Source organism: Caloenas nicobarica, chromosome 1 (genome assembly GCF_036013445.1).
Source record: "Caloenas nicobarica isolate bCalNic1 chromosome 1, bCalNic1.hap1, whole genome shotgun sequence".
Taxonomy (NCBI): Eukaryota; Metazoa; Chordata; class Aves; order Columbiformes; family Columbidae; genus Caloenas; species Caloenas nicobarica.
In genome coordinates this window covers 183,849,681-184,115,642 of record NC_088245.1, presented here as the reverse complement: position 1 = coordinate 184,115,642, position 265,962 = coordinate 183,849,681, and the positions used below count along the sequence as shown (strand labels likewise).

Below are 265,962 nucleotides of genomic sequence, written 5' to 3'. Positions count from 1 at the left end.
GGAGAGGTGTTGAGGAACAGCAGCTTGGGTACAGGGACAATCCAAGAGAGAGGGAACATGAGGCACCACTTGGGTGTCAGCGCTCCAGTTGGTGGTGGATGGTAAGTCCCGTGGCTTAGTGGCATGGTTGGCCACCACTGAAAGGGGCCAACTGATATTTTGTTGTTCTATTCAGACACATTTATTTCAAAGATCTGATTTGTTCCACAGCGTTGGCTTGGTTTTAGGGTTCAGTGAGGATAAAAATGCACGAGGGTAAGAGAAAGCAGCAAACCCTGTTTCCCCAAAAATAAGACCAACCCCGGAAATAAGCCCTAGCATGATTTTTCAGGATTTTTGAGGCTTGAAATACAAGCTCTACTCCAAAAATAAGCCCTAGTTACAGTTCATTTAAAAAGTCAATTTAAATAGTGTCCAGGCAGCTATACGTGTAAAAAAGTAATAAGTTTAGGAGCAAAAATTAATACAAGACCCTGTCTTATTTTCAGGGGAACAAGGTATGTAGACACAGGGCTGAATCTACCTGCAGTCACCATATGAGTTGCTTCAGCAGCACAAACGTTTTCCCCCTTTTCCTACCTGCATCGCTTTGCCAACGCCAAACATGCACAGTTTGAGGAAGGGACTATTGTTTTTGCTTGGGAAACACTCAGCACAACATAAGCTATACTGCTGGCATCGTTGTTGTACGAATAGCAGCATGAGTTCTGGACCAGCTGCTTTGGCATTCACTTCATTTTCGAGAGATGCAATCCAAATGGCCAAACATCTTTAGGTGGCTCCAAGCACCTTGGAAGCAGTGGTCACACATTGCTGCCCCACACCAGTCAGATCGAAGCTGAATTCCACAAGAAAGAACATTTTTCCTTAGGTCAGTTCATTCAAATGACATTGTCAAAACCAGAGGTGAAAGGAAGCTTCACGCTGATGTTACAGGGGACAAACCACAAACCTCTGCTTGATGTGCTTCTGCAATACTAAGGCCCAGAGAAACAGTATGTGCTAATGAGAAACTACAGGTAGATGAGTCTGTCAGTAACCAGGCAACAAGAACAGCGATCAAATGCAATATTTGTGATTTCTGCCACCAGCTCCCAAGTTTTCTCCTAGTAAAAGCCACCTAGTTAAAATATGTTCTTGTATTAGTTGTGGTTTCTTTCCCCTAATAAAACTGCCAGCAAAGAGACTGTTTGTCAGTAAAGAAAATACAAATTTAATTTTATTGTAACCATAAAGAGGCATTATTTTAACAATTAGCTGTACATTCAGCACTAAGGTATACATCTGTGTCAAAGTCAATTCTCTTACTGCTAAAAAAGAACACTTCTTCTCAGCGACGTACTGCCTGTGCTTACAGGATGTTTATTGTCTCTGTATTACATTTATCTTGACAGACAAGCCTCAGGATACAGAATAAAGCTTTACTCTTGGACCAAAATAGGAGGCAACATTTTTATTTAAAAAAATTAAAAACAGCAAGTTTCTAGTCAGATAATATAAAGCATCTTAAATTAATCTTTTGAAAGTATTTACACTATTTGTAAACGTAAATATCTGAAACTGTACATGTTTAAACAAATGTTCATTTAGCAAACAGGCTGTATAAACTGATTGCTCTTCTCGTCTTTCAACCAGCTGTCCGAGAGCTGTCTGAGAACTCTAAGAGAGAAAAAGATCCCAAGCACAAGAGTGACTATTGCAACGGTTCATCCTTCACGTCTTTTCTGTACAATGTCTGCATTAAGTCAGTCATAACTCTGTACAGCGACCATGCAGCCCTCCTGTAAAACTTTATAAAAACCAAATATACATATATTACAATGCACTTGGCATTATTTTACAGCCTGTATTTCTGCGTAAGTGAAAAGAAAGGGCAAGTCGTCGTCTTCTTTGTTAGTTCCTTTAGTTAATTCTTAAGGAGTCATGTAAGGTCCTATGAGTACCATTTACGTACCTCAGCACCACTGCTGCAACACTTCTCGTGGTAGTTTTAAATCCTACCATCACAGCCTCCAACCATGTCATTTATAATGGGAAAGTTATGAGATCAAAACACCACCGATATGCATGGAAATTTCCACATTTCTCAAACTACAAAACAGGATTTATAAATAAGTTAAAAATCTGCTATGTAAGTCACTACACTTTCCTTTTGCAGTGCTGCACAATAAAGACTTCCAGCACTAAGACACCCTGAAGCTGCTTGTAGTGTTTCGTTCCATGAATGGCCAAGTGTTCAGCGTTCAGCTTTCCAAAATAATGACCAATTAATGCATCCTGAACACCGTGCATTGTTTACCAGTTACCAAGCACCTATCCCGTTTACAATGCTGATCTGACAGGCTGGCACATTCAATTTCTGGCATCCCCTTACACCCTTATCAGCACTTACCACCAGAGCACAAAGGCTGCACAAGTCCCAGTCCCCACTTTAAATAGTTTGATCATGGGTAAGGCCAAAAAACAACTCTAACCTAAAAGTACATACCTGAGAATCTCAATGCTAAGTTTTGCAGTAAAGCATCTGAAAACATGCAGTTCCCTCGGAAAGAAGAGAAATTATATTGCACAGCTTTCCATGGCAAATCTCGAAAACTGAGATTTTTTACATGAAGGAAGGTTAAAGCATGAAACTTCAGGTCAGATCTTACAGCTCCCAGTCAGAACAGTGTAAGAAAACCAGCGAATCCAGTGTTTCAAAAAATGCTTCACATGAGGGAAACAAAAGTTTTTCCAACTAAGAGTATCTGTGATGGAATACCAGGATTTTCAGGGGAGTTAAAGAAAAATTGGAGCATTGTCATACCAACATCAAATTGTCACACCAATGTGCTTATCTCCAAGCATTGCAAATACCTATTACTGCTCCCGTTTGATTCCCTGTGCTTTATTTCCAGCATGACTTTGAAAGTGTGGCTTTTCACTGCATATGTCAGCTTACTAAAGGAAAGCAAGAAAGGTTTTTACATTAAAAAAACAACAGTAAAAAAAAAAAACACAACTCTGCAAACATCGGGAGAAGGCAGTAACTAAGCTTCCATAAGAGTGATCGGAAAAGGGTATTTTGTTTTGTTTTCTTTCCCCCCACTTCTCAAACTGATGAGTAGAAAGACCTTTAACAAATCAATAAAACTTGCTTTTTTCTTTTTCTTTTTTGTTGGTTTTTTTGTTGGCGTTTTTTTTTTTTTTTTCCTAGAAGAGGGTTAAGCAGTCTGGAGAGTTTTGCTGCAGACTGGACTGCACAGTGGGGTCCCTCGTTTACTTCAAACAAATGTCTTCACATTGCCTTCACAGCCTGGCATTCAGCTGAAGCTTATTTCAAGCAGCCTTGCTGCTGGGCTATTTGGACATCGATAAAAGTAAGTTGACCTGAAAGACAAAAGGAAAGCCTACATTAGACAGAGCAACTAAGTTTCAGAACTGATGTCTTATATTTAAACCTTTAAACAGGATTCCTAGGAAGCACATAGAGTCTTAGATGAGTTAGGAAAAGACAGCTACAAAACAACTGGCCAAAATTTCCAATCAAACGCCTATTCACAGGCTTTTTAAAACGTGATTTTTGACCATGCAGACTAGTCATTTCGACAGTCACAACCTACTGCGTCAAAGTTTTTAAAATTACTTCACGCATTGTCAAGGACTTAAAAAAAGAAATGCTCACTGGCAAAAAATGTTAACATTCATTTTAGATATATGAAAGACATTTGGGATCCTTTGCAATACTTACTTCCCACAGATTACAATATGGATCCCCATACACTTCAGTTTGTAGAAGTGATCCTAAGGACTAACAGACAAACCACCAGAGGAAGCCATCTCCTCCAGGATAACCCCACCTCCTTTCATGGCAAAACTCCCACTCTGTGCTCCAGGATGGTTATCACACATCCCAGTGGCCACATTCACTGCAGGAAATGTCCTCTAATCCGCAAACTAGATTATCTGTTCAAATATTGGCATCCTGGGATAATCATGATTCTATCCACATTCCCTGGGCCACTAAAGTCAAAGCCAGATTTTTAAAAACCTGCTTGGTTTCTGTCACAGCATCCTAATACAGAGAATTCTTAACCCAAATCATCTCTGAGACTAAAGACCTTATTATGTAGGGTTACATTTCCATAAACATCTGCACATTTTACCAACGCAATTGCCTACGAATGAACCCTTGTAATTCTCTCTCATGCTTCCTAAATGTAAAAGTTGCTTCTCTTTGTATTTGTCAAAAGCAAGACTGCCTTCACACACACAGGCTTTTAAAAAGCATATTCACTAGCTTTGATACCTCTCTGAAAAGACAATGCCCAGAAATGGCAAGGCTCTGCCATGATGTCGTACAACTCAATTTGCAGCAACGTCAATCACCACCTTCAGTTTAAAAACTCCATTGGATATTCATTAAAAAAAAGCCAAAAAACCAAACATGTTTCATCTGAGAGCTAGGGTTCAGATAAAGCCCTGAGTTTAATCATCCAAGATTAAAGGGGGTAATAAATAAATACATATTCTGAACACTGAAAATACTAAAAATGAAAAATTAATGTTTAAAAGAGCCAGTCACATGAAAGAGCAACTGATAAAACAGGGAGCTTCGATATATACCTGTTCCATTGAAGGACAAGCAATGATCTGGAGATCTTCATCACTAAATTCTTCCTTTAACAAAGTATGGAGTTTCTGGAACATTTGCTGAATGTTATTCTTTTAAAGGAAAGAAGGAAAAACTCAATATTAAAAAAGACAACACCCATCTCAAACATGAACCAGAGTAGCTACTGAAGTGACCAGGTAGGGAGAAACAGTTGAGCTTTAAGAGCTTTTCTTCTAAAACAAGCCCCAAAACAGCCACAAGGAATCCAGCTGTGAGTTGAAAACTTCTGCTGAGACGTGCTAAGCTGAAACACTGAGTCCTGCAGACTTAACCTGGAAGTTTAAAACTCAAAACTCTCTGGTGGGTTTACAGTGGGTCTCCCGTCAAACCTGCATCATCCTCTCTGCCTCCAGTGCTTCTGTTCATATGTAACAGACCAAGCTGTACTGGTTTTGGCTGAGACAGAGTTAATTTTCTTTTTAGTAGCTCATAAAGTGCCAAGTGGAAGATGTGCAGAATGAACAGAACCAGCTCCTTCCCCGTAATATGTGTGTGTTATGTAGGCTGAGTCCAATGGAGAGCAGGACAGTTTTGGTTTCGTTTTTTTGGTTTGTTTTGGGGCTGTCTGGTTTTTTTTTTAAGGTAAACATGTCATTATAAACCATATTATTCAATTGCTTTTTAAATTATTTTTATTTCATGTGTCTTTTCAATAAGCTTGTCAGATCAGGGACACCACAGTGACTGTGACAGTCTGTTCACTGTTACATGTGCATGGTATTTGTCACATGTTTACTGGCTGGACTGGTAGCCTAGAATAATTCTACAGATATACAGATACATGTATGTATGTCTGTACATACACACTTAATATATGCATACATACATTTATATAGATATATTATACCTATATCCATACACACACAGAAATATAAAGTGAATGGCCCCACAAAATGTGTTTAAAGGCCTTAACTAAGTGAAGGCCCAATACCTACAGAAAAACATGTAGAAGTACATCTAGTGATACTCACCCTGACTGGCTTAAACAAAATTAATTCTGTATCTTTATTGGACAAGTATAACGACATGCTTCGTAACGTTGATGGCAGCTTTGTTTTTATCGTCTTATAAGTGGAAGAGACCAGATCATTGATCTTTGCTGGAAGTAAAAGAAAACATGCTTACTAGGGTAAAATGGCATTCTGCTGGATGAAATCCACACTGCACGATTATCCCCTCGACTTTACTGGGGCTGGTCATACCCACAGGGCTGAGGGAAAGGGAAAGAGGGGGTGACTGGGCTGTGCGGCATCTACCCATCATCACAACATGCCAGACGAGGCTTTTCTTTTGGGACCCACTCAAGAAATCAGCCCCTCTTTCCCTGCAGAAAATGTGCCCAACCCATTTCCACGAGCGATGCCTGCCTGAGGTTCCTGAAGTCGCAGCCTTCCAACAGCAATAAAGTTCTATATACGCTTCTCCCTAGAAAACTTGCCCGGAAAAGAAACTGCTGGGGAATAAACAGTGGTAGTAAAGAGAACGGCATAGCACAAATCCTCCTTACTGACCACAGGCCATGTCTGTAAGACAAGATGCACAGCCATCTGGGTTTTGAATCAACCAGACAGGAATCCTCTCTCAGACAAGACCTTCTTTCTTTATTGGTAAGTATTTTAATGGTTTTACAAGATCTTTGCTTAAAGGGCAGCGGAAAAATCCATTCACAGCTTTAAATTACAGAAGTTAAAATACTAGGTTAAATTTTTTTCTTCAATTTCTACTGTATCTAAATTTTCCACCTACTCCTGCTTTGCAAACAAATGACTCCAAGAAACAGCAGAAGCTCTCCTTAGATCTGCCTCTACACACATAATAATCTCCAAACAAACATTAAAAATACTCCTGAAGAGGCAGCAGATTTTAAGTAGAAGCTCAAGTTAGCCCTTGAGAATGTCTGACCCATGGAGCAGCACTGAATTATGAATGAACCTGGCTGGGTTTGCATTTTAAGAACATGATGCAACAGAAGGTTCCAATGTATGAACTGGAATAATCAGATTTCTCGGTGTCACCCAGAAGCACAACTTTGTAATGGGAAGAGCAAAACAACCCAGAGAACATCTAAACTACTTCAACTGTTCCTAGGAAGCATTCACATTTGAATTTTTAAGAAGATGGAAACAAAGTTGGATTTCAGTTTTGCATAGTGACAGGAGAATCAAAAAGGAAGTACCAAATGTACAGAAAACAAAAACTCCAATGCAGATTAATTTTTCCCTACAAAAGCAAAAGCTTTATCTTAATGTAATCAAATAATTCCTTAAGCACATTGTGTATGCAGTTGCGGAAATGCTGTTTTCATGCAAGAGTGGTCACAGCTTGAGAAATGCTCGAGTCATTCATCTACTGCACCAATTAAATGCATATTCTCAAGTTTGTCAGGTTTTGATTTAGAAGTATCTTAAGACACTTAAATTAGCACACAGGTGAAAAAGGCAGCCAGAATTTTCAAGAAAAAGGTGGACAGTTCTCAGGTACTTAGAATTTTTCCAAGTCAATCACAGTCTCACCATCCAAATTAATCTGGCCAGCTTTTCAGATTCCTAAGTTTTAGAGTCAGGCACAGAGACAAATGACATTCCAAAATACTTGAGCCCCATATAATGCAGCTCATTTCGCTTTACCAAAAATGGTGAAGGGAAAGGGTCTTTTTCTCCATTTGATATGAAGTTTTCAGAAGAAGTCGCAAAGCAGTAAATGATCATGGCCCACAAGCATCTCAGAGGTAACATGAATATAAAACGAGGCAAATACCTGGTTGTGCCCAAGGCTGCTGTGAAAGGCTGTATTTGGGACCTCCTTGAGTGGCCATTGTTTTTAAAGCAGCCACCTAAAACAAGTACAATTAAAAAAATTATGTTTCTTTCAATTGAACTGACAACAAAGTGACGAAGTATCAATTGCACAAGTCTCTTAGATACTGCGGTGTATGGAATCTCCCCTGCTCTCTCTTCTATGCATTGACTTAGCGACACACAGGGGAAGCAGCTTGACAGAAATGCAGTTCAAAATTACAATTGTGATCACTTCTGGAAAGTAAAATTCAAAATGAGATTAAATTTACAAATATGCTTAGACACCTAAGGATGCAAAGAAACCTCAAAAGAGATTTATACTTAAGCAGGTCAGTCAAACTCCCCAGATTCCCAATGAATCATTGGGATCACTTGGATAATCTATCAATCTCAGTGGTTACCCATCTATATTTCAGACTTGCCACTGGCCCCTCAGCCCAACATGACAGCCATCAGTAAATGTAGCACTGTAATCTCCTAAATTCTCAAGAGCCAGCAGCTGGGATATTTGTGATGTCCATGCAATGCCGTAGCCTCCGTTTCTGAGACGTCATGCTGTAAAACCACCTATTCTCAGTACACAAGGATCCACACCAAACTCTTCATTTTCCAGAAGTAATAGATCCCGTTGAGTGGTTTTCTCAAGATGCCTAGAAATCCTGAGCTCTAGAGCAGGTTCCAGAAAAAGGGCATTGTAACCAGGCATCTTTTGGTTCCCATCCCCTGTGATGCCTAATCTTGATGAGCAACTTTTATGAGGAACTTGTCACAAACGGGACATGGAAGTAAAGTTCTGCTCAGCCAGCACCTCACCAGTGTACAATATGCTGAGGACAGAAACTTCTAACACACTTCACAACTACACTCTAAGACATCCCCTCAAGAAGACACATGACCCAAGATTGTTTTTGAAGGCTTATAAATTCAGCCATGGTAGGAGTTTTCCCACAAACAGAAAAGCTCCTGCCAACTTTCATGACCTGTTTCGACTCAATGAAACATTAAAGCTTCTTCATTGAAGAGCATAAGGGTTGCTTTTAAAAATAAACTACGTCATGTTCGTTTAATTCATTAATCTCAAAAATGCCTGGAAAATTGCTGCTAGAACTTAAAGGGAAGCACAACCTTACAATGGGAAATGCCATCATCTTCAGCTAATCAGACAGAACTAGCAACTGCTCTTGTATCCAATTTAAATACTAATTCCCTTGTTCTACCAGTATTTGTTAGGTTAACAAACATACAACATATTTGCACCTTTGTTGTGAACTCCTCCAGCTGTTCTATGAACTGTTTGGTTTGCTGCTGAATAAACTGCTCACAAGCCGACTTCAGATGACGATCTACATCTTTCTTAGAGTCGATATAATGTTCTCTGATTTCTGGAGTACCCTTGAACAGAAGACAAGAAATCTCTCCTTTTTATTTGCCAGAGATCACCACCCTCTGAAATGACCAAATTTTTCTTTATGCAGTAAGAGCCCATATTACCTCCAGTAAGAACTGTATCAAGGCGTTGTTGCTGTTTAGTCTAAAAAATCTTGAAACTGTCTTAGGGTTCAGGATCTTAAACGCTGCATCTGCGAATCAGAAAGTCACTCACGCTGTAAGTCAATGGGATTCAGCTCCATGAATTAAGAATATTAATCAGTCATTTACCCATAAAAATGGCCTAGCATGATTAGGAATATAACATTAATGATTCCACTGCTGCTGGGTGTAGATGCACAAGTACAGAAACACGCAAGGCTTGATACACTATTTTTCAGTTGGCAAACCTGAATCTGAGAGTTGCATGGTCTATATGGAGAAATACATTACATCAACCCACCCAATGACTGATCCCAGCTGCAGTGCTATCAGCACACAAATTGTGTGAGCTCTGTTCCTTTTGTAACTGTATCTACAAATGAGAGACTTCTACATAAGCTATTTAATTAAGCAGCTAAAGACTCATGTTGCCTGGGAAAATCAAGTACATTTGAATGAAATAACTTAGAACTGTCACTCTTTTCCTCTGCGCTTAACTATGTTAGTTAGGATTAAACAACAAAACACGAAGGTTGAGATAAGCTCATGTTTATGGTCTCTGTAGAAGTCCCAAGAAGTTGTAATGATGCCTGCAATTAACACACAATACTTAAATTATTCCTATAGCATTAAGGGGATGTTGTCAACCTGAAATCTAGTCAGATTAGGGAAAAATAAAATCATCACCACAGTTTCAGTATGGCTTGTTGCCCCAATGGCATTCTCTTATCATCCCACACACCCATCTGCTTTTTTTCATTTCAAAACTAATTCTGCACCCCTCTTGCTGTATAAAACAATGGAAGGGAAACAAGATGTAGGAGTTACAGAAGTGCTGTCAAAGGCATTAAACAAAGACAAAATACCAGGTACGTGGGCATGTAAGCTTCGCACTGAACCAAGAATCTGCACTCTGTTAAAGGAGATTGCAGAGAAAGTTTCATTTTGTTCTCTGAATTATTTTCCAGAAACTTCACTGATTCCAAAAAGAGCCCAAGCTCTTGATGAGAAGCCTATGAGCTAGTCAGTGTGAAAGTCACTTCTCCCCACTGTATACTTCAGTTACAAGAACCTTAGTACTATACTACTTTTAAAAAAATTGAGCAGAAGCATGACTTTAAGCAGTGTCCTTTTGTCTATAAATCCCAAAGTAAATCTTTAATCTATGTGTGATTGTCTAGAACACAGTAAAACTCATATTAACCTTGATATCTCTCTTCTACAACTTATCTCAAACAGAAGAGCCCCACTGATCTATGCTACACTATGTTAATAATTAAGCAGAATGTCCATCTTTTCAACACAACCACCACCACCCAATATAAAGAAAGTGTTTTGCGTTACTTACCACTACCATCTGCAAAGCACTGGCTGGCACAAAAATTTATTCCATTAAATGAAGAAGGAGAACAAAGTTGTGTGTCAGCCAGGACAAGACACCAAAAGGATGTATTTGCCCTTTAGCCTCCAGTCAACTAGAAACTACTCAACAGCTAGGAGGTTTCATTGATGTTCAAATGCAAAAGGTGAAATGGTTAGTGTAAGAACTGCTTGCTTCAGAGTTAAAATAGCAACATATTAGATGGCAGGAAAGAAAAGTTATTTCTTCAGCTTCCTCTTCTGGAATGGAAGAAGAGAAACTTGACATGCTTCAAATTATTTTTTCCCATTATCTTTATAAACTTGACAAGTGCATGACTGTTCACTTTTGTATTGAGAGGGGGTTTTCTGCATTTTTACAAAGGTACCATAGTACAATTTTAAAAACCATGACCATGGCCACTACTCTCTATTTTCCCTTCCTACAACTGACACACCTGCTACATAAAACTATTCAACAATACTGCTTATTGAACTTGCAACATAAGAAATCCTTTCCTAAATAAAATCTCACAGAAAGGTCTGGAAAATCTTAATTTGTTCTAGGCAAGTCAACTATGTATTTTCAAATTCACCTGCTAAACAGCAGTAACAGAATATATTCCTTTAAAGGGTCAGAAAAGGGGAAAGATCTCTGTGCATCAGAAATGTAGATTATGTAGCTGTTCTTAAAAAAGGATTGGGTAAATCAGTAAGGTCAGCAGCAAAAAGCAGTCAAACGCATTTCATACAAAAATAAAGAATGTGTTAGATACATCTTGAATCGTGCTTAATAAGAGAATGGTTTGGGGTTTTTTCAGAGAAGATATGAACAAAGCAAGAGATTAGAACAAGCGTACAGATCATTGCAAATGAACATAAAATAAACCCGGAACTTTTGCTGCCACATTAAGGGAGGACAATCTCATCCCATTCTGTAGCCAGCAACTGTTTAGTACCTCTAGTTTTCTTAAGGTCCAGGGAAATTTCCTTAATGGTGAAATCAGTGTGGAAAGGAGCAATTTGTTCACGAAGAATCAAAAGGTGTTTTATTAAGAAAAGCTGTCCATCAACCTGGGTCTACAGTACAAGAGAGAGAACATGCATTAAATGTAAAAAACCAATTAATGGAAGAGCAAAGTTTCAACACCTCCACTTCTATTAGTTACTTCCTTTAACAAAATTAATACGAATAATATTACTAACAAGCTTTTTTTCCATTAGTCTGTACTGCCATTAACTACACTCTGGGATCAACAAATCCCACATCTGTACTTGTTCCCAACATATTGCTCTACAGAAGCAGACATTATTCACATTTCTTAGACGAATTAGATTGCACAGCTATATAACTAAATGTCTACATTAGGTACATGTATCCATTATTTGAAAGATACAAACGTATTCTTCGTAAGAGCCAGGAATCATTTAACATAATTCATATATTTTAAAGTTGAAAAATATGACGTTCTGAAGGGTTTTTTAATCATTACGATGATTAAAAAAAAAGTCAAACAGGCAGATAATTAAGGTTATTACAGAAACATTAACTGTGCTATTGTGCAAAGGTCTTACGAGGCATTTTGCTCACGTCATTAAACGAAAAACTTAGTTAATTTCTAAACAGTACAGTAAAGATACAAAGAATAAAACAAGGCCAAGTTCACACTACTGAGATGGTCAGTTTTGCACTGCTTCTTATTTTAGCTGTGTGCTTTATACCGCATGCTGCTTTTACTCTTGGAAGTTCATGGCTCATTGAGGTTAACAGAGGAGGACTCGAGAATTCAAATTTGCTTTTGCAAGCTGGAACTTGCCTTCATATAATGTTACATAAAACAGTAACGAAAAGATTAGACTTAAATCTGCAGTTTTACAGAAATGCTTGCCAAAAATAAGTGGAAGGGTTTGAGTTTGGTTTTGGTTTTTTTGTTTTGGTTTGGTTTTTTTTTGTCTTCTATGCATGATTTCACCAGATAGCATTAAATTAAAAGGCATCAAGAACAAAGTGATACAAATCCTAGTCTGGGCCTAACCTATGTAGGGCTCGCTGCAGGATCAGTTTCATTCTCTGCAAGATTTTGAGTTTATGCTGACCTGATATACAGTGCTGGAATGGATAATTAACTGTAGAACTCTGAATTATTATAGATATGAAATAGTTATCTGCTCAAGCTTGAAGGAAAATCAGTTTGAATTTCTTTTTAAAGACAGTACATTTAACAGATATTTTTCAAAGGATGCTCAAAAGAAATACTTCAAAACAGTTCTTCATTTCCCATAGCAACTAAAACTCTTTTCATTACCAACTATTTACTGCTTATAGAAATCCAACAATTTTAGCCTGCTAAGACTTTCCTTCAGTTTTGGTTTTTAATTCACTTCCTGGCTGTTAGGAATTAGCAAATTACTATAGAATTTGTATTCACGGAACTGTGGCAGGAAAAAAATGTTTCCTCTAAGTACTTAAAGTAACACTTAAGGTTAAAATGGTGATGAAACTGCATTGAATTTTGAGTAACACATCAGATCAAATCTTTTGATTATAGACAGTTCTGAGCAGAGAATACTAAACAAATCTTCCTAGTGAATTTAATACTTAGAAAGATTTCTGAAAACTCAAACAGTGGAGGCAGAGAAAAGGAGAAAGAACAATGAAAAATACAGGGAGCAGAGGCTTCTAGCAGATTTTTCCTTTAGGTATCACTTTATTGAATTCACATGAGTTAGAGCAGCCTATAAACACAATTGGTACAATTTGTGTTCCACCTTTCCAGATCGGCTAGTATGTGAATCACTATCTTTGCTTTACAACACATTAACCGTAACTAAAACTAACAAATCCATCAGGTCTCTGGGGGCAGAGCAACATGCTTTCACTGAGATTCCAATAGATTTCTGAACAACTGCTTCATGGCTTTAGATATATACAATAGGGGAGGGGGGAAAAAAAAAAGAAATCATACCCAAAGCACAGATTCTGACCTTGTTTTTGCTGATAGAATCAGCAGCTCCCAGCAGTGAGTGGATGCAGGCAGATAAGGCCTCTTGCGACAGTCCCTGAAACACGGCCCTCTGCAAGGACGAGGAAATCAGACAGAAAAAAAAGGTGTCGGCGAAGCTAAAGCAGAATTTCAGAGTTGCAGCTTGTGAGGATGTGCTTACCGGCATATAAAACTGCAGATTAATTAGCTACAAACAGGTTGCCTAAGTGCAATCAGACAGGATGGTGCCTTCGTATAAGTTAGACTAGATATAGGTCTACACTCAAGCACACACCATCCACCCCCAGCTCTGAATCTGCAGCCAGGTAGTGACACGGTCAGTGACACCAGATGCACTCACAGCTAATGGCTCGGATGATGCTGACTAGGTAACCTGCCCAGACACTCCACGTGTCAGGGAAACCATTCCTGTGTGCAAGTCTTACTTGCAACAGATGTGAGATCATTCGAGTGAGCTTAACCTCAAGCAAACTCAAACTACCTCACGTTTGCGCCACGTTAGTTAACAACTGTGACAGCTGCCATGGCCCAGGTGACACGGAGCAACTCACCAAGCTGCAGCAACTATCTCTGAGCTGGCTGTAAGAACACAGCTCACCTCCATCAGCGCTCCAACATAGTACTTGACAGCCCTGACTGCTCCAAGACTTGCCTGTACCACCTCATTCATTTATTTTATCTGCAGGGTGCAGGCACAGCATACCAGTTCTGCTAGGATACCTCAGTGAAAAAATAAATCAATCACTAGGCAGATAACACTACAAATGAGCCCTGCAAACAACGCAAAAATGACCTCTTCTCCAAAGGTCTAGCTGAAAACAAGGGCAAATATTCATTTATTTTTAATGAGATTGATATATTAAGCAATAAAGTATTAATATTTTCCAGCTTCTTTTTTAAGCAAATAGCATCTTGGTAGCAGTTTTACATTTGAAATGCATTAAATGTATCTAATAAAGATACAGCATGTACAGAAAAAGCAAACACACTTGCATTACGTTTCTCAGAGACTTATTAGCCTTCTGTGCGACTAGGTGACTGCCAAAAATCAGATTCTAAAGGGCAAGTCTCACAATACTTGTGCAGTAAGCACGGCTTTTGTTTCTGTTAAACAGGAAGATTCCTACTGCATTAAACTTTGGAAATGCCTCTTCCATTTTGGAAGGTGAAAAGATGTGCTACAAAAAAAAAATTTGAGAACATTTCCAAAATGTAGAAGTAGTAGAGTCCTCATTTTTGAGAGCGGAAACATCACCTTGTCTAATGTATGCAAAGCACATAGCAAGAAACACATTCACACAGTAATTTCAGCTGTAAGATCATTCTCCATAATCAACCCAGGACTTCCTATTCTTTCTTATCCTATTCACGCCTCAACTTTGGTGCAATAAGTATCTTGAGCTTCAGACAATGTAGTATTTATGTAATAGCAGAAGCAATAAATGTACAAACTAGTGCTTTTTTTTCTAATTCTACAAATACAAAATTGTCTTGGAAATGATGACCTAAATTTGTCAGTTCACTTGTTTTACATAATGATAGCAGCACAAAGACTAAGAGATAACAGAGGGCAGTAATTGTCCATTCCTAATTTACATTAAAATATTTTGACATTGTGCCACATACTTCATAACTTCACTTTAAAAAATTAGATGAAGAAATTTTTGCATACGTCTATACATCTGTACAGTTTGGAGAGACACACTAGAGTTCTTCTGACCGTCGGATACCACATTCCGTGCAGGTCTGCTGGTGAAATTGTGGTCTGGTGCCTGGGATTAAGTGATTCTGCCGAACCTGTTTAAAAGTAAAATACACTCATGACAAACTTGGCCATCTGTCCTTTCAACGGAGGAGAAGGAGACTGCAATATCAACTGCACTTTATAGTGACTCCACAGTAATAAGACGTATTTTATCGCACCCAAACAGGTTAGAGTTTTGTTGGTTTGGGGTTTTGGTTTTGTTTTGCTTTTCCTTCTGAGCAGGTCAGTATTAGACTTCTGATGTGTATAGAGCACATGGCTGTGAAAGACATGAATTCACTTTCAGGGATGGCCCAGCTCGACCTTTTTTAATGAGTTCTTTTTAAAGGCATGTCTCCAGTGACAGCCCCACACACAGTACGCTCAACAGCTGAAATGATCAAACAATTACTGTAAAAATGTGTAGGAGAAAAAAAAAAAAAAAAAAGAAAAAGGTTAATGACCATGGAACTACAGGAGAAGCTCAAAAAAACCAAAAACACACCCCATCCCACCAATTTTACTTCTTCATGCTTTCCTTTCTGCAGGACATAATCCTACATGGATTAAACAGTTGCAGAATGTGTAGGGTTTAAACATCATATTAATAATGACAAAAATAATGGCAAAAGCAATTTTGTCATGAGGGGGTTGTAAACATAAAGTTGTCCTCCTGGGTAACCTTTGTAATAATTCTGTATGCTCAAAATGGATTTTCACAACACCGGACAGACAGAAGTCTTATACTGTTTACATTTTGTGCTTATATCCTGGAAACAGCTGAGGCAATGGCATCAGAACTCTGATTCCAATTAGCAACCATTCAAAAAAGTAAAATTTTGTAATTTTTACCTAATGATGGAACAAGCACTTGTGTTTATGTGATCAGTGTGAGAATTGTTGAAAATAATTCAGCAATATCTTTCTACCTTTTGCAACAATAAATTTATTGTCACAGTACTTAGAAGATCTGTAAGGTCTCAGTTGTCAAGTTTGAGGTTCCTGGGCTACTTGCTAGTCACTTCGGCTACTCCTGGGGCACTGAAATGGGAGAGGGGCACCTTTGAAGGGCCAATAATCCCAATTATCTCAGGCACTTATCTTCAAATTACACCATACAGATTCATTCAGTCTGAGTCAGGTGGGATTTACAGGACTTGTGAATGCCACACACCTGGCTTGAGGCAAGACGAACTCCACTCTCAATGGGATTTATGGAGTCCAGCTAGAAACAGCCAGAGAGACCTTTGCAGGCCTTGCAAGTCAAAACCAAGAAACTACCAGGTAATGAGAAAGAATATAAGAAATAACTAACAAAGAGCTGGGAAAGGTGTCACTAGGAAAAATAACACTGTACCATTATGAACAATGACAAAATAAAAGGAGAAATTTTTCATGGACCATAGACAAAAATTTGAAGGGCAAATGACTATCATCAAAAGAGTCACATTTCATGGAATTTGCTTCCAGTGCACTGCAATTTACAGGCACATGGGTCACATATTTAAAAAGTCAAGGACTATATTCTGAATTACTGTAAACAGCTTTAAATTACTAACTGGTTTCAGTAAGCGGAAACGCATTCAAAGGAAGAAGTTGCTTTCCCAGGTAAAGGCACGCACAAAGACACTCCTAGGAGCACAGAGTATTCATTTAAGAGACGTGCCTGACACATCAAACCACGCTTCTCATCTTAGCGCAGTTAACAAACACAAGTACACATCTCGATGGTAAGGCTACTTTGCAGCGGAGAATACAGAAGCTCCATTTTATACAAAGTACAATAGATGCTGTCAGCTACAAAAATAGTTGCTTCGCAGAATGGATTGCACAGAAAGCACAAAGAAACGCCACAAAAAGAACAAAATCTATGTGTTTCTCTTTCTAAAAAAATAAAAAGTTATTAAGAACTCTGAGACAAAGCTCACCTCTCAAAATCTCTTACGAAGTTCTCTAGAAAAATAAGCCTTTATGATACATGCAAGCTTCTCACTGATGGTTCAAAGTTAATACTCTCCATGAGCTTTATGCATCAATTTAACAACATGAAATACATTTCATACCAGATTTAACTAAGCTGCAGGACTCAGGATCTTCTAGCCGGACATCTGAAAATGAAGCTTCAGATGGCAGCTTCTTCTGCTCCTCTTTTAAACTCTGTGCAATTTGCTGCAGAGGAAGATATACCACAAAACTTTTGCTTGTTTGTTTTCCTTAATCTAAGCAGCATTATGTTGTTTTGATTACAATAGAGAAAAGCATTGCAAAAGGACTCAGCTACGCTCAGTTGTCCAGTGTTTCAAAGATATTAAAAGAAATAAAGACAGATGTTTCCAAAATAGTAGCAGAAACATTTCAATATCAATTTAAGACGCACAAGTATTACCCAGAACTGTGTAAAGCACTACTCTTTCCATTTTGCCTGTTTTTACTGATCTCTGAACAATAACCAGTGAAGCCACCTAGAAAGATAAGTTCAGAATAGGGGAATCCAATTCAATACTCACTTGGATTTCATACAGATAATTTTTGTGATGGCTTTATGCCTATAAATGATATGTGCAGAGGGCCCCAAAGTCCTCTCTAGTTTATTCCCTGCAGGCATTCAACAAAAAGCTTTCCCCTAACATTACTCAACACTTCAACCTTTTTCACTACTTGGTCAGCTTCAAAGCAACAAGAGGCAGCAAGAATGGGCAAAAAACTGCATTAATATTTGAGCAGAACAGCACAAGAAATACTTGTGTCCTGTGCTTTTAACATTTTAATAATTCATTTACTCAGACTGAATGTCTCTCTAACTAGCAAGGTTTTGAGCTTTAAAAGCAATCGAGTAGCAAAATGAATCCCAAACCAGGCAAAAACTGGAGTCTTACAAAGACATATGAAGAGCAGTGTAATTTCTCGATTTAGAATGAGCTGTAAAACTCTCTCCTTCCTAACTGAATTGCCATAGTCAGAAAATAAAGCCTTGTATAGACTAAGTATCTGCATTGCTTGCCTATAGAAGTTATAACTAACATTAAAAAGTCCTTACAATCGATTTTTTATCCAGTTATTTTCACACAATTTTAGCAAAAAAAATCTCAAACAAACCTGTACGACTAACAGTTATACTGATAAAACTTCTGATCACCAGTTGTTCCGAATGGAGGGATCCCATTTAGCTACATGTTGTGTGGTGGGCTTCTCAATTACTATTTTTGCTTTTTCTTCAAAAACTTATTAGTCCTTAAACTTTCAGTATAAAGGGCAAGTATTCTACAAAGTTGCTAGCTTCAGGATTTGTAAATGCTTTCCTAAAAACCTGTGAATGTCCCTTATAATCACCAAAGTATAAACTGTAACACAATAAAAACTTTAGACGTGTATAAAGACAAGATTATAGCAATGTGACTTCAGTACTAAGAAGTTTCTCACAGTGCTTTGTCTGTTTACAGGCAAGAATTGAACACAATAAGGTACAGTTATACAATGTTAATTTCTTCCAGCCCACAGCAACATATGTATATACTTATATGTATATTTATATAGCTATAAAGCTTCTGCATTTTATATAAGTAATGCTCTGATTCTGAAGTCAAACAGCAGCTTCTCCACCAACTGGTCGGCTGCAAGTAAGTCCTACAATTTTCTAAGCACCACTAGCTATTCTGGTAGATAGACAGAAAGCAAAATAGAACAATAAAATCTGGATCTTGCCAGCCCATGTTGGAATTTCTGTTCTTAGTGAACTCAATCCTTTAACAGCTTTGGCCTCTCATTATAAAGTGAATGGCAGCAGTTATTTGGGGGGGGGTCTTTATTATGCTTAATCCCTTCCATGCAATGCTACCTTTCAGTTGCATATCAAATGCAGTTTGCTCTAGGAAAACACTAATTTAAAGTCTATAATGGGGCACTTTTTATTTCCATGAATAGTTTCATTCTGAAATCTTTCATCAATATAGTATTAACCTTTAAAGTAAATAGAATTAGTTTGATTCCTTTCAACAGGAACATTGACTCAAAAGGCTTGGAATGACTACAAAAAACAGTTAATACTGATAAGAACTTGGAAAAGGCTACTGGAAACCACTGCCGACACATTAAATTATCTAAAAGTACAAGCAAGTCTCCCCTCACACTGTCTGGGCATAGCACGCACATGGGTACCAAACACTAGTTGACGGGTAATTCTGAAAACAAACTTGTAGATAACTGTGCCTGGCTAAAGTTTCTCTTCAACTCCAGCTCAACTAGAAAATACACTGGGTAATACCTACTACTTATGAAAGTAAATAAAAATCTACTGTTATGAGAGAAAATTTAGAAGCTTCAAGTTGAGACAAAACTTTTAACTGTGAGAACTATTGCCAGTTTTACAAAGTTTGGCATAAAGTGTTCTCTGACATCTAGTTTAGGGTCATAATTTGATCAGCAGGTACCAATTTGATAGTGCCAGTCACAGTAAACACACCTAAGAACTGGAAAACTCCATCTGCCAAGCACTATACTGCACAATTGTATAAGCTGCATTTAAAAAGAAAAGCAATCAAGGACAATAAAAAAGCTGACACTATACCTCCATCATTTCCAACTTGTCAGGATACGCAAGATCACCCGGAGCAGGCTTGTAGCCTGTGATATCAGTCTGAATGTAAATATGCGTCCTATAGACAAGACGTTCTTGCACATCTTCTAACATCTGCTTGACGCCAGCTGCAAATGCACCCAGTTGTTCAGCTGACAAAAAAACCCACAGATTTAATTACAAAACAAGCTTATAGCACAAAAGTTTGAAGTATCACATATAGAACCAATATAAAACTGGCTTGCTGCAGACGAAGTCACACTATTTTTGGAAGAGAGGCATGCAAATTTGTGACAAACAAAGAATTACTGAACTGTGTATTGCAGTTGCTTCAGCTCTCTAAATTCTCATTAGATTGTGAAAATGTGATCTCACACTGCTAACATCAGACGCCACATTAGAATTAAGCACTCTGATTATTTGAGACCTGGACAGGTCAAATGGCGTTTCTGCCTGGACACCAAACCAACGTGCTTTGGTTCTACCACAGTCAATGCCCACAGTAAAACTATCAGGAGCTGACAAGCTCACTCATCTACCTGCCTACCACAAGAGATGATCCAGAGCAGCTCACATCCAACTTAAGAACTATTGTAGCAGCCTGAGTTTAAGTAGTAGAAAGTCACTTAAGATGTGCCGAAAGATTATGTCACCATTTTTTTTCCTCATTTCCAATGGTGTCAGAATTCTACTTCCAGGAAAATGAGTAATTCTTCATGATGTTGGCTCAGTCTCAGAGGTAAAGAGCTATGCTATATTATACACCAGGTACCAAGTATGACTTCTGTTTATCACATGGTGCAAAGTTAAGACTATGAAATTATTCCATTACGCGTTGGTCATACTAAAGAAATGAGATACCGGATTTTCTTCCTGAGGGACAGCTCACTTCTATGAGACTATGAGCTCTGAACACTTCCAAAACTCAAAAATCTCTACCAGCTACATAACTTCCCTGCTGAAATTATAATTTCTAGTCTGGGAAACACTATATCAAGGAGAATGAAAAAAATGATGTTTGCATTCCTTTGTTTTATCATCATGTATGCAGAAAGCTCTACATGGATGATGCACTAGCAGGGCCAAATGAAGCAATTCAATCATTCTAAAAGTTAATTTAAATCAATCCTGGTGCATGTATACACACTGTGTGGATGCCTGCTTGCATTTGTACAACCTAGAGAAAACAGGACTATATAACATCAGTATATTAATTTAAATGAAGATATACACAGACCCATAAATACAGACCTTTCTATTATAAATGAAAAAATATTCCTTATTTAAAATAACCTTACCTCATCTTTGACATGTTTAAGACCCATTAGAAAGAAAAAAACTGAAAAAAAAAAACCACCTAGGGATTTTTTTGTCTATGCAATTTAATAATTTTACCAGTTAAGAAGACAGTTAAAAACTATCACATTCCATCCATGAGTTACCATTGTTCTGTACATGATCTTCAAGCATCTCATTTTTGAGAATCCCGCAGAGTTCAGAAAGGGTCTCTAAGTGAATGACATGGATGATCATTGGCCTCAGGACATCATACAATGAAAGACACAGCTTCTCCAAGAGTTCACTATGAAGAAAAAAATAAAACAAAGCAAAACACTTTCAGGATCCTGAAATAGCAAAATAAACTTTTATCACACACACAGATTATTTTATGGCAAATATTTTTAAAAAGAGAGTGAGAAAATAATGCAACATGGTATCATATAAGACTTGAAAAACAACTGTTTAAAACATGAACCCCTAATTTCCTACAAAGTCTTTTAAGAGAAATCTGATACCAACCGCTTGAATGGTCGTACAGTTTTTAATTAATTTTTTTTTTTAAAGTACAAAAAAACCCAACCAATCAAACAAAAAAAAAAGCAGCCAACAACTTAGCCTGTCACAAAGGGAAGATCCTGCAAACTAGTTTACCTGGTTTCTGTGTAAAGAAATGCTCCTGCTGAGCTCAGAATCACACCCTCAATTTCCCCTTGGGAAAAGACTCATCTGATTCCAAATACTCAATAGTTAATTAGAACCAGGAGTATACAAAGAGGCACACGGGAGGAGAAGCTTGGCAACCTTTTCTGTAACAACTTCCAATGTTGCAGGGCGTACCTTCCCATCTAACTGAAGTTACAACATCAATGCAATATGCTAAATCAGAAATCCCCCTTTGATATATTTTTTCTATCCTGTTCAAAGTGATGCATATCTTGGTTAAGACACCAGTAGCATTAATGCCAGACATTTTTGCCATTCTCAATGACCCTTTCACTAACCACAGATTAGATACTAACGCTGTTGCCAGCAGCAGAAAATTAAAGTAATTCCCCAGTTAGACTTGGAAATATAAACACTAAAAATATTTAAGTGTTTACAGTGTGGTACGGTTGTTGAGTTTATTGCACTGTGTATTTTTTTTCTAATTCAAGAAGAATGTCTGACAAGAGCACTTCAGCTCCTTTCAGAGTGTGGACAAAAAAAGCTCACAAAAACATTTTCAATGTCTCTCTTCTGTTGTATTCTACAACTTCGCAAGCAACTTGATAAAACAGTAACTCTCAATGTCAGAAGCAGAAACAAAGGAGAAAGTTTCAACAACCTTATTATTAAATACAACATTCAACCTCAGATTTCTACTTGTTGCTAGATTTGTGGTAAACTCTTATCTGTACATAGAAACCTACCTCATATCTTCAGGGCACCTCAGCACTTCAGAAAAAAATGAGGCTATTTTATTATGTACCTAATAAGGTAGTTACTATTTGAAACAGTTTCCTCAAAATATTTTATTTAGATGTAGGCAAAAAATGGGAACAAGTTCCTAAAAAGGAGGTAACTACTTTCCATCAAGATTCAAAAATAATCAGAAGTCTATTCTCATTCTTGGTGTGAAGAGCAATAGTGACAATATTTCTGTCTGAACAACATTTTACACTGATTTCCATCAGGGATGTTTACTTCAGGATTTGCACTAAGATAGCTAAACTGGTTCTTAAGCCAATTTAGTTAGGTCACCTCAAATCCTGAGCATGTCCCACATGAGACCTCAATTTCTGAGACAAGTAAAAAACTGCTACTATTCTGGCACTATGGCTTATTTCTAGTGAGGCTTTATGTGCTTATTTCCCTTCAGCTTTAGAGGACAGGAGGGTAGTAGGCAGTATTTTTCCCAGCTTATTCTTATTCAACTCAAGCTGTACTTGATTTTAAGATAATACAACACTGAAAACTAGCATCTCAGTTATATGTATTGGAATATACTTTATTTGTGAACTTCATAGCAAGGGAACATGAGCTGCCCAAATTTCAAAATTAAATATCATTATTAAAACATACCAGCAAATTGGAGAATAATCTACTCAACTGCTCTAATATTACAGGTCTGTTGTAAAAAACTCACAATTCCTTAAAATGCAATTACCATGAGAAAGACAACAACCTGTTCCTTTTCTGGATACAGTCACTGTCAGGTGTCCACCACCCTGCCTTCCATTCAGCCCACATACTAGCACATGGGGCAGCTCACTAAATCCTTGATGAAAAATGCCTGGAGTATATCAGCTTAATTTTACACTTAAATAAATGAAAAGCACTTCTACAACTGACTGTGTAAACTGTTGGCATAGAGGCAGTACAAAAACAGCTGAGAACTGTAGCAGTGTAAACTTCTACAGCTACTGCCAAAGCAAGTCTGTGTCTTTATCTCTTTCAGACCATCTACAGAGCACTTACTCAGATTATTCATGGAGACTGCAAGCTATCAGCTTTGTTTGAAGAAAAAAGAAAACAAAACATCAAATTCTGAGGCATAAAGTGATTAAGGGTTTTTTTCTTGCTGGTTCTTACCAACTACTTCAATACTATTAGCCATGTAACAATGTCTGTTATATCACAGTACAGTAAATACAACATGCAGTAAAACAAAACCAACATGTACCACCTACTCCAGTTTTGGTGTTGGTTTTGTGAAGAACTCATTGTAAAGCTGGTGTTCATCCTGGCATACATGGACCATAAAGGCACAGCCACTTCGTACCTGTATTCACAGAAATACAAACACTAGATTATTTCCCTTGCATCAGTACCACAGGAAGTATTACAGATATCATTATATATATCATTATATCATATATTGTATTATTATTGTTGTTGCTGTTATCATTAGTACTATAGCTATAACTAAATTGAAGCTTTGTGCAATTCACTGTTATCGAGATCAACTATAAAACTAAGGACTGAAAAGACGTTACTAGCCAAATAAAAGCTCATTGTGCAACTTCTGTCCCTTTTTGTTTCTGGTGAAATTTAAGTAACCCCATTTTACACTTTTGCAAATACCCAGAGTTTTTACAGAATAATTTTCCACAAAATATGCATTACTTGAAAATATTAGTAAAATTTTAATGATTCAAAACCACAAACAAAAGTGACAATTCTGCACGCAAACAACTGAATTAAATAAGCGCATTTTACTTGGGGGAGGAAGGATCAAAATATAACAAAAACCCCACAACACATGACTCCATTACATACCAAAGCACAATGATCCCTGTTGTTCTGACTGGTTAATTCTGTAACAGTGCTAGCGATACTTGGACCAAGCAAAAGCTCCCTCTGGTCGAGGTAACATTGATGGATTTCATTGAGAACTTGTTGATACCTAGCCAAGAAATTAAAAACAGTAAATGCCTCCTGAAGCTCATTTTCTTGTAACCATAAAATTCATTCTAATATCCTCTTCAAGTATAGATAATGTCAATTTTTAAAACATTTTAAATGACTAATGTGTTAAACAGTATCTAAACAAAAGTAAAGTTTATCAAAACTTTAAATTGATGAAAATAAGTTATGCAGAAGTACTCACTCTGGCATTTTTTCAGATCTTTGCTCTACTTGTTCAATAAGAGTCTGCCAAATAAAAAGAAAAGTATTTTCAGGAAATGATTTTTTTTCTGATAATCAGAAAACAGTTTGCAGTATTTTTCCATGGACACAATGTGCAATCTTTGGACATTCACACTCCCACAAAATGCAATCCTTGCACTCACACTACTAATAAATCCAAACCCCATTTTACAGCTTCCTTTTTAACAGTTAGTTATCAGTCTACTTACTCTGACTTTGGGAGCAGCTGCTCTAAATTTTACATAAAAAAGTGTGAAGGCATTGTCAGAATTTGGCACAGCTGAAGGATCCTGAAAGAAGAGATGAGTAATTAGTTACAAAGGAAAATACTATATTTGGCTTCTAGTATTAAATGGCTGTGATAGTTAGGCTCTAAAACTGGGCATTGGTTCTTTATGTTTACACTGCCAGTGGAACAGCACTTTGCCACTTTCCACCCAGAAAGGCACACTTGTTTCAGAACTTGGATACAAGCCAGACAGAAGAATGAAACCCAAAAGAAAAGTTTCAACCAACAGTCTCTACAGCAAAAGTAACATTTTCAATAACCACAGCGTTCTCCAGCAGAGACAACAATTTTCTCTGGATCCACCACAGTAGTACTGATTGCTGCTCCTGAATCTGTAGTACTAATATGGAACAAAATTTCCCTTTTACCTGCCAGTCCCAGGGTGGAGAAGCCAAGTTTCAGCTCGCATTCAAGCTTCAACTGGAATGTCAAGTTTTGAGGTGGTTCCCCCCGTGGCTCCCCAGCTTAGCCAGGCAGACAGCTTGAACTTAGACAAATTCTACCACTAACGAAGCAGAGCGGAGACACAATTTAGCCATCAGGCTTCCTGCCCCTTATCCCTAGTGATGACAGAGAGAAGCTGATGGTCTTCCCTTGAAATGTGGCGGGGACAGGAAAACTCTTCCACCTTCCACATCTCCTCCTTTCATCCCTGTGAGCAACCTGACCATCCTACAAACACAGATCAAAATCCCCACTCACTCACACACGAAGAGTAACAAAGAACATCCAGATCTCATCAGCCCCTTTCCAGTCCTGACAAGACCTCTTGTTGTGTTGCAACAGGACATCTCAACACTCGATCACAAGCCCACTGGCCCAGTACCGCACTTCTAGCAGAAGCAGACATTTTATGTTTCAGAGAAATATGCAAAACATCCATAAACCCCCATGTAGATGGGAAGAAGGACGTCATCTGACTCCTAAAAGAGGTCCCCTACCTGACTTAAAACTGCTAAGCTGCAATTCAAATCCAGAAATGAGGTTTCACTTCTTTCTGTAGACATGCTTATCATCAGAGATGTTCAATTCTGCCTGAATTCAGCTCGGTCATGGCAGTCCATTGACATCAAACGAAGATACGATACTTTTTAAAAATAAAAAGTACTATTGTACCAAATACAAAAAATGTTCAATGACCCTTAACCAAGATTTCTTTATGTCTGAAAGATGCTAGAATTGAGAACTGACAATTTCACTTGTTATCCCTCATGACACCAAGTGTGACTGTAAGCAGACTGAGCACAAGGCATACAACAATTAACTGCAGAAAGAAAACGGGTAGAAAGAGACATTCCTCTCTCCTCTGCCCAAATATTGCAGCACAAGATTATTAACATTTTAATGCGACCAGAAAAACTCCCTACTCACATTTATGCCTAAATCCCACCAGAGTAAGAAGGAGTAAAAGACCTAACTCTTCCCTGTGACTCTCTAACATTGCTGACAACATTTTAAAACTAACCAAAAGATATTGCCAAAACCAGTAGGAACTTGTCACAGTTATTCTCTGCAGCTACACCAAGCAGTGCAGATTTATCAAAAAGAAATATTTAGATGACCAAGAACACTCAAAAATACTCCCTGGAATATAATACTGAAAGAGTGACATCATGAACTCAGAGTTGTTGTGCTTTAACAGTTTTCTCCCTATGACATAAAGCTCCCGTATTGATTCTTCAAGTATTCCCTACTCTGTCAGATTCGGCTGAAACTTGGACAATCTACACAAACACCACGGTACAGGACTGACCCGTTTTCACACAAAGCTGCTGACACCTCCCACCCTCAAAAAAAAAAAAAAAAAAAAAAAAAGAAGAAAACTGCATACTGTTATAACAGACATTTCAGTACAGCTTGAGTTACCACTGATTCACCTTACCCTTTTCATTAACTGGCTTGTGAGGTTCTGTAGTGTATTCACAGTGTATGTCTTGATAAGGTGCATAGCTTTAGAAAGGCATTGTTTGAACTTAATCAAATATACAGGATAGTCTTTAAAATTCGGCTGAAAGAAATAAAAAATCCATTTTAAATATGAACAATAAGAGAGTTAAAAATTTATCAAAACTTGAAATACTCTTTTACTAGCTAGAAATGCTTGTTAGTACAAACTAAAAACATTTTATAAAAATTAAGCAGAATATTAAGTATATTCAGTGAAAAATTCTTAAGTTTATAAACTCTCATCTTTGCTTTCCTACTGTATTTGGCAGAAAACATTTTCTAGAAAAAAAAAAAACACACACCACAAAACCAGTATAAATACATAGTTTTGAAACTATTAAGATTTCACTAAAAACAACACAGAATTACTTACGTGAGATGAAATATACGCAATACAATCATCAAGCTTAGCCAGCATGGGAATGAATCCTTCACTGTTCACAGATAGTGTTGGGGAATTCAATTTCTTTGGAAAACAAGACAAAGCATCATTTTAAGGAACCTGAATAACTTCGCGTTGGCAACAAAGTTCAAAAGATCAGTCCACTTCCATTTTCTAAGACTATTGTTGAAATAATACTTACTGTGTTGATGTTTTCCAGCTCATTAAAATAAGAAAGTTTCTGCTGGATGTTTTCAGCCAGGTCGACAAGTTCTGACTGTTAAAAACCAATAAATAAATGAAAATCAGCAACCTAGCAAGTAGTTTAAATATATATTTTTATATACACAGACACAAAAAAAATTATTCAGCCTCCCTTTCAGCTCTCAGCACACACCGGTGTTAACTAGCTCTAGAAAACTCACAACTAAGTACAACAAAAGGTGCAAATGCAGCAGTGCTCTCTTGCTCTCTCTTACCAGCAAAAGACACATTACTCTCAACAGTCTACTTAAAAACATATATTCTACAGGTTTGTCAGCATTCTGCAGATACTACTGCACACAAATAGCAGTGCTGCCATCAGTATTACAGAGAACTGTAGAAATCCTGTATTTGGGGGTTGAAGCCTTTAACGGTTCTCCCTTATATAGTCATGCTAAAAAGTCATGTTCATTATACCACTGTTGGAACAGTTCATGAGGAGAAAGAAAGTATCTGGGAAATAATCTCATAACTTAAAAAAAAAAATCTCTCTTTTTACAATAACCAGCTCAAAATACTTCCATGATATAAACTATTAATTTCAATAAAGTTTGCACTTGTCAGGCAACAGTTCAAAAGATCCACTCAGCTAGCTATCCTGATGAAAGTGCACATCAACACAAAATAAACATTTTACTGTGCAGAGCCTGGCACCCTAACTGCAAGTGAAACACACCAAAAATGAGGTCCAAAGCAAATGGTGGGATCATCACCACAGCTCACAAGTTTTCCCAGCCTAACAAAAATAAACTTTCATTTATGGTACCTTAGGAATTTCCAGTAATCCTCCTATCAAAGATTACCTGCTCTTTCAAAAGTTGTTCACAGGCCTCATGCAGTGTTCCTGTCTTCGTGGACACAAACAGATACTGGTTTTGCAGTGACTCCAGGTGTTGAAGGGCACTATTCACATCGTTCAAGATAGCATCACATTGCTCCTGAAACCCAGACAAGTAATCCCTCATCTGTCTAGAAAAAGAGAATCGACAGACAACAGAAGTAAGATTTCACTTTCCACATTCGCAAATTCAGCTGCCTGCAGGGACACTGCCACCACCTTTCCCTCTCCAGGAATAAAAGACCACTTGCACCAAGCAGGAGTGCACAATAAGCAGATGTTTTGTGACCCACAGAAATAACAGAGCTAAAGTGTTTGGAATGGAGACTGCAGTAACTCCACTTCCCTGACATTCCTCATCACAAGCCTACCCAAAAAGCAGCAGCATGCACTACAGAGCCGGGGTGTCAAATTCATTTTCACCGGGGGCTACTCCTAACTACTAACTCCTAACTACTCCTACACTTATACAGTCCTAAAATTACATTTGGCCCTTTGAAGGCAACCGTGAGGCTGATGTGGCCCCCGGTGAAAATGAATTTGACACCCATGGTCTAGAGCATGCAAATACTGTCTAAATGCACAGCACAAACATGGCAACTACTGCAGGCTACTGCTAGCAGCCAAATTCTACCTGCCTTTCTTCCAACGGAGGTGCTAATTTGGGTCACTTCCATACAATTTTCAGTTTCCATTTGGAAATTACTTTTCCTCCCCTAAAGTAGTTGAAATTATCCAGAGGATTCAAAACTTACTGTGAGTATTTTAAGAGGCTTAAATGAAACAGATCCAGTATCTAGTATCACCAAGTTTGTCTAAGGCTCAATGCAGATATAAACTCTAAATGATCACTAAACGTATGTCAAGCATTCAGCTTGACTAAAACATCACTTAAAATTAATTACTCTCAGATGTCAGCTAAAACTTCTGAGCTCTGCTTTACCACATAAAAAGCAGCAAGTAAAATCACAATTCTCTGCAGTTGTGTGCAACCCTTCGGTGTACAACTGGCAAAGAACTTACTCATTTTCCTCCTTCTCCTCTGGTCTCCTGCAATCAATTCCATATTGGCCACCCTACAAACCACTCTGCATCCATGGCACACTTAAGTACCTGTGTGCGCTATTATGAACATGTCAACTGACAAAGTGCAAGGATGCTGCTCTTCTTAGGTTCTTAATGACCTGAGCATAGGCTTAGTATATGCCTAAACCTCTCCTTTTAAGAACTGTCATATCCTCAAATGTGAGAGCAAGAGGGGAAGAGGCAGACCAAAGAAAAGCAGAGAAAAACAGTAGAAGGGAATACAGCAGCATCCCTCTGTGGCCAAGGGCAAGTTTGTAAAGTCTCAACACACACGCCAGTTTCCATAAAAGTCATCAGCAGATTTGGCTAAGCCATTCAGCTGTACTTCAGACTCTTGAGGGGTAACTGGGAAAGGCAGTGGGAAGGGGTTCTCCTGAACCTGATGGAAAAGTCAGTTAGACAAAAATAGATGAGAATGCCAAGTCTCAAAACTGGAGCTGAGCAAAGTGTCACAGAATGCAGGGAATGTGGATACAAACTCACAGCCGCAGTCGCTGGTGAGCCAAATGGTGACAGCTGAAATGACCAGCAGCCACACCTGCTTACACAGTCTCACCCTCAGAGGATGCCATTTCAATAGCAGCAGCAGTTGAAAAGGCATATGAAAACTCTTAGACTGCCTTTGTCTACAGCCCTGTCTATAAGCCAAAAATTATTTCAATCTTTCTTAATATACTGTGCAGTTCAGAATGAAATCTGTGTCCCTTTTAACTGCTCTGCAACAAGTGCAATAGACTTTGGGATGGGAGAGGGGCACACCGCCCCAGAAAGCTGCAGCTGTTCCAACACATTCCCCCATTCCCCACCAGCTGAGTCCAAATGCACAATAACATTGCAGGGACAAGATGAAGTCCTTCAAGGTTTAGTATGCTTACAGTGAAAGGAACCGAGCGAGAACACGTACCTATACTTGGCACCTTCATCTTGATCCATCTGTGTTTGTACCTGAGCAAACCAGGAGAAGAACTACAAGAGATTTTATAGTGTGAAAAACACAGATATCACATGCAATCAATTAAAAAAAAAAAATCAGATTACGAAATTAAGATGAGCTTTTGTTAAAAACAGAGATATTTCAGAACTAAATTATTAATCAAGGAAACAAACTATAACAGCTCATTGTAGGTGCCTTCCAACTGAAATATTCCATTCCTCCACTAAATTAAAATGGGAAAGACTGAATTTCATCTGTTTTTATTTGCACAAGAACAAGGTTATCACATTAAACAAGGGGAGAGGGGGTGTGACATTCTTCTATATTATGAGCAACGCCACCTTACTGAAGGGGTGCCTCACTCTCACATAAGACTCCACCCAAAATGAGAAAAGGATCTGTCACTTAAGAGCTAAGACTTCAGTGATTTTTCCCCCCATGTTTCTTCATGCATCTGGAAAATGGCCCAAAAAATTCAACAAACTCACCAAAGCTAGGCAAAAGACACAGAAACTCACAGAATTCTCTGAAGAATATTACTGCAACTTGGAGTTTCCTCAGCACAACTTACCTGCTGGGCTGTTTCAATTCTTTCATCCTCCATCCCCAGGGTGGCAAATCCTTTCAGGAGGACATCCTCTGTGGATTCTGGCACCGCAGCCGTCAGCATAACACTTAGTGACTGGGACGTTAGGCTGCACAGATCTTCAATTGGCAGCTGCTCAAAAAAACCCACAAAACTTTAGTTAGACAACTTACTAAGAATTAGTATATTCAAGTCAACTACAATAACACAATCCAAAGCATCAGCCTGAGAAAATGACAGGCATCTACTTTTGAAGACACAAATACAATGGACATTTTATCCATCAATATGATGATACACCAACAACTACCACATCTATATATTAAGAAACACCTATTTCTTTGTTAAAGTCAGAAAATATTATACAACATTTTATATAAGTACACACTTGTGTAAGAACAGAAACTGAATGTACATGTACCTGACATACGGATGAGCTATAATTTAATCTCCAATTTAACTGGTTCTGTACTCAGAAATGCACTAAAAAAGTTATCTGAGAACATAAGAATTGAGAACACATGCAGAAGCAGAAATAAATACCAGTATTGTCTACACTACATGGCAGCACCACCGCACAGGAATTGTCAGATTTTTTTTGCCAGATATTTACAGAAAACTCAAGCCTTAACACTGCCAGAATTTATTCAGGAAATAGTGTTTCATACTCTCTCAAATGCTTTTCAATGAAGAAGTCAAGCTAAAAAGGAAGACTTTTTTAGAAGAAAAGGATGGGAATTATTGGCCACATTTTTTTTTAAGCAACAAAAATACAGAAAAAAGTAACTTGAGAGAAGTTGTATTCAAGTATGACTGGAGAATATTAATTAGCTTAGACAGAACAAATTAATTCAAGAAAACAAATATTGTTATATACTCTTCATTAGCATAATACCCTTTTTAATTCACTTGATAAGCACAGTATATTTTCTATTGATAAGAACATCAGTATCACAAAAGTAGAAAACACTACTTAAAAATAAACTGGTGTCCCTCTAGAAAATTACTCACTCAGTACAATATTCATTGCCTTGTAATATTAGTCTGGCAAAGAAGTAACTGTCGGTATCTGTTCTCTCAGATATCTGAGAAAGCACAGATTGACCTTTTTTGTTCCAACTTCCACATATCTCTCCAAAACAGCCCTTGCTGAGGAATCAGGGTTTCCTCTCCTGACTACTACTGAGGAAAAGATGAGTCGATCAGAGCCTGCTTTTTCAGAACAGCTGAGATGCCACCATCCCAATCCACTGCAGCAGGAGCCATGACCAGCTGAACTCCTCAACGTCTCGGCAAGCCCATTGTCCTGACTGGCAAATACGGTACCTGCCTTGTTGCAAAGCTGGTTTAGATCCACAGGAACATCCTCCAAGAGCAGCACTTCCTTCTACAATCATTTTGGATGCCTGCCAGTATTTAATATAGTGGAATACAGCTTACACACAAAAAAAAAAGAAACCAGGAAACATGAAATGCAACAGGTGCATTTCAGAAAGGAGTTGCTTCATCCCTTCCCCTTTGTTATTTTGACCTTTCAGACGCTTGCTGAGAGAAACTCTGTTCATTTTAGGACACTATATCTCATGCTACCATCCTGTTCAAATACAAAACCTCTCAAGAAAAGCGCAGTTATGGAATGCAAACTTTTTGTTCCCCTTCCCTTTGTAGACAAGGAAGCATTCATAAATAATAATCTTGTCAAGAGTTTGATATCTTATAACTGGGTGGGAGACCACGTCTTCCATGGCAATGATAATTTATTAGGCTTTTTACCACTATTTCTGGCTTCATACAGCTCGTTGAATGATCTGTGAGTTGTACCAGGAAATAACATTGGTGCCAGCAGCTATGAGCTCACCAGGATCGAGTTAAGAGGACCTAAACCACGTGGCTCCACGACTACAACTCTCAATTTTAAGAGGGCAAACTCTGATGAACTGAGAGAAGCAGCAGTGACAGGCGGTGAAAGCCCCGCAGATGTAAGAGTGCAGCAGCCTCGGCTGCCCACAAACCCCCGCCAGCCGGGACGGGCGGTACCGCGGCCTCAGCCCCCTCGGGAAGGCTGAGGGACGAGCGAGCCCTCCCGGGGAGGTGAAACGGGGCGCGGGGCTGGGCGGGCGGCTGCGAGCGCAGCGGGGGCGGGGGGAGCAGGGCCCCGCGGCCCGAGCTCCCTCTGCAGCGCAAAACCCCTGAGCACCGGGAGGGCGGCGGCCCCGCAGGCCACAGCCGGCCGGGCCGGCCCGGGCCGCCACCCCCGGCCTCCCGGCGACGTGGCAGCGCGGCGCCTCCCGCCCGCTCGCCCTCCCTGCGGCCCGGGCAGCGCCGCCGCCTCACCTCGGGCGGCACCGGCAGGTTCTCGGCCGCCGCCTTCAGCTCCAGCACCGAGTCGGTCTGGCGGTCGCTGAGCGGCGCGGCGGGCTGCGGGCGGCGGTCCCACAGGCTGAGGCGCTCCCGCAGCTCCCTGCCCGCCGGCTCGGCGGGCGGCGGCTCCGCCATGCTGGGGGCAGCGGCGGGTGGGCGGCCGGGCCGGGCCGGGGGGAGCGGGGCGGAACGGAACGCTGGAGAGCACGGCGGCACTTCCGGGGCAGGCACAGCGCGAGCCGCCCCGCGTCGCGTGGCAGCGGCGTCATTGGTGGGGAGGAGAAGTGCGTCAGCGAGGAGCGGAAGCGGGGAGAGCGGGCGAGGGAGCGGGGGCTGGTTGGGATAGCGCCCCCATGCGGCGGGGAGGAGCGCAGGCGGCTGCGGCATGGCCACCGTGCGGGATCCCCCGGACAGAGGCGGCCCCGCCGCGTCCCCGCTCCGCGCCGGGGGACACTGCCGGGCAGCTTGGAGAAAAGCCGGGCTTTGCAGAGGGCTCTCCCCCTCCATTCCCCGGAGCCTTCGCTCTGGAGGCGACGGAGGCAGGGAGTGCAAAGACAACCCTGGTGATGGCACCGCGCACCGGGCCACCCCCTGCCCCGCAGCCAGCGCTGCTCCTCCTGGGCTGCAGCTCTGTCCCAAACTCAACCACAGCAAAACATTTGTGTTAATAACAAAAACCAAACACTTTTGCAGCAGTGTTTTTGATCTGGTTTAACCCGACGTGACACCTGACATCCTCCTGACACGGATAAGTGAAGTCCAGGAGCACCTGTTACCATCACATCTGCCATGACCCTGGTGACAAACCACCGTGGGCCCCTCAGAGGGGACCCTGGTCCTCCCTTGTCTCTGCTCCTCCCCGGTGTGAGCTCTGGCACTTGCCTGACCGTGAAGCAGGGCAGGGAGCAACTGTTCCTTTTCTTCTTCCTCATTACCAAACTGGTTTTCATTTTTTCTGCAGCATCGCCCGTTAATCAGAGCTGCTTTTTCCATCATGCCTCAGAACCTGCTGCAGAATTCACTCTTTACTTTGAGAATACCCTCATCATTTGTTTGCTGAGTTTTTGTAAACTTAAATCTTTTATCCTTACATATTAAACTAAATCCTAACTATGGCATGTCTGAATTAAAGAGCTTGGAAACAGCGTGAGGTACTCACTGCTGCAGTCACCTCAGCTGAGGTCCTGAACTCCCCTATCGCTGTTTTGATGACTTTGGTGCTTAATAGGTAATTTCAGTCCATCTTGTCTATCTGTCCCTCTCCAGCTTCCCCACAGAGTAGCTGGTGCAGTGTTACTCCAAACTGGCAGGTTCCTCATCCCCTCAGAGCTGCATTCAGATGACTTGTGTTACTACACATGAACTCCAGAAATCCACTTTGCTTACAAGCGTAACAAATATTTTTGCTGTTATACAAAACTAAGCTGATTGATCTGTTCCAGACATGATTTAAAAACTTTTAATAAGCTTAAAAGTGTAAAACATACATTTATTTTACACAGTGTACAAAAATCTTTACAAATATTTCTATTAAAGCATAGAAACAAACAAACAGTGCACATATGCATACCCATATACATAGAAAAACATTGTGCCTTAGGGAAAGAAAGTGCCTTGTGCATTTAAAAATCCATTTGTGAATTCAAAATTAGTAATTTTAAGTGATTATAGTAATTTTGAAATCGCAATGAAATTTCTTTAAGTGGAATGTATGATTAACGAAAAGTGTTTGAGAGATTAACACAATGCCACAAAAATCCAAAGCTCTGCATCCAGCTTTGCCCCGTCTGTGGACATAGCAGAACCACTGTGTGACTTGCACCTCACACGTTTCCTGTCTAGGAATTCAACAGCAACATTTGTAAGAAACTAAACTTATGTCAAGGTAATGGCCCTGAAGTTTTGATACACATTTAAGTCCAAGGGTAATGCTTTAAAGGAAGTTGTGGTTCATTTCTACATAAAGTGTTTACTCGCATGTAAGAGCGACTTGTGCCTGTTCGCTACATGAAAGTGCTCAGTAGTTCTGGGTTTGCGTATCTTTTTAAACAAGGCAAGCAGTTACCTTTGGAGGGCTATGGTTCTTTTCATGCAGGCACCTACATGACACACCCTGAACTGCTCAGTGTAAAACTTGCATCTTTCAGATGATGCAAAAGAGCCGGTAACCATTACTAGTTCTTTCCAACAATGGAAGAAGCATGGAAAGGTTCTCTGCAAGATAGGCAGAGGAGCATGGACTTGTTTGAATCATTTATGCTGAAAAATCAGGTATGATACATTGCGGGGGGGAAGGAAAAAAAAAACCAACACACACAAAACACAAACAAAAAAACCCACACAAATTTTCTTCAGGCTATACAAAACTGTCAACTGTAGCAACCACAATTTCAAACGAAGCTGGATTATTTCCAGCAGATTATGCAGACATCCATGGAATTAGAACACAGGAAAGCTCTAAAACCAGCAGCAGCTTTCATATTGCAGCAGCTGTTTTGCTGAACTGGAAGCCTGCAAAGTTGTCTTGTGACACTTCCCAGTTGATGAGAAGCCATAAACTATTGCAGTCAAACTGGATACATGTAGGGAAAGCCCATCTCCTTGGTACCACCTGTCTTCCTTTACAGAAAGATTGTTCTTTGCCTCTTATAAAACACTGTGCATCTGAGCATGAACACTATTATGCTGCATTACAGATCTTAATAACACTTAAAGAGTTGACAGAGGTATTCCACCGTGTTTGGTTCAGCCTAGAAAACGTTGCACATCATCCACTGAATGACACGAGTGAGCCATTGTTACAGGAGCCAGTTTGCCACGAAGTCAGGTTGTTCTCATTCGGAGTCTTGTAGTGACCTCTTCCTTTGGCCAGCATTTCGGACAATAAAGAGCGAATACTCAAGACAATTTACAAGTTGCTCTAAACTCAAACAGTATGTTAACAGAATTCAGTACACAATTCAGCATGTCAGAAGTCTAATTTCTTCAGCTGTTCATATGTCAGAAAGAACTAGAGCAGCTGATTAAGGAAAACTGTTTCCTGTTCACGCAGTGCAAAATTCTCACTTCACAACTGAAGTACAGCTGCATCTGTGTGAAACTTCGTTCCACTCTTTGTTCCCTCCTATGCCACACTGCTAGTTGGCCATTTTTGTTGTGCAGTACTAGGCAGAACAATTAAACTTGCTTTAAGCTGGTGATGCCAAATATGTTCCCATCGCTATTCCTCAGGATCTTAAACACAAGACTGATGAGGCAAGAGAATACTGTGAAATCCCTTATCATCTTTACTCACTTAGCTTTGACGGGCTAAAGCAGAGTTTGCTCATGGTAAAAAACATTACTACCAACCCACTTCCCAGGGCTCTGAGCAGCTGGCTCTTGAAACAAAATCAAAATTATGTGAGATTAAGATAAACAAAAAGATTTCATGGCTAACTGCCAACAGTTTCCCCAGTTCTGAAAATAGCTCCCAATCCTAACTCATCTGGTCAAATTTATTCAAAACAAGGCTCCAAACTAAGGAAATGGAGACGTATGAAATTGGAGGAACTGAAAAATATTTTGCAAGATCACATTCTAATATTCACTCTGTGTGAATCACAAATTCAATCTGACCAGCAGCGATTGACTAAGAAAGTGGTCAACTACATAATTTTCCATTCATAAAAAGGGAATGTTTGTGCTGACATGCCACTTCCCACAGTGAGCATTCTGTGAAACTGTCAATACTTGCTACTGTATGGCTACCTTAACAGCTCTGCACACCTTTGAAAAGGATACAATGATATTCCAAGGACCAAGTCTTAACCAGTTTGGCCAAAACCCTTTATATAGAGCAAAAAAGCCTTCATTCTTCCATGTCTGTGAAGGAAAACAAAACAAAACAAAAACCAACCAAACAAAAACCAACACACACCACACACACAGAGCAAGAACATACTTAGGTTTGTGGTTTTTTTGTTTGTTTAACAAGATTCTGTACCAGACAAAGGGATGGCTTAGTGCTGTAACCTTGATTTAAACATGATTTATGATGGGACAAGGAAACATTTCGCTAGGTAAAGCCAAGATTAGTAATGATTGCAGCATTACCTGGCACATAAAGATGCAGTCATTCAGTACCCTTCCCAGATTCATCCCAATTGCATTCCTGGACTTTTTTTTTTTCCCCAAAAAAAAACCTTGCAGAGTGCTGCATGTAAACCTGCAGCTCACATTAGGCACCCTCTCGAAATTTTTCAGTTTGCCTTATGGACTTCACAAAATTGCACTGGACAGTGTAACTTGGACTGTTACACAAACCGGACTGTTCAGTCAACAGTTTGGACACTGGTAGTTTCCTATCCACTCTGTAAATGCCATTATGCTCGCACCTCATATCCCAATTTAGGGATCTAAGAAACCAAGCCAAATTAATCAAAAATCAGAGACTGACATTGCCTTTGGCTGTACTAGGCTTTCTATCATGTAGTAAACAACAGAGAAAACCATCTGCCACCGAAGATGTTGTTCTTCAAGTACTGGCCTATGAAATGATAATTTCCTATCAGTCTCTAACATCATATAAAGTTAAGAAAGACACAGATGCCAAGAAACTTAGTTTCCTCATCCAAGCACCAAAAGGAACTAAGTGCCTGCAGCACATACTAACTTCCTGCCTGCCTTTCTGTCAAAATAGCAGACACTTTTCACATCAAGTGCATTATTGGTAGTATAGTCCTCTTGAGCGTTAGGGCAAAAAGCATATTGAAGTTACTTGGATTAATTGCCAGGGAAATTTAGAAAAATGTTGAGTTCTACACCAAAATCATTGCTGGATGGCACCAGTTTCTACTAATGTTGACACATGAACTACTTACTTGTAACAAGCAATCCAAAGTACCCTTGTAGTTTGAGTGTCCCCCATGTTGTTGGCCTCTCTGATTCATCATGCGTGTTCTCACAACATCAATTGGGTTGGATGCAAGGGCTCCAACTAGCCCACAAGTAAAACTTGAGCTAATAAAAGAAAGGTTTAATGAAAATTGACGTACCACATTTCAAGATACAAAAAAATTCCCCCTTCCCAGAAAACATGCAGTAATGAGTACTTAATGCTTTTAGTTAAAATTACATCAGTTAATAGATACGAAAAAATAGTTTTCATTTACTTTAAAGCATCATTTTCAAGATTTGATATACAGCCCTTACATACAGATATTTGTGCCTCTGAGAATAGCAAATATTTGTTTGGTGCTTTCCTCTCATCTCAGTTTGCAAAGCTGAATGATTAAGATCATACACAAACCAAAATTCCATATTCAAAAGAAAACTGAATCCAAATACTAAATAAAATTAGCTCCCATGCTATGTGCTACCATTTGGGATGCTATTGCATTAACAAGTATAAACACATCAGAAGTATATTTACATCTAGACTGATGATAGGAGAAGAGAAAAAAAAAAAAAGAGAGAGATTCATCCCCCATAACAAGAACTAACCAATGATGAGCTATGCAAGCAGTTACTTATACAAACTTACAGAAAGTGAGTATATACTGTATCTCCCATAAACCCAGACATAATTATATGCTTCTTGGTAAGATCATACACTGGCAGCTCCACACCAACAACAATAGCAGCTCTCTGGGCTGTCAGTGATACTCCCTGGCAAAAGAATGGATATAGTTGAAGTCTAAAATTAACCTTTGTGCACTATTATAAAAGCCTCGCTTTTATAATACAAAGGAATACACCATAAATGTGTTAAGAACATTGTGAATTCAAATGCGGCTAAACAGTACAAGTTTTGGATGGAAGTGCTCCAAAAATGCATATTCGAGTTAACAGATACACCACTTTTCTACATTAAACAGCAATTCCAGTTCCTTTATGCTACTCCACCTCTGCTTAAGCTAAGAATCTTTACATCAACAGTCAGATAAACCCTCAACAACAATGTGATACTCACTCCCCTTGCTGCTAGCTGAGAAACTGGCTAAAGAAGATGAACAGAAAGTGGAGAATGAATAAGCTTCGCAGAGAAAAGCACACTAATAGAAAAACATTTATATTTCACAGCTGTTTCAGAGCAACTGTCCATTCTTGGTTGTCATACAGTCACTAACTGGCATAAAAGACAACCAACAAGATTGAATACAAGAATTCCCGAGCAAGAGGAGATGTTCATTAGTACCTTTACTTCCAAATGTTCTTTAGCATATGTTCTAAAGAGAGCAGAGCACACAGACAGAGGTCTCTTGCAAAGGGTTGAGTTAGTCCTAGAGCCAGTCATCCTAATTTAAGCCTCCATCTGTCCCCCCTTTTTCAAGATGTGGCTAATCCTTGAACACAATACTGGCAGTAAGCCTTTGTCAAAATGTCCTAAGACACCAGAAGTGAAGTAGTCATGACAAACTACATACGTATTAGCTACTGATTTCTCCATATTTTGGCTGAGAATGCTGTACAAGTACATTAAATTCAGTTGATCAAGAAAGTGTACTTTGAGTGTAGGATATAGTTCAAAAAACTTGCCTTCCATAATCCTTTAGTGCCTTCCTGTTGGTAAATCTGTATGAAGTTGCCCATCATTCCTCCTTGAATCACACTACCTTGGGCTTGCATTCTGATCTGAGATCCATTTGAAGATAAAATTAGAAAATACATACTTTTCAAACATACAATAGATAAAACTTTAATACAGTTTTATTAACATTTTAAGTTACAATCTTTTAAGCAGTAAAATCAATTTCTCTTTGAATATAAATTAATAGCGGACATTATCATAAACATGATGCAATCTTTGGAAGTGCCTTAACTCTCCAAATGCAGCTGCTAATTTTGAATGAGTATGCAGTGTAGTTTTTAACTGCATTAAGTCATTTCTATTTCTGTACTTGTACACTGCTCCACTTAGATTAGTCTGACAGATGGGTTCTGCGGGATGTCCTTCACAGAGTTCTCACAGGAACATGTTAAAATGACAGGTTAAAAAGATTAAGGTTTCAGCTAGTGAGAACCATGATCTTCATCCCTGTGGATTTCTGAGACTATGCTTGGGAACCTGCTCTGATAACTACCAAATCCAAGCCTGGTGACAAGCAAGCTGGTACCTGGGCATGATTTTGGGAAACAACTAATTGAAGGTACACTTGAAAGAGAAGCTTATGTTTGAAATGCCTCTACACAACCACACTAGCCCTATGAATGATTAAGTTTTTAGTAGTTTTAGAAGAACAGAAAGAGTATTTTTTATTTTTTCGTTAGAGGCAGCCATGTAAGTCACATGCTACAGTTTTGTAAGTTAAATACCATGAACCCTTCTAAGTAACTGGAAGAGAGGTCATTGGCTATCATTAAGCTAACAGATTCTTAAAGAGGTGACGGTTTCACCAGTTCACTTTAAATGACTGATCCTGGAACACTATTTCCATGGAACACTGGATTACAAAGCCTTTCTACAGTATTAAAGAACCAGTACAAATAGCACTTGCTAAACTCTTGCCTCTCAATTGATCTTCATCTATTCTGAGCTCTAGAAATATCCTAGTATAACAGTGTTACCAAGAAGAACAAATGAAATACAGTGTGGCTTCCACACAAACACTGTAGCAAGAAAGTTACAATAAGGTCTATCTTAAATTATTATCTCCTCACCCCCAGAAAAAGTTACATGGATCCAATTACCTCCCCAGCCATCAGCTTCCCAGTGCATGCTTCCAAATAATTCTTATGGACCAGAAGGTGGTTCCAAGAATTCAGGATGTTACTGATTTTAATTTTTTTATTTTTAAGGTTAAGAGATGAGAATAAATAGAATTACAAAACAAAAAATTACCATATTCCTCAGGAGATTCTGCATTTCCTCAAAGAGAGGACAAAAAACTAAGGACGAACTCTACATAACACATAATTACCTTTAAGACATCTGTAGGGTTGGCAATAGATGATGAAATTACTCCCGAAAGAATGCCACAGATAACATTTATCATCAGGGTTTCATCTATTCCATAAACAAGAAAAAGAGTTTAGCTGCAGATTTACAAATCTTAAGATGCATCAGGGCAGGATGATGCCACCCCTCCTTTAACCAGAGAGAATGCCAGTTACAGAAGGCTTAAAAACTGCTCTGACAAGTTTTCCTTGCTGACTCACTTTGTTGCAATTGGTACAAGGAATGTCTTGGTAGGCTTGTTCAAACCGCTACAGTAAGATACCAAATGGAAACAACAAGCTTCAAGCAAAACAGTCCTCAATTAAATTGAAAAAACCCACTCACCTTCTGGATGCTCAACAAACATTCTTTTTAAGCTCTGGTAAGTGCCTATTTTTATAGTTCCATATGAAGCTTGGCGTAGCATTGCAGGTGCAATCCTGTAAAAACATGCAGTGATGATATTTATGCTTAAAATTGCAAAAGACTGATTAGCAAATACTTTTAAGAGCAGGAAAGACTGAACACAAGATATCTACCAGAGAGAGGTTTATTCATTTAAATCAATAACTCACAATAGACTAAAGTTCTTTGTTTTTCACTTGGTTGGGTTTGTTGAGGGTTTTTTGTTTGGTTGGTTTTGGTGGGTTTTTTGGGGTGGGGGGTTGTTGGTTTTATTTGGTTTGGGGTTTGGTTGGTTGTTTTTTGTGGGGTTTTTTGTTTTGGTTTGGTTTCTGTTTGGTTGGTTGGGGGTTTTTTGGGGGGGGAGGAGGGGAGTGGTATTGGGGGGGGGGGGTTAGTTGTTTTTCTCTCCTTCCCCCGCCCCCCAAATAAAGCCTGAAAGAGCATGAATGATCTGTTGAAGGACTACTATCAGAGCATGCCTCAACTTGTGATCTATAAAATAGCAGGGAAGCTTGTCTGAAATTCAGTCTGCAGATTACATCTTTCCCCCATCGTCTTGCATGTTTTGAAGGAAAGCATGTCCATTTATACCCAGAGGTTAATTCAATTTTTCTTCTGAGAGATGCAACCACCATAGCAGCATTGCATAGAATAACTTTATGCTTAGCTTTTTTTTCAAGTAGGTTTGTTTGGGTTTTTTAAACAGGAAATGCTATTGCAGAGTGCAAAGACTGAAGCAATCTAAGCTTGGGCTTTCAACTTCCAGATGAATTGAGGCTAACCAAATAAGTCTGAAACACAAGAATTCACACACTATAGCCTTACACTTACAAATATACTGTTCATAAACCATTACTATAAGTCAGTTAATTTTACCCAGAGTATAAGGCTTTCAATCCTTCTTCTCTGCATATTCTGACTAGTGCATGCACCATTCCACGGTAACGAATCTCTCTATATTTGGCATCATTAACTTGACCTTGAACCTGCAGACGTGTTTTGGTAAGATCGATGGGAAAAGTACCTTAAAGAAAAATCAATCAAGTAGTTACTAACCAAATACAACAAAGAACATGATGTAAGAAAAAGCAGCCTTTACTATACACTAAAAAGTACAAAAATACTCCCAGGGAGAAAAAAATCTTTTACCAAGACTTTATTTTAAGTGAGTGGTTCATTTTATGTCACCTTGTTTCTTCTAAAAGCTTGTCAGAGGCCCTACATACATCCTATGTCTATGTTTTGCATTCACTATGTTTTCAGGCAACATGGTATTGCCTGTTTTTTAACAGCCACACTGAATAGGATTCTGCTGTCACTATCAAGTAGAGTTTGCATGCTTATTCCACCAACATTTTTGAAGAGCATTTGACCGAAAGCAAAGAAATTAATTCCACAGGACAAGCTATACAGATTCTAGCCTAGAATCCAAAAAAGCAATAGCAGCAGCACCTATTTCTGTTATTGCTTTCCTGTAGCCTACTGCTATGTCAAGTGCATACTCTCCATGCTCCCTTTATGAAAGGATTTAGAAAACACGTTCCACCAGAGATTATCTTTAGGAAAAGGATCCCCTAGCATTCAGTACTCACCTAAACACTAAAAGGAGTTGGAATTAACTACATCTGTTTTAACGAGGTTTCCCAGACAAGCAAGGCTTTTATGAACTGCTTGTCTTCCTCATGAAGCTTTTGGCATTATTTGCCACATTCAGTCAAGTCAACTAAGAGAGGTTTCAAACTCAAGTTTGAACAAGATTCATAAGAGAAGGTAGAAAAGGAAAATAAAATAGTAGTTGAAGTATAATTTTTTATTACAGCACCTTTATTAGATAGACTTCACATGCAAGCCCACCATATGTCAGGCTTAATTCCGTTACTATGAAAAGCTGTATTTCCTTTATTTTCATGTACATGCATTTCAGATAAGACTTCAAAAGGATGTTAATGTTGTAGGTTTGTCCTTAGAGTTGACACTAAAATATAAGATGCACTGTCTCACTATAGCAATTATTCTGTTGCACACTAACCAAATGTAAGTGCTCAAATCTAACCAGCCACTCACATTCAAGGAAAGAGAATGTAAACTGCAACATAGCTACTCAGAAAAGCTAAGAGAAAAATTTTCCAAGTTAAGAGCTTAACTTGTGCTGGTTTGGCTGAGCCAAGCTGATTTTCCATGAGGTTAGTTAACCTTCTTGTTGATAGTTAGCGTAGTCCTTTGTTTTGAATGTAGTTTGAGAACAGCAAGATAGCACCTTGGGACAGAGTTAATGTTTTCCACCAGTAACTCTCCAGTGTTTGGGACTTAGCATGAAAGAATGTAAGAACTCACTGATGTTGATACTTATAGGGAAGCCAAGGTCATTCCTTAGTTTCTCATATTTCACAAGTGAGCAGTGTATAATATGGGGAAGAGCAGATCTAGGACCACTGACTTAAGTTGGCCAACAGAACTATTCTATACTATGAATATCATGTTCCATATTTAAGTGAGAAGTTGCTGGGAATGGCTGCTTTTTTCTTCAAATGGCTGCCATCCCTGAGGGAGTCCTGGGGCCTGGTTCCAGCATCTTCCTTGTGCCCTGCTCTTGCTCTTCGCACCTTTATTGACCTCGCTGTGCTCACAGTGTCCACCTTCTGGTGTTTATTGCTGGGAGCACATGTTCTAGTGGCTAAGTATTTGCTTTGTATAATTTTCCTTTTACTATTATTTTATTAAATCTGTTTCTATTTCAACCCACAAGTTTTTCCTTCTCTTTCCCCTCCTTCCCTTAAGAGAAGGAAAGGTGAGCAAGCAACTGGTTTGCTATTTAGCTGCCAGCCTAGCGCTAAGCGTCTACTTTAGCAAAATAAAAGCTGTGTATACTTATGACTACTGTCCAGGAACAGATCAAACAACACCAAATAATAGAATGCAAAGGTAAAGTTTGTACAAAAATAAGACTCACAGGGAACACAAGTTTACAGACAGAAGTGTTCTGACATTATAACAAGGTTCTGAGCAACTCTTCAGTCAGCATTAAAGAAAAAAACTCCTGTGCTGTAGACCTAGCATGTACTACTATGTCACTGATAACATGTAACCAAGCTTGTTTTAAAAGGGACTGAGTAAAGGAAATAATGTAAACAGCTGAAGGAAAAGCTTACCACATTCTGCAGTGATTGATGCTAAGCCTCCATAGATAAAGGGCTTCCAGTTTAGTGCTGACATTATTGCTGCTTCTTTCTGTGAAACAAGACAATGATTTAATGCTTCTGTAAACATCCATTATATAAATATATAGGCTAACATTTAATAGAACTTTGTGCCTTGTCCATTTAAGATGGACCTTCCAAACATGCTAAAGGTAAAAACACTTCATGCCTTTGATAATGAGAAGTCAGTAATACTGCACAAAGGCATTGGGGTTCAAATCAATGTCTCTGCTGTGTATTTGGGCCACCGCTATCCTCACCATAAAAGGTTAAAGTAGTTTGTCTCCCGGGCATGATCTTTAGGAACACTGCAATGAATAACTTCCAACAATTCTCACCAAGCTGAATTAGCTTGATAACAGTCTGCAATCAAATAGAACTTTAAGACAGTCATTACTAAACTTCTGTCCCATTTCTCCTGCTATCAACATTAACATGAGCTGGTACATTTGAAAAGAAAACAGGGATGCATACAACATTTTGCTTCCATTAAGGCCTATTTCCACCACCAGTGGCCACAATATTCCTATGAAGGTTTTATGAAACTAGTGTAATCACATGCATAAAGTATACTTAGAGGTCAGTTACGTGAACTTGACAAAGTGACTGCAAATCGTAATTGGCATATGCTTGCCTACACTAATCCAATTATTTTAGAAAAGTTGTAAGAACTGCAAAACCAGACTAGTCCAGCTGATACAAGATTGCCCTTCTCAAAATCAAGTAGCTGTCTCCACAGCTTTTTTCCCCTTCCTCATAATATAAATACTTTCCCCATAATATAATATTATATATTATTATTATGTATTTTCACAATATAATACATTCCCCATTTTCTATAATATCCTCCTAAACAATGGATTCTACAGTTATCTTTTGCCAATTAACTTTGTGCAATAATTGTACTTGAAACTATTTCCCTTTGCACTTCCATCCCTCATTACCTTGTTTATTCACCTGTACTGCCCAGCTGGAAAATATCGCAAATACACCATTTACTTAGCACCACCTTTTGTAAAGGTGAGCTTTCTTTGGTCAGTTCCTCTAGAAGTAGCAATAATCCAGTGTCCAAATGAAGTTAACAGAAGTTGCAGACTCTCAGCATGCCTGAAGAGTTACTGCAGCCATAGTTTTCATTTTATCATCTTTACTTCATGAAGAGTTACTTGGGTTACCTGATGCTCAATACAATAAAAAACCCCATAGTAGCTCAAAGCACATGATTTGAAATACTCAACAACCAAGTGCACAGAAATCCATATTACTTTTTAGGCCATTGCATGGAACATCACTGATGTAAGAAAAAAAAAACAAACACCACAAACCACACACTACACACATAAAGAAGAGGCAAGCAAGGCCACCCATTATATTGCCAAAAACTGTGCCATGAAGAGACCAGGAGACAGGGCAGAGACTATGGCAGCTTTTCAATATGAAAGCAGCAGATCCACATGGTTATGGCACTGTGCCAGGGGAAGGCCACTTCCATCTCCAAGTTCCTCATATTCCAGTCCTGCCATGATTAGTGGCATATCTTTCAATTAAAGGAGAGAAAGCCAAGCTCAGTTTCCCCACTATCAGCTACACATATGATCTTCATTTTGAAAAACTTGCCAAAATTGAAAATACAGTTGACTTTTTTTCCCCCTCAACACATTAAAACAAATTTTCATCTATCAGAAATACTATAACACTAATAAAACTAAAATATAACTATACTTTTGTTTGGTTTGTATTTCACTCTGCTGAGGCAATGAAGGCTACTCGGTTTTTCTATGTAATTCTGGGGCACTGACAATGTAGAAGCATGCAAGCACAGCCAAATAAAGTTTCCACTTTGTACCCAGATTTAATAATATTAGCTGAAGTTTTGATATATGTATAGAATACTCTAAAGCAGAAATTTTATAGCATACTGTTCCTTTGTCATAGTCCAAGGTGAAGGCCTTATGTAGCACTATCAAAGTTCGTACCTCTGAAAGGCTAACTAGTCTCCTTTCCTGCTATTTAGGCCAAACTAACTGAGTCATTCCACGTCTTTCTACCTTGCATCCCTTCCTTCTAGCTTTCCATAATTACAGGAAGAAATTAGAGCGCAAGAGCTCATCCTAAAAAAAAATTAAAAAAAAAAAAAAAATCCAAAGAACACACCAGCAAGCAACTTCGCCCTTTCACGGCAGCTGTCTCACTGTCTCATTGTCTGAATTCTTGTTTTGCTTCTTGTTCAGAAATCTTTCCCTACACTGATGAAAATAGAAAGCATCTCCTTGGAAGAATTCAACTGGCAAACTACTTAAAAACACAGTCCAGCCTTCATTATAGAATAAACTGAGGTCTGTGACTTTACTAGAAAGAAATCATCCTCAAACACACATTGTTGTTTCCTGAACATCAATAAGATGACAGAGGTGATACTATCCCTCCTAAAGGATGCTGGGTTACATCAAGACAGCAATTCATCCACACACTCTTGGCAAAAATACTCAGAAGCAGGTTTGATTTTAATTGACAGCTTTTAATTGACAGCATTACCAAACTAAAATCAAAAGCCCGGGTTCTATAAGAGAATGCATCACTTAACTATTTAGATATATCCCTGTTAGAGAATAGACTTTAGTAGTCACATATCAAATTCTTTAAGAGTTAACAGTATTGTTAGAATACTAGGCACACAGCATACTCTAGCTACAGCAGTCCTAGCTATTTAAAATGGATTGGACTCTTGAATGTTACAGAACGCTCATGTTAACTGAGTTATTAGTCCTAAAAACTTATTACCTGTGATATAAGCATGCATAAGATAGTTATCCAAGCAATGCTTTCTAACTGCGTGGATTACACTGAAGACAGCAGGAAACCCCCTCGCCGGCCGGGTGAGAAATGACACCCTCCCCATACTCCCGCGATCTGAGGAGCCAACACTCGCCGCCACCACCCCACTCACCCCCGAGGCCTCCTCGGTTCCCGCGTCCTCCCGTGCCTGCCGCCGGCAGCCCGCCTCCGCCCCGCCGCTTATAAAGCCCTGCCCCGCTCCCCTTAACCAGGGCGGCTGCTGGGCTCCGCCTCGCTTCGCCTGTTGGCCGGGCGGGCAAGGGCGGACTCGCCTGAGGAGGCTGGTGTGTGGCGGGGGTGGGGATTGAAAGGGCCTCGAGGAGTCGTGGCCGTGTGGGGAAGTTTGATTTGAGGGGGTCGCCGAGCCGGCCTGTAATAAACAAGGAAAGAAAAATTAACCGCAGTGTCCTTCCAGTCAGAAGCTTCCCTTCGCCACTGGCCTTGGGCGGTGCAGGGCGGTATTTTCCATTAGCAGTCGTGCCCCAGGAGACTGGAACAGGTATGTCAGGTATTTCAGTGCTCCTCGGTTAATGAACCGAGGTCACTCACCCCTCAGGGTTTCTCATCATCATTAACTATAAAGACGTTGATTTGCTCCCACGGTTTACAGTTGAACAGCCACCTGTGCTGCCAGAGACACAACAGCAGTATCTAGGTTAAGCTTCCTTAAATCGGTACAGGAACCTCAGATATCTGCTCTGTGGAGGAACAGAAAGTGGCAGGGTGGGTTTAAATAGCTATGTTGCACTTTAAAATACCCAGCTGAATATTTTTGACTAAATAGTTCCACAATCAATTTATCTTTTTTATTATTATTATTACACAGTTTTGCACAATTCTATGTTTATTTGCATTACCAATGCTGAAATGATACACTCAGTATGTAAGCTTTACATTGCTTTGTAAATGTATATCCAAAGCCCCTCCAGAAGGATCGCAGGGTGCTGCACAGGACATCAGCTGTGGCCACCACAAGGCTGCCTGGCCAGAGGAGGAACACTGGGACTATCCATGTTCCTCTGTATCCAAGTATCCACTGTACAGGTGGCATTGACCAGCCCTCGAAGACTAGACAAGAACGACAGCTAGTCCATTCACTTGGTTCAGTGCCCAGGACACCTTGTAAAATCGCTGAAATTAGCTCCTCTGCCCCCAAAGGCAGCCTGTTCTGACTCAGCACTTTCCCTTTCTGTCTGAAGAGCCACCAGACGTGCCTTTAGGACCTGCCTCCATGTGCTTGTAGGATCTACCCCTGTGTTACAGCCCTGCTGCCGCTGTCACTCCAGTGCCTTGCAAATGGCAAGCATGCCTTACCCCTTAAAGGTCAAAATGTCCTGCGGCACTGCTCCCTTCACTAATCTCAGGACAAGGCTAGTAGCTGAGAAACTTTATTTAATCTTACCAGGTGATGGGGGGAAGGGATAATGCCCATTCAGCTCCCATTAAGAAGCTGGCTGTGGCCTTACGTGAATCTGTCAATAAAATATAAGGAATTCAAAATGTGGGTCCCAGTGTGCTATAAATGCTTCATACAGTGAAAACAGTTCTCTACAACCATCCAAGTCCACTGCAGACCTCCCACAAATTTTACATTTCAGTTGCTACGGCACGGGCAGCCCACAGAGTTCATGCTCCAGTCGCAGTGTTGCAAAGTTGTCTTTGGGTCTCTTGCAAGGTAGGTACAAACTCACAGCTCAGAATTAGCACTCATGTTCAGACTCCCTCCTGAAACTCCTAGTAACTCTCTAGTACTTTCCAGGTTTTATATCTACAGTGAGGAGAATCTCATTTGAGGTAAACTTTGAACAGCTCCTTCCTTTCTTTTTGCACAGAGATCATTTGGATCTATTAAAATGCTGAGTCAATTTGCAGGACACTCACTTCTGTTTTCTGACTTCCCAAATTTGTCTCCTTTTAAGAAGGACTTTAGTTCCAGCTTGACCTTAAGTTGTTGCTGGAGTTTGGCCAGCTTCTCCTGCAGGCAGCCAGTTTTTATTATCTGATGCAAACCAGTTCCTGCTCACACATTACAGCTTGCACCTGACCTAATTTCTTAAGTGCCTGTTAGTACTCAACAGTGGACTTCTGAATAAAGAGGAATTTAGGCTAACTTCTGTTACTTCTAGTGACTTTTGGATGGCTCCTCTGAATAACCTCTTTTCTTGCATTTTCAACCTGATTCATACAATAAGTAATGCTTTTATCAACAGCCAACACACTATTTTTGGCAAGCTGCCTTGAGCCTGACATCAGTGCCATATCAGCAGTAGACTTTGGTGCTCAGCATCTTTTCACATGTGTCTGAATGATCCATGTGCTATTGGTGTGCTACCGGTTACACAGTCTTATAACAGTTTTGTCCGAAAGCCAATTCTTTGTTGCTGACCTATGTAGGGCTAAGGTTTAATTAATTAGTTCCCAGACCCCTAACCTTACCGCTCCTGAGTTTCCTCACACATTTTTTATTTCTTTTTGTTGGAATGGAAGTATTCTATGGTCAGTATTCCCCCCTCAAAAAAGAGGGCCACTCTCAAACAATTCTACCAGAGAGCTCTCCTTTTTGTGCATTGATTCTTATTTTGCCATTTCTACTGCTACTTACTGTGGAAAATGGTTTCTCTTCTCTTCTCTGCAGTGGTGAAGACAGTTTCACTGAGTGTCCTACTGCTTGGATGAATGACTAGTGAAATGACTCAGATGGTTATGGGCATTATTCAAACTGCCTTGTTGTTTTGTCACTAGTTGTAACCACTGGAGAGTTTCCTTTGTCCCTTGGAAACTTTCGTAATTATTAGACAGATAATTAGCTTTGTTCAAGTCCTATTGGCTGCATGGTGAAAGCAAAGCTCGCACATGAAGTCCACTGCCCTAGGACAGCCACCTTATCTTCAGTGTTTGCACCTTCTGTCTGAGAAGGAGTTAATCTGACCCTCAGTCATACAGCAGATGACTATAGGAAAAAATAAACACTCAACGTGCTATTGGTATGTGTAAAAATATAAACCATATTAAATAGTTGTCCCATTGTGTTTGCCAGGGACAAAGCCTCAGCTGAAGCACCACGTCCAGGTACGTGTGATGCACTTCAAGAGGGCTGTAGAGAGGAGTTGGGAGAATAAGGCTGGGGATACAAAACACAATCTGCAGGGAAAGATTGAAAGAAGTAGACTTGTTTATTCAAGAAGAGACTGAGGATAACATAATCTTCAAGACTGAAGAGTGGCCATACAGAGGAAAGGAATTATCTTTCCTCCACCACTTGTATTAGCCATTAGAACAGACTTTCTAGTAGTATGGACAGTGCTAGATGAGACTGACTGGGGAGCTTGTGGTGCCTTTGTTATCACAAGCTTTTAAAAACTGCTAAGCAGCTGTTTCTCAGAAGTAGTTTCAGTCTGGATGACCCAGCCCAAGCACTAGGATGGACTCCCAAGGATCTTTCCAGACCCTTTTTTGGTAAGTATTCCATGACATTTCCTGCTCCAGCATCTAGTATATGTCATCTAGGCATACAATGACAACACGTCTTACAGTTTCCAACTTAGTAACAGACTCTGCTGTGCAGAGTACAAGGAGAAAGGAAAGTGAAAGCAGAAATAACAGTAAATGTTATTTTGTAGCCTTTTTGTTAATAAACATTTTTTTATAATCTGATTTAGGCTCTGGCATTGGCAAGAGCCGAAGGTCTTTATCATATCCTAGTTTTGTGCATATAAAAGGACTGTGTTATTTGGTTTTAAGGCATAAAGGGTAAAGCAATATAGGGTAGCTCCGAATGGGCTTTGAGTGGACAATAGAGTCATACAGCATGAGTTCCCAGCAAGGCAATTCTAGTAAGTGTAAACCTGTAATCCAGACAAAATTTTCTGAAAGTGTTGCAATCTTCCAGCAGGTCCTGGAAAATTGATTTCTCTTCATTTCTGAGACTCCCTACAGAGATAGTAATTCCTATGTGTGTCACAGTGTTGGATTTGATGTTACTTGAATGAGCAAATGAAAAGCTGTTAAAGATTCTCAAATAGAAAGGCACTACAGAAGGCTTTTCACTACTATACAATACTTTCCAACCTCAACAGGCAATCTGCGAAGCAGGCTTTTGTCCTCTGACCGCTTGCCAAATAGAGATAAGTCAGAATTGTTTCACAGAGGCATTTGTCCAACATGGCACTGCAGATAAACAAGTAACAGCTGGGGGAAATTATGTCAATTTGAATGCTAGTAGATGCAACATAAAGAAAAGCAAACTTGTCTCCATGCCCCTCTAAAAACCAGGCAGCACGTGGTGTAAGATATGGCCTAACCTTTTACGCAAGAAGAGATGATTTAATGTGTTGAACGAAGGACAGAGAGGTCAGTGTGACACCAAAGAATGTGGTACATGCAGCATGTCTTCTACCACTTTCAGTACACCCCTTACTTTGGCAGTACGCAATATCCAGGGAGAGCAGGAAGCATCTGCTGGGGAAAATAAATATTTGCACTTGACTATCCTGTGAAAGTGGAGTTGCAGTTGAAGTAGTTCTACAGTAACAGAAATGTGACTCACACAAGACGAGGGACAGTGAGATGTGGTGGCAGTGACCCTGAGCTGTGTCCTTCACAGTACACGATTTAGGTTGATCAAAACACAGAAATACCCGTGTAGGAAAATTTCAAAGTTTCAGTGTTGTTACTTTTTAAAGGAGCCTCGCTATTCTCTTTCCCAGTTCCCAAGTTTTGATTATTTTTCCACAGTGTCTTTACATTAAATCGTTACCCAAGTAATCCCATTTTTATTCTGCTTACCACAGTCTAGCTTTGGGTAACCCAGCTTTGCTATCAGTGTTTGAACACCATTTTCTTATTTTTAAATTTAAAAATGTACTTTAAAAATTTTTGTAAAATTAAGCACTTAAGTAACATCAGATTTTTTTGAAATTAAAAGGTTTTAAAAAGACAGGATGCTTTCTGAAGAAGTAATTTCTTGCTTCACAGGCCTGCTGATTTCACAGCATGACAACATCAGGGTCCCAGAATTAACACCATGTTTGGCCAAGATGAGCTGATTGCTGTTAACCTTGAGCAAGACAGGTTACTCTGCACAGAAAGGGGAAAACAGCTGTAGGATTTTGTCCTTACAGTAGTCATCTGTCACAAAAAAACACATCTTGGGCAAATCACTCAGGATCTTTAGTATGCAGTGGGATTCCTTGCCAATGCTGCAAAGCAGCAGCCACAGGTAGGAACTCACATCTCCACTTTCTTCCATTAACAAAGCCTGATAGAGTGGGAAAGTGGTAGTCTTCCAGGGGCTGAACGGGCACAGGCTGCAGTGATAGACATGTTGGGCTTCTGGATGTTCAGACACCTCTCTCTATTTTCCATAACTGTCCTCCCCTACACGGGGTTCTGTGGATGCTGGCAACATGGCAGCACTGATGTAGCAGCTCACTGCCAACAAGGAGGATACTCCCTTACCTTCCTGCATCCCCCTCCCTTTCCCAGACACAGTTCTGGCCCTTCGCTCATGCTGTTGACAGTGCTTGTCTGACACGCGAGCAGGTTCAACTCACTAAGTTTACACAAAGTACCATCCAAAAGTAGTCTTTTGCCAGCTGATGGAACTGAATTGGTTTCACATTGGCACCAGTGCCGATGTAACAGAAGTGGCAGGAGTGCATGATTTGCAGTGGGTTCAGCTTTTTGGAAGCATCAAACTATTAGAATGGCTCAACATCTCACAGGACTCAGCTGCAAGTACCTGGCAGAGAAAAAATGTTTGAGGGGTTGCAGTATGCATCCTGCCTTTAAAGCCACATCCTAATACCTCTGACCTCCTGTCTGACTTGCAGTGTGAGCAGGAGGTGGCATTAACCACCAGACGTCACACAGCATGCTAACAGCTTTTTCTGACCTTCTTCAAGGTCAGAGAGCAGAGACTGCAAACAAGGCACAGCCATCTTGCAGCCTGCAGGCTGCCAGCTGGACTGTAGGTAAAACCTCATTTAATGACTTCAGATGGGCTCCTAAGTACAGCTAAAAATGCAGCCAGAGTCTAGGCAATTCATGCAGGACATGGGCTGGCTTTGTTTCAGCTCTAAGGCCATGGGGAATCCAGTCCTGTAGAATTAAAGAATGAGCCCACATATTTCATTGCTTTTCCTTTCAAATGCAAAGCCAGCATGAAGACAGGGAAAAGAGAGACAAAAAAGCAATTAAGAGTGACACAGATGAACAAGAGAAGATAGTGCAATTGAAGGCTGAGACAAGAGACATGAGGAGAACAGGCATGTATAAATTGTGCAGAAGCTTTTACTGGTGCTAGACTGTTTGAAACAAGAAGAAGGGGTTTCTAAGGGAAAACAATAAGGGATCTTTTGAAAACAGATGGGCTGCCAGTTCTGTAACAGTTGACATGAGGATTAAGGCATTTAGGTAGTTTGTTCTGGAGGAAAGTGCTACTGGTGAAAGTTATTTCTCTTGACACCTTCAGCAGTCTGACAGCCAAAATGATCCAAGGAAAGCTGCTGGAGGTTGAGCTGAATTTCCCGGAGGAGGTCTTGAGGGACCTTGGAAGGCCACAGCACCATGCAGTCACACCTCAGGAGACCCAGCATGGCCATTCTTCAGGCTGCTTGGAGAGCAGGACATAGCAATAGATTATATACTTCCACATGGATAGTTTTAAACATTGGGGGGTTGTAGTATTTGTAAATTTTATGGGAACTAGCCCAGCTCTTGTAGTTCTGACACATCCTGCATTTTAAATAGTTCCAAAAGTCATACATCCACTGCTTTTATTATTTTTATATATTAAACTACAGTCCCTACCTGAAAGGCTTCTATGATGGATGCAATCGTATGTGTATGAAAACACAGTAACTATAGAGGTTACACAACTTTTTTTCAAATGCTTCTCAGCAACATGGAGATGACAGCACTTTTTCTGATGTTGATTGTCACTGCAGATTCCATTGTAAGACTGAATTTTGAAGATTATAAACAGGATGTTCTATATTTCTAAAACCTTGGAGAGCAGAAGCAGTTCCAGAAGTATGGGAACCCCAGAAGATGGCTTTTGATTAATAGAAAGGAGTGGGAGAGGTGCAAAGAGTGAGCAATAAAGTGTACAATATAGATGATCTTATTCTCTCCATACTGTCTGGCACATTGTACAGGCATTTAAATGGTATGGTTAAAGACTAGGTGGGGAAAAATCACAGTGGTGCGCAGACACCTGCAGCTCCATCTAGTTTACCTGAACAGAGCTCATTCAATTAGTTCAGCAAGTCACTAATCAGCAAAAAAAAATATCTTAGTTTAACCACTGCCTGCATCACCACTACAGAATGACACAGCTCCCAAAGTGAGCTGCCCTCTCACCTGACCATGCTAACACATAGCTGTGTGTGAGTCTTTTCAATCTAAATGTTACATCCCTAAATTCAAGGATGTCAAGTATCGGATTAGTTGTGTCCGAAAAGCCCTCTAAGCTTAGCCTAACACTGGCTTCTGGATACCTGCCCAGAAACAGTTCTAAGAATTTACTTCAGCCCACGTAGCCTCTGCAGCAGCTCTGCGCTGTGCTGTGGTACCCGACCAATGGCGATAGGAGACAGAGCTCCAGCAGCAGTGAGACCTTCAAAACTTCCTTTACATGTTGCAGGAAGACAGCATTAGGAATGGAATACCTGGTACATTATCACATGTGCAGTACTTCTTACAGCAGAAGAAACTAGAACTGGGACTCTTACAATAATAGCTGTTCTCTCTGTGCCACAGATTTTTTTATTTTCCTGTTTCTTGTTAGAAACAATGAGAGCATTTTTGCATTTTCATAAATAACATTCTTGGTCAAAATCAGTTTACCCAGAAAGCTCAGCTGAACGGATTCTTTTTTCTTCTTAGTTCTTCTAAATCCAATACAAAATACATCAGTTCTCTGGAAAACAATTGTCCAGACAGGCCACAACATTTTTCCTCTCATCCAGTGCTCTCTCTCCCAACAGTTTCAGCAACCCCGGAGTACATTTGCCAGGTTTGGAGGTATTTGCTGTTTGCTGACCAGTGGTGATGGGATCAGGCCCTAGAGCTTCTCATTGACATTCACTTCCTTTTCCTTTACTTTCCCCATTCTATTTACTTCAAATGCACTGGAACAACTGGCAATGTAAATGTTAATGAATGATAGGCTCACTAAATGGACCTAGGTTTGCCTCCAGGTTTTAGCTGATCGCTTTTAGCCTTGTGAGGAGTGTCCTGTGAAGATGCTTGGAAAGACAGAGCTTTGATTATATCGGAGGGCAGTGGTGGGAGGCTGATTATTATTTTGTAAAGTTCTCAGGGCATAAGTTTTGGAGGCAAAAACAGGGAAAAAAAGTCTTGAATGAAAATCGACTAAAATATGCCCCCTGGATTTTTGCCAGGATGCTAACAACTGCACATCCTAAACCAAAGGTCTAACCTCACATCTTCAAATATTAGGCTAGAAATGGTGATGTTAAAATACTTCACGTGCACTGTTGCAAAAGGTGCAGCTGAATTTATAGAGCAGATGATCCTCTTTAGTGTATGTTAAGCCTAAAGACATGCTGTTAAGTATTGCACTGCAAATACAGAGATGTATGTTCAAACATTGCTCTGAGCTCATACAAGCTTTGCTCTGTTGATTCTAGTTGACTGTGGCCTTGGGGTGAGGAGTCAAAGGTGGCAAGGCACAATAGCAGTCACTTTGAAATTTTGATGACAGAGGCTGGCTGGTTTTATTCATAGCAACACGCTGGTCCATCTTGGCTCCAGCATGTCTCAATTTTAAAATCCTCTCAAGCATAGACTGAAATGTTTGCCATCAATGAACACCATGCACCCAGATACAGACACTCACCACCCCCACCCAACCTTACTTCATACTTGAAGAGATGCTTGCAAACATGAACTTTAAAAGGTACAGTCAACAGGGCAGTCAGGAGCTCTGTGGGGCAGGTAAAAATATTAAATAAATCTCCTTTCTCAGAACTGCAGCTCAGCTCTGACTGCCTGTGTTTTGAACCCAGATTTGAATATTTGAACTTTTCCCTATGTAACACATGACACAGTGAGTTTGTGCCAGGTTCCAAATCCAGCTCCAAGAGACCTCTCTTGACCAGACGGGAGCCAGTGCAAGCAGCGTGACCTTACTGTGGGGTCACTCTGCACTGGTGTGTTAAAAATAAGTCCCCTCCTTTCTGCTTTACGCTTCTGTAATTGCACTAATGGATTAATGTCTGAGTTACCGCAAGCAATACAAAGAGAAAAAATACAGCAGTTACGAAATCACAGAATCACAGAATCACAGAATGTTAGGGATTGGAAGGGACCTCAAAAGATCATCTAGTCCAATCCCCCTGCCAGAGCAGGAACACCTAGGTGAGGTTACACAGGAAGGCGTCCAGGCGGGTTTTGAATATCTCCAGAGAAGAAGACTCCACAACCTCCCTGGGCAGCCTGTTCCAGTGTTCCGTCACCCTCACTGAGAAGAAGTTTCTTCTCAAATAAATGTGTGATCATGAGAAAACTAGGAAGAGTAGTGCACATGGAGGCTGTTTAAATATTTGTAAAGAATGCATAAGATCCTGTAGCAAATGCATCATGACTTTAGGTAATATAGTGCTGTATTTTATATCAACTGTAAATTAATCACATTCATTTGTTAACATAAACCTTGTCTACAGAATACAAATTACTATGCCTTCATACATTCAAGACATTCAACATGTTCATTAATAACAGTGGCAATAATGATGATGCATCAGCTAAAATATTATGCCAACTGTATTCATATACAGTAATAATTCAGACCATCCTCTTTCTTAGTTTAAAAATGCTCAAATGCACTTCCTTGCAGAGCAAGCACTGAAAAACAAGTGGGAAATCATAAAAGAATTGTACCTAAAATTTTGCAAATCTTCATTGTTTGGCTTAATTTACTCTTACTATACACTATTAACATAAGAATTTGTGTTTGAATTAAGTCGAAATAAAGCCATAGTGTCACTTGCCAGAGCATGGAAAATAAAACATTGCATTGTAAATCACAGCTCTTGCCTTGCAAACTACATGATTAAAAACTGTAACAACTACAGTCATCTTATTATTACTACTGTATCACACACCACACAAAACCTGAACACACATATATTCAACAGTCTTTACCTCTCAGATTTCTACTGGACATTTACATTAAAAGACTAAATTATCTGATCACCCGTACATTCTCCATGAGTTATATATGCAAGTCCATGTGTGCAGTATATGCAGTCTGTAGCTTTCCTAGTTTTCATATTAAAAAAAACATTAGCTAACAGTAGTTAACATTGTATGTGTGTTAATATAACTTCTAATTCTTTGAGGTAGATATATGAATGACAACAATATTGTTGAAATATTGGGAGAATAGCATAAGTCTGTCTTTCTTTTCTTTGTGCCTTCTGATAAACCCATAGCTATTCCTAGTACAGTTTTTAAGTTTGTAGGTCTTTCATATTAATGGTATAAAAGGGCAAATAAAGGCCAAACAAATTCTGAATATAACTGAAATTGCACTGATAGTGAAAAGAGGCTGGTACAGTGCCCGCTGCTGTTCACTCTGCAACTCGGCTTGAGCAACGGGGTGCAATTTTTACATGGTTTATAATACACACCCTTCTTCCTCAAGGCTTTAAAAGGTCCTCATCCCATGCACTGCACTTCTGAGCTGTTAGTAATGAGTCTTTGGGGTACTTTTGTGGGTTCAGTTACTGCGCATATGTACATTTTATGATCAAAGAGACTGAAATCAAAAGGTGGAAGCCCAAGTTGAGTGCCAAAAGCAAGACCTGAACATCAACAGGAAGCTGCTATCTCCTCTGAGAATCAGAAGAAAATTACTTTGATTCCTAAACACAGACTTATAAGCTTATCCTTGAATACCCGAGAAAGTAGAACCACTAGAGTAGGGCTAGGACATGGGATTTTCCATCTGTCAGTCCAAAACTCAGCCCTTTTTTGTATTTCTCTTTCCAGGTTAACATTTTGTAAGAGCAAATGCCACACTGTGAAAACAAACTGTGCAGCTCTCTGAAGACCAAACTCCTGCAGCTGCACCACTGAAATATTTTATTGTGTCAGTATCTCAGGTTCTCACTATCCTTCTTGAATATCCATGGTCTCTATAGTTTTGTTTCCCTACCTATAGAAATACATAATAATTTGTCACAACTGCATTAAATCAAACCAGAAGCGACTAATGAATAAACACATTCGGTCAGTACAGCTACCAGCCGTCACGGTTGTTTTCAGGAATGGAGAATATCAGCAGAAATCAAGGAAATTAAGAAGAATTTTCATGGCCCTTAACTTTCAGTGGGCCATAACAATCAGAAGATCCAGTCTTTGTGATTGTATTTTTCTTGTGAAGTCCTCAAAAAAGAGTCCCAAGTAAAAATCACTGCCCTGAGCCTCTGTCTGCCTAGAGGAAACTCCAATTAGTACAGTCATGTTGCACCTACGAGTGGTCAGGTTGCTCCTCTGGCAAAGCTGACCCCCAGAAGCAGCTTGCTTATAAGGCAGAACTGCATGGAGAAATTGAAACGGTGCCTTCTGTGTTCAGCAGCAGCAGAACTGTTAAATGAACTGATGGAGAATTTCCTTTTCCTTTTTTTTTTTTTTTTCTGTCTCTATTTCTTATACAAAGCGCGTGAGTGCAGGCTTTGGATAAAAGGCAAGTCTTTAAATAGCACTGGTCGCCAGCAGAAATCCAAAGCAGTAGAAAATAAACTCAGATTAACAGAAAGAAAAACTGTCCCGATTTCCATGGCACTGCTCTAAAGTGCCTGGCTGGGGCTTGCGCCTTTTGCTTTTCCACAGAGGAGTTTGAAAGCAGAGGCCAGTGTCTCTCCTGCTCTTTAGGGGCTGACCATGGCACCGTACCCTGCACGCACTCACCGTGTGTCTGCAACAACCGTAACCCAAGTCAACTCCACAGCTTCTCTCATGCCTGTTCAGCACTAAACCATTAGTGAATGGTGAGGAAATGCACCAAAAAGACAAGCAGAAGAATTTACATATATTTGTTGTTCAGCATAGTGCATCTGTTGCATGGTTTCCACATTCATGCTGTTCTCCGTGGAAAATCATTTGCTTTGTGCTATAAGAGCGTACGCCCCCGAGCTGCCTTCTTTTCTCTGCATTCACTTGCTCCTGTATATATTAATTATTTCAATGGGATTTCTTCCTGGCTTCCTATCCCCACAGAGTAATAATGATTTGTTCTATCAGCCCTCACAGTAGGCAGATAAACATAACTAGCATAATTTCACGCCTAGAGAATCTGAGACAGGAGGGTTATGCACTGACTGCTGCCACAGCAAAGACTGGCTGTAAACACCAGTTTTGGCACACAGGATTTTCTTTTTTGCCTCCCAGGTATGGACTATGTTCCTGCCCACGGTGTTGAGCTTTTCAAAAGTGAAGGACACCATAACCTCTTAGGAAAAAAACAAAACCAAACCTAACAGGCACTGTGCACATCATGGCCACAGTGGTTTTCATTTACAACACAAAAATACATATGCTCAATTTTGGCTGTGCATATGTGTCCTTCCTATCTCCCGATACACATTTCTTGCTTGTATACATGTAAATGTTCAGGGATTGAGGTGTGCACATATGTCAGGATGTCCAAGATAGGAAATTTGCTGTCATTTAATGTCTGGTGAGCCACATGTAGAGGAATGTAGATCTAGACTACATTGCAGAACAACTCAAAAATAAGACAGACAGCGGGAGCCTGCAGCTGCCACCAAGACTGTGGCGGGTGGACGTGATCTCTTGGCACGGCTGAAACAAAGCAGCCTGACCTCACGGCACCTCCGTAATCCTTTGCTTACACAGGGGTATCCAACACCGCCTTGGCTGGGCACTTGGGCACAGTCATTAAACTGTAAGGAAGATGATGGCAGCTAAACCACTTGACACATGTGAGGGTTTTACTTGCTCTTTCAAATGTCAAAACCGGGTCAGAACTATGAGGCAGCAAAATTAAACCAGGAAGAATCCTCAGGGCAGCAGCTAATGCAATTAGCATAGCTGGGAGCTGGTGAGGCAGAGCAGGCAGCAGTCCTGCCTCACCTCAGCAGAGCCCCACCACTCACCAAGGGTTATTTCAGGACAGAGCAACAGCCAGAGGTGATTCCCTATCCTCCACGTGGCCACATCGCTCGCTCTTCCTTCCCAGAAATGTCCCTCCCTGAGGCTGCATATGATTGATAAGTTAATAAAGGGGATTCAAGGATACAGGAGATCTCTTCCAAACCCTTTGTCCTGCAAAACCCACAAATCTATGCAGAGGAAGGTAACATTTCAGTATTACACTTCCTGGCCTCCAGCAGTCCTTGGCTGAGGGGCTTCTTCCTGAGCCAGAAGCGCTTAATAGCCGTTTCTGCAATTTTTTCCACAATTCTTTCTAATTGTTTTTGCAATAATCTAAACTTTTGGCATCCACAGCATCCTGGAGCAATAAGTTCCACAGTATAGCTATGCACAGGATGTTAAAAGCCGCCTTGTTTTGTCTCTTCTGAACCTGTCATCTCATTATTCTCTTGATGTTCCCACATTCACTGACTGACAGTGAATACTTGACCTTTTTAACTTTCTCAGTGCCGCTGCTAATTTCAAAGACCGTCTTCACCACCCCAGATACCTATTTTTAAAGGTGGTGTGTCCTATTCCATTTTATTATTTCACCTCTTGCCTCTCTTCTTAGTACTGTTACTACTTTCATCATACCCTTTTGACATGGGGAGACCAGAACTGCACAGGGCTTTTGACATTTGGGCATACAATGGTTATATACAAAATGTGTATGTATATATAGATATGTGTGTGAGTGTGTGTGTACAGACATATATACAGCAGAGATGCTTCTGGTTTTAGTCTCTATTTCTTTCTTAAAATTTTGTTAACAGTTTAGTCTTCTTATCAGCACTGAGAACTGCTTTTATATTTTCACAGAAGTATTTATTATCACTTCAGGCAACTCTGCCCTGAATTGCATTCATTAGCTAAACTGTTTTTTATATGTAAAGCTTCCTGGTAGAAATACATGGGCTGGTTCTCCCATATCTCCTCTCTACCTGCAGTATCACAGCCCTGCAGATAGACTTCCATGTGCCCATTGGCCCAGTAAAGGAACCAAACAGTGAGGAACATCCTGGTTTATCCAGCGTGAAAGCACTGACAACTAATACAGCAATTTTTTAGATAAATATGGAAAATGTGCAGCCAGATGTCGATGTAGAATGAGGCAGGCTGAGCTCCATAAGGATGTGAGCATCAGACGGATCCCTAAATCCACTTTAACACAGGTTGTGATCCACCCTATGTTTACACCCTCACAGGGAAATGGGAGGACCCAGCCCCCAGTCCCTTTTTCAGTAAATATTTGTTCTGTAGAGGAGGCTGGAAATCTCCATCATCAGATCTGAAAAACAAGGTAGACAAATATCTCCCCAGAGTAATGCATGTCTAACTAATCCCCCTGATGCAAGAAGACTGGCCTATTGACCTCTCAAGGTCCTTTCCTTCCCTAATTTTAATGTGTCTAAGATTATGAGCCACCTCACAGATAGGTAAACAGATCAGACCTTATTTTCTCAGAGCGCATTTAGGGGGGACAATTTGCAAAGAGCTTCCACTACCATTCTTCCATTAAAATTCCCCATTTCATAATGGTTTCTGCAGTACCACTGTACCTTTCTAAAACAATATAAACCAGAAGAGAAGCTGGGTGATACCTGCTAACCCTCTGACATATTCTTTGTTGCTCAGGTCCCTGTTTGATTTTTACGGAAGGAGGGAATAGACACAAAATTCTTATCAGAAAGTAATAACAAAGCTATCTTGGGACCTTTGACAATAATAGCAGGTTTGTATTTGTAGCTGACAAGTGTTATGAACTCAAGTTACTGGATTGCCATTTAGGAGCTGTTTTCCAAAATGCAGTCATTTAGCCCTGTTGCCTGCTTTCCTCTGCAGTATTTTAAAACCAAAAGTTTTATCTACCCATTTCTTTATAATGCCACCTTTATTCCTGCCATTGCCCTGCAGCATCTGCAGCAAGGTTTGCTTTACAATTGTAGCTGAGTATGTTCTTTATTTATCACCTGCTGGCAAACCTAGTGCTGGAATTTTAGGAATAACACCATTAACATGCTGCGTGCTCTGTTGATTATTTCTCTATTGACAAAATCAAGGGCTCGCACTGCATAACAATGAACTAAAAAGCATGCAGCGATGAATTAAAATGGCAGAACTCAATTTCAGGCTTCAAAACATTTGTCAAGCAAATGCCATTTCGAAAAATGGCAACCAAGTGAGTTTAGCACAGCAGGATTAGCCCCTCTAATGGTTAAAAACTCAGCAGACTCAAGCTCATCACATGGAGTTGCTAATAATCTGGAGAGAATGGTATTTGTGTGCAGCATGCAACTAGCCAGCAGCCCAGACAGGCTGTATCAGTTACAGGCCCATGATCAAATTTTTCATGTGCTGGCCCTGGGGCATTCCAGGTGACATGGGAGTGACACCCACACCAGTGGGGAAAGATCTGGCCTGCTACCACGGTGAGCAGAGCCTTCCCTGCCATTCACTGGCTCCTGCCCCGCCATCTAGTGGGATGTCGCTGTATGTCATGGGCACCCGAAAAAGAATTCTAGAAACTCTCGCATCTGGAGGGTAAAGACAGAGATCCAGTGGGGGGAAAGCCTTCTTGAAGTCTTCTTTATAGGGCTCACTAAGTTAACTGAAGACACAGTTCAGTTCAGTGTCTTCAGGAGAAGAGTAAGCAGAGGGATGAAGTGGCCTCAAAATAAAGTTGTTCAACTTCAGAGGGGTGTCTGTAGACGGAAGTTGTAACCCTGGCTTAAGATGCAGGAAAAACAGCTGTGGTGCGGAACAGAGCCATGATAGGCCTCACTGAGACCCTCTGCCCCCATGGCTCAGCAGCTGCCTACACACTCAGGCCCTTCCCTCCCTCCCTGCCTGCATACAGACCACAGCCATGCTGGGCCTGGCCCTGCATCTTTCTGGTCCCAGCCCTGGCTTGACTTTGAACCTTAGTCCAACTCCAATGGCTTCGCTGGGCCACTGTACCCTTGACGGAAAGGACACTGCCCCTGCCTGCCTTGCCACCACCCACCTTCCCAGCTCCCCCTCCTTTTGTAGCAGGCCCTGCTCCTCCACGAGAAGTCAGATTCAGCTCACTTAACAACGTGATCTAGTGGTGAGCGAGCTCTACTGTGGAGGTTAAATAGGACGAATTCCATCCTCATTCTCTGAAAAGTAATTGAACCAGTCACACGTGCATTGCTTTTGTTTTTGTGGATGAATTTATAAATCTTCCACTCTGCTGTAAGAGGAACCAGAGAGATCCAGGCTCACTGTCCACAGATTAAGCAGAGTCCAATCGCTGCAAGCACAAGTAGTTAAATCTCTGCTCCCCTTTTCCTTAAGCTTTGAATGGAAGGAGCCTTTTCTGCATCATATCTCTAATCTGAGTCAAAGGACTGTACAACTTTGTATTTAAATAGGACTAAAGTAGGGACTCCTACCAGGACTAAAGCTCTGGGCACTGCAGAATCTGAATGCTTCTCCTTCTGTGGTCATGTGATTTCCACACAGACCCATCTTGACATGCAGGGCAACAAGCACATTCTTCTCTGAACAACATCCCATTTCCAAGCCCTCTTGTCCATTCTGAATAGGGATACAAGGATGTTCTTTTAAAGCCAATTGTGTAACCAGTATGAACAGGTGTAAATGACAGCACATAGTTCATGTAAGCATCACTAGGTGACAGAGAATAGGGCTAGAAAGGACCTAGAGGCACTCTGTCCCTCTGTTGTGGGGCAGCATCAGCTATTATCTATCTGTATCATTCATGATGGATCTAACATGCTTTCTGATCTCACCTGAGCAGGTTTCCAGCCTATTCTCAAAAACTTGCAGGGACCAAGAACTAGGTAGATAGCCTATTCCTTGTTTCTCTATTGACAGATAAAACTAACACCAGAGGCAATGTAGGCCCACTGATGAATGGGGTGGGTGCCCTGGTGACAGAAGATACAGAGAAGGCAGAATTACTGAATGCTTTCTTTGTCTCTGTCTACTCTGCTGGAGGCTGTCCTGAGGAGCCCCGTACCCCTGAGGCCTCAGAAGAAGGCAGGGCAATGGAGGAGTTTGCCTCAGTTGATGAGGACTGGGTTAGGGACCAGTTAAGCAATCTGGACGTCCATAAATCCATGGGTCCAGATGGGATGCACCTGCGAGTGCTGAGGGAGCTGGCTGAAGTCATTGCTGGGCCACTCTCCATCATCTTTGCCAAGTCTTGGGAAACAGGAGAGGTGCCTGAGGACTGGAGGAAAGCAAATGTCACTCCGGTCTTCAAAAAGGGCAAGAAGGAGGACCCGGGCAACTATAGACCGGTCAGCCTCACCTCCATCCCTGGGAAAGTGATGGAACACCTTATCTTTGGTGCCATCTTAAGACATATCAAGGATAAGAGGGTCATCAGGGGCAGTCAACATGGCTTCACCAAGGGGAAGTCGTGCTTGACCAACCTCATAGCCTTTTATGAAGACATAACAAGGTGGATTGATGAAGGCAGAGCGGTGGATGTGGTCTACCTTGACTTCAGCAAAGCATTTGACACTGTCTCCCACAGCATCCTCACAGCTAAACTGAAGAAGTGTGGACTGGACGATTGGGTAGTGAGGTGGACCGCAAACTGGCTGAAGGAAAGAAGCCAGAGAGTCGTGGTCAATGGGGCAGAGTCTGGTTGGAGGCCTGTATCTAGTGGAGTCCCTCAAGGGTCAGTACTGGGACCAGTATTATTCAATATATTCATCAATGACTTGGATGAGGGAATTGAGTGTATTATCAGCAAGTTTGCTGATGATACCAACCTGGGAGGAGTGGCTGACACGCCAGAAGGCTGTGCTGCCATCCAGCGAGATCTGGACAGGCTAGAGAGTTGGGTGGGGAAAAATTTAATGAAATATAACAAGGGAAAATGTAGAGTCTTACATCTGGGCAGGAACAACCCCAGGTTCCAGTATAGGTTGGGGAATGACCTATTAGAGAGCAGTGTAGGGGAAAGGGACCTGGAGGTCCTGGTGGACAGCAGGATGACCATGAGCCAGCACTGGGCCCTTGCGGCCAAGAAGGCCAATGGCATCCTGGGGTGTATTAGAAGGGAGGTGGTTAGTAGGTTGAGAGAGGTTCTGCTTCCCTTCTACTCTGCCCTGGTGAGACCTCATCTGGAATACTGTGTCCAGTTCTGGGCCCCTCAGTTCAAGAAGGATAGGGAACTGCTGGAGAGAGTCCAGCGCAGGGCAGCAAAGATGATTAAGGGAGTGGAGCATCTCCCGTATGAGGAAAGGCTGAGGGAGCTGGGTCTCTTTAGCTTGGAGAAGAGGAGATTGAGGGGTGACCTCATTAATGTTTATAAATATATAAAGGGTGGGTGTCACGAGGATGGAGCCAGGCTCTTCTCGGTGACAACCAATGATAGGACAAGGGGTAATGGGTTCAAGCTGGAACACAAGAGGTTCCACTTAAATTTGAGAAGAAACTTCTTCTCAGTGAGGGTGACGGAACACTGGAACAGGCTGCCCAGGGAGGTTGTGGAGTCTTCTTCCCTGGAGACATTCAAAACCCGCCTGGACGCCTTCCTGTGTAACCTCACCTAGGTGTTCCTGCTCTGGCAGGGGGATTGGACTAGATGATCTTTGAGGTCCCTTCCAATCCCTAACATTCTGTGATTCTGTGATTCTGTGACAGTACTGGAAAGCATTTCCAATGCCTAATCTAAAACACTCTTGCAGCAAAATAAACCACTCGTATTCCTCCTAGCATAAATTGGCCATGGTGGACAGACTACTCCTCTCCTCTGAAAGAAATTAAAATCTCTGGTGACATTTTTTCTGGGTGGAACAAAATCATTATTTCTGTTCCTACTCAGAGGCTGTGTTTTTCAGATCTCTCCTTATTCCCACTGCTCTTCTGAACCCTTGCTGATTAGTCCATACCTTTTCAAAGTGCATTGCCAAAGCTGGAGTTGGTGCTCCAGGAGAGGTATTAGCAGCACTGAGCAGAGATCAACCCCTCACATTTTTAAGACAGTAGGATTTTCTTACATATATTATCACTACTCACATATTCCAGAATGGCGTGGGCTTTTCCTAAAACAGGTAAGACAGAGGATTCTGGTTCAGCTTTGGATCCACCAGTACCTCAGATCTTTTTCTGTAGAACTGCTGCCCAGTTCTCTGTTATGTGTCTGACCTTTTCTGCTTTGCACTCAAGAGCATGACATCAGAGTAGCCATATGGAGTGCAGTATCAGCTCAGCGTCCCTTGGCATTTGCCAGCAGCAGAAGCCTCAGGAAGAACAGAGGACCAGGGCCAGTAGAAGGCAGCACTTCCCCCATATACCTTCTCAGCTTCCAGCAGTGTGTGGCTCAGAGCTTGCCTGAACCTTGTATTGCATCTTTGTGTTTAAAAGCCCTGGATGGATTTTCCTTTAGTAAATTTGTTTGGCTGCTCATTGACTCACTGGCCTTATCCAAGTGCCTTCTGATGATTCAGGCCATTTGTCCAATGTGTCAAGATAATTTTTTAATTCTAATTTTGTCCAAAATGTCAAGATCATTTTTAAATTCTAAACTCAATCTCCAATACATTTGTGGTCCTTCCCAACTAAATTTTGTTTGCAACTGTAGTGAATGCATCCTCAACTCCAGCATTCAGCATATTAGTGAAACACTGAACAGTAGCAGACCCAAGACAGCAGCTGGCCTTTCTACCATAGTTCTTCTAGTCAAATGTGTCACTAAATCTAAAATAGGGCTGCAGTTTTGGGCAGCACCTTGCTTCAAAGTTCTCATCTTGGCAATTCCAGTCCTGTTTTCACCTGAAAATGCACTAGTTTGCAGTGCAGACTGACACCCTCACACATCCCCAGTAGTGGGGTTTTAGGTGAGCTGAACTGGTGCATGTAGTCACAGAAAAAAGGCTTTTTGTTGCTGTGCAGTGACCTCTCTGTTTGTTTGAAGAAGTGCAGCCAGACATCAAGCAAAAGAGAGCTGTGGGTGTATAGCCAAGGAAGCAGAGGATTTTCAGGGACCCAGCCACGACAGGAAGAATTTTAAATACTGTAAACGTCAGGGTAACAACACCTGCGTTTCTTCTGAGTGCAGCAGGGTTGTTGCTAAACTGAAGAACTTTCTTGCAGTCTCAAAAGTGATTCCTGTGTCTCCGATATCTTCATCTATCTAATCCAGTCTAACGTCTTCTATTATTTGTGAGTAGATCATATCTGAACAGCTACACTGATGATCCAAGCTCAACTCTTTCAAGTGCCAATCTTGGCATCTGAGATTCTGGCTTAGTACACTGCCAATGTAGATCTAAATGACAAATTTTGGCTCGAGATCCAGAAGTCTCCAAGGATTGCCAGGGACTGAAAGGCTAACCTAACCTAACCTAACCTAACATAACATAACCTAAACATACCTGAAAGAGTCAAATTGACAGCCTGGTTTTCAGAGGTCACTTCCTAAAAAGTGTTTAGCACCTAGAGATCAAATCTTTATAGCCCTGAAACTCCCTGGAAAAGGAGCTTGAACAAAATCAGTTAGAGGTACAGTTTCCATCTGGGTAGGTGGCATGAGGGGCTACGAAGTCACAGCTCCCATTTCAGCCCCAAATTCCAGGCAGGTTTATGAAGACACAAGCAGATCACACGCTTATCACACATCCTCTCTCTCAATGCAACAGCCTCCATGCCAGGAGATGTGCTAGGGAAAGGGGCACTGGGCACAGACTGCCTTGCCAAGCTTCTCTGCAGTGTCAGGTCTTGCTTCAGTCATTTAATCTTTAATTTTTCAGTTTATCTTTACCAGGAGAGAGGTATATATTTAGGACTCTCTCCACCACATTCAGTAAATTATGTAAAACATCATCACCATGTGACTTTCACAGCCTCTTTAAAGGTTAGGAGAACACACTGCTCCCATCCCTCACTTCACAGCCCAATCTCACCTCTTTTCCTTCAGCCCCATCTCACCTTTATTTCCACTGACTACACCTGGCAGGAGACTTTGCTGGGGGCAGGATCTCCTCCCTTTTCACACAGCTCAATGGGAGTTGCCACAACGGGCTGAAAACATACTGTTTACTTCGAAAAAGAATAGCGAGTATCTGCCATTTTAATGCAAGGCACAATTAGTTGACCACAGTCATATCAAATGACATTAAAAGCCTCATCTATAAAAATACAGGACTTCCATCAGTCCTTGGCGATTTACACATCTCCGAAGATGAGGTGCACTGTCAGAAAAAGTGTCACATAATTTTAGATGTCAGTCAGCACCTAAAAAGACCTTGCTGTGGAGGGGCCACCTTTGTAACCTACCACTCTGGAATGTATTAACCTTGGCTGGATGTGAGAAATGCTTGAAGGGGCTGCCTGCATGGAAAGCAAGTGAGGACCATTAAGGTTTTCTTTAAACTATGCTGTTTTCTTAAAAAAAAAAAAGGGCATTTTCTAATCTAGTTCATCACGTAGTATCGGCACATGACATAATTAAATCTTTATGTGGCATCACAGGACATTTTCAGCACTAGTAACTTGGTGAAGTGCTTCTTGCAAAGCCCATACCAACTAAAACATCACTAACTTAATCCGGGAGTTTATTCAGGGTTTTCTGAGTTTAAATTAGTCTTAAAAGCAACTAAAGATGCTAAAAGGATGCAAAACCTTGTCATGCCAACATTACTAGACTCATTTAAAGCTTTTAAAACTTGTTATTGATTTAGCTTAACTCTAAATCAAATTGGTGTTCACACAGGAGCCTTGACCTATTTAATCAACACATTTTAAAATAATATCTCCCATTTCACAGCTGCAACTCTATGACAACACTACCTGAAGGTCCATCTCCCTCAGCAGTTGTGCCTAAGGGTTTCTACCCTGACTCCAGTAAACTGAGGCAACCATTGAATTTGTAAGAGGTTTCAATACTACTACAGAAATATTCCTTTTTCTAGAACAATCTCTTCAAAACAAAATCAAATTGAAGCACACCTACTAACTGGATGTTTTTAGCTGCATATTACACTATGGAGAAGGAGCCAAATGTTCCCCTGTCACTCAACTCACTGCTAAAGATGTAAGTTGCTCTTTTTCCACTGTGGTCTGTAAAAAGAGTGGATATCTTTTATCAGGCCAGATGCCACCGAGAAAAAACAGATAAGCTCCCTTTTTGGGAGCCCCTTTTTCAGGCCTGAAATACCAGCAGTACTCTTGAAAGAGAAAACCAGCAGAAAACAACTTATAAATTTAATTAGATTACATAAGCAGCTAGACGATCTGAAAAAAAAATTTAAAAGGGGGCACTGACAACTGGAGCAAAGGAGGGGATAGCAGGGGAGGAGATAAAATGTGACCTCCTCTAGCACACACCAAGAAAGCAATGAGTAATTTACTGCCTGAGGAGGGTGAGGGACAGGGAATTTTATCCTGTGCCCTAGTGTCTCTGTGAAGTCGGGATCATTAACAGCATTAAGCTTTTTAGGTCCCTTGATGTCTTTTGAAGGTATTTTGCCAGTGTCCCCTAAGAATCAGGGTTCATGGGATGTCTACATTTATTTCAACTGTGACAGGCTGCTGCAGAAATGTTATGTGCAAGGGGGAAAAAAAGAGGCCTACGTATTACTGTCCTCACTGTCCTTCTGCCTTTCATCTTGACCCTGACTGCTGCGCTTTGTCTCACTTAACTGTGGAAAAATATACCTGGAAAAATGAGAAACATGTACCTGCCTCAGTCAGTCCTTCTGCATGCACAGGAGTGGTGTTTCTGAGCATATCCAACTCAATTTATCTGAGGCAGCAGTAACAGGAAGAGTCTGTCAGCTTCTTAATTGTTTGCCTCTTTTAAAAAATATCCCTTATTTGGAGAAAGCACAACACTCAGTACAGTTCAACACGTGTCAGGGCCCTTACAAGGTGTCAGGAGCTCCTCAGCAGTGAGCACAACCAGCATTGCAGCAGTCATTACAGATGATGGAGATCATAGCGAGACACCCTGCAGGTGAGAAGGCAGCAGCTGGAAGTGGTCAGGACAGCCCATACACGCATTATCAGGCAGTTAATAGTGTGAGCGCAGCAGATGACATGGTGGCACCTCCAACCGTGGTGTGAGATGAGCAGCAGCACTTCCTTGAGATGCTTGGGAAAGGCTTAGAGCATTTCTCCTTGAAAACTGAGCTTGTGCCAGAGCTGAGGTGTGAGATTCATGCCCAGGTCAGTGAAAAACAAACAAACAAACAACAACCAAAAAAAGCCATACAGTAAGAGGAAGAAGGCTCCAGCTGCTGGGCAGATTTATAAATAAAAGTGAAAGTCTTTTATCCAGTTTGGGGTTGGGGGAGCATTTTTTCATACTTTATGGAATTATAGAGTCATAGAATGTCCTGAGTCGGAAGGGACCCACAAAGGTCATCGAGTCCAACTCCTGTCTCTGCATTTGACAACCCCACAGTTCACACCATGTGTCTGAGGGTGTTGTCCAGTCTCTTCTTGAATACTGACAGGCTTGGGGCCACTCTAAAGCACAGCAAAGCTCACCACGGTGACAGACCTTCCTCACGCCCGGCTGAGGGAGAAGAGGGCTGGCCTTCGACCGCAGTGTCCCTGGCCTAGTCAGCACCACCATGTCGCCGCCCTCCCGCCGGCAGGCCCCTTCCGGCGCCTGCGGCGAGCCGGTGCCGCCGCAGAATCCTCCCCCACCTCACAAACGCCGCCATAACGGCCTCGGAACTGCCGCCCCCTCAAGTCACCAACCGCCTCCCGCCCAACGGCCGCGCGAGGGCGCCGCGCGGGGCGGGTGGGCGGGGGGAGGAGGGCGCGCGTGCGCGATGACGCGCCGGGACGTGCCCGCTATATGAGCTCGGGCCGGCGCTGACTCGGCCCTTTCCGCCTCGCTCCCGCCCGCTCTCGGGTCGCTGCGCAGAGACCCGCGCCGCCGCCGCGCCCTCCCCGCCGCCGCCGCCATGATCATCTACCGGGACTGCATCAGCCGTAAGGGCGTGCGGCGGGACGCGGGGGAGGGCGTCGCGGCGGGGAGGGGCGCGGGGGAAGCGGTTGCTGGGTCGAAGGAAGCGGCTGGCGCGGCCTGGGCTCGGGCGCGGGGCCTGGCGGCGCCGCGCATGCGCAGTGCGGGCGGGGGGGGGACGGGGGGGGCACGGTCCGCCCGGGCAGAGGCCGCGGGGCCTGGGCTGCAGCGCCGGGCCCGGGGGTGGCGGTGATGGGAACCCGGAGCGGAGCGCGGCCGGGGAAGGGTGGCTGCGGGCCGGGCGCGGGGAGGCGAAAGGCGGAGGCTGAGGCGGCGGCGCCCGCCTGTGTGTGTCCGTTCCCCCGCAGAGGACGAGATGTTCTCGGACATCTACAAGATCCGGGAGGTGGCGAACGGCCTGTGCCTGGAAGTGGAGGGGAAGGTGAGTGGCCTGCCCGCCCCGGGGGAGGGTGGAGGGAGGCAGGCGGGCCTCGCTGCGGTGACGCAGGGTCGGGCCCGTGGCGGGGGCAGGGCGTGGGGAGAGGGGGCTGGCTGCCCTGCGAGGGGTCCCAGAGGACGGGGGACCCACCACGGCCCGGTGCTGCTGCAGGTGGTGTGTGAGGGCCTGGGATAGCCAAGCTGGAGCGTGGTGCTGGTGTAACGGAGCTTTGGTCAGGTGTTGGGAGAAAAGCCTGGCTTAAGAAACTTGTGCTTGGGCTGCGGTCTGATTTGTTGCACTGAACTGTGGCTCTGAAATCATGCCCTGCTGTCAGGTCATAGATGTGTAAGAGCGGTAGCATTAAAATTTTTGCAGAGCAGTTAAGTTTTTTGATGTCTCTAAATCTAGATGGTCACCAGGACAGAGGGTCAAATTGATGACTCTCTAATTGGTGGCAATGCCTCTGCTGAAGGTCCTGAGGGAGATGGAACAGAAGCCACGGTCATAACTGGTGTTGATATAGTAATAAACCACCATCTTCAGGAAACCAGCTTTACAAAAGAATCTTACAAGAAGTACATCAAGGACTACATGAAAGCGTAAGTGTTGGTTGGGTTATTCTTTAAATGAGATGGCAGAATTGTTAGGTCGTTGAGATTTTAAAAACATTGTCGAACTTTATTCCTAGTAGATGTTAGTTCTGATGCAGGTGCCAAACTGCTGGTGAACTTCAATAACATCTTAATACTTGGCAAAACTGGAGCTCTAAAGAATTGATACTGGAATATCTAAGTTTATCTTGGCTGTGGTAGAGGACCTGATCACGTGCTCTGGATATTTGTAGCCTTGATGTTTTCTTTTGTCTTCCTGTATGCCAAACATTAATGGGGGAGGGGATGGGGTGGTAAAGCAAGCTTCAGGTAGCTTTTCTAATGTGATAGTTTAAATGTCCAAATATAATGTGTGTGAGTGGAACTTTTTGTCAGGTCAAGGTATGATTTGTGTTGCTCGGTGCTTAGTGGGTTGACATTAAAGGTGAAAACACTTTATCGATGATGAAGTGCTGATGCTCTTGGTGCTGTGGAAATGGCTTGACTAGAAGTAAAATGAGTTTGATATGAGTGGCAGACACTGTTCTGCTAGCTCACTAGCAAAATAAAGTTAAAATTTGGGGTCTTTGAGTGGGAGAGAGGGAAAAGCAGCAAAATCTAACAGTTTGACTGCCAGTAACTCTTTCTGCTATGATTTGATGCTTCACAGTGAAGTTATTAGGCTAGAATGTGTTTTCAGAGCTCTTTTTTTTTTTTCCTTCCAGAATCAAAGCCAGACTTGAGGAACACAAGCCAGAGAGAGTAAAGCCTTTCATGACAGGGGCTGCAGAACAAATCAAACACATCCTTGCCAACTTCAAAAACTACCAGGTAATGAAACTTAAGTAGTCATATAGCAGTATTGCAGTGATACAAACTGCAGTTGCTTCATCTGCTGAACTAGCCTGTGGAGAGTTTTGGGGGCTCCTGTTGTGAGGACATCTGAGTTATCCTTCTGAGAGTATTAGGGGCTTTGGAAGTCAGAGAGGAGAAACAGGGAAAGACTCATAAGCGTTTGGTGATCTCATTTCAGCTTACAACACTTGTCATTAACTACATTTGCAGTTATTGTCATCTAGAAACTGAAGTTAAAAACTTGAAAGGTGGATCATTTTGACCCCTGCTGTGTCTTACTCTGCTGTTTGTAACAGTGTGGTAAAATTATGTGGTACTAAAATAGAGAAGATGCACAAAGCAAAATCCCTGCAGCTGGTCAGGGAGACCTTTAAACTGAACTAGTAGAGGTTATAGCTTGCTTGTATAAAAAGCACTTTCCCCTTGTTGTGACTCATTAAATGCCTCAGTAATGTGTTTCTCTGAAGTTCTTTGTAGGAGAGAACATGAATCCAGATGGTATGGTGGCTCTCCTGGATTTCCGTGAGGATGGTGTGACCCCATATATGATTTTCTTTAAGGATGGCTTAGAAATTGAGAAATGTGTAAGTATTGACCTGAATAGGATGACCACATGTAACTTGCATGATCAGCTCTTTCAGTGCATTGCTTGTTCTGTCATCTCCCTGTTAAAGTTGAGCAGTAACTGCCAGTTTAAAAACTTGAAATTCATGTATGACCTAATTGCTGCTTTGTATTATACAAAGTGTGTGAAACTTCCTTTGTGTACTATTGAATCATACTCAAAGGGGACGTAGCTTCACTGCAATGACTCATTGGTGACTTAATGGCTAAGAAATGCAGTAGGAATTGCCTTGGTGAGATATGTGTAATTGGTAATGGTTTTAAAGTAAAAGATTAAAAATTATGTCCTCTGCAATGGAGCATTTCTATTTTGCATCCCTCTTGTGGTGGTTAATTATGAAGTGCCTTACATGGTCACATTTCATCTCTCACTTAATCTGATGCTGTTATTTTGTTATGCAAGAATCATCTGTTGTATTGCCCTAAATTTGGGAACATGGTAATACTTGACTGAGTACTTAACCTTGTTCTGTCTGGAATCTCCAACTGCCTGAGCTGAGGCAGTTCCTGTGATCTGCTTTCTTGTTCCTTACACTGAATTGGAATGTGGCTGCAACAAAACAGTCTTTGGATCCCAACACTTGCATTTTTTTGGCTTGTTCTGAGTGCTGTGGAATTCACTGCGGACTAGTAGTGTGGGATCACCAATTGCTTTGCTCAGTCATTTTAGACTTAGGAAGTGTGTTTATAGCCAGCTAAATTTATCTGTAGAGCCTTTTACAGCCTTTCTGGTATGTAAGTCATGTAAAGATGCAACAGCTTCTAGTGTGGAGCAGTAGCCCAGCTAGAAGAACACTTCTGTTGGCCCAGACACACCACCTCCTGCAGCTTGATGGGAGGGTGATGTCTGTCCTGGACCCTAGAAGAGATCTGGAAGGTACCTCTTCTGAACAGAAGCTTGTGTGCCTCTCCCCTCCTTGAGCAAACCTTTGGGTGTGTAACGCAGACAACCCCACCTACTTAGAGATGGGGTAAAAGAATAGCGAGTTGTTCCACTGAGTTAAAAAAAAACCTTTGAGCTTCTTGATACAGCTCTTCTAAGAGCCAGCATGTACCTTGTAAGTTTTAGTACTTGCTTAGGTCATGCTCTTATTTGAGAGGACATCTGAAACTTGGTGTGTCAATCAGAAAGGGTGTGAATGAGTGACTTCTCTGGCTTGCTCAGCAGCTGTTGGCAGTTGCTCTCATTGTAGAAATGCTCAGCATCCTCTGATAGACCATGAGCACTTGTCCTGTTGCTCTCTGGTTTGCACTAAGATGCAAAAATAACTTCCTTGCGCTTTCTGCCTGCCTGACTGTGGCAGCTCAGATTGAATTAGGGAATACACAAATAGGTCACAGAAACTTACCCTGACTGTTATGACCTTGAACTAACACTTGTTACTCTTGTTTCAGTAACAAACAATATGGTTTTGGATCACCTGTCTTCATAGCTGGCTGCTGTTTCTTCTTCATCGGCACAACACCAGGAATTGGCAATGTCTAACAACTGGACTGATGTCATCTTGAGCTTTATTCACTTATTTTGACCCTGATTTGGAGTGGAGGCATTGTTTTAAAATAAGAAAAAAAAATCCAAACATCTGTCATGTAGATTGTCTAAAATAAAACTCATTTAAACCCATTCTAGGTGATGCCTTTTGGTCCAGTGTGTTTCTTAGGGTGACTTGCAGGAGAGGTTGCAGCAAGATGTTTGTCCAAGGATTTGGTAGTGTCAGTAGTATAGCTTGATCCTAGTGCAGTACGGTTGACTTTCTCCAGACAGACCTTGCACAGTTTCTACTGGTGGCATTGGAGTACAAGAGCAGGCTAAGGGAATAAGGCAAAGCTCAAGAAATGTCATCGTAGTGGAGTGGACCTTCATTTTTTTTGATTGCACAGAGGCTTCTATCTCTGGAAGATACCAAAATTAATAAAAATGCAACAGAATGGACTATGTGCTAATCAAGATTTTGTCAGGTGCATATACTTGGGTCTGTCTTCAGTTGTAGTAGGACTTCAAGATTAAGGTAGGAGGATGGAAGAGTGCTGATGTTAGACTGAAGCTCCAATCTGAACCCAGGTAGTGGGAACATTGTGGGGTGGGGTTATAAGCACCAGGTTTTCCAGCGCAGCCTGGCTGTGGTACGGGCTCTGACAGCTATTCAGGAGCAGATTAACTAGAATTCAGTCAAGTTACAGGTGTTTGTGTTTTTTTTCTGTACTTGCCTTCTGCTTGGTGTGGGAACTGTCAGACTGGCCCAGCCCTGTCCTGGGCTTATTACAAAGTAGGTGCGTTTCTGGGCTTGAGACTTACCTGCGCATTTGTAACTTCTGTTCCTAGTGAGTCTCTCCTTAGGAAATGCATCTGTTTGACAGACCTGGAGCAAATGGCCGTTGCTTCTCTGGTTCTTGCTGAGATGCAACAGTAACAGGTTCCTTGCGCTTTCTACCTGCCTGACCTTGTGGCAGTCTGGATTGAATAAAGGAACACAAACATTTTCACAGAGCCCCAGCTGGGGGAAGGGGTTTTTTGTTGCTGCTGACAGCATGATTGTGCCTGACCAGGGATGTTGCCTTGATCTGCAAATCATTAATTGTTACAGGTACAGAAGTTGAGGTGCTTGAAAGGGGGAGTTCCCTGCTGACCAGCTGTTGTTTGATCTGTGAGGCCTCTGGCCCACACTTCAGCAGAGTCTTGGCATCTTTGTCTTGTGTCAGGTTTTGGCCCCTGGTGCTGGCAGGCTGAGGAGAAGGCAGGTTTCTGCAGGGGTAAGATAGGAGCAGCAGTGGGCTTGGGAGGAGTGAGATACCGTCTGTGGAGGTGGGAGTAGAGTGTGCTCTAGTTATCTTGGAGGTATGTGTCTGGTTTAAACACACGCAGTTTTAGTTCTGTGGGAACTTCATTTACTTTTTTTTTTTCTAGCTTTCCCAAGAAAGGGTCTCAGGCCAGCTGCGCTTCTGGCTGAGGTTCAATTTTGGTGTAATCTGAGCAATGTAAATCAATGCTCCTCTGCCTTCATCCAAGGGGGCTGAAAGATGAGGAGACAAGTTCAAAGTCTCAAAATCTGTGCGAGACAGCTTTTGCTTTCCTACAGAGGATTTGTTTAATGGGGCCAGGTGAGGATGTTCTCTACCCTTCCTGTTGCATCTTTTTAAAAAACTAGGAGCCTTGAAGGAAGGGGTGAATAAGCACTTAGTTTGAGACTTTTGTGCTTCTTGGTGGAATAAGTCTAGTGTGGACAGGACAGTGCTTACATGGCTGTGTAGCCCCTAATACCTCCAGCTCCTGCTTCCAGTGAGTCAGTGTTTAAAACTGAGTGGAGCTGGGATGTGGGAATGAATGAAAGCAGCTGTTCCCCTGCCTGGCTAATTATGCTGGGGTTGGAACCCTGGGCACAGGCCTGGAGCAAATTGCTGTGTGGCAGCTGGGTACAGATGATGAGGTGCTGCTTTGAAAAGCAGGTGCTTAAAAGCATGATGAGCATAGCCTTGCTGTTGGGTTGAATGGCTTAGGGCAAATGGTGTGCCTTCCTGTCTGTACTCCAGGCTAATTGGGATATTTATTTGGTGCAAACATGCCTAACCAGTGGGTTACATGCTCCTATGAGTCTTTTATGGTTTTCTGTATGGCAGAGCCTCTGGGAAGTCTCCCTTCAGCCTGTTGGAAAGTACCAGTTCAGTGACTCCTGAGATGCAGGATTTTGTTCTGTTCATCTGTCCAGTGAGCTGCAGGAGAAGTGGTTTTGCTGCTGGCTGCACCTTGCTTCCCAGAAAGGCATTGCTGCCTGTAGCTTCTCAGGAAAAACAGCAAGTCTTGTCGCTCTGCGGTGTCCAGCCTGCCAGGCACCAGGGAGGAGAGGTTAAACCACACTTGGTGGCAGGGAAGGACCGTGGTGGTGACAAGGAGCAGTCATAACCATGCTGCTGGCATAGCTGCCTGCAGAGGAGGCAGGGCGAGGGGAAGCCGGGGTCCACCTCCTTGCACTGGGAGTTGCTACGTGTTGTGAAGTGGGAGGCCCGTGGCTGGTAAATGGGCTTGTCAACAGTCTGTGATGCAACTCTGAGTTGGAAATGAAGTCAGTGCATTTCCTTGTAACCCAATTCCTCTTCTTCTGCCCCCCTCTTCATTTCAAGCAGCTGTTTTCTGGGGCTGAGAAGCTGAAGTGATTTGAGAAGGCAAAGCTTCATGCTCCTGTAATGCTACAGCTCTGCAGTTAATAAATTGATAAAAAGTCCCCATAATAATAAATTACCCTGGTGCTGCTTAATCACAGCCCTAACTGAAGGACAACTTTAAAACCTACACCCCTTGTTTTAAAATGTGCTTATCAGGCTTGTATCTCATGTTCCTGGGAAGAAATTTTCTGTGGCTGGAGGGGCTGTGGAGCTGGGAAGGATCCAAATAGCTTTTTTTGTGGAGCCTCCCAGAGTGAGTTAAGTGGCTGGGTAGAAACCTTTTCTTTGTCCTGGCCTCAGGAGGCTGCTACTGCACCCTCCATGAGCTGAGCCAGCTGCTGGCAGGAGAAGGAAGTCTGCTTACAAAGAGAAGAAAAAAACGCACCCTTCCTAGTTTCCTACTTTTATGGTTAAGGGAGTGATGTCTTGGGGCTGGAGGAAGCAGCTACTGTGCTGGGAACGTGTCCTGTGGTCCCCTTGGCCTTTCAGCCGCCCACCCCACCTCTCCCCTCAGTGCCCCCTCTTTGTCTGACTGTTTTGCTGCCCCAGCTGGGTCTTGCCCCATCTACAAATCCCCTCTTCCCCCCTGCCCTGCCTCAAAGCACCCTCACAGCATCTCCAGCTCATGGCCTGTGTGCAAGGAGGGGTTCAGCTAAGTGCTGGCAAAAAATCCCACCTCCCACAGGGCAGTGACCATGTTAACATCCAAACGCTGCTGCAGCAGCTTGTTGCTCCTTGCCACCTGCTTTGAGGAGAAGGGGTGCAGGCTCAGGGATGTTCATGCAGCAGAGGGCATGTCCGGTGTGCTGGGAGAGGTGCTGGTGGGGCCATGGGAGCTGGATGCCCCCTTTACCCCCTCTTAGGTACCCAGGCGAGCCAGCCCGCTCCATCCCTTGGCTTTGTCCTCAGTGTGGGCAGAGGGTGGGTGCTGGGGCCTTGTGCAGCCCGCAGCTTCAGCACAAGGAGGGAGAAGCTGTGAAGGGAAAACTTTAAATGGATGTAGGGGAAAAGAGCTGGGTTTGTTTTGTTTGTGGTTGGTTGGTTGTGTTTTTTTGGGGTGGGTTTTGGTTTTGTTGTTTTTGGGGGTTTTTTTGTGTGTTTTTTTTTTTTAATGTGGTTTAGTTCAGTGCCAGGAGGGACTTTTCATAAGCTTATGGCATGCTTGTTTTCTGAGGAGTAAAATTTTTTTTTTTAAATATGTAGAAAAAAAATTTTAAAAGCTGCAATTTGCTTCCTTCCCTTAGCAAGTCTCTGACTGTTGAGCTGGCTCAGGCCAGCCAGCTGCAGTCCTGGTGGTGTTTTCAGCCACAGCCATCTAGGGAGGATGTTTTTATTAAACAACAATAGTATCTGCATCAAGATACCTCTGCTTTTTCACACACTGCTGCTGCCTTGGAGCAGGCAAGGTGTCTCCCTCCGCTCCTGGAGACCTGCGGCTGCACTTCAGCTCTGCAGCCGCTTCCCTGGGATGCAGCTGCCATTGTAAACTGGGACGTTTCGCCCTGCACCAGCCAGCAAAGAAATCTGTGTCACCACCAGCCCAGGGCAGGACAGCAGCCATTAACACCATGTTCATTTAGCTCAGAGATGAATATCTCAGTGGGAGGAAAAAAGACCTTACCAAGCCTGGAGGTATTTGCCATAAACAGCCCCAAATGCATTTCCTGGAGCACAACTGTGCTGGTCTGTGGTCCCTGCACCTTGGCTGCATTTTGGCTGAAGCTGCAGCTGGAAGTTGTTGTGCAAAGATCACAGTCAAGTAAGTGGCTCTGACCAGGGTTGGGGGCCTGGGGGAGCTTTTTTTGGGTGCCAGCAAATGCTGGTGACCTTGGAAGTGTGTTCTGCTGGAGTGTGGTAGGATGTTGAGGATGCTTGTAGCTGCTGGGTGTTTTGAGCCATTAGAGTTGCATTCATCCCCTTCCGCTTCTGGCAAAAAGAAGCACAACGCCCTACTATGCCTGTTCAGACTGTTTTGGTGTGTGATACCAACCTTGCCAATGAGGTAGTGGCTGAGCATGGTGAGAAAAACGCAAAGCAATGATTTTTCTGTAGCCCTCCTGTTGCTCTGGGGGCCAACAACTGGGATTCACCTCCCCATGTGTGACCAGCAGCAGCGGGTGGGAGCACTGCTGGCATTTCGGAGAGCAGCCCCCTTTCGTGCCATTGTATGCAAGGTATGGGTGTGCTGGCAGCCCTGCCAAAGCAATGCAGCTGTTTGATTTTTTTTTTTAATAGGGCATGTCCAAAAAATTACATGCCCAGGAGGGATTTAAGGATTAGCTTCCCAAATTCTTTGTGATAAGAGTAGCTGAGGAAAGGTCATGTAAAGCTGGTTGCTCCCTCCCTGCTCACTGTGGATGCTCAGCCAGCAAAGCCCCACTGGTGCTGCTGGAATAGTCTGGTTCAAGGGCTGAGCTTCGTCTCCTCTACCTACAGCTGTTTCTGCACCTGTGCCGGCACCCTTGGACCCTCTGGTTGAGACAGGGAGGGATGAGTTCTCTGCGGGCGTGTGGTGGCTGCAGCCGTGGAAGTGCCTGCAGCTGATGGTGCTTGGGCAAGGTACCCACAAAAATGTGTTCAAGGGGGTTGGTGGGGCTAAGAGTGCTTTGGCCCCTATAAACTCCCCTGATTTTTAATCCGAATGGGCAAGATGGCAGCTGCACACAAGTAGAAAGGGTTTGTGTTCATCGCTGCCATGCTTACTGCAGGCCAGGCAGCTTTAGGAAGGACATGCAGAAGGAAAATCTCATGTCTGGGGGTGAGAGAGATGCAGCCATTGCTGCTTGCAGCCTCTCCAGTCACTGGAGTATAAATAGCCTCTTCCCAGGGCTGGGCTTGGCTGGGTGGTGGAGTGAGGCTTTTCAGGATTCCTCACTGGGTTTTATGTGAGGCTTTGGAAATTAAAAAACAAAAAAACCAAAGCCAAAACAACAACAAAACACACCCTGAAAAACAACACCACCCCAACTTAAATTAGAGGTGTGAAGCCCAGAGCAGGTGGGTCTCATTTTGCTCCCCCAGTGCTGTCAGCCCTCCCGATACAGACCAGTGGTGCAGCTGGATGAGTGCAGGCGTAGGCCCAGATTGCTGAGGAAGGATTTTTCCGTAATTTCCTTCATTGCTTTTTATCAGGCCTTTGTCCTGGCTTATTCCTCTCGTGCTCAATACTTATTCATCTTACAGCTGCCGAAAGCCTTCCCTGCCTCCTGGAGATGCTCAGGTCTCTGTGGAAATCCCACTCTCAAGAATGAGCTCCAGAGGTAAAGCTGGTTAATGGAACAGAGCAGAAAAGACAGTCATGCTCTTCTTTTCAAGACTGAAATCCAACTACTGCGGCTTCTCCCTTTCCTTATTGATTCGCCTGTAGTTGCAGACATGCTGGCTGCAAAAGCCCAAACTCCTGTGCAAGGCCATCAGGAGCAGAAAGCCCCTCTTGGATGGCTGTGCTTCTCCAAGGAACGCCTTTTGGCTGAGGTGCTGCTGGGACCAGCACCGCGCAGCTCCCTGCGCTGAGGTTTGCTGAGCGGGCAGGAGAACTGGGTCACTCTAAGTTCAGCTGCTGGTGCTTGAATCTCACACAAGCCCTGGGTGTGATTTGCCGAAGTGGTGCTTAATGGCACCTGTGTTTGCTGATGCCTTTGGTTTACAGGTGCCCCATGTTTCCCAGCCAAAGGTATTTATCAATTCCTTATTCCAAAATAAAATTAACTCAAATTTTTTGTGTGTGCTTTATGAGAAAAGAAGGTGGAAGAGTTTGACCTTCTTAAGCCAGAAGAGAGATGTGAACTTTAAGACACTGCTGCAGCACTGGCTGCTGAGCTCTGCTGGAAAGGGCCATTGTTTGATCTTTCCTGTTTGTCATCCTCGTGCAAATAATTAAGCACTCCATGAGGAAGGCTGACCCTGCAGCCTGGTAGCCACACATGGTCTCACTTAGGAGAGCCAAGAAGGAGCCTTCCAATCCTGCTACCCGTATGAGAAACAGGGCAGGTTGTACCCAGCCGCAGCTCTTCGAAAAGCTGAAGCAGCAGAGCTGTCTTCTAGGTGAGCCTGGAGCAGTGGCTCAGCCCTGATACTGCGTTAGTGAGAAAAATGATTCGTTAGGAGTCAATAAATGCAGTGACTAATGAAAATGCCATCCTCACTATAGGGGTATGTGAACGTGGGTGGGCACAGCTGACACACGCAGGAGGTATGTTCAGCTGGAGCCAACTCCAAGCAGCTGGTGGAGACAATGTGTAGCTGACTGGAAGCATGGATGACTTGGGGAGCATCTACTGGGACTGCAGCAGCTAGTGAGCTCAAATCCCACCCCGAGCTTTGTGTTGAAGACATGGTGTCAGCAGCAGAGGTCTCACAGCCACGTCATGTCCTGCCAGCCCGCAGCTCGTGTTCACACTCTGTGCTTCCTGCTCCTGTTCCTCACGCTACCCTGCCTGTTCCACCAGCAGCCTCCAGGCTGACTGCAGCCAGGGTGGTGGAGGATGGTTGGAGCTGTGAGCTGGTGCAGAGGGGAGCACGGCAGCACTGGGACCAGCCTGTCCCATGCTGGGTTCAAATCCATGGCCCTTCCCCAGGCAGCAGTGGCAGGCACCAGGAACGCACATTCTCACCTGCTTCTCATCTGAGGAACTGGGGCTGTTCAGCCTGGAGAAAAGGAGGCTGAGGGGAGACCTGATCGCTGTCTGCAACTACATGAAAGGAGGTTGGTGCATGGAAGGTGTTGGTCTCTTCTCCCAAGTAGCAACTGATAGGACAAGAGGAAATGGCCTCAAGTTGCACCAGTGGAGGTTTAGGTTGGATATTAGGAAACATTTATTCATGGGTAGGGTTGTCAGGCATTGGAACAGGCTGCCCAGGGAAGTGGTGGAGTCACCATCCCTGGAAGTGTTTAAAAGGCATTTAGACGAGGTTCTTAGGGACATGGTTTAATGGCAGAGTTAGGTTAGGTTATGGTTTGGACTTGATGATCCTGAGGATCTCTTCCAAACAAAACTATTCTATGTTCCCAGCCCACTGGAACGGGGATTTCTCTACTGGGGCAGCTACATCGGCCTCACATCAGCTCAGGTCCATGCTGGTACCACATGGGCTTACTATGACATTTCTCCTGTCTTAAAGAACTAGTCATTCAGAAGGAGTAATGCTAGACAGGTGCTTAATCTCATTTAATGGCATTTAGCACATTGATACTTCTGCTCGCGCCTGTGGGACTCGCTCGTGAACCAATGTTTCAGCCACTAATATGCAACAACATCTGCATGAGCAGAATTCAGCAGCGAGCAGAGGTAGCAGCACATGGGAAGACCAGCAGGGAGTCGGTGTTCAGCACTGCTGTGAGTTCAGAGTTTAAATTAATCCAAACGTGGGAGCTGGGGAATCAGACTTGAACACCTACAAGCCTCCTCCTCTGCTTCGACAGATGGCAATCCTGATAACAGCACTTCTGTAAGGTCCCTCTACAGAATACGCTGAGGGAATAGCAGGAAGGTGTGCCGGGGAGGTTTAAGTTGGACATTAGGAAAAGGTTCTTCCCCCAGAGTGTGGTGGACACTGGAACAGGCTCCCCAGGGAGGTGTCACGGCCCCAGGCCTGACAGTGTTCAAGAAACGATTTGACAACGCTCTCAGACACATGGTGGGAATTTTGGGAATGTCCTGTGCAGGGGCAGGAGTTGGACTCGATGATCCTTGTGGGTCCCTTCCAACTCAGGACATTCTATGTTCTATGAACAAGTGGAGCAGAGCTGGATATTTTTTTGCTGGTTGTTATGTGCTGGATCCAAATGACGTTGCCCCGAACGCTGAATCATTATCACAGCCTCACATGAAGTTAGACTGGTCCCACGGTGCCTTGAGTTACTGCAGAAGGGAGAACGTGGGGCCCGTAGCAGCATGTCTACCCCAGATGCTTCTGCCTCTAGGGTGGGATGGGCTGCACGGCCCCGTGGCTTGGCTGCAGGCTGGATGTGACCTGCCAGCGGCACCTAACAACTCCACCTCCATCTTCCCCGTGTGCTGCCACCAGGCAGGAGCCAGCAGAGCCCCTGAATGCCCAACACAGGTCCTGGTGCTGGCACAGGTGAGCTCATCCTCTTGGTCATCACCTCTGTGGGCTCATTGTTCTTGACTCTCAGACCACGTGCATTTTGTGGCTGATCTTGGGGTTAAAGTTCCAGTTGCACCCTAACAAGCCAGAAAGCCTTCAGAATCATGCAGGAAGCAGGTAAAAAAGCGCTTCACAAGCTGCCTGGGCTCTGGACTGTCCACTGGATATATTTTCTTGTTTGATCCTGGCGTAGTGTTTCCTAGTTCCTTTTTTGAAATGGAATTTCTTCACTGCCCCGTTCCCTATTTTACCTTGAAAACTGGCGCTGCTTCAGAGGCTGCAAGTGAACCAGGGCACCTTGGCTTTCCTCAACCTTTTTGTTGCTCGTTGGTTGAAAACTCCACTGTTCATTTATTTCTGGCACTTTCCATGTTTTTAATGTTGCCCATAAAGATCAGGTTTTTTGTAAAAAACAAAACCCGTAAAAAAACGGTGTGCTTGGTATGCTTTCCTTCACTCCTAAGTAGAACCTATTTACCCTGTCCAAAGACACTCTGAGATCAATAAAATACCTACTTTACTTAGATCTTCTGGCATTTCATGCTGGCTGATTAGGTCCCTCTCAACTGAAGACAAATTGTGAAGCAGTATACTCACACAAAACCAAAAATACAAGCAGATCCAAAATACCTTCCTGCTAAGCTAATCCTGCTGGGGCTCGCACTGAAGGTAACATTATCTCTCTGAAATGCCACAGTCATTTTTACTTGTGGCACCGAATACAACACTCCTAAATACATGGCATTCTCCTGCATGGTTTTAGAAGACCACGTGAGGAGCAACACAAGGGAGAAGCTGACCTAGACTTTCCAGGTACCTCAGCTGCTCAAACAGGATGCGAATGCAGCGGAGGAGCCCGGCTCATGCGAAAACTGGAGTTCTCCTACACACTTGCAAATGCAAGTCCCTGGAGGACTCGAACAGCACGAGGACAGCAGTGTGTGCAGGCTCTGGCTATTGCTGGGGAGCACAGCATGTACCATAGGCAGGACATGAAGGCTGACATCCTGGGTTCCTCTTGGCATCCTCGGATATCTCCTGTAGCCGTCAGCAAGCTGGGTGTCACTCACAGAGCCTGAGAAAACGGGAGTCAATGGTGATATTTATGAAAGTGCACACACATCCCTGGAATGTGATCTGCTTTTCAAAAAGTCTTGGCAGTCCATCTAGGAACTGGACGCTTCATGCCACGGAAAGCTGAGCATCAGCAGGAAGCACATCTGTAGAAAGATGCTTTCACAAACAATTACAGAAAAAAATTAATTGAGCAAAATTAAAATGTGTGACTTACGCACAGGGGGTCAGAGTTGTTTTACAAACTTCGGAAGGCATCTGACCCCCATCCGAACCTTTCATTGCTTCCAAGTGGACCGATAATGGAATGTTTGCTTTTCACACAGACCCATTATTTTACTACTATGTGCAGAAGTGATGCACACATCTGAAGGGCCTGAGGGAATGTGAAAGTTGTGCTATAAAAATCTAACCTTCCGGTTCATTTACAGGTATACTAATGAGTTTTTTCCCCCTCTGTTTTCTTTGTTATTTTTTAACATAAAAACTTTGAGAATATATTTAAATAGTCCTGTCCCATCTCCCTTCATGCTCCCCACAAAAAGGATGCTGAATAGACAACCATTGCAATGTGCATTTCAAAAATAGGGCAACAGAGACACAGATACATTAAGCGATCTCCTCCAAACACAAGGATACCCAGTAGCAAAGACAGCAATAAAAACACAGTTTGAAAAAAACCCTTGATACTCATGCTATCTAAATCACAACATGTGTTCAGTCAATAATGTAGAACATTGCATGGTAAAAATTAAAATAATGTTTTTATTGGTATGCTTAAACAGAAAACATAGGTAACATCATAAAAAAACCCCCAAAACAGAACAAGCAAAAGATAAATCTATTCCTTGATGTACCTAATAGCCAGACGTTTCATTTTTTTCTCAGTAATCACCTGGAGGGGATCGTCATCTTTCCAATGACCTGTGTATCAAACTGCCTTCGATTTCGGGTTTTTTTTAACTGTGATGATTTGTTCCCATGGAGCCTAAGGACTGTGATGAGCACCGTGGTTGTGGCTTTTTCTCCTAAAACCTGATCCTAAAGGGAGCATCATGTCCGTTCCACCCAACTACTGCACAAATTGTTGTGCATCTTTTCAGCCCTCCAGGCAAAGCCCTGACAGATCCCAGCAGAAGTGGGGGAATTAACCCGGTCCTACTGGAATGTGAAACCACAAAGTTACGGGTTTCTCTAGGACAAGTTTTCCTTCAAAGTCATCGAGGCTTGGGAAAGCCACAAAGCCATCAACAAAAAGATTAGAAACTCAATAGATTTCTGATAAATCTAATACCAGTTTATTCTATAAATATTTTTTCCTGTCAAAAGACAAAACACTTATAGAAATGTACAAGAAATATTAATTGGAAAAAAAAATGAAGCTACAGAAAGTTACAACGTATGAAGCTCTTTTAATTTAGCTTTAATCTTGCAGAATTGCGCTATGCTCAGTCCTGGCTGTAAACCCACCACGGTCCCCTCAGTGCAGTCACTCTAATTCTCTCTTCGTAAAGACTTTTGTTAATCACTCTTTTCTTCTCCTTGGTAGTGTCTGTATTCTGGCTTCAGCTCCCATGTGTTTTTGTGAGTCCCCTTCACGTTGTAGATGCCTATTTCTCTCAAAATTTCTTTCAAGTATATCTGAAAGGAAACAAAAATTCAAATTATATAGGCAGGTGATTTCCACACAACGTCACATGATCTGCTCAGTCACATCCACTTGGTTCATAAACACAACTCGGTGGACAGAAATGTTGGCTGATCGGCACTCATTTGTGTGATAACAACTCTGTGATAGACACCAACCCCAGGCACCAAGAGGGATTAGAGCAGCCTGGGTGTGATGCCCAGTGCAAGCCCCAGGGATTATAGAATCATAGAATGTCCTGAGTTGGAAGGGACCCACAAGGATCATCGAGTCCAACTCCTGTCCCTGCACAGGACAACCCCACAGGTCACACCATGTGTCTGAGGGTGTTGTCCAGTCTCTTCTTGAACACTGTCAGACTTGGGGCCGTGACACCTCCCTGGGGAGCCTGTTCCAGTGTCCACCACCCTCTGGGGGAAGAACCTTTTCCTAATGTCCAACCTGAACCTCCCTGGCACATCTTCCTGCCATTCCCTCCCCGGCAGTCCCCGTGCAGCTCTGCTGGGGTGCAGAGAGGCAGGTTCCAGCTAGATGGGTGCTCCATGCTGAAATGAAGCTCCCAATGCCTCCGAGAAGTGATGCTGAGGTTACAGCAGACCTGCAGCAGCAGCACCCACAAACAGGTGAGCTCACAGAGATGCTCCCCATCTCTGGTCTCAAGAGGAGGCGCTTGCAAAATCCAAAGGCAGAGACATGGCTGAGGTACCCCAAGTGTCAGACCTGCAGCTGGTCTGAAAGTTTGTACATTCCTACATTTCTCATACAACTGTGGAGGAGTGGGGGTGTGGGCAGGCTTATCATAGAATCACAGAATAGTTTGGGTTGGAAGAGACCTTCAAAGCCCATCTAGTCCAACCCCCTGCAATGAGCAGGGACATCAACTAGATCAGGTTGCTCAGAGCCCCGTCCAGCCTGACCTGGAATGTCTCCAGGGATGGGGCATCCACCACCTCTCTGGGCAACCTGGGCCAGTGTTTCACCACCCTCAGTGTAAAAATTTTCTTCCTCGTGTTCCTCACTGCTTGCACATTTCTTTCTGCCCTGGCAGTTCCCCAGGGTGGTAGGACACAGCGGCTCTGCAGGTCGGACATTGTTGCCATCTCACACATCTTCCTCCTGCTGGACTTTCTCTACCACCTGAGCTAAAAGCTCTTGGCTTTTCAGCTTCCTCGGGCTGGGATTATTTTGAAACTCCTTGCCCTATTCAGAGCACACCAAAGTCCCAAGCTTTTGGTTTTCATGCTCTTCTGCAGAGCTTTAAGCATTTTATTATGGCCTCGTTTTTAGAGGAGAGCTGAGTAGGTGCCAGAGAATTTTCTAATATATTCCAATATTAAGGCTAGGAAGAGAAATTAAAAAAAAACCCAACCAAGCCAAGCTATGATAATCAGTAGTATAACCTTCGACACAAGACAGCTCACTAATATCACCCTCCTTTACTCTTTATAATAAACACCAGTAATTTGTTTCATTTTTTAAAGAGCCGTTTGCCTGCTTGTTTGTTTAAATATTAATCGGGACTGACTTGAGTAGATTGCCATGGCAACGGCAGACCACAGTTTAAGAATCCCCACATTAAATTCATAATGGCTTTAGTTTGAGCAATTTAATCCTCTTTGAGTGTGTATATTGAACTGGAGTTACTGGAACCCTTGTATTTTCTGCATCTACAGTTCCACTAAGTGAAAATATCAACATAATCCAAATCGTTAAAAAAAGCAAATATTTGTTGATGACATAGGAAAAAAGAAAAGCCAATTGCCTGGTCTCTTCCTTACTCTCTTTTTTTTTTTTTTGCCAGAAGTCAGGAAATAAGTGAAAAGTATGTTCTCATGTCAGTAAATAAAGCCACTTTTAGAGAAACGGATTGTTTCTCTCCAGGTACACATCAAAAACTTACAAAGCAAAAAAAAAAAATCCATATCCTACACTAACAACGATACTTCGTTTGGACTCATGTAGCAAAGTAATTCTTAAAAACCTATCTCGAGGCAACAAGGGGTGTTTAAAAGATGGCTTTATGCAACAAGTACACAGACTGTGTACACAAGCCAGTTTCTTAGGGTCTTTGCCTTTGAGCAGGAGCCGCGCGTGGGGCACAGGGGGTTCATTCTGCATCGCGGGGATGGTCCCAGGTTCCCAGCACAAACCCCAGCAGGTGGCAGCAGGAGATCAATGCACGTCTCCTAACATACCTTTCCACATCTCTATTGCGGGGATGCTGTCATTATTTGAGAGTCAGGTGTCCAAGACAAAAGGCACTCGTTACAACAGCAATTAGTGCGCAAACGGTTTGCAGGGTGACGCTGTTGTTGCACAATGCATTTTTAAAAGCTGATGAAAACAGGTGTAAAAGCAGTTTCTTTGTGAGTATGTGTAGATGTGTACACCTGCATACCCACTGCTTTGTCTGCAATCCCTGTGCATGCACACAAAGCAGCTTTCAGGAGCGTCACTGAGAGGCACTTCAAAAGACGGCAGAGTGGGTGGAAGAAACGCACTCAGAGTCAAGGTTAAATTCCGCTCTAGACCATGCGGACAGATTAATAAGAACTGGAAGAAAAAATATAATTGCACCTCGTCCTGTGAAGCGCATCTATATGCAGCTCCCGGGCTGAGAGACCAAGTCTGCATCTGGGAAGCCGGGTCACGAGGGTGACGATGCCCAAGGGCTCAGGCAGAACGAAACCGCTACGGCCGCATGGTCCGTGGCTCCCAGCAGCTCGCTGCAGTTTGGCGGCAGCGTCTTTGGGTGACATTTTGCCTGATGCAATTCTCATCTCTCAATACATGCTTACGCCTCCGAACCACCCACCCAGTTAAATGAGGGTTACTTTTAATTTCAACTCGTTTTCAGACCCTGTTCCCCAGGCTGTTCCGCTTTTCTCTGGGCAAAACTTCCATGAGTTTTGATACAACAGCGTAACAAAACTGAACAAAACCAACCCAAACTGAACAGCGACTTAACGTCTCTGCCACAAGTACGGGCACTTCAAGCTGGGACCGTGAACTGTGGCAAGTGAGGACTTCCAACATATTCCCATTTGCCATCTCCGCTGTGGAGATGCAAGTGGTTTTGGGGAGAGTAGCTGAGAGCATCAACCCAAAAAATCACTCTGCGTGGACAGATAACACTGAAATGTTGGGGCTTTTAGATAATTACAGATCGGAGATAATCCTGCTGTACTGTACCATACTTGAGAGCAAGTGGCTTGATGAGTGCAGGGGATGTTACGATTTTTCCTGCAGGATGACTTTTCCTTCCAGAAAACAGGACTCTCCACCTGGGTCATCAAAAGAAAACTCTCACTCCATTTCTCTCCAGTGATGCCAAATACTGAATTTTAGGGCCTGGTGAGCGCTAATCAGGAGCCCACAATTTCATCTCAGAAAGGGATTGAATATGTTTAGATACATATAATTCTAACACAGAAGCTAATCTGTAGGTAATCTGTGCATTCAAGGCATCCTCTGCTCTGTTACATCTTCCCTCATGTTTTTTTTGCATAGAAAGCGATATGTTATTACAGAATTACAGGATTAAAAACTTAACTTCCAAGCTCTGACAACCCTTCTGAAACTTTGAGGGGGAAAAAAACCTCACCATATTTAGGACAACCATTACTTAAAGCTGGAATGGAAGAAACAACTGCAAATAATCTACTTTATTTTGAAAAAATACAGTTCATATTAGACCTCTGCTTCCATACTGGCTCCATTCTTCATTGATCACTCACATAAAAAGCATATTATATTCTCAGCCATTAAGTCCAAATCTAGAATTACTGCAATATTTCCAGGGAGTGCTTGGTATTTACACCTGGGTAGGTGGTAACAGGTCTGCCTACTATGGCAAACTGTTATTTTTAATTAAAAACGAAAACAAATAAAACCAAGTTTCCCCAACAGAACGGTAGTTTGCATTCAGAAAAGACTTGCTGTGTGATTTCATGACTGCAAAATAAAGATGGCAGCAACCTCCTGTGTAACATGCAACACATTCTGCTACAAGGATTTAATTTACTGTTTACATTTAACACTGTGTAAGAAAAATGCCCTCATTTATTTGTTGCTTCACTACCAAAGATGTTGAGTCCCTTAGACGAATGTATTTTAAACATTATTAGCCAGCGATGTAAGCACATAGAACTTCATTTTAACAGAAGCTGAGGAGACAGCACCAGCATTTTTTCCCTCATGACTGAAAATAACCTCAACATTTAGAAACTCAGAGGAGAAATTACATACCCAGACAATCTTAGACACTATGACAAAAAATAAAGCAGTAGAACACTCAGCAGAGATTAATTAGCAGTCAACCTCTGTACAGCACAGGGAAAGCATGCCTGTTGGCATTTTACATTTTTTGTCAGGTATAGCTGCTCTGTGAACAATAAAGTCACAGTGGGCATTAGGAATAGATACTTTATTTGCAGAAAAAACCCCAAAGTTGCATACCAGAGGTTGAAGTCCGCAGCACCAGGGATACTCGTGCAAGGAGGAACCAAGGGATGGTATTTTTAAATGGAAATGGATGCTGTTAGCAACTCCCTACAGACGTTTTCAACAGGAACCCAGATGGGAAATGACGATAGCTTTGGATGACGGGTAGATGATGTACCGAAAGATAGTTTTGAATTTATCACCATACTGGCTACCCAGTGAACGAAGGAAGGCAGAGGATTTTGGCCAGTTATTTTCTCAGGATATTTGGGTGCAAGGAAGCTGGATGGGCACCGACACTGATAACAAAACCCCAGCTGGGAATGAACACGAAACCTCTCGCTTTCGCACACAGCTCAGAACTGAGACCACACAGCCCACTCGAGAGAAGAGCGTTTAACAGCCTGACTGATCTCAGGAGCCCCGTGGGACTTTTAGCTGTCAATAAAGACTCAGATAAGAAACACAGATGCAATGATATAGCCCAAATAACACATGATGTTGGGTCAAAGTAATTTACAATTTCCTTTTAATGTATCTGCATTACTACGGTAGTTAAACAAAAGGGCTAGATTTGCTGAGATGAAAGTACACAGCACAGATCCACTGTGCCATGGGCAGAATATATTCAGGAGCATAGTTTAAGAAGGACAAGGAATTACTGGAGGCAGTACAGCGATGGGCTATGAAGATGTACATCTAATCCAAAGACAAAAATTGGAGTAATCTCACACAACTTTTGGTGCTTAATGAAGAAATTCGTGTCAGAAGCGCAGTTTTCCAGGCTCCTTTGAGCTGATGCAGAGAAGCCGGTACATTCAAGAGGCAAATCACATCAGAGAAGGAAGAACACTTTTGTTCTCCCATGGCTTAAGTGGGAGTTGCGGGTGACTATTTCTAGCTGAAGTCATGTTAGATGGGCTAAATCTGCATCTACTTACATTCAAAGTGATCAAGATAGTGACTGTCACACCTATCTCTTACAAAAGCGAAAAAAATCCTTCAGATCTTCTTGCCAGTCCCTCCATATCTTCCTCCTATTCCTTCCTCCTATTCCTTCCTCCTCAGCTCTCATGATCCACACATCTCTGCCACACAGATAAGGAGTTGACTCATTACATAAATGAATGGAATAGAAGACAGGAATACATTATCCAACTGGTTTCTTCTGAGGTACTAGTATACCGTGAACCTACATGTATTTGAATTGAGTAGTATCTTTGTGCAGCTGCTTAACCGAACAGATTGTGCACCTTATTTATACAAATTTTCTGATACAGATCCACTTAATTCTAAACATACAAAGTGAGTAAAACTAGTAAGCATCTCCATTTTTTCCTCTTTTTTACAGAGGAATAATATTTTAATTTTTCATTTTTTTTTTAATCCAGCTGTCACTATTCCTTCTTCTGTCTCAGCTCAAACAACTTTTGAAATTGTTGCTACATTTAGACTCAAACATAATTAAGTCCCTTTTAAGTCTTCTGAAAACTGCAGCTAGGTTGAGGATATACATCAAAGTCAGCAGTGACAAGCATCAAATCATCAAAGATACTTAATGTACCGTTGTCTGCCCTTGCTTGATCTGCTCAAGGAAAGCTCGAACAGGGGAAGAAGGGAAAGAACTGGAAAGTTTGGGTTCATAGATGAAGAGGTTGGCAGATACTGCAGGATAACACAATTATCACTTGAGCACACATCTTCACGTTTTTCTTGCTTGTATATCAAAACGGTGTTAAAAAAAAAAAAAACCTGCACATATCAAACCCCTAAACTATATTCTAAAAATTACTATATTTGTAAAGGAAATAAAGTGATTTTGGGGGTGTTGACATGATGCCTGAGCTCCTAACACGGATGACGCATACATTTAATACTAATTCCATGAAACACAATTTTCTAGACCCGCAGAAAAAGAGTAACCCGCACTGCTGTGCCAACATAAAGTTCAGAATCTGAAGGAAGGGCTGACCACTCACACCAGCTCTATACTGCCAACAACAACAGAACTAGGCCACCACTTCAGTGAGGACAGGAGTGTAGCATGGGAGACATCAGAGCATTATAGAACTTGGTTTCTATTATTAAAGAGAGCCTAAATAAGAAAGAGACTGTTTAGGTTACTTAAACCACCTCTGTCAAGAAAAAGCAGATGCTCTGCAATGCTTAGTATCCTACACAATGCTATGATAGCGAGTTTAAAACTTGATGATTTCTGTTTGTTGTAAAAGACATAGAGACAGCTGTTTCAAAGGTATATGGTATATATTAAACTTTTTTCTGGGTATGGAAAATATACACAATAGTAACTACTGAATGTGGTTATATTGCAAGACTACTAGTACTTACCACTGGCTGTTTGGTTATGTCCACCAGGTCTTTAATGTTGTAATACTGGTGTTTCTCAAAGGCTGAAAAAAGCATGTCCAACACTTGTTGTTTATCAGCTCGAGCCCGTTTCCCATCTTCTTTCTTCTTCTTCTCATATTCAATCTATCAGATACAAAACACGTTTTAAAGACATTCATCTGTAATGCTGTATAATTCTCAGTGCTGAACATTAAGACATAAAAAAACCTCTTGTATTTAATAAAACACTGTTCAATGACTCAGTGCTTTTCATCTGGAAAATTTTCTTTTGAGCACTCAAATGTTCTTTTATGAACATAAACTAAGCATTTTGTACTCAGCACAATAAGCTTTTCAGATATATATCTCTACGTTATCCAGTAAAAAATCCCAGTAAGAGAGACTTCATGATGTGTCCAAATGTGGAGAGAGAATTAACATTAGTACAGGATTCCAAACTGAGATGGTATTTTCACTCCACTTCTGTTGATATCAGCTTCTGAAGTACAATGACAAATATCAGACAACCTACAGATTACCATATTTGGGAAAATCCACAGACCAACACAGCTACATCCACAATCATAACAACCACCTGCCCAAAGGATGCTCAAATGGCCCTTGGATGCTGCCTCATCTGTTCCAGAAACAGCACTCAAGGCAGCCACTCCACCAACACAAAACCAATCTTCGCCGAGTGAAGACACGCTTCAAGGACATGTTGGGTGGTATCTCTTCAGGAGAAACCTGAGTGGCACACACAAAGTTACACTAGTCCAAAAAACTCCATCCAAGCAAGTAGAGGCCCCTTGCTGCCACACACCATCCTATTTCAGAATGCATATTAAAAAGTATTTAGCTACTATAATCTGCACAAGATCACCGTATACGTTTGCAGAAACTTTTACCTCTGCCAGCCTCCAAAACTACTTCCTGCGTTTCCTCACATTCATCCTCAGAAGCAAGACTTACACAGCCCGGCACATCCCAAAAAAGCCCCAGTCACTGCAGAGCACCAACCGCAACATCTGCCAGCGCATCACCCACCCCCGATACCACCCATCCTCAATAACAGAAAACCATCAAGCTCCTAGGAAACAATAAAAGTGACCCAGAAGGTAACAGATTCCATGCAATCATCACGCGCTTTCAGGCAAACTGCACGGGTGGATCCGAAGAAGCACAACACCCAGCAGAAGAGAAGCCCATGAGCAATATGGGAGACACACCTGGCTCCCAGCGGGATAATTTTGTATGGGAGTCGTTCCACCTCTGATGTCTCAAACCTGATCCTCAAAATGAAGACCTTCAGAGAAGCAGCTCAGAGATGAAAATTCACAGTTCTACTGGATACTAAAAATCTTGGTTTTTATGAGAGATTGGTTTTATGGCACAATTCATTTTTTCCTATGTTTCCTTGCCAGCTAACCCACTCCTACTCTCTGAGAGAAAATAGCCTGTCTCTTGGTCTCTGTCCCAACTTGGCTAAAGACTATTACCACCTTTGCTGTTGCTCACAGGTCTCTGGTCAGCCAACCTTCTCTTTCAAATCCCAAAACGGACGGACGTTGTTAAACTGAACTCAGAGCAATTTTTCCCAACCTGTACCTTGAAATCTGTTGCTTCTGCTCAAAACCTAAGATGGGCTTGGGCAACCAAATACTTGTCTGCTTTTCCAACCGTATGTTAGTGTTACAGAAGACACAACCTCTTCACACAAACCCGCACAATTGATTTCTATCCACTAATACACGTTAGTGTAATTATTTAACTCTTTAGTCTCTGCATTTTAAAAAAAATCTTCAAAACAGTAATAGCTTTGCAACAATAGCAAACTGTAGCATCAAGTAAAACGGCTTCACAGAACATTATCTTGGCTGCCATGATCTACAGCAGAACTGCTACACCAGGAAAACTACAGTAGCAACAAAAATCTAGGACATTGGCCTCGCTATAAACAATAGTAATGAAAGCATTTCTTCTGAAAGTCCAACAGACAATTCATTAGGAACCTCTGTTGACCTTGAGAAGATTTTAATTGTATGTTTTGGAAGCCCCGTTGTGGATTCAATCTCTGTCTACCAGGATAGTTTCACTACACAGGATAATGCCAGTAGACTGCATCTAGTCATAAATACATGAACTAGAACTGCAATGGCATTGAAATATTTATGAACACGTCTACTCAGGTGACACTCTTTAAAACTACAAACCCAAAATACAGTCAGGAAACATAACAGAATATTCGTACGCAGCTAAAGAGCATAATATGACACCATTCCCGTGGCTGCAAGCTGAACTCTTTACCAAGCAGCATGGCCAGGGTGCACTCAGGGTTCCCTGCAACTCCACCAACAAAGCAGTTAGCCAGTTCTCTACTGGGTATATTCATGTAGTCATATAGGTATCGGAGAAGCAGGGAAAATCTCATTCATCCAAAAGTCTACTGTGACCTACAGCACTACCCATGGCCTGATAGGTGCGCATGGGTTTCTGAATGAAGCACCAAAATAAATGGTACAAAGAGTGGGAAGTGGGATGGCCCTTTGCTGCATGAAATATAGGATGAAACTGGAGATGTGTAAAAGTGCTTGTCTCTTCTGCTACCTGCAAGTAAGCAATATGCTAAATCAACTACCGGATTGCCAATTCTTCATGTCATATTTTCATCTGATCTGACAATAGGCAGTTTGAGGCATTAAAAATGCTTTTAATTTACACCTCGCTTAAGTCAGAATTTACTAAGATATATGATGAGCATTTATATTTTTCCTGCCAGAGAAACCATCTCTCCAGAGCAATGATTTACTACCACTGTCATGTTCTAACTCAGTGCAAAGCTGTAGGGACTTGCTGCAAGGACAGGGGTGCATCCTGAGGACACTGAAGTATTCAGGGTTTAAGACATGCATTTAAAATTTATTTTAGCATGATAGCTGTCCCTTTGGTATTAAAAAATACATGGATATGTCACATCTCAGGCTACAGTCTAAAGCTGATACTTCATGCTAGCATTGAAAAGCACCTGTTATGGTCAGAATCCCATTACACTGTGTATTTTGCAAGTTGTATTTCCACTTACAATAACAAATTTGGTTTGTTTTCTAATATTATTTGAAAATGGCTTATTTGCCTTTTAAGCTGGAGAGAGTCAAAGAGCAAATCCACCATCCCATAAGCAGTGAGACTGAAAATGCTTCAAATAAACAAACGAGTAAGATCATCACAAAATAGGGCAGCAGCATCATTTTACACGGAATGAAACCAAGATACAGAGAATACCTGGCATGCACAAAGTTGCAGACAGCACCATGTTATATTGTGTTTTCAGAAGAATATTAGTCAACAACAGCAACCCAAACATTATTTAAAAAAAAAAAAATATAAAAATAATCTAATCTAGTTGAGTACAACAAATATTTTTTTGTCTGGTCTGAATACTGCTCCAGATTATTTCTCTTTGGTATTTCAGAGTCGAATGCAGAATTACCATCCCATAGGATATATTATACATTTCTTTCCACATAAGAAAGAAAGCAGGAACTACAACTTCATGAGATCTTCTTCAAAAACCAAGACACTGACAGTGTGTTCTCCTGGAAGCAGAGTTTTCTAATTAGCCACTGCAATCAACAGTAGTGGTCATTCTGAGCCTGAGTTTTCAGCGTTTTTTGACTCAGGGACCCACAGAATTTTCCCGTTTCTCTGTGCAGCTGTTGATCAGATCATGGCTGCTACTGGTAAGCAACATTCTACTGGATTTTCAGTAGATCCCCACTGCTTTTGAGACACTGGCTGATGGGAGACTAGGACCAGCAACTTAATGTTTTGAATATTTGCATGTTATCATTTCACAAGAGGAGGAGACGGAATATCCAGCCTTAATTTGTTGCCAGAAAAGCTTCTGATACTTTAGAGGTCAAGTCCAGGAGACAGTAGGTGAGACAAAGGCATCTCTCTTTACAAAACTTGACTGACTTCTGGGTTCCTGTGTACATTTGAGGCCACTTTTCAGTAAAGACCCATGTATTTGTTTTTAAGGTTAGCAACTTTTCCCTGACTCAAAACGATTCAAGTTGAAGGATGCGGTGTGAAAGATAAAGACAGCCAGTTACAGGCTGCATCACTGCCATAGCAGCAGCTGTTATTCCTGCTCTTACCAACCCTTCTGCAATTTTCTACCTCCCGAACAACAAAAACAAAATGAACAAGAAGAAAACCAGAAACAAACTGCGACCTCCTCAGGTCAAACTGAAGTGATGGAAGAAACCAATCTTCTCCTTTCACCTGGGGTGCATTAGGAAAACTGTGACCAGCAGGAGGAGGGAGGTTGTCCTCCCCCTCTACTGTGCCCTGCTGAGGCCACATCTCAAGTACTGCATCCAGTTCTGGGCTCCCCAGCTTAAGAACGACAAGGAATTACTGGAGGGAGTCCAGCAGCGGCTACAAAGATGATGAGGGGTCTGGAGCGTCTTTCTTATGAGGAAAGACTGAGAGAGCTGGGTCTGTTCAGCCTGGAGAAGGGAAGGCTGAGAGGGGATCCTCTCAGTGCTTATAAATATCTCAAGGGTGGGTGTGAGGAGGATGGGACCAGACTCCTTTCAGTGGTGCCCAACGATAGGATGAGGGGCAACAGGCACAGACTGAAGCATAGGAAGTTCCATCTGAACGTGAGGAGAAACTTCCTTACTTTGAGGGTGCCAGAGCACTGGAACAGGCTGCCCAGAGAGGTTGTGGAGTCTCCTTCTCTGGAGACATTCAAGACCCGCCTGGACACATTCCTGTGTGATTTGCTCTGGTGAACCTGCTTTAGCAGGTGGGTTGGACTAGATGATCTCCAGAGGTCCCTTCCAACCCCAACCATTCTGTGATTCTGTGTTTTTTGTTTGTTTTTGTTGTTTTGTTTTTTCCTTTTTTTTTTTTTTTTTTTTTTAAGGAGCAAGAACAAGAGCGAAGCACTGAGGTTATTCCTTCTGTACATGGCAAAGCTGTGGGAACAACGGGTAAGTAACACGGCGTAATGGGAAAAGCTACTGGGACTCTCAAGCCAATCTCTGAGAACAACAATGAAAAATCCATGGTACTGTTTGTACCTCTTCAAATGACATATAGTGAAAATGTGCTTAGCTAGCAACTAGCTACGAGCTATAACTCTCTCCATGTGAACAAAAAAATGACTCGCTTTAAAATTGATGCTTCCTACACAAAGGAACAAAGTAACAATAAGGAAATTCAACATTATCTTCACTGATGTTAGGTGGCTGACAGGGCTTTTTCACGAATGGGTATAAAATCCTAATTACATGAATAACAGTCTCCTGGAAATAACATGAACTAGACTCTTTAACTAAAGCACAATCTTTTTTTTTGCTATAATAGTAAATTGTAATGCTCAGCATTCTTCTTTTTCTATTATTTTAGTGCACACTCTCCCCAACAGGAGCATCCATTTTACATTCTTTGGACGATCTGAAGTAAATCAAGGATGAGTATTTGCATTCCATTTACAAACGCAACGTGAATACGCTAAAATTCTTAATTCATTAATGTATAAAAACAACTTGCACAGAAAACTGAATATCAAACCCTCCCTTTGTTGAAAAGTTATTTGCAGCTGGCGCCCCAGTTGCCCACGTTTTAATTAGCAACACTCCAGCATCTCCCTCCAACTTCAGCAACAGCTCCCGCTGTTGTCTGAAAACACGGAGCGCATTGTCAAGTGATATTAAAAAAAAAGCGTGGTATCTGTCGCTGTTTTCTTCTTTTTGTCTTGTGAGTACACTGCTCACAGCACATTACAATGCGGCCTTTCATTTTTTTTCCTTCCTGTTTTCTTTGCAAACAGGATTTTTTATGCAGTAAGCGTAAAGCACTTGTCATATTACAGAATGCATGTACACAGTAAACTAATTGGATTTCTTTAAAACTGTGTGGTTTTTATATTTAAAAAGCATTAAAACATTATTTGATTTAATTGAAGGACCATTTTAGAACAAGCTGTCTAGTATGGAAGGTGTGAGTTTATCCCTGCAAGACTTCATATAGAAATCAATTTCTCTTTGTTTACCTTCCCAGGATGTTGCTAAGTTTGCTGAAAAGCTGCCAGAATTTCCCTCTTCAAGGAATCATTAATACTGAAACTGATGTATTACACTGCTTTGGTAGACAGCTAATATAAAGGTGATAAAGAAGTGAGACTAAATCTAAAGTTTCATTTGAAGATGTTTGAAAGAAGTCTTAAAGGTTTTCGCATCCCCTGAAGCACAGGTACCCATCTCTTTAGTACAGGAGAGGGGGAAGAGGGGAGACCACAAAGAAGCCTCTGAAGGGGTAACCAGCACCACTAGAGAACTCTTCTGCTGTATTAGAAAAAATAATTAAGTCACAGAAAGATTCCCACTGCAAGAACATTTACTGCAACCTTTTAAAGATGTGTATCACGTACAGATATACAGAAAATGAAGATCCCTTTCCCAGAGACGAAAAGCTAAATTATAATCCTGGCATATATCACAATGGAAATGCGATTTCTTCTAATAAAAAGGCAGGCTTAACATAATTTCTTGGAAAAAAAAGATCACTTTCCTCATCCTTGTATTCAAACAATCTATTACTATTTCCCTTCAACATGTAATTTCTTACCCTCCTCCTTCCTGGTGTATGTTCATTTATGGGTATACACTTAAGCCCCATTTAATATTCTACCATCTCTTAATTCAGGAAATGTTACCCCTCACTTTCTTATTTAGTAGATATTCCTTCTTTCTTCAGAAACTCCTCAGTAGATGACTGAATGTATTAGCATTTTTCTTGTGAAAAGTCTTGTCCCCAACAGGTCTGTCATGTTCTATGATTCTATATGACTATAAGCAATACGGCAAGTTTTAAGAAAGCAACTACTGCTTGAAAACACCAGAAAACTTTAACCAAGAGGTTTAAAAAGATCACAGAGATGTTCTCCCAGACGTACATCCCTTCAGCCATCTAACCTGAACCTTAATAAAAGACTTAATGAAAAGAAAGGTATCGTAGAAAGAAGCCACGCCTGGGCCTTCAGAGGCAAGGCCAAGAGTGACTCAAGTATAAACAGGTATCTCCTACTAGATTTTTTCCATCAGAACAACTTTAAGACAGACCGGAAAAGTAAACACACTGCCAATGGATTTCCATAAGCAGGGACTGCTATGTAACCTCTAAAACCACTACAATTAGGACACAAGAACATCATAACTTGTAAGAAGGCTGGTTACGTCCTGGTTATACCCCTTGAATCTCATATAAGATTGAAATTTCTGTAATGATAAGACAACAGCAGTTGGCAACTGGAATAAAGTTTCAAAGGTTGTCTCCAGCTTGAAGTCCTATTGTTGTAATTATGCTAGTGTCAGGGAATTGGCACAGAATCCAGGTAAAAAGAGAAGCTGCACATCACTGTACCTTATTCCAGAATTAAAGAAGAAGAATAATAGTAGTATCATAAAACAATATACTCTCATAAAATTGCATTTGCATAGCAGGATATACCAGTGTGACTATTTTGGTTAAATGTCATTCCCTTAGCTGAAATAGTTATATTGGTATGATTATCTATGTATAGATCAGACTTTGAATAGTAACTACTACAAAACAGTTCCATGAGAGATAAACTATTATTTTTGGTTCTGTGGAGAGACTGCCTTTCAGAATAATGCTTAAATATCACCCCGTATATTGTCATTTGTTTTATGTAAATAAAATCTTAATAAAAAGTGTAAAAGTTTAAATGACTAACACAGTGATTCATTTTCAGTATGACTTACCATTTCTCACATTCAACAGTAACAGTGGTTATATATGCATACATACAAATTACTCAAAGAGGATCTTTAAGAAAAAGGACATTATAGTTTGTATGTACATCAACTGATCTGAAACAGCAGTGTGGGTGTAATATTGACAAAGATAATGATGCAAATAACACGTACTAGGAAGGTATGAAACTGTGAAAAATTATCACCTGTTATTCTTTTCTACTTGTTGTCAGTTCCTGCAAAGGACTGGAAATTAATGATTCTTTTCAAGTCTTTTACCCACCTCCATATGATATTTTATTTGGCTCAAAGGAGTGCTTCCACACCTCACAGCACAAAGCCAGAACTGCCTTCTATCCCCGAATTTCAAAATTACATTTCAAAAAGAGTCCAGAGGAAGAATGTAATAAAGACACTAGAAAAGGCTTGGGTAAAGGTAGTCTGCCCTCATCAGGTAACACGAGAGAGTTTGAACTGGCAGACCTCAGCCCCAAGGGTGACATTGGTCTTGAGACAGAAAGGACATCCCCAAAAGACAAAATCAGGGAGAAACCAGATAACATGGAACATTTCCAAAGACAGTGGCCAACTGTGAGCCAAAGGGCTGCAGGACAGCAGCAGAGTGATTCTGGTGTCCTGAGTCAGATTCTGGCTAGGAGAATAAGGGAAAATACTGAAAGGTACTTACATTATATTGATGATTAGCCACCGGTTTGTAGTTCGTGGTTACGGCTTTGTCCAGCTGCTGTGATAGCCTTACAGGTTTAGAAGATTCTTCTATCTGTAATCTGCAAAAGAAAAGAAGAGAATTAATAAAAAGTTCAGACAAGCGCACACTCAAAATGAATTCTAAAAATCTGCAAGTATGAACCAGCCCTTATCAAAGGTCAGCTGAAAACAAATCATAAGGCAAAACAGATGGACTCTTCTGAATTAAGTTCTTCCTACTCTATTTTTGCTCGAGGACATCATGGATTATTATGACACTACATGCTACAGAAGATACCGAAATACTAAAAACCAAGCGACTGTGAAAGGAAGATACTAAAAATCATGTCTGAAGACAAATTTTATTCCAAAAGCCTGATACACAGGTGGAAGAAAAGCCCGTGCGCTTTAAGAAGATGAAACCCAACCCAAATGAACCCAGAATCTCCCAGCTTACGCAGCTGAGGGCTGAAAAAGCTTTTGATCCACCTCTGCCCAGAGCACAGCAACGATCAGACTCCATGACCTTCTCTTATATAAAAATATAAATTTCCATGACCTTTCTTTCAACGTTATAGTACAGTAACAGAGCACAAATAACTGTTTTTAAAAACATGAAGATAAAGAAATCCAGCCAGGTTCAAACCATCATACAATCAAGTCTCAATCATACAGTTAACAACAGGTGACCTTCAGTTCTCCTTGGGAAAGGCTCTCAGAAGGTCAGAGGTTGAACACATTTTGTCAAGCACATCTCTATGTAATTTAAAGCTCATGCGTGATGGTGTAGAAGAAGTGCTCCATTTACTTCGGGTTTAACACTCCTTGAAACGAAAATGCACAAACCCAAGCTTTAGAAAAGTGCAGGACAACATCCCTTCAGAGGAAATAGCCCAATGGCACATACAATTAATATTGAGATAAAACTAGGTTATCATCAGTGACGTTATTTTGTTTCCAAAGGTTTATCTTACAGGCAGAAGAGCCAGTTTTCACTAAACGCAATGTAAGACTTATAGCCCAATAAATGTACAGTGGTGTTTGCTTCTTTCCGACGAAAAAATAATATGGTGTTATTAATGCAAATAATAGCTACAAGTTTACTAATGTAAAATACAATAGTGACAAAAGAGACTGTACTTTAAAAATCACTGTGTTTCAGATCACTGATTTCTTTTCATAAAAATATAACATATATCCAAAAAGCTAAATTTAAATTCAGCATGCTTCTGATTTAACACCTGAAAAACCTAAATAAATTACATTTGAAGTACGCATTAAATTAAGAAATAAATTCTCTAGTGGTAGCAACTGGAAATAAAGCCAATCATCCTTCATATTGCCGGACAGTAGTTGCAGGCAGTTTGGTCTCATACGTAGACAGAAACTCGCTTCCTCTTGCATCTTTGTAGACTTGCCATTTGTTCTATGGTTTTAACTACCCTTAAGGGACCATTGCCTTGTATTCTACATTGCTAAATCAGGAGAAGGTACGTCAATGTCTTCTTCTGTCCAAATGTAGCGCATTTTTTCTTAGCTTGAAAGAAAATCAATGGGAAGGTAAATGAGCGGTGAACACTTTTTACCCCGTTCTGGCAAATAAATGTAGAAGTTTTTATCACAAGAGTTTATCTTTTGGCCTTCAATCTAAGTAAATGATTTTAAAGATTTTATTGATCTGGCTACCAAAGGTCTTCTAAGTTCACATTTCAGAAAAAGGCACAGGCTAAAGATAAATCAATATCTTTTTTCCAAATCTGTCTTTTTTTTCCACTTCCTCATTGCTTATTTTTTTTTCTTTTTGGTCTCAGTGACTTTTTTATTTTAATAGTTTGTCTTTAATTTTTTTTTCTTGCAGTTCTTGGCCATTTTTCCTATTGTTTTGACCTGGGGAGTTTTCCAGTCTCCACTGTAGCTATTTTTCATCTCATTTCTCCCTTCTCACATTTTTCCTTTCCGTAAAGGAGGTTTCCTGCTCAACCTTTTTACTGATATTGCTCCTGTTCATGAGACAGGGGTTCCTGGAGATGGACCGGGAATTCTTGTCTCTCTTTTCCACTCCAAGGACACTGCACCACCTTCATGTGGACCAGATTTAGTTGTTTGATTTGTGATGTTGTTCCAGAATCCACCTCATTACAGCTGCAGCACAGGTAAGCGACAGACAAGGTTCCTAACAATATTAAAATACATCAGATGGTCTCATGGTTTCTGAGAGCGCTAGGCTTTCAATGGTGGCATTTATCCGTGATTAAATCCTCCTTGCATCGGGCTTCATATTCATTATTCTTTACAACGTAAATTTACAATATCCTCCATTTCTTCAGGAAAATGGCTAAAGAACATTAGCCCTTCAATGATGAAATGCCAGAACGCGGAAAATATAGATTGAACACCTCAGACTGTCCTCAGAAGGAAAAGCTTTAGAATGGTGATGTCAAACCCCCTCCAGGTCCTGAATCAGTTAGACACTGAAGCATGCAAACAATTGATAGCTCTTCAGCCTAGAGCCTGTCATGACCTTCGGACACCACTCAGCGTTGAAGGTCTCCGCCTGTTTTGGCATTTTAAAATTACAATACAGGAAATTTCAATCCCTATTTCACCACAGCTTCCATAAATTAATCCTACTTTGCACAAAAGAACACCAGCCATTTATTTCTTAACATTTTTCACTTGCCATGCAGGATATACATTTCAGCCTTTTTATTTTAACCTGCTAATTTCCAAACCAGTAGAAAAACAAATGTGTAAGAGAGTTCGGGGGCCTTCAAATGTTGATGGCAGTGAAGTTACATTTAACATGTGAAGTTCCCTAACACACAGTCTTGAAAGCAAACAAAAACTTCTTGCTTGCTTGGGATAGAAGCCTACCGAGTGAAAATGGAAATGGACATGCTAAGTTTGTTTGTGAAATGGCAGAAGACTTCAGAAAGATCCACATGTACCAACTAAAAAATATATCAGCTACAAATGTATGTGGGTCTGATAGAAATTTCAGAGATAATCGTGTTGGACTTCAAGATTTCTCGCCAATGGTTGCCAGATTGTGACCCACAGATCTCGGATGGCTAGTAGTACAATGTTAACTTCTTTTTCTTTTTCCAGTTGATAAATTGCTGTAGTGCAAACTAGAAGTATATACCTTCCTGGTATTACTTCTTAATGCAAGCAATTACAGCAGGTGCCACATGTCAATATGGAAATCTAAATGGGAAGCACGGTGACTCAGGAGGCAAACCTTTTTATTAATATGCATTTATTCTACACATGCATCTTGCTCTTCTCCCTAATGGCTGCCCTTCTCATTTCTTTTTCTGTGGCTTTCAAGATCTCCTGGAGAACGACAGAGCCTCAGGTTGTCTTCCTCCCACTTGGCTTCCCTGCGGAATACGGTCACACAATCCTATCTGGAACAACAGCTGCTGCACATCTGCAGTTAGCCCCTCCAGAATGCACAAATACAGGTAAAAGGCCTGACAAATGTGCTATAAACCCCAAATTAGCAAATGCTTCCTGTGTGGATGAAGCAGTGAAATTCGCTTAGTGCATTACAAAGGGTAAGACAAATAGCCTGTAATCATTTTGTCCAGATGATTTGTTGGTACATGCACTATTTGCAGGGAAAATATGGTGCATGTTTTGTTTTGTTTTTTTTCAAAACCATGCCATTAATTCTCCAGTATTCAGAAAGTAATATGTCTGGGTGAATATAATTGACTTTTAAAATTTGTATAGCATTGTTTGAAAAAAAGTTGATGAAACATACATTCTTATAATTATACACTCAAAAATTTATAACAAAAGCTATGAATTGGGCATTATACTAGCCTTTTAGATCAATGTTTTAATGTGTAACAGATATAATTACTTTAAAATGCTTATTGCTTAAACAGAATTTAAAAAGCAGCATTAAACCAAAATATTATGAAGCGTTTTATACAGGTTTTTCTCAGAGTGGATCTGCTGAATCTTAATTGAAACTGTTGGCAGGAATAAAGAAAAAAAAAATCAATAGATATTCTGAGTCACCGGTGACACTGATTTAAAGGAGCAGTGGCTTTTTACCTATTACTCTTTATTATGATTTGCAGGAGTATGACAGTTAAAAGCCTCAGTTATGGCTCAGACCTACACACAACTCTCCAAGGAGTTAAATTTTCCACTTGACTCTTTTTTAAATAGCTAGTGCCATAATTCATGCTAATATCTGGGCTAAAAAATAAAAAGAGAATGCAGATTTTTTTTTTCCCCCCAAACTGCCAATAAATTAGCGACAGAGCAGCCACCAGCCGGCACACTGTGGTTTTTCTCTTCCACCCCCAAGATCAAATATAGCTCTTCTGCCTTGAAATACAACAACTAACCAGCACGGCATCGAATTCACCACGGTCACTTCCCAGCAAAATACATTTTATACTGCAAGTCTGATTTGTCATTCTGCCTGCAGTTGAAAAAGGGAAAAAACATTCGAACAGGCTGGAAATAATTCTATAGGACTTGTCAACATGCAGCAGGCTCATAAAGGGAGACAGATGAAGGCAATATGTACCCTCCTAGGAGGAGATGCTCATTGGCTTTTAAATATATGTATCTTCCAGCAATAAAAAATAAACCAAAGACTTTTGGAATAGATAATTTCCTATGATTAATCTTCTGCCACAAAACAAATGTTTTGAAGATTAGAAGCAGGTATTAATCAGAAATGCTGCTAGGGCTTGAATTCTTGACATTTCTAAAGAAATTATTGTACAGACAGGACTGAAAAGTTTTAATACCTTTTTGTGCTTGGCTGTATTTACACAGGGCACTAGTAAGTAAGGTGCCAACCTTACTGTTGCAAAAAAAGAAAAGTTGGTTTGCTTCTCTCTCTGCAATATCATCCAACAGAGATGCACGGGCAAAGAGCAGGCCCACTGCCCAAAGCTTGGGAGGAGAAGAAACACAAACTCTCCAATTCTACACAGTTTTGCAGCTTTATCTTTTTTGAACTCACAGAATCAGAGAATGTCAGGGATTGGAAGGGACCTCAAAAGATCATCTAGTCCAATTCCCCCCGCCGGAGCAGGAACACCCAGATGAGGTTACACAGGAAGGCGTCCAGGCGGGTTTTGAATGTCTCCAGAGAAGGAGACTCCACAACCTCCCTGGGCAGCCTGTTCCAGTGCTCTGGCACCCTCACTGTGAAGAAGTTTCTTCTCATATTTAAGTGGAACCTCCTGTGTTCAAGTTTATACCCATTGCCCCTTGTCCTATCATTGGTTGTCACCGAGAAGAGCCTGGCTCCATCCTCCTGACACTCACCCTTTACATATTTATAAACATTAATGAGGTCACCCCTCAGTCTCCTCTTCTCCAAGCTAAAGAGACCCAGCTCCCTCAGCCTTTCCTCATAAGGGAGATACTCCACTCCCTTAATCATCTTTGTGGCCCTGCGCTGGACTCTCTCCAGCAGTTCCCTGTCCTTCTTGCACTGAGGGGCCCAGAACTGGACACAATATTCCAGATGAGGTCTCACCAGGGCAGAGTAGAAGGGAAGCAGAACCTCTCTCGACCTACTAACAGCCCCCCTTCTAATACACCCCAGGATGCCATTGGCCTTCTTGGCCACAAGGGCACAGTGCTGGCTCATGATCATCCTGCTGTCCACCAGGACCCCCAGGTCCCTTTCCCCTACACTGCTCTCCAACAGGTCATTCCTGAACTTATACTGGAACCTGGGGTTGTTCCTGCCCAGATGCAAGATTCTACACTTGCCCTTGTTATATTTCATTAAATTTTTCCCTGCCCAACTCTCCAGCCTGTCCAGGTCTCTGGATGGCAGCACAGCCTTCTGGTGTGTCAGCCACTCCTCCCAGCTTGGTGTCATCAGCAAACTTGCCGACAGTGCACTCTAGTCCCTCATCCAAGTCATTGAATACATTGAATAGCACTTGCAGACTCGCAGAAGTTCTCAGCCTGGTACCAGGGGAGTGAAAGCCAAGGACTAACACTCTCTTAGTCCCTTACCCAGTAATTCTCTACTTGAACCAGACACTTCCATGAAGTTTCATGATACCTCATACAGGCAACAAAGTTTTTTCTTTGCTTCTCTCTTTTGCAGAGCATCCCAAACATAAAAGAGCTAGGTACATCCTGCAAAATCTCAGCCAAAACAAGTTAATAAAACAAACGCAACAATATAGCTTCACAATTACTTCTCATGTTCATTTGGACTACTGCACCTTGCAGAGGTTCAGGTAGCATCTTTTCTGATTTTCTTCCAAGCAAGAATGTTAGTAAAGTAAGAGGTGAGCAGATGATGGGCAAGAGGTGAAAACTCCTACAAGATGCTGAAACTTAAAGTTTTTGTAATTCTGTGAGAACTAAGGGAACTCAGCACCCTGTGAGGCACATACTGCTAAAACCACCCCATGGCAGTGCTCAACCACAAACATCATAGGAAATTATCAGAATGACCATATCGGTAAAAATACCCATTATCTAATAAAACTAATGATGACGATTTGGAGCTACACAAAACAATCTGTCATATATTCTGAAAGATAAGAACTAGCAACATGCAAATTCAACATGTTGTATTAGATTTTTTTGTAAGAAGTCCTACTGTCTCAAGTAAAATGGAGGCGGATGACTGCAGCCCATCGCATGGATGAATTTACTATTCTCCTTCAGACGTCAAGTGTTACTCCAGCACACACACCCAGCCAAAGCAAAGTGAGCCTGTCCTCATTTATAAAGACAGGCAGACAGAGAAGAGGATAAGCTGAATGGAAATAGCATTAAGAAGTGCATTTGCCAGCACTAAATAACAAAATGTTTCAGATTATTAATATAGAATATGATTTATAACTGATTTTAAGGCCTGAAATCCTGGCATTTCAAGAAAGGTGCTGCAATTATTACATGTTCAGGAAATCTGTTAGGTTCTTCTGAAGCTGACATCTTCAAATATATATGTTGAAGACTAAGCAATGAATCATATGAATATAAGATAATTTCATGTCTAATATTGAGACAGGCACTGCAGTCATAACTGAAGTCTGAAATTCTACAGATCTTTCCCCAGTACAGAACACGAGATGATATGAATGGCAATTCAACAATAAGTGACAATTTCTTATGCATTTTATTTTCTGGTTTGATAAAATGGGAATAATTGATTAAAACTACTAAACTGCCATCTTTCTTCTCTAAGTTTAGTATTGCAAATGACTAAGAACCTTCTGGACCAAGTCTGTGAGGATAAATAATGTAAAGATAAAAAAAGACTTTAGCATTCTAGGGGTGATGTAACTGATTAACTTTATTATTTGATGCCCAACTTTAAACATTTTAAGCGATGCCCTAATGCAATTAGCATGAAGAAAATCATAAGATCTGCTTGACATCAGGGATATTTTTAATCATGTTTATGGATACTTCTTCTAGAAGTGTCCAGATGCTGATGAAGTCAGGCTCTGGCAGGGCCTGGTCCATACAGGGGACATGGTGGAAGTGTGTTATCCAAGGCTAAGCTTAAGAAAAGAATCATAACTCAGAGATATCTTCTATGCAATGTGACTGTTGAGTGACGCTATAAGTAGCCCACCCATTAGTGTGGCTGACGAAGCTTGTTTCTTGTCCTTGCCCCTGTTAGGCTTGTCAGTCCATGTTTGTCTCTATATGTTTTGTTTATTGCTTCCCCCCATTTAGCCAACACCCCTTTCACACCAAAAGGGTTCCTTGACTAGATACTCTTAAAGGTGCAGACATCCATCCACCCTTGCGAAGGCAGGCTCTGCATCCTCCTTGCCCTTCCAAGAGGACTTGGTTCAACCCAGCATCACCCTCTTGCTGTGTGAAAAGGTCCTTCCATTGCTGTCATGCTGTAGATCGATCGAAAGGCCTTGCATGGTCAGTCACAGAATCATAGAATCATTTAGGTTGGAAAAGACCTTTAAGATCATTGAGTACAACCATTAACCCACCACTGCCAAGTCCACCACTAAACCATGTCCCTAAGCGCCACATCTACGCATCGTTTAAACACCTCCAGGGATGGTGACTCCACCACTTCCCTGGGCAGCCTGTTCCAATGCCTGACAACCCTTTCTGTGAAGAAATTTTTCCTAATATTCAATCTAAACCTCACCTGGTGCAGCTTGAGGCTGTTTCCTCTCATCCTATCACTTATCGCAGATAAACGAACATTTCCTTGTTACAATTCATGTACTTTGAAAGAGCAGAGAAGTCTGCAGCTTTGCAGTTGTTGCAAAGGTCAGGATTTTGCAGTCCTTTCCATCCTATGGTCAGTACATTCAACCAGTTAGTGCCCAGAAGGGAAACAAACCCTCTGCTATTGGTTCCTAACCCTCTGTTATTGGTTCCTATCATACTTTCAATGTTTTCTTATCAATACACACACCACAAATGCCTCTGTTCTGCCCAGTTTTCAGCCCAACACAAATTCCAGCACAAGCAAGAAGACCAAGGTCAAGAACAAACAAAAGCAGAGCTAGAGGGGACAGTCTTCTCCAAGGACTAAGCCAGGGCGCTAAGCAAGTGTATCTGTGCATGTTCCACCACATACTGTATCTCTATATGGGGCACCTCATCTTTCTAAGTGGATAAAACGGCAGGACACAGTACATTTTTATACCAGGATGCTTATACTTGTGGCTTATTCCAGCAGCAGAAAGGTCTAAAACTAGGGTGAAGTAAAATCTGGATGTCCTTTTGTGTTGTGTCGTCCAGAGCGTGTGGGGTACCTCAAGAACAGGCATGAGATGAGACATGAGAATGGCAGAGTGACAAGGTACCCTGAACAGAATAAATTAGGCAGAACACCAGAAGAAAAGAGAATGCAGGTGACATTTTGAGGAGAGCTCTGGAGAGCCATGCAGATGTACACGACATACACTAGTCCCATGTGGAAAATGAGGGAGGTGACACAGAGGCTAGAAGAGAAGCACAACACAACAGATAGTAAGAGGTCTGGTGCACATACTCCAGAAAAACAGTGAGGAAGGGGGGAAAAGTAGGTTAAAAAGTCTCAGTTTCCCTTTGGGTTCGTTCAGCGAAGACATGCACGGAGGATCTACAGACCTCTGCCTCTGAGCAACATCCAACATCATCTGTACAGCAGTCTGTACAACAGACACAGATGTTCATGTCCTAAATATCAGTAGGAATGAATAACCAGCAAAAGTGGCTCCTTGCTTGGGGGAAGCACCAGGAATCTCACAAGCCCATTACTAAAGTTACAGAAGGCAAAGACAGAGATCTAGGAAAAGTGACTCAATAGTTAACCTAAGCAGAATAGAAAAAGCCCAGCCCTTTAATTTTAACATGAAGATTATTCTCTTGAATTCAAGTATTCTCTTCAAAAAGATCGCACACAATTTTAACTATGCATGCACACATATTTCAGTTGTTCCTGTGAAAAAAGACCCTTTAGGAAATGACTGTACCATATCACTTCTTCCTCTTTTATGCTACTAGGTGGTTTAGAAGGTAAAAGCTAGAAAAGAAAATAAAGATGGCATGGTTTTGTGAAGGGGTCAGACTTCCTGAAAAAGTGTGAGCTAAAATACATGCAAAAACATATTCATAAGTGACTTATTGTCTTTAAAGCAAAAGTGTAAGAAATAGTTTTATCTTACCTTGTTGCTGGCTCAAGACTTTTTCTTACTTCACAGCCAGTTGTTTGGAAATTTATTTTCCCTTACTAAAAGGCAAGTTTATTCTAAATTGTTAACAAATGAAAACAACCAACCAACTGAGAAATAAAGTATTTGAAACACCGTTGACAAAATGCAGATTGGCAAAAACGACAGCATGGATGAAAGGGTTAAACCCTGCAAGTGCCCAGGACTTTGAGTTCTGATCTAGGTGACAAATGATGCTCATGCCCCTGTGATTTTTGAACAGGAACCTGGGAGAAGACATGTTTAAAGTCAAGCACTATTCCCAGCTCCGCACCCTGTTATGCCAAGTACACCTTTCTAAAAAATTATGCAGTCTGGCATCCTGTTTTCAGCCTAACTCTGGAGACCATCAGGTTCTATATCTTAGGTCTGTCCTGACTATCCTGGGTTGCCCATTCTCCCGCCAATACCAATAAGCAACGTGTTTATAAACGTGTGCGCCTGTACTTGGGAACTTCCAGCTACAGATTGTTTCCTGTTTAAGAAAAGCTTCAACATGAATATTTTCTTTGATATCATAAATCAATTAGTGCAAATAGTCTACTTGGATGCCTGAGGAGATAAGAGGAAAGAAAAGATCTGACATCCTAATGTAAAAACCAAGACAAACCAGACCTTTAAAAATTAAGTTACCTTCAGTTACCTATGTATTTTAAAGACAGAAATGATCATTATAAACATAAAATGATAATCTAAATTTTTTCCTGTGTAGTACTGACTGAAGAGCATTCAGTGATACCTCAGGCTCATCATTTCAATGTCACTACACTACATCATTTACAGAAACACATCTTGACGTGACTAAAAAAAAATGAAGAATCACCATGTCTATGCCTTTTTATCATGCTTTTAAAGAGAAAGTCTCCTTTGCCACTTCCATTTTCAAAGATGCAGTTTCCTTTCCTGCTCACATTTTCCTCAGTCCCCAAATTTCTCCATAACAAATGGACTTATTTGTTAGACGTTATTTCAATTTAGATTTTAGAAGAGGAATTTTAAATTCTCAACTAGTAATTATTTCTAAAAGTAAAATAAATAGACTTGTCTCAAAGTCACATAATCTTAATTTTCCTGCCACAACTAATCTGCAGTGTTTGTTGCTGCTTTTAAAACAATGGTATAAACAATGGGGACTTGTAAGTCGAGGCAACACAAAGCCAAACACTTCTCGCTGGTGTTTGCAGATCCAGAAATGGTGCAACATTTTGCTAATGGGAACAAGAAAGGAGAATTTTAGCAAGAAGTCTGTTAGACAGAGAATCTACAACTTTACTGTACCCTGGAAGGCCTAGGTCTTGAATTACTGGTAAAAAGGTGGATGATTTACAAGCTCAGTTCACTCTGCAATGAAACTGCTCACAGCTAAAGAGAAGCTGGAAAGAAAGAGGCAGACTGTTGGCTACAAGTCTTCAAATGAAAAAAAAAAACAACCCACAGCATCTCAGCTAACTCTCCTTCGTCTGAACCTCTCCTCCCCCTCTCCTGCAAAACGTCTTCAGGGAGTTACAGCTGCCAGCGCTCTGCCTCCAGTGATGCACTCCCACCCCTAAAACTCCACTTCCCAGCTACCTCTACCTCTCCCCCCACAGCTCTGCAAACAGCCACGGCATCTGGCTCCATTGGGGATCTTCCAGTTAAAATTTACTGTAAACAACTTAGCAGTTTGTGGCAATCTGGGAAACATTTGGATTGCTTCCCTAGGAAACCTAGCTGGCCCAAATTCTCAAGGTTTTTCTCTGCCTCTTCCCTCCCCAGCACGCAGAGCTAAAATGCCAGATAGTGGAATGCTTTTTTGAGGACGTTCACCTCCCTCCTATTAAAATAAACTTGGAAATAATTAGTGAGGGACTGCTGCAAACGGCACTAAAATGAAACTGCTGGGAGAAAGCACCGTGCATGCCTATGTGTTAATGTGTCGATGACTACGTACTGCGGTCGATAGCTTAAAAGGTAATCTTGCAAAGTTCAGCTACCCTTAAATACCTTAACCATATGCTTGCACTGAACTGCTGAATTAGCTCACACTAAATGCTGAATTAATCCACTCAGCACTCTTTCCTACAAGCAAAGAGAAACAAATTGTTGTTAACTGAACACTGAATATACTTCTTCTCTAGAATCACTGAATGGTTTGCACTGGAAAGGACCTTAAAGATGATCTATTAATAGTTGCAGCCCCCCTGCCATGGGCAGGGACACCTTCCACTAGACCAGGTTGCTCAGAGCCTTGTCCAACCTGGCCTTGAACACTTCCAGGGATGGGGCATCCACAGCTTCTCTGGGCAGGCTGTTCCAGTGTCTCACCACCCTCATAGTCAAGAATTTCTTCCTTACATCTAATCTAAATCTACCATCTTTCAGTTTAAAAACATTGTCACTACAGACTCTAGGAAAAAGTCTCTCAATCTTTTTAATAAGCCCACTTTAAGTACTTGAGAGGCCGCAATAAGGTCTCCCCAGAGCCTTCTCTTCCCCAAGCTGAAAAACTCTAGAGTGTCTCAGCCTGTCCCCCCAGGAGAGGCGTTCCTGCTCTCTGTTCACTTTTGTGTCCCTCCTCTGGCCCCTCTCCAACAGGCCCATGTCTTTCCTGTACTGAGGGCTCCAGAGCCACACGCAGGACTCCAGATGGGGTCTCACCAGAGCGGAGCAGAGGGGCAGAACCACCTCCCTTGGCCTGCTGCCCACGCTGCTTTCGATGCAGCCCAGGATATGGTTGGCTTTCTGGACTGCGAGTACACATCACCAACTCACGTTAAGCTTCTCATCAACCAGCACCCCCAAGTCCTTCTCTACTGGGCTGATCTCAATCCATTCTGTGCCCAGCCTGTATTTGTGCTTGGTACTGCCCCGACTCACGTGCAGGACCTTGCACTTGGCCTTATTGAACTTCATGTGTTCGTGTGGGCCCATGTCTCAAGCCTGTCAAGGTCTCTCTGGATGGAATCCCTTCGCTCTGGTATGTTGATTGCACCACACAGCTTGGTGTTGTCCACAAACTTGTTGAGAAAACTTGCTGTCCTCAATCCCACTGTCCATGTCACTGACAAAGATGTTAAACAGCACCAGTCCCAATACTGACCCCTGAGGAATGCCATCCATCACTGGTCTCCCCTTGGACATTGAGCCGTTGACCACAATTCTGAATGCCACCATCCAGCCAATTCCTTATCCACCAAGTGGTCCATCCATCAAATCTGTGTCTGTCCAATTTAGAGACAAGGATGTTACGTGGAACAGTGTCAAATGCTTTGCGCAAGTCCGGGTTGATGACATCAGTTATTCTTCCCTTATCCACAAAGGCTGTGACCCCGTCACAGACGGCCTCCAAATTTGTTCAGGCAGGATTTACTCTTAGCGAAGCCATGTTGGCTGTCACTAATCACCTCCTTATATCATGTGCCTTAGTGTAGTTTCCAGGAGGGTCTGCTCCATGATCTTGCTGGGCACAGAGGTGAGACTGACTGGCCTGTAGTTTCCAAGGTCCTTTTTTTCCCTTTATAAAAATGGGGGTTATGTTTCCCCTTTTTCAGTCATTGGCAACTTCACCAGACTGCCACGACTTCTCAAATGTGAGGGAATGTGGCTTACCAACTTCATCTGCCTGTTCCCTCAGGACCTGTGGATGCGTCTTATCATGTCCCATGGAGTTGTGTGCCTTTAGGTGCCTTAGATGGTCTCAAACCTGATCTTCTCCTACAGAGGGCAGCTCCTTATTCTCCCAGTCCCTGCCTTTGCCTTTTCCAGTTGGACAGTGCGGCTAAAGCACTTGCTGGTGAAGACTGAGGCAAAAAAGTCATTGAGTACTTCAGCCTTCTCCATATCCTGCGTAACCAGGTCTCCCATTTCCTTCTAGAGAGGGTCCACATTTTCCCTAGCCTTGCTTTTATCACTGACATAGCTATAGAAACTTTTCTTGTTGCCCTTGACATCCTTGGCCAGATTTAATTCTATCAGGACTTTAGCTTTCCTAACCTGACCCCTGGCTACTCAGACAATTGCTCTGTATTCCTCCCAGGCTACCTGTCCTTGCTTCCACCCTCTGTAGACTTCCTTTTTGTGTTTAAGTTTAATCAAAACAAAATCAGCATTAAGTTAAAAAGGAAAGCTTTGTAGGCTAAGCAATCCTAGGAACCCTAAGCTATGAAAAACAGAGAAAACACAGGAAGGGAAAGTAACCTATCTTTCTCCTTGGTCCATGCAAAAAGCAGTCTTGCTTATCCTCCAATTGGAAAACTCACCAGTTTTTCCTGCAAGCTGCAGAAAAAAAAGAAATTTAACATACCAAACTGAAGAGCAGACTGAAAGATACATCAGTTAAAGCAGAAAACAGATTTTTTTGAAAGTTTGATCACCATTCTGTCAGCCAACTGTATTTCCTTTGCCAATTGTACAACACTGCTGCTCTGCTGTATTCATTCAAATAGTTTAACTACATTTTACCTGCTCCTATTTTGCAAAACAAGTGCTTCCCCAGCTCCATCTCCCGATATATTACATATCTGCCTACCTCTGCTTGAAAATCCCTGCTACAACATCCCTCAGCTGTTGTTTGAGTGGGGACCGTGCTCCCACAAGCAGAGCAAGGGGGCACACGGCTGCGGCAAACCCAGAAGCAGAAACCAGCCAAGGAGGGAGCCTGGCGAGTGGGAATAGGGGTGGGAGCTGCCAGGCTGCTCTGCGGCGGGGAGGTGATGGCAACGGGGAGAGAAGAGCCACCGTGAGGCCACCCACCACAGACCTCTGCTCCCAGCCCGGCATCGTTCAGCCTAGCTTGAGTCACCTTCCCCTGGGTCCGGTCTTTGAAATCCTGCTCCAGAGGGCAAACGTGAGTGTCGTTTTCTGATAAAGCCTGACTTGGGTTCTGTGCATCATCTCCGGGGCTTACGGTGCCACTCACAGCCACAGGTCCATCACCATTAGGTACTGATAAGATCCCTCAGTGTTCTCAAAATACCCTCAGGATCTGGAGGCTGTGGCTTGGCTTCAAGCACTGCTGCAATTTTAAACCAACAATTGTCAAATTTATTAAAAAACAAAAAATCTTTCCAATACTTTCTTTTAAAAACACACTAATGACCACAAGGCATGACAATGACATGGCTAGGTTTTGTGGCAAGTGAGCCCAGAAAGTATAAGATTTAATTTTGCATTTTAAAAATATAATTTAAAAACTAACTTTGCCTTTGTTTTGGACAAAAAACCAACAACATAAGCTTGGTAGCACAGAAAGTTATTTTTTGAATACTCCCTAGGGAGCTTATTTATTAAGAAATAAACTTAGCTCCATGCACTTCTGAGCTCTGCTACATTAGTATTCTTCTCTTAATGAGAGATTTTCAGAGGAGTGCCTGTTATTTGTGAACACAAAGAAACTCACTCAGACTTTGTGAAGCTGTACCTATTCTGTTATTAAATAAAAAAACCTCAAGATTTGATTATAGATTCATCTGGCATGACAAATTCCAAAACCAGTTAACGGCTGAAGAACAAATGTTGTCTAGCTTCCCTAATAGGAAGCTGGATAATTGGGTTTATCTGTAAGATCTGTGTGAAAGCAGACTCCATGCATGTGTAATTTGGCTTAGTATGTCCTCCACAGAAAAAAAAAAAAAGTCTTGAAAGAAGCTTCAGGACCATTGTATTTTAAAGCCTGCTCTGCATAGTTTTTCTTAACTATATCTCTGTCTGCAATTAAAAAAAATAATATATATGCAAGAAGAAATGCTTCACACTAGTTTCACTGGTTTGTCATAAACCTGAACGGAACCAAGCTGGGTAGTCAGTTATCCTATTAAGAAAGAGAGTATGGTTTTCCAAAAACTTCTACAGGTTTTAATTCAGTGTGCGTATAGGTATCAAATTGCAGTGTAAAACACCGTATCTTAGTGTACTGGGTCTGGCTGGGATGGGGTTAACTTCCCCTATAGCAGCCCATATAGGGGTTAGGGTGGTGTGAACCTACCTGTGCACTGGCCATTGCTGAGCAGCACCAGCACAACACCAAGGCTGTCTCTCCAACACTCCACCCAAGGACAAGAGGTTGGGAGGGGACAACCCCAGGACAGCTGACCCCAAATGACCAAGGGGATATTCCATACCATAGGGCATCATGATCAGCAATAAAAGCTAAGAGAAAGGAGTGGGGGGCATCTGTTATTAAGGCGTTTGTCTTCCAAAGCAGCTGCTGCACATACTGGGGTCCTGGTTCCCACAAAGTGGCTGGACATCAACTGCTGACGGGAAGTCGAGCACACATCTCCTTTGGTTCTGCTTTGCTTCCACACACAACCTTTGTGGAACCCTTTCATTTAACTGCCTTTATCTTGATCCATGAGCATCTGGTGGCCAGCCAACATCAGCCCACCAACATCAGCTAATAAATTTGTAATTTTATAAATTTATAATTTTATAAAAAGTTACCTTGGTATTAGAGACTTTGAAAGCTGTAATTTAAAAAAAAAAATTTAACATCCATGTGGGAAGAATTCTGTACTAAAAAATATGCATACTGCTGTCTGCAGAGGATACACAACAGTAAATACAGGTCACCTCAGAACGATGTGAACTGCTGGACCTTTCTTCAGTGGCATACACGGTATATTTTTAGGAACAATCATGGTATGTCACATATACTTACTACTTTACAGAAAGACAGTTTTTATTTTCCCCACTCATATGTCTCCTATTAAATTCCTTTCTTTTTACACAATATTATCACCTTGAAGTACATATATTAATTCTTCTTGTATATTAATTACTGGCTTTGTACAAAAGTAAAGTTACATGCCTCTCTAGGTAAAATGGAAAACAAACCATCTTTTCTGAAAGTCATGACATTCGACAGCTTTGGAGCTCGTAGATAACGTTTCAATAGTGTAGCAGACAAATTTTTAAATTCTAGCCCTAACTCCAGAGGAGCTGAGGACACTAGAGAGAAGAACTGGGAAATAGAATCCCTTAAAAGAAAGAAACAGCTGTAGCAAATATTTAATTCTCAAAACGCAGAGAACAGTAAAGCAATTACTCAGAAATGTAAGAAGCCTACAGGTTTCTTCCAAATGGACGCTTTTGTATCATGTTATTTCTGCAATATTTTTCAGAGTACTTGCTCTACTCTACCACACCCTTTAATTTTATTAACTCCACAGGATGCTGGAGGATTCCCACATCCTTCAGGGCAGAAGGAAATGAAATATAAATCACTTATCCCTTTCCCATCTTTACTGCTTGCAACATCTGTATCAAGAGATGCAAACATTTTGTGTTTGTGCTAGGTAGGGAGAAGAAAGCTGTGTCTGCTAGCATGTTTATTCAGCTACATAGAACCTCAAGAATTCTACGGCAATTCATCATTTCAGCCTAAGTAGTTCCTGCTTTAGAGGTTACAGGATCTCTCTGAGCTGAAGACGACATACTATGCACTGTATTCTTTTCTGCATTTGGCTTTGCAGAAACAGAACACAAACAGCTTTTCTGGCCTTGATAATTTTGGAAAATCCTCCATTCTGAAGAAACGAGGAAACTTCTTTTTCACAATGGGAAAAATGCCAATTTACACAAAACATTGTTATAATAATTTGAAATTCCTCACCACTTCACAAATTAAGAAAATAGTTTGCCATCGTTTCTTCTCGAGTGCAAATTCTATTAATGGCTGCGTGAAAACTAGGTTTGCAAAAGGGACCAGCAGTACACAGATTTACATAAAAAAAGGAATAATGAAAAATAATAATATATGAAAACAGTGGATTACAAAGAATGTAGTCTTGTGGATTTAAACAACATGCCTTTACAATAGGTGTTCTGGTATGTGACACCCAGGCTAACACACGAAATAAACACCTTACTGCAATAAAATGCAAACAACCTGAAATGAGACTTCTCCCTTTGCACATGTTCCATGACAGACAGTACCAGAGTGGTGTTTGCTGCAAACCAGATTAAATCAGTTTTAGAAACTGAATTCCATCGATGAACAGATTGCGCCATCTGCTTCTACTAATATACATTAGCGAATGTGTATTTTCCATAGCTGCGTATTTACCTTGTAATCAGAAGACTACAAGACAAATAGGTATATTTTAGCGACGGAATGACTGAAAAGCATCATCATTTGTGGATGTCAAGGGCGTAAATAGAAAAGCAGTTACGTTATTTGAAGGCTGTGCAATGAAGCAATGAAATTAAATGAGGCAAAAGAAAATTTAAGAAGCACACTGGGACACTAGCAGTCATTGCAGCGATGAGAGAAATACAAATGCAAAAAGCGTAGATGTAATACAGTTTCTTACTAACAACATGTAGAAAAAAAAAAGAGAAATAATCTTCCAATCGAAGCGTCAGTAGAGCTGGCTGAAAATCTGAATTTTTATTACATTGTGTTTTCAAGAAAAAAAAAGAAAAAAACTTGAATCAGGAGGTAAGCCAACACTTAAGGTTTTCATGGAACAGAAATCCTTCAAAATTTTGTTTTGGAAACCCAAACATGATGTTCCCAAAACAAAATATGCTTTCCCAGTATCCTCAGCAGCTGCTGACTGAAATTAAAGCAATTCTTGTCATTCCACAACTGCCATATCCATGGCTTGCTGTGAGGATAAAACTGCCAAAAACTACCTTAGGCTCCAGCGCAGGGGCTGCTGGAGCATCCGCGGTGCCTTGTCCCTGGCAGCCCTGTGAGCTGCCCAGGAATGCCAGAGCCTGGCACCGCCTGGCCAGCCGGCTCCTGGTGCCACCCACCGTCACAGTACACGGCCCGATGACTTCAGAAATCCTGACATCTCGCACACAAGACCCTTTCTTATATGCACCTGAAAAATCAGGCTGGCACACTGGTTTGATGCTCATCTGAGATGCTGGCGTTGAAAAATGAACCTGAGCTAAATGCTGTGATGCCAGGGAAGGGTGTTGGTCTCTTCTCCCAAGTAACAAGTGACAGGACAAGGGGAAATGGCCTCAGGTTGCACCAGGGGAGGTTTAGATTGGATATTAGGAAAAATTTCTTCACTGAAAGGGTTGTAAAGCACTGGAACAGGTTGCCCAGGGAAGTGGTGGAGTCACCATCCCTGGAGGTGTTTAAAAGACGCGCAGATGAGGTTCTTAGGGACATGGTTTAGTGATGGACTTGGCAGTGTTAGGTTAATGGTTGGATCTGATGATCTTAAAGGTCAATGATTCCATGATTCTATGATTATTATCCTATGCATCTGCAGTAGTGAGGATGATCATTTCCAGGCCAGTAAGATGTTGCAATTAATATTATTTTATTAAAAATGGCAGTCTATTCTGTAAGGCGAGTAGAACTAAAAAGAACTATTGGTGCACTATTACACCTCAATATAAAATCACAGAGGTATGGAAGAAGTCACGTTGTAAGAGAAAACAGAGTAGAACTCCTTAGGGCTGGAAAAGAGAAAAATGAGAGATGAAGACATGACTGAGAACAACAAAATCATTTGGTCCACTAAGACAACAGAGAACAATTGTGTTGTCTGAATACCAGAAGTAGCAGGCATTAAATCTATAAGACAGGAAAATTCAAAGCAAACATAGGAAAGCAGCTCTTCATGCAACTTGTAAATAAATGATAGAACTTCATTCTGCAAGATATTATGGATGCGAATAGTGCATATGGGTTCAAAAGGATAAATTCCCAAAAGATAACTGTATTGGTGGCTGTTAAACACCAGGACAACCCAATAGTCCTTGAGGTGTGAGCTGCTGGAGACTCAAGGATCGTGCTGAGGAAGTATCAGCAGGTGCTTGCCCTGTTCTAATGGTCTTTTCTAAGCCACCCATTACTGGTAACTCTTTGTGACATTTGGTGAGACCCAGCAGAGAGAGTCTTAAATTCAGGCATAAAACATGTCATATGCATCAAATACAACATTATATGTATCACAGGTCAAGAACAATGTGTTGGATTTAGCAGGAAAACTGAAGAGTCTCTGCTCTCCCCACTTCCTTTGAGGAGTGCAAGGCATGAGGGGCTCCAAGGCATTCCAAAAATGAGCAGCCACAGAGTCTCTTTTGTAACTACCACATAGCTGCATGTAGCTCTGTAAGAAATATATGAAGATCTGGATGTGCTAAGCACTTGCTCCAGCTCAATAAAATTGACAATCCAGAAAGAGAAAACATATCAGACATTGTTGTGATTTCTTCTCACTCACTTGAAATGACAGTCCTGAGAAATGTTAATTACTAGGCCAACAATCAAATGTCATAAATACTTACAGTAGATGAGGAAAAAAAAAATAATTTTAATGTCATTCCAAATGTGTGGTAGATTTAATTAGCTTCTGCTCAAAGGTACCTCTTAACAGAAGGATGGGATCCAATACAAGGACAGAGAGGCATACATTGTTGCAATCCTATTGTTGAAAATAAGCCTAAGAGAAGAAAAATTGAAAGGAAGACTTTCTGAGTCGAGCAAGTATTATTTCAAAGGAAAGGCTTTTGACTTCAGAGTCTTGGAGGGAAGAAACATCTCATATGACCCATATTGGCAAAGGAAAATAAGATGAACCTGTTTTTTGCCTGAAGCTGGGAAGCGTCCATGCCACAGAATTTCTGGCAGGACATGCAGAGTCAGAACACCATCAGTTCACTCACCAAATCTGGACTGGTCAGCTTCTTCATTCACCTATTTCCCTGCTTGAAAACATGGCATAAAATCGACCATCTAAAATGCAATGCCTTTCATGACCCTTGGATACAGGTACATTACACGGAGTATTAACAAACCCCACTGTGCCATGCCCTGAACATGCAAATAAACACAATTAGGAATACCATGCAAGCTAAATAGTTAAGCCAAAAATAGGCAGAAGAGGGAAAAAGTGAAACATTTATTCCTTCTCGCCAATGAAACTGCAGAGAAATTAAATTACTGGTTCCAGATGGACATCCATGACAAAGCTTGGTGTTTACACCCATGATAGAAAAGAACCAAAAGAACTTAAGATGAAGTAAAAAAAAGTTTGGGAGTTACTATGTTTAGGTAGGATAAAGTAACATAGTCGCTGACGTGTAACAGACCTGATGAGGACAGTCTCAGGCAGGGAACCCTATGCATCCATACAGACATTGAGATAGGCCCGTATCTTAAAGCTAGAGAAAATGAAGAATAAAAATGTAGAAACACGTTACAGAAACTTGGGAGGTTTTTTGCAAGAATTGTTTAAATAACCAAGAAGCCACAACTACATAAATAGAAGAGGATTTCTTCAAAAAGGAGCAAAGGCACAATATAGAGGCAAAAAGCTAACCAACAAACGGAAAAGAGTACTTCACATCAAAGATTAGGGACATCAGACAGAATTTTGTTCATATACTAGGGATTCTTCAGAAAAACACATCAATTTGTAGGTGGAGATAGCAAAGCTGTGATTGCACTTTAATCTCCACCCAGAAGCCAAAATAGGGTATCCTCAACACTATTTCAATGAAGAACAGAAACTGTTGATGGAGTCAAGTATTTCTTTCTTGTAATCTTATTTATTTTAAAAAAAAGTCTACAATCATTTTCAGATGAAGCTGCTTGTTTTGAGTCATTTACTTTGATAGAATTGTTTCCAAAAACCTATCTACTGCAGCCAGAGGCTATATCTGAACAAGATGGTTCTCTTGTTAGTTGGCTTTTATATAGCTAAATCCTCTAAACCTACTTTTCTTTCCCTTCTTTATTAATACTGAAATGAACTGGAAGTAGTTCTGCATCTTGCCAAACCTTCAACGCTTCTTTTTCTTTAACTTAAGAAACAGTCTGATCAAAACCAAAGCAAAACATTGCTTTCGTTAACATAAGGAAGATGCTCGTACCTTGAATGAAAACTACTGATATATCTTAAGAGAAGCCAAAAAAGAGGTGTGTGTGAATTGCCTGGTCCCTGAGAGCTCAGAGCTGACAATCCAATTTAGTCTCAATTCCTTTCACATGGGACTTACAAATCACACTCAAAACCAATGACAAAGCCAGGTTTAATTTATTTTATTCACACAGTAACTGAGTCCAGGGCACTTCCTTGTGTTCACAGTGATTAATGGAGAAAAGAGATGCAACTGTCAAGCCAGTGTGAGAAGCCAAGTTATCCGAGGAGCACTTGGGGTGACAAAGCAATGCTTAATCATTCTGAAGGCAGTGTTACAGAATGGTTGGCCTTCGCTCTGCTTTTTGTTTCAGGAAAAAACCCACCATTACAGCAGTATCTTCTTTGTTTACACAGTAGAGGCAGACCAGTGAGAAAAGCAAAAAAAACCAACAAAAAACCAAACCAAAACAAACCCCAAACCGAACAAAAAACCACCACGGAATGCCCACAAACCAAGTATTATATGACCACAAAATATAGCTAAGATGTAGGATTCTGCACCACCATTAAAGGGCTGGATTTAATACCCACTGCACCCGATTCAAGTCTTCCTCCTTGAATTGACAGGATTTAGGAATCAGGCCCTAAAAGCTCTTAATAACCACTTGTTTGGTGTAGCATGTAATGAATTCAAGACATGATTTAAATTTTGCCAAATAAATCTCTTGTACATCACTTTTTATATAGACACACACAAATACATCAAAAGGCCTATATAAACATCAAAGATGACCCTGTCACAAGATGATTCCCTTGCTTCCAAAAAAGACATAGGTCTTTCTGAACTTAGCAAGAGCTTGTGCACTTGCTTTCTAGCAAGTTTTGGACATCTACTCACCAGGTTTCCTAAATCCCAGACTTGAACTTTACATTTATTCTTTTATTAAAATAACGGTATATGAAACATTTGGTAAATATGCTTATAAATCCACCTCATCTTCTCTGGATGATACACAGGAAGGACACTTGTGCTTCACTCATTAGTTTCTGAAATTGATCTGCCCATAATCTATGTAACTCCAAATTACTTCATGCATAATTAGGCACTTCCCCATTTTCATTACTCACGTTTATCTCTGTAATATTTACACAGCACCAATCATACAGCTGCCCATGTACTGATTGGAACACATCACTAATTACATACGTTTAATTTGGTTGTACTCCTCTACAAGACAGGATATTGTTTTCAAGGGCCTTGTTCCAGCCTCATCATCCAGATGTTCAGGGACCAAGAAGTCCCTGAGGTGTATAAACTCATTTGAATTTACTGATGCTTTCAGAGAAATAAAACCACAAGTAAAATATGTACGCCATTTTATTTCCTAGCTTGTATATCTATAGCTAAAAAATACCAGCTTGGATTCACTAAAGCTGGTAACACTTTAGCTGTGATTCCCTACATACTGTTTTACAATATTTTTTAAATTATATGAAAAGAAACACATATTTTATCTGTTTGAAGTTTGAAATCTTTGTTGTAAAATTGTATCAATAGATCAGTTTATGACTTGTTTGCTTTTCTCTCATGAATTTAGAGGAATGACCGCACCCTGTTTAGGCCAAGCAGCTGCTTTTCAAGCTGCCTTCACAAATCTTACTTTCCTTCATACAGCTGAAGGCCCAATATATACACAGAAGATAAAAATAAAATCCTATTTATTTCCCCAAACTTTATCCTGTCCTTCATTTTGCCAGTGTCTACACTTAAACAAATGATGTGCTTATGTAACTAAGGCATGTGAAACCTCTCTTTCAGTTGTACTATGCACATTTATAAACATGAAGTAGAGTGCAATAGAAAATAATTTATTCAGTTATAAAAGCCTATGAAGTAATTAAACCAAATAATGCCCATATTCCAGTCTATGTTCTGACAAATTTGATTACATAAGCAGAGGCTATATAGCAACTAATATACTTCATTGAATATATAAAACTGCAGCTCATTTCCCAGAAGCACTGGTTCTTCCGCATGCCCAGGAACAAAAATCAGCATATGCCTGCTATAGCTAATTTATTATTTACTAGCCTAGCATTTCAGATACATACAGCTTAATGAAATAACAGTTTTTTAAAAATCTAAATGCTATATAATAAACATCCTCCAGCAAAGTACAATCTAATATCCAAGTGACTTTCAAAGTTACTTTTTTTTAAAAACAGCAAAAGGATGTATTACTTGATAATTCTTCCTGTGTCACACCAAGCAACTCTACGAGTTCAGGATAGAGAAGGGGGGAAAATATCTGTGTATGATTTTAATAAAATGGTTCAAATTTGGAAGAACTATTTGCTAGCTTGCTCCTTGCTAAGGTACCACAAAGTGGTACAGTTTGTGGGAAGCTTTTTCTCCCCTTGAGTGGCTATTACATTCGATATTTGTCTACAAATACAAAACAGAGCTAAAAAGAGTTTTAAAAAAAGAAATAGCAACAAAACCAGTTTTAATAATCTACTCAGATCAGGTGATTTACGTGTCAATTTATAAAACCTACACGATTACTCCTACTCCGTTATGCGGCAGTGTAACTATGATGTAGGTGTTTCTCTCCAAGTTACCCCATCAGTCCTGGTCAATACTGCAGTAGTAAAGTGTATTTCATTTTACCTTACATTTGTGGTAGAAAGACAGAGAAAAAGGGTTTAGGTGCGTGCAGTTAGAAATTAAAACAGGCACTTTAATTCTGCTACAATTTAATAGAAAATATCTGTATGATTCAGTTTCACAGCATGCATGAATATAGATCCTCCAGGGATTTAATTAGCTGTATTTTATCATAAATTGCATTCCCATAGACAGATGCTGCTCCTGCATCATGCTGATAATGACAAAGACCAACTGACACTTAAGAGCACATCTGAAATGTGTTTTTCTGACAACATTAGGTGCAGTAAAAGACTTACTAACTAGTACTGAATAAAAGTATCAACGGTTTTCCCAGTTGGCTTACCATACTGACTTGAAGGGCACTTTGTTTTATACAGTATAAACAAATTAACCTCATGAAGTTACACATTTTATCAGCCTACAAAATGTGTCTTTTCCTTCTGATATCAAAAAGACTGTGTACAAAAATTCTCAGTTTGCTGTACAAGAACCTACAAAAACAGCCACTTGTTTTGAAAACGATGATTTTGATCAATTAACCTCTTGTCAGCTGAAAGGTAATTTCTGCAGGATAGCTATTTCTCAGTGCTCTAAGCATTTTGAACATAGTTTCAGACTTTTAGGATGTAGCACTTATTCCCTCCATTTTACTTCAGAGAAAGAATACCTACTTTTCAAGGACTATGCTGAAAGGTCCCTTTAACATGTGCCACCGATTGCAAAGTAGTTAAACGATCTTGAATTTTTTAAGCAGTTCCCAAAGTCAGGAACAGGAGCCAATGTCTGGGTCAAAATTAAAATTCAAAATAAAGCAATTATTTGAAATATAATTCGAAAATTTTTTTTTTTTTCATTTTGAAAAGTATTATATAAATACAGGCCTAACGCATATTTCTCTCAGATATTATCATGTAACATCTCCAAGTACGCATCCACATATCAGTGTTGATTTCCATGTAGTCCGCTATTTTTATCACACGTTTTTATACTCCCGCCTACACTCAGATACACTAAAATTTCTCTTTCAAGATGACTTCTCAATTCAAAATATATTCCAGAAAGCTGGGATTTTCTTCCTTTTTTTTTTACATAAAGAAATCTGGCCATGGATATTTTTGTGCTCCTGCTTCTCCTGTCTGTTTTCCAGTTAGAAAAAAAAGGAGTGAACTATAATACAGATAATGTTCAGCCTTGTAACAGGTTTTGAACACAGGGCTTGCTTTAACCTCAGAAACAGCTATAGTTAACACTGTTGGAGAGCTAGAATCATTTCTTTTCCTTCTTTCAGATACAACACAGAACTTTTAAAAATGAGCTTAGCAGCCAGAATGTGTCTCGTTGCTTCTAGCCCCAACTAAAGGTTTCTTTTGATTTTGCAAGTGATTTTTTCACCTCCCTCTGCTTTTAAATCTGAAGTGGTTGCATTGTCGTGGTCATGATGGTCTGAGGATTAACAAGAGCCTGGGTTTGTGAGAAGTTAAGCACGCGTGTTAGCCTATTTTTTTTACATTTAGATTCTTCATCTTAAAGCTGCTGTCACATTCCTAACTTACTCTAACCTGACTTAACATGGTTCAACCAATTCTGCAGATGGACAGAAAGAAGCCCATGTGTCTCCACTGTCTGCAGACTGGAATCACAAAGCCAAAGCCCTGTGTTATTCACTGAAATGAACCCTGTAAAATCCCAAATTCCCCATGCCTGTTAATGGGAGTGCTGCACAAAGCCTCAGAATTGAATACAGTCCAAGAGCAGAAGGAGCAGAGGAAAGCTCTTTGGTGAGCTGTTTCTTTTCCTAATTCATTACTATTTCTTCTTTATCTTTCTCCTTGGCAAGGTCTCAGTCAGCACTTAAGCACATACACACAATCTGAGGGAACAGCAGGACAGTAAGTCAAATCTGTATTACAAGTCGCAGGGTACAGTTCCTCCTGATTCTGCCACTAGCATTAAAAAAGGGGCTAGCCAGATATTCCTGCAAAAATACTGAAATATTCAAAGACCTAACATAGACACTTCATTGGCATTAATGGTTAGGACCCAGTCTGTTCACACTTCTCTCAGTTACTCTTTCAGTGTGTCCACAACCTATAAGACCTGTACCTGTTAATTTCTGGCAAGTCTTTTTGGACTTGCAGCAGAATGAATTCTATGACACATCCACCAGGATGGACTAATACGTTAATAGAGTTGGAAGTTGGCTGTCTCTGGCATTAGTTAGTTGTAAAATAAAATGTAAATTGTCAATAGAATACATTGTATGAGTTGAGCAGAGGATTATAATAAATTGCTTTATATTTTTAAACTGCTGATGAAGACAACCCCTGGATAAACTCACTTGCAATTTCATCCAAGTTAGAAAGGGCCACCCTGAGCTCCTGTCAGCAAATCTTTGATGGTGCTTGGCAACGCTAGGAGCATCTGGCACACTTGAAGTTTAAGTGAGATAAGTACGCTGGATGAGAGGAGGGGAGGAACAGTGGGGATGGAAAAGACACACGCAGGGGGTGAGCAACTGAAAAAAAAAAAAAAAATCAGTCTGTCCTCTAAAATATCCCAACTTCAGTCAGTCTGCTGCTGGCAGGTTTCACTATTGCCCTCTTGCACCGTCCAAGTGTTAGTTCTGGTCTGTGCACACGGTAGTTTCTAAATTGTTCTGAGATGGCCCAACCAGAAATGGTTTTAGATAGCTGTGTTACAACAACTTAGTAAAGACAATGGATCCCTAAGAGAAAAAAAAGAAAGAATTTTGGTAGGGCGGGTGACGGATATGATATACATGGATATCAATAGGATATTAATTCAGTTATGCAGAATCACTTTTAGTGCAGAACATTATCAACATTTAGGTGTGTAAGAAACTTGGATGAAGGTGAGCTCACTTCTCTTTTTTTAATTATTACTTCCATTAAGCGGTTTGCTATATTAATCACACTCTATTTGAAACTTTAATTTCAAATACCAGTGTATAACCTCTCTTGGGTTCACTGTATGATGCACCTTGTTTCCAAACTCGTGGCTTGAAAGCACCTGAAAGAGGAGGAGCTGACAACTTTCAGGTGCCACACTGCACATTTTAACTTTGTATTTGGACACTTCAGGCTTTTTGTGAAGCGCTGGGAAAGCACAGAGAAGTCACCAGGAACAGTCACCGCTAAGGCAAAACAGATCTTTCACAACTCCTGTGCAACACGGCATTTCTGCCTTCACTGCATGGGCAGGAGTCAGTTCTTTGCCTTAGGCATCAAACCGATTGTTCAGTCTTACATCCATGCGTTACTTTCATAGAATCATGGAATGGTTTGAGTCAGAAGTGACCTTTAAAGACCACGTAGTCCAACTCCCCTGTCACTGCCAGGGATATCTGTCACTAGATCAGGTTGCTCAAAGCCCCATCCAACCTGGCCTTGAACACTTCCAGTGATGGGCTACCCACAACTTCTCTTCTGGGCAACTCATTCCCGTGTTTCACCACTCTCATCATAAAACATTTCTTACTTATGTCCGATCTAAACCCATCCTCTTTCAGTTTAAAACAGTTGCCCTTTGGCCTGTCACTACAGGACCTGGTGAAAACTCTTTCGTCTTTCTTATAAGCCTCCTTTATATTCATATAGTGAAAGGCTGCAATAAGGTCTCCCTGGAACCTTCTCTTCTCCAGGCTGAACAACCCCAACTCTCTCAGCCTGTCCTCACAGCAGAGCTGTTCCAGCCCTCTGACCATTTTCATGGCCCTCCTCTGGACCTGCTCTAACAGGTTCATGTCTTTCTTATGCTGGGGACCTCAGAGCTGGACACAGGACTCCAGGTGGGGTCTCACCAGAGCGGAGCAGAGGGGCAGAATCACCTCCCTCCACCTGCTGGCCACACTGCTTTTGATGCAGCCCAGGATACAATTGGCCTCTAGGCTGCAAGTGCACACTGCTGGGTCACATCCAGCTTTTCATCCACCAATATCCTCAAGTCCTTCTCTACAGGGCTTGTCTCAACCAATTCATCACTCAGTCTGTAATGACATTGGGCATTGCCCTGACTCAGGTGCAGGACCTTACATATTATCATATATGTGTGCATGCTACAGAAGACAACTGTATTATACAAGAACAAACTCAAACAAGATTGTAAACTAAAGTAACACTGATCCTAAACCTTAATGGCTGTGGGTACTTGTCAGAAATCTCCTCAGTTCCAGCCTTCTGCCGTGGGCAGCAGGGAGGGAAGGAACTGAGGGGCAGCGTGTCCACACAGCACTCTCACACCTCCCTGTCGGGGTACATCACAGCTTTCAAGGTACAAGGTTAGCTCAGAAAAACCTTCTCATTCCAGTATCAGGTAGGGATAAAGCACATCAGCCCTGCAACGGCTTCACATGGACGCTGTACTATACAACACACATGCTTAGGGCCAGATTTGTAATGGTCTTCCTGCCAGCGCAGATGCATTTGTGTTGAGTCCCACTGACAGCGCTGGCTTAGTGTACAGTGCAAAGTTCCCAGCAAAGCACCATGGATACTGAAATGACAATGATTAAATCCCAGCCAAAACCACGGACTTCAAACAAAGGAGGTTAACAGCTTAGCAGAAACATAATAGATCATAACCAGAAACCCCAGGAATCGTATGATTATTGTCTATGAGGTTCAGCTAAGAAATGTATTTCATTAAAAAGCACAAAGCAACTTCCAAATTTAAACTCGATGTAGACTCCAAAGGAAGGAATAATTTCATGAGTTGCACATCACTAGCAGTGACATTTAAGTCACATTCTGTTGATAAAATACCATTTAAAAGAGAAACTATCTCATTCTCTCACAGCCGTGTTGGTCTTGTGATGGTAACAGAATTAAAATAGTAGAACATATTTCTCTTAAGGCCATAAGCAGATGTGCCTGTATTTAAATGCAGGCATGGAAAATACAAAGAATTTGAAAACTATTGTTTTTATAGTATTGTTAAATTTGTGCATGTACATGAATGTACTTAAGAAATATTTTAGGCAGTGGTACTTTGTTTTCATTTCTGCTTCTTCAAGCTGTGGAAAGTAACATTCTGCAGAAGAGCTTCTGTGTGAAAAATATTACTGAAAATGATTTGCACTTGATTTGAAATGTAAATAAAACCCCTACGATTTTAAAGTCTCTTCACTGTATTTGCAACTTAAACATAATTTGTTGGCCTCTGATACTGGCAGTCTCATTTTCTCTACCCAGATGATTCAAGGGGAAAAAAGTTTAAGTATTCTACATGACTGAAATTCAAATGATTTCACATTATCTCTCTCTTGATTAAAAAAAAAAAAAAAAAAAAAAGAAAAAAAAGAAACTTACTGTTCTTTTTCATTTTATGGTGTTCATTTGAATTCAACTCCCAAGCCATTTCAAGAACGTCCCAGACTCAAGCACTGGCAGGTGGCTGCACAATATTCTCTCTTTTGGAAAACATTTCAGGATTGTGCCCGAGTAATAACTGATGGTTGCAGTGCTTCAGTATCTTGTATGAATATCTGAGGTATTTAGAGAGGGAAAGATTCTCCCATAAAATGTAATGCTGTGATTAATTTCTAAAGCTAGGATCTTTTCCACCCACGGAGCCTTTGAGGAGCACAGGAGATACCTCTGTTTGCTTCCTCCGTGGTATAATGAGTCCTGTGGCACTCCAGGACTTAAGCTCCCACTGGAATTTTGCCGTGTCTTCAGGAATTAAATCACCAGCTGATCACAGGGAACCCCAGTTTGAAAAGCATCGGAGCCCTATAGACAGACACTCCCTCAAAAAAGAACCAGAAATAGAGGATGGAGGGTGTGTCACGATCAACTTGTTTGAACTTGGTGACGTCCCAAGTAACAAATGATATTTGGATGGACACATTACGTACCCTGTAACCCTCCAGGTCATTGTTTTAATGCCTTCCTGCAGTTCCATGAATTTCAGAAATATTTTAATAAGCCAGGAAAGCAATACATCACCAACAGAGCTCGCCACCTGGCATTTCTAATATTTGATTTTGCACAAGGATAACTTTTTGTACTAAGATATCATACAATTTTTGGAGCTCCTTGGCAGCGGGGTGACTGTTGGACGATACTAGTCTACTGATCTCTCATAAATTGCAAATATAATCAGTTGTATGTGAACAAAGTTGCTTAAAAATAGAAGATGTGCTGTGGTGCTGACATTCTACATATTGTGTAAATTTGAGCTCATCAGCCTGGTAGTTGCCAAAGCAGTTTTGCAGAACCCAGAACACTGGTAGCACTCGGCATGACTACAGCATCTGGCGTGGTGGCTCGGAAGAGATTCATGAGCTCACTGAGCTCTGCTCTGCAACAGAGAAAACGAAGATTTACATCCGAACTCTGACACCGGTGTAGGAATGGCCTTTTTTTATACCAGCCAGCCATCCCACCTTCCCTGACAGGGTCAGGCATGATCGTAAACAAAAAGAACAGAAGGCTGTTACGTCTAGTAACACAGGATAAGTCATGAGAGTTAAAACTGTACTCTCTTTCAGAGATTTTCACCCCTTAGAGTGTGACTTTTATACTACAGATGGAAACGAACATGAAAAGAAGGAATTGGTGCTGCCCTGGGAACAGTACTAAACAAGTCTCTCTGAAATCTGGAAAGCACCTTAGCAGCAGAGTATCTTTTTAATTATTGTAGCCCCGGTAACAGTAAGGTAAAAAGACCTCCAGCACTGTATGACACCAAAGATTTTGGTTTTGAGAGGAGGAATCTCTGCCACTTGACATTTAGGTTTACTGGGTACCCAGAACTTGCGATGCTGAGCACTGGTACTGAATGAGGCTTTTTTTTCAGCCTGAGGAAGCTGGCTACAACTGAAGCCTGAACATATTCCAGGGTGATTATTTTTAGCCTCGCCCATTTCAGAGCAGATAAAAAGGAACTGAATGCTTTTTGGCTAATTACCACAAAGGCAAACCAGATATGTTTTGAAATGCAACGCCTCTGATAGCAGGGGAAAAGGAGGAGTGCACAGCAGAAGACGAATACTGTATCACGAACACTGTGTTAAAGACACAAGACAATGAGAACTCTCCAGTCACAGCTACTGATTTCCTTCCTCGGGATATAAGGAAAAATGCATACAATATTTGCCATAAACTCTTCTTAAATATGCATCCCTAAGCATCTCTCTTCTTTCTGAAAACTACCTTCACACTAGGCTCCTCTCAACACTGTGCCTTTCTAAAAGGCACAGAACACATTCAGTATGCCACTATTAAGAAACAAGAGAGCATCCCAGCAGCATCTTATCACACAATTTCAATTCTGGAGAGATGCAGGGATGTCTGGACAGTGTCTTGGCCACCAGCTCCAGGTGGCCCTGCTCGAGCAGGGGGGTGGGACCAGATCACCTCCAGAGGTCCCTTCCCACCTCAACCATTCTGTAATTCTGTGCCCGTCATCTGGAAATGATCATATTCAAAAGGAGGAAAGAAGGCAAATTTCATGCCACACTGTCACAAAGCCATTTTAAGGTAAAACAAAAGGAGAATGGTAAGTGAACCAGCCAGGAAGCCTGCACCTTTTTAATCCTCTGTCTCCAGGCATTTTCACAAAAAAGAAGGAAACTGAGATCCAATGATCAGATCAATGGTCTCTCTCAAAATTTAAAAGTATCGGTTTCCATAACTGATTCATATGCTAGAAAGTATATTGCAAAAAAATAACTATGTTTCATGCCTCTTTTTCCTTTCCTCTCCCCCCCTTTTTTTTTTTTTTTTTTTTCCTTTCTTCCCTACCCTGCCTCCCCTCAACCCCAAATTAGCCCATATACACCTGGCTACTAGAAATGGAGCATAACAATAGGGTAAAAAGGGCATGGTAACCTTCTGCATCCAGCTGCAGGTTTGAGAGAAACATGATAAAGTATCTGCTGCATTATGAACAGCAGGTTATTCCTTATTTGTTAGCATTATTATAATGGCTGGAAGCAGCAACCAAAATCAGGGCCTTTTCATATCGTTGAACAAAAAAAGCAGGATAATATAAAAGACTTATTAAAATCCAGTCTCAGAACTGCACTTGTATGAACAGTAAAAGAGAATAGATAAAATGGAAAGGACAAGAGACAGAGAATAGAGCCTAAAATCACACAGAAATACATAGCAAACCAACAAAAGCAACTCTCCCAACCTCTGAAATGGAGAATAACCACTTCTCTGTGCTGTTCAACTCACCTCGCTTTAACCTTATTTTTCTGGCTTCCTCTTCTCTATTACTCTATTCAAAAAATGTGAAAAATGGACCAAAGATGGACAAAGAAACTTAAGTAGTAGTGTGCCTGCTACTTTGCAGTACAATTGTTCGCAAGGAGAATGGTACTCGCTTGATTTGTAAAAATCAGTGGGTAACCAAGAACACAAGGGAAATATAAAATACATCTCTGAACAGTACAGCTTAACCCTTATGAACATGATTATTAGATAATTTTCTACAAATTGGACATTAGTCTCCAGGAAAAATTGGGATCGGAAATATTTTAACACATGGAAAACAATATTTTTGTACTTACTCAAAACATCCTAGGCAATGTCTTTTTGTATTATTTTGAATCTTACTCCAAGACAAACAAATTGATCTTCGGTACTTGAAAAATCAAAGTTGCATTGACTGACAGGCAGATGCTATCTCAGCTTTGTGTAAAAATGGCCTCCCACTTCGAACAAACAGAACAGCATCTGTGTGGTGTGGTAAGTTTTTGTGAAAAATGCACGAATGTAATATTTTTTTTTTTTTTTTCCAAAGGGAACTCATAGCCAACTAAGCATAACTACAAGAACATACATGAAGTGGCATGCTAGTCAAATTATTCATTTTCTCTTGCTAGTCTGGGGTATTTGGGGAAAAAAACAAACAACTGGCATAATGCTCATTTTCAGCAATATTCTGAACTGTCAGTCAGTCAACACTCTCACAGTATTTTAGAGAAGTTGAGCAACTTGTCTGCTCTAACTAAATGTCACTTGCTTGGCCTACACCACCAAGTGTCAGGACTGGTAGTGGCCCCTGGAATATGGTTGTAAAGAGATGTGACTTTTCAGTCGTGGAAGTTCATTAATCATTTCAGAATGTTTTGCAACCCATTTCTCTTAAAAGTTCATCATGCATCTTTGTTCCAGTAGCTTTTTCTAAGGGCTTTCGTCATGCTCTCTGTAGAGAGCTTTTAAAAGAAAAAGCAAGAAAATACACAAAATTCTTGCAGCCTTGTTACAAGCTGCCATGTTGGCAACTACCATTTTCACTAACGATATTTCAGAATGTATTTTTAAGTTACTTAAGAAAATTATAGGGATTACCAGCCTCACTGCAGTGTTAAACGTCAGCTCTTCTAGGCTTTCTGTAATCCTGGGACTTTTTTTTTTTTTTTTTTTTTAATGTACAGTTTGGGAGAGTTCAGTAATTCAGATTACATATAGTTGAAGCAGAGTCTCCCAAATTCATTCTGAAAGGCGACCAGCATTTCACATTTGAGAAAGAAACCCCAGTTTTTGCCTGCCATCCGCTACTGTTGGGGAGGTGCTACCAAACACTGCATTCAACCCCTGCTTGAGCTGCACTTTGCATGTGCCTTCAAAACCTCATCTGAGATCTGTGATCCTGGTGCCCGGCCACCCACTACAAAGGACCTGAGCAGTCCTGGAGACCTTGTTGTAGCTACTCAACTCGACAGTCAGTCTGAATCAGAGCTTCACAGAAGTCGCTCCCAGAAATTATTTTTTTCTTCTTCTTCCTAACTTTTCCTCAAACCGAAATGTAGTTTGAGTGTATATGATACCGACGTGTTCAAATTATTTTTGAAAGTAAAATTATTTCTGTGAGGAAATGGAGAAACAGAAGTAAACAGAAATGGGAAAGAGGGGCTGAGAAAGAATTGGAGAAGAAGAGGGTTCGCTATGGTCAGAGGGACAAACAAAACGGACACGAGGACCAGTGTGAGGATGGAAACAGATAATTTGGCAGAGAGAATCTGAGATGCGGTGCATGCCAGTCCCCCATTTTCTCTCTTTTGTGCAGAGCAAAAGCCCCCTGGGAGTATCAAAATCTTATTCTCATCTCCTCTCAAGTCATGTGGGGCCTGAGGGGACCCTGAATGTTTGGGGGACTCCTCTGTCCCTGTGCCCTGTCCTTCCCCATGCAGACAAGCCTCTCGGAGGACCCCTCTCTTTGGGGAGCCATTAACCCCAAGGCAGTTAAACGCTGGGATCATGGAATGAGGGCAATGGAAACAAAAATCTCTGAAGCCTCAGGAAAACAAAATTAAGGGACAGATAATGCCTCCTCATGGTGGAAAGCTGACTACAGTAACATGAAAAAACAGTCTAGTTTGGGTGGGATGCGGAGCCTGCCCAGGGCAGCCTGGCAGAGGGGAAAGGCAGCCTGCCTAAGGTGACATGGATGGTGGGGGCACAAGGCTGGTGCAATTGCAGTGTGTGCTGTACAATCATAGAATGGTTTGGGCTGGAAGGGACCTTAGAGATCATCTAGTTCCAACCCCCTTGCCATGGGCAGGGACACCTTCCACTAGACCAGGTTGCTCAGAGCCCCGTCCAACCCGACCTTGAACACTTCCAGGGATGGGGCATCCACAGCTTCTCTGGGCAACCTGTTCCAGTGCCTCACCACCCTCATAGTGAAGAATTTCTTTCTTATATTTAATCTAAACCTTTCTTCTTTCAGTTTAAAGCCGTTACCCCTTGTCCTATCACTACAGGCCCTGGGAAAAAGTCCCTCTCCAGGTTTCCTGCACGTCCCCTTTAGGTCCTAGAATGCTGCTATAAGGTCTCCCTGGCATCTTCTCTTCCCCAGGCTGAACAATCTCAAATCTCTCAGCCTGTCTTCACAGGAAAGGTGCTCCAGCCCTCTGATGATCTTCGTGGCCCTCCTCTGGACCCACTCTAACAGGTCCATGTCCTTCTTATGTCGGGGGTCGCAGAGCTGAACGCAGTACAATGAACAATGAGATGTGTGTAACGCCATCTGTGACACACACCCTCTGCTACAACAGCTCACGTCACCATCTTCCTTCGTCTGACAGGCTTGATGTGGCAAGAGGGGAAGTATTAACCAGAAAGGGTGGCACAGGGGCAGTATTTTCTGTGACCGCCACACAGTAAAACCATCTGCAGTTGGGAACAGACTGCCTATTTTTTTCACCACACGGTCCAAATATTTTTAAGTGGGATCATGAGATCCACTCCCACAAGACGGAAACTAGGACAGGTGCTTCAAAACCACGTATTATTTTCCAGCTAGCTGCAATAGCATCACCAGCAGTAACTGCAAATGTATAACTAATCATTAAGGTGTTACAAAGAACAAATGCACTGATAATAAAAAAAATCTAGGAAATTCAATAGCACAAGCTTTACTAGTGCAGGATAGGAGGTGTTTCATGGTATTTGTTCCCCTTCTAGAACTTGAAGTTCTGGAAAATAGAAAAAATAAATAAACCTGCCAACAGCGTAACTTCCAAAATGAAAAATACCAAGTGAAGGTCACATCACCTTTGTTTCACCTTTCTGACTAGTTATCCCTAGACACACATTTGTATCTTGTATTCAAAGTGTTCCAAACATCTACAGCCTTCCTGTGATCAAATCAAAAGCTGCTCCTTGGGAAAAAACCCTCCCTTCTGCTACCCTTGATAAAGCTTTCACCAAATTCTGCCCTTTCATTACCCATTCTTAAACCCACGGGTCACACATATCTCCCACTGAACTGCTGGCAGCCCCATCACAAAACCACCTCTTTGTCCTCTTGCTGAAACTCTTCAGAGCAACATGGAAATCAAATGCCACGCCACATACCCAGCAGTCAGTTTCCCTGACCCAGAAACAGATGGTAAAATAGACCGGATCCATATCTGCATTTAATACCAGGGAGGTATATGATCCTTTTTGATCACTGCCAGCTGTCAGAAAACAAATGATTACAGTTATTGGAGGTGCAGCTTAATTTCATTTTCTGGGCCTTCAAAGTTTGAAGCACCTGCATTTATCTTTTAATTGTATTTCCTTCCCAACTCAACTTACTATTGTAGCACTTAAAGCCTACACAACAGACTTGCTGTTTTATCAATAGTATCAATTCCACCTTTGGAGAGTGTCTCTCATGTAAAAGCACAATAGTAAATAGAAAAGTGAATAAAAATGGGTTTAATATAACACTGTTGTATAACTTACACGGTTTATCTTTAATTCTGTCAGTTCTCTTAACCACAAACACAGCCTGCAGCATGTTGAGGGTGGGAGAGAGTAAAAGGAGTGAAAAGTTAGATCCTACTTCTCAAATACCGGAGACGGTATTTGGACATAAACCAATTTATTCTGAAGCTGTGACTGCTAGATCTGCTAAATCCCATGCTGATTCCCATCAGAAAAGGATTTTTTAAAAAACTTTGTGGTAGAAAGCGAGAAATCTTTAACAAGTTGGAAAGTTAAGAAACTAGGCATACGCAGCCTGACAATTTTTCCACAGAAAAGAAAAAACAACAGTACTATTGGTTTTCAGCTGCCAGTGCTTCCAAACACACAACCTGCCTTCATGTTTGTATCTTTGTTGTTCCCATAGGAGCTGGATACAACAAAATCAAAGACCAGAACGGGCTGGATGCATGCGTGACAGAAAGCAGAATGCAGAAAAATTCAAAGTTTGGGTAGTATGTGATTAAAGCTGTATCTTGTTTCGGTCTCCTGCTGTAGCCTTTACCAGAAGAAGTTTATCTGATCGACTAATAGAAAACTCTGAACAAAATGCAAAAAAGCACTTGGATCAGGCAACCTGTGATTAAACCAATTATGAAGCAAATACATCCCACAGACTATATTCGTATATATTTAAAATTGCCAGATTGAAATGAGTCCTTTTCTAGTAACATCACATTTGCTTCATACTCCATTTTACACTGATGACGAAAATCATCATAGCAATCATAGAACACAGTCTGAAATGAAGTAGTTCGCTGTACATGAGCAAACTTAGGGCACTGATTTGCCAACAGCTAGAACATAAGTCTCAGAATTGAATGGACACAATAAGGACATACTGGAGCAGTTTAGAAGACAGAAGGTTAATAAAACAGAAGATACTGTAAAAGTCATATATGACACACAGAAAACAGAACATGAATTGGGCAAAAACATCACTTCGCCTTTTCTGCATTTCTTCTGACAATACTATAACTAGCATGGATGATTCTCTTCCTGAAGTTTCCTGCTTTGCATTTCTTTATTTACAAACTCATAATATAAAAGGGTAATTTAATTAAACCCCACATGCTTAAAATATATAAATACCTATTTAATATAATGCACAATTCCATTCCAAATCCGATTTATTACTAAAGAACATCATCAAGTTAATTATCCATATAATATATGAATCACTTGGTAGATTCCAGATGTGTTGGATTAAATTTTCAGAAGTCACTAAGCGATTCTGTTAAATTTATGTTGGTGGTTTCCATGCCACTTCTGACATTTTCAGCCATTGCCTTCTCTATCAAGCATGCCAGTTACGGTCTAGTACTTCTCCCTGAACTCTTTCCTATTTTGGGCATTTTAAATATCTTTTCAGAGGTGACCTTCATCTAGCATGGCACAGTATTGACTGGAACTGAATTTGGACGATCCACACAGAAACATGTACTCAGGAAGCATGTCCTGAGCAGACCAATGTAAACCTTCAAGTCCTCAGGAAATTCAGCTTTAATCACATTTGAATATAGCCATACATTGAATATAGCCATACGTTCATACATGTGGGTGTGAAGAGGCACAATGTGTGCTCTCGTAAGAGCTTTGCACATGACGGAACGCAGAAGTCTGCATCATCCCACCAGACAGAGGCACAAGCCCCACAGCAGGCTTCATTCCCTCCCTACAGTAAATCCACCCCAACAGCAAGAACAGTTCTGATCCTACATAAATCCTACTTAAGACCATGATACTGAAGTCATCCATCCCTAGTAAGGCAATAATAAAAGCATCGGATATCACACATCCATTTGTAATAAAGCACTCCTACCTTTTCAGTTTCATATAATTTTCACTAGCTGCAGGTCTGCATTCAGCACGTTGCACCACTATCCCTTCCAAGGCAAGTTTATCTAGAATGGAAAAAACAAAGCAACACTGGACATTAAAATAAGATTCACCAGCAAGGTCAACATTTTAATTATTTTTCACTAATAAAGCACTTAGTAAATACAATGTAATTATAAATTATCAAATCTCAAATTAAGTTCTAAAATCACTGCTATTTAGACACCGAACAAATAAGCAGGAAAAAAATGCTTACAAAGCTGGTATCCTCTAGACTACCTTATTTCGCCATCAGATCTTTTACATATCAAGAATGAATCACAAAGACCAAATTTTAAATAAGAGATAGTAACCGTGTAGTCCTCTTTTCTCTACATTTTTGCACTCAGATTATCTAGGAACTGTTCTCTGGAAATGTGCATTGAATACAGTCAGTGACCATGAAAAAAAATTAATCTACAAAGAGAATGTGATCATTAAAGTATACAAAATTAGTGGAGGATAAAATGAGAGCTAATTTTATTCCTATCCTCAGAAAAAAGAGTAACCTATTTTCATCTTATTACAATTTAAAAAAAAAGTTCAGTAAAGGAACATAAAGTGATAAAGTAATAATGCTACATATGCTAACACTCAGGGAAAACAAATAAAAACTTGCAGTTAGTAATCTCGGAGATCATATACAAGGTTTTGGTTAATGCTACACTCTGTACATTCACCTCTGTAACATAGTCCTTTGTAACCCGAGGGGAGCACCTTTTTGCCTAAAACGATGACGACTAACAGAGCAACTCAAAAGTATCAGCCTACTCTGTCGAAGTGGAAAAGCCTGAAAATTAAAAGCAACTTGAAGTAGGAAGAGAGAAGGGATGGTGGCCAAATACCTGCTTTCCTGCTACGATGCTCTAGTGCACGGTGTGTGCATGGACGTGTGTGGCAACTTAACCATCTCTTTTGGGCACAGCCAGTGCAATATCACAGAATCACAGAATCTGTAAAACATACGCTTCTGCAAACAGCTTTGCATAACAAGAAAGAATGAGTTTCTTAGCTTTAATGGCTCTTGCTATTTAAAATATCCTTCCAACAGAGAGTCTCATCTTGCTATTGGTGTAGGGTACTATGCTGTCACCGACACCTTCAGCTGTCAATGCCACTAAAGATAACAGGAACGCTTAGAAGCATTGATGCCAAGTAACACCAGGCACTGAGATACCTGTAACTTCTCTATTGCTTTACAGACTGAAATATTATTGCATCAAGAAATCTAAGTCTGCTCTCCCTGAATAATGCAGAGAACAATTATTACTTTGACACCAAGTATTTTAAAATTATTTAATTTCAAATTCCTCGGTTTGATTTAAACTAAATCCTTGAAAGGAATAAGAATGCCATACTATTCCAGGTAGTTTTGAAGGAAACAAAGCAAATTTTTATGAAAACACTTCTGGTTTTATAGATTCCTAAGGTTTACAGCCAGGAGAGAGAACCTGGCCAATTTGCCTGACTTTTTATGTAACACAAATAAATTTTATACTCTTTCTTCAGTACAGAACCTAGCAACTTATGTGTGGCTAAAGTGGTACTAATATTGCTGCTTAATTTCTAATTTCTGACTACAGCTGTAAAAGGTAATAAAAAAATGCCTCTATAGATACATAAGCAACAAAAGGAGGGCTATGGAAAAATCTCCATCCTTTGAGCAGTTGGTGGTTCTTATATCTTTCTATACTATGCTAAAGAGCCTTTTAGTACCTGGTGTTTTATCACTGGGAAAGTACTTACACACTGTAATTGAGTCACTTCTCAATCATCTTTTCAATAAATGAAGTAATCCAAGCTCGTGCATTATCTCACCACAATGCAGATTTTACACCACACTTAAATCAGTTTTGGGTCTCTTATCTGCACCTTGTTCAACCTTGCAATGATGGTTTAAGAATAGGGAGATCAGAAAATAGACATACTACTGTTGTACTGGTCTTACTGAAACCATATACAGAGGGAAAATAAAAGATAAAGGAGCTGGAATCCCTCACCTCACTTAAACCATCTCAAGGTTATTCAGCAGAATCTCTGAATTGAGCTGAGAGGAAGGAAGTGAGACTTTAAGAAAGCTGGTCCCATCTCTTTTAGGATTCAATGATCTGCCCTGTGCTGGTGGGTTTTGTGTGTGGTGGTCTGCTTATTTGTTTTGGTTTGGTTTTTTGTTTGTTTTGGTTGGTTGTTTGTGGGGTTTTTTTGTGCAGAGGGGAGAGGTGTCTGTGTCTATGTCCCATGACTGTGTTTCATATTTAGATGGCTAAAACTAGATCATTTTGTCTCTAAAAAACAAGCTCTGGGGGTTGAGGGAACTGTCTGGCTATTTTGTCACTAATACATCTATTTCGAGTCTTTTCTAAGCCTCGCATTCTACCTATGTGCTCCACAGTCCCTGTTCCTCGGTATATAATTGCCTCCAGCTTGGTTAAAATGCATTCTTTAAACAGATTCTGTGAATTAAGTGATCTCAGTCACACCGTGACAGTCCTGTCATAGTTATTCACTGTCTGACCAGCATTTGTGTCAATCATGACACATTTTATAAGTACTGACTCTCACTCGCTACTGTCCCTCTTGCTCATCCTGGAGGAAGCCCTTCAAGCTACAACCCGAGTGGTTTCCTTCTTATAATTACTTTGTGATAGCTGTCAGCCAGTTTTTAATCTTGTTCTGTGCTTGCTGGTGTTGTTTTCTTTTGTTTTGTTTTGGGTTTTTTTGACATAAATCAGTATGTCACAAGATTCTAAATCATGCACAATACAAAATGCTAAGCACACCGCAAACATGCTGTTACTTTATCAAACTCACAATCTCCAAAATAAACAAAATTAGGTTGGTTTGACCATAAAACCTTTACACAAAGCCATGTTTGCCAGCATTCATTATATTTCTGATCTCTTCTACCTCTTGAACTCCATGATAATTTTTCCACTCGTTTCTATGGTGCAGGTTCAAGGCTAACTATTCTCTACTTATCTGAGCCATCCGGCCCAGCTGTCTGAACACTGACATGTCGCTATAAATCTCTCTGTGCCTTGCACAATTTCCAAATCATTATTAAGTTTTAAGAATCAGGCTCAGTGAACCTGGTAGCTTCCCTACACCAACTATTTAGGAAATGAACCTGTCAATTAAAACAAGCTTACCCTTAGTAACATCTCATTTTTGATGTCTCAGTTAATACCCTCTCTTAATTACCACTGATCCGGATTTGGCTTTTAATGTTCCAGTCACTTCACAGTACAAGGCTGTCCGCAGTCTCCAAGATCCTTGCCTTGCAACTAAGACAGTTTGCTGTCAAAGCTCATCCACTGTCCAAAAGCCAAGGTTTACGTCCCACTTTATCTGGACCCTCTTGGGGATTTTAACACATCCAGAGATTCTTGCAGAATAAACCTGCAAAGATGGATGCAAACCTCCAGATGCCTCTAGTGGGGGAACAATTTTTACCCCCTTTGAAGCCTAACTAGCCCTCATTCACCAAACTCAAGTTCAGAGACTTGCATCTGTCTCCACTTGTTGCAGGACCAGAGCTGCAATGAAAAGACATCCAAATTAGTACATGTCTGCCTTGATATTTCCATAGTCCCATCAGCCAAGAAGCCAAAGGATGAACAAGGCATGAAAGTTGCAATTCCCTGATAAAAATACCTACTCAAAATAAAGCAGATAGTTCAAGATAAACAAATAGGTCTGGAAGACTAGTTAAGACCAGTGATTAAAAGGGAAAATAAGACATTTCCCCAAGCATCTTACACTCCCAGTTGTCCCATGTGGGGTGACAGGTACAAGTACGCTGTAAGTGCAGCTCCACACAGGCTGGTCTACATAACCCATAGCTTCATGTCAGCTGCCAAACACATGCTTCCCCCGACCTCCCTGCCTGAACACTCTGCAATTCATAAAGGAATTTCAACCATTGACTGTTTCAGTGAGATAATAGGGAGATATGCTGGGGAGATGCTGATTCCAGCTTCAAATTCTGCTAACAATCATCATCAAATGAACAGAACGTGGCTAAAATGCTTAAGGCAATCTTAATAAAAAGGCACTGGGGAAATTTACTGGAATTGTGCAGAAGATGGTCTAACAGTGGTTGTTTTTTTGGCTGGTTAGTTGTTTGGTGTTTGGGGTTTTTGTTTGTTTTTGAGAGAGAGATGAACTGGCTTGGAGATTGTAATATGTTAGTTTTCTACTCTGACAGCACCCACTTCCAATTTCCAGCTGCTAGGTCTTGTTAGACCATTGACTGCTAAGTTGAACATCCTGCATTTCTGCCTGTCCGAGCACTTATATAGTCTCCATCTTTATAAACCTAATAAAAATAAATCATGGTTTCTCAAATCTTCCATTAGACCTATTGCTCAGCTTCTTAATCATTCTTATTGGTCTGAGAAAGTTTAGTCCATGAATTTCTCTCCAAGCTGTGGGTCTCACGGCCAGGCTTGGCAGGATGTGGAACAGCATCTGGGGTTTACCAGCTCCTGCTCTTTACCAGAGTTGCCGGTGATGGAGGAGATAAAGACCCGCCTCAGGATGCATGGCTCCCAGACAGCAGGAAAAAGCCGAAGGAAGCACAGTAAGGACAGGCTATGGGCATGTCTGCCTCCAGCTCCTCAGCAGGTAGAAGTTGAGCTGCTGCTTCCCAGTGTCCAAGTCGGAAGCCCCAGTTCCCGCTGCCAACTTACACCTCCGTGCAGCTTCCCAGGCCGTTGCACGTGATGGCTGGACAAGGAGCAGCCCTGTCCTACGCTTGACCTCGGCTCTGCTCTTCCAGACCAGAGGCATTTTGTGGGACCTCTTTCCCAGTCAAAGGGCAATCTCAAAGCTGGTGCCCTTCTCAGATCAGCCTTCCCTGGAAGCTATGCAGCTAGAGAACAGGATCACCCAGTCTTCACGTGGCACTCCCTTATTTAGGAATCCAAAAACATACAGTACCTTTGTTTTACTGACCACGGCACAGAACAATGACCTCACATTCAGTTCTCAATGCTGCATTATATGCAGGCAGAGCCTCTGTCTCAACTCTCCTGCAAACATACGTACGCAAGCCCCATTTACAGTGTATTCCTGGACATAAAAACTTAATATTTGGTTGTATTAAAATGTTATTCTAACCAGCTATCCAAATGGTTCTGTAACAGCAGTGTATCTCTTTATTGATTACATTCTCAGTCTGTATCATCTCCAAACTTCATCAGTAACTGTCTCCTTGATCACCAACTAAAAATAAATAGGACGAAGAACCAAATCACAGCAACATTTTAGCGATAATTCTCTGCTTAACATTTACCAGTTGGAAGCCTGCAGATAATTTTTGTATAGTTAAATGAAAGGAAAACTAATACAGTATATATTGTAATTCAAAATGACAAATGAGACACTCAAAGATTTAACAGAAAAAAGCATCACCTGCTTTGCTGAACAAATTGTCATAAAAAGGGGAAAAAATTTTGGCACAATCCATTTTCCCTCCACCCACACTGATCGATATGATATTAATCTCCATTAATTTTTTGACTGATTGACTTCCAAATCAGATGTTTTACTGTTTTTCATAGAGTCCCTTTTTGTTTTTAAATACTTGGGCCATCCAATTCACCCTTCAAATACTGGCACAACATTTGCTTTTTCAGTATTGTAGAACTGCAGTGCTCAAAAATTATTTAAAATACCAACAGCAACTGTTGATAGAGTTTCTTAGACAGCTCTTTAAAAACTTCTGAATGCAAGTTGTTCAGACTTGCTGATTTGAAAATCTTCAATTTTAATGAGTGTGTAGAGCTTGTCTTCAATAGCTGTTAATCAACATCCTGGAGTTACTGGAATGAGAATGTCTATGTCACCAACACTGTGAGATAGTAGCTATTGAGTGGTTTAATTGTCCAACAACCTGGCCAGTTTTCTGTGTTATGACATTGAGCAACTAATAAATTGCCTCAATAACCTAAACAGATTTCATTAGCACAGCTGCCTCTTATAGCTGAGATTTCTCCTCATATCATTTTGTGTTGTAAAAAATAAAAGTAGCTGTTTTCAGTAACCCAGGTAATTTTTACTGACAGCAGACTCTCAGTGAAGCTGCTGCTGCTGTTCAGACACATAAGTAAAGTGAACCACGGGTAAAGCACCAAGTTCCCTGAGGTGTGCTCCAGTCCTGAATCCTCAGCTCCATGGCATGCTCAAGTTTCCAGACCAGGAGGTTCAGGAGGAAGATGGAAGTTGAGGAGGAATGAGGTTATTTTCCAAAAGGAAACATGTAGGACAGAATGAGGGCAGGTGCCTATCCCTCTCCTTTTTGGATTTATTTTCCTGTGTAGCTGACGGACACCAGTGCTGCATTTTCACTGTGTCTGGGATGGCTTGTCTGACAGAGAAGAAACTGAAAAGCTCTGTGCATTGTCCTCCTGGTGCAGCCCAAAGAGTAACTTGGAAATGTAGTACTACTACTACTACTACTACAGCCACTCTCTGAAGTGCATGCAAGAACGCTTAGTGCTGACTTAATCGGGAACCAAAACAATGTCCATTCAATTGCTGGATTCCCACACTATTTCTTACCTGAATGGCAAATCCCACTAATGATTTGTCAAGCAACTGCGACTTCAGGATTGAGAGCTACCAACATCAGCAAGCAGGACACTTCAGCTGGACAGTGCAGAAACAAAACAGTTCACTCAGGGCACAGGAGAGCACACAGAAGCAAGATGCTCCGTCTCAGTGCCAGTGGGAAGCGAGAAGATCTGGAATGCACTGGGCACATCTCGGCTATCGCACACCAGGTGCACAACACAAAGACGCTAAGAGCATAAGAGTGGTCAAAGCCCCTAACTTGATCGCAAGAAATACTTGCATACCTTTACCAAAATGAACTTTTGCATGGACAAAAGGGCTAAAAAAAGGAAACGCAGTTCCTCTAGGCATAGCTACACCGTCAGAAAACAGTGAGCTATATGAAACCACCCCACTAAAATTACATTTGCTGCAATACCGTATGTATCACCAAGTGCACAGGAAGAATGAGGGCTCTTTAGAAAAGTTGTAGTATGACACAGAAAGTGGAAAATTTTCACAAAGATATGCCAGGCTTTCATTTTGTCTTGCAGATGACTGTCAGCTGTAGTGAAGTAAAGTTACATGGGTTTGTGGCGATGAAAATTACAGCAGCTCTACATTTTTCAAGTCTCAAAGGTTTAAATGTAAATATTCATGATTTCCACAGAGTATATTTTCCACATCAAATTGATTTTGAATATTTTATCCTACAAAACACTAAAATGATTTTGCATGATCTTTCAAAGAATAGTTACTCGTTCACAAAAGTGGAAAATTTCAACTGCAAGTGTTAGAACATTGAGAAGATGATGAGCATGAAAAACTAAGTGAGCAGATACTGTACTGTAACTGCTGTCTCTTAAAATGTAGACAGCTTAGCTGGTTGTGAAAGACTTCACATCTTTTACAAATCCCAGCTCTCCTTGGAAATCCTTACTTACTTGTGCCAGGACATTCCTAGTTAGTTCAGCTTCAAAGTATTTCGAGATCACTGTGTAAGATCAAAGCACCACAGGAATAGTTCTCTTAGGGTTTAACAGCCACTGAGATGGTTCAACACTGTATGCAGGACCTAAGCACATTAACTGAATTTGCCATCACTTGACAAATTACATTTGAACGGACGTCTCCTGTAATAGCAAAAAAAAAAAAAAAAAAAAACAACAAACACTACATGCTTGAAACTAATTGGCTTTTTCATTTACTCAATTATTCGCTCAATAATTGTGAAAGGAGTTAATTTTGAAAAAAAAAGTCCAAATCTTTAAAAAATAGAAACCGGTTGAAACCTCCTTGACTGAAGTTATGCTGAACATATCAATGGCATCAAAGAGTTAAAGTTAAAACCATGACTAATTCCTGATAAATCAAATCTAATGAATAATGTCTGCTTAATATATCACACAGCAGCAGAAAAATTTAGCATATCAGTGCTAGGGATACCCTGGCAAGGAGTAGAGTAGGTTAAAAAAGTGCATTTATTTCTACTACATTCAGTTATCAACTAATAAAATATTATAGTGATGATTCCACAGTATCAAAAAGCAGCCTTAGAGACAGCGGGAGCAGAAGGAAGAAAATATTTAGAAACAGAGCAGAAGAATTTACAGAAGAATAATCTGACTTTTCATTGTTAATTGGGCAAAGCAGGAGAGATTGACCTGTGAAGTGAAAAATACATCTTGAAAAAGACGGGACATGTTCTCTGGGTCCAGCCCAAGGTAAGCGCTGGCTCCCGCCCGTGCTGGGGAATGCGATGCTGCAGCTCCTCTCTGCTGTGCTGAGCGCTTCCCCTTTCCTGCTCCGGGCTGCAAATGTTTAAAGGGGAAACCTTTCTCTAAGAAGCGACTAAGAGAGAGCCTCAAAGCACAGATTCAAGGAGACAAGACAGCCATTTGATTCACATGTGCTCTGCCAATGTTTCCCCCCTCCCCGTACCCAATGTTGCTAAGCTATAATGTTATGTGGCGTTCACAGCCGTGTGTAGGCACACTAACCCTTTGTTCCACAGGGCAGCCAGGTTGTTTCTGTCGAGAAAGAACAAACTGATGCTAGATAGCCTTGGTGACTTAAAAAACACCACCGATGTAAATAGTAAATCCCCTTTCTCAAATAGTTTTTACCTATGGCACAGAGAAAAGCAAAAAGCAAAGCCTAATCAGGCTGCAGTTGTTGTGTTGGTGTGGATACTCCCACTGACTCCTAATGGAAGCTGTCACCACAAACTCCAAACAGTCAGACTAGCAAGTCCTCAGCATCACTTCCAGAGTATCTTCTGTGAAAACATCTCACCACTGCGTGATTGTCCGATAAATGAGGAATATGTATGTGCACACACTCCACAGATGATCCCCTCCTTGTACAAACGGGGACACCTTTCCTTTCAGTGTCATCCTGCTGTACGTACCAGGTACTGTAATCAGTACCAAAAAAAACCAGGGGAAAAATCCTTTGTGAAAATTAAAATGCTTGAAACACAAACGAAGCTATCTGTTTAACACCATAAATGCTAAGCACAATTTGGCCGGCTGATACTACAAATACATCTTAAAGTATTACAAATAAGGTGTCCTTTAGAACAGTAGTATGCATTTCTGTGAACAACCCCCAAAACTATGTAAACTTCTTAGACTTAAAGGAAAGAGGCAAACAGTTGTTATACCCTTCTTCCCTTATACAGTTAAATGCAAATTCTCCTTTACAGTCATATTCCTGATATCTCCCTGCATACACAGCTGATACGCCACCTACTGCAAACCGGAGCTGACAGTCGGAGCAATGCTAGCAGCATTTCCATTCCAACAACGTGCCGGAGCTGAATAAAGGTGCTTTAAAAAAAAAAAAAGAGAAACCTCTTTGCCAGCTGACAAGAACCAAGCAAGAGAGCTGGCTTTTTGTCCTAGCTTCGATAATGGAGAGGAAAATAAGCAGAAGAGAAAAGGAATGTGAAGAAAAACACAGCAACTCCGAAGGCTCTGAGCTAGACAAGGACTATAAAACGTCTCTGATTACTCTGAATGTTGGTGGCTATCTATATATCACACAAAAACAGACATTAACCAAGTATCCAGATTCTTTTCTGGAAGGGATCATAAATGGAAAAATAATGTGCCCGTTCGATGCAGATGGTCACTACTTCATAGACAGAGATGGACTCCTTTTCAGACACATTCTGAACTTCCTACGAAATGGAGAACTTCTGCTACCAGAAGGGTTTCGAGAAAATCAACTTTTGGCACAAGAAGCAGAATTTTTCCAGCTTAAAGTACTCTCGGATGCAGTGAAATCAAGGTGGGAGAAGGAACAGCTAGCATCTCGAGAGACTACTTTCCTGGAAATAACTGACAGCCACGACCGTTCACAAGGACTTAGAATCTTTTGTAATGCTCCTGATTTCATTGCAAAAATAAAATCCAGAATTGTACTGGTGTCCAAAAGCAGGCTGGACGGATTTCCGGAGGAGTTTTCGGTATCTTCAAATATTATCCAATTCAAGTACTTCATAAAGTCTGAAAATGGTACACGACTGGTACTGAAGGAGGACAACACCTTTGTCTGCACCTTGGAAACTCTTAAGTTTGAGGCTATCATGATGGCTTTAAAATGTGGATTTAGACTGCTGACCAGTCTGGATTGTTCAAAAGGGTCGATTGTTCACAGTGATGCACTTCATTTTATCAAGTAATCACAAAGGCAAAGGAAAGGAGCATGCAGCCAGTAAACCTCCTCGACCTGCAGCCTCCCGGCTTCACAAATAATGTATCTAACTAGCCTTGTACCACTGAGCTTGGCTGCTAATCACTTGATGTGAGCTAATGGTATGTAAATCTCATAATGACATCCATCTCTGGCTTACTTAAGCTGAATGAAAACTCAATGCCTGAATTTAATAAAAATTCTCTGCTAAACGTTGTAAACACAGATTGAATGCTTTATGCTATTTGTAAAATGTTTTCTCAATTCTGTCTTTCAACCAGCGAGTCTAGCTGAATTTTTGTGTACTTGTATGACTAACGTCCACACACCTAACTGCTCTGCTGAACAGCAGGGAGAGTATTTTCATATAATAAGCAGGCTTAAAATATGTTTTGCTTAAAACGAACTCAGAATGGCTTTTAACTGGAATAAATGATTTTTGAATGTTCATTAGTGTTTATGCTAATCTATTGTACTGAATTTACAAAAAAACGAGACTGCAAGAGGATTTAAAATTAATCAACTTGATTTTAAAGTTAAATGATTTGTCAACCCACTTAAAACCAAATTTACAGCTGTGTTACTACATTAATAACAATCACCAAAAACATGTAAGCCAACCAATGTTAGGGGGATTAGTTCTATTATGGGAAATGAATCGAATCTGTACAGAATGTTAAATTTTCTAAATATACATACCTATCAAAAGCTAATTAAAAATATTTGACATAAAGTTTCATGTAACAGGTTTCCAGTAATGACATCCTACAATGCTGAAGTCACTATTTTCTACTAATCATTTGTGCTCGTAAGGACAGGGAATTAACAGAGCCCTTGATTTGCACAATGTCTTACTAAAAGCAACTAGTACTATTAGTTTTGAATAGAACACCTGCTGGCATTTAAGTTGCATCACTCTAAGAAACAGAATACATAAGCTTCTTTTGCCTCATCTCCACTATTTAGCAGATCTTTTCATTTATACTTTAAACAAAGTTTTAATAGCTTCTGTGGAACAACTGTAAATAATTTAATCACAAGCGTTACAAGCCAGCCACTCTGCAAAAGCAGACTGCAAAATTATCACAAAAGGCAAGAAGAAGCTGCACTAACTCTGTCTTCAAGATTTGTCCATCAGTGAACCAAACCATCATTCACAGCTCATATGAGCCCAAAATTCAAGAATAAAATGCTATTAAAGAAAGAAAAAACAACCAAGTAGTTTCTCAACTTTCCCGAAACGTCAGTTTTGTACAGGAAAAAAACCACTAAGAACATCAACAATATTCAGTAAAATCCATACTAGAAGTGACAACCGAGGAAAAGAGCTAACACAAGACGGGTTGTGAACAGTTTTCTTTTGGATTTTAGAGGGAACAAATCCATCCTTAGGCGTAGTGACTGGGAATACAAATGCAAGTTCCACTTATCCCTCAACATGAAACTCTATTTCATTTGTTACATACAATAGGTGTTGTTAACTTGGTCCCTTGCTAGAGATGAATTAAGAGAGGGACTCTACATCTCCAGACAAGGCAGCAGTGACTGAAAGATATTCCAATGTGATTTAATCAAATGGGTAAATCCAGCCCCTCCAGAATACTCCATCAGAATGAACCCACCGTCTAGAAACAATGGAGTTTTCTATCTAGTCCATATGTTACGGACTTACAGACCATAAAAGATGTGGTTCTAAGTGGAACTTTTCCAAACTGAACTCTTTAAAAATCAGATCACTCTACATTTCTGGCATACACACTGAAGAACTGTTAATGTGTCCCAAAACTTCTCTGAGCTTGTCCAAATGCATTAACTATCCACAAAAAAAGAGATATATAGTAAAATACAATTCTTTATGTACACCATCACTGTGTCATCCTTCCTTTCCCTCCCCAAGTCATTTTCAAATTGATATCTTCAAAAAAATCCTCATTAACCACTAATCTTGTACATACACAAATCTATAGGACTTCTGTGAAAGTTGCCCTAAAAGAAATTCAAAATCCTGCTGATCTTCTAGGGCAAGAGCTAAAACCACCATGACACAGAACAATGACATGAAAAGCCCCTTATGGACACAATTCTCTATGTGAACAAGGGACAAGACAATCTAAAAAAAAGCTCCATAACTAGTTTACAACTTTTAAAGAGGCTTGCTCTCAGTGCTGTCAGATACACAGCCAGCATAAGCACAGAATCTGGAGGAGGTTGTTGCTCCTAGGATGTCAAATCATCCATTTTCACTTAGATGCTTTTGGTTATAGCCTTCACTCGTAATGGATCTTTGACTGAGATTTGAAGTGTCATTGCAATTGAAAAAAGAAAAATAACAAAAGTCAATTTTGATTTCAAACAATTAATATACCTACATGTTAATTAAAATATTTTGTGGTTGTTTGCCTTTCAGTTGGGCTTTTATGGTGCCAAACATCAAGGAATCATTAGCACTTCACTATCAGAAAGCAGTAGCAGTTTTTCATCATAGGATGACTTCACTCACGAAAATGCAGTAGAGAATTCGATGGGTCTGCATTTGTTGTAGAAAATACTTTTGTAATATAAGCTGCTCACAAGCTGGTAATCACAGGTAAAATTTAAGCCATCTGAAATATCTTCTAAGAATATTCTATAACTATTCTTAAAAGATTTACTGGAACAATTTTATTTGCCAGGCTTTGGGTTCTAAGTACTTACCTTCTCTAATAACCTATGAAAGAGAACTTGAACCCCCTCCTTTTTTTTAAAGTAAAAAATGTACATCCCTAATCATTAGTAAAAATAAATTCCCGTGTTGTTTTATTTTTGCTATTTAAAATTCAATGATTCCTTACCTTAAACACTATTCACTGCATTTTTAAAGCATATTTCTGTGTAAGTAACATGACATTTACGGCATACATGTAAAGTCATCTGCTGTAACACTAACTTCAATCTTGTCTTCTTTTCCCATTTTCATGAGTGCTCATGCATTTCTGCAAGTGGCAGGGTTTTAAATTTTTACATGCCATCTCTGATTGAAGACACCTCACTCAGCTGTTTGACTCACACAGTGGAAACAGGAGGAAGATGAGGGTAAAAAATTCATTATCTTCCCTGTTCACATTGAATCACACCATATCAGCTACAATCAGACACTTCAAACTGGTTATAAAGTTGAATAATTTTTCAAACCAGGGTGTGGGGCGGGTGTCTTGCTTTGGTATATGGACAAAATGACCACATAAAAACTCCATGTTGTGACTAATATTCCCTTTTTACTCCACAAATATACTAAATATAACAGAAATATATTTTGTATACGTTCAGCCCCTCAGGTGGATACTTGTGTTCCACCACTGTAGGGCATGCCAGAAAAGGTACCCAGTTATACATAAGTTACCTTTTCTGTCTTTCTTTAAAGTTGGAAATTTAATATTTAATACTACTATGACAATAAGAAAACTGCAAAACCAAGTCAGAAAAACAGTTGTTCTAACAACATTACTTAGAATATGATGTGCAGGCAAGGTATTTTTATTCTTCTTTCTCTCATTAAGACTTGGGCCACCATGAACTTATCAGAACAGTCCTACAAGTATCAGGAAAGAACAACAGTTTCCGTAATTTCTCTGCTGATTTTCAATTGCTCAGGTAGGAGTAAAAAGGAACTTCCCCACCTTCTCCAAGGAGGCACTTAACCTGCTCCTGGGCTCAGGCAGCTCCACCTGCCTCCCTGCCCATTTTTTTGGGTAGAAAAAGGGGCCACTGACCAGAAAGGACAGAGGGAGTTGAAGGCAAGACTGACCCCCATACACTGCAAGAAGAATATCCTTGTCCTTATGAATTCCTTGAATGACTGCTCATGAAACTACATAGCTGCCAAATTGACTCGAATACCCACACTTTGACGCCCATCTTTTCCATTGATGGAGGAAGAGCTAAGGGTGCTTTTATCACATTCGGTAGTACGCTGGCATAGGTACCAACTATTTGGTTTATTTCTACATAAGGACAAAACCTAAGAGTGGCTGCACTACGTCAGACTAAGGTCTGTCTAGCCCAGTGTCCCTGGTGACTGTGAACTGTTTCCATCCCCTGATCTTTCACATCTCTAGGCAGAATACCCATTTTTGATGCTTTGACCCTCACATCCTTCCCCTTGTCTTGTTCCTCCCCCTCATCATACCACTACTTTTCCTTTTTCTTTCACTGTACCCTTCTTTTTTCACCAGGTGGGCTGTGGGGCTTTGTTAGGGATGCCTTGGAAAGAATATAAAACCAGAAAAAACATATTTGATGCTCCCTTGAAGTTATTTCCTCAGTCTCCAGCCATTTACTGCTTAATGATGTCTAGAGCCAGACGTGGTTTCTGGAGGCAGCCTTGATGCTGTGACACAACATAGGTTGCACAACAAGGTCACATTACAGCTCCAACTCCTCATCTTCAGTACCTGCTCACCCACTGACCAGTGTTTCACAGCACCACAATAGCACTGTTGACATTTTTAAACACCCGCGTCTTATTTTTAATTGCCTTTTTGCATTCGTACCTGTTACAACTATGTAAGTGACAACTGGTCACTTCTGCAGTAGGTAATATTTCTCTAGATCCTAAAGGGGAAAAAAATTACATCATCATTTGCAGCAATCAGTGGCACTGCTATTTTCACCTCTCACTTAAAAGCATTACAAGGTTTCCGTTCAATAAGACGTGAACAGTTTAAGAAAATTATCTTCCTCCTTCTCTCCCTATTAGTACACAAGCAGAATAAGAGCAAGCAACAAATACTATAATTTCATAATGGCAGTACCTCGTCCATGAATTTATTTGGGTAGAAGGGTCATGTTGCCCTAATTCTGTTAACTAATGAATCAGGATTGGGGATGAAGGGGATGAGTTAACTTGAGTTTATGACAAAATAAATATTTTTTTCTTAGGCTAGAATTATTTCATCTTTGCTAAGTAACTATTGCCTAACCCTAATTTTGTCTCCTGTCCTGCAACAAAGAACAGAAATTTTTAGATTGACAGGAAAGTGACTCCTAGTTACAAACCTGAAGGTATATTCATATGAAGAGATAGGCTTCCATAATTTACTAGGTTGAAACAAAAACAATTGATAAGGCATGAGAAATTTAAGATCAGAAAATTAACATTATGCTTTTTAATTACTTTCGAAATACATAGGACTTACAGAATGTCTATCACAGAGGACACTCTCAAAACACTGCCTCTATAAATCATCATCATTTACAATAAAATGCCAGAAAACAAGAAGTGAGGCAAGGACTGGGGAAGGCAGGAGGGAGATGTACGATGACACCTGAAGAACACAGATGAGCAAGCACTAGGAAAAAGAAAACACAGTTGCCTTTCTGAAATAAATTGCATAATATCCTGTAGAATTAGAAAAAATTTATTTCTTTTCCTAAAAGTGTGTGTAGTAGGAGTACCATACACAGCTAAAGCAACAGTCTCCCAAAAAGCTGTTTCAATTTGCACTGGTTTAACATCATTGCCGTTATCATTTAACACTACGTTTGTTCATTTTAAGCTTCAGAAAATAATACTGCTCTGCCACTTCAGAAACAAAACCGTTCACAAAGCTGGTACAATAATTATAGCTGTAAACAGCAGCTACTCATTTAAAACACTGTTAGAACATGATGACATGCAAGTTCAACATATTCATGTTTCAAAACTAAGTGGTTAGAAGATGACTTATAAATTGAGCTATTCTGAAGGTTTGTAAACTTCTTCTGATAACACAAAAATGACTACAGTATTGTCTTGTTTACTGGTGGTGCGACTTTGGGGGAGATAACCTTGATTTATAGAGTTCATTAATGTCCAGAAGGATGATGGGTTTAAAGGTGGATTCCACTAGTTCCACCTCAAGTATTATTTCAGTTACCTGAAAAACTACATCTCTAAGCTTTTCCAGGATACACATTTTTTTTGCCTTTGACACAATCCCACTCCAAGCTTTCAACAGTAGCTGTTTTCCAAGTATGGAAAGCCTGGCCAAGAGGATGTAGCAGGTTTTCTTGCTCGCATCTCCTGAAAGGAGATTCAGCGTCCCGTGTACGGGGGTGGCACTTCACCAGCTGCAGGAGTGCACCAAGGAGATGAAAATTCAGATTTAAAAGGCCAAGGTTGCTTGCTAGGGAAATGCCCCAGGAAGATGAGGATCCAAAGAGCTTGTTAGAGCTGTGGGCCTGATGCTCAGGGAAGCTGGAAGTGCTGGAATCTCTGAGGGAGCAGGGTGGTGAGAGAGACCACAACACTTGGGCACTGGGAGATGAAGAGGAGGGACAAGGGACTCCGTGTCAGTGACCATCACCTGGGGGCCTTGGGTTCATGGAGAAGGCACAGATGCCAACACAGTGCAACACAGAGGTCGTGTAACACAAGTAATGCCTAATTATCCTGAAACCACTATCTTTTTTTTAAATTAGAAAAAAAACCAAACCCTTTTGACTCTTTATATGTCACGTTTCAGAAAGGCAATTTTATTTTTTGCAGCAGAAGTCAGAGGAATTCACTTTTAAAAAAAATTGTTAATAGAAAGCCTCGAGCTACAAATCTCCTGCTGCAGCCCCACAGAAAGCTGCTTGTTATCTCAAAAGAGGTTCTTGATTTTGTACCATAGCAAACAGATGAAGGAAAAAAAAGAACAAGTCAGAGGTGGGCACAGACTCTCTCAATTAGGAAGGAAAAATTAAGCAAACAAACTAGCAATGAACAGGCTAAGCATCAAAAAAAACGTAAACAGAACAAGCAACTGTAACACCAAACCCAGTCATTTATTGCCTCGCTACTACTTAAATAAAGCCTTTGGCAAGTATTAGGGATAAAGCAGTACATTTTCTCAGTGCTGAAACTGGTAGTCTCGAAGGAGACAAATTAAAGGTCCCGCAAGCCAGGCTGATAAGAATCAGCTAAACAGAGAAAAAGCTATTCTCAGGTTAAGAGTCTTATCAATACTTTATGTAAGGCCTGCAGCATTGCCAGGGCTTGTAATATTTCCAATACATTTTCTAAAATGAACAGCAAATAATGTTCTTTCCCAACAAGGCAGAAATCTAACATGTAGGCTATCTTATGCCTTCTCATATGATGATAAAAGTCCACCTCTGTAAGGCTTTTTTTGCCAGGCGCAGATGATGGTTTTAGGGTTTGCCCACAGAGTACTGTGCAGAAATCCCTAAGACAACCTGCATGAGTAAGACAATTCGCTGTAGCACAGCTGCTGTATCGCCACAAGATGCTGGGGCTGGAAAAGCCTTAGAGCTCGGGAAGAGCATGACATAAGCTCTGCTAGACTGTTTCCAGCCTCAAGCATCCAGAAAGTTCAGGTCATACTGTGCTGCAGCCTCCAGTGCTCTCACAGTTGCAGTTAGCAAAGGCAGAGGCAACACACAACCTTAGAAGAGCCACTCTTGCTTTTGCCTTCGCTGCCTTTCCCCTCAAAAGTTACTTCTGCGGTTAAAAGGAAGAAACTCCAACTATTCCCGATGCAAGCTGTGTAGCAACAGTACAGAACTGGGGGAAAAAAATAAAAAGCAGAGCCTGAAAGTAACAGTACTGGATCAAGCTCAAGGTTGCTTTGCTCAGCATTGTGACTCCAGCAAAGTGGCCAAAAGCATATATCCATGAAGAAGTCTAAGGGCAGAGCAGACTATAATTATCCTTCTGGGTGTGCATCCCAGTGTTCACCAGACTTTTGTGGCTTGAGGTCTCTTAAATCACATGTCCTGCCAATCTTAGCACCCTTGGTGGTTTTTCTTTCACGTACCTATATGGTCTCCTCTAAGGTCTTGTAAGCCTTCAGCAAATACCACCTTCACATCCACATCTTCTGGCAAGGAATTCAACAGCTCTGAGTACAGAACCACCTCTTTTTATTTACTTTGAAACTGCCTCCTGCTAGCTTTACATCTGCCACACACCAGTCTTGTACCAGCCAAGGCAGCAAGCATTTGATCTCCCTCTGCCCTTTGATCCATCATTCAAGGTTCTAATTTGTGATACTGCAAAGGTCTGAACCCATCAAATGCAATCGTGCTGGTAGGTGGATGAACTGCAATAATCAGCAAAATCCCTCACATAAGACAAACACAATTCGCGGGGTCGCGATCTGCGATGCCAGGCACGGCTGAAATTCCTGGGATGTCTCAAGAGTCAGAAGGGAAGACCAAGAGCTCAGATACAAGCCAAAATCATCCTTCTGCTCAGTGCAATGCTTTGACGAATTGGATGCGGACACCGCTGAAAGACAGAATAGGCTCGTGGGATTAACTCCCGCTGTTTTATATCAGGTTCTGTTCTCAGGATGAAGACTGCATGACAATAAACACATCAGTGCTGCCCAGACAAACATAAATATTAGAATATTCATACGGTATACTAAAATAAACAGCCAGACCCTAAGGAAACTAAGGCCAGTCATGCAAGTTCTTAAAAAATTTAACTCTAGTTAGCATTGACCTACATTAAATCCATGTCCTTTTTGCTGTTCTACCAGTGCACCTTCCCTAATTCTCCATGATATTTATTATAACCAGTATGATAGACTTTGATGATATATTACATATGCCTTAAGGCAGGAATTGCTGCTTCTTTGTGCTTTTTAACAGCTACAAATGGAGTCTCAATACTGAGTATGGCTCCTGGAAAACTACTGGGAAGTTCATATTTTAAGTTTTGTTGCATTTATCTGCCAAGAAAAACAGTTATATTTTCAAGACAAAAACAGTTTATGTGGCTTGCAAATGACAGATTACATAGCTATATTATCTTCAGCACCGAGTTTTGAGCTAGTATTTAGATTAAGAATTACTGTTTTATTCCTCCTGATGATAATTTTTCAGTTCAAATTTCACTTTTGAAGTAGAATTCATATATGTTAACTGCTCTAAAGTGGCTGAAATCAAATGTGCATTTAGCAGCTTCATGCATTCTGTCTCATAACGTTAAGAACTCTGTGCCTTTAACAAAAAATTGCTGATTTTACCACATGGAGTTCAGTGTTTATCAAAGTGCTTACACTGAATTTCAACTATTCCAACACACATATAATCAACATTTGATTTTTTTTTTTTCCAACATCAAAAAATGAAGCAAGTGAGAACTACAGACAATTCAAATGTTGTGTATTTATGTCTGAAGTCAAACGTATACATTCACAATTGGCAAAAATTTAATACTAGGTTCACACTATACTATCTGCAGCAGCTCAGACAATTTATTCCTTTTACCAAAAGTCAAATCAAAAACGGTCCCAATGGTGTTTCTCCCTCCACTAGGAGGTATTTGTATTACTCACTGGCAGGTTTAGGGAAAAGAGATGACTAACACCTTGTCCTAAAGCATGTTAAGTACTGAAGGCTGCTATTTGCTATAAACTTACGTCAAAGACTTTAAGACATGAAATTTGGATACAACAGGAGTTCAATTGACTTGAAGTATGTTCAGGAATTTCAGCTAGTAGGTTGCACATGAACACTCCTGGATGTAAACATTCTTTGAGAAAAAGGTGCATCTGTCATTTGTGCACAGAGCTGATACACCACTCTCCCCCTCCCAAAAGCAATACTGTGCTTTGAAAAACTACATTCTCGAAGCTTAGACAACATTATTATAAATTGCTGCCCATGTAACTTTCATTTAATGCAGCTCCACAAGGACAGTACCTAATTACATTTGCTCTTACATGAGCATACATTTCTTTACTATATCATTCTCAACAGACTACTCAGGCTCAGGGCAGCAGTTTCTGGGCATTTTCATTGGGCTGGGTGGGGTGAAGGTCACATTTTAACTGGCAGAAATGTTCGTTTGTCACAGCTTCTGTAACCACAACAGCACTTTCAAGTAGGTGCAAGCAAAGCCATAGACAAACAGGAGCAACACACACATATTTGGGTTTAAATCACTTGCTCAGCATCATATGGGAACAAGAAGGGCCAATTCTAATTTCTCTTTTCCTTTAGCTGAGTGTATAATCTGCTATACCCCTTTCACATTTAACAGAAACCAGCCTTCGGGCACTGAACAACATTGGTTGAATCCCTGAGCACTGTTTATCATATGCAGTAATCAAATAGGATTTTTGTATGGAACAAAGGATCTAAAATTATCAAACTGTGTATGCAAAAGGAGCTCAAATTTAGTTAAGGTTACCTTGTTTCAGGTGTGCCTTAATTCCTGAAAATTTTGACTCTAACCAAAGCATCATTCAAGATATTATGAACGCTAAAAGTCTACATGGGCTCAAAACCCAACAGGGATACTTCATAGAAGGAAAATCCACAAGGATTTTAATAAATAAAACACCATCACCTCTGGCTTTGGATCTCTCTGAGCTGTGAATCATTAAAGGCTGGAAGAAGTATTTTGGGGAGTTATCACTATGCTTCTCTGTTGTTCTTACACTCTTCTCAAGGTGTCTGCAATTGGCCACCCCTGAGGACAGGACACCAGACATAAAAGACATCATCTTTGCCTCAAAAGTACTTCTTGTAGGCCAAGATAAAGTAGATTAACACCAAAATGGAGCACTCGATAACCTGAATTACTTGAAAGGTCGTTTGGAAAAGGTCATCTGTGTTCAACGATTATTTTGAGAGAAAAAGTGAATAAGTGAATGAGCAAATAAGCACAATTGATGGCTGAGAGTCCTCCTTTAAATGCCCCAGTATAACCAACTACCATCACTCAGAAACTGAATCCACAACCAGCTTGATTCCATTAAATGGGTTTAGCACTTCATCTTGCCAGCGTAAACAGCCCTCAGCATCCAGTAACTCATTCTTCTGACCGATGCAAAAATACAAAGTGAACATGTGGCCATCTTACACAATATTCACAAAACAAGGAGGAGACACCAGGAGTGAACAGACAATTCAATCATTCAAACGCAAACTGAAACTGAATAAAAAACCCAAAAGCCAAGCAAAACTAAGTGTGCATCCCTACAACCAACGAGCATCAGAGAAATCCAATGTAACACCAAAATTCTGATTCATTTCAGCAGTTAAACTCTCAAGATCTGCTTTACATGCGACATCCCACAGCAGTGGGTCTCAGTTTTCAAGTGGTATAAAATACTAATCTCTAAAAAGTAGCCCTTCATAACCTTAAAGCCACACCACAATTAACATATAATCAGTGAACAGGTTTTAACAAGTAATTGAGAAAAATTGCAAGTTATAAAACACACCTTGGATTCAGTACAAGTCTACAGACATTTCTAACACAAGCCATAAACCTTCTGACATGCTTAAGCCACTATAATAAAAAGCATCTTAATATTAAAGGGCTCTCTCCTACAAAAAAACAAAACCCAAACCCTGTGCCTAGCCAGACACAAAGTACATACTTTCAACAACATTTGATACTGAAACACAATTCAAATAAAAGTCAGATATTATAAAAAAACCAGACATCTTCATGTTAAAGTGTCCGAAAAATTGCATTCAATAAGACATTTTGAAAAACCCGTTAGCATTAGACTTACATTTAGGAATTGTGTTTAAGACAAGCAGGAGACTCTTTCCAGTCCATCTCTGCTATTATCACTTACGAGCTCCAGCCCAGTCCCAGCTCTATTTAATCTGTGTGCATCACAGGTAATCCTTCTACTAACAGGCCTGAGATTTGTCTATATGTTTTGTATTAGCTGTGCCTAGTTTCACAGGCTCTCGCTAACATTGGCACTTCTTTGCACTAGTATGTTAATGATATTTTTGAAACATCTCTTTAATAAAAACAGAAAAGGGGATCTTTAATAAACACTAGTTGCACTTGCAAACCCCTATGTTAGAATAAGACTTTCTGGAACTGTCTCCTTCAGCGGCTGTAAAGGGAAGTCTCCACACACCAGCTCAGACCCGAAATAAAATCTTTAGATTCCTAAGGCTACCTGATATCCTATCGGATAGAAGCATGCTGCCCATTTTACAAAAAAACCACCACCAACAACAAAAAAACCACAAACAAACAAAACCCTACAAAACCAACAACAACTAATTGAAGGGAAATACTTCTATTTACTACTCTGAACCGTGTAAAAACCCAATATTTACTATAGCAATTGCAGTTTGAGAAGCTCCCTTAGAATTTCTAACTGTACGTAAGACATCATTGGACTGACTAGTACGTAACTGGTAGGTAATACCAGTGCACTAACAATTTTTGACTCTTTCCAAAGAATTTATAAATCTTTCAAAAGAAAGATTTTTTCACTAGAAAACCAGAATAAACTACAATACTAGAGCACTATTTTTCTGACTGCTTAGTCTATGCAATTAAAATAAAATAACACAGGACTTGGAAATTTGCTACAAACTTCCCAGTCAAGATGAAAGAATTCAAACTATATTGACAATGAATCTAAAAAACAGTTGAGAAATAAATTTTTCTAAAAATCTAAAGGAACACTCAAATGAAAACTTCATTTCCAAACCTCTCTCTCATCATTTTCTCCCCTTCATTTAAATAAAAATATATTAATAATTTAAGCTTTTGGTCACAGCAGACAATCAGTTTATTAAGTCATTTTTCAATTTTATGAAATTCTACCCTAGAGATATAAAAAGAGTACTTTTAAAAAAAAAATCTACTGATTTCTTGAAAAATAAAACTGAAAAGGTACAGTCATAAGTAATAAGCGTTTCAAAGAAAGTGCCCACACTCACCACCGCTGCTGCTTTCAGATTTTTCATCCGGTTGGCTTTCTGGGGAAAAAAAAAAAAAAAAAAGAACAAAAAAGGAAATGTAATGTTTCTGTGTTATTTGAAATTACATCTAAAGAGTGGGTTGCAAGGCAAAGATTTATAAATAATTATAAAAATCACAAACACTGGATTTTATTAACGTTTATAAATTCACTTTCTGGAGAATAATCTGCCACAGGGAGCAACAACAACAACAAAAAATCTCCTTTAGTGCCCAAACTCACAACTTACATGAGAAAACTCCATTACAGCTCTGACTGAGCTCTCCTGGAATGAAGTTTACAAAGAAGTTTATACATTTAGACAAAATCAATAATAGGACTATACTTAAGCAATTAATAGCATCCATGTATCTCAGTGGTCACTCCAGACAAATGAATAGTGGTTTTGTATATTTAAAAAAACCCAAGGTTCTGCAGAAGAGTGCTTTTAATTGGCATTAGTTAAATTTTTGGACATGATCAACCTCTCCTCTGCCCCTTCTGCAGATCACACAAGGATTTATTTCTTCAATCTTCTCTCTTTCTGATCATTAGCCTTCAAATGGTAGTGTAGCCCACCTTGTTAGGTACAAAAACCCAGTGTAATCAGAAACGTCTCCTGTTCCAGAGAGCACAGAATCAAAGTAAGTATGAAGGAAACATCTAGATACAAGTGTGGCAAAGTGACTTGTCAAAAAATCATCACTTGGGTGATTGGTAGAGTCAGATTCAGAAACAGCTTTCTGCATTAAATTCCAACCCAGCATTTCAAGAGACAGCAGCCGATGGATGTATTTTGGTAAACTGAGTTCTAGCACTTACCAAGTCCTATGAAATTAAACCCCTACATAAATTTGTCAACCTGAAATTTCACTGCTCCTCCTATACTTCTCCTTTTTACACATCTTACAAGGTAGAGAATAAAAAGAACATTTTTCACTTATCTGAAATACAGTTAAAAATGGTAAAATATACTTGCCCTTAGCTTTCACCTCAGCAATGTCACAGCTATCATTACAGACTATTTATTTACAGGCCACAGTGAATTACTGATTTAACTCAGAGAGTAATTTTTTAGTTCAGTTAGTTTGATCATTTCTGCCATTTATAGGCTGGCTATTAACAGAACTGAAAACATGAAATATTTTACAAAACCTTTTCCTTGCCACTGATTCTTGCTGGCTTTCATGGCTGATGGCTCTGTTTATTCATTGAGACAGCTGACGGCCTGAGGACTAATGCAAATGGAAAAGCAGTATCTCACAGATCCTTCTATCTTTACGGGCGCTATCGTTAAGTCTTAGCAGCTGAAGGCATGTGCTTTCTCACTGAGAAATCATTGTATGGCCTCTTCTTACCCATGAGCATTCACAAGGCAAGTTAAAATCCCTGCTAACTTTGAAATACACATGCAGGATAGCCTGTTTGCAGAAAAATATGTATTTTCTCATTGACTTTTTAATGTGTATATTTAACACATTTACAGCATCATGTTATTACCCAACCAATAGCCCAACTCAGTCGTAACTTAATTAAGGAAACATTCAGTACACAGACAAGGAGCAAAGAGGATGTAACAAAGAACGTGAAAACATACTAAGATATCAACCCCTGCAAAGACTGAGATGTAAGAAGCAGCTGGATTTAAACTGTTAAACTCTGTTTCAATGAAGACTAGCTACCCAGCCAAAACAACTGTCTAAGACACCACACTTCAAAATTCTTGCATCTCTGATTCCAAAAAATTGGTCTTCTGATTCAAATAACAATACATGTGTATCACATCTACAGGAGGGTGTTTGCTTGTGTGTAGCAACAGAATCTGCCCTTAACAGCAAAGACAAAACAACAGACAAAATTCAAGCCTTGCTAAAGAGTGTGTGTTTTGTTTTGTTTTTCCTCATCATTAGACATTTTATTACGAACAGGTCACAAGTCTCGCTTGAAAAATCTTCTCAGTACTATTATCATGAAGAAGGTAAAGGAAATCATACTATATCTACTCAATATATTTTATCAATGCAGATTACAGCTGCCCAGCTCCTCCACAATGTGTAAGATTCACAAATAAACATCAACAGGTTGGGGCTGTTTGGTTGGTTGTTGTTTTGTTGACTTTTTTTTTTTGGAGGGGGGAGCCGGGGCATTACACATACATCAGTGAGACTGATAAAAACAAAGAAAAGTCAAGTCATGGAAGTAGGCAGGAATCCAATTCTACTCCAAATATGCAGAGCCCATTCTACGTATTTTGTGCATTTTATCCTCAATTATTTAAATTTGTCCAAGAATTAACAGTCTATAGTTTTAATAACAAAAACGAAAAGAAAATTAGGAGCTTACCCCTGCCAGCCAGCTGAACCCATTTTACAGGAACTTGTTAATCCTCACAACACTCATATGAAGTAAATAAATATAATTTCCATTTTTTAGAGATGGAGAAGAGAGATGATGTAAGCAGTCGCAGTTGTTTTCTAAATGAACCATATGTCACAATAATACATATGAGATCTTGACCCATCAAGATGCTGTCTGTAACTAGACTAGCTTGAGTCACACATTCTGCTTTTCTGATCATGGGTTGCATCTTCTTTATGATCCTCACAAATATTTGGAAATTTGCATAAATGCAGAGATCTGAGAGACTGTTGCTGCTTCTGTTTCTTTTGATCATGAGGCTGCTGATAGGTTTTCCTCTCCTACTAGCAGCAGCCCTTAAAAGACTAAAGTACATAAAGGAAGGACAAAGCATTAAGTGAGACCACAAAGCATTTCGGAGACTGGAACGTGTGATTAAATGACAGTCTGAACAAAGACAATTGGAAAGTAGCGTTAAAGTAGACAGGTGTGCATCAAAACTCCTCAGCAGGCTGAGCTGAGATGGCAGAACGATGAGGGAGGGCGTTTATTTCCTAAATAAGAGCTTGATGAAAAATTTGAGAAGTCAAACATTCACCTAGTAAGAGTAGAAGTAGTATCACAACACATCAAGATTCTGAGCACTATGTATTTTACTGGAAATAATTAAATGTAACGATAGGAGTAACTGCTTTAATGGAAGAAAGAAACATCTTTCCAGGATTTTTAGTAGTGTTTCCTCCCTTCACATTTCTTTAAATGGCTGGATATATCTGATGTTTCAAAATACAAATATACAAAATAAAGAGTACGAACCTCTGAATCTCCGTTTTCACCAGAATACAATCACGCATTGTAAGTTATATAGTAGGCGCGATTCATGTACAAACTCAGAAAAGGTTCTTTCACATATGAAAAGCTGTATAAAGGGGGGAAAAAAACACTAACCCAAAACAAGGGGAGAATATTCAAGGGGTGTGGGAATAAAGGAACTGTTCTAAGGTATACAGGCAGTGTTATGTGTATTACTGAACCAAAAAACCAAAAAAAAAAAAAAAATCAGGTTCTGAAAGAAGAGAAGACTCAAAACTGGAGATGAATGCGATGTCAAGAGCCAGCAATCTTCCATGAAGCATGAAATGGTGAAACAATCCATGCATGAATGCTGCTCAAAAACAAAAGCCTGGTAGTCATTCTGTCAACGGAATTCTCTAAACACTTTTTACTTTCAGTAAGATGGAGCAAGCATGACAGAATTTAAAGTCACTAAAACAAGCATGAGGGCAATCCCACTTACGAAGGGGGAGTTGTGAAGATATATTCCAAATTTCAATAAAATGAGTCATCTCACCCAACTTTACAGAAATATCTTATACTTTATTTGTGCCTACAGTGTAAAATCTTCCTCTCCACCCATCGGTTCTTTACAGTTAGGGATGGAATTGCCTGCCAAGGTCTGTGTTTCCCAAGTAACATTAGTAAAACCTTTCTGTAAGAACTAGCTCGGTAAGAAACTTTTATCGGTATCTATAACATAGCTGCTTTTTTCGTTTCTATTTAGAGCCAGCAATCCTAAACTACCTGCCGGCAGAACAACTAAGCAACAGGCAATTAAATCAGTAAGGAAATTAATTTATAATAACAATCGGAAAAGTTTGCTGTTAAATGTTTACCAAAAGCATGTTACTATTACTTCAACCAAGAAAGAAACTGTCAAATTATAATGCTTCCTTATGCCGGGGTGTCTACCAGTAGGAAGCTCAGAAAAAAACAATTTTAATGAAACACACCTTATATCAAACCCATGACTTGCCCCTAGACAGTTCTTAGCTATACACACATAAGAAAAATTCACTTTGTTCAATACAACACATTGAAATATATGCAAAATCCTCTCCTTTCCTCCCACTCAAAACATTACAGCTATGATAGCTGATGACAAAGATAAGATAAAATGACTGGAAGCACAAATAGCATTGTTGCGTAGCAACTGTTGATGTACATATGGTGATGTTTATGGAACAGAATGTAGTTCATATTTAATGCAGAAATAATACTGAAACCAGCTTAGACAGCAAGACCTAGACAGCAAGGGACAAGCGTGCTTTGGATCCCTCTGCAGTCATCACAGAAGCCACAATTCCCGCCAGCTTTGCTAAACCGACATTCAGGAAGACCAGCCCAGGTCTCAGCGATCTGCCCAGCAGTGAAGACGACGCAACGTCACACACGTGCAAACAGCCTTGCAAAGGAAGGAGGGAGATACTTTGCAACTACTACTTTCAGAGTGCATTGTAGTACTCTCTGTTATTCATTAGAGCTATTTCAAAATACAGAAACAGGAAAAGAAACAGGAGGAACCTCAGAGTTAGTCTAAACAGAAAGTACATCATGTGTAAAAGCAAGCATAGACCACATTTTTAATAGGATCCACTTTATCCAACTTTATATTAGCTCAAATCTAATCCAAGCACCACAGAAGATCAGCAATCTGCAATTCATTAGGCTTTAGACATAACAAATGGTACCTCAGAAGACCAAGAAACTGCAATTTATTAGACTTAGGACATTACAAATGGCACCTTAGAACCTACTGCTGCCCATTAACCAACATGGAGCCCCCAGAGATGCAGAGGTCTACAATGTAAGAAGCAAAAGATTTCTTCCAACTGCGACATGAATTAGAAGTTCAGTTAAAACACACAGAAAATCAATTCAGAAGTGTAGAAATCACATCATGAAGAAAATTTTAAATTACTTGTCAAATTTGATCTCTTTTGCTTGCTTTCAGTGACCTGATGAGTCAATGTGAAGTGCTGAATTATCAGGAATATGTAAACTCCCTGCAGCATCTTCCAAGATTACAAAATATTTCAGAGGAAGCTTTGCCATCCCTCATTTATTTTCTGAAAGACCATCAAAAAAGATGGCCACTACAACATAAGGATCCCAGGTCTAGAGGACAGCACACAGAATAGATCTCAAGGCTTTCAATGTGCTCCAAAAAAAGTGGAAACAACAACAACAACAAAAAAACCAAAACCAACCAACCAAACAAAAACTCCACCCTTTACAAAAGAAACCAAACTAGTTTATGCCATTTGCTCCATTTTAGGTAAGTTCAGCCCTCAAGAAGGGTATTGACTGAGAGAAATAGTGCATGAAGCACTTTTTTATCCATATTTCATTTGCATAATTCCTCAAATGCGTCATTCCAGATGCAACATTAGCAATGCCATCTGCAGTTCCATACCAGCTTAATCTTTGGCCCGTGGTTCAAACTGGCATATTGATTCTGTCGTGCGGTGAACTCCGCAAAAGAAAAAGGAACAAGATCACTAGTGCTTTTCACAAAAATAAGCTAGTTATAATTTCAAGACAAATACTGGTCTACCAACGTGAGAAGAAATGAATTTCAGTTTCCTATGACTGTGTCTTACTGTGGACAGACTGATGTGCAAAGATGTGTTAAGTTTTTATTGAGTCTTTTTCCATGGTTGATAAAATTATAGTGTTTTTTCCATGTGGACATTCTGGCATTGTATAGGGTAGCAGCCGTTCTTTCAGTTGGGACATCCATATAGTTTCGTTCCACTCTTCAGACACCTGTTTTCACAGTAGTCATAATTCACTACAAAATTTACTGAAATTGGCTGTGGAGCTCAAAACATATTGGCAATGCACATTTGAACACGAGAGCGTGGCTACAGGAACATGGTGTCTGTAAGAGATCTGACTAGAATTCGGAATATTTGTGTAAAATTCATCTTTACAACCAAAAAAAGTCATGCAGGAAAAGCACATTAAAGTTTATTTTTTATTGTATTGCCAACACCAGCTTTAACACAACAGCAACACATTTTAGCCATTTTGCGTTTAAGCGAGTTTCACGGAAACTCACTGACTGCATGTTATGCTTGCTTATCTCAAGCAAAAACAATTTTGACAGGGTGTATGCTTACTCAATGCTTCATTCCAAACATTTCTCATTTCAGTAACTACCCTTTGCTCCCGATTAATATAATAACTTCTACTCAATAGATCCATGGTCCTTGAATAACATTTTCTAATTGCTAAGAAATGTAGAAATTAATTGATTAAATAAAAATTGGACGGCTTCTAAGTACCTAAAGGTTTCAAGACACTGGTATTACAGATGGTAAAACAGAAATAAATGGGCATCTTTTAGCTACCACACTCTAATGACTTTCATTCTAACTGATGACAAATATTCCACATTCAAGCTAAGCATCTGCACTCACTGCAGCTTATGTTACAAGGTTGTTAAAGCAATATTCTGTATCAAAAGTCACTTTGGGAAGAAAAATCCCATGGGATTTGCAGCAATTATGCAAAAGTCACTAAATGTATACTCCAATACATCTTCACTCCTGAACTCTCTCTTTTTCATCAAGTATTCTGAGGTTGGAGCACAGAGAAATGAAAAAGGATGAGGAACTACAAGAATGCTTGCAACATTCTTGAAAACTTCCTCCCTAGCTCTTTCCACATTTGTAGTCTACGAATTATAAAACCCATTATTTTAAAGGTGTTGCAAGTCACACACATGAAAATACCTTTTTTTTTTTTTTAACGTGAAAAACCACTAATACATTAGTTTCAGAGAGAGGGATAAGAAATGAAAAGTGCCCAAGTTGTACTATAAGAGTGTGTTTCTAAACACAACTGACACAGTCCAGCTACTTGTACCTTAATACCTCAGTGCTCAGACATTACACCTTTAAAACAGATTTTAAAAAGGAGGTGGTCAACTTACTAAGTATTCTACCTCTTAAATATTCTAACTCCATCCTGTGAGTATCAAATAAATGAGGGAGAGAGAATTGTAAAAGTATCACTGGTCATGCTGTAGTTTTCTGCTCCACAAAAGGTAGAGATATCAAAAAAATATTACTATGATTTGTCTTCTGGGGACACCAAAACCTAAGTGCCTGAAGCTGAGATACCTTCTGCAGACAATGAGACATGCTCAGAAGACACCTTCCTTCTCTCTCTAACACCCAGGACATGACGGTGTAATTGCAGCAGAAAACCTTACAGGACACAGGAGTTACATGCAAGGTAGTCTGCTGAACTCATTGTCTAACATGCAATTTCAGACATATGATCTTGAATATTCTAATCAACCATACAGCTAGTGAGCTGAAATTAAGGAAGGCCAAACTGCTGAAATTCAGAGAGAAAAATTATAACCTTAGTGCTGCACTCTTTGGTATTATGACTTTACTAAGCTTTAACACGCTTAAACCATATACACGCTTCAAGAAAATGTGGCGAACGGATGTGTTTATTGCTAAAATGGGTCTGTTGAACTGGACAGAAGAATCAGCATTCTTATAAAACTATATTCACAGCAGAGACCAATTCAAGGAGAAAAAAAAATTAATTGATCCAAAAACTACATGGGAACACAAAAACATTTTTCTAGTGAAAACCCTACAGGTTTCACCATGTACTGCACTCCACACTCTCTGTTCTCTTCAGCAGACCCACAGCTGAAACATACAGGATAACCCCATGTGGAGAACTTCAATTAGTTGTTGAATCACATGAAAAGAAGAGACAGACACACAAAAAAAGTACAACAGGGTCATGTATGCAAATAACAACAAAACAGAGCAAAAATCAGACCTCCGAGTCTTCTGGCCTTTACAGCATTCAGTTTATTGAAAACATGTATACTGAAATTGTAACAAAAAACTAATTCTGACTTACCTACTGAACTTTCTGTGAACACTGTTAAGGTCTGTCCTCCCACACTTTGCAAAATAAATGGGTGTTCCCTTGGTGCACTAACTGAAGTGGGTTTTCCTCCAATATCACTGATGCTTGCGAGCTCTTCATTCAAAGTAAATGACACCTAGCAGTCACAGTTACCACAGTGTTACTAAACAGATTCAATTACACAGCTTTACGAGTTATGGGGAAACAAAAGAGAGAAAACACAAGTAGTATAACACATTTCCATTTCAAAAATATAAAGAGTGGGATAAGAGTCTTACTATATCGATCTCTTGTTGAAATACAGAATTCAAAGCTTTTATGTACTTAGTAAAATGTACTTATCTTTAAAAAAAAATGTAAATTACTTCCTCCTGAAGTCAGAGAACAATTTGATTTTACTTACTAAAATGTAATGCATAATAGGTTTTCAGACATTGTTCAGTATGAGTGCTTTTAAAATGCTTCACACAGCCAGTGGAGTTCCAGAAAGAAGTGCTAACGTACCACAGCAAATGTTATTAGCCCGGGGACTCCTGAATTGTGTGCAGCCCAGGAGAGGTTAAAATATGGCTCCTTTGCTATGCTTACATTGTATGCCCAATACAGAAGCTGAGGAGGTATTGGGGGGCAGGGTAACCAGAATCCCTGGCCTTAAGACACAGCAAGAAATGTGAAGAGGGACATTTCAGACCAGCACTGTGTGCTCTACCTGTACGTCCTGCCATGCAGTGACAGGGTCCCTGGGAAGCCACCCATTCTCATGGGGTTCCTCACCACTTGGCTCCACACAGACTGCAAAATAAGCTTTATGCTTCTAGTCAGTATCAAGATTTTGGTGTGGAGCTCACAAAATTAGGGAGGTTCGTTCGTATTCCAGCCTAGAAGAGTTCAGTCAAACATCCAAACCTCCAGTAGAACTTTCTCCACTTATCCTAAAAGTAGTTTAGCCAGGTTATCAAACAGCAAATACAACATGCTTCTCTGGCATTTTTCTGTCCACAGTTTCTTCCAATTCAGTGACAGATATCTACACGGTACATGAAGTAATTTAAACTAATCCAACTTGCCTTATCTCCTATAAAATATAGAGGAAGTTACTGTCATTCACTGAGGCTGCTAATAAAAGCAGTTACCTTTGCAGGAAAACCTTCAAATTGTTCTATATTTAGTAGGACCAAATTCTAACTACAAAACTGAATACTTCCTGAAATTGTAACCTTCCATCTCCAACTTCGCTTGCTTTATTATCATCCTCCTTAGTTCTCAGATAGCCTTTTGCACTAACTCATCTGGAAATGTTTAGAGAGAAGGTCCCTACTACGCTGCTTACAGATGGGTAAATAAACTTAGGGAACAAAGAGACTTGACAGAAGTCTTGCAGTAAATCGATGGGCAGAGCTACAAACAGAATTCTCTCCTCCTGATTCTGTGGTACAATGCTTCATTACAGGTGTAACAAAAAATAGGTGACATTGAAACCAACACATTCTAAACAATTTTTAGAATTCAAAATATAACACATTCACAGCTTTCGTATTTAGTAATTACTTACTTCTGTTCTTCCTTGATTTCTGCAAAAGAAAATATTTAATATTTTAGTTTCCATAATCTAATTCCACAAGTCTAGCTTCCCTGGAAAAAAAGCAAATTCAAATTCTAGTTTTGTTACTCATCTTTACTCCCAAGATTCTCAATTTTTTTTGTTAGACTGATGCCCAAGAAAAAAATGGGAAAAGTCGGCAGGTGAGAACAGAAGTAGCAAAATAGCACACGTAAGTTAAAGAACATTCTCCAATTAGATGTGCATATTTCTTGGATTTAAGAAAACAAACATAATGTAATGGGATACAGCCATTCCTCAGTATAATTTCATATAATGTCTATTCATAATCACTACACAAGCAAGTACCATTCAGGTATCAGAGAAATATGCACAGCATTCGCAAGAAACAGGATTATGTATTATAAGAGCTGTGACCTAATCAATTTTACTGCAGGTAACTTCTTCTAAGAATTGCAACCAATAAAGTTGCAATTGCAAACCAATAAAGGTACAGTAAAGGCTTACTTGGTAATCCTTAGTTTTCCCACTTCACCTCTTCCTGAAGCTTTATTCCACTGCTGTGACAAGTATTTGGGGACCTAAAAAGAGAAGACAGGTTTCAAGAAAAGCAGATTTTAAAATTCTATATAAATCATGTATGTGTAAATACTTCAAATGTTTCACCCTGATCACTTCAGAAAACAGTGTGAGCTAAATATATTATAGTAGACAATATAGAACCATAGAAAGGTTTGTGTTTGAAGGGACCTTCAAAGCTCATCTTGTCCAACTCCCCTGCAATGAGCAGGGACATCTTCAACTCAGTCACGGTACTCAGAGCCCCGTCCAACCTGGCCTTGAATGTTTCCAGGGATAGGGCATCTACCATCTCTCTGGGAACCCTAGGCCACTGTTTAACCACCCTCAGTGTAACAAATTTCTTCCTTGCATCTAGCCTGAATCTCCCCTTTTAGTTTAAAACCATTACCCCTTGCCCTGTCGAACCAGGCCCTGCTAAAATGTCTGTCCCCATCTTTCTTATAGGCCCCTTTTAAGTACTGAAAGGCCACAACAAGGTCTCCCCGGAGCCTTCTCTTCTCCAGGCTGAACAACCCCAACTCTCTCAGCCTGTCCTCACAGCAGAGCTGTTCCCGCCCTCTGACCATTTTTGTGGCCTCCTCTGGCCCCTCTCCAATAAGTCCATGTCTTTCCTGTACTGAGGGCTCCAGAGCTGGATGCAGGACTCCGGGTGGGGTCTCACCAGAGCAGAGGGGCAGAATCACCTCCCCCAACCTGCTGGCCACGCTGCTTTTGATGCAGCCCAGGGTATGGGTGGCCTCCTGCGCTGCAAGCGCACAGCTGGGTCACATCCAGCTTTTCACCCACCAGTACCCCCAAGTCCTCCTCACAGGGTTGCTCCCAGTCCCTTCACCGCCCAGCCTGTATTTATACAGGGGGCTGCCCCGACCCAGGTGCAGGACCTTGTACTTGGCCTTCTTGAACCTCATGAGGTTCACATGGGCCCACTTCTCAAGCTGCTATATAATATATATATTTTGTTAGGGAAAACAAAGAATAATGTAGCACAAAAATAAGGCTGGTGTAGAGTTCCAGATTTCCCAAATGAAGGAAAAATCTTGAATCTTACTATTATCCAATCCAAACAGTATCATATTCTTAAACTAAGATGTCCCAATAATTTCATCAGGTAAAACTGTATTTTTAAATATTCATTAGAAATTATAATCTCTCTGGGGAAAACAAACAAACAAACAAAACCAAATAAACAAAAAAAGCAACAAAAAAAACCCCACAATGATGAGAAGTTAGGCAATTACAACTCGGAGACCAAAAGGTGCTGTAAAGGTAAGGTTTAGGGTTTAGGAATCTCAGCTAAATTGAGCAGCAAACCACAGCCCTTCTCCCACCTGATGTCCATTTCTCCAACAGCAGAACCACCCCAGGCAGATCTGCCTCCCATCACTCATTCCCACCCCTCCACCGGATTGGTAAAACTCTTTGTGCAGCTGGTCAGTACATAGAAAGAGCAGACTGATCTGGCTGGGAGGTGTCAGAGACTGTGTTTTAGCTGTGTTGATTTTGTATTTAGCAGGTGGAACAACCAAACCAGTTCCCCAAACCATTTCCCCAAAGGGCTGCACAAAGCAGAGGTCAGTGCAGGGACAGGAACAAGCTTAACCTGATACATCCAAGGAATAAAAGCTGCTCCAGTGATGCTGACTGACCTACACACAAATTCCTACAGGTTTTGGTATATGAGCCTCAGGTGACCTGGGCTTATGATGGACAGTAAAGGCACCTACATAAGCAACCAACAAGCTGGGAGCTGGCTTTCCAAGCAGACACTTCTTTTCTCTTTTCCCATCAATGTAGCATGAGCCGAAATCACAGCCTGCCTCTCCACTCTCTGGCCAAAAAACTATCAGCTAACTACTGCCAGGAAAACCAGACCCCAACAGCTGGCACTTCCATGGCCAGCCTCAATGCCTTGCTGCTGCTGCTGTGTCACACACCCACACTCCTCAGACTCCCAGATGCATCCCAGATGTGACAACACATGCACACCTGTGAGGAGCAGCAACAGCATTTCTTTTTTCTGGAGACAGTAGTGCCAGGCGAATGTGTCCATTGCTCAGAGTTACCACGGTTCTCCTTAAAGACCAGGCAAGCTTAAAGATGACAACAACATTTATTCCATGTAATCAAAAGTTTGTTTTGATATCTGGTGCTATCGCTGATGAACTTCTATAAATCTGCACAGTTCCCCAGGACTTCAAAAAGTGTCCTGTGCTGGTGGCTGCCACTGCCCTGCCCCAGATAGGAGCTGCCAGCTCACCCCATGTGTCAGTGTGCCCAGCACTGCTGAGGCGCTTCAGGCTTCTCAGTTTAAGCCCAGAGGAACAAGGAACTTCTCTACCTTCTCTGCTCCACCGCATGGCATCAATTCCAGCCACATCTGCCCTTCCTTGCAAGAAGCCAGCTCCACCAGTTATAAGTGCAGTGTGCAATGTTTTGCAGATCACAGGCTTTTCCCCCACTATTCAGCCATTACAACTGTCTTTTCTATGATGGCTTTTTGGAAAAACTGAACACGACACATTAGTACAACAAATGGGAGATTGGAACAATTTCCCCTCTACACACAAGCTATTAGATGTTAAAGTACTTCGGCACATCAAGAGATGTAATGCAGACCTGAGGCAATAAGGGCAATCTCACATCTGACTATGTAAAACTAACTGTAAGATCTTCAAGTGATAGGGAAATTACAGACTTTTTTCAAGAGGAAATAGCTGAAAGCAGTCTAATAGAAGCCACCACTTCCTATAAATCCTTTTCTTTCTCTAAGGATGCAGCACTTTCTGGGAGAACATCGTCTTAAAGACTTAGAGTAGTCTCAGTGTCTATCAAAACAGTGACTTGTTAAAGGAAAAAACATTACTGTTCCAATGCCATGTACTAAAGAAGTACTTTGATACAGGAATTTTTTATCTTTTTTCTTCACGTGCTCATGACACATCAGGACAAACCTACGTTCTTTAACTTTGCAGCAACGTTCTTTACTGGTGCAGCAAACTTTATTCTGGCTCACACAGTCCACAGCTACTGAAAACATCTGTGCATCTGTATAGAAAAACAGTGTGAGACACAGCCAGTGAGAAAGAGAAATGTTGTAAGCTCTGCCTGTGGCATTTGCTGTTTCGAGCAGTAAAGAGGGACTTCATAGTCTGACTTTTGTCTTGCATAGCATAAAACTAAGCCAAGTTTCACTGCACAGCTGAGGAGGCAAAGAACCTGTTCCAGGAACTTGCTGACAAACAACAACCTGCTAACTTCCTAAAGCTCAAATGAATTTAACAATAACCTTGCATTTACCTGTTCTTCACAAAAACCCAGAAAACACCTTGGTACTGGTGCTTAGCACTTTCCTTTAGTCTCACAGCATCCCATGAAGTACTGTGGAGTAGCTAGAAAATCCAGATGTCCTCCAGATGCTCTGCCAAACTAAATGGCAGTCCAGGTTTCCATAAAGTCCTGGATCACTGGGTCCAAAATGCCACAAATGCACAACAGAAAGCCATGAACTGGCACAATCTCTTGATTTTTTTTTCCACAGTTTTCAAAGCGGTCATTTTCTACAGCAGATTTCATGTCAGATCAGATATAATTTTCTTTCTAAGGCCAAGATAAATGCCATGACGTGCCCCAGCTGACTCAATAGAAATATTATTATGTGCTCTCACCTAATCTGTATCTAATTTATACTGCCAGGTAATAAGGTAGACACACATCCCATATGAGTGGACAAGGAGTGAAAGACTCTCATGCTGTTAAAATCACTGACTTGCTATTTAATATAATCAGACAGGGAATTTATTCAGATTAAGAGGTTGCAGATCAATCACACTTCCTTCAGCTGCATGGGGAAACAGTCTCAAAGAGTGCAATTAATCATCTTTCTGCTGGCTTGTCTGCAATCAAGGGCTATGCAGAGAGAGAAAAAAGGTTATGAAGGACTGTGATCAAAGGATTACTTTTAGCTGTACAGAGTTACTTCAGTTAAAACCAGATGGTACTCTCAAACCCACATGCTGAACTCTGTAGCTCCATGCTAACGGCATAAACAGTCACAGGAAAGATTAAATAAAGCTTTACATACTGCAGATATCTTCATTTGCTATTTTCTTTTAATTTTAGCATAATAAAAATTTAACTTACAGGGAACAGTTAGTTTTCAAACTCTTCACACTCCTTGAAAGAAAGTCCAGGAAAGAAGAACAACCCACTTTTACAGAGCAGAAAAAAATTTCAAAGATCCCACAGCAGGATTTTGAAAAATATACACCCACAGAAAGCCTGACTTGTGGACAGAGTACCTGCTATACCGAAAGGCTACTGCACGTTTTCAAGACAGCTGGCCTTCATCCTGGGATTTGTAGGTAAGAAAACTCTTCTCTCCAAAAACCATACCATTTAATTACAAGAAGAAACCCGACGTACTAAGGAGCATCATGTCAAGGCCCCTTCAGGCTGCTGTTTCCTTCCTGCTACTCACATCACACGACCACCCAGGCTCCAGTACACAAGGGACACTGCAGGTAGCATGTGACACGAGGGGCCGTGCTCCACACATCTTTCAACTTATTCACAGCTTCCTATCTGCCTTTAGAACAAAACACACAAGCAGCCCACCTGTAACAACCTACTTCCAATTTTCTGTATGAAATAAAATCAGCTCTTTCTCTATATAGCAATCTGTATGCAGTAAGTACATCAGAAAGTAAGGCTGATGTCAGGTTCTACGTTTTTGTTTTCCTTTGAACATACAAAAAAGAAATTATATAAAGATACCATTTTTCTAAATATAGATCAATACAGCAGATTAAATTAAAAAAAATCACTCAAGGAACAAGAAATTAACAATTCTAATGGCTAATGCTAAATGGGCTTTACTTCACCACAAGTACATAACCAACAGTTTTGATAATATTTCCCTATCTTAGCTTTCACTGAAAACACAGAAAAAATATTCCAGTTGCTTTCTGGGTTGGTACTAAAGGTACTCAATTCCTCATACCTCCTCTTACTGCTCATGCTTCTAAAGTACTCATTACTACATTTTTAAATTGCCCGTTAAGTAGTCTCTCTGGAATCCTTCCTGTGCTATCATAATACATGCTAAAAGGAAATTAAATAAGCTAAGTTTTTTATTCCAGCAGAACTGATTGCTCTTTCCCTCAAAGGAAGGATAAATTGGGCCTCATTATCCTAGCTAGTGAAGATAAAAAGTACAGGTGCTACATACTGTCGTGCCTCTGAGCGTGTTGAAGGTCCTAGTAAGAAGGATGGTTGTTTCCAAGATCGCATCCGAAGAAATTCAAAGGATAAAATCCTGCACATCCTTTGCTACTGTCTACCAACATTAGCAACTTTGTAATTCATTTTATTTCTATTATACAAGAAGATGGCCAAATAATAAAATCAGACCACATGCAAGAAGGATTACATTAACACTTACCTGGAAGAGCAATATTTCCATGTTTCTTTCAGTCTCGTTTTCTCACTAAAACAGGCAGCACCCTGTGTTCAGAGTGGCATCAACTAGAAGCACAGATGTGCCTGAAAATTCCTGGCTTGCTTCAAGAACCACTGAACCATATCGGACTAAAGTACGAGTAAGTTCAGCGTCCTGTCTCCAAATGCCACCAACAGCAGTGATTACAGCAGAGAAGGAGAACTTAAGACAAAAAGATATTTCCCCAGCATGCTCTTCTAATTACTGTGATCTTTGACTCAGAAGCCTTGAAGTATGGGAGAATATTCATTTTTAATATCTCAATTAGATTTTCTTGCCTGAATTTATCTAATGCCTTTTTGAGCTTCTGTAAAGTTTTGACATTCACAACTTCCTATCACAACAAGTTCCAAAACTTAACTACATATTGTGTAAAATAGTAGTATCTCCTTTGTTTGCTCTGAGCCCCACCAGATAAGCTAATGTGATACACCCTTAATTCTTTTCTTAGAACTGACTCTTCCCTACTCATTTCTTCCTTATCCACCTGTGACATTACTCATTACTCTACAGACCTCTGTAAGATTTCCAAATCAATCTTTTTGCCAGCCTGAAAGGTAACAATGTATTTACGAGTTTCATCCATAGCCACCATTCCTTGCTCCCTAGATTATCCCTGCTGGTCTTTTCTGTGCTGTTTTTAGGTCTACTGTGTACTTTCCACAATGGAGGATGAGACCAGAACTACACACAGTATTCAGGCTACAGGCAGTATGTATATAATAGCAATGCATAGTAACACGCATAATATTTTCTCTTTTGTTTTCTGTATCTTTTGTAATCATGCCCAATGTTGAATCTGCTCTTTTGACATTATATTCTCAGTTACTATTTACTGTGAAACTAAACCTCCTTTCTAATGACAACAACCAGCAGAGACCAAATCACTGTGTAACTATTAGAATAGTTTTTCCCTATCCATATCAGATAAGATTTTTCAACTCTGTATTTTATTTGCCATTTTATCATCCTGTTACCCAGTATCATTATATACTTCTGCAGCTTTCTACTTTCAGCTTTCATTTTTACTGACCTGGATAAGCTATTACACTTAGAGCACTATGCAGCGTTCATTGCAGTTTCACAAAACCAGATGTTGAAGTGTCAGTATGAAAGAGGAAGCCAGATGGAGCGACCTACTCACCACCAGAAATTCTGCAGAGCAAAGCAAGTCTGAAATTCCCCACCATTTTCAAGGGCCACAATAAGATGGTTTGGTAGCTTACATATGATGGTGTCACACCCCCTCGCCCCCCAGGACCAGTATTTGGGTACTGTCCTGTCCCCACAGGTTATTTCAAGTGGAAGGTCTGAGCCTTTTCCCTCCCTCCCCAAAGGAGGAAGAGGAGGAGGCTATAGTTTCTCCCCAGACAGACCAAATACAGGTCAAGAAAAATAGCAGCACATCCACAGGGGACCAGAAGGGGGCCAAGGCACATACTCCCCAAACCTGCCGTGAGTCTCCTCTTCCCTGAGCCAACGTTTGCTGTTGCCAGCAGAAGCAGCCAAGCCACCTTGACAGAAAGATCCTCCACAACACAGAGCTGAGGAAGAGACAGTGGCGGCCGAGTCGGCAGCAGCAGACGTGAGCATGGCCCTGCTCCGGACAGGTGCTTGGGTTTAACATGCTGAGCTTTTAATCTTTTCATAGCACCTTCACTACAGCTGTACTTCTGTAGCACCAATGTAAGCTGCAGTGGCAAGACACAGGCATTTATTCTCCCTGTGGGTTCGTTTTTTGTTTTGGTTTGTTTGTTTGGTTGTTGCTTTGGGGTTTTTTTGTTTGGTTTGGGTTTGGTTTTGCTGTTGTTGGTTTTTTTTCTTTGTGTGTGCGGTTGGCTTGGTGGTTTTTTTTTTGTTTGTTTAGTTTGTTTTTTGATCAGGATGTGAATTTGGGAGCACTCAAACTTTCTGCAACTCTCAGAGTTTTGGGAAAACAGGAGTTACGCTGCCACGTTTGTTACCCCTAATAAAACACAAGCCAAGGAGAACTCTCAGGCAACCCAATTTTACCTGTTTTTGTGCACCTCACCCCAGCAGCTCCCCGGGCAGACGCCGCGCGTCACTGCTCGCCCACCCCCGCTCCCACGGGAAGGGAAACCGGGCCACCGGCTGCCCGGGGCCACCGGCCAACCCTGGCCCCACGCCGCAGGCCGGCTCCCCCCCGCGGCCCAGGCACGGCCCTGCTCCCCGCTGCCGACCGGCGCCCCCCGGGCACAGCGGGAATGGAAGGGGAGGCCCGGCCGCCACAGGCCGCGCCGGGCCTAGGGGAGCGCCGGCAGCTTCTCACCTTCACCAGCCACATGCCCGTGTTCTGCTTGGCCCCGGTGAGGTCCAGCTCGCCCTTCTCACTCATGGTGGGGCAGGTGGCCCGGCTGAGGCGGAGGACGAGGCGGGCGGACGGTGCCTCCTGCTGCCGCGGCCACTGTACCAGTCCGGACCCGCAGAGCAGCGCACTCCCGGAGGACGGTGGCCCGCGGTGGCCAAACCTCCTCCGCTCGCGGAGCACGGCGGGGCAGAGCGGGACGACGTGCCTCCAGTGCGACGGGGCTACGGGTTCGAGTCCCCGCCCCGGCGCGGCCGCGGGCAGGGCGGGGCCTCGACATGGGGGCCACAGAAAGTTACTTTCTCTCTATACACGAAAGGCTATCCTGGCATGCTGGAAAACGGCAGCAGCATGCAAAATGATCTAGAGAAACTGGAAGAGCAGTGTGCAGAGAGTAGACGCGGCCATGACAGTGTTCTCTGGTGTGGATGGGAAATGGCAGGCTGGGGAGCAGCTCCGGGGAGAGGGGTCAAAGCATCATTGTGTGCCCAAATCTCACTCAAGCGAGGAAAAAAGAGCAGATGAATCATTTACCATGGATAAAAAGTGAATTATTAGGCTTAGCTTTCTGCGAAGAGCACTCACGTGAAGCATTGGAGCAGACTGTCTGAAGATGGGATGGCCCCTCAGGCACTGAAAATGTCTTAAGTCAGGAGAAAACAAGTGTCTGCCAGTTCAGCGTTGAGATGGGGGTATTTGGCTTTGGTGACCTTGCTAGGTCCCCATTTTATGGCTCTGTCCTTATTGCTGGGGGAGGTTTCCTAATGTCTAGACTGTTTCCCTTGTAGCAGTTTAAGCTCATTATTTCTCTTCTATCCATTGTGCACACAGAAGGCATTTTATTACCTTCCTCTCTGCAGTTTTACTTTATCCCTTCACTGAGATGTATCCCTTTGGTTTGTCTCCACTTACACTAAACAGCCTTAGTTATTTCAATTTTGTCTCATAGGTCATATTTTCTAGACCTCTGGTCATGCCTGTTGCTCTCTGAATCCTCCTGGGTACAGGTTTACATCCTCCTTGAAGTCTGGTTGCACACAGCGAAGGTCATACTCTGTCTGAGACTGCACCAGCAGCAAGCAGGGAATATTTCTGGTACAGTATGCAAGACATTGCTCATCTGGCTTGCAGAAAGCTATCTCAGTATTACATCTCAGATATGATAGTCTGTCTTTCTAATTATAGGCAAGCATCTAGGTAACCAAGGAGCTCAATACTTTTATGTAAGTCTGAAGGAACAACAGCTAACATTGAGCTATTCCAATTAGGATTAATTAAATTTAAAAATTACTTTTGTTTTTACACTGGAACTGTATACGTCTGCAGAACTCATCTGGGTGGATGAAACATGCTGTTAGTCAGCTTCCACTCAAAATTCAGATTTCATTAAAACAACCTTCCACAGACACGACAGAGGCATCTCCTCAAATGTTAACAAAAATGGAAGCAGATGCATCTCAACAGCAGTAAAACCAGCCACTATTTGTGGGACTGTGCAACCTCCAAAGGTCATACGCCTAAGACCCTTAGGTTCTGTTCAGCCGGAAAAAGGGTGGATTTGCACAAACACCATCGCTTTACAGTTTGCTTTTGGGTCCTACTCCACTGATTCTCTGTGCTGTACAGAAGACAGTTTGTTCCTGGGGTCTCTTTGAGAAAAAAAAAAACAGTGAATGCCTCTAAGAGAAAGCCAGAGGCACAGCTGGATATCCAAGAATGTATGGATGCAGCCGTATCCTGCCTCACTCTTTTGTTACCCAGCACAGTATTCCAGCATAACTCCAAGAAACACTTCACCCTCAACTGCAACCAAAAGTTCTCAGGCCATTTTTCAGGACACATGCTGTTCCTCACCCTGCTATAAAACAACTTGGTGATGGGTCTGGCAGAAATGAGTGACTCAGTGAAATGATTTTTCTAGAATCACGGAATGGTTGAGTTGACCTTTAAAGATCACCTAGTTCCAACCCCCCTTGCCATGAGCTCTCCACTAGACCAGGTTGCTCAGAGCCCCGTCCAGCCTGGCCTTGAACACTTCCAGGGATGGGGCATCCACAGCTTCTCTGGGCAGCCTGCTCCAGAGTCTCACCACCCTCATTGTAAAACATTTGTTCCTTATGTCCAATCTAAACCTACTTGCTTACAGTTTAAAACCGTCGTCCCTTGTCCTGTCACTACTGGCCCCAGGAAAAAGTCCCTCTGTCCTTCTTATAAGCCCCATTTATATATTGAAAGGCCACAATAAGGTCTCCCCGGAGCCTTCTCTTCTCCAGGCTGAACAACCCCAACTCTCTCAGCCTGTCCTCATAGGAGAGGTGCTCCATCTCTCTGATCATTTTTGCAGCCTCCTCTGGAACCCCTCCAACATGTCCATGCTTTTCCTGTGCTGGGAGCCCCAGAGCTGCAGGCAGGACTCCAGTTGGGGTCTCAGATTTTCCCCTAGGATAAACAGTGAATTAGCAACAAAGTTGTCCCCCTGCCACAGCTTCCACCTCTGTCTGTGTACTCGGATCACACCCGCCACCACTTTTTTTTTTTAAAAAAAAAAAAAGGGATGGAAAGGCTATTTCTAACAGGAGTCACATTTTCGGTGAGGTGGCCTCATGGTGGGTTCAGACAAGCCTGCACTCCACCGGATGGGAGATGGAAGGAGAGGAGCTCAGCTTGCAGGCAACAGCAGCAGGGCTGACCACCTTGGGACTCCTCAGAGAAGGAACCCATGAGGAGCCATTGCTCCTATTCCAGGCATAAATGGCAATAGCAAAAACCTCTGCAAAAGCCTGGCAGTTGGGGTGGCTCAGCTGGCAACCCGGAGGGGAAGGCGGCCAGGCAGAGACCTCTCCTGGCTCCCTCCAGGCAGCCTCTCCAGACCTGTTCCCATGGAAACTGAATTTAAAGGGGCAACAAGCAGGAAAAGAGCGCATTGTCATTAATTCCTCATTTAAAATCTCAACCTTCTGTTTGCCAGGGACACATTTAGTGCAACAGAGGAGGATCCGAGGGCCAGCTGCCGAGCAGTGGAGCTGAGTGTTGGTCACACAGGTTGCACAGAAACCCGTGTTGTGTCTGAGGAGATAGGTGGCCAAATTAAAACTTGCACTACCTTTCCCTCTTCTTTTTCCCCTCCATCCAACCGGGTGAGATGAGGAGGCTGCAGTGCTGTCAGCAGCTGCACATGGTTTCACTTCATCAGTTTTAGGAATGGGCTAATCACTGGAGCCTGATGCTGCTGGTTCTTCTGTGCAGCAGAAGATGCAAAAGTTCTGATGCTGTCCTATTGAAGCTGACAGGAGTTTTGCTATCGGGAACTCATGTGCTACCCTCAATGCCCAGCCAGGATGAGTGGAAATATGCTCCTGGGAACTGGTGGTGGTCCCACCCAAGATGTCAGTGATAGACACCATCGGACAAGTTTCACTGAAAACACTTCTCAAGAATCAAATGGAGTTTTTAGAGGGAAAAGACCTACTGGTGAGTTGAATTGCACATGAGAGTTCATGAACCACTCAGCTGTATCCTCTGTGGGGAAAATCTGCTTTATTGTTGTGTAGCACTAAAGCGTGACACCTGGGAAGGCTCTTCAGCTCCTGACATGGTGTGCACATCTGCCCAAGGGTGCCCCTGAGGACAGCACTCACACATGTGCTGGCCACTGCTTTGTGACTCACTGATTCCCACTGGAGGGAAGGAGACGCAGAGAGCTGGTCAGCAAGCCTGGAAGCCACATTTTCTTTTCCCGAGCCCCACTAACAGCAGCAAATGGAGGAAAACCCACAAGACAGCTCTTGAAGATGTCAGGATTCCTTTGCCCCAGCCTCACGGCTTTTAGTTGCAAGATGATTTAACATAGTTCTTATTCCCTGCCTGGCAGCAAGAAATCATGGGATGACATTGTTTTAGAAACATTGGAGGTCTTGATAAAAACTACATTTTTTCCATATTTTTATTGGAGCAGAGAAACCCCTGGGGAAGTGAAACAAGCTGTGCAGAAAGGAAATAAAGCAGAGCACACGATAATTAGTGTATTATGAGCTAATACAACAAAGAGATCTATATTGCTCTCTGCGCAGATGTCCCCAAACCTACCATATCAGGTAAAGTAGCAGATGACAATTTTCATGCACTGGATCAAAGAAATCAGCAGTAATCACACTAAACTGCAAGCACTGGATTATGTTAAGCAGGTAGATCCCTACTTGTGTTTCAGTTTGTAAACAATGCAGAGCATGTGCCTGGAATTGTAACATGAGGAATAAAATTTCCCTATTCCAGATGCATGACAACACAGAAGATCATTGTTTTGAGTGACAGAAAAGGGAGTCACACCGTCTCTGGTTCCTTTTGACTGCTTGCAGACCCCTGTCTTTTATTACTGGTGGATGGGGAGCAGAAGTATGTATCTGGCACAAGGCAAGGAGAAGAGGGACTGCAGCTCCCAGCTGTGCTTCTGTGAAATCACATTAAGCAGAGAAAAGCCCTTTCCTACCTGAACTGCTGCAGTAACTTTGCTGCTCTGTGACTGACTCTCTGGATATGCCACAGCGGTCCAGCCGTGGGCTCTCCCTGCAAGATAAACCACGCCACTGAGCCACAGGCTCCCCTTCCGGAGAAAGGCACTGGGGCACTCATCCCACCACAATTTTCCTGTGGCTGGGGACACGTAGAGCTGCAAAGAGTCTGGGAGAGGCCACAAGGCTGCCCAGGTTGTGCTGGCCACCTGGCTGGCCTAAGAGCAGGGCAGCCCTAGAAGCCAGAGGCCATGACCTCCTTCCTGTGGCCATCTCACAGCCCAGAGGCTTGGGTATATAAGACCAAAATGTTCACTTAGATTCATGCAGCTAGCAGACCTCGTTTTGGTGATTTCTCGCTCCTCCTCATGGTGGGTCTCCTTTTCTGGCTTCTGGTGCTCAGCATGTTGCAGGACCGCCACCTCTTTGAGTCACACTTCACATTCGATGGGAACCCTTGGCATCTGCAAGTGATTCCTGGTAGGTTTGGGATGTTTCCTCATCTCTTGGTTCCCAGAAGGCATTTTACTAGGAAATGGTGATGCCTCAGAGCCTTGTTTCACTTATCCTCTGTGGATGGGGTGACATCTCCAGTCTCTTTTCCAGTATTGCTTTGTGCCAAAGGAGCCGAGTGCTGCCCACATCTGGATGGTCCCTGAGTTCAGCTGTGTACGCAGGAACTGTGCTGGGCCTCCACAGGGTCAAAATATTTGGGTCTGGAGCTGAGATCTGCTGCCGGGCAGGAAGGGAAGCTTCTGCAGAAGCTGACTTTCGCTTGGGAGCATCGAGCCTGGAAGGAGACTATTCCACCAACAGCTAATGCTCTGACTTCATTCATTCATTCATTCATTCATTCATTCATTCATTCATGTCAGCCAACCTCCTCATCAACAAATTAAGCTGAGCAGGGCAACTCATTTTGGAGGAGGAAAACTAATGGAGTGAGATCATTGCAGAGCTGCTTGTCCTACTCCATTACAGGTACCGCACAGCATCAGTAGGGCTCTGCTGGCTGGTAAGGGTCTCTCCTGTAGCCTGAATATCTGCTTTTGCAGCTAGCAGAGAACCCACTGCTTCACAAGGGTGCAATAATTAAACCTCAAAACTACCATTAATGCTTGAACTGCCAAGGCCAGCAGACGGCAAACTGCCCTTTGCCATCTTCAACTGCGATGCACCATTCATTTTCCAGAACTGCAGTTGGTCTATGTAACCTGGAAAAAAAGAGAGGAAATAATTTGCAAATCGGCAAAAAATGTATGAGCAGAGCCTGATCATTTATTTTGGAATAAGAGAAATGAAAGTCTGTGTAGCTTATTCCCAAAACAGAGCATAGGCCATCAAGCTGAAGATCTGTTTCCTCTGGCAGCAAAGGATTCTCAGTGTGTCCCTTTAAGGCCAAAATATGTGTTGCAGCCGTTGTGTTTCCAGACTGCTTTTGAGCAACACATTAATGAGAGACTTGCCTACCCCAAGCTGTTCAGTGTCAGAGAGTGCAAAAGCATCAAGCTCATGGCTGAGCTCCCATTTAAGCACAATGCCAGGCAGTAAAAACCATAAAACATCACACTTTTCCGCCTGAAAACACAACTCAGCCCCCCAGTTCTGATCAGAAGGAGATCTTCATTCATTGCTTAATCCTTGTTAATTCTTTCTATATGTTTAGAACCACACATCTTTATGTATGCTATGCATTGGAGAACACCTAGTTTTCAGGTTAGTGAAACTGCAGCTCTGCTTACAGTTTTGCCCGTACCATGTCTTTCATCACATTAACAATGCGCAGTGAGTTTGACTGGAGGCAGCTTGGCCTCTCATTTGTTTGGATTTTCACCGTATCAAGGAAGGAAAAAAAAAAAGAGAATTGAAAGACGCAGCTGCAAAATTTTTTTGAAAAGGAAAACATTTGTCAGAGAATTTGAGAGATACTTGATATGAACCTAATTTAAAATCATTTCTTAAAAAGTGACCATAAAATTGACATTATCTCTTTAACTCAAGGTCCCTTTTGCCTCTCTCTGGCATATAAGTATTAGCTAACATTTTTCATCAGCATTTCTCAAGAAGGGTGTTTGAGCATGCAATATTTTAAAGCCAGTAATAGTACAAAGGTAATGTGAGCTCTGAGCAGCTTGTTTCTTTCTAAAGTGCCTTTTCATTGCAGGTAAGTAGATGATGTTACAGGGAACTGAGTGCTACCTGTTCTCCAGTCCTCCACTCCTTTACCTTTTGTTTGATCCTTGAGTTTTCTCTAGCGATGTACTACCTCAGCACAAAAGGTCAGCGGTACCTGCAGTCACTCATCTGGATTTTCCATCAATGATGTGGTGAAGAGCAAGGCATTTTCTCTTCAGCTACCAAATAAAAGTTCAATGGATTTGTTTCCCTTGTTTTATAATTAAACAAATGTGATTACATGCCAGTGATATTGCCATAATTACGTAGGTATAGACAATGCACAGTTGCCAAGATATGTTATTGATACATAAATTATTTCCTAATGGACTATTATTTTGCAAAGGGAGCTTTCCAATGACCCTGGGAGAAGACTGTGTGACAAAGCTGAGCTAAAAGAACATTAGCGACCTGAAGGACAAATTAGAAGAAAAAAAGGACACTTCTGTTGGGAAGCCAGACAGCCTGTTGTATAGGAGTTGTGCTGTTTGAACATGTATAGGACTGGCTGACAAACTCCTGCTGCTGCCCATGATTGACAGCGTAGGCAGGTATGTACAATTTTAAGGTTGCGTATATATATAAATGTAATAAAGGCATTTAGTTTGTGGGTTCTAGTGCCTCGGAAGTCATCACTATGGTATCCTGCAATAGCACATATTTAAGTACTATTGTTAAAGGAAAGGATCCACATGTATTTGCATCCACTCTCATATCCCACCTTTGCACCTGGTGGCAGCTCAGCTGCAGCAGTGCCTCCCAACAAGCTCTCAATGAGATAATTAACTGGAGACATCAGATGCTTTCTGTCTGAAATTTTGCCTTCTACCTAATTACTATGAGTTAAAAATGAAAGAATAGAAATGACATTTCGGTCAGTGGGAGGAAAATAAGCAGGAGAGGAACAGAGGAAAACAGCAAATAAAACCAGTGAGGACAAGATGACCTGATGAGAGCCTGGGTACCAAAGGGTGGTGAGAGGGGCAGGGACAACATCTAACCCTGATGGCCTCATGTTGCTTCATTTTATCTTCTGGCAAATGGTACATGGGGCTGGCGGAAAGAAATGTGATTATTCTGGGATTATTTATCATCAGAGGCTATTTCCTCATAGTGTGCTTCTTGCTGAGAGCTGCAGGCTCATCACTGAGAATGATTTCTCCTGGAGACCAAGCACTTGGCAGCAGGAGCCCCCAGCTGGCCCTTGCAGCTTGCAGGATACATCCACCTCCCTCCAGAAGCTCATACTCTGTTTTACATACGCTTGTAATTTCTGGAGACCCAGTGTGACCAGGAGTTTAACTCTTCATTACATGCAGTCTTAAGGATGAATCACTGAAGCTTTATCTAACAAAGCTGAATGTTAATTTCTTTCTTAAAGTTACCAGAAGAAAAAACAAACAAACAAACAACAAAAAACCACACAAAACCAACAACAAAACAAACATAAACCCCAAACATAAATAACAAAAGGCCATTTCTGTCTGCAATAAGATTTCCCTTCAGAGTCTGCAATATTTTCACTAGCTTTGCAAACGCCATCTCATCACTTCTCCCTGCCCCAAGGGTCAGAGGACCTTTCCTCCTTTCACCCTCTGGCTTATGGTGGCTCTTATTGCTGTTCTGTGAATTCCAGCTCTTGGCCCTCATTTAATCACATTATTTAATTACACTCATTTTTAACATGCGTAGTTGTCCTCACTGAAGTAACCTTCCTGATTGTTGCAGCTTATTCTAGGCATTACTGTTACGCAACGTAAGAAGGACACGGACCTGTTGAAGAGGGTCCTGAGGAGGCCACCAAGATGATCAGGGGTCTGGAACACTTCCTTATGAATACAGGCTGAGAGAGTTGGGGTTGTTCAGCCTGGAGAAGGTTCCAGGCAGACCTTATTACAGCCTTTCAGTAATTAAAAGGGGACCCACAAGAAGCTGGAGATGGACTTTCTACAAGGGCGTGTGGTGATAGGACAAGGGGTAATGGCTTTACACTGAAAGAGGGTAGATTTATGTTAGATATAAGGAAGAAATTTTTCACCATGAGGGTGGTGAGACACTGGAACAGGCTGCCCAGAGAAGCTGTGGATGCCCCATCCACAGGAGTGATCAAGGCCAGGCTGAATGGGGTTTTGAACCACCTGATCTAGTGGAAGGTGTCCCTGCCCACGGCAGGGAGGTTGGAACTAGGAGATCTTTAAGGTCCCTTTCAACCCAAACCACGCTATGATTCTATGATTCTATTCTAATTCTCATGCATACACCTTAAAACCCTCATCTCTCGTGCAGCACCAGTGCTACATCTATCACATAAAACATTATCTTTTCAGTATTCTTCTTAGCAGAGCAGTCGTCTAATCTGTCCTTCCTCAGTCTGGGGCTCAGAGGCCCTCAGCAAATTATCAGCATCTTGCTTTTCTACACTGTTCTTCCAGAAAGAGTATTCCCCCTCTGCTGCCTTGCCTTGCCCCGCAGATCTGGTTCATGCCTGCACGGCACATTACCTAGTTATTTCTTAGTGAACAAATGGAACATAATCCTTTTACAAACACACCGATATGAGCCACAACATGTCTTCTGCCTTCACCATCTCTGCCCCTAATTTACTCATTTGCCATTAAAGATTTGCTATCGTTGCTGACTCTGACTCAGCTGTCTCACTAATAAACACCAAAGAACGACGCTGACCCCAGCTGAGCTTCTCACCCATCCCGCCATCCCTGCTGTGCACCACCAGCACCTCTGATGGCCTCTGGCTACTGCTGAAGATCCTGACACTTCTGATCAGGAGCTGAAGCAGCAATGACTTGAAGCCAGCCATAGGCTTTATCCTCATTTGCTGGCATGTTACACTCAGCAATAACATCTCCCTAACATCACGACAGTTAAATTACCTGACTTCCTTTGTCTGTAAAGAGATCTTCTGGACTGAGAGAGAAGGCATCATTCTGGCAGTGCTATGAATAATGAAGCCTGATTTCTCATCCACCTGTGTTTCTTGCTTGACTGAATTTGAGTCCTTCCTTTGGCTCAGGCAGGCTTTTCATCTGTCATTAAATCTTAAATAGTAACACTACATTAACAGCTACATGTTGCCTTGCAACATGTAAAGGGTTAAAACTGAAAAATGGACAGATTTAAGGACTTTCTCACCATGTGGAGAGGTGAGTGGCAAAGCCGAGATTAAATTTCTGGGACTTGCCTTCCTTGCCCTTTTGTTCAGATCTCAGTGGCATACAACTGTGCTTCTGCTGAAGAAAACCCAGACACAGGGAGTCTCTTGTGCCTGCCAGCCCATCGTGGGATTTCTAGGTATATGGAGTCTGTTACAGAGAGGAGCCCACTGCTATATTGGAAATGTGGACAACACGAAACTCTCCAGATGACTGCTCAATAAACCTATGCTTTTGAAAATCAAGGCAGGTCATGCTAAGCATCTTCACGTCTCAGTGAGTTGTAGGTTTGACATGACCCCAATTTTGAGCACACTTGGATCAAGGCACTTTCCTTCTTGTAAAATGTTATTGATCGGACTGCAATTACAGTTTTGATGAGGGACTTTGAAGTGGCTGATGTAGTAGCAGGTGAATTCACACAGAGAGAAGCAAGTGCAAGAAGAATAGGTAGCAATTTCCTTTGGGCCAGATGTGTACTTATCTGACATGTCTGTGCATAACAAAAGGCACGGATATTAAACTATCCATTGCCTCTGCTGAGCGACGGTGCAAATTATTCCTGACAGCCATTCAGAGGTGCTTCAGTTAAGCACCCAAAACCGTGCAGCTCTTCACTAGAAAATTTGCTGGTATTTTGAAAACATTGTCATACTTCGCCAGTCTAAAATATCATTGACAATCTGTCAAAGATAAGAGTCAGTGTCTAAGTATCCGCACTAATAATTACTCCTCTAATCTGCTAGAGAAAGTGCCAGATATTCACCTTCCTCTTAGGAAATGTGAAATCTCTGTCAGCTAATAACCTATTTTTAACATATTTATAGCAATTGTCCATTCTGACCCTCTTCAGAAATGTAGCTTCTCTAAGATGCTTTGGAGAGCACCAGGAGAGCTCTGGCTGGTAGCAGATTCCTGTTATTTCACTGTTGTTAGCGTGCATTTGTAAACAGTGACCCAAAATAGAAATATGAGTGTTGTTTGAACGGCTAATATTTGCTACGAAGAAAACAGCTCCACAACTAGAGGCAGATCCCACAACCTCCGCTCTCTGTGACTCATCTCTCTGCACACAAGTGGTGCTGTCAAGTTCAACAAGCCGGTCTGCACAAGGCTTGAGGACCAGACTCATCGGCCTCCCGTCATCTGTGGCATGGGGACGAAGACGTGGATGGCTTTTGCATTGCTGATCCTCTGGGTATTTGTGCAAGTGTTTGTGTATCTGCCCTTAGTGGGGGAGGGTGTGTGTGGGAAGAATGTGAAAAAAAATGAAAATCAACACAAAATGAAAAGGCATCTTCCTCCACCTAAACACACTCCATCGAAGTTAACATTGTACCATTGCACAAAGTACTGTATTGTGTATAAAAATGCTGTCTTGAAAAAGTAATGAAAATTGCAAAGTCAAGTAGCCATAGGTTAAGAGAGGCCAAAATTCAGGCTGCCTACACAGCATGATTTCTGTACATCTATGTTTCGGTGTTATAACAGAGCCTTGAATGTCATGATTGCACAGTTTGTTTTCGTACGGGAAGGAGGCCCGTGTGGTCTGTGACAGACACCCCGGTGTGCTGTCTGTGTAGGTGTATGGCTGCTTGGCAGTTGTCCCCTCCCAGCATTGGAAACCACCCAGTAGTTTCAACCAAATCTCAGAGATACTATACTGCCATAAACATATGGAAATTGGAGGTCCAGCTGAGGAAAGAGATCCTGCTAGAGACTCCATGAGAGAAAGCAGTGTAACCCAGCCCTTACTAGACACTTGGAGAAGCAACCTGAGGGAGGAGATGCTAAAAATACTTCGGGTTTGAGAAAAGCTTCAGCTGGTCTCCACGTTTTATTAAACACTTGGCCACAATCAAGGTTCACCTCCTCTGTTGGTCCTCTGAATGAGCTAAATACGAACTGTGGTGATGGTCCTTCTGTAGGTCACCCTGCAGGCTGGGTACCCACTGGTCCCAGAGCTCCTTGCTCTTCTGTCCAGCCCAGACCCATGTGCTCAGTGCTTCCCATGGGGGCATTGCTGCAGTGTTGGCTTAGCCCACACTGTGAGGAGTCCCACGCCCTCTGCCCCATACGCTGCCTTCCACCAACAATGCCTCTTCTCCATGGGATCTTCTGTGGTAGCTGCTGCCATAGCATGTGAAGGCTTCCAGACACTGGGTAAATGACTTTCAGAAGCTCCCAGTGAGGACACTGGGCTTCAAGGAGAAGGACAAGAGGTTCAGATCCTACTGTTGAGACACGCGATAGAGATATTATGCAGGTGCCCCAGGAGGCATTGGCAGGACACACTGTCTGCTCATGAAGTAATTTGACAGTCAGAAGCTGTACAAACCCCTGGAGGAGAGCAATGCTGGTGGCTCCCTGCAGAGAGACTGGCTGTGGTCAGGAGCAAACACCAGCAGCAATGGATAAGCAGTGGCAGTGGGGGTGACAGCAGGCTGAAGTGGCTAAACATTAACCTGTCTTCCTAGGGCTGAGGGAGACCATTACCTCCTTATTATACAGATGGGAAACTGAGACTCAGTGAAGGGGCAGCTCAGAGCTGCTTCAATCCCAGAGAGGAGTCTCCGGAAGAAAGAGGTGAAGAGATGCTTCTTCCAGACAGGGGTTGAAGGAGGGAGGCAGAGGATGAGCTGCACTGGGGCTTCTAGCCATGGATCAGCATTCCTAGTCAAAGATGAACACTGAATTTAAACTGGTGCTCAAACCTCACCGCATCATATGAAACAGGGTTTAAGATCTACTGTGAGTCATGTCATAGTGTTAATACCTCTTTTGTTTATAAACCAGATCCAATTGTACGCTGCCCCTCCTCTTACCAGTGTATGCAGCCTTTTGGCGTGGCAGTGTTGTTAGAGTCAAAGGTTTAAAGATAAAGATTTTTAGGTAGGTGTAATAGCTTTTATGAAGGCAGTTAATATAGCTGCAGAAAGCAGATAAGCTTTGGGGCACACACGCTCCTTAGGAAAGACACAGTGAATTTTGAACCTAACTGCACATGGGGAACAATGGTTCTGGGTTTAATTAGACCTGTGTCTGAGCTAGACATCTGACAGCACCTGTAGAATATAAAGAGGGTATTGCTGGTTATCTCCTAAGAGGAAAAGAGAGTCAAGTAATTTGTAGAATAATAGAAGCACAATGTAGAGCACTGAGAAATTAGTGGGAATGGTGAAAAGAGGAGGATGGTAACATGCTCTAAAACGTTAATATTCGGAAAAGTGATGAGATACCTTTTCCAGATTTACCTAGGGAAGGTTTTGTAGATTTTCGTTGAGAATCAAGACTGGGAGATCTGAGGTGGAACGACTACCCTGTAAGACATGTTGCCTGTTGGGAGCACTCCAGCTGACTTTTATGAAGAGCTGAAGATTGTATCTTTTGACAGGCTGAGAAAAAAGCTTTCTTTTGCCTTTGCAAAGTTGTGCCTATTGCATTTCAAACTCCCAAGCGTTTGGCAGATATTCACTGTCTCAGCTTAGCTGCTAAACCAAGAATTCCTCCCTGTGAAGAGTTTTTAATGTTACTTTGCAATGAAAAAATGCTCTGCTGCTAATTTAGGGGTGTGCAGCAGTCAAAATAGGATGATGCCTCAGCTGCCTGCATCGTGACTCGTCTCACTCACTGTTGATATTTGGATGCTGGTGGAGGTCCCTGCCTTTTCTGTGTGCCTAAAGCCAGTCAAGGGGTTCCAAGTCCACTGTTGAGCAGTGTTTCCTCCTTAGGACAGCAGGGATACAGGAGGTGTCAAAGGAGGAAGCCTGAGGTCCATGTCTTAGGAGGCATCAGCCTGTTGGGCTATGCCCATCTCCAAGCGCTAGTGAAGATCACCACCAACTGGTGGCCAGACATCTCTTTCCACCCTTGATAAGCAGGATTCAACACTGTTTGCCTCAGCTGACGGTAAGACATTGTTTCATCCCAGCAATGGGCAAGGCAAAGCACATCTTTCCGCGTCTTTGCAGAGAACAGGCCATGAGGCTCCTGCAGGCCAGCCCAGCCACAGACAGGGCAAAGACTAGTCTCATGCGGTGGACAGGCTCCAGGCTCACCAATATGCTCAGCCTGGCATTACTGCAGCTCCTGCCTGCCTGGGGGTTAGATCTCAGCCAGCCCCCTTGCCTGGGGGGGTACAGCATCGCCAGAGTAGGGAGCTGCTCTTCAAGCTCCAACTAGTCTCTCCTCAGCATATGAGACCTGAGAGGGTCCAAGGCTTGCAGAGCAGAGTAGATTTGTTAAAAAAATAAAATCTTCCTGACACTAATGGGACTCCCAAATGTGCCTCTCCAGAGTTTCTCAGCAACAGAGCTGGAAACTCTTCAATGTCGACAGTGCTACCAGAGTTTATGCTCTGAAATACTTGAAAAAGAAAAGCAATATGAAGTCTTGTGAGTGGATCAGAGCACACACCTGAGGTAGGTAATGCCAGCTGACAGAATATTGGAAGCAAGTGGACAATGCCCTCAGACACATGGTGTGAATTTTGGGGCTGTCCTATGCAGGGACAGGAGTTGGACTCAATGATGCTTGTGGGTCCTTTCCAACTCAGGACGTTCTATGATTCTGTGATTCTAACATTTCAGAAAAGCTGCCAATACCTGGAAAGGTGGGCCTCTTAATGCCAAGTTTTTCAGACTTTTCCAGGAGGCGTCATTGCCAGGTCCCCTTCTGGTTCCTGGCCATGCACTGGTTCCTGCCAGAGCATCAGTACTGTGCAGAAACCTCCTCAAGAACATCACCCATAACCCTAAGCACTGCAGTGGTGATCTCACACTGGCTTGTGCCTGAACATGTTCAGCCTGGCACTTGAGTCTCTCTCCCTCCATGGGCAGTGGTTGTTGCCTGAAGGTAATGGAGAGAAGACACTGGACAAGGTGCAGAAGTGCCACGACTCGGCTGGGCATCTGTGAGCTCTGTGGGAAGCTGGTGATTTTGGGATGGGCTCCCTGCCTGCGCACAGCATGATAGTGAGGGGAAGAACCCTGTGAAGTCTTTGGCAATGGCCTTGGTTTCTTTGCTCTTGGAAACTCTTTCCTTTTGTGGGCAATAATGTGTGCATCAAAGAACTGAAGTATTCATTCAGTGTGTGACTATGAGTGCCTCCTCTCACTGCTCTTGTTTTCCTCTCTTGTGCTGATTTTGATGAGGCAATTATAGCCCAGTGGCTTTTGCAGAGATGAACAGCACCTGACTTGTGTGATCCTGTGCATGAATAGCTGCCCAGTTCTCCTGTGACAGCAGCCCAGCTCCCCCAAGGTTGCCACAGAGATGAGGTTCGGGAAGCCTGGACTCCTTTATTTCTTCAGATGACCCCAGGAAAACCTTGAGGCAACAGCTGAGCCCAGATGGTGCCAATGCCAGGCTCATGGACTCATGGATGCTCTCAGGTGAGCATGCAGGGAAGGCCAGAGCCAAACTGTGCTGCACTGTGTGGTGTGGGCACCGAGGAGCTGTGCATTAACAGGATCTCTGGGCTCTTGAGTCATGACCCCAGCTGGAAGGGCACCTACGGTAACTTTGAATTACCTGACTTCCTTCTGGCAGCAAGTCATGAAGATTCAGCTGTGGTGGCTGAATTCCTCATTCCTGGCATTTTGCCTTGGTGGGCAGATGTGGAAGGCGAGCGGCCGGTAGCAGAGCAGCTGGGGTAACACATGGCGTCTCATGTGCATTTCGTTTTCCAGCTCAGACCCACTATCTGTATTCTGCCCGTGTGCTCGTAAAGGCTGAGCCTCACCTGGGTCTCAGAAGATGGAAGTTACCTTGGAAACTGCAGCAAGCCCTTGATGGTTTCTAGACAGCTCTCCCCAGGCTGTGGGCTTTGTGCACTCCAGGAGCTGGCCTGTCTCCTTTTCCTAAAGTTGCTGGTTTTCCGTCATGCCTTTTCTCCGCGGATGGGAACTGACCACTTTGACTTAGCATCTCCTGGTGGTCCAGGGACACTGGACACCGAGAGGTGGCTGTACTGGGAAGCTGTGGTGGGAGGTGGGCTTGCTTGCTTCCACACAGCACAGACATTCCTTTAGATAAGGCAAAACCTTCCTTGCCCTTACAGGAGAGGTATAAAACCTCTGAATAGAAAAAAGCACACCCCAAGCAGTGGAAAGAATCATTAGTCTTCCACAGCCTCAGTGTAAATGCTCTCCAGGCCTCCTGTGTTTGGCATGGTCAGATCAGCCTGTGCGAGGTGGAGTGGACCCAGTGGCCCTTGCCAAGCTCAGAAGAATCAACTGTCAGCACAGCAGGACAGATATGAAGCTTTGCAGAAATCCCCAACAACCTTTAAATTCGTCAGAGCTCAATAGATGAGATTTCTTTCCTTTCAAAAGTCTTACAATTTCTTGCTCTGGGCTCTTGAGTGCCCAGTGAGGACAGAAGTTTGACACGACATACCTGGGTTGTACTCATACAAAAAAGTTAAAATCAAGTCTCCAGATTTCGAACAGAGACCTGAGAAGGCCATGCTTTTTCCCTCATAAAGATCAGCCATCAGTAGGAGGCAATATTAATGGAAGGAGTGAACCAGGAGGGGATGTTACCACGTGGGACTTCCACAAGGCTCAGGAGCAAAGAGTCCACTGGGCTGCCAGGAGCTCTGCTGAGGAACAGAGGGGTGGCCACCCTTGATTCTCTATTTCCTTCTGCTTTATTTGTAATGAACAATTTCACAGTAGTGCAGGACACAGGACATCCTTCATATATCGTCCTCCTGTTTTAGAAACAATATGATAGTTTTAGTTGCTGCAAAATACCACCCAAAGAAATTCTACCTACCTTCCATACTCTGCCACTGGAGATGATGTTGAAAGTGCATTGCAAAGTTCTACAAGAAGTTGCACAAAAGGCAGTCTTAACAAGACATTACAAAACAGTCTCAGAGACTCATGTAAAATAAGTTTTAGACCAAATTTCAGGGAAGAGAAAACAAGGAAATTATTTCCTTATCTAGAGCAACCTTTTATGGAAGAGTTTTAAATTTTGTGGGGTATTAGAGCTGCATGTATTCCACAGAATATACCATATATGTTACATTGAAACAGAAAATTTTGGGCATCATTATTTAGTATGGTGAATAGCTGCAGCTCTGGAGCAGCTGCAGCCCAAATGTGGTCCCAAAGGCTGTCACTTCATTTAGAGGCTGGTCTGAGGAGAATTACGATCACAATTTCTATGTTCTGCAACAGCCTTTTTAGCTTTAGCTGAGGCCTGGTACTGCAGCCCACGCTGTCGTACTGGGAGTCGTGTCAAACCCTCACAAACGTTTTCTTGCCAAAAGGGAGCAAGTAGGTTATAGGAGCTTTTAAATATATATATGTGTGTGTGTGTAGAAAAAGGAAAACGTCTTCATTTTTCCAAAAGTGTCCCTCTTAATAACAAATAAATGCCTAGAAGAACACCATTTCCAGGGCTGCAGCTCCATGGCTGTTAGGAAGTGCTGAGCTCAGCCATGCCCAGCCACCCTGAGGACTATGAACATGGACTCATAGAATCATTTTGCTTGGAAGAGACCCTTAAGATCATTGAGTCCAACCATAACCTAAATCTAGCACTAAACCATGTCCCTAAGAACCTCATCTATGTGTCATTTGAACATCTCCAGGACCAGAGGTTAATTGAGGGAGGGACATGGCTAATGCGGAGATGGGTCCTGCTGAGCAGCAGTGCTGCTGCTCAGGCTAAGGAAGGTGGACACGTCCCCGTGGGGCTCTCCTGCCCTGGGATTTCTTGTATTTGAACAAAAGACTGGCTTGAGAGACTTAACCAGGCCAGCTGCTGGGTTCAGGGTGGTGTCACAGCTCTGCTGCTCTACCATAAACCCCGCTATCACGCTCCAGTGGGCAGAGGGTCTTCTCTTCCATGGGCTGAGGCCACTGTAATCACAGAATCACAGAATGTTAGGGATTGGAAGGGACCTCGAAAGATCATCTAGTCCAATCCGCCTGCCAGGGCAGGAACACCCAGATGAGGTTACACAGAAGGCGTCCAGGCGGGTTTTGAATGTCTCCAGAGAAGGAGAATCCACAACCTCCCTGGGCAGCCTGTTCCAGTGCTCTGGCACCCTCACTGAGAAGAAGTTTCTTCTCAAATTTAAGTGGAACCTCTTGTGTTCCAGCTTGAACCCCTTTACCCCTTGTCTTACTGTTGGTTGTCACCGAGAAGAGCCTGGCTCCATCCTCGTGACACCCACCCTTTATATATTTATAAACATTGATGAGGTCACCCCTCAGTCTCCTCTTCTCCAAGCTAAAGAGCCCCAGCTCCCTCAGCAATAATAACTCAACACTTATCCGCTCCCCATCATGGCTGGGCTCAGGCAAATTCCTTCCAGATAGTGACGGGTGGCAACCCTGCACAGGCCAGCAAGACCTAAGGACGGATCCTGGGAAACAAAAGAGTAGCCACAAAACTCTGCAGCTGGCTGGTTCTTAGAGCCAGGCCACTAGGAGGAGCGATGGGAAGAGCTGCAGCAGCTCTTCCAGGGCTCACACAAATTAAGACACATAAAAAATTATTTGTTGATGGACATCAAGGGTTTAGTAGCAGCTCAGGTATTTGCATATGGATGGAAGCAAGGCTCCTCAAGAGAGACAGTTGGGAAGGGACAGAAGAAAGATATAATTTGCCCCAAGGCTGGGAAGTTGTCAAACTCCTGGTCAGGTGTACATGTGCAAGCACAAGTGGTTACAACCCCATGAAGTGAAGCAAGCCATGGCAATATGGCAATGTCAGGCAGCTGAGAGCCTGGGCCACCCACTTCTTTTCTTTCTTTTTTTTCCCTCTGAAGTCTGCTTATGAGAATTGCTTTTGAATATTTATGTTTGGATTGCTTATTTGGAATAAGTCACAGCTGCAGCTGTTCCTGCTGAAGTGACAAACAGTCTGAGCCGCTGTCTCCTAGAGACCTTAAAGTTCCCATTCTAAAATATCTTTTTTATATATATATTTTTTTTTTTCAAAAAATAAGGCTTGATTTGCCACGCTGATTCAAAATGTGTAGAATTTCAAAGAACAATGAGATTTATTACCCACAAGTGGCTGCTGCACTGGTAATACCTTGGTCTTCATGTCATGGTTGAAAAGAACAGAAATGCCACATTAGGGTGTGTTATGGTTGAGGGTCACCACTTCCCATTCAGTTGCCAGAGTGGGAAGATGCATTTCACGCAACAACGGGGGCCTGCACTTGCGCTCCTCACTGACCTCAGGTAACGAGACACCATCTTCATTAGTGAGCGCATGAGAAAAATATAAAGCTGTTGGCTGAAAGACATTGCATAACTTTTTTTGCCTTTTTTTTTTTAATCCCAGCATATAAAACACTGCACACAATTCATAAGGATAGAAAAATCACAATGCATTTTATTTGAGAATTAGGCAATCATGCAATTAGAAACTATATGCACTGTATGCAGGTGGTGTGGCTTAAGTTAAGGATGCACATACAGATAGTTTTCACAGATTCTGATTTTTAATTTTTTAATGCTATATTACTCTTAAATCAACATACAAATTACAATTTGCTGGACAGAAATAATGTTTACATTTCAGAAACAGGTCCCCAAACAGGAGTAGCCCCTGGACTCCTGAAGCCTTCTGGAGCATTTTGAAACTTATGCGGAAAAAACCCCTTTTCTACTGGACAGAAACCTATCAATGTTTCATCTCAATGTTTCTTTTGAGAAGAAAGCTATTTCAGCAATGCTACTTTTATGCTACCAATATGACACCATCAAAGCCCTAAATAAAATGCATTTCTATTGCTGTTCACTTTTGGGAAATGCACTTCATCCAGAAAAGCCAACATGCCCAGTGCATCCACTGACTGTAATAGCAGAAGCGAAAAATAACTCTCCATAAATAAGTGTTTAAATCAGAAGAGCAGAGATTTTCCTGAGGTGACAGTATTGCTATACAATATTCTGACAAAATTTTCCAGATCAAATACCATGGTAGCTCAGTATTCCATCCTGAAGATATATGCATAGAAATCAGCAAGTTTTCTTGAAATGTCTTTATTGCTTTTAATGGTTACTTGGTAACAGCAGACTCAATAGGGTTTTTAATTTTTTTTTTGTTATTAACTTATAATACTCCTTAAAATACATCTTCAGTATCCAATTTATCATATGCCTACCACAAAAGCCTTAATTGACTCCACTATGAATTCCACACCTATTTGACATTTTAGAAGGAGGGGAGCCTACTCTTGAGCAGAAATTTTTAACATCAGTATTAATAAAGGATGTCTACGCCAGCACAAAACAAAGGCAAGCACTTAAAAATCTAGGCTGATAGGCTTTTCACATTTGGGAAAACTTCCCTGATATTTTTTTTACAAGACAGAGTTTCCCGACGTGCCTCGAGTTGGTATGCCGGGATGCAGGCTGGCAGTGCAGAATAGCAATAGAATCCATTAAATCTGCGCTGGGAGCCGGTTACCAGAAACGTTACATAGTAATTATGGCGAGGATTTTCTGTGAAATAAATTCTGGTTTTTCAAATGAGATTCTGAAAAAAATCACCCACTAGCATTTCTGCAGAAATGCTTTACAGCTTGTCCAAACTGTAGAGGACAGCTCATCTTTTCCCACAAAAGCTTACAGAGCTCGTATTATAATTTACTGAGCTACTGCTTGTTCTAATGACTGTTCAAGGGAACAGTTTGCCATTGGTAAGAGATTAGTTTGTGTATTAATGCAATTCAAAAGTTCACTCAGTTTTCACAAAGTAATGAAAAGTTTAATTTGAACTCTCAACAATTCCACTTTCCTCCCGTCTCAAGTTCATAACATGGATTACACTGAGTCTTCGAGAAGCTGCTTCAGAGTGGAAAAAAAATATTAAGCAGATGAGAGAAAACACATTCCCAACTCTCATCAAGGCTTTGCTAATTAGACCCACACATCCCATGTGCGGAGGTGTAACGTACTGCTGCAGGACCGCAAAGGGGCTGCCTGCGCTCCCATTAGAAGCCCTTTCCTCTTGGGCAACTCCATGGATCCTCGCTCAAACATGTCCTTGGAGAAGGCAGGAGACTGGGATAGGGCCAGAGAGCGTGGTGAGCAAACAGCAGGAATACAGCTGGATGGCAACATCTGGCCATCTGCCACATCTCGTGACCGGTCTTCAGGTTGGAGGAGGGACCGAAAGACAAAAATGAAAATGAAGCTCATAACAACAATAAAATCTTAATAGAAGCAGCCCTCGTCCCTGCTACAGACATGTCTGCATGAGTGGGGACTACATGACATGCTCACAAGATCAGCTCCTACAGCGTAAGGCAACACCCGATAATAAACTGATTTCTCAAGGCAGTAGGGTTTCCAAAAGTGGGCATGAGGTTCATTTTTTGTCAACCATGACGATTTAGCTAGTCACGCGATGCTTGCGCTGTCATTGCTCCAGTTGACTAAAAAAAAAAAAACCCAAACATTCCTAGTACTGCCTTTCCCAGTAAGAAATCAACATCTCTCTAGCAATTCAGAAAATGTAATTTAACACCCAGCTGCAGAGGAGCTCCTCAAAAATGAGGAAGGAGACAACTCAGAAGGTAGAAACCTGGCGAGGCCTTGGTCGCTGAGGCAAAAAAGCACCAGGCACTAGAAGTCTGCGCTAGGGAAGGAAAAATAAATGGCCCTTGTTTAAACACTCCTCTCACCTCAAAACAAAAAGGCTCAGAAACTCAAAACTGAGTAAGGAAAACCCAAACACAATATAAAACCAGTCCCTCTTCCTCCTGAAGGTAATAGGTTTTTCAGAAGGCAAAATATATTGCCTACTTAAAAAAAAAAAAAAAAGCAGTACCTAAATATATTGTACGTCAGCATTTCATTTGCAACACTTACATTTCTCCAGGACTTCTTAGTACGTGGAGGCCGTGCCTTAGCCTCATGCACACATGCAATGAGACAAGACCAAGTTTTTAGCCGTTTGTTTCTGGGGCTTGTTGGGTCACGGCTCCTTTAACATGAACCAACCCAGAGACCATCTGTCACAGAAGCTTTTTTCAAATTACAGTGAATACCATGGCATTTAATACACAAAATGTTTCACGCTTCCAAATAAGTTGCCAGCGTCTCATGTATAAGGTTATTTTCATATATAGATTATTTCAGTAACTCCTTAAAAAGGATCCCAGACATTACTTGAGAGAAAAAGGATGAAAGTACAAGTCTAATTTTAAATAAGTAACACAATTCTCCCTTCAGCTTCTCCGCACACAGACAGAAGAGCGAAAGAACTCTAAGCATGGATGTAGATTTTAAGTGTCAGATTTATTTCCTTTTTGATACCAACAAGCTGTTTTGCTCTGCAAATTATCTGACAAAATAAGCTTTATTTTGGTTTGGTTTTCACACTGTATTTGCTTAAAGAAGATGGATTTTCTGATGATAAGCCCTGCAAATTGAAACTCAAAATTAGATTTTCCCTTCTTGTATGCTACCATTTTATAATTAAATCTGCAAATCTTGAGGCTTTATTACTTCTGCTACCACTAGCTCTTCCTGCTATTGTACAGAAATTATACTGCATGCATATAAACCTGTATTTATGTACAGACACAGAATCATAGAAAAAGAAGCGCTGGGCAGACATAAAAGCTGCCATTTGAGTTTATACTCCCCAGCAGGAACTGCAGTCAAGCAACATCCTGCCCAGGAGCCCAAAGGGGATTTTTCCTTGGCCCTCAGGTCAGGCTCAGCAAAACAACCTTAAGGATGGGGGAGAAAGGGAGAAACTACCAACTCCATTGCAAGACCAAATCCAGAGCTCCTTAAAATAATACCTATTTTAATTAATTATTCATATGCTAACAAAAAAACCCCACAATGTTTTAGAGTAGCAACATTAGAGAGTAGAGTACAACATTAGAGAGTAGAGTACAACATTATCTTTTTTTAAACCAGGACTTTGCTTTACGAGTTTAGTTTTAGTACAGATGATTGTCCCTAACAGTATTTACAGACAAGGAAAAATAAACATCAGGATATTTATTTTGCATACAAATATTTACAGAAAAATACTTAAAAAATTAAGTATTCAAAAAAGCTTCATGTTTTTATGTTATAAAAACATGTTGCCTTTACTGTGCTCAAATTTAGTATTCAGATCTCTGGATTTTCTTAAGAGAGCTTTCTTTTGTGCTTCGTCAAACCGATTGACTTTGAGATCCTGGTCTCGGTCAAACGGCCTTCTTTCTTGAGGTTTGTTCTTTTCTTCGGATGTTTTGCTCTTTAGCTTTTTCTGATGTATGTCCATGAGAGATTCTGACCTCCTTGACTCCTGGAAAAATGGGAAGAAGGAAGAGGAAATAAAGTATTACAAAATATCAACAATGTACAGAAAATTGAAATGGAAAGATTGGAATTAGGAAGGCTAAAAATTCCAGAAAAGGAAGATGGGTTAGTAACTGGAAAACAGAATGACAATTTCACATACACAGGGCAGAAAGCATGTGTAATATTGCCTATGCTGAATAAAACATTAATACCTCGCTGATGTTAAAGATACCCATAATGTTGTTGAATCTCCTTGGACAGTGGAGATAAATTATAAAAATAACGCAAAAGAAATTTAAAAGTTGCTCTGCCATTATTAGCAGAGACAAATGAAGACAACGTGTCAATATCCCAAAGTACAGGCCCAGTTTCTTACACACTTCTCCTAAGCGTCCGGTTTTTGTCACTGCTAGGGACAAGAACAAGCTATTATTAATATTTATTATTAATAGATACTCCTTCAATCTTACCTTCAGGCACTATTGTGTTTTTAATGTGCACTCTTGACTTTTCAGTATTTGAATTATCTGCTGCAAGCCCACAGGACAAAGTCACAGGTTTGAGCTAGAGCACATGTTTTGCCAAGTCCAGGGCTTTAGTTTTATTTATTAAAGAGCATGATCCATCCTAAATACAACATAAAACTTTTGCAGATTTCACACAGGAGCAGGATTAGGTCTCACACGACTATGTGGCTCCTCCTTTAATCAGGTAAAGTGTATTTGTATCCCTAAGCAGTCAATTTTCAGACACTCAAAACATTACAAACCAGCCAAAAGATCAGTCCAAACCAATTCTCTCATCAGAAAGAGCAAAAGATGAGCACCTCTGTTTTCTCGTGTCTAGGAACACAAGATCTTTATTCTAAAGGTTCATTTTCCTTCACTCCCTGTGCAAATACTTCTTCATACATACAAATAATTATTCATACATGACATAAGAAATTATTATCATGGAAAACAGAAAGTGGACAATACTTATTCATGGTGTAACTGTGTCAGTGTTGATAGAATTGCACCAGAGAATGTATGTGGCATCAGTACTGAAATAATTAACTGTAAGAAACGAGCTTAAGAATTAAAGCTTGTGTTCTATGAAAGTAACCTTGATAAAGGTCAGTGGCGAAAAAAAATAGGAAAGAATAGAGGAAAAAAACTTTGAAAGAAAAAACAAACAAACAAACCACCACCTAAAAATCAGAAAAGAGTTGATCTTAAAAAACCCAACAAAACAATCCAAGAAACACTGTTCATAAACAGGATGCCTTCTTCAACTTTTTTTTGACAGAACGCTATTAACCTTTGAAACAGTAAAAGCCTGTTTTATTCTGGCAATAGTGCAGAGCAAACCCCGTAGTTTTACATGAAAATTATTCTACTATATTCATAATGACAGTAGAAACAACAATGTAGAAGAAATTTAAGACAGCATGCTAATAGCTCTGGATTTGCAAACCTCTAAGTCAAGAGGGACAAGTGATTTAATGAAGTACAAATAAATTATTAAAACTGCCAGATAAACTTCAATCATGTAATATAAGCCAAGACTGTAATTCTCAAGTTAATTATACTCTCGAGAGGCCAAATTGCCTTCCATAAGACTTCAGACCATAAATCAGGGAAGAATGGGAATGAACAGCTGTAAGGCAGGTGACAGCCCGTGTGCTCTGGTGGACAGGGCTGGCAGACAAAAAAGTGAGAAGGAATTTGACCTGGAGTTCAGATTTCTAGGAATCAACATCTGTCTGCAAAAATTATCTGCTTCTGCAGAGACTGAGGAACACTTCATGTACTAATGCTGTTGTAATGAGCAGCTAGAACTAATTACATACTGTAATTAATGCACTGATCTGCTTAGCCCTTCAAGCTTCTTTTGGGTTAATGCATATTTTGTACTAAAAGTTAAGCTTTTACTACTGTTTTATTCTTAGGATGTTGGTAATTCAGGGAAGCAAACTAATACTTGAATTAAGGCTGCCTACTTCCAGCAACCATATCCTGACCCGAGGATGATTTAAGGAAAACACCACCTAAAACTGAGACAATGTACAAAAACCCCAATTATGTCACATTGTTTTCAGCTTGATGACCCAATCCCACTTTTGTCAAAGGCAGTGGCAAATGTTCTAATGACTTAAACAGCAGTAGGACTGGGCACTAAAAGGGAAGACTGTGGTGGCATCACCATGGAAACCAGCAGCACTAGAAATGAGAACCAAAAGAGTGAAGAATTAAAGGAAATGCAGGAGGAGGAAGTAGTTGGCTATTACACTTACATTGTATGAAGTCACCTGCTCAACAAATCTCTTGTCTCTCCCAGATAATACAGTTCCTTCATTGTCCTTACTGGTTGACTTTTTTGCCTCTTCTCTTTCCTAATGAGTAGAAGCAAATCACACGCTATAGTAATCAGAAAGTCTGAAGTGAAAAGCAAGTAAATCAATATTCACTTTAATTAAATCTGAAGGGTAGAGGCCACAATAGAGGCGACCAGATATTTTTTGCTCAACTTAATGACAGAAAAAACTGGACACACACTGGAACTGGAAATTCAATGAGCTGAAACAAAGTACCTGACTACTGCAGAAGGGAGAGGGAATAAATGAATATTAATGTTACTTAAAATCGTTATTTCTTTCCCTTTAAGTCTGAATTAATAATTTTTGATAACAAAGAAAAATCTGGGGAAAAAAATTTCATTGAACAGCTCAGGGTATCTTTGCTTTCACAGAACATCAACAACATACATACTGCCTGCAGGTGTATATGAATGAATAAATGCTCACCTTGGCTTTTCTCTCCCTGTCAGCTGGAGTATCTGTCCAAATAGATCTGTCACCTGATTTGTCATCAGCTCTTCTCTTGAATGTTCTTGGGCCAAATCCAAAGCTTTTCAATTCAGGTGGAAGTTCTGTCATCCATGATTCCCTGGTAACTTGCTTAGGTTCATTCTTTACAATAGAATGGGAAGAGTAAAAAAAGCATAATCAGAAATTGCTGTCTCAATCTCTTAGCTTCCAGCAGAAATCACGGATTTTTCTTTGTCTTAATAATTGCAAACACTCAGCATCCTGAGCGGAATGGCAATTGAGTTCACACAGAAACAGCCAAAGAAAAATGCAAATACACTCCAACAATAAAGTATTAGAAATTAAAAAATCCAACTTACACTGTCTGCTGAACTAAGTTTTTCCTTCATTCTCTGAGCTCTTCGTTCAAATTCTTTAGCCACATCAGACTCCACTGGTTCTTTTGCAGGCATTGGGCCTATAAGATTGTCTTCCTCCTCACTACTATCTGTTACCTTCCAAAAAAAAACCCAAACCATTTAATTCGACCACAGTGCTAAGACCATCAAGAAACACTTCAGCTTCATAGGATTAGAATGGTTTTGTCTAGAAGAGCATATAAACCTAACACAACACATTTGCCAGTCAGACAACAAAAACCTGGATTAATACTCCAGATTAGACCTTACTTGCACTTTAACATGGATACTTAAATCAACATGTTTCCAAAAGCACAACCTCCTGTCTGAGGCAAAACTGCTGGTAAACACAGTGGCAATAAGAAGAGTCCTGCTGCTTTACATTGCTCTGCATGCAGCCACATCGCCTCTGTGGCCAGAGGTAAATCTGAAACACACAAGCACACATCTTTGACACTTTGGGCTTTGCCATCGCCAGCAACATTTGGATGCATCTCCCTAAGAAGGATTGTAATTTTCCATTGCAAGGAGAACTGTCTCGAGCTCGGATTCTGTAAGGATGCAAGAAGGATTAACATGCAAGCTGAGGTACAGTGGCACACGTGGTACTGCACCCCTGGGTTTCCAGTATCTGCCAGTCTCATTTCTTGGTTCTGTCATTTGCTTCTTCAATCTCTTTTGACATCGCATTCCAAGCAATTATTTGGAGAATCGTTCAAAAAACTTAATTTGAAAAGGATTAGATGGTAACAAGAATCTTTGTGGATGCCAGAGGTTGTACATAAAACTCACGGGTCACTCCAACTTAAAACAGTACCGATGTGGATGGAGGCAGAACTAGACAAAAAATGGTGACACCACAGTGCCCTGGAAGCAAGTTAAGGTGCCCAATATCTACGAAAGCGAAAAGATTTAGGTACAGGCCGAGTATGTGTGATAAAGCAATGGGAGTAGGATGATGACAGGGCTGGATACTCAGGAAGCACAGAGCATTACCTGGGAATATAAAGCGGTGGCAAAGAAGTTTCAAATGAAGGATAAAGAAGGTGGGGGGAATGGCTTGTTTTTGTCACGCCAAACTTTGTTTACCAGGCGGACATCCTAGCACCAAGATATGACACCACCAGAGAAGATAAGGGCTCAAAAGTGATGAGCAGTAGAAAACCTGTATCGGGAGTCTTCTATGTAAAATAAGGCGCTCGAGGCAGAGGTGACTCAGTGCAGCATACGAGATGGGAGTAGAGAACCTCACCAGAACAATCACCTAATGTGAGCATGGGGAACAGAGAACAAGTGAAAGGAGAAGAGCAGGAAAGGTATCCTGCTACACCGAGTTCAAGCCTAATACTTTAGGCTGCTCATAGCTGGCATCCCGCTGCTATAGAGGAATTTGGGCTAGGGAACACAGCCGGTGTGAAGTAAGTCGCTTTATTCCTCTGTGTGCCATTTGATACAGAAACCGGCGTGCTTTAATGACATTGCTCCAAGCTGGCCAAGCCAGTTGGCCCCATCTGCCTTCAGGAGGCAGCAAAGGTACGAACAGCGGGGAAGCCAAGCTTCAGGCAGCAAGAGACATGGCTACGTATGGCTGTGGGACACAAGGAGCAAGATGAGGCTCAGCAAATTCAATGACCCGTTGCATGAAATGGATCTGAAGGGCGGGTGTCAAGAGGATGGGACCAGACTCTTTTCAGAGGTGCCCAGTGATAGGATGAGGGGCAACGGGCACAGACTGATGCACAGGAGGTTCCATCTGAATATGAAGAGAAACTTCCTTACTTTGAGGGTGCCAGAGCACTGGAACAGGCTGCCCAGAGAGGTTGTGGAGTCTCCTTCTCTGGAGACATTCAAAACCCACCTGGACACATTCCTGTGCGATCTGTTCTGGTGAACCTGCAGGTGGGTTGGACTAGATGATCTCCAGAGGTCCCTTCCAACCCCACCATTCTGTGATTCTGTGATCTGAAAGACTGAGGAGAGTGAGAAATAGCTACTCGTTTATAAACACCATCCATGCAAGGTGGTAACACCAATTTGTCTCATCATTTTTCTCAAAAACTGTTACATAGTCAAGCTTTCCCTAATTATCTCTTACTGTGAAATTGCTTCAACTTTCAGAGAATGGCGTGGCTGCATTCTCTCTTTTTTTTAATGGAGCTGGTGGGGAAGAGGAATAACCATCTTGAGAAACCAAGGTGGTAAAACACTTTCTGTGTACAAACAAATAAAAAAAGATACATAAAAAGATATATATATATAAAAGATATAAAAAAGATATGACTTTCACAACGAAGTGTATTGTAAAGTAGGTGAGGACGAAAGAAAAATTCCATGCTAAGTTTTAATTAAAGAAGAGCATCTCATTTCCTTTCTCATTAAGTCTTAAGCTCAATTCACTCCATTACCACCTGCCTCAAACAAGATGAAATTAAATAAACATTAAAACATGCTGCCTTCAAGTTTGAAGGGAAAATCAATATAAAGTGATGAGTTGGCATGGAACAAGCTGCCACTGAAGATGTACTAGAACACAAAATAAATAAATTAAAACAAAATAAACAAAAAAATTACATGTCATATTCAAAGGGAAAAAAACAGAGTATTATTAGGAAGAGAAAAAATAAAATAAGCGAAGTTCTGTAATAGCTGTAACAAAGCTGATGCTAGAAGATGTGTTTAGGAGAAAAGAGATGTTTTTGTTTGTAAAATATATAAGCAGACCAGTTTTGACATCCCTGCCTCAAGAGATCTGTCATTATGATAAATTACTTAATTGTTATTTGGAGTTTTAAGATTATGACTATCTTAAAATGTCAGACAATCATTCTTCATGAAGGATTATGACAACACTTGCTGTAGGAGGCTGGAGAATTATATACTTCACAACTAGTAATAAAAAAAAGTGCAGTTCCAGAGCAGCTTTTGCCTCATTCCTTCCTAGCATGTCCCATAGAGTCTCAGAGTTAAACTTAAAAAAATCTAAGTACCTTAGAAACAAACAGAATAACTCACAAGGAATTAACATTTAGTTTATCATAGCAGGAGAGAGATTCAGTCACCTAATCACCGGTATCCAGCACCATTTTTGACGTCTTAGGGTATCCTGCCTGGCTTAAGAGGTGCCGTTCAAGAAGGATGCGGCTTCTCAAAGGTGCTGCTCCCCATCTGCCAGCCAGAACGGTACTAGAGGCTGAATCTTCCCTGTACTTCTGGCTTATTCCTAAATTTTCTTTAGTAGTACTTGCATTATTTTGCAGCTAGGGATTAGAGTATAGGACTTCTACTTAGTTCTTACTTAACCTGACAAGAACAGTCCAAAAACACGAACCAAAAAACTGTGTCAGTGTCACTGTCCTGCTCTGCCTTACTCCCAGTCACAGGTATCATCTTGCTGTCCATTCAAAACAATCAGTGACAGTGTAGCATCATTCTTGATTGCATTCTTTTGGATAAACATATTTAACACATCCACTAATAAAGGAGGTGAAGATATGTGAAATATTGCATCATTTTGCTCCCCCATCAGCAAAGGAGTAAAAGCTTGAATTATGGGTAAGTATTTTCATTCCAACAGGTTGCGTTACTTCTTTAATGTCTTTAAAAATTTGAACCTTGCCAAGATGTTCGCTTGTGAAGGATGTCACACCAAAAGAAAGAATGGAAAAACCTTAGTAAGAATTACTGTGACTGCAGTTTAAGACGCCTAGATCTCGTGTGTTCAGTGAGTGCATCATCCGTCTGACAGCAAAATCACAACAATCCAGACCAGCCTTTTTCTTTTTTAAGGCTTATTTATGCTTCAGTTTTTGAATCAGGCAAAAATATGCCACACACTTTCTGGTCTAAAATTAAACTGTCATGCTGAAAAGTGAGTCTAGTAGACTTTTTCAGGCTCCTACTTCTTTAAGCATTTCAGATAGCTTGTACTAAAACAAAAGGCTTCTGTTTTCACAAACCTGGGTATGGAATTCTGGTGAAGCAGACGGTCCTATGGAACATCTACTATTCCCAGTGTCCTGAGAAGGTTTCCTAAAGCCAGGTGGTAATGCAGGACCTATAATGGGCCTTGAGGGGAAAAAAAAAAAAATTAAAAATTGGGTTTTAGTTGGAGGGCAAAAGCCAAAATATCATAACCAACATGGACAGCACATTAAATGACAGCCTCCCACGACGTGCTCCAGGAACAAAATGTAACAGATTAATATAAAAATCTTATGTTGATGAGAAGTGTGATTCTCCTTCGTCCCCACGCTAAGTGTGCCCCCTATGCACACACCATAGAAATAACTGAATAAGAAGAGTCTTTCTCTGTTTTCTAGGGGGACCCTCTGCAGACAGCTGGGATGCAAGAAAACTGGGAAGGCTGCAGCATGTGGTCAAGAAAATCCACTTTTTCCTTCTCTAGCTTCAAGAGCAATGAAAGGTCACATACATACTACTCTTTCTCTAGCAATAGAACCAATTTTGTTCATTCTTGCCTTGCACCACAGTTTCACTGCCCTTTAATAAAGAGAACGAATGAACTGTTCTGATTTTAACTTTATTTTTCCCTGGGAGTGGGCATGAGAGGAGACGAAAAGTTTGGTGATCCCAGGTAACTTCACTGATTTCTTTATACATAATATAATTCAATTGTCTCCAGGAACACAGAAAGGTAAGAATCTCTTTTTCATGGCGAAAACAGTTCGAAGCATACTACAAACTGTGTTTGCAGTACTGAAAATACTTTTGTACACAAGTTCCTCTTAATAATCCACTGTCATATTCTTTAAAGCTAATAAAAGCTAATTAAAAACCCAAACAATTATCACCTGAAGAAATATCCAAGTGACAGTATCCTCACAATGTATCACCAGAGACTTTGTTTATTATGATCTTCAGTTTCTGAGCTTTAGGGCAATCAAATGTAACACGACATTAATTGAATTATGCTAATTATGGTCGTCTTTTACATCCCACATAATCTAATCAGTACGGCTCTGCTGTAGTGATATTATTGTCAGGATCTGAAGAGGGGAAATAACAAGCAGAAAGTCCTGCCAGAAAGCCAACCACAGACAGACAGACACAAGCAATAAACGTAAGCTCAGGCCAGGACAGAGGCACTAGTAAGGTTTTGAACCCAGGCAAGAGGTCTGGGTTAAATCTGAAGTTCCACCCCCACCTAGCTGCTGCTGCAAAAAAAGTGATTTTTATTTTCCTTTGTTCCCTTCTGACTGTTTTCTTGTTAAAATCATATTTTAACTTCCCAATATAATTTAAAGAGATCGAACTTAAATCCGTACAGATGCAGCCAAAATACTATTGTATTTTAGTATATAAGTACCTTTATTTTGCATGGAAAGAGAGTTAAACCAAACTATTAAAACAGGCTTTCTACTAAAATACATAGGAACATCTATTTTGTAGGCTGTATTTGTGCAACTTGTGAAAAAGAGCAGATCTCAAATACTCTGCCTTGCTTCTGTCACAGCTCAAAGGCTCTTCCAAGGAACAGAAAAATGGTTCGTATATCCATCTCTCCCATGATTTGCATTTCTATGCCTTTTTTTTTCCCCCCCAGATAAATAACCCTGTTGCTTGGGTCTTTCCTCAGCAGCACAGAGCAAACACAATTCTTGACAGTTTCCTGGGTGTCCAAAGGGTCTCTGAACAGATGAAGTGAATCTAGTTGAAACTCTGTTAAACACATTTTGCTGCTGTTAGCAACTTCGGTATCTATCTATACGCATTCAAAATGACACCCCAAACTTACTGCAAATTAATTAAGCTTTCATTTAACATATATTGGATTTCATATATGGCAAAGAATGCTTTCCAGTTGTTGGACTTGGAGTCCTTGCCAGTGCATGTTTGCAGATGGGCATTTCAGCATTTTTCTGATGTTTAACTTAAAATTTTCTAAGATAACCTCTGCTCTTTACCTCGATGCATGAACACTTTGGCAATATTTACAGGTGCTGCACTTCTGTCTAACATTGATAAACAGCAATATCCTCTCCAAAGCTGAAGAAAATCAGCTAATATACATATTTTATGCTGCAATGATTCAAGCGAGTGTTAACAAACTGCAAATTGCTACATGAGCTGCTCCCAATCATGAATATTTCACTTGGACAATTCTGGAAAAGGTGCAACAGAACAAAAGCTTTTCTAAAAGAATGAGTGTATCACACAGAGCTAACAAACAGTACATCCATATGTTGAAACAAACAGCCTGCATTTGTTTCCATCAGTCATGGCAAGATCGTCAGCTGGCGGATCGCTGGGGGCAACACAGCGGGGAGAGAGTTAACAGCCTCGTGTGTGCACCCCGCACAGCTCCGTATCCGCACGGCGACGAGACCGCCGGGTGTACGGGGGCGGCAGACAGACAAGGCTCTTCCCACACATCGCACCTTTCCTACCTATTCAGAGAAGCGCGCTCGGCTCAATCTGCTTTCTGTGTGCGTGCCAGGAGCAGTTGTATGGTAAGCTAGAACAAAAAAACCCAAACAACCTAGCAAGGGCCTTTTGCTGCTTTAATCTCTCCTGCTCACAGACATTGGGCAGACTCTTGCCCTCAATGTCAGCACAAGTTATCCACCACTTTGGAAATAAACTGATAAGTAGAAATAAAAGTTGGGTGAACATAAAAAAGACTAAGATTATCGGATGCGTGATGACCTGTGTTACTGTTCATCTCTCTAACCTTCAAACTATAAGTTGCCATTTCTTCCTCTTTTCCTTTGTACACTTTGACGTAACTCTTTACCACAGGAGCATTCACGTCAAACATTAGGAAAACAAGGAAGCTACGTCCGCTGATATTAGAAGCTACGAGCATTTTTTTGCTCCATTAGAGATCACATTATTTTTAGTGGCTTTCTAAATTTTATAATTAAAGTAACACATTGTGCATATGAAATGTAAGAAAAAGAAAATATATTAGTTACTCTTTGGACCATCAAAGCACCACATGACCCCACTGAGCATAACACCCACAAGAGTTTGTCAATTACAGTTAAGCATAAACAAACAGATGAAGAAGATACTTCCAAATAACCTTAGTTACATAAATTCTTATTTTCCTAACAACTGCCAAGCACCATAAAAAATTATATAAACTAAAAACCCAACCAAACAAACAAAAAAAGCACAACCAAAAACTTTGGAATTTCCTTTGAGATTATATACTACACACACAGCTCAACAACAAATTGAGTCACTTTCCTAGTACTGAAAACTCATATCTGACAGGTAAGTATTGATTTATTTTATCTACCAGCTCCATATAGCTCTAAGGAAGATAATAGTGATCAAGGGACTCTCTTGTACTTTTCATCAATAAGCATCCCCTTGGAAGTAGCAGTTTCACTATGGATTATGATTTCAAATTACATTAGGAAGTGCAAAGATTGATGTGAAGACTAGAAGGCTGTGAGACATGGTTAAGTTCTGCATAGAAAATCCATAAATAGCTTTTTTCGGGAAGTTATTTATAATTGCATGCAATCAAATGGAAAGCTTCCTAATAGAGGCCATAAATAAAGCTTATTTGCTTAAACATGACAGCTTGCTTTCTAGAAACCTATGCTGTTCAGATGAGTTTTCTACCTGGAGACACCTAAAAAGTAATCCTTGGTGCATTACAATACAATAACCTGCATTGTATTGAACCATGCAAAAGCTAAGTGCCGTGTTCCCTCACAGCCCAGAATGAACTACAGAACTATGAGTCCTTGTGCCTGTAATTTGTTTTTTCTGCACTGATCTGAGACCTATCATAAGCAACGGAAGAAATTTGACATTCAAAATACAACTCAGACAATTCACATTTTTCCTTTCGAACCTTCCAACCAGGACTAGGAGGGCCGTGTGTTCTGTTGCAAGGGAATGCTGTTCCTGTTCTTGGAATGTGCAGGAAGCAATTCTAATCATCTGAATCTGAAGTGCAGAATTGAAGTGTTCTGTAATAGTGCCACAAAATATTTTACCTAAAATAATTGTGTTTTAAGGAAAAGTGTCTGAATATAATTCCATTTTAATTACCTCCCTGGAGAATCATCCTGTTTTTTAAAGCCAGGAGGAAGAGCAGGCCCAAAAAAGCCGTCATCATCATCGTCCTCCTGAATGGTTTTTGGCTTTCTGCAAATACAAAGATTTCACTTAATAATTACTTTGACATGCATAGCAATTATCTACATTTTAAAGAGGAAAAAAATACGTAAAATTATTTCAGACAGTCTTATGTACTAAATATCCCGCTGTTACCATGGAAATGGTGTAAAAGGATCCAAAACAATTTGAAGCGATTAAAAAATTGGGAGCATAAGCTTCACTCCAAAAATGCTCTGACATTTAAAAAAAACATTAAGAATGCTTTTGCTGTAGAAAGAAGAATAGTATAATGTTGAAATACCATTTTCTAGTCACAAAGTGATTTTAAATTCGGCACACTTCTTTCTCCATTTTTATACACTGTCTGCATTTTGACTAGTGTTTTTCCCAGTTCATTTCTGCTGAACTGAAAAACTGTTGAATGAGACAACAACAACAAAAAAGTGAGTAATAATTACTCTAACACTAATTAAGATGGCATAATGCCCTTCAAGTCCCTTACAAGAGTCCTAGCACAAACACACAAGTTTTTAACAAAGCAATTGTGAGTACTCAACCCCATCAAATTAGACTATGTGCAGACTCCCGTTACTTCCTAAACAATCTGAATTTTTTCATTAGGATTGACTTAATCGAATGCATAAATTCATGCCCACAAACAGTTCTTATAACCTCTCAATGAGAGGTCGTATACCAGAAATGGGGCGAAACTCAAATACCAAATAGTTACATACATGGTAAGTGGTGTCTGTCCTTAATATAAACAAGCAAAACATTAAGGATTTTGTTACTTCAATTGTAGTAATTTAACTAAATCTAAAGTAAATAAAACAAAACATGTAAATACAGAGATCTGATTGCCCTAAGTAACTTAATTCTACCATAGGGTGTCAAACAGGTCAGCTGAACATTCTTGACCACAAAGAACATGCAGAACATGTCATCAAGTTTTACACACAGTGTTTACCTTTTTATTTATATAATACTGTCTCTTTCTCATCATTTATGCAAATGCATTTCATTTGCAATACGATGTAGATACACAAATAACTGAAGAACATGCTCACTTGGGTGCTGGATCTCCTCCTGTCTCCTCTTCAGAATCTCCATTTGTGTCTCTGGGTAGAGGAAGAGATTCCAAGTTGTCATCGCTATCAGAAGTTTCTGAGCTACAGCTGCTTTTATAGCCTGGAGGCAGTGCTGGTCCTGCAACTGAACATCCAGAGTTATCTGAGATACTTATTAAACACTTCAAATGAGTATGATCTATCTTGGTATTCCCAAAACACATATCTACCTGGAGTTAAGTTTATTCAGTCTTTGCACTGTCTAGCATTTAGAGAAGGTATCTAAATAAACTCCTAGCAGTTACTTTTTTAGCACCATCTTTCAATGAACAAACCCCCTAAATTAAATTAATCCATTACTAATCCATTACTACATGAGTGTCTTCTGGAGCAGGACTAGAAAGCCCTGTATTATCTAACAACTGATTTACAATGTGTATGGTATAAACTGGTATATTTAAAAGAAACTACCACCTAAATAAAGCATTGGAAGTTACTAGTGAAGAATCACATCATTTGTACATACTCAGAGACCACAGATAAGTAGTACTTAATTGCCAGCCTGCTTTAGGAATGGTTTAACAATTATAGTTATTCCCAGTTCAGCTAAACATGAACAGCAGGCACAGACTTCAGTACTCTGCTGAAAAAGGGATGATTTAGGTATTCAGACTTCAAAGAATTGTTGCTGTCAGAAGGCTGGGGCATGCTCCAGTCAACCCTTTATCCTCTGGAGCAAAGAGGAGGGGGAGATATCCCAGCAAAGGAAAAAAATCAGACACCAACACTGCTAACAAACAGACTGGAGCTGTTTCTGGCACTGTCCTCACCAGCACGTACACTTCTTTATAGACTATTCGGATGCAGCACCATACACACTGGGTCCAGAAGCAGCTTAGCTACTGATCCTTACAGCAAATGCCCTCAAAAGAGATACTTAACACAGAGACCCTCACAGGCTCAAGCAACACAGAGCCAGCTGGAGTAAGCAAAGACCAGCAACGGTCTCAAGATGAGAAGCCTTCCCAGATCCTGGGCGGTGCATGTTTTGGTGGGGAAAAAAGCAGATGTTTTGGTGGGGAAAAGACATGGTTAGCTTTACGAGTAGTCAAAAGTTAAATGAAAAGATGAGGTGCAATAAAACAACATAAATGGAGAGTACCAGAAAATTACATCTCCAGTTAAAGAACTATGGTTTTCAAAGGTGCGAAATAAAACCTGGTACAGAATATGGTTCCATTGTTAGCTGGCGTAGGTCAGGCAGAAATTGAGTCCTTCCAGTGAACTTCACAAAGCTTTTACTCATCTTTAGCACAGGACAGAGAACAAGGACAGTCCACCAGTTACAAAGCATCCAGGCAGATCTGCCACTTATTTTGCTTTCCATTTTAATGGGAAAGACTTTAACCAGGACTTAGAAATCCATTTCAGCACTAAGGAGGAAAAAAAACCCAACACAACAGCCCAGCCTATAAAGGTAAAAAAAGTTCAAGATGAGAAGGAACCTACAGATGAATGATAAATAGGAATAAAGACTGCTATCAAGAAGTCTCCATTTTGATATGAGAAATATCACTGGATAAAAAGCACTTAAAAGACCAGACAAAACCCACACAAGAGCTTTCTCCAGCCACCTGGTGCCCCAGTATCATGAAAGCTGAGCTTTATTTGCTCTGAATGCAGACAGGTAAGCGAAAGGACTTGGAGTTAAAGGAGCAAACTGAGATGCAGTTTGATGAGTCCAATACCACAGAAGAAGAGAGAAATTGGGAGCAGCTTTGTAACCCGGAAAGCACGAGTGAAACCAAAACTATTTAAGGAACGAGACTGGTCCCAGTGATGTGTTGTCCAACATCAGGGCTAACATACATGCTTTCTATTGCAATTCCTCTCTGTTACGCTGGCACGACTGTTTGTGTGAGCTACTCAATAAACTGGATCAGAGAACTTAAAAGGCATAAAAACAACATTGCAAAACCCAGCATCACCCTGAAAGAACTGTTTGTTCGTGGTACTGCAGCCTAAGCAGGACAACTAGAAACAAAATAGAGAGAGAGATTGGTTCATGAAGGGAAAATACCATTTAAAGCCTGGGGAAGGAAAAGTCATCAAACGTGGTGAAAGAAGTGGAGGAGAAAGAGACTTGGGAGAATGGTGATTAAAAACTAATTTAGTGAGTATGGTCATGGTACTGACCGAGATTAATGATCAGCACAGGTGAGGGATATAGCTATGGATCAGGAGCCACGGGCAAGAGCAGAGAGGAAGGAATGGGAATTGCTAAGCCTAGATTGTGGGAGCAAATCAAAGAAAGGGTAAGGAGGGAGGCCCAGACCTAATGAGAAGTCTGTGTATGAAACTCCCCCAAAGCCACGTAAAAGTGGAAAGATCTAAGGAAGAACGGAGGAAAGCTTAGAGTGTCAGGAAACTAAAACCAACGAGGTAAGGAAGAGAAACAGATTTAGCAATGGTAGAGCAATAGGAAAGCGAGGAAGTCACCAGAACAACTCAGAGGAGGACAGGGGGATAAGAACATAGGGGCAGAAAATTTTGGGGATGGAGAAGAGAAACAGAACCAAAGACAGGTCTCAAGTCTGACTGAAGTGAATGTTCCACAGCTGCTACAAGTCATCATTCTACTATTGTTGCTCTGACTTGCCCTCTACATTGAGCTGGCTCTGGTGATTATCTGCCTGAAAATTAAGTCAATTCAACTCAGAAACCAAATGAAAACCTATTTTTTTTTTGTTTTGGCTTTCCTAGGTTAACTTCTGCTGCATTTGGCAATTCTAAGCAATCTACCATGCCATCAGCCAGGCACCGAGAACCTCTCGAGGACAGACAGAAATAGGGTCTTTCACCTTCAGCAACAGCGATAGATCAACTCAGACATTTCAAATCAACGCGCCTGTACTTTAACAAATGTGGCCTCAATGCCGAAACAGAGAAAATCCCCTTCTGCATCCCTGGTTATTTTTAGGCATTCCCCAGCATTTCTCTGCTGCTGGTACAAGGATAGCACAGAGGCAGGGACAAACTGGCCAAAGTAAGTACAAGTCTTCTAGCAGGAGGACATTTAAGCCAGCCTCAAAGAATCATCATGAGATGAAGAATCAGGAGATGAGTGTCCCATGGGTTGGACAGTGACAAGCTGCAGAAGGAGAGGTAAAGTTTTTACCAGGGATGAGCTTTTGACTTGGTCCAACTACCGTTTGCTCCCATCCTGCTCCTGATAAAGGGTCACAGGGTTTGAGCAGTGTCAGTTTTCTGACACCAATGGACATGGTATCCCCTGGTAAAGTCCATTTCAGCTCCCCTGGTGCTGACCTAAAGGCAGAGCAGCAAACGGCACTTCACCTCAGCACCCGAGAGGGTGGTCAAACCCTGGAACAGGCTTCCTAGAGAGGTGGCCGATGCCCCAAGCCTGTCAGTGTTTAAGAGGCATTTGGACAATGCCCTTAATAACATGCTTTAACTTTTGGTCAGCCCTGAATTGCTCAGGCAGTTGGATCAGATGATCATCATATGTGCCTTCCAACTGAAACGGTCAATTCGATTCTCTTACATTGTACTTCTGAACGAAACCTTTTTGACAGAATTCTCAAAATGGCTGCTCAAAGTCCTACTTTGTTGCTGTTGGGAGGTGGAAACTACAAAAGTAGTATAAAAAAACCTCAAGTGTTCTCAAAGAAAAGCAAAGGGCAGCTCAAATATCAGTGAGATGACCAGGAAAGAAAACATACTGGAAAAGCTGCTCGGTTTTAAAAGATGAAGTATCTCTTAAAACAGCTAGAATACAGTTACAGAACAGCTTCTAGTCCCATTCTGCCTCAAGACCCAGCAAGTGCTACAGTGCAGAAGCCACTTGTGGAAGCCCCACCACACGATTTTGCCACTCAGAACCTCCAGATGCAGGGCTCCAGCTGGAGCTGCAGTTCTGCACAACAAAGTGTGTTACGACAAAGTACTTGCTCTCTCTTCCTCCTCTGCACTGCAGCAGTTTTCCTGACGTGTTGGGCAGGTACGCTTTGTTGTTGTGCCAAGCTGCTATAAGCCAGGAAAAGTTTATAGAAGTTATAAAAACAAATAAACAACCCACCAATAGGTTTTTTTTTCTTTAAGGTAAATAAATTCCTTAATCCACTTCACACAGAAATCCCCAAGCAGGTCTGCCAGTGTAACTGTACTACTATGGAGCTGATGTACACTGGGACAAAATTGGACAAACGAGGTTGAGTAACCTAGACCATATACTGCCAAAATACTTGGTATGACGAAACCACAGCCTAATGATAAGTTTAACTTATTTTGTTCAGTGGATTCATACACAATACATATTTGCAACATATACCAGTATGTTGATAAAAGAAAGTGAATAAGCCATCAACACAAAATGTGAGTAGGAAAGACTGCATCAACTCAAACAAGTGTGTAGTCAGGACTTCAGTACAAAGCCAAGCTATGGACCTGGAGCTTGATGTTGCTCTGGTGTCAGCAGCTTTGTTCTGTCTTCCTATTGCTCCCTCTTCTGGATTAAAAATGAGAAGAGTAGACAAACACAGCAAACCTCTCCCATCAGAGCTGCTTTGTTTGGAACAACCAAACGATCATGGAAACACTGCCAGAAATTGAATATATATATATATATCTACACTAGTGATCTGAACTGGGGTTCAGGACAGACAGTATTAATGAATCATAGAATGTCCCGAGTTGGAAGGGACCCACAAGGATCACCGAGTCCAACTCCTGTCCCTGCACAGGACAACCCCACAGTTCATACCATGTGTCTGAGGGTGTTGTCCAGTCTCTTCTTGAACACTGTCAGGCTTGGGGCCGTGACACCTCCCTGGGGAGCGTGTTCCCGTGCTCCACCACCCTCTGGGGGAAGAACCTTTTCCTGATGTCCAACCTAAATCTCCCCGGCACACCTTCTGCCATTCCCTCCGGTTCTGTCATTGGTCACTAAAGAGAACAGTTCGGTGCCTGCCCCTCCTCCTCCCCTTGTGAGGAAGCTGTAGCTGCCATGAGGTCTCCCCTCAGTCTCCAGGTTGAACAAACCCAGTCACTTTAACCGCTCCTCATACAGCTTCCCCTCCAAACCCTTCACCAACTTTGTAGCCCTCTTCTGGGCACTCTCCAGTAGCTCAAACTGTTACTTCCAGAGATATTATTGATACAGAATATAAATAGTTTAAGTGAGGGAAACCGAGGTGCGCTGCAGAAGAGCCAGCCAGGCAGCCAGCTGGTCCCCAGAGAGATCGCAGCTGATGTGACCACTCTCAACCTGAGAGGCCATGGCAGCTGAGGCACCTCAGCCTCACTGATTGTAAGCCAGTTCTGCATCCTGAGGAACGCTGACTGAAAAACGGTGGTTTCAATGCAGTGTTTTGGTTTGACAAAGGAAAGCATGTTGCAAAGACCTACCCACCGCCTTTTTTTTTTTTTCTGCCCACCAACTTAATGCTCAGAGCTACTGTAAGGAACGTTTAATGAAGGAATGTTGTTTTTACAAAACTAAGGAGCTGGTGCCTGACCCCAGCCAGGGCCGGGCGGGGGAAGGACCAGGAGACATCAGACTATGAATCCTTAATGTAAAACAAAGTCTCTTCAAACTAATCCTGGAATGCATACTGATACTTGTATTTACAAGTTAACCTAGGGGGAAGGGTAGCCAAAGAGCAAGGAATCCATATTTTAAATAGATTGATAAGGGTAAGGGTATTGTTCAGATTAGATGAATGAAATACGTAAACTGAGGGAGGCGTCGGGTAGTCTGTAAACCCTGAAGTACCCAACCAAGGGGGAAGAGGGGAAGGAAACTGCGGTCGGGATTTGGGAGGCTATAAACAGGGGCTTTTATGTGTGCCTACGTTTAGGTAGAACACCCGATCTTGCAAAATCATTATTAAAATATGCTTTGCTGAGAGATCCTGCCTGGGTGTATTATATTTGCAAGATAAGTCTTTCCTACAGCTACTAAAAGATGCGGGCCTTAAAACGCATAGGGGACGTGAGCAGGAAAACGGCAAACGAATCAATACAGTATTTTTTAAAAACAACTTTTAGACTGTTTCATACCCACAGTACCCCATGACGTGAGGTTTCTTCTTTTTTTTTTTTTGTTCCCGAAAAGGTCACTACACAAACCACCCGTGAAGTTCAGCTCCACCGGGGTGCCACAGCCCGAGCCGCCCCGCACACACGGCGGGAGCGGCCGCGCTGCTCCGCCACCCGCCCCTTCGGGCCCCGAACGCACCCTGGGGCCGGGAGACACGGGGCGGGGGCGAGACACGGGGGTGGGGGGGAAGACACGGGAAGCGGGGGGGGGGGAAAGACACGGGAAGGGGGGGGTGGGGGGGAAAGACACGGGAAGGGGGGGGTGGGGGGGGAAGACACGGGAAGGGGGGGGTGGGAAGACACGGGGGGAGACACGGGGGGCGCGCTCCCTCCCGGGTGCCTTCCGCGGCGGAACGGGGAGCCAGCCCCGAGCGCCGACCCAGGCTCGGAGGGGCCGGGGGTGCGTTGGGCGTCCCGGAGCCCCCCGGCGCCTCACCCTGGCCGCAGTCCTCATCCGGGTCCGGCGGGGCGCAGCGCGGGAAGCCGGGCGGCAGCGCGGGGCCGATGAGCTGGCGGGACATGGCGGGGGCGGGGCGGGCCCGGCACCGGGCTCGGGGGTGCAGCTTAGTCCCTGCTCTCACACCGCTCCCTCAGTGCCGCACTTCCGGCGCTGTTGGATGACGCGACGCCACCCATCTTTGAAAAGTTTGACCTGCGGCTGAGCTCCGGAAGTGACGCATTTTGTAGCGGCCGCCGGTGTGGCCCCACGCGGTGGCGGCAGCAGCAGCACAACGCGGAGCGGGCGGTGGGGGTCACACCCCGGCGGCCGCTCCGGGCCCGACATGAACCCGTTCGCCTGGTACCCGCCGCCCCCGCCGGGGCTGCCCCCGCCCGGGGTCCCCCCGCCCTTCTTCTGCCCGCGGCCCCCCTGGGAGCCCGGCTTCTGGGCTCCGCCCGGGCCCTACCCGCCGCCCAGCAGCTACCAGCCCGCCGACAACGCGCAGCCTGCCGACAGCTACCCGCCCGCTGACGGCTACTCGCAGCCCGACAGCTTCCCGCCGCCTGGCAGCTACGCGCCGCCCGCCGCCTGGTACCCGCCGGCCTACGGAGAGCGACCGCAGGGCCCGCACGCTGGTGAGGGGCCCGGGGGCGGCCGTCTGTGGGGCCCGTGGGCGCCGTCCTTCCCCAGTGGGAACACTGGGGCTGTCCCTGTCTCTTTTGAGGCGGAGGACTCCCCCTCCTTCCAAGTGTTTTAGGAAAGAGTTCTTCACAGAAAGGCTTGTGAAGCACTGGAACAGGCTGCCCAGGGATGTGGTGGAGTCACCATCCCTGGAGGTGTTTAAAAGATGCATAGACGAGGTTCTTAGGGATGTGGTTTAGTGCCAGGTTAATGGTTCGACTCGATAATCCTGAGGGTCTCTTCCAACCTAAATGATTCTCTGTGTGCTCTGCTTTCCGCATTGGTCTTGCAGCCCTGGCTCATCTTTCTCCTAGCCCCTTTCCTGCTGCAGTGGGCCCACCGAGGTAGCAAGTGATGTGTTTTACAAGCTGTATGTGTAACTGCCTCTTCCTTTTTTTGTTGTTTTCTTTTTTTTGAAGGTGGAAATGGCAATTTCTCCCAGAAATGGCAAGGGGAGCAAGCACCTGGGTTTAGTAAACGTTTTCCAGAAGAAAATAACAAACCGAAGGTAAAGGACTGGGGTCCCCAGTGCAAGAAAGGCATGGCTGTATTGCAGCTGGTCCAGAGGAGGGACATGAAAATGGTCAAAGGGCTGGAGCACCTCATGAGGGCAGGCTGAGAAATTTGGTGTTGTTCAGCCTGGAGAAGAGAAGGCTTCAGGAAGACCTTATAGCATCTTCCAGTACCTAAAGGGGACCTACAAGAAAGCCGAAGAGGGACTTTTGCAAGAGCCCGTAGTGATAGAACAAGGGGCAATGGCTTTAAACTGAAAGAGGATAGGTTTAGATTGGACGTAAGGAAGAAATTATTCACTATGAGGGTGATGGGGCACTGGAACAGGCTGCCCAGAGAAGTTGTGGATGCCCCATCCCTGGAAGTGGTCAGGGCTGGGCTGAGCAACCTGTTCAGGGCTTTGAGCAACCTGGTTTAGTGGAAGGTGTCCCTGTGCATGGCAGGGAGGTTGAAACTAGATGATCTTTAAGGTCCTTTCCAACCCAAACCATTGTGTGATTCGGTGAGCACATCAGTGCTCTGTTATATTATCAGGGCCAGACAGCCTCATCACCCTGATGTGCGCAGTGGGAGAAGGAAGGATCTCTGCTGCCCTGTGAGCTCTTGCATGTCATGTTAGAACAGGCGTGGTCTGACTTTGTAGGGAAGAGGCTTGGGGCTGTAGCCTCACTCTCCTCCCAGCCTTCAATAAACCTGCCACAGGTTTGCAGAAGTGATAATTGATGGAAAGGTGGTAGGGGAAAGAGCTGAGCACAGGGTGCTTTGTTTAGATGATGAGTAATTTGAACTTTGCTTCCATCTTATGTTAGCTTGTCTTCGAAACTTTTGAAACATGTTTTAATTGTTGACTTTATTAACAAAAGTACTCATGAAAGTGTTTGAGACCTAGCTACAAACAAGAATATTTTGTAATCTTGTAACTGCAATCTTGAGATGGTTTCTTCTTTTTTTTTCAGAACAAAAAGAAAAAAGAGCCAGTTTTCTCTCATTATTGTGATACCTGTGACCGTGGCTATAAAAACCAGGAGAAGTATGATGAACATATTTCACAACATAAACAGGTTGATGAGTTTGGCTTGTTTTATTTAAACTTTAGTTTTTTTGTGGGTGATAAGTAGTTAGCTGTAGTCACTCTTTGAATGGAAGACTTAGCAAAGAGATTCCAGAGCGACAAAAAGTACTAGTAGGGGATTTTTTTTCTGAATGCTGTGTGTAGAGGAGCTCTCTGTTGTATTTTTGGTTTTATTGCTGAAGTCATTTTAATGTCTGTCTTCTGAAGTGTTACTAAGTCACCCCAGTGGTAGGAATTAATTCATTGACATCAGTATATTGTGTAAAATTTTTTTATTTGGAAAGTCTTTATGTGGAAAACATGTTTTAAAAACCCACTCCTTTATTGCAAGGATGTATCAAAATTAGAAATCGTAGAGTCTTGCAAGTCTTTCTCTTAAGTTAACTTTACATTATCACCAATTGTCAGATACTTTAGCTTCACTGGTCATTCTAAAATCAGATGAAATTTAGAAGTACGTTATCTCTTCTTGCTGTTTTTACAGTTATGTTTGGTTTGAAACTGAGTAGCTTAAAAGTTCTGTATAACTAACTGTACAGACATTTTGCGCTGAGTTTGTTTGAAGTGTACTCGAATGCTTGTTTGTAATCTGTTTGTGTAACTTGGTGTGTCTTATGTTCACACCCTTATTTCGCAGTGCACAGAAGAAGGCTGCAACTTCAGCGCACACGAGAAGATAGTTCAGATACACTGGAAGAACGTAGGTATCCCCCTGGGCCCAAAGTATGAGTCTATGCAATCTTTACTGTAGTCCCTTTTCTCATTCTTTAGAGCAAGGGTGTCAAACTCATTTTCACCAGGGGCCACATCAGACTCATGGTTGCTTTCAAAGGGCCGAACGTAATTTTAGGACTTATAAATGTAACTACTCCTACATCTGACACCCCTGATTAGAGGCTTGCTTTCCTTCTTCTGGAAGGAAAACATATTACCTCTGAGTAAAATCTGTTGTAAGACAATGTTTTGGGTGAAAATATGTTGAACACTACGAGGTTTTTTAATGGGTTAATTTTGTAATCACTGTGTGCAGTCTCACCACTTTTGGAGATGAAAAGAGTGTGACACTACTATAGTTGGCAGAATGCTTTTTTTTTCCCTTGTGGGTTTTTTCTTTCTCCTTTTAAACACCTATGAAATACTTTTTCCTTAGGCACATGCACCTGGTGCTAAAAGAATAAAATTAGACAGTCCAGAAGAGATTGCTAGATGGAGAGAAGAAAGAAAAAAGTGAGTAAGACTTGTGACCTGTGAATTTGTTTTACTGTGTTTTCCTTGTGTGATCATTAGCTGACAGGCAGCAGCAGCACAGGCTTCCTGCTGCCGTTCCTTTGACTCCGCAAAACTCCTGCGGCAGTGGTCTGTGTCAGAACAGCTGAGCCAGGAGGATGTGAGCTGCAGAGACTACAGTCATTTGGATTATTGTAATAGAAGGCGAGATGCCAACTGAGACAGGTTAGGTCAGAAATGTGTATGTGTGTATTTGGTGGTTTTTTTGATTGGTAAGAAATCTGAAACTCTTGTGCTGATGACAATTGTAACACATCCGGCTGTGTGCATATGTCTGTAGCTTAAGTTGTCCCAGTACAACCTAACAGGGAATTCTCCTAATTTTTAAGAACTTTCTGAATTGCTTGACATTTTTCTACTGAAAAAGAATAGAATCTATGAATGGTGTTGTCTCCAGTAGTCTTAACTTTCATTGTACCTAGGGTACAAGGTAAAGTTCACATATAAGCAGGATTTCTCATTCTGTGGTGTGAAGTGGTACAAATTCTTTCCATTTACCAGGACTGAAGTATTTAGAAGTTCTCACTGGACTTCTATAGATCTTATCCCATTGATGTTTGGGTTTTTTTCACCCCACACTAGATCGAGCAGATTAAAATCTGCCCTTTTCCAGCAGCTGAAAGATGCTGTAGGCTTTCCTCACTTCTGTTGTGGACCTTGAATATAGTCTTGCGAGTGATCAGTACATGGGCTTTGTTTCTGTGAGCAAGAGTTGTATATGCAGAGTGGGAAGTGATACAAATTTAATTTCAAGATCACTGGCGATGAGCTTGGGTAGTGTACTAGTCACCTGTTGTTTTTAAATTAAAATAAACGTAGTTGTCTGATGCGATCTTACTGATGAATTCAGCTTGCATTTATGCTAGAAAGCATGTTAATGCATTCTTGTTTTGAACCTGACTTCCTTTAATAGGTTTTTACGCAATGGCTTTGTAAAAAAAGGAAAAATGAGTGGAATGCATGTTAGATATTTTTTTTTCTTGCCTTCTATCACTTTTTGCTGTATTAAGAAACAAAATTTCTCCCCGTGTAATAGGAAGCAGCAAGTTTAGTGTTCCTTTGGACATGGTTTCAGCTTTCTCTGAAAATTTCAGAAATGCAAAGCGGAGTGTTTGTCAGCACATCACAGCAGTCAACTGTTGCACGTGTTGTTCATTTTTACAAATGAAGATAACCTGTAGCTCCTAGTACATGTGGTGTTTTGGTTTTTTTTAAATTGAAGAACAAAACCAGCTTTTTGGTGGGGGTATTGTTGTGTTTTTTAAAAAATGCCATAGTTGAACAGACAAAAATTGTTTATTATCTGTGCAAATACAAGTTTGGTGTTAGCTTAGTTTTGGTTCCAAAGTTTCATTTTATTCCAAAGATACTTGAGGGTTTGGTTTTTTTACTTGTTTTCACTTTTTTTCTCCCAACAGTGATACTTATCAAGTCTTTATTATTTGTAATACAAAGTGTTTGAACAGAATTCTCAAAACTCAAAATGTCTTTAGATTTGTCTGTCTTGTGGCCCACACTTAATTTTCTAACAGTAGCTCTAAGAAAAAGTATCAAGACTTGTGTGCAGAGTCTTCGCTATTCATTTGCAACTTAGCACACACTTTTCTGTTTTGGGAGATGTTTGGGACAGTTCCCATCTAGTGGCTGATGTGAAGGTTTGAGAGTTGAGATGGTATTTAAGGAATGTATGTCAGTACATGCTTTGCTGTATACACCAGAACATAAGGGAAGCAAGAATTGAATGTACATTGATGTTCAGGTACTGTTTTCTTGGGGAGTGGGTGCTGTTAGTAAAAGCAACATACATATATATATATATATATCTACAGTTAATTGTGAAGATGATCCTTTGCCCAAGATCGTTTTAGTTGATTTTCTAGAGAAACTCATGGCGCATACTGTTGTTTTTTACAGATGGATATAATTTGGCCATGGTAAAACCTTGCTGAAAGCCTTTGTTCACCGTGACACAGTAAAATAAATGGAAATAAAGTCTTGTAGTCACGACCACCAACCAAAAAAAGCAATATGGGATTAGGACCTTCTAAGCCAAGGCCACTAGATGGAGTAGTGCTACGGTTTCTGTTGGTACTTTGGTCCTGTGGTCATCTTAGCTATAATGGATGGATGTAAAATGACTACCTGGGTGGCTTTTGTTACTCTTCGTACAGCAAGGAAGCTGTGCTAATATCCTTTTTTAAAAAAAAAAAAATAAATAAATTTAAAAAGGAGTAAAAGAGAGAAATCTAGCTGAAATTTTTGTGAAGCAATAATTGGGAATCCAGCAAAGCATCAGTTTAGTACTGAAGATTTGTTGTTGACTCACAGTAAACACTGCATTGTACAGAAAAAAAAGGGACACCAGAGGGAGTCTGAGCTATTAGGCAGTTTTGGCTTATGGTGACAGGAAAAAGCCTTTTTCTTTCCAGAAGCCCCAGTTAGAGCTAAGAATGAATCTTTTTTGGATCATTAGTAGTTTGTTTCTAATTAGGTTGCAGTGATTTAACATCTGTGTTCCCATGCTCCATCCATAACATTCCTGTCTTGTTTTCTTTCAGTCATTATAAATACTTACAGACTTGAGATTTTTCTTCTTAATTCACTGCAGTATTGCTCAGTTGTGTATCCTGCTCAAACATGTTTGAAAGAGCCTGTCTTAAATGTGTAGCCTTGTTCACACAGTGGGGAAAAAAAGTGGGAGAGCTGCTAAGGAGCGAGTGTCTCTGGGACAAGTGTGCTGGGTCAGAATGCTGTTCTCCTGTCTCGGATTCTGTACAGTGCCCTGTTCATTGCTGCAGCTTTCATGTCTCTGCTTACCTAAAAGGCGCTTTAATGGTTTGTGGCCACCAAACCTGCTGAGCCAGGCAATCTGTAATTAAGTGGAGGGCGATAGAGATGAAGTTCTGGAGGATCTTGGGGTTTCCCTGTGTTTTGCAGACAGCTGGCTGTGAAGTCTGACATCAACTTTGGTGATTACAATGACTACACTTGTTTTGTTTTGTCCCGTCCCTTCCAAGTATTGAGAAATATGCTGCATTCAGCATATTTATGTTCTTAAGCACACGTTTAAAAGGAATTGTCTACAGTGCATTTCCTTAATGTGTCAGAGTGAGGTATTGCTGTCTTCCCATCTTTTCAAGTTAAATCTGGGTCCTGCAAGCCCATCTGTTTCTAGCCAGCTCTTCTTGAGCAAAGGTTATTAGAAAGAATGTGGCAAGGCTGCTTTGGTGCTAAAGCAAATAATTAAACTTACTTTTCCTTGGGTCCTAAAATAACATTGGAGGATTTTCTGGATCTCGTGTGTTGCTTGTAAATTGCTCCCCTCCTTCACCCCCGCTTTCTTTAATCTGTTGGGTTTTTTTGGTTCAGTTGTAGATTGGCTGCTGTATTTCCTTGAAATACATCTCATAGGCTGAGCATGTACTTACTGAATGAACAGTATTACTGTCAACCACACCACTTTTAATTAATTTGTGATTCTCTAGTTAAATAATGATAATCCTAGAGTAGCTTGGAATCCTCCTTGATGTTGCATTCATGCTAGTTAAATACACAACAGAGAAAATAATTTCTTGGCACCTGGTAAAAGTAGAGATTACAGAGCAAAGTGGATAGAATGTATTGGTAGATCAAGGCAGACATCAGTGAAATACAGTTTACGCTGAATCACAGGGATGGACTAGCAATAAAACTGCTTCAGCTAACACACGGTAAAATCACACTAGAGATGCAATGCTTGATAAAATGCCTGGCAGTCTTAAACCAAGATCTAATCAGCTCTGTTGGGCCATCTTTGTTCCCTTTGGGCTATCCATGTCCCCTTTGTTGATTGTGTGTATGCAATCAAGACCAGCTCAAGAAGTTATTGAGGCAATTTGATCACAAGTGCTGTTCCTATAGAGATGATAAACTTGTATGGGCTCAGAAATTCATTGTGTGAACTGCTATAGAAACAGGTCTCTTTTCTGTTTGACACTGGCAAAACTCTGTTATTCCACCACTTGCTAAGAGCTAGTTTATTCTGATGTTTATGTGAGCACGATAGAGTACATCGGCCTATAAAATATGTATGACTTTGGCTAGTGCACTCATTCTGAAAAAAAAATCTATTCATTAAGGCACATGTTAGCACTCAGTGTCACCGTTCCCTGTCTCTGGAAGCTTAGAGTGTCTTTTACCTGTACATTGTTTTGTTGATGTATATGTAATATACTCATCTTAGCCTGTAAACCTTCCAGTTTGGACTATAGAAGTGTTTTGATTGGAAACTGCAGCTGCTATGAAACGGGGCTGCCTTCTTGGGCAGCGCTGGCTCCTTCATGGAATCTACATTATGTCCTCCTTTAACTCCCGCTTTTACAAGAAGTTGCTTAGGTTTGTAAAGGCTTTGTGGTGACTGATGAAGCTGTCTGTATTCAAGCTCTGACAAGCTGTTTACAGGACCTAGGTGCTGGGCTACTTCAGTGGTTTTTGCAGGTAACATTTTAAGAACCTCATTTTATTGGGGGAGGAGGGCACATTTTCCGAGAACGATGGGAACCCAAGTCAGCTCATTGAATGTCCACACGTGGCCTTTTAGGTGGAGAGATTCAGTATAGGCTTCTCCTTCTGCATCATCACACCTCTGAGTAGTCTTCCTAAATTTAGCCTTTCTGAATAAGAATTCGCTATTATTAAAAAAATAAAAAACAAACCAACCAAACAAAAAAACCCCAACAAAACAGACAAACAAAAAAAACCCCCAAAACTTCTCTTTTGACCTCTCGTGAGTACTTTGTGGCCATACTTAGATGGTGAAGTTTGCAAAGTATTTGCCATAAACTTACCTCAAGACCATAGCGTTTCCTCTGTAGACGTCTGCCTCTTCTGAGGGTCCAGGTGAATTTTGCTGCCTCCATGGGTAGGTCTAGCAGATGCCAGGAGGTGTTTACAGACCTCTGTGTGCTGGGGCTGTGGTACCTGATGAGTTGTGGAGTTGCACTGGTGCTGGTACGTTGAGGCAGGTGGGTAACTTTGGTCCATACCTCTTCAGTCCACTTGCTCCTTGCAGGGATAACTGGGGTTGACTTGGCCGGGTCCCACCAGGACCCACTGGTGGGCTTAGCCCAGCCTTGTTATCGTACAGCAGAGCCCCTGGGGAGGAGTGAACCCAGTCTAACCTGCGACAGAGACCGGTGACCAGCAGACTTGAACATCGAGAGCTTGCTGCCCAGCGAGTCCTTAGGTGGAAGAATAGACTAACAGATGCTCATTATGAATCAAACAAAACACCCTTGTGCATGTCTGCTGACAAAATGGGTGCGTCTTCTGCATAAGGTAAAAGCAGTGAGTAAAATTCTGTTTAACATTTGAGGAGAGCTGGAGAAACACAGCCACTGAAGGTGCCTTGAGATGTGTTTTTGCAGGCATACTTGGACTTACAATTTGAGCTCTCTTTAGCTGTTAGTTGCTGCCTGTGTCAACTCTAAAGGTGGTTTAGGAGAAATCTGTCTTGGCCATGAATGGAACCAAAGGCGTTCATGGAGTCCATTAGGTTGGCTTGGCGGAGGGTGTGGTAACTCATAGGAATGAAAGTGGGAGGCATCACGTCTCAAGTCATGTTGTGAGAGCATGTCTGAATATGTCCTTAATCAGCATAACTACAGGAGAACTTTGAAGGCTCCTTTGCTCCAGGATTAAGGGTCTTCCCTTATATCTTCTATAAGGGGCTCTTTTGAACAGAACTGTTTATTTTATAGTTCTCTCTCCTCCTGTGAGCTTTACTGATGTGAAGTAAAGCACTGTATCCTAACACTGGGGAGAGGTGCCAAGCGCAGGGGTCTGTCAGTGTGAAGCGATTGAGATTAAATAATTAATTGCACACTTGCTGTGTGCTGGGAGTATTATAACATGGATGAACAAATGTAGCTAATGGGGAAGAGTGGAGATAAAACATCGCATCCCGATGCTTACTTGAGCTGTATGGTGGGTTTCTGGGAGAAATCCAATGAAAATAGACATTGACAGCTCATGTTCAAATCCTTTTAAAGGAGACAAGTTCTGCAGTGCGTTTAGGTGTGTCTCATAGGAAATGCTTCTTGTCTTTTTCCCTTGGTATGCGGTTGAAGCTGTCTTGCCTCAATATGATGCTGAACATTCATGTTGTAAAACAGGGAAGATGCATGTGATAAGATTAAATATTTAAAGAAAGATATCTGTCCTTTTTTATAGTTGTATATAGTGAGTAGCTGTTCTAAGTTTCTTGTTACCTCATTTTAGTAGACTTATTAAATATTTATACTTTGCATTTCTGTCCAGAAGCTGGTGGGGGTGCATGTGTGTTTCCCATTTATCACCTTTATCTCAAAGCACTGGGGTTTAGCTAGCTAATGTTTACAGAGCAACCAGCGCAGCCATTTTTGGGCTTTGACAGTAATTTGCAGCAGGTCTTGCATGTTGGAACCAGCGCAGCGTTTGTCTGCAGGAAGGGAGGTGGGGAATGGAAGAGAGGGATGGTTTGGGAGATGGTTATAACAGTAGATTTGTTTTGATCTGCATGACTTAGCAATTTTTCTTGGAAACTGGAAGAAAAAAAGGCAGTAATTTTGGTGAAGTAGAGGTCAGTGTGCAAGAACAATACTGAGTATTGCTCGAGAGGAAATGTGCGTGCTTTTTCTTAACTATCACATTAAATGAATCTTGTGCACCCAGAAGCTGTTCTTATAATCTTTTTTTTTTTTTGATAATTCAAGAACTCAGCAGTTGGTTTGCTAAGAGCGTGTTGTGCCTTTTAAGATCCTTCAAATAGTCCAATTGAAGCACCACAAAAATAAAATTGCAGGACTAAATCATGCTGTTATGTTCTGTAAGCTGGGTAAATCTAATAATGACAATTTGGTAGATTTATTTTTTTTTTAATCTAAGTACGTAAGGATTAATTCACTCGTTTCTTGCCTTTTTAAAAAAGGAAACAGCCTCTTAAACTTCTATGAAACATTTAAAAATCTATTTTTTCTTTTTTAAATCTGTTACATTTATAGAGGATGCTGGTTTGGTAAAGGGTGAACTGACAAAAGTACAGTGAAACGTATAAGATCCAGTGAATTATTGTTTTTTTTTTTTGTTCTTCTAGAAATTTTCCTACGTTGGCAAACATTGAAAGGAAGAAGACGGTGCAGATGCAGAAGGAAGAAAGGGGAGAAGTACTGACTACCCAACAGTTTGGGTAAGCGTTCAGAAACAAGCTTGTTACTTTTCTCGTAATGAGTTCAGAAGGACGCTCTCTTACTGTGGTCCCTCAGCACTTGCTGCTTTCACTGTACACATGATCTGGCTGCCCTTTAGCAGAGGACAGGTCATTGACAAACTGGAGATGTAATGTGCCTTTGTTTACAGTTCTTCATAGTCCACTTCAGTTAAATTAAACAATAAATGCATTAGAAACCTGATGGTCTTGCTGAATTTGGCGCTTTGGCTTATTAGAGAAAACTACGTTCTAGTGGCCATTCATTAGATCAGTGTAACTTTGGTCTCTGAAAAAGAAATAGTAGAGTCAGAAGTCGTGCAACATAATGAATGCACACGATATGATCCTCTAGTACCTGAAAATGGCCAAGAGAGATTTTATGGGTGGATTTGGCTTCTTACCTTCTCCTTTCAGATCATAAATCAATAATCAAGTGAAGAGGGGAGGAAAATTTAACTTTGTTTTCATAGCCCAAGTAGTGCTCTTTCATTCATCTACCCTACATCGTCTTTATTGATCTACTACGTTTGTTCTGGGCCTGATACTTAATCCTCTTGGATTTTTATCGGTTCTCTCCCTTATGTTGTAAATAACTTTCCATTATGATCTTTGTTCTTTTCTCCTCCTCGCAGTGTCAGTGAAATGTGGAACCAGCTGACTTCATTAGGTCTACTTTAAGGCCTGTGGGAAGGCTTTTTAAAAAAATGTTATGATGATCCATGCCCATAGAATATCAGTGGTTTAAATGAGAACGACTGAGCTGGAAGGCAGGACACAGACCCACTTCTAAGGGACTCTTGCTAAATCCCATTTGCTGCTGCATGGAAGTGAAGCTGGAGCTTGACACCAAGCAATATAAAAATTGCACCATGGTGAAGTGGTTTAATTAGTGCTGAATAAAGTTTGTGCCGGACTAGTGTAATTTGTTAAATGGTGATGGTGCAAATTACCTTGGTGCAGCATGTGCTTCAAAAGGCCCAACACTTAGCCACGCTCTTCAACCAGTTGCTTTTCATGACTTTGGGAGGAAAGGATTTTACAAAATTGAAGTAGAAACTTCCTTTGAAAGATACAAAGTTGCAGGACTGCTTCAAACCCAAGACCTAGGCATTCAGACTAAAGTTGCAAAGGTGTGTAATATTACATGTGGAGATATTTATGAGCAAAGGTGAGTTTTGCTTGTCACAGTAACAAGCTGTTGGGTATCTACAGGTTTATTTAGTAACTCATGTAGCTGGTCTAGTGAACTGCGAGTCAGATGCAGCATTTAGTCTTAAATGTCCACAAGCAATTCCATACTTGTGTATCACATTGTTAATAATTTTGTATCTGGAAAATTGTCCAGGGGAAAAAGCTCTCAAAACTACTGTTGTTTGATCTCACTTAGTGACCTTTAACTCTGGTTCACTCTAGCAATCTCTTCTATTCTTTTGTCCCCTCCCTCCCTGAACTGCTAGGACTGTAGACTTGACGAGCTGTCCAAAAAGCTGTTTCTGCTTGCGTATCAACAGTAAAGATTCTGGGACTGGTGTTTATCTGGCAAATTTACTGATGCATGAAGCGAAAATAGAATACAGCTTGTTCTCTGCAAGCTGCACTATTAAAGAAAATAGCTAAGTAAGATTTAGAAAGGATTAGATACTTAACACTTCTCTAGCGCTTTCCATTTGTGGTTCTCTGAAGTGCTTTACAACTGCTAATTCTCAGCATCCCCACGTGTGAGATTAGAGATGCAGAAGGACCACTTTGGCAGTCTGTCTGGTGTCTTGCAACAGCTGATTAATAGCCTGTGGCTCTTTATCCCCTCCGCATGGGTAGTGAAGAGTACATCTTTCATGAGAGGAGGAGGGCAGATGCCAGGCTGACATTTGTTGGGATGCGTTTGTGACCTTGAGGTTTATTTCTTGGTGTTTGAGGCCCCAGAGAAATCAGAACGTTGTTTTTAACCCTTGGTCAAGAACATCATCTCTAATTGAGCCTATATGTGCTCAGTATCCTCTAGGTACAGAGGTACAGAAAACATCCTGAATTTAGAAGCCAGTTGTACAAACTTAGAAATACAGTTCTGCGTCTAGCTGGGGGTGAATTATGGGAGCTAATATTAGCCATCTTTTTGATGCACAGGAAGGTAGTGGGTTGCCTCTCATGTCTCAGGAGCACTATGGTGGATGGTGCTATAAGGGCTGAGCAATTGGCGTTAGGCACTGCCTGGAGAATGAAATTAAATATGTTTTATTGCGATATAAATCCATCTTGAATGCTATGGCAGGCCCTGTTCTCTTCTCAAGAAGGACCGAAGTCTGGAAAGGTATGGAAAAGAGGAGTGTTAGAAATGGGAGGTGGGTGGCTTGGAAGGGCTGTGTGATAGAGGTCTAGAAAAACTGCATGGGTGGGAAGAGGTGAATAGAACTCTTCCTTGTAACTAGAGAAAGATGAGGGTACCAAATGACCATTTTAGACATCAGAATGAAGACAAACCAAAATAAGTCCTTTTTCCACAAAATACTAACACCTTTTTGCAAGATTTCAGGGATGCCAGATATTCACACAGCATCCCAAAGTATGAGACGCAAAACCATCAGTGTCCTGGGAATGTCTCTAGTCAGAGAGGATCTCTAGCTGGTACACCATGGAAAAATAGGTGAAGGGTGACCATCCACCCTGCTTTTATACTGTTTTTTTTCTTTCCTCACGTGTTCCACTGGCTGCTTATCAGTGGCAAGGTGCCAGTTTAGAAATACACCTATGAGGCTCTGCTTGCAGATGTGTGATTCTAGACCCCGGGGACAAGTTTCAGGAAGAAGCTCTTGCCCAAGTGTGGTATTCTATGGGTGACTGGGGATAACAGGGACCTCTGCCATGCTGTAAGTGAGGCTGAGGGAGAGAGTATGAACAAACCACAGGGCTCATTCAGATGGTAGATCTTGTATGTTTTCTGTGGTTATAATGTGCTGATGATTAGTTGCAGTCTTGTTTTGTTGAATTAAGTTTCTGTTCCTTGGAAAGATCTATTTTCAGGAAGCTTGGGTTGTCCATTCGGTATTTGCTTTTCTGTCCAAGTTGTACCTGTTCTTGTCTCTGTAGACTTTGACAAGAGTTTAAGTTCTCCAGTTACCTTCCTATGAACATGTTTTGTGTTTATAGGATAACCTGGAAGATTATGGAACCATGGAAGATAAGTGGAACCAGTATGCTGTGCTCTTCCCATACTTTAGGACTTGTTATTTTGTTTCAGATTTATAAAAATCCATCGTCCTGATAGAAGTTTCTTTTATTCCTTTTCCATTGGAGTGAAAAAGACGACTGGCGTGTTAGTTGGAGGCAGGCAGTCGTTGTCGCTGACAGTGTCAGATGGCTGAATGGATTTAGTGCAGCAAGATCCTTCTCTGAGCCCTAACTGGAAAAAGGAGACTTCAGCAGTGGAAGTATGCTTACAGTAGATGCTTCCCTTTTAAATCCAGATTCTCCCTGTTTTGAATTACTTAATTGATAAAGTGAAGGGAATATTTGTTAGCTTCATAATGTGAAATGAAGACATCATGTCCTCACACTGTTGATGATCAAAGAACTTGTTTAGCCCAGGTACCTTTTGCCTTGTTAAAGGTAAGTCATGAACTTCAAACTCTTCATTTAGGTTCCAGCTTTGTCACATTGCCCTGCCAGTGAGATGACCTGTGACTACCTGTCTGGTCTGTCACTGTGTTTTAGCTGAGCTGGAGTAAGTCCTGGCATCATGCTGCGTTGCTAAACCTTACATATGGGCCTGAGCCATTTGGTTACATAAATTGATTTTATCCTCATAGCTTGTCATTTGTATGAGCTTTGCTTTTCTGTTCTTCAGCAAAATGAAGGGGATGTGGAAACCTCCAGAAAATGAAGAGGGGCTTGGGCAGCAAGGAAGACAGAGGAGAAGACAAAAGCGCCCGTTCTGGAAGAAATTTAGGAAAAATGGTGGCGATAATAATGTACATAGAACTCAAAATGGAACTAATGGACCAGAAAACAGCATGTGTGAAAAGGAACATGAAAAACAGCGTGATTTGACAGCTCAGCCATATGCGAAGGACGTGGACCCCCTCAGTCTTCTAGCAAACAGTGACGTTGGTAAGATGAAGGAACTTGGAGAATTTTATTTTAAGTACTTCTGCTGAACTGCTGAACTAGCAGCTTTTGGGGAGAGCTGGGGATTTCCACAAACACGTAAACTCTGTCCTTGATCGAAAGGGGACTAACTGTGCGTGTTTAAAATGGGAAAACTCTCCCTTACTAGAAGATTGATGCATTGATGCAGGGTTTTACAGTATTCTTGGAGAGTTAATACTGGGCAGCCTGTTATTATACTTCTCATTGTTACTAAAAAAAAGTCCAGGTTTCCTGTGTTGTGGCTGAAATAGTGCCAGGGCCAAGAGCATCATAAGCTTGAGGGTAATCCAACATCCCTGTGCCTAAAACTTGCACTTAGGACTTCCTTTTAAATGGAAATTTCCAAAGAGAACCTGATTCAGGATGTGGCCTTCTAAGAAAATTCCTGGTGTGATTATTGTGGAAGAGTGGGTCAGCGCTTTATCTAAAGGAAATGGGTTAAATCTTGCGTTTCAGGGAGCTTCTGCCCTAACAGGCCTCTCCTGTTATGGAGGAAACTACCTCAGTAGTCTAGAGGTCTTTGAGATATGTCTGTGTGTCCACATGTGCTGGCAGGAGGAGCTAAACTAGTGGACTTGGCTGAGATATGGTCTGGAAAGAAGCTGAAATAGAAAGTCATTGAAGAGGAAGAAAAACTCTGATTTGGAAAGGCTGACACAAGAATGTTTAAGATACTACCACTGTTAAGCACTTCTGTGTAAACTTGCTTGTAAGCCAAGTTCATGATGTTATGAACATATAGGGAAAATCTAGCAGACTACTTCTATGTCTTTCTGATTTTTCTATGAGAATTAGGAAGCATTACATTTTATTCTATATCTTCTAAAATGCTTAATCTGACGACACAAAGATGTTGAGAGACAGGATGTAAATGTGTCTTGGATTAGAAAAATAGCCATGCTGGATACTTATTTATCATAGCTTTGTAGGTTTTAAAATGTATTACTAGCTTTAAATCAATATTTAGCTAACAAGCTGGAGACGATTTCTGGTGTTTTAATGGAGCATCTGTATTACATCTTTGTTTTAAGAAGCACTTTACCATAATAATGTTATTTTACCTGTAATCTACTGATTAAGAATGCGCTTTTTTTTTTTCTTTCTTTTTGTCCAAAACACTTAGCTGGGAGAGGCACCAAAGGGAAAGTGGTTTGGGCCATAGGGAAGTGATGTTGTAGTAACTTTAGGAAGGAGAGGAAAAAAATATAGCATCTGAGCTGGTTTAAGTGCTGAAACTTCTGCTTGCTAGTCAGGGTTACTAAACTAATATTTAAAATATGAAAATCTTTATAAAGACAGAAGAACAATCAAGTGCTGCGACAATCAAATATTTTTTTAATGACTACTAAATATCCCTTTTTTGTTTTGAAAATAACAGTATTTAGAATGTGAAGACAAATGGATTTCCTTGTATGAGTCAAGTAAATTACTTAAAATGTCAGCATTTTTCTTTTAATTCTGGTTTTTGCTGTATTATCTATTTTACTCTTGATACTTTCCATATGTGTGTGTTCTCTGAAGTATCGCTACTTAGCTTCTATTGGTGAGCATGTCTTGTTTCCACATGCTGGCAGCAATATAAACTCTCCAGATATAACTATTTATAATATAGTCAGCAGTGATGCAGTACTCTTAGAACATGGCATGTAAGCTGACTTATACTCCAGCTATTTTTAGCAAAAAGGCTAGAATGCTTCCCCTGGAAAGATGTCTGATGTTGAGTTTTTCCTCTTGGAAACATAATCTTCAATTAGTGGGAACAAGAGCTCAGCATCCCTATGCAATTTATTTATTCCAATAATCTCTCCATGTTGGGAAATCCAAGTATGTTTAAATATAACTGTATTTCCCTGCAGCATCTATATTTTACTTAATGATAAAAAGTCTAATTATACCAAAGTACAGCTATTAGAGTAACTTCTGCTGTAATAGGTAGAAAAGGAATGTGGTACTTATTACACATTGTTAAAGCCAGTTGCAGGTTTTTATACTCTTGAGAAATATAGTCGTAACAAATAATAACAAACACAATATAACTAAGTAGAATTTAAAAAAAAATCATACAACTGAAGTCCATGATTTTACTGTATAGATGCATTTTGTTGGAGCGTTTAAACCTTTCTAACAGCAGCAGCCCTTTCTCTAGAGGAAATGTATTTTTTGCAGAATGCATCCACTGAAGTTCTGTTTAGTGGCTGGTTCCTTCAAAGCTAAGAAATTGAATGAGAGATGAGAAAACAGAATTTTCCTCTTGATTTATAACCAGAGACAAGGTGAGATGATGAGCCTGTCAGGTGGAGAAAAAAAAAAAGGCAGAAACAGTCATTTGTAAGTCAGTTGTATTCCGTAGTGCATGACGCTTCCTCCAAACGTGTTACTCTCAGAGAAAATATGTTCCAGTAAATGTGTTTTCCTAATTTGCCAAAAAGCAAATTAAAAGTAATTCTTTAAAATTTAAATAAGATAAAAGGAAAAGGTACCCAACCACAGTATGCACTCAACATTTTGCATGAGGTAGAAGAAAGCAGCAATGAATGAAAAGAACTTGAAGTAAATGCGATTTTTTTTTTTTTTTTGTAACTGCTTAAGTATATGCAGGTGCTACATGTTCTCCATCAGAAAAATGCACCGTGTTTAGCATGAGCTTCCAATGTAATTGCAAATGGGCACGATTATTAAACCAGCAAAAATCAGCCTTTCTCAAAAAGGAGCTCAAAGTAAAAAGAAGCAGGTAAGTAGTTTAGATAAATACCTGCATATATATTTAAAAGGTTTTCTTACCAAACAGCATGAGCTCCAATGAATCAAATTGCCAATTATATATTAGAAGAGAATGGAGAAACTTTTGTGATTTCAAAATAAAGATCTCAAAAGTGTTTAGAAATCTTCTTAAGAAGTGTGGGACAGGCTTAGAGAGACAGGGAATGGGAGAGGGCCCAACTCTTTTTCTTTGTGAAAATAAGATTACAACCAGTCTCTTTCTAGAAGTCTCAACAGACTAATTTTTCAAAATGTTTCTGTAGTGGTGTGTGTGTATATGTATGAAATTTTTGTGCAGGTATATTACTGAAAATCCTTTCCTAGTTTTCCTGCTGACTCTCGCACTGTACACCTGAGAATCTTTCCAGGATTTTAGCACATATAGATCCTTTGTTTCAAACTATTATAAAGCCATTGCAATTTTGCATGTTTATTTTTAAGAATTGTTTTCTGCTAGGGCTCTGTTTTCTGGTATCCTCAATTTCAGCATTTTTGGTCTACTTGTCTGCTATCTTCCTGGTATTCCCTTTTGGGGCAGTTTGAGCCTGTAATAACTCACTCATGTATGTCTATGATGTTCTGCGGGGATTTTAAGTATCAAACAGTGTGAAGTACTGCTGAAAACGGATTGTCCAAATTGTAGCCTTGATTCTCAATGTCCCTTAGGAACTTTTTTTATTATCCAAAACCTTCTTTGCTCTTAAATTCTCACTTTGAATGAGCCTAATTCTCTTAACCTCCCCAACCCCCTGACTGGCTTTTGAATCCTTCTCCCCCACCCCCTGCCTCCGCAGGACTAAATCCAGCAAGACTTCAAAACATATTATGAAATCTTCTCTCTATCTTTACCTACATTGGGTAATAAAACCTATAATTATGTTTAGTATGTGAAGAAAGAGCTCTTGTTCAGGAAACTTTTTGCTTCTGTAGGACTTTTTGCTTCTGGCAGGACTGTAAATTGGTGGTGAGATGACTTTGGCACCGAATGCCTGTAGAGGGTAGGCAAATGTGGTTTTTTGGATTTTTTTTTTTTTTTTTTTTTCTATCAGTCCACAGTGTTGAGCGATGGTGCCCAACATTGGGCTTGTGCAGTGGCGTGGTAGGGGTTTGGCTGCAAGGTTGGCTGTTGGCACGTGGGAGTATTGGGAAAAACCCCTCCTGCCTTTTCTCTCCCTGCAGAATCCGACAAGGACGAAGCCTCGGGTGAAGACGAGAGGCTGGGACTGACTGTCGTTCCCAAGCAGGTCACCTCCGCCCTGAGTTCATTGTCGGCCAACTACGGCAGCGCATCCGACAGCGAGCCTGAAGGTGTGTAGGAGCATGTCCTCTGCCCTTCTCCTTTCCCTCCTACCTCACTGTGCTGGTGTGGACTGCAAGCAATGATAAAACATGATGACAAATTACCCTTCTTTAGGAAGGGTGAGGGGCTCTACCTCTCCTGTATTGGGTCCTTTGCCATCTCCCATCCCGTTGTCTAGCCCCTGTGTATTTATAAACACAGCATTCATGTGTGCTGTAGCCCAGTGGTAGCTCTTTATGGCTGTGTCCTCAACTGCTGAAAGCTGCAGGTTATCTGTCAGAATCTATATAGTACTCAAAATTTCTTGAGAAAAAACTTTTAAGAGAAATCAAAAGTGTGGCAGAAGAAAATACAACATGTAAGCTGTGGCTTGCATTTAGCAAGGGTGTTAAAGTAATGGCAGTTCAGTGGTGTATCTCCAAAACACTTGGCTATGGAAATACCTTTTGATTTCTGGCCAGTCCACCAGTGCTGTAATTCAGAGCTGTCTTATATGTGTTATTTTTAGGCTTATACAAGTAAAGAGAGAAGTTTGTTAAAGGTCATGCACAGGGATGTTTTTGTGGTCTGTGTACAGATCCTTTCTGGTTTGCTTTCAGTGACAGTGCATGGTAGCACTGGTGTAAGCCATGCATAAAGGCAAGCTGAGAGGAGTAAAAGGATGTGCCATTATTCTGCTCCTCTTCTTTCCCTATTCCTGCCTCCTCCCAGTTTTGAGCACTAACTGGGGTTACCGGGTGAGCCATTAATTGCTTCCAGTATGGCGATAGCTCCTGGTCTCAGAGAAGCACCTGGACACAATACAGCATTTGTGCAGACAGCTGGGATGGCCTTGTCCACTTGCCCTTTTAAAATTTTTTTATTTATTTTTTTTTTTTATTCCCTCTACCCCTACAGCATACTTTAGAAAGCCTCAAACAGAATTTCCTGAAAGACTGGATGGGTATTTTCCCCCCTCTTTCCTTGCCTTTTCTCAGCAGCATGTCCTGGGTTGAAGGGGAACCATAAAATGTCTTTGATTTGGGTGTGTGTTATTGAATTTCCCAAGCCTTTTTCCCCTTAGTTGGGAAAAAAAAAAGCAGCCTGTCTTCAGTCTCACTTCAAATCATGTTTGAGTAGTGCCAGGAAAAAGCTGTTATGCTCACGCTCTGAAGTAATTTCCGTATCCTTAAGGGCTTTTTCCATTGAAGGCTGCTGGGTGTTGCAATAAGACTTGAACTCTCCAGTACTTGGATTTTGTCCTTCTCTTGAGTGCGTGCATCAGTGTATGGTAGAGAACTGCTGCTACCACTTGTTTTTGCAGAGAGTTGCTGTGCTTTACTTGCTGTAGATGGCCTGCCCAAAGTTACACTGAGCATCTAGCAGGCAGGGAATGGAACTTGGGCATTCTCTGCCCTAACTATCATGATTTTCTCAACAGCCAAATTTGTAGCAAGCTATATTGTGAAGCAGAAGCAATGTACTTTCTAAGTGATAACAAGGCAGAGGTTTGAAAATCTCGTTCAGCTCTTACTACTTTTATATTTATTTTTTTGTATTGCAGAATTTAAATCTCTCTTTTTCTTTCTATGAATGTTTAGAGTTTATTCTTTGTATGTTAAATGAAACCCGAAACCAAACAAAACCCTCCCTTTCTCCAAGTAAACCTTGAACATCTTCACGTCAGGCTATGTGAGCAAGAATAGTACTAACAAACTACCAGTGCATGGGGATATAAGCATGTTAAAGAGGCTTTTAAGTTTAAGATGAAAGTATGTGCTTTTTCTTTAAGAAATCCCCTTCAAGACTGCAACAAAAGCTGAAGAAAACCAGGCTGCGCTCAGAAATACGCCTCAAACTACTGACATTCCTCGGAGTCAAAATCCAAATCAAAAACGTCCAAAATATGCAGGAACGACGTTAAGAAGCTCGAATTCAAATGCACGTTCCCCCAGAGGGCCTGATAACTGGGGCAAGAAAACATTACCTCTCCTTCCGAAGCGCCGTCCAACTCTGCTGGAAATGGTAACAGTCTGAGTGCTAAAATATTGCCTATTTGTAGCACTATTTCTGAGCGGTTCTCTTCTTCCCTGTGGGAAGTTAGAGCAGTCTATTAGCAGAGGTCCTGCTTTAAAATAGTGAAGTGATTGTTTCACTAGGAGAAAGTGTAGATACTTAAACAGACAAATAGAAATACCCTGATGTGCATTCAGGTAATAACTGACTTTGGAGAGCAGGAGATGGCAACTTAATCATATGCCTAAAATGAGCTGCACAAAGGACAAAACCTTTTTTTCTCCCTCTCCTCTTCCTATGATATTATCTGGTAGGTTTTGTGTGTGATCCCACCAGTCTGATTCTGATCTTACTCCCTTTTCTCTCGGCTTTGCTATTCAGCTGCATTTCCCCTGACTGAGGAGCACACTTTTTTCAGATGCAGTCAAAGAGAACTTAGTGATAAGGGTGTTGGTGACTTAAATTGTAGAGTCGTGTTGAACTGCAACCTGCATGTGCATGAGTTTCTTCTCTGCGGGCACATTTAGATCAATCTGAGGAAGTGACAGCACTGGGACCTTGAAGAGCAGGTTGGCGTCTCAGAAGGCTAAAAAGAGGTTTGTAGGGATGAGTCCAATATGTTATGATTCTGTTTGGAGTGACAGTGTGAAGCATCTTCTTAAGAAGCTTGGTAGCTTTTTCTGGTACAGACAAAACTTCGAAGCTGTTATTGTGTTTAGTAGTCAAAAGCAACCTTAGCTGGGTAGACTACCTGTGTCATTCTCTAAATACCTAGCATAACACTTTCCTGTCAAAGGAAAAGTGCTGTGGGCAGAGCACAGGAGAAAGCAGGGTGCCACTGACATCAGGGCTCTGAAACAGGATGTTCAGGCAAGAGATACCTGATAAGCCACATCCCAAGCTGCAGATGTGAGAGAAAACCCTTGATAGCCCCTTTTAGCACGTACTACTATCGCTGCCAAGAATTAAAACTCCTAGTGACTGAAAAGGAAGTGTTTGCCCTTTGTGTAGCTCCCTAAGCATGCAGTTGTCTGTATCTCTTGCTCTTCAAAGTTGTTGGTGATCAAAGCAGTGAAGACTATGGAAAAAAGTCCTGTGAAGTCCCACATGCTGAGAGAAGCTGGCAGAGCACTGAAAGGCTGAATTGCAGCTTGCCAATAGAGTCCATTTTTAACATTGCCTTTTGGTGGAGTGTTTTTGCCTTTTAATGTTGCTCAAAACTGTTGTTCAGTGATATGTACTGTGGCTGTGAATCACAGAGGAGCACCTGAGACTTGCAGGTAGGCTTCTGCTGTCAGAAATGGTCAGTCCATAAAAACCTTGAGGAAGCAAAGGTGAAATTTCAGTGAGTTACTGCTGAGACTTTTTCCAAAAAGTAAAAAAAATTGCTAAGAAAAGGATGTTGTATCAGTGAAATAATGCTTTAAAAAAAATTTAAGGGAGGTAGGAGAATAGCTGCAGATGTCTATTGACACTCAGCAGCGAGCTTGGGCACTACCAAAATATGTATTGTAGCCATGCAAACAGTAATGTATGTTTAGCCATCCTGTGTGCTGACAAAATAAAAAGCCTGTGTAGCATCACTTCACTGATACCCATCCCTGCATTAAAAAAATACGGTACAAATGTACAGTCTTTGATAGAGTGATGTTGTATCCTTTCTGTGCCTTCATTCGGCCATTTATGAATTCAGCAGTTTCTACCAGTATGGCAAAGAGAATATTACTGTGCTTTCCCTTCTCTGCCCTAATACGCATCTCTTGGTTCAGATGGGAGGTTTCTGAAGGCCCGTTTTAGGTGGCAGCTGCCACCTTGTAATCCAAATAGAAATAAGCACACTTTATGTTGTAAAACATAAGGCTGGCTAAATCATTGTAGAAACTCAGAACAACAACAACGTTTCTCTGTGACATGAAAAGCCAAATTAGCTAGGATGTGTAATACAGATCTCCTGCAAGTGATCAGGTCATCACAGATTTAGCCACTTGCTTTGAATTTGTTGTTTGTTCAGAGTACTCGTTTGACTGACACTTGACAAAAGGTCCTTCAGCGTTTTGGCTGATTTTTTTGTTTGTTTGTTTGTTTTAAATATCAAAATGAACTTTAGTGAGGTTAAAGGAGATGAGGGAGCCCTCTAGCACTTTGATTAAACTATTAGACTTAGGTTGGTGGATTATAGCTCAAACCATTTATTGCTGTTTAAGTCCATGGTCTGGTACCTGAGGAAACATGCCCTTTCCTTGTATCTTTAAGTATGTTTTACTTATGGAGTTTTCTAATAAAAAATGCATGGCATATTAAATTACAGATACAGGATAACCTGGAAAGTCTAAAAGATGTTAATAGACTTGCAATCCTGATGTACTGGAGTATGTGGCCTGGAATACGCTCCTTGTTTCAGGCATTAATTATAGTTCATGATATGAGAACATTGTTGTCTGGGTTTACAGTCAGATAACTGGGGGGAGAAATTCCTGGTAGTTGGGTATATTCAGTTATGTTCTCTACCACCTGAGCAAACTGAGACTGACAGCTTAATCCAAAAGACACCATCATATTTGTCAGCTTGTTCTACCTGCCTTAGTGCATTAATAGCGCTAAATGAGTGGTGCATAAATATCTGCGCTTTAGGCACATGAGCATCTTTCATCCTTTGCAGTGATACAGTGATGTGCCTGTACCATAGTGAATCGTGGCCATCATGAGCCTCTATCACTAGAAGTGGTGTTGGGCCGCCAACCTGTGCTGCTCTAGCAGCTCCCCCCTGCTGCCTCTTCTCCAGATGCCTGGTCCCACCTCTTCTTCTCTGCTATGGCTCTGCCAAAGCTCCGGTCAGTTGGTGGGAAAGCAGGGAATATGGGAATATGTGGCTTTTTGTGCTGTCTGTGTTAAGGTGATCTCCTGCTCCATATGCTCAGGACTCATGTGGGAGAAGCAACTATTTAAATTTAGAGATATTCAAAATTACCGAGTGGAGCCGTACATCTTCCTAGGCTTGTATGAGCTCCAGAGCAATAGAGGGCAATGTGCATCACTTTCTCTCCTTCCTTTCCAGTTACTGGCCCAGGACATACGACACGAAAGGAATGTGGTTTTGCAGTGTGTTCGATACCTCATCCGAAACAACGTGTTTGGACTTAATTTTAGAACAGAACCACAAGCTGAAACAGAGACTGAACAGTCCTCTACAACTACAGCAGAGTCGTTGGACAAACTCAATGAATCTAATTGTGTTTGTAGCTCTGACCTTCAGTTAGCAGGAGGAGAAGATAGGTTATTAATAGCCCAGGATGAGAAAGCACCCGTGGATCAGACTTCACAGATGGCTCACTTGGCAGATGAGGACACGTGGGAAACCCCATCAATTCAGTGTGAAGAAGCGCTGTAGAGGACATCTGTTGTGGACAATAAAGCAAAGGCTCACCTTTTCTACTTGACTGATGCATTTTTTTGAAAGACATCAGTATAACAAAATAGTCATTCAAGTATATACTGAGAGCTGTTAAAACCACTTTTCCAATCTTTTCTGCCTGATGTTGCCATTTTCTTGTGAAAGCGTCATCTGCATTGTGTAATTGCATTTTCCCATGGCAGAAAGGCAGCAGTGGCACAGAGTATGACTTTTCCTGGAGTAGGTGCAGATCTCCACTGCTGAGATCTGCAACAGTGAGAGCCTCTTCAGAGCTCTGAATGTTTTACCTTGTCATCAAACATGTGTCAGTCCATTACCAGCACCAAGTAGTGTTGTGGTAGGATGGATCTTAGTCATGGTAAATCACGGTGTGACATGTCTGGGAGTATCTGAGTGTCCAGAGGTATTTCAGTCTACTTTTGAAATGGTAATTGAATGCCCTTTTCTTTTCCCCCCAGCTGTTATTGATATAATATATCCAGTATAAATTGAAGAAATGAAACGGAAGATAAAACTGACATGTCTCTAAAAGTACTGCTTGCACCAGGAGTCTCCTCCTCCCTGAAGCAATTTGTTAATTGAGCAGATAAATGGAAATGAGGGTGCAGAATGACGCAAGAAGCCTTTTTAAAGAAATAAATAAAAATACAATAACTGCTAACTGCTTGCATCAGTGCTAAGTTGCTGGTTGACCTCAGGTACCCAATATTAAGCCTTAGGCCTTAACTGCTGTTTCAGTTCATTGCCTGACAAATCTAATTATTGATATAGACTCAGTATTAAGAATATTATCAAAGTTTAGAAAGCTTACCAAGAGTTACTGGTTTGTCCCTTTTTAATAAGCATTGGAAATTTATTAGTTGGCCTTCTGGAAGAACGTCTTCCTTAGTACATTTTTATGATGCTCCTACAGCATCCAGTGACTTTTTTTTTTCCATAATTTGTGCATACATCCATAGTGTTGCGAGCACTAAAAAAGCATTAGCCAAGGTTTAGAAGCAAGTTTAGTCTTTTGATTACATTGCGCATTTGTTTGTCAGAATCCTTCTTGTCAAGAGCAGGTGTTCATTTGTCACATTGACACTGAAAACCTGCTGTGAAAATAATCTACTATCAGAACCTTCACTTCAGGATATTTCTCGACTCTCTGTCTTTCAGTCATGGTTAAATGTTGTAGTTAAATCTTTAGGACCGATGTTAATTTTTGGTTCTTTGGTAGAAGTCTAACCTTCCATTCCACCGGCTAAAATACGGAGACTCACGTGGGGGTTTTTTGCTTAATAACTGTATTTTCTTTCCTCTAGTTCCTTTAGTTGTGCCATACATCTCATTTGTGGTGCACAGAAAACAAGAAATATTTGAAAATTGTGTCCCACTGCTGTGTTATTTATAGCTACAACTGCATATTGTGTTTGTAATGCACCATCTAAATTTATGGAATTATATAAATATCAACACCCTTGTAAATGTTGCATGTCTCAAGAATATATGTGCAGAATAGAAACAGTGATCATAAACATTTATATTTCCAAGGCAGATGATTCATTCTTCCCGTGACGGTCCCACGAGCCATCTCCATCTCACTGGCTTACTTGTGGCTCTTTCAGTATTACCGTGATGAAAATACCAGCAAAGGAGTCTCAGGCACAGAGATCTGGCACTCGGGCAGAACCTGATTTCAGAGTGGAGTGGTACCAGTGCTGGTGAAAGCATGGGTAACAGCTGCAGGAACAGAAGATTAAGATTAAGATTGCTACCAAATTGCACTTTAATCAACCCTTAACGTGCTTCTGTTCCTGTTGAGTTACTGGCAGAGCTTTGTTTGACTGTACACTCTGAACTTGTCTTAAAAAAACCCAAAAAAACCCAAACAAACCAAACCCTTCAATCTGAATTCTTTATACTGTTATCATTATGGACTTAAGAATATTAAAATTTCACATAAAACCAAAATTTTTGTCAAAAGAAAATCTTTTTAAAGTCTATTTCATGTAGACAGGAGGAGGTGGGTTTCTTTTGGGGCAGATCTGTACGAGGCCAGCGTGGCGTGAATCAGGAGTTCTAACCTAGGCCTTGTTGCACGCATGCAGAATTGCTGCTGCTGCTCTTGTAGCAAACCGTTTCTGTTAGCTCATGTAGCAGACACGCAGAGTTGTACATTGCAGAGGTGTTAAACCCTGAATTGCAGTCTTGGTGAACAAGTGGAAGGTCTTGGTGTCTTCCTCTCCCCCGCTTCGATTTTCCTGCTCTTCCAGGCCATGTTCAGACTTCAGGTATCTGTTCCCGCTAATGAAGAATGTGCTTTCTTAGCACTTTGGATTTAGCCTTTGGGTGGGAAAGCTGCTGAAATGACCTGTTCTGGTACTGTCAAATGCCTATAGGCTTCTCCAGTCCTTGCAACTTTACTGTCATGGGTTAAAAGGGGTGGGTTTTGCTTATTGCTTTCTAGAAAGATGCCTCTCTGTGCCTGTGTGAGAAGGACCTGTTGCTTTTGACATGCTGCAGGAACCAGTGTCTTGATTAAGCTTTGTGTAGCTTTTAACTTTCTTATTGTTTTGATGTGGGATGGTGGTTTTGTGGTGTTCTTTGTTTTGTTGGGGTTTTTTTTAAGTTTTTTTGCTGTGTTATGAGGAAAAAAAAATCCTACTTCTCAGCATTTGTGACTCACTTTAGATAAAAATATTCCAGTGACAACCTTCACACTTCAGAAATTTTATTTTTATCTTCTTTTATAACTTAGCTACTGAAAATGTAATTGTGGGTGTCTAGTTTAATTTCAGTACTATTGGGCTTTGGTGCTTTTTGTTTTAAATCCATCTCAACTACTGAGCTAGAACAGTCGGGGCGGGAAATCAGACTTTACTCAGTTGTGGTGGTGCAGCTTAGGCCATCTCGGCTTTGCTGTGAACAAAATCACTTACACTACAGCACAGATGCTCCAGAGATGAGTGTAAGGGAAGCAAGTGTTGTACATTTCTAATCTATAAATTCTTGGTCCGTGAGGGCTTTTGCAACTGGTTTTACATGTTGCTGTTGCAATCCTTGCTTTGAGAGCACAGGAGATGGGGATTATCTTTAAAAGCACAAGACAACTGGGGAAAGTTCCGGAGGACTGGAAGGAAAGCAGATATCTCTGGAGGATCTGAGGACCTACAGCTCATCAGCTTCACCTTGGTCTCAGGGAAGGTGGTGGTGCAGATGAGCCTGGAAACCATTTCCAGACGTATTAAGAAGATGTTTAGGTTTAGTCAGCACGGATTTATGAAGAAGAAATACTTAATCAGCTGGATGGTCTTCTGCAATGAGATTACTGGCTTGGTGGCTGAGGGGAGGGCAGTGGATATTGCTGCTTGTAGCTTTAGCAAGACCTTCGATGCTGTCTTCCTGTAAAATCCTCATTGGTGAAGTATGGGCTAGGTAAGTTGGATGATGAGGTGGACTGAACACTAGCTGACTCAAAGGGTTGTGATCGGTCACCAGTAGGCTGGGGGAGGTGGTCCTTTGTTCAGCACTGGTGAGATGCATCTGGAGAACTGGGTCCAGTGCTGGGCTCCCCAGTACACCAGAGGCATGGACATACTGGAGCAAGTCCAGTGCAAGGCCACAAAGATGATGAAGTGACTGGAACATCTTTGATACAGGGAGAGGCTGAGAGAGCCTGGAGAAGAGAAGGCTCAGGGGGGTCTTATCCACGTGGGTAGATACCTGATGGGGAAAGTAAAGAATACCGAGACAGGCTTTTCTCAGTGCTGCCCAGGGACAGGGCTTCAGGCAAGGGACACTAACCAAAATACAAGAAATTTAAATATAGGAAGAAATGTTTTTACTGTGAGGGAGGTCAAACACTGGCATAGGTTGCCCATAGAAGCTGTGACATCTCCGTCCTAGGGGATATTCAGAACCTGACAGGACACAGCCCTGGCTGACCCTGCTGTGAGCGAGAGCTGAGCTGGATGATCCCTGGAGGTGCCCACCAGCCCTGGGACTCCATGGGCTGAAGTGGGTGCACTGCTCAAAATTACTTCTTGGTGTAAGGCCCCTGCTTTGCAAGCTCTGCCCCTACTGAAACAACAGAGCAGGCAAACCACACAGGCTGCCCTGCCCGCACGCAGCTGAGAGGCTGCTTCAAGGATTGAAGAAAAGGTCTAAACTCAGCATCCACGAGAACAGACATTGGCCTACATTCATCCCTAGTGTCTGCCTTTGCACAACCTTGGACTTTAGCTCCATGCATCAGTTTGCAGAGAGGGATGCTAAATCCAATGGTTTAACTCTCCTTGCGATGCGATTTGAGATGGATGAATGAAAAATGCTGCATAAGCGTTGGGTTTTGCTGTTACTTGGTGAGGCGAGAAAGGGTTGTGTTGGTCTGGGTGTTCATTGATGCCGTCTGGGACTGCTCAATGCCTAAAAAGAAACTCCCACTCTCCTTACTTTTCAGTGTTTTTCTGGCTTATGTTGTGTGCCTTGCTTCTTAAATTGTCCTAGAATTTCTAAATATACCCTTCTGACAGCACCTCTTGTTTGGTAAGACAGCTTTCTTGGCATGGTATAATTTTTCCATCTTTTCTTTATTGTATATGTAAAGGAAGATGTATTGGCTCTGTATGAGTATGGGCTCTTATATAAAAGCAGTACTAGCTCAGTAAAGTAAAGCTTACGTTGAGGAATACCTGAGGCACTGAAACCCCTAAGTGGTCACAGGAGCAGCTGTTTTTTGGGGTGAGGGGAAACCCAGTACTGATTTCAGCTGAACATGTTCTTTCAGGTTAACTGACATAATCATGAAGACACTGATCTGGGTACTTGTTGCAGGAAAAGAGACAAGAAATTGGAACAAATGCAATATGTAGTTGGAGGAAAACAGCGAATTCATGTTCTATTGATCACAGTAAGCCAGGTACTGAGTTGTTAAACCTGCTTCCCCAACTCCAGTCTTATCACTTTACTTTCTAAGCAGGGGTCATCTGCCTGAACAGTGGAAGAGTAACCCTGGCTTTGGAGAGGCTGAAAGAAAATTGCCACCACCAATATTTGTCTGTGCTGATCTGCTGCTCTTGTGAGCAGCAGGCCTGTTCAAACCCAGGTGCCTTTTAACCTCTGCTTCCTTGGCAAGCGGTTGAGGCAAAATAACTGGATTTTCCAATGGATTGACTTATGGATGGATCTGGGCAAGCAGGATTTTTTTTTTCAGTTCCAGAGATGGGCTGAAAAATCCCTAAGTATGCCAGTTTGTGATAATTTCAGAGGAAATTTATTTGTAATATCTGCCCAGAGTATAACATCTTTGAGACAAGGGTTTCAGGTTGGTGAAACCTTTCTTTCCACTTTGACAAAGGCTTTTTATTTCCATTTTAATGGAAGCAAGGACGCCAGAGCAGCTCTTCCTTGGCATGGGAGAAGGTGAGCCCTCTCCCCAGGCTCCTGGGACAGGGCTGCTTGGAGTGGTGCCTTTGGGGTGCGCAGGGCTGGCCAGCCCCTTCTCCTGACTCCCCGTGATTCCACTTGCCCCAAGGGGTTCCCTCCCAGTGCAGGAAGAACAAGGCTGCTTTGCCAAGGGGCTGCATCTCCCACCTGGGAGGTTGGACCTCCTCAAAATGGAATTAAAAAAAAAGGAAAAAAGGGGGAAAAAAAAAAAATTACAAAAAAGGATGCTGGAGAGAGGCAGTGTGATGCTTGGAGACATGAGGGTCTGCATCCTCAGGATGGTCCCCTCCTGAGCAGGTGCTTTCGCTGACTTGCCTTCTAATTAAAGCTGTCTGCTTCCTCCTCCACTGCCTGGGCTGGCAAGTCTAGTCCATGTTCTCACATTTGCTGGATATATTAAGTAAATTCAACCTGAATTTGAAAATAGCAGTGGGATTACTTAAACCACATTTCTCAGTGAATTCACTGTTGCTAAAACTCTTCATCCTGCTGTACTTAAATCTAAACCCTCATCTGTATTTTCATTTGGTCTCTTAGCCAGGAGATTTTGACTTTCCAGGGCAAGATGTCAGTATTGTACCAGGCAACATTAGAGACGTGATTGCATCATATAGCGACAAAATGTTATTGCAGCTTGCTAAAAGTAGAGGCTGTTTCCCAACCTTTTTGTTAAAACAAATTCATTCTGAATTTTGGTGCCTATCTTGTCTTTTGTGCTATTAGGTGACACTGTTCATACAGATGTTTTTACAAGATGTAATGAAACTTGTCTGCCCTTGCAGCATGGAGAGAAAATAACAACAACACAGGAAAAAGATTCCTTTTCATTGCCCTTTGGTTTCATGGACAGGAGCACGATTTCCATCTCAGTTTCAGATGACCCTTTGTGAGAACCTGGTGTCTATTAGCCCAGGGCCATTCACACACACAAGCTCATGCTGGTGTCTGAGCTCCTGTGACAGCCTCTGAGAAAACCCCAAGACAATCAGAAGCAACACGTCTGGTGCTTTCCAAGGAATGAGGGCGGTGGGCAAGGAGCAGCATTTCACGTCGTGTATGTATTTATTTTTAAAGTGGATTTAAAAAATGCTTGGACATTATATTTGAACATAGATATTGGTAAAAATACCGTAAATATCCAATATTTATGAGATTAATATCCTCATCTTGGTGGTTCTGGGCCATGCCAGGCAGATACCCCATCCCCTTTGCCTATGGAAGGGCTACCCACCTTCTGGCGTGTAAAGTATCCAGGGGACCCCTGGTGTGAGCCTCTTGCTGCAGGCTTTGCTACACAGTCAGACATAGCATAAGAAAAGCAGTAACGTGAAAGGTGGTTCTTCTCTTCTGGAAAAAACTGAATTGCTGTTGTTGAAGTTAAAGGTGGCGTGGAGCACAGGCTGTTCTCGGTGGAGGATTACAAGATTCAATCGGGATTTAGGGACGGAAATGCAGGCAGGATTTCCTTTTAAAAACCCCGTGCTTAAGTAGCTGTTTTGTTCCCATGCTAAAACCAAAAAAAACCCTCAGGCTGGTGGGCCGCTTTCTGAATTTTTGGGGCATTTTGGCTCACCCTGTGGCATGCCACCAGCAGCGTGACATACTGGTGTGCTGTGCCATGTGCTAGAAATGCTGCTCTCTAGTGGAGTTTCTTGCTGAGGTTGCTGCCAATGATCTCCTCAACTGAAATATCAAGAGTATGCACAGATAAAGAGACGGGGGCAAGTCACTTGTGGAGGATAACGTCGTGTGCCGGTACCTGTCTCCCACCCCTATAGCTGAAAGGGAGGGGACCACTGGCTGAGCACAGGCAGCTCGAGGTTTTGGTGTGAGCACAGACAATGGTGCTCCACCCTGTTAAGCCAAGGAGGCCAAGACATCAGCCCACTGAGTCCCAAGGCCAAGGCGACATCCCTGTGACCCACTTTGAATTTACCACTTAATTCATCTTCTCCGGCGCTATAAATAATTCAGCCTGAGGCAGTTCAACAGTGATAAATAGGACAATAAACCTCATACTGCAGCGAAGGCTACAAAGAGAGCAGCGCTTTTTAATTGACTGTTGCGTGGTGTGAGGAAAAGCAGAGAAAACTCACTCAAAGCACTACACACAAACATCACCAAGCACAACTTCTTTGATGGCTTTGAAGTTTCCTAGAGAAATTCAGCCCTTATCAAAGGGCCGTGTTTCACATAATGTTGCAGGCTTAAACCAGGAGATTATTTGTGGTCCTAAAGACTTTGCACAAATTAACGTAACCTCAAGGGACTGCTGTGAAGATTCTGGTTTAGACCTGGTAGGGCCTCTCCGAGTACTCTTTGAGTCCTATATCCAGCTCTGGAGCCCTCAGTACAGGAAAGACATGGGCCTGTTGGAGAGGGGCCAGAGGAGGCCACAAAAAAGATCAGAGGGCTGCAACAGCTCTGTTGTGAGGACAGGCTGAGAGAGCTGGGCCTGTTCAGCCTGGAGAAGAGAAGGCTGAGAAGGGATCTCATCAATGTTTATAAATATCTCAAGGGTGGATGTCAAGAGGACGGGACCAGACTCCTTTCAGTGGTGCCCAGCAATAGGATGAGGGGCAACAGGCACAGACTGATGCACAGAAGGTTCCATCTGAATATGAGGGGAAACTTCAGTACATTGAGGGTGCCAGAGCACTGGAACAGGCTGCCCAGAGAGGTTGTGGAGTCTCTTTCTCTGGAGATGTTCAAGACCTGCCTGGACACATTCCTGTGCAATCTGCTCTAGGTGAACCTGCTTTAGCCGGTGGGCTGGGCTAGATGATCTCCAGAGGTCCCTTCCAACTCCAACTGTTCTGTGATTCTGTGAGTCCAACTCCTGTCCCTGCACAGGACAGTCCCAAAATCCACACCATGTGTCTGAGGGCCTTGTCCAATTGCTTCTTGAACACTGTCAGGCTTGGGGCCGTGACACCTCCCTGGGGAGCCTCTTCCCGTGCTTCACCACCCTTTGCGTGAAGAACATTTTCCTAATGTCCAACCTGAACCTCCCTTGGCACATCATCCTGCCATTTCCTCAGGCCCTAAGCCAGACTGACAGCAGTGGCTTTGCAGGGTTGGACCAGGAGATTGTCCCAGTGACACCAGCTGTTTAAAATCTGTCCCCAGCTGCTGGTCCTGCTCACAACCAATTGCTACCAACACCCCTGGTGTCAAGGAAAAGATGATCTGTGTTGTCCTCTAGGCTAGCAATCGAGCCTTGAAAGCAGGAGTGAGCTGCAGGAGGCTGGAAGGGGCAGCACATCCCTGGGTTACCATGAGAGCTCGTTCATGTCTGAGCGTGGAAAATAACCAGGCGTGCAGAAGGCTGGGTTTTTGGCAGTGGAGCAGAGGCACAACATCCCTCCCTGTGGTTCTGGGAAGATCTGGTTAAAGCTTTCTGGCTCACTAGAGCTGCAGTCGCATCGTCTGAAGAACCATCCCACGTGTTATGATTTTCTGCTCCCTCATGAATTAGGCTCAGAGCTTCAGAATTATGTCGTCTTCATTTGTTTTTTTTTATATGTGTCTATATTTAGCATAATTTTTAATGGTCTGCTATACTTCTCTGCAGTTAGCTAATGAGATCTGGTTCAATAGGTTACTGTGCTACATCCGTGTCCGGTTTGACTTGCTGCTATGCGAAAAGCAGGGCTGGGGAACCTCGGAGCCTGCATTTGTTTGCTGCTTATTCTGCGCTGCAGATGTGCCTCTGCTCTTTCCCCTGATCCCACCCAAGCATGTAGTCCCAGGGTGGCTCGTGGGAATGGCCTGTTTAATTTTATAGGCCTGGGATTTCTACTTAGGGTCATGGGTGGTGGGTATGTAACTGGAGAGGAGCTGAGATCCAGCAAAATCACTTCTTGGCTGTCAATGGCTCCAGGGAGCAACGATAGAAAAGGCTTCTCCAGTCTGCATCTCATGCTCCCCTGGGAGCTGGCGTTGCTGAGTAGCCTGAAATTTGTTCTACTTCAGCAGGATCTTGGCCAACACCAAGGGAGGTGTTATGGGGCATGGTGTGGGAGAGGAGGGGAAGGAGGAGAAGGAGATGGCTCAGTCTCTGTAGTCAGCCCAGGACTGATAGATGGCTTTGGGAATGCATTACCCTATCAAGGGCAAGGAAATGAGAGGATGTCGACTTACAAATACCCACAATTTCTTGGGAAAAAAGACCCAAGAGTCAGACAGGCAGCCAGCCAGCCATTGGTTTCTGGACTCCAGAAGGTGCTGTTTATACCAGCAGCCAATGATAGTATCTAAATATCTGTCTAAATCCATAAATCCAGCGATAAGCATCAAAAGGGTTAACCATAGTAAAAACCTAGCTGGGCATTGTGTCTTTTCACTGAGAATCACTGAAGTAGAGATTTTCATTCTGACCCATGTAGCTGAGCTTCCATCTCTTGAAGGTCTCTCTAAATTCAGGCCAGCATTCCCCAGAGACAGCACTCATGTTTTCTTATAGCTCTTTCAAATACATATTAAAAATGCCATACCTGAAGCCATTTTGATCAACTGATATTTGCTGTGTTCCAAATGAGAGAGTAAGGTTGCATCCCACCTGATCTCGGTAAAGTGAGACAGTTTTGCTTCTGGGCTTTTTTTTTTTTTTTTTTTACTTAATGGTTTTAACTGCACCACCAGGAAAAACTTCATCATTGCCTTCAGCTCCATGTAGCAATACATCAAAGAAGGACCATAAATTCAGCAGGCTAACGGGGACAAAGGGTCATGGGAGCAGACCTTGGCAGATAAGCTGATGTGTGGAGCCTGGTCAGTACCTGGCTGGGTAATATATCACCGCTGCTGCAGAGTGAGAGGCCACCCTCTGTTGCAGCTGAAATGGAAACCCCTGCAGTAACGGAGGTGGGGTTTCTCAGATGATGGTGGAGTGAGGTAGATACGGGAGAGGGAGTTGCGGGTGCTCGCAAGTGCACGGGGTGGGACGCAATGCCTCTGGTTGGTTTTTTTTGTTTTTTGTTTTTTTTTCCTTGGGTGAGTCTAATCCCTAAAATCACCTCCTGATCTCAACTAGAGATGCTAAATTCAGTATTATTCTTCAAGCAATTTGCTCTCCTCAATGGATATGCTTTGGCCTTCAGAAGAAGGACCTGTTCTTCTTTGGGACAGGAAGCCCCAGTATAAGACATCAAACCCCTGAAAGAAAGTACTACCCTGGTCTTTCTCCTGGACAAAAGAAATATCTTGCTCTTTGTGTTTTCTGTGGGAGGTGTGCTCACCTTGGATACATCCTTAGGGGACAGTGTGTGCTCCTTTGAGTACCTTGATCTCAAGTTCCTAATAGAGGTGCCCTGGCTTTCAAAACAAGGGTCCCTTCTTTCACCTGCAAGGGTGATGACTTTACAGCTCTTGCATTTATTTGTTCTCAGAAATTAAGCTGATGAGAGCTCTGTCAGCACCACTGTAGGCAAGAAGGTCCAATGAGGTGGAGTTGACATAATTTGTAATCAATCGCATCATTTACAAATGGCTGTGCAGCATTTAGACTGGTCATGGCACAAAAACACTGCTTGAAAAATTAAGCCTTGGGTCTCTCTTGTGTTCCCTCTGCAGCAATGTCTGTCTGTCGACCCTGTACACACCTGCCACAGATCTTCAAGGCTAAAAGTGAGTCCTGGGTCTGGTTTGCAGGTAGAAGGATCCCAACAGCTCAGGAAATTTTCTTGGAGGCCTTGAGCAATGCCAAGGGGAGCTTTTTGTCTCAACGGAATGGAGCCCAGAGCATGGAGGTTGGAGAGCAGAGCAAATGTTAACAGGCAGCCAGGTCTGGAGGGGAAGGGGATTCATCCCAGGGTAAGACACTCCTGGGTTAAAATGCACTGAATTTGCAAAAAAGTCCTTTAGCTCCAATGGGACCACAGTGAGACACACTCTGCAACAGTACCTTCCTCTAGCAGGTCCTGAGAGGGCTGGAACAGCTCTACTGTGAGGACAGGCTGAGAGAGATGGGGTTGTTCAGCCTGGAGAAGGCTTCGTGCAGACCTTACTGTGGCCTTTCAGTATTTAAAGGGGCCTGTAAGAAAGATGGGGACAGACTTTTTAGCGGAGTCTGTAGTGATAGGACAAAGGGTAATGGTTTTAACTAAAGGAGGGGAGATTCAGGCTAGACATAAGGAAGAAATTTTTTACACTGAGGATGGTACAACACTGGCCCAGGTTGGCCAGAGGGGTGGTAGATGCCCCATCTCTGGAGATATTCAAGACCAGGCTGGATGGGGCTCTGAGCAACGTGACTGAGTTGAAGATGTCCTTGCTCGTTCCAGGGGATTGGACTAAGTGACCTTTGAAGGTCCCTCCCAATGCAAACTATTCTATGATTCTGTGAGAGCAGGGCTGGCTCAAACTCTTACTGAAAGCTCTGAAAAACTCCCCCCTCAGTGCTAAACTAGAAAATTATTCCTCCTCACAACCCAAATCAAGGATGGCTTTATAAGCGCGAAGGAGTCTTGAGACTCCTAGTGGGGCTGTGGCTTCCTCTTCCTTTCCCTCTGTTAACATTGCCCAGCACAGCGAGCATTCATGCAAGAGCTGCTGCTCGAGATCTTCCTCCCTCCTTCCCCCATCAGCACTGGGGGGGAGCAGCAGCTGCATCCAGCATCTTTGCTTCCCATAATAGAAGCTATAACCAGCCCCGTAAATCAGACTCTGTAATTATGGGACCCAATGTGGAATAACAGGATGAACGTATCGGTCAGCAGCCACTTTGAGGAAAACACGCAAATATACCAAGGGGCCCCAGTAGGTGCTGAAAACAGTCCATACTGAAATCCTGATCATCCTAACAGCTTCTCTCAGTGGTGATCTGTGCTTTTCCTGTCTCCAAACATAGCTGAGAATCAGCTCCTTCCTGCTCACCCTCCTCTGTTACCTTCTCAAAGGGCAACTGCAGCCGCACAGGGAGCCACTTCTCTTTGCAAAAGTTTGGAAATGAAAACAGTGAGCAAGGCTTCGATTTCCCTTTCTGTCCTCTACAGCGTACATTTGCAGAAGTGTCCTGATAAAAGACCCTGGTATTCTGCAGAGCATGTGTTGCATCTGAGAGCTCAAACTTTGTGTTTTCAGGCTTTTAGTCATCGATAAACAGAGCGATTACACGCTCTTTCTGGCTCTGCTCTCTCTTCTGCACTGAGTTTGTTTGTTGCCATGGATATTGCTTTGTCTTGAGAGACTGAAATGGATTTAAACAGACCCTTATGGGTCAATATTTCCATAGAGGCAAATGTACATCTTGAGGCTTCTTGGAATTATTTTACTTGTCCATGACACAAGGAGCATGAAGCACACAGAGCTTCAGCTGGAGAGGTAATGGATGCGCCTTTGCTGTAGGGAAAGATGGAATAAATTTTGTAAATTATTTTGCCCAGACCCACAAAGGCAAAGGAACCTCTCTGATCTCAGCAGCCAGAAAGATCAGGTACAAGTTTCTCTATTGTTTGTTCTTGACAATTTGAAACTACTTTTTCTTGCCAGTCCTAATTTTTTTTTTTGAGAAGTGACTTTCAGTCTGGGATTTCCAAGATGTGTCGTATTGCAGCTCATAAATGGACTTGTGTTCTGGGCAAACAATAGCTGTTACTGTTTAACACAGAGATTTGATAAAATTTGCTAATGACTGCTGCAGAAAATGGGCAGATCAAGTGAAGAGAAGTTTTCAGTTTCTACCCAGGAGCAAAACTCCCACTCCCTGGCTTATGAATTTCATTAGGTGGAACTAATTAAAGGGATGTTTCTTATTACCAAGATGAGAAGCAGTCCAAGAGGAGTCCAGGGAGGTTTGTATGCTGCAGCACAATTGCTCTGCTTTCTAATGCTGTGAAAGCGTTGTGTCCTATTTAATTTGACATTCCTTGTGTTTGTTTCTCTTCGTGACTCATAGCACAACACTGGCAGCAGGCCTAGGAAGTAGGTTATGGGATCTGGCGTGGGGACACTGGTGGATTGTATTCCAAGTGTTGTGCTTACATTGCACCACCAGCCATGAGAGCACCCAGCAAACTGCGTTCGTACTGCCCAGCAAGCTGGTGGCTTCAAAAATCAGATTAACGGCTGCAGCAGCGGGCCAAGGTGGGCCTGACTTAGCATTTAATTTGCCACGTCTCTTAGCCTAGCTTGTTTAATACAAAATAGTTTTAGCAAGTGAATAAAAAAGATCTGGAAACCATACACTTCTAGCTGTTGCATTCTGGTTTTAAGCAATAGGTTGATCCCTTCCAGCCTCTCAGTGTCCCCTGACGGAGACACTGCACAGCAATCATCAGACCTGCACAAAACCAGGGTGATCAAGTAATTGTTGACAGAAATTGCACGAGGGCTCTGATTTCACCCACTGATGGGAAGTAAACACATTCATTTTCGCGTTGATGGGGACTTGATGGTGAGGAGGGAGTTATGGTGAGCAGCAGCAGCTCTGCCTCAGCTCTTCAGCTCTGGTCTCTCTGGTACAGCCCAGGAGCTCAGATCTTTGCTCCCTCTGGCTTAAGTTAATTAAAAGGCAAGGGCATCATGCTGCTCTTGTGGACTCTGAAGCTGAAAATGCTAGTGGTGTGTCTTGGGAAAGACTGGGTAGTTTATCTAGCATTGCTCTTAGTTCGGTCTTCTGCAGGATAAAGAACTCATGGCAAAGCAAATAAAATCTTTAGGAGGGTTTTTTGGCTTTGCATGGACATTTCATAACTGATAAAGCCAGCAGGGTGTCAAATACAGCTGGACAGTAGGCTATGTCAAATCCTGCTTTCTTAACCCAATTCCTTTCTGTAGCAGGACCAGAGTCAAGATTTAGTTTGTCTGTCTGTCTTTGCTGATTTCTTCTGAAGACGGATGATTTCTTGCAGCTTGGTGACCGAAAATGAGGAATATTTGGGGAAAGCACCATGAGAAGTGATCACTTGCAAGTAGAAGAAATACAAACATCCTTAAAAGGTATTTGCCTGTGGTGCCTACCATAATCATGTTAGTGGCTTTTTGTGTCACTTAAAATGGTGCGTGCATTTTGCAAAGCAGATACCAAAAGGGTGTGGCATACTTGTATGTATTCTGTTAGATACAGAGCTAAGACCTCAACCAAATTAAATTTCGCTTAGTTTTGTAAATTTATGGGGAATTTACAAAGTGGAAGGTCAAGGGCAAGATGCAACATTTGTGGTGGCTTACGAAGACCTGAATAGCAACATTAATTTTGAGTGAGTCAGGACTGATTTTTAAAAAATATTAACCAGAATTCAGCTAAGCAAGGAAGCAAACCAAAAACTATTTCCTATCGCCTTTCTTGGGATTTGCTTTCTTAAGAAAAGAGTTTCTAAAAAGCAGACCTGGCCTGCAGGATGATCATCCTGAGGTCAGTAGGAGCAGTACAAATCCAGCCCTTGTCCCATTTTGCAGCATCCAGCATTGTGGAAGAACAGGACTTTCATTTGGAATCCAAGGCAGCATGTACCCATCTTCTCAGGTATTCCTGGAAATGCTTGCATTTTATCATGCTCCCAGGTGCTCAGGGAAAATTTCAGAGTGCACTTAATCCTTCCTGAACTTAAATGTGTCTGTTTTTTTGTTTTCTTTTTGCAAGTCGTAGGTGTGAAAGAGCAGGGTGTTATTTACTATTGGTGAACTTGCACCAGCTCTTCTGTCAGAGACTGCCTGGTGAGCCATTCTGCCTCCTTTATTTGTAGATGCACAGTGAAACATCTCTGTGGCTGCACAAGTACCAGAATACACGGAAAAAGTGAAATTAAGCAAGTCATTAATGCTTTACTTAGGCTTTTGTTTTTATGGTTATTTTGCAGCTTGGAAACAAAGAAGAAAGCCAGCGCCGTGCTGTCAGCCAGCTGGAGACAGGCCAAAACCTGGAGACACGCACACGCTCTCACACTGTCTCCTTCTTCTTTCAAATTCTTGACAGGATTTTTCTTAAAGCTTCTTAAAACATCTGTCTGGCTTCCCTTTTGGAGAAGAGGGAATGGCAGATGGGAGCCATGGCCGAGACCATCGGCAGCGGCTGCAGACCCGCCGCTCCACGCGCTTGCCGTCACCGCGGGCTTTCTGCCCGGGCGATGCTGGAAAACAGGTCCCAGGAACGGCTTTAGCTGGTGTCAGGGTGGCAGATCCTTCTTCTACCGTGGGGGGAAAATGATGGAAAACACATGATGGTTGGAGGCTTTCTGCAAGTTTGTGGGTTTTTTTAGAATATATTACACGTTTCGATGATAAGTGCAGTGAAAGGGCAGTCTTTGTTGCACCGCTGTGCGTCCTAGAGCAGATTAAGCTCCATAAATATTGTTACTTTGATTGTCATATGGGCCAAATCAGCTTAGTGCCTGTAAAACATTGCGTTATCTGTGAAAAGCAACCTCTGTCTCCAGCCAGCACTGTCAGCTCTTCAGTGCTCACTTTGACTTTCTCTGCATTAATGTGTTCTTCTCTAAAGCTGTAATTTTCTGTGAAGAGAAACATTAGATAGAGGTCTGATTTGTCAATTACCCTGATAAAAATTATGTGGCTTCCTGTAGTAGGTTGATCTTATTTTTAGAAATGACATTTTGCCACACACTGAAATAATAAACACCATACAATGGTGACTTTTTTTTTTTAAACCTTGTGCACATGAAATCAGTGAGCTTATCCAACTGAGAGGAATTACTTATCTTCTTTCTTACTCTCCCCTCCTCAAACACTGCTTCTCCCACAGGGAAAGGTGGTGTGTCAGCAGGATGCACATTAAAAATGTAAGTGCAGTTTCTTCTTGAAATTTTAGCACAAGGTCAGAAATATCCAAATGGAATAACCTGACTGCAGGGTTGACACCTGCAGCCTGTCAAAACATCGACACAAATCCAGTGCTGGTTACTCAACCGTAAGAAACACATCTCGATAATGACTTTGGCTCTTCTGCTGAATAGTGTGTTTTAAAAGTGTATCTGGAAGATCAAATAATGCCCCATGCATCACTTCCCACACCTCACCTTGGATGGCTACACGGGAAGAACAATAATTAGCACTCCTGCTTTCCTGTGCTAGAAGATCCATCCTTCTGCAGTCTTGCTGTTCCATCTTAAATAATGCACACATCCATATGTGCAAGTAATTCCTGCATGAGAACAGGATCTATAATAGCTAAGCAGTGGGCTCATAAGAAGCTCTGCCTCACCCAAAGGTATAATCCTTTATTTGTGACATCCCAACTAGTTGCCACCGGAAAGGATCATGGCTTCATGTGAGAAAGGTGCAGGACCAGTGGAACCTAAGAGTTTTTTTCCACACATTGAAATGTCTCTAAGACATATTTATTAAAAAAAAAAAAAAAGAGGCACTTAGGTGAAGCTTTGCCCACAGGAATGCTCCTGGGTAGGTTTGCTCCTGTTATGCCTTGCTGATGTCTGCCTCTGTCTTACTTGGACCTTATTGTCAAGGAGAAGTGTATACAAATTTTAATGTAAAGAGAAAACTAAACTAGCAAAAGGGACCCATGCTTTAATCCTATAGAAGTAGAAATGACAAATGCTACCTGACATGCTTTTACCATTCTTTCAACTAGAAATCAAAACAGGGGAAACAGCAGAGACTCAATATTTGACCTGAATTTTGCCCATCCCCTGTCAAACCCTCCTGAGAGGTGCTGGCTTGCTCAGGGCAGCGGTGAGGTGTGTTTGGTGGCAGTGAGGTGATGCGTCTCCCCGTCCATCTCTTCTGCATGGTGCAAACCTGCAGACCCAACCCTGACAGCCCTGAGGACTCTTGGAGGGTCTCGTAGTTTTTCAGGGAAGTGCAGCCTGCTCCAGTGACCTGGCCCCGCTCACATCTTGTATTATAAATACAGGCTTGAGCTCATGGCCTGTCTCTGTCCTCAAATGTTTGTGCCTGAAGAGTTGGAGTGTAATGCTATACCTCCCCATAGAAACAGGATAGGGGGAGGTTTCTTGGAAACTACAGGGACAGGCACCAAAAATAAAAGGCATCTGTGGAACAAGTGGAACCACATGGACACAGCACTGCTCTTCTCTGTTTGCTTTTCTGGTTGGTGCTTTTATGTTATCTTTTCCTCTCCAGGACATTTGTGGGAGGGTATAAATATATACGGTCTGCGCAATTGTTACTGTGGAAATGAATCTCTCTGGTGTCCCTGTGCTTGGGGCTGAACACCAAGGTGTGCCTGGAGCTGGTGCTGTGATGGGAGTCTGTGCTGCTGGGCTGCTCTGGGAAGCCTCTCCCAGTGGTTTAGGGAAGGGAAAAGAGAAGCTTGATGTTT

General features: G+C 41.6%; 7 protein-coding genes, 2 long non-coding RNA genes and 2 other non-coding genes across 14 annotated transcripts in view; 7 read left to right on the top strand and 4 right to left on the bottom strand.

The window, feature by feature from the left end:
- Window positions 1–1,241: 1,241 nt before the first annotated feature.
- Window positions 1,242–33,768, bottom strand: COG3 (component of oligomeric golgi complex 3). The gene is given in 25 exon segments (XM_065650532.1): window positions 1,242–3,369; window positions 4,606–4,704; window positions 5,626–5,753; window positions 7,412–7,487; window positions 8,710–8,844; window positions 8,944–9,032; window positions 11,301–11,421; window positions 13,327–13,416; window positions 15,019–15,143; window positions 17,154–17,259; window positions 19,655–19,815; window positions 21,106–21,245; window positions 23,614–23,705; window positions 24,203–24,329; window positions 24,534–24,577; window positions 24,784–24,864; window positions 26,746–26,871; window positions 27,184–27,276; window positions 27,395–27,469; window positions 28,260–28,425; window positions 30,285–30,346; window positions 30,886–31,032; window positions 33,235–33,423; window positions 33,426–33,659; window positions 33,661–33,768. Coding segments are annotated over 25 exon segments (2,844 nt in total). The 3' UTR covers window positions 1,242–3,339.
- Window positions 33,769–34,782: 1,014 nt separating this feature from the next.
- On the bottom strand, window positions 34,783–47,783 carry SLC25A30 (solute carrier family 25 member 30). The gene is made up of 10 exons (XM_065650778.1): window positions 47,729–47,783; window positions 44,734–44,812; window positions 42,461–42,608; window positions 41,525–41,619; window positions 41,163–41,248; window positions 39,781–39,876; window positions 38,786–38,910; window positions 38,124–38,262; window positions 37,045–37,125; window positions 34,783–36,271 (listed from the first exon to the last, which is right to left on the bottom strand). The coding sequence occupies exons 2-10, from the start codon at window positions 44,795–44,797 to the stop codon at window positions 36,230–36,232; spliced, it is 876 nt and encodes a 291-aa protein (XP_065506850.1). The 5' UTR covers window positions 44,798–44,812; window positions 47,729–47,783; the 3' UTR covers window positions 34,783–36,229.
- Window positions 47,784–71,635: 23,852 nt separating this feature from the next.
- TPT1 (tumor protein, translationally-controlled 1) lies at window positions 71,636–75,857 on the top strand. The gene is made up of 6 exons (XM_065650657.1): window positions 71,636–71,751; window positions 72,094–72,167; window positions 72,573–72,763; window positions 73,480–73,585; window positions 74,077–74,193; window positions 75,629–75,857. The coding sequence occupies exons 1-6, from the start codon at window positions 71,724–71,726 to the stop codon at window positions 75,629–75,631; spliced, it is 519 nt and encodes a 172-aa protein (XP_065506729.1). The 5' UTR covers window positions 71,636–71,723; the 3' UTR covers window positions 75,632–75,857.
- On the top strand, window positions 75,434–75,563 carry LOC135984640 (small nucleolar RNA SNORA31). Its single transcript, XR_010605685.1, has one exon. It is a non-coding gene; the product is annotated as a small nucleolar RNA SNORA31 (small nucleolar RNA).
- A 717-nt stretch (window positions 75,858–76,574) lies between the features above and the next one.
- On the top strand, window positions 76,575–76,710 carry LOC135984641 (small nucleolar RNA SNORA31). The gene has a single exon (XR_010605686.1). It is a non-coding gene; the product is annotated as a small nucleolar RNA SNORA31 (small nucleolar RNA).
- Window positions 76,589–82,108, top strand: LOC135993781 (uncharacterized). 2 transcript variants are annotated; one of them, XR_010606917.1, is made up of 4 exons: window positions 76,589–76,818; window positions 79,636–80,150; window positions 80,828–80,950; window positions 81,575–82,108. It is a non-coding gene; the product is annotated as an uncharacterized LOC135993781 (long non-coding RNA). The 2 variants fall into 2 exon arrangements; XR_010606916.1 differs by having other exon boundaries at window positions 76,589–80,150.
- A 4,210-nt stretch (window positions 82,109–86,318) lies between these two features.
- On the bottom strand, window positions 86,319–181,973 carry GTF2F2 (general transcription factor IIF subunit 2). 2 transcript variants are annotated; one of them, XM_065644868.1, is made up of 9 exons: window positions 181,781–181,973; window positions 173,919–173,992; window positions 173,403–173,421; window positions 171,842–171,986; window positions 163,728–163,766; window positions 140,737–140,818; window positions 102,492–102,591; window positions 94,014–94,157; window positions 86,319–87,214 (listed from the first exon to the last, which is right to left on the bottom strand). In XM_065644868.1, the coding sequence occupies exons 1-9, from the start codon at window positions 181,844–181,846 to the stop codon at window positions 87,095–87,097; spliced, it is 789 nt and encodes a 262-aa protein (XP_065500940.1). In that variant the 5' UTR covers window positions 181,847–181,973; the 3' UTR covers window positions 86,319–87,094. The 2 variants fall into 2 exon arrangements, with proteins under 2 accessions (XP_065500940.1, XP_065500947.1); XM_065644875.1 differs by lacking the exon at window positions 163,728–163,766.
- On the top strand, window positions 150,262–151,035 carry KCTD4 (potassium channel tetramerization domain containing 4). The gene has a single exon (XM_065644887.1). The coding sequence runs from the start codon at window positions 150,262–150,264 to the stop codon at window positions 151,033–151,035; it is 774 nt and encodes a 257-aa protein (XP_065500959.1).
- Window positions 181,974–201,085: 19,112 nt separating the features above from the next.
- Window positions 201,086–224,030, bottom strand: GPALPP1 (GPALPP motifs containing 1). 2 transcript variants are annotated; one of them, XM_065642771.1, is made up of 8 exons: window positions 223,886–224,030; window positions 217,330–217,474; window positions 216,194–216,289; window positions 212,119–212,227; window positions 208,124–208,258; window positions 207,741–207,905; window positions 207,231–207,329; window positions 201,086–204,959 (listed from the first exon to the last, which is right to left on the bottom strand). In XM_065642771.1, exons 1-8 carry the CDS (start codon window positions 223,968–223,970, stop codon window positions 204,741–204,743), a joined length of 1,053 nt encoding a protein of 350 aa, XP_065498843.1. In that variant the 5' UTR covers window positions 223,971–224,030; the 3' UTR covers window positions 201,086–204,740. The 2 variants fall into 2 exon arrangements, with proteins under 2 accessions (XP_065498843.1, XP_065498852.1); XM_065642780.1 differs by having other exon boundaries at window positions 217,330–217,468.
- A 118-nt stretch (window positions 224,031–224,148) lies between these two features.
- On the top strand, window positions 224,149–250,190 carry NUFIP1 (nuclear FMR1 interacting protein 1). Its single transcript, XM_065645288.1, has 10 exons — window positions 224,149–224,523; window positions 224,989–225,077; window positions 226,039–226,143; window positions 226,792–226,854; window positions 227,305–227,381; window positions 234,553–234,645; window positions 238,508–238,770; window positions 242,749–242,877; window positions 244,641–244,873; window positions 247,920–250,190. The coding sequence occupies exons 1-10, from the start codon at window positions 224,232–224,234 to the stop codon at window positions 248,250–248,252; spliced, it is 1,677 nt and encodes a 558-aa protein (XP_065501360.1). The 5' UTR covers window positions 224,149–224,231; the 3' UTR covers window positions 248,253–250,190.
- A 15,453-nt stretch (window positions 250,191–265,643) lies between these two features.
- The window catches only part of LOC136002913 (uncharacterized), a 4,898-nt gene continuing 4,579 nt past the window's right edge, over window positions 265,644–265,962 (top strand). The window contains exon 1 of the long non-coding RNA XR_010608020.1: window positions 265,644–265,730. This is a non-coding gene — a long non-coding RNA (uncharacterized LOC136002913). The remainder of the gene's footprint in view (window positions 265,731–265,962) is intronic.

Excerpts from the sequence above, each read along its gene's own strand:
- SLC25A30 (XM_065650778.1), bottom strand. The coding sequence starts at position 44,797 with ATGTCAGCACTAAACTGGAAGCCCTTTATCTATGGAGGCTTAGCATCA. Across the intron at positions 41,620-42,460 it reads TTGAAAGCCTTATACTCTGG|GATTGCACCTGCAATGCTAC; the intron begins GTAAAATTAACT and ends ATGTTTTTACAG. Across the intron at positions 39,877-41,162 it reads ACCCTACAGATGTCTTAAAG|ATCAGAATGCAAGCCCAAGG; the intron begins GTAATTATGTGT and ends AATGGATCTCAG.
- TPT1 (XM_065650657.1), top strand. The coding sequence starts at position 71,724 with ATGATCATCTACCGGGACTGCATCAGCC. Across the intron at positions 72,764-73,479 it reads ATCAAGGACTACATGAAAGC|AATCAAAGCCAGACTTGAGG; the intron begins GTAAGTGTTGGT and ends TTTTCCTTCCAG. Across the intron at positions 73,586-74,076 it reads CCAACTTCAAAAACTACCAG|TTCTTTGTAGGAGAGAACAT; the intron begins GTAATGAAACTT and ends GTTTCTCTGAAG.
- KCTD4 (XM_065644887.1), top strand. The coding sequence starts at position 150,262 with ATGGAGAGGAAAATAAGCAGAAGAGAAAAGGAATGTGAAGAAAAACAC.
- GTF2F2 (XM_065644868.1), bottom strand. The coding sequence starts at position 181,846 with ATGAGTGAGAAGGGCGAGCTGGACCTCACCGGGGCCAAGCAGAACACG. Across the intron at positions 102,592-140,736 it reads AATTATATGAAACTGAAAAG|ATTACAGATAGAAGAATCTT; the intron begins GTAGGAGTGCTT and ends TTTCTTTTGCAG. Across the intron at positions 94,158-102,491 it reads TGGCTAATCATCAATATAAT|ATTGAATATGAGAAGAAGAA; the intron begins GTAAGTACCTTT and ends TGTATCTGATAG.
- GPALPP1 (XM_065642771.1), bottom strand. The coding sequence starts at position 223,970 with ATGTCCCGCCAGCTCATCGGCCCCGCGCTGCCGCCCGGCTTCCCGCGC. Across the intron at positions 216,290-217,329 it reads GGAGGAGATCCAGCACCCAA|AAAGCCAAAAACCATTCAGG; the intron begins GTGAGCATGTTC and ends TTGTATTTGCAG. Across the intron at positions 207,906-208,123 it reads AACTTAGTTCAGCAGACAGT|AATGAACCTAAGCAAGTTAC; the intron begins GTAAGTTGGATT and ends TCTATTGTAAAG.
- NUFIP1 (XM_065645288.1), top strand. The coding sequence starts at position 224,232 with ATGAACCCGTTCGCCTGGTACCCGCCGCCCCCGCCGGGGCTGCCCCCG. Across the intron at positions 238,771-242,748 it reads TCTAGCAAACAGTGACGTTG|AATCCGACAAGGACGAAGCC; the intron begins GTAAGATGAAGG and ends CTCTCCCTGCAG. Across the intron at positions 242,878-244,640 it reads ATCCGACAGCGAGCCTGAAG|AAATCCCCTTCAAGACTGCA; the intron begins GTGTGTAGGAGC and ends TTTTTCTTTAAG.